Source organism: Artemia franciscana, chromosome 15 (assembly GCF_032884065.1).
Source record: "Artemia franciscana chromosome 15, ASM3288406v1, whole genome shotgun sequence".
Lineage (NCBI taxonomy): Eukaryota > Metazoa > Arthropoda > Branchiopoda > Anostraca > Artemiidae > Artemia > Artemia franciscana.
Genome location: NC_088877.1, coordinates 17,310,336 through 17,593,532, shown reverse-complemented (window position 1 = coordinate 17,593,532; position 283,197 = coordinate 17,310,336). Strand labels below are relative to the sequence as shown.

The 283,197-nt window shown below is 35.6% G+C and overlaps 3 protein-coding genes and 1 long non-coding RNA gene across 8 annotated transcripts in view; 2 read left to right on the top strand and 2 right to left on the bottom strand.

The window, feature by feature from the left end:
* The first annotated feature begins 39,974 nt into the window (after positions 1-39,974).
* On the top strand, positions 39,975-116,162 carry LOC136036115 (cullin-2-like). Of its 2 annotated transcripts, none has more exons than XM_065718129.1 (15): positions 39,975-40,034; positions 53,075-53,193; positions 58,259-58,459; positions 65,625-65,737; positions 69,959-70,143; positions 74,718-74,884; positions 79,254-79,485; positions 85,713-85,889; positions 88,778-88,993; positions 93,552-93,698; positions 97,426-97,503; positions 100,834-100,900; positions 102,746-102,954; positions 104,977-105,192; positions 112,021-116,162. In XM_065718129.1, exons 2-15 carry the CDS (start codon positions 53,075-53,077, stop codon positions 112,150-112,152), a joined length of 2,259 nt encoding a protein of 752 aa, XP_065574201.1. In that variant the 5' UTR covers positions 39,975-40,034; the 3' UTR covers positions 112,153-116,162. The 2 variants fall into 2 exon arrangements, with proteins under 2 accessions (XP_065574201.1, XP_065574202.1); XM_065718130.1 differs by lacking the exon at positions 39,975-40,034 and adding an exon at positions 46,266-46,346.
* Positions 116,163-122,353: 6,191 nt separating this feature from the next.
* Positions 122,354-142,444, bottom strand: LOC136036114 (uncharacterized). Its single transcript, XR_010619638.1, has 3 exons — positions 142,386-142,444; positions 136,332-136,613; positions 122,354-128,449 (listed from the first exon to the last, which is right to left on the bottom strand). It is a non-coding gene; the product is annotated as an uncharacterized LOC136036114 (long non-coding RNA).
* On the top strand, positions 136,489-172,696 carry LOC136036112 (PDZ domain-containing protein 2-like). 4 transcript variants are annotated; one of them, XM_065718126.1, is made up of 5 exons: positions 136,489-136,631; positions 140,488-140,611; positions 143,011-143,953; positions 162,861-163,759; positions 172,436-172,696. In XM_065718126.1, the coding sequence occupies exons 2-5, from the start codon at positions 140,512-140,514 to the stop codon at positions 172,561-172,563; spliced, it is 2,070 nt and encodes a 689-aa protein (XP_065574198.1). In that variant the 5' UTR covers positions 136,489-136,631; positions 140,488-140,511; the 3' UTR covers positions 172,564-172,696. The 4 variants fall into 4 exon arrangements, with proteins under 4 accessions (XP_065574198.1, XP_065574197.1, XP_065574199.1 ...); XM_065718125.1 differs by having other exon boundaries at positions 136,492-136,695; XM_065718127.1 differs by having other exon boundaries at positions 136,611-136,712.
* Positions 172,697-178,603: 5,907 nt separating this feature from the next.
* The window catches only part of LOC136036111 (disco-interacting protein 2 homolog A-like), a 255,860-nt gene continuing 151,266 nt past the window's right edge, over positions 178,604-283,197 (bottom strand). The window contains exons 11-29 of the mRNA XM_065718124.1: positions 275,437-275,639; positions 265,501-265,734; positions 246,196-246,457; positions 233,899-234,065; positions 229,655-229,862; positions 228,288-228,514; positions 220,896-221,108; positions 217,713-217,944; positions 208,640-208,752; positions 205,895-206,141; positions 204,243-204,382; positions 200,634-200,755; positions 198,290-198,454; positions 193,527-193,642; positions 191,332-191,561; positions 190,390-190,584; positions 187,881-188,055; positions 185,608-185,731; positions 178,604-185,038 (exon numbers count right to left, since the gene is read on the bottom strand). Of these exons, the coding sequence (XP_065574196.1) occupies positions 184,786-185,038; positions 185,608-185,731; positions 187,881-188,055; positions 190,390-190,584; positions 191,332-191,561; positions 193,527-193,642; positions 198,290-198,454; positions 200,634-200,755; positions 204,243-204,382; positions 205,895-206,141; positions 208,640-208,752; positions 217,713-217,944; positions 220,896-221,108; positions 228,288-228,514; positions 229,655-229,862; positions 233,899-234,065; positions 246,196-246,457; positions 265,501-265,734; positions 275,437-275,639 (3,626 nt within the window). The 3' untranslated portion in view covers positions 178,604-184,785. The remainder of the gene's footprint in view (positions 185,039-185,607; positions 185,732-187,880; positions 188,056-190,389; positions 190,585-191,331; positions 191,562-193,526; positions 193,643-198,289; positions 198,455-200,633; positions 200,756-204,242; positions 204,383-205,894; positions 206,142-208,639; positions 208,753-217,712; positions 217,945-220,895; positions 221,109-228,287; positions 228,515-229,654; positions 229,863-233,898; positions 234,066-246,195; positions 246,458-265,500; positions 265,735-275,436; positions 275,640-283,197) is intronic.

Genomic DNA, 283,197 nt, shown 5'->3' with positions numbered 1-283,197 from the left:
CCTCAGCTAATTAAAAAACCATTCATATCACGCTACTCAATACAAAAGAAACTCAACTGATGAAGGAAGAAAGGAGAAAAGAGGAAGAGGAAAAAGACAAGAAGAAGACAGATAAAAAATTAACAGAAAAAATTAACAGCAAGTAAATCAGGGAAATGCCTTAAATAGATGACAACCTGGAACAGGGCTTACATCAAAATTATTCACGAGATAAAAGAAACTTCTTTACCCGTGACTTGAAAGCCAGAAGACTAGGCACATTTTTCACACCCTCGGGCAAAATATTCCAAACATGGGGACCATAATGGCGAATCACAAAGATGCCCGAGTAGTACTCCTAAACTCATGAGTTAAGTTATCAGCTTTTCTTGTATTATGATCATGATGGTCTCTATTAAAAGTAAAAAGATTTTCAAAAGCACGGGTGAGCAGCGATTCAAATATTTATACGAGAAAATCGCAACTTGGTAATCACGAATTTGGGATACATCCGTTAACTTATTCTTTTTAAATGCTCATGAGCAGGAACATCATCAGAATCATAAAATTCCGATAATTTTACAGCTCTATTCTGAAGTTTTTGTACCCTTTTGAAACATGTTACAAATTACTTACCTATATAGACATCCGTAGCTAATATATGGACAAAATATAGAAAATAATCATTTTTAGAATCTTTTTTGGGAATAGATTTTTAATTCTTCGCATCACCCAAGACCTCTGCTTAATTTTTCAGCTATAGCATTTGAATGGTTTTTCCACGACAGGTTTTCATCAATTAAAAACCCCAAATATTTTGTTGTTGCTACTCTTTTTATCACATTTCTCGAACCATGATTGATCATTGCCAACACTTGACGAAAGTCTAGAGAATATCATGAAAAGAGTTTTAGAAAAGTTTAGGGTTAACAATTTTGTTGAGAAAAAGTTAGAAATTCAGAGACAGCATTATGAATTTTATTATACAAAAAATAAGCGAAGGCGCAGCTAGAAAGAGCAAAGTGTCATCTGCAAACAGGATGACATCAGCCTCCGACAGGTAATGCTTCATTCAATCAATAAAAATGATGAAAAGGAGGGGTCCCAGGATTGACCCTTGTGGGACCCCGCACTCTATTTTCTTTTTTGAAGATAAAAATGATCCATTCTGTACTATCTGATACCGGTTGTGTAGATATGATGAAAACCACTCAAGGCTTGAACCCCTCACCCCAATCGAGGCAAGAACTTGAATAAGCCCTGGGTGGTCCACCGTATCGAACGCTTTTCTCATATCCAAAAACACAGCTGCAGGTATAAGACCAGCTTCAAATGAATCATTAATCCAATCAACCAATTTCAGAACTGCCATATCTTTAGATAGCCCTTTTCTGAACCCAAATTGGTTTTCCATTATAATTTTTTTCTTTTCAATATAATAACTTAACTGGGCATGTACAGGTTTCTCATATAACTTAGAGAAAAATGGAAGAATAGATATAGGTCTTCGATTCGATGGGTCATCTTTTTTCCCTCCTTTATGAAGAGGAACCACTCTTGCAATTTTTAGTGCTTTCGGTAAGACTCCATGATCCAGAGAAAGGTTGATGAGGTGCATCAAGACAGGTAAGACACTCGTTTTTGCGGCTTTTATGAGTTTCAGCGAAAACTCATCCATCCCACTAGAACTCGATTTCATCGTAGCCAGGAATTGTGCCACTTTCCGTTCCAAACATCTTGCAAATTCAAAAGAATTCTCACTTGCAGGCTGTCTTTCAATAACAGATCCAAAACTCATAGATGTGCGTAAGCTAGCCCGCGCTTGATCGCAAAGTCTTTTTCCTTCATTTGCAAAATAATCACACAGAAATTCCGCTATGTGTTGAAAATCAGTAAGACGACCTTCCGTCGTCTCCATGGCTCTCACCTCCTCCCTACTGTGAAAATTACCCTAAAGTTTATTTATTGTTTTCCATGTATTTTTCATATTCCCTTGATTTTCATGAAATACATTTTGGAAATGAAGTTTCTGAGCTTTCCGTTTTACTGAATTTAAAATATTCCGAAACTTTTTGAATTTTATAAAATTATCAATTGAACGATCCTTTAAATAATTCACATAAAGTTGGTTTTTCTGCTTTATTGAAACTAGAATGGCTTTTGTTATCCATGGTTTCTTAGGAAAATTTCTATTAGGGTTAATTCTCCGTAAGGGACATGTTTCATTCATTACATTAGTCACTATCTCACTGAAGAGGTCATATGCTGCATTTGGACACTTTTCCTCTATTACACGCGAAAAATTCGTTTCATCCATCTTATTTGCAAAACTGTTTAGGTTTTTACTTTTCATTTCACGGTAAAACGGTGCCCTTGCACACCGTTTATTTTCCTTTGACTGATTCAGCTTTATTTTACTTATTAAAACAAGGTGATCCGACCCGTCGGACACAATCACATCTGCTTGGGATCTTTCAAGTAATCCACCATTAGCGAAGAAATTATCAATTAAGGTGGCCGAAAGATGCGAAATCCGAGTTGGAATAGTTACAAGAGAAAAACTATCTTGTGACACCATCATATTAACAAAATCTGAGCTATTCGCTTTTTTTAGTAAATCAATATTAAAATCTCCCATCATAAATTTATTTTTATTTTCATTGTTAATTTTGTCTAATAACAATTCAAATTCATCAATAAAAAAACTAATATCACATGACGGATTTTTGTAAATTAACCCCAAAATCGAATTTTTTTCCCTTCATTTTTTATTTCGATGAAAAGGGTTTCAATCCTACCTTCCAGCCACAGGGAGGGGTCATCCCTAACCCAATATTGGGTACCTTCATTTATCAAAATACATAGACCGCCCCGCTCCATGGTTGTCCGTTCTCTTCGCTCGCAAACATATCCCGGAAAAGAAAAATCCCAGGGCAGTGACTTGCTAGAAACAAATGTCTCACATAGGCCTACAATGCACGGTTTCTTATCTAGTAAACGTAAAATCTCACATAAAGGAGAATATGCCGTTCTTAGACCTTGACAATTCCAGAACACGATCGCTCTTTCGTCTGCACTCACAGGTTTTGAATACTCATAAAGATTATTCGGATTCACATAATTACTTGGGCGACAATTCAACGAAAAATTATTGATGCATTCATCATCCCCCGCAAGTGTGTCACGAGCTTGGCTTCCGAGAATAAACCGGTTTTGTTCAAATTCATTCAAAGCGTCATCATATCTGTTCACGCTCATTTAAGGTGACTATTTAATACGAAACAAAAAAAAGTCTGATAGGCAGAAAGAAGAAGGAAAAAGAAAGAGATAAACATGAAAGAAACTGACATTTTGGCTATAAAATGCAAAGAGGAAAACAAACATACAGGTAGTGCAACAACATAATTTCATAATTCAAAATTATGCGGTCGGATTCGGCAAACGGACCACTTCAGCGATAGCTCTAATTTTACGGATCACTCCTGCTGAGTCTTTTCCAAAAATTGTCCCGTTGTTCGACCAAACATTTCTGTTTCCGAGCTTACTTTTAGCCAAGTCAAGAATCTGTTTCTTTTTTGATGTTAGGTACTCGGTAACAAATATTTCCGACCGAGCAAGTTTTGACTTCCATGAAAACACTTTTCTTGCAGTTTCAGCAGACTTGAACACAACCAACACAGACGCAGGACGCTTTTTTGCATTTACAATGCTGTCCGGATCAGTAAAATGTGCTCGAAATTTAAATAGAGAAACTATTGCGGTCAAAGAAAAATCAGAAATTTGCATTTTGTCCGTAATCACATTCAATATACACTCAGATATGGGAAGACCCCCACTTTGATCAACACCATGAAATACAAGCTGATTTTGTCGCTTTTCCTGCTCCATATCATCAAGACGGGTTTCAAGCTGTTCAATCCTGTTTTCTAGGGCTAGGTTTGCGTTTTGGAGAGCCCGTAGTTTGTTTTCAATCTCATCAAACTTGGTCAAATACTGGACAAGTATAGAGTCGTGAATCTGAGAAACAAGAGTCAATTATATCCGCACTATTTGATAATCCAACTTTTTCACGTACTTCTTTTTCAATATCATTTCGGATATTGGATTTTAGCGTGTCCAAGTCCGATAAAGCAGAATTTATTGAATTCGCCGATGTATCTGGTAAACTAGAACCACTAATCTCGAGATGCTTATCAGTAAAATCAGCCAATTCGGCAAAAGCGTTCGCAACACCTAATTCATTTTTCTTCTTGGCCTCCTTTGAAATGCTAACAAAGGCCGAAAGCTGTGAGGCTGTTGTTGTCACGATTAGTTTTGCTAGTCAACTGCTACTACTAGCAATCCCAGATTGAGCAGAATTGCGTTATATGTGTTTGAATTGGGTTGCATGTCGAATTTTTCAAATGCCGCATTTGTGTCTTTAATAATTTTTCGATGCAAAGTTAGCCTCCTTTGTGTTTAGAAGCAATAAAATAAAAATGTTTTTAGAGTTTTTCATAGATCGCATAATGCTCTGAATTACGTTCAAAAAAGAAAATCAAACAATTCGTGGTAACGAAGTGTTTGACCAATAGTATCACATTTTTACGCTGATTCTAAATATATAAGTTTCATCGATGCAAAGTTAGCCTCCTTTGTGTTCAGAAGTAATAAAATGAAAATGTTCTTAGAATTTTTCGTAGATCGCATAATGCTCTGAATTACGTTTAAGAAAGAAAATCAAACAGTTCGTGGTAACGAACTGTTTGACACGCTGATTTTAAATATATAAGTTTCATCAAGTTTAGTTTTACCCATCAAAAGTTAGGAGCCTGGGAAAATTTGCCTTATTTTAGAGTATAGCGGGAAATACCCCCTAAAAGTCAAAGGATTTTAACGAAAATCACATCATCAGATTCAACGTATCAGAAAACCCTACTGTAGAAGTTTCACGCTCCTATCTACAAAAATGTGGAATTTTGTTTGTTTTTTTTTTTTTTTGCCAGAAGACAGATCACGGATGTGTGTCTGTTTCTTTTTTGTTTTTTTTTCCCCAGGGATGTTCGTATCGAACCAGTGGTCTCAAAATGTCGCGGGAGGGCTCATTCTAACGGAAATTACAAGTTCTAGTGCCCTTTACAAGTGACCAAAAGCTGGAGGGCACCTAGGCCCCCTCCCATGCTCATTTTTCCCAAAATTACTGAATCAAAGTTTTGAGATAGGCATATTGTTCAGCATGGTCAAAAAACCTAATAATTATGTCTTTGGGGACGACTGGCTCCCCCACAGTCCCCGGGGGAGAGGCTGCAAGTCACAAACTTTGACCATTCTTTACATAAAATAATGGTTATTGGGACGTGTTCAGACGATTTTAGGGGGACTTTTTCACGTTTAAGAGGGGTGGGGGAGGGGTTACGTGGAAGGATTTTTCATGGAGGAATTTATCATGAGGAAAGAAAATTACCATGAAGGGGCCGCAGGATTTGTTATCATTTTTTAAAAGAACAATAAGAAAATAAATTTAAAAAAACTTTATTTTGGGTGGAGTTAAGGAGCAGCATTAGAACCTAAAACGAACAGAAATTATTACGTATATAAGGGGGTTCGTCTCCTCCACAATACCTGACTCTTTACGCTAAAGTATTTTTAGTAATTTCAGCTACTTATTCTACGGCGTTTGTGATTCAGGGGTCGTTCTGAAAGAATTGGGACCGAGTTGAATCTTAAGTGTAAAGAGCGAGGTTTTGACGACGGGGAGAACCCCCGTTACGTAATAAAAATATACAATTATAGAATTTCGTTACGTAAGTTAATCGTAAGTTACATATATTTATTACTAATTAAAACATCCGTAAAAAAAGTTATTGTTGCCTTTTTAAGTAGCCAAAAATTGGAGTGCAACTAGGCCTCCTCCCCTGATTTTTTTATCAAAATCGTCCGGTCAAAATTATGCGAAAGCAATTTAGCCAAAAAAAATTAATGTTCAAATTTGTTTTAATTATTCATGTTCGGTGAGCCAAAATCAAAACATGCATTACTTCAAAAACGTTCAGAAATTAAATGAAAAAAAATAAGTTTTTTAACTGCACGTTAAATCGTGTTCCTCGCTCTTTACGCTAAAGTTTTTTGTTTTGTTTTTTAAATTAGAGTTGTGAGAAAGAGTCAAACTTTAGCGTAAAGAGCGGGGCGTTGAGGAGGGGACAACCCCTTTCATAAACTGAATAATTTCTGTTGGTTTTAAGTTTTAATGTCACTCCTTACTTGCAGTTAAAAAAATTGTTTGTTTTTTTTTAATTAATAATAGAATTGGCCTAAGGCACATATCCGCTTTTACGACCGCACTGTCTTCTCTTAGGCCTCTGGCAACGATGGTTGGTACTGAATGTGTAAAGAGAATCGAGGATCCAAAGCTTATCTAAGGCCTGTTTTCTTAGGGAACAGACTAGTTTAATTTAGTCCTCGTATCGCGTGAGTATCCAAGACTTAGTTCATTTAAAACAAATAGTAGCAAGGACCTATTAGCAAGGAGAGACAGTTGCCCATGCTCTAAAAATAAAGCTTTGGTAACAAAGAAGGTATTAAAAGATCAATTTTCTATCTAGATTCAATGTAAAATTTAATATTTTTGAAGTTATCCATCAAAGATTATGAGACTGAGAAACTTGCCTAATTTTCGGAAAAGGCAAAACACGCCAAAAAGGGGAAGGATATTGGTCAAAATTACATCATCAAATTAGAAATAAAAGAGACCTTTCTTGTCGGAGGTTCAATTTCTACAAAAATGTGACACTGTGTGTTTAGTCCGTGAACGATGGCCTTGAAATGTATGTTTACACTTCTGCTGATAAGTGGTATTTAGTGACTAAGAAAGTGTTTATGAGAGATGGGCAGAACATTTTGAGAATGGGCTAAAGCGTGATAAAGATACATGAAGCTATGTGGCAAAGAATAAAAAAAAGTTTGTGAAACATTGGAAGGGAAGGAAGATTTATTTTGTAAGGAAGAATTAGTGACAGTGCTACAAAAGATTTAAAAAAAAGAAAAGCCCCACCTGCTGATAGTGCAGTAAATGACTTTTTTTAACATGGTGGTTCTGAAGTTAGAAATAAATTACTGATGATTCTGAATATGTTTTTAAAAAGGAGGAATTAGCTAGCTATTTTAGGACAATTCTAATCGAACCCCTTTCGTCTAGGGAAAAAACGAAAAGTAGGACGTCCTGGAATGGGGTGGAAGGATGCTGTAAATAAAGAATTAAGGGAAATAGGTATATCCTGGGAGGGCGTAAAGATGGCTTTAAGTAGATTAGGATGAAGGGGTAGCATGCGTAGCTTTATTGGCCTCAGGCAGCTTGGTGCAGCAGCGAGTTTTTAGTAGTAGCTGTAGTACAAGAAAGATGATAAGAGTGAGTTTGGTAATTAGAGAGGCATTACCTTGGTTTCTGCAGGAAGTAAAATACTTGGTATAAATATAATTTTTAGACTTAGAGACACTGTAGACAAGAGCTTAAGAGAGAGGGAGCAGTGTGGTTTCAGGGAGGGGAGAGGATAATTCGAGCAAAGTTTCCCACTTAGATTAATGTAAGTGAGAAGTACCGTGTTCAACAGGCCCCATTTGTCCTCATCCTTATAGATCATGGGACCCAAGTATAGTTTAAAAATTAATGTTCAGAAGACTAAGCTGCTAAAACTACGAATAAGTGAAGATGATGAACGTCAATCTGATGGACATCTCCCTTACATAGGTAGTATTATTGTTAAGAACGGTGGGCGCAGTGAAGATGTTAAAAGTAGAATCCCTAAGGCCCAGGGTGTTTTTTCATAGTTATAAAAAAAAAAGTTTTAAAGAATAGGAAGACACGTCTGCGAGCTTATTGGAATATAATATTTTATATTATTATTGGATTATAATATTTAATTATATGGAATATTTATATTATATGGATTATAATATTTAATTAATATTATTGGATTATAATATTGGAAGCTACATTGATGATAGTGGTCACGTATGGATAAAAGGCTCTCTAGGTTTGTAAGCCTTGGTCAGGTCACACCGGTCACGACTACCACATACGCTGATATGCGTTTGAGGTAAATGTATATCTTTCCTGAAGATCCTCTTTAGGTTGATAGTAAAATAGCAAGAGAAATGGACTTTGCCTTGGTGACTGCTCAATCAGAATCAGTGAATATAAGTGCCGTGACAGTCTCTGTGATTTAGCTACAGCAGAATCAAGCCAGTTTATCCGGTTCAAACAACAAGATTTTAATATTCAATGCCAGGTATGCTCAGCCAGAAGCTGAATCTATCATTATTCTTCAGATTTTCAATCGATTGTCAATAGTTCCGAGAAAAACTTATCCACTGAGGTGTCACAATATGGGATCTTAAAAATGCCTATACAAGGTTACCATGAAATTAATGTCTGTCCGCCACCAGTATCCCTTCCGAGAGTGTTTTCCAAGGCTGGCCACTCAATTACTAAAATAAAAAACTTACCCTGAAGAAAAACATTCAAATGCTTTTTTTAATAGCCAAAATTAGCCTGTTGTTTATTTTTCTTTTTCCTGAGCCCAAGTAATTTCAAATCATGGTTTTCGTGATATTCATTTATGGAATCAAAGTTTTTCTATTGTTTCTGTATTATTCTATATTGCTTAAATTCAAAAAAATTGGCAAAATACACTTTTAATGCAATTTTCGTTACTAAGTTTGGGCAATATCAAAAGTTAATCTGAGCAAAAATCTGATTTAAAATAAGGATTTTGATCTATCAGATATCGACAGAAAAAAACATCGATGTATCGATAGATTGAGTAATCAAACTATTAACCAACACTAACTGTTAGTGTGAAATAGCATCTGATCGTGGTCCTTCTGTGGCCTCTAAGGGATAAAGCGGTCATTCATAGAATCAAACCCAGTCAGTTAGCAACCTAAAACCAAGTGTTGCTAAATATAGGACAAATGTGAAAATATTGAAAGCAAAGCAGAATGTTCTCCAGCTTTTGATTAAAAAAAAAATGACAAATTAGCGAGATGGGGCCTGAAAAAAAGAACAATAGGAATCATCTGGACATTGCCATTGCGATTGAATCTTCGGCTTCAGCTCAAGAGCCCGTTCCAATGAAAAGGTAGTAGCAGACGAACAAAACGAAATAAACACTGACGTTGACCTTGACGTCGGAATCTTTTCGGAAGAAAAGAGGTTCGGTTTCGAACCAAGCAAAGGCTTAATTTACAGAAGAGACATTTTTAACGAAGCCAGTCTTTTCCCAGTTCACGTCACTGGCTCAAAAAAGGAAGCTTCAAGTTAACTGGACAGATAAGTACACTTGGGTGGTTTTCTCTGAGAAAAAAGTTTTTCTGCAAATATTGTGCTTTGTTTGTTTTTTATGAAGCCAGAAGGTGGTCTCACCAAAAATTAATTCAGCTTTCCAAGGAGCCTCGCGTGAATTGAATAATACCCAGAAAAATTTTCTTGACATGAGAGTCAAACCCCACATAAAGACATTGTTGTCTAGGGGGGGGGGGGGGGTCTGGCAACAGTGAGCAGACAATAGTGTAAATCTTGAATATTCAGTAAATACAAGAAATAAAAATAAGCAGAATACACCCCATCCCATCACAGAAGTAATACTGATTTGTGGATGACAAGGACTTATGTTGCGTGAGGTCGTAAATTCAGAAAAATTTATTGTTGTAGAGCCTGTAAAAATAACGGGCATTTTAACATTTTTCTACACTAACGGATGAAAGAAAATACAATAGTGAAGATAGTATTTCAGAAAAGTGCGGGCGCCACCCTTATTTTGTTTTACATTATAAAATGCAATCCCGGAATTCCAGACCAACTGGTTGATATTTATTGACAGCTTATTACTGCGAGGATTATTGATCAGGTAAAAATCGGCCATTTTTTACCATTCTGATGGATGAGACAACCAACATATCAAGGCAGGAGTTGATTGCTCTAAGACTTTGGTTTTCGGGCAGCAAACTTTTCAGGGAAGAGTTTGTCGAGTTTGTTGTTGTTGAATACTTGCGAAGCGATAGCTTCGGTCAGTTTACCCTAAGCTGAACTGAGAAACTTGGTCTTGATATGAAAGTACACAGAAGACGAGGGTACGATGATGCTTCATACATGAGCGGACATTTGTCAGGTGTCCAGGCTTTATCTGAAGCAAATACCCACTGGCCCTGTATGCTCGCTGCATCGCCCACTCCTTGAAGTTGGTTGTAGTAGAATCGAGCCAGATTCGTGATATCAAGCATTGTATGAATGTTTAACATTAAGTTTATTTTACTTTATTGTCCATTAAATAGCTGTCTTAACAGCTTAAAAATATAACGAAATTGAAAAACAAAGAATATGATCCGAAAAAATACACTGTCATACAAATAACTCGGTCGATCTACTCATTACCTAGCATTGCCTCTTCATCCTTATTTACTCTTGCATCGTAGATGAAAAAACTTAGTCTTCTTAATATTAATTTTTAAACCAATAATCGTATCAAGAACTCTCTAAATTCACAACAATTCATCCATTTGTGTAACATGTTGTATCTAAGATACTCGAATTATTAACATAGTGCGAGGTGAGGTTTAAATCAAGGAGAGTTTTATCTTCTCTTTTAATCCCATGCTTTCCAGTTGCTTTTGTTATTTTCTTTAGGACAGAGTTTATCAGATTAATCTATACAAATGGGATAAAGACAAACCCGTGCGCAACTCCTGATTTAGCTGCAAACCAACTAATTACCTCTCTTTTTACTTTGACCATGACAGTTTTATTCTCGTATATGTCGCTTGGGGGAAAAGGAAGTATATGGGTCAAACTGGAAGCCAGAACAATCCTTGCTTTTGCCCAATGTGCTGCGGTAATGAAGAAAACCTTTGTCATTTTGCAGGGAAATGTAAGAACTGGTGGAATCAAGGAAATAATTCTTAGGTGAAATTTTTTGACAAAAATAATTGGTTGAGAACGAAGGATTTTTGGGAAATCATAAGGGGATATTCCTGAGTCTATGACTGGACCATAGAGCTCTTTTTCTATAGGCTGGTGATGGATCGTATTTATGTGCTATGCACTAAATTCTGCTGACTTGTTGCTTTGTTTTGTTGAACTTTTTGAATTGAGTGCAAATAAATTATTATTGTTACAATTCCAATATAAATGGTCACTTTAAAATACATATTTACTTTATTATGCCAAAATAGGATCATCACATACCATATTAGGAAAATTACATGCCTGTTCCTAATCTATACACTCGGACTAAATCGGTCTGGCTATTCAAACACTTCACGGCTGTGAAGTTAAGCATAACAACCTAGTCAGTGTATCGTATCTTTCTTTTATGTCCTACTGCTTTTCTCTTAGATCCTTTGTCATCGCCATCTCTTAGTCTAATAAGATTACTATGCTCACTACTTTGTTTCCAACCAAATTTAAGCGAATACCTGAGACTCAAGGCGGGCTTACTTTCAAAAAGCTAAAAAAAAGGATTGGTCCAATAACAGAGTCAATTTCTTGTCATTAATGATATGTACAAAACTAAAATAGACCAGGAATTTACACAAGTATATTACGCTGATAAAAGAATTTGTTTTAATTCAACATAGACGGTGTTCATAACCAAGTAAGAAAACAAAATGAAAAAGAAGAAAAAAACTAAGAGATTGCGTATTGAATGTTAAGCTCAGTAACTAGCCTTTAAAACTAGCCTGTATCAATAGATTTCCTATCTTGTCTCTCTGGGTATCCACAAACGAAACAGAAAAAACAAACGAAAGAAAATCCTATAGAAAGGAATCGTTAGGCTCCTCATTAATGCTTACAGTTCTACGTTTAGCTCGACAAATGATTTTTTCTTAAGATGGAGAAAAGAAAGAAACTAAATGCAGCCCCTGAACTAGCATGTTGTCTCATATTTGGATTACAATTTTTTTTCCAAGGAAAAGGAAGCACGGAGGAAACACATATCCAGTTACTTAAAAAATTCTATATACGAAAAATAAACAGTTCATAGAGAAGAAATGACTTAAAACACTTGTCATTAGTGTCATCAAAGTTACACTGCGGTTATGGGCTTTCTTTACTCGTTTTGAAATTGTTGCAAGAATCTCTTTAGCCAGGCTAACGCAATTTCTTGTTAAAAATACAGACTCCTCAGGATTGAGAGATTTAACGGACTTGAAAGCTTCAATTGTATCACGCTGGTGTTTGGAGGCCCCATTTAGTGTAAGGTCTTCGTATTCCCTAATTATTTTTTCGTACTACATTGGAGGCTTAGCTACCACTTTTTGAAGGGTAACATGTTATTACACAAAGTTATTATATAACACAACAATTGCATGAAAAGTACGTTTTTGTCGTTGGGATATACAAGGTGGTGAAAAGCTTATAGGTGCTTAAACCAAAAAGCTTTAATCGTTTCAGCGATATAGGACTTACCCTGTCTTAGATACTCATTATAAAAATGTAAACGAAGATTTATTAACATAAGGGATGATTTTCAATAATTTGAGTTCGTTTGAATTGTACATGGAAAGTTATTTAATTCACAAAAGCTTTCGAACGGATTGCAATGGCTCCTGACTCCATCATCAACTAAATTTTTGCAATAATAAGCAAACTAAATAAAAAGATCCAAAGAGGATATCTTTGCCTAGTGTTCCAAAAGTGTTGCGACCTTTGTTACTAGTAATTTCGGTTCTTGATTTCATATCTGAACATATCTGGAAACTAGGCAATAGGGTGAAGGGTACTACAAATCGTTTGCTGAATCGTTTGCTAACTTCTTGTAACTAAACAGGAGAATAATGGCTGAAGGACACTTGATGTAAATCAAATAAGAGCACTCCTAGGCCCATTAACATTTAAAAGAATGCATTTATAATGAAACAATAAGTTTGAAAACAATGTTTTAAGTCTTTTTTTACCCAAAAACAAAAAAAAAATATGTTGGTCATTTTCAAGAGCTCAAACAGGGCTTAAATTTGATATGGCTCAGAATTCTACTCAAATAACAGGAATTGCATTTTCAGAACTAAAGGCAGAGAAAAGCAACTGGTAACTGAAAATTAAGGTAAAATGGTGTTTTGTTAAAATTTCAATAGGTATAGGACCTGTCATGTGGGTGAATTTCAAGGCCCTCTAAAGGAAGAAGGAGTGGAGGTGGGTACTTTAAAATACCTTCCCGGGATATACTTCAGCCTATAGGCCCATCCACGAAAGTTTCATTTTCCCAGCCTAAGCCCTTTCCGAGATAGCCAAAAAGTCACTAAACTAGAATTTTACCCAAAGCACTTTAAAATTTAATAAATTAAAAACTTGAAAAGCATACTCACTATCATCTATAATGCCATCTTTACCATCCTTTATCTATAAGATACCCTCTTTAATAGTGGAACAATTCTAATCCTCGTATTTGTATTTGGTGTTGAACCAAAGAGTCAACATCAAAGAGTCTGAAAATAAATATATTGTTCTGTTTTTTTTTAAGAGTGTTTTTTCTACTTTTAATAATGGATTGTATATTTTAGCAGCAGAAACATATTTAATAGTAGCTGCTATAAATTATGTCGCTTTCTACGACAATGAGCCATCCTACGGTTTCCAGCTTGGCTCTTGATGATATTTTATAGAACTAAACCGAGAATTTACCATCAATAGATAGATAGTGAACAACAAATTGATAAAATATTTATGTATAAATTACGAAAGCGTAACATTGATGATAGTCGAAGGTCTAGCACATTTTAAAGGAGTATTATTTTAATGTTAAATATAAAATGAAATAAACTTACCTTAAACACCGGTTTAAATTTGTATTCTCATTGGCCTTTCAATATAAGCTCCGTACATGCTGAAAATGACTAGATCGAACACTTGTTCTCATTGGGCTCAGGAAGCTGTAACTTTATTGTAGTATTAATATTTGAAAGTCAAATATTTAAATCATCATTCCACTGAACTAACTACAGACCTACACCTAATACAGGAACTATAAATCTAGTATATTCTTCTTATCATTTTACCCTATTAACCATTACAGGTGGGCCAAACCCAAGGATGGGGAGAGGGTGAGGGGTTAATTGTTCAAGTAAAATTTACTTAAAAAAATTTCGAGTAAGCATTTGCAATGCTCCAAAATGTATAATTTCACCGTTTAGAGAAATTGTTATCATTACCGAAGAATGGAGCTTAGAAAACATCACGAAAATTTTTCGACTAAACATTTTCAATGGGCCCAGACGTTTCATCGTTCAGCAAAATGCTTATCATTACCAAGGAATGGTGTCTTCAAAAACATCACACAACTATGGGCACTAAAACATTTACAACCAGTACAGTTCTAGCAAAAATCAAAGGAAATTACGACGTGCCTTCCGATGCCAATTTTTGTTCATCATTAATTTAGTTAGGATATTCTTGTATATACCATTCTGTTCCCCATTCTGTTTTATATGCAATGGCTTCGACAAGTGGGAGTGATGAAAATGAGTACAGATAAAAATAGATAATATAATATAACCTACATTATTTTATTTTACCTTTTGACGGCAAATCTTAACATTTTGGTTTATGATAGCAACCCACACAAGGAAATTGCTGCGGAAAGGACTCTCATTGCTGCCTAGCAATTTACGTTCAGCTGAATAAGTGATTATTTTCTTGAAATGATACGAATAAGAAAGTCCAGAGCAACTGCTCCGGTCATGTCTGCTTTCTCAGTAGTTTTGGAAGTATTGTCTTGAGAAAGAAAGCATAGACGTGGAACTAATCCAATTATAAGGAGCTATTAATGAGAAAATTGTGGGATGTTGCATTGAACCTGGCATATTTGCTCAATTATTTTTTCCGAATGGCTAAATACAACTGGTGAGCGGAGATCGAATATTCGGATTACTATCGGTTGCTTAACGTTTCCTTACTATGCCAGTTTTTTTTTTCTTGGTATCTGACGAAATAGAATACCTTTAAAACAAGCAGCCAGGCTTGATTTTGCTACAAGGTCCGACATCAAATTTGTCTTTCATAGGCAGCGTTGTAACATAATCACAAAACAATAAATCACCATCAATAAAAATATGAAACCCAAAGGAAGAGAAATTACAATAAATAACGAAGTCAAACTCAAAAGGAGCAGAAAGTACCACAAAGATGAGTAGGACTAACAGCCCCTGTGACAACTAAAGACTAGAGGTCTTTTGTAGCAAGGTCTGATACAATTTGTTTCTTTCATAGGGAGTGTAGTAACATCATCATAAAACAATAAATCACCATCAATAAAAATGCGAAACCCAAAATGAACAGAAACTACAATAATTAACGAAGCCAAACTCAAAAGAAGCAGAAAGTATCACAAAGATGAGTAGGACTAACGCTCCCTGTGACTTCTAAAGGCCAGAACATAATTTGTCCTTTACTAAAAACAAAATGCATTTCAAACGTTTTCTCTTTTTTAACTTTAGTAAGTCCTAAATTGCGAATATTAAACTGTATGTATATTAAACTATCGATCCACATTTATTTTGTTTTTTTCAGTAATCTTGGTTATGATTGTGGTTTTTTTATGTAATAAAAACAAAAAAACCTACTTGATAAGCAAAATAAAACAAATTTTCTTCATTAAAGTGCAAATTATGTTTCAGTCTTTAGAATATAGAGGGGCCTTAGCCCTACTCCTTGTTGTGTTAGTTTAACTTGGTTATTTACTGTAATTTCCCTTCGTCTTCGTTTGTATTTATTTATTGATGATGATTTGTGGCAATTTAGCCTTGTAAAATTATTTAAAATTATTTCTCCTCGTTTTTGGCTTAATGGAGCTCTTCCTTACTTTTATTGTAAAAACTTCTTTGTGGAAAATTTTTTTCAGATTAATTCAGTTAAAAGGTGGATCAACCTTTGTCAAAGTGTCGTTTTAGTCTCTACAAAAGATTATAAGGGAATTATTGCCCTCCCCTTAAGCTTGGAGAGAGCTAGCAATCTCTATAAAAGAACTTTCCCTATATTGCCCTAAATATGCAGTTTTGTGTTCTGACACCCGACTAGAAAAAAAGTTCTGATTTCAAAAGGCTAAGTCAATGTGGAACTGTTTTTTGTTCTATTCGCAGCCATGCCACTTGCTAAAGTAACACCCGTGCCAAACACGACATGGAGAAGGTTGGTGACCTTGAACGTGGCTCCAAAATAAAAATTGCTTTAATCATAGTCAAAACACTGATCTTGACTTAGTAAATAGCCCTATGCCTCCCATGTTTTTGTTGTTTTTTTTTTTGCTCAACCACTTTTTATGGAAAGCGAGGTCACACAAGCTCGAAAGGGAAATTTTTCGATCGAAAATTTGAAACTTATGGTGCCCTTTTTAAGTCTAAAAATTTAATGGAGTCCGAGAAACCACCTTTTCATGACTTTTCTGCCTTTAGGCAGCATCGGAACTTGGTGTCAGTAGATAAAGAGGTGTCAATCCCTGTGACAAGGGTTGGGGCATACTGCGACAATGTAAATAGACATAGTGGAGTCCTAACAACATCACCTAATGAGATACAGGGCTTGCAGGCATGTCAGATAGGGAAATAACGGGGAGTTAAGAATGGAAAACAGGAGGCACAGGGGGCATATCATCGCTGTGTATGACAGGATGACGGTCAATTCGTAGCATATTTTCTCTTTAAGGCCTAGGAATACCATACAATTCATCACCCTAAGAGTCCAACTTTTAAGTTTTGTAGGGATATCATATTTCCGTTTCTCCAAAGATTTTTGGAGAAAGTTTTCTGAAACGCAAGATATTGAAAGTAACGTCACTCTGGTTCTCGTAATTTTGGGGCAATCGTTCCTTATTTGATCACAATATTATCATGAGGAAATTTTAAAGAGTCAATATGGCTCCATCTTAGGGTCACTGGCCCTGATAGGGTTTGAGAGTGGCCATGTTTTTTAAGTTTCTCGAATTTAAGCCTTTTTCCAATTTCATATTTTAGAATGTTTTTATTATTTTTTGGACCTAACGGGTGGAATTATATGGTTTCATCTTAGGGGCACTGGCCATTCTGGGTTTCGAGAGCAGGCGCCATATTCAACTGTCTTTTACTGCTAATTAGGCCTTCCTTTTACATTTTTGTGCACTCTTTTAACAGTCTTAACCTTAGATTTCTGCTTTAAGAAAAAAAGGCTTTATTTGTTAATTTCAAACAACTTTTTTTTTAATGCTCGTTAGCCTTAGTAGGGGGTTCCCTTAGCTCGTTAGTAGGGGGTTCTTAGGTCGGTCTGAAAGTGAAAATATTTTACGAATCGAACATTATCCCGTTATGCGCAGCGATGATTTGCCCCCTGTGCATCCTATTATTCCTCCCTAATCCTTCAATATCTCCTTGTACAACATGCCCGTAAGCCCCTTTATGGGATCGCATGAAGACTTCACTATATCTTTATATAACGTCGCAGTATCCCCCCTATCCCTTGTCGCAGGAATTGATATCTCTTTATCTACAGCTATCAGATCAAAACTTTAGCTTAATTATTCTATTCAGAACAGCAGATAAATGTAATAAGTGGGCCATCCAGGTCTACATGACCAAGTAGCCCAAGGGGCAATGACCCGATGTTATATAAATCGCCAATTGTTCATTTAGAGGTTTTAGTGGCTATGGAGGGCATGCTGGGTCTCGGTTATTTGATCAGCCTGGAACTCATAGGAACTCCTTGGGATTCTCAAGGGTATATTCTTGAAACGCATGCACCTGAGCAGAACAAAATACGTTATATGTAACCGAGTTTTCAAAATAAGTGATCTGTAATATCCCACGGATGGTTTGGAGGGTCTGTTTCGAAACTTTAGGGAGAGTTGGCGAAAGTGTGTGGATCTCAAACTAAGAGTCGGGAGTGGGGAGAAGGAATAAATCGAAAGACATTCTGTGTATCCAGGTTATCAAAATAGCATATTTGCAGCACCTAGAGGACGGCTTGGGAGATCGAGTTGTAGTTTATGATATTGCTGAGAGGGGGAGAAGGGAACTTCTAATTTAAATTTTTTGTTGGGAAGGGGATCAACATTTTTCTATTTGATCCAGCTAAGCGTTTTTGCATTATAAGCCTTTATAAGACTTAGAACCTATTCACAGCTACATACAGCTATATGCTTTCAAGACAACGTATCAACCAAATAGATGATTTTTAGCCCATTGTCGAGCGAAACCAATCGTTTTCTGTTTCTGCGCATAAAAGAACCGTTATCTAGAGGATTTTCGGTTCTTCAGCTTCAAGCCTTTCATAAAAAAATATTGTTTGTATTTATTTGGGCCTTCTTTCGGGCAAACAAATTTTATTCGGGATCAAAATATGTTGAACCACTATTCCCTTCCCCTGAACATACGTTTTAGTTTTCTTGCCCTCCTTTCCCTTATCTCTCTAGCCTCGTGAATATGAACTCAATCACCAAGACCTCGGACGTACGCTATTTTGACAAGCTTAAAATACTTGTTCGCATGTTGACGAATGGTCTTCGTAGCACAGTTACATATCTCCTGATTTGCTGCCTTTTGCCGGGACTGCAATGCACGGTTGAGGCAAATTATCTCGTGCTTCTCGTGTTTCCCTACATATTTCTCCAGATACCCATTTAGAGCAATGTCGACTCTGGATGAGCTTACAGAGTCACACCGTTGACTCCCATTCCAAGCCAAATAACCCGCGACACCAGGACTCGAACCCCTGTACACAGGATTCAAGTCTATTTTGATAGACCAGGTGCAAATAAGATCTCCTCGTCCCTTCCGTGAACACTAGATTTAAAGTCTCTTTGTTCCAACACAACACTCTGTGAAAGTTTTTAATCAATTCCCCCAACTGTCTCTATATATTTGGAATATGTTACCCTGATAAACTAGAGACGAATGTTGTCTTTGGATTTACTTCTTGACTTCACAATACACATACTCCCATGCATCGTGCATACAGTTCCACAGAGGTTTATCGCGCCAAGCCTTTAGATTGATTGAAGAAAATTTTCAGCCCCGTCACCGTTATCCTTCCAGCCCATCTCGCGCGATTAAAATTTTTAGGTCCACCTTGTCTCTTCCACATTCGCTCAGAATTTGAATTTGATCCCCCAAGCCACTCCTAAACTATTGCTGATAAGGTGTTTTGATAATCTTTATAATTAAAAACTTTCAGTTAATTTATTCTGCTACTCATCAAAGAGTAGATTTTAAGTTCCACAGGAGCTTACAGTACCAAATTTTTCGTCAGAGTAAAAATTAAGCGTCTACGTCTAACTCACACTTCTCCTACCCTCTCATACTACGTCAAAATTTGAAGTCCACTTGGCTCTCAACTATCCATAAGCGTTTCAACTCCATCCTCTGAGCCGTTGGTTCCCAAAATCTTTCCCGGGAAAGTGCAGATGGACTTTCTGAATAACTTTGCAACATATGGTGGCTTTGATATACCTCGAACCGTAACCCTGAATAAGATTCTGGTCATAGCTCGAAACCCTGAAATTGATCAGAGACAAAACATTTTTAGCCCCTTTCTCTTCCCCTTCCCGAAGAAGTTAAACTCTGAGGCCCACTTACCTTTCCCTCAACGCTCACCAGAAGTTTTAACTCCGTCCTGCATGTTGTTCTTGGGATAATGCAGATACGTTGTCTTGAAAGGAAATAGCTCTACATAGCAGTGAATAGGTTCTAAGTCTCATAAAGTGAAGTCTCATAAAGTTTCTAAGCTGATCAAGTGAATATTCCTTCCCATTTATCATATTGTCCTTTTGTTTATCTGGTAACATTTAAACCCCATCTTAAACCGTTACAGATTGTTCAAAACCGGGCTCTAAGGATTTTACATAAGTATCTAACATCACCTTCGTCATACCCTGGTAAGACGACGATAGAAACTCTTTAGTTGTTAATGCATATCCTTCCTATTTTTTGTCTATGTAATCTTTCTTCAGTACTTTTTAAAATTCAGCAAGACCGCTAAATGCTCCCAGTTTATTTTCAGTCAATTGATAAAAATAACGGTGAACTTTATCGGAGTAGGGGTGAACTTCATCATTGTGAGACCCGGCATCAAGACCAGCGTATTTCTTCTCGATTTATAACGGAGCGATCGAAATTTTTACCAAGGAACATGCTAACAAGTGCATGGAGAAAATTCCCCTCTGTGCATGATGATAGTAAATTATTTAATAATAGCTGGGACACAGCGGCTTCGCCGCCGGGCCCCAGCATGGCACGTGGCAGGCTTCTATATATGGATCCTTATTGTCCTTTGTGTTATAACTGCAGACAGTTTGCTGTCTTTTCATATTGCAGTTTTTTCAAAGATATTTGACTATTAAAGCAAGTACAATTTCTAACACAGATATCTACTAAGCTTCAAAGTTTTGGTTTTCTTTTTTAAGGCTTTTGAATTCTTGTAATCCCTGTTTTTTTAACTTTAATTTTTTAAGTTTTTTTTAGTTTTTTAATTTTTTTTAGTTTTTTATTTTTTTCTTTTTTCTTTTTAGTTTTTTTAGATGTTGACCTTTTTTAGTCTTTTTTTAGTTTTTATGTTTTTTAGTTTTATGATTTTAGAAGGAATTCATGTCTCAGAGCTCTTATTTCAAATCCCGACCAGATCTTTTGACATTGGGGGGAGTTGGAGGGGGAATCTTGGAAAAACACTTGGAGTGGAGGAATCGGGATGAAGCTTGGTGGATAGAATAAACAAATGTCCTTGATACGTGATTGACAGAATCGTACTGGATTCGCTCTCTTTTGGGGGTATTGGTAGGCGTGTCAGAAAGCTGCACAATTTGACTTGATAAAGTCGTTTTCCCAGATTCTACCATCTGGGGTGGGGGGCAAAAGGGAGAGGAAAAATTAGAAAAAATTAGGGATTTATAACTTACGAGTGGGTGATCGGATCTTAATGAATTTTGATATTTAGAAGGACTTTGTGACTCAGAGCTCTTATTTTAAATCTTGACCGGCATTAAGCCTCTTATTTTCCTTTTTAAATCAATCTATTGATTCATAGAATTTTTTAGAGCTCATTAGAGATCATGATCTCTTTGCTCTTAGCTCTTCTCGCCTCGTCACAAGTGCCATATGAGCTCTTAGCTCTTGTTTTCTTCTTTTTTCGTTTTTTTCTTCTTTATTTTTTAGTTTTTTTTTCTGCAACGTGTCCCAGCAACACGTGTGCAGGGTGCTAATTTTTAACTGCGTAAAACTTGCGGATATACATCAGGTAATTCTTCTCATATACTCTAGTAATTCCTCGACACGCATTCTTTTTTTACTTTCTCTTTCAGCCGCAAGCCTGGTTTCGCGTTGCTCTTGTAATACATCGACACGCTTTCTTTTGGTAATTTCTCTCTGAGCCGCAAACCTAAGCCCACCCCCTAAAGCAACACGTACGCAAGGTGCCAATTTTTAACTACGTAAAACTTGTGGATATACAACATTCTTCGCAATCCCATTGTCTGTGCATATAAATAGATTGTCCGGTTTACCGACTCTTGAGCATACAGTATGTAATTGTCCACGGGAAAAACAATCCGTATAAAGATCTATACCGTAGGTTTTTCTAATAATTGCCCTTGAGCTTTGTTGATGGTGATTGCAAATGCTAATCGAATTAGGAATCGCCACCTTTTAAGTTGAAAAGGCAGATCTGTTGGAATCATGGTAATGCAAGGAATAAGAACAACCTCAGCCTCGGAAGGCCCTGTCAAGATTGTTGCCTCTATTACGTTTTCCATTGTTTTTTTTTTACGGCAAGTCGCGTGCCGTTACAAAGCTTTGGTGGGTTAATATTTCGCAACATAATTATTGTTGCGCCTATTTTTAGTTGTAACACGGGTGTAACACGTGTTTAGTGGAAACCCTGGGAGATCCAGGGAATTTTTACTTTCTCTTTCAGCCGCAAGCCTGGTTTGGCGTTGCTCTTGTAATATATCGACACGCTTTCTTTTGGTAATTTCTCTCTGAGCCGCAAGCGTATCCCCCCCTAAAGCAACATGTATGCAAGGTTCTAATTTTTACCCGCTCAAGACGTCATATTGAATATAATGTCATGTATTAAAAAGAAAGCTTTCTTATATATATATATATATATATATATATATATATATATATATATATATATATATATACATATATATATATATATATAAATATATACTAGCTGCTGGGGTGGCGCGAAGCGCCACCCCAAGCCTCCCTGCGTGCGTAAGTCGTTACGCGCCATTTTAGTTACGCGCCATTGTAGTTGTGTCCCTGTGTCCCACCTGTGAATATAGATAGATATATATATATATATATATATATATATATATATATATATATATATATATATATATATATATATATATATATATATATATATATATATATATGTATATATATATATATATATATATATATATATATATATATATATATATATATATATATATATATATATATATATATATATATATTTAACTACGTAAAACTTGCGAATATACAACATTCTTGGCTGTCCCATTGTCTGTGCATATAAATAGATTGTCAGGTTTACCGACTCTTGAGCATGCAACATATAATTGTCCATGGGAAAAAACAATCTGTATTCAGATCTATACCTCATTATTCTAATGATTGCCCTTGAGCTTTGTTGATGGTGATTGCTAATCGAGCATTCCCTGTGTCCCCGTCGTCATTTATATATCCCCTGCCCCCCGGCGTCCCCGTTGTTGTTGTTGTTTCCCTGTGTCCCGGTCGTCATTTGTGTCCCGGTGTCCCAGTCTGTAATTTCTCTTTGAGTGTCGCGGTCGTCATTTATATTCCCTTTGTCCCGGTCGTCATTTTTGTCCCGGTCGTCATTTGTATTCTGTGTCCCGGTCTGTAATTTCTCTTTGAGTGTCCTGGTCGTCATTTGTATTCTGTGTCCCGGTCTGTAATTTCTCTTTGAGTGTCCTGGTCGTCATTTACATTCCCCGTGTCCCGGTCGTCATTTGTGTCCCGGTGCTTTGTTGATGGAGATTGCTAATCGAACATTCCTTGTGTCCCGGTCGCTTTCTCTTTGAGTGTCCCGGTCGTCATTTATATTCCCTATGTCCCGGTCGTCATTTGTATTCCGATGTCCCGGTCTGTAATTTTGTCAGTCGACAAACATGACGTCAGTCGACACACAAACAGGACGTCACTCGACACACAGACAACTTATTTATATCTATATATCTACTAGCTGTTGGGGTGGCGCTTCGCGCCACCCCAACACCTAGTTGGTGGGGGCGCTTCGCACCCCCCCAAGCCCCCCCGCGCGCGTAAGTCGTTACGCGCCATATTAGTTACGCGCCATTGTAGTTGTGTCCCTATGTCCCACCTGTGAATATAGATAGATATAATATACAACATTCTTTGCTGTCCCATTGTCTGTGCATATAAATAGATTGTCAGGTTTACCGACTCTTGAACATGCAACATATAATGGTCAATGGGAAAACAATCCGTATTCAGATCTATACCTCATGATTCTAATGATTGCCCTTGAGCTTTGTTGATGGTGATTGCTAATCGACCATTCCCTGAGTCGCCATCGTCATTTATATATCGTCATTTATATTAATGTTTAAGTTTAAAATGACTGATGAACTTACAATGGCAAAAGCCGATGAAGATGCTCAAAGAGTCTATGCCAAAAAACTTGCTGCTGATAGAGAAAGTCAGAAAAGAAAGCGTGCCGAGAAATCAAAAGAACAGCAAGGAAACAGGCTTGAGGCTAAAGAAGGCAAAACCGCGCAGTTAGATGAAGATCCACCTGGACAGCGAGAGTCAAAACATATCAAAACTGAAAATGATAGCGATGATGATTGGGTTTGGGATTTTGACTTGGATAAGGTCATCAATGCCTACCAGATTTTAGTTAAAAAAACAAAGGTTCGACGATATGTATTTCATAGTGAAGCTGAAAAATAAAGAAGAAAAAGAAAACTGAAAAAAGAAAAAATGTAAAAAACTAAAAAATACTAAAAAGAAAAAACACTCAAAGAGAAATTACAGACCGGGACACAAATGACGACCGGGACAGAGGGAATATAAATAACGACCGGGACACTCAAAGAGAAATTACAGACTGGGATACCGGGACACAAATGACGACCGGGACACAGGGAATATAAATGACGACCAGGACACACGTATTTAAGAATATCGTTCAAAGACAAATTTTTAATTGTAAGAAGACCGTTGAAAGAGAAATTTCTAATTGTAAAATGGCTGAAGAACCTACAATGGCAACGATACCACCATCGAAGTAGATAACCAGTGGGTTGTTCCATATTCCCCATTATTATCAAAAACATTTAATGCACACATAAACGTTGAATACTGTAACTCCGTAAAGGCAATCAAATACATATGAAAATACGTCAACAAAGGCAGTGATATGGCAGTTTTTGGCTTGCAGCCCAAAATCAAAGATTTCGACGAAATCGTACAATATCAGGCTGGAAGATACATAAGCAGTAATGAAGCTGTTTGGCGAAATCTTTCATTTCCGATACATGAACGTAGTCCAGCTGTTGTTCACTTAGCGGTACATTTACAGAATGGTCAACGTGTTTATTTCTCGGAAACCAACGTGCAACAAAGAGCCCTGAATCCACCGGATACAAAATTAACAGCTTTTTTTCGCTTTGCAAAAATGATTCTTTTGCAAAAAAACTGCTGTATACTGAAGTGCCTTCGTATTACACGTGGAATACTAAAAATAAAGTATTTGAACGTCGAAAACAGGGTAAGTCAGTCGACGGCCAACCTACAATCTTCAAAGATACCACGATAGGAAGACTCTACACCGTTCACCCCAATCAACATGAATGCTTCTTTCTACGCCTGCTTTTGGTGAATGTACCCGGTCCGACATCCTTTGAGTATTTGAGAACTGTAAACGGTACTATACATGACACTTACCGCAGTGCATGCCAAGCTCTGAATTTATTGGAGAATGACCAACATTGGGATAACTGCATCAATGACGCGTGCGAAACGTCAACCCCAAGTCAAATTCGTGCATTGTTTGGCATCATTTTAACAACTTGCTCTCCATCAGCTCCTACAGAGTTATGGGAAAAATATAAGTCAAAAATGTCCGAAGATATACTCCATCGAAAACAGTTAGAGACGTCAGATATGACTTTTGATTTTACATCAGAAATTTATAACTACACTTTAGTTATTATAGAAGATTTGTGCGTACGTATGGCAAACAAACCTCTTCAGGATTTGGGAATGCCTTCACCTAACCGTATCGCTGCTGTTTCGACATGTGTAGAATTGGATCATGAACAAAGTTACAGTACGAGTGATCTATTGTCGTATGAACAAAATAACATTTCCAAGTTAACGTCGGAACAAAAAGACATTTATGATACGATAGACTCAATTTCAGGACGTATACAACTACCTGCTGATTTCTGTAATTTAGTGACGTCCAAAAATGAATTGATTGAAAAAGTATTTCCGAATATTCTAAAAAATTATAAAAATAATAAATGGCTAAGTGAAAGAGCGATTCTCGCACCCAAATTGGAGGGCACCTAGACCCCGTCCCACGCTCATTTTTTCCAAAAGTCGACGGGTCAAAATTCTGAGACAGCCATTTTGTTCAGCATAGTCGAAAAACCTAATAACTATGTCTTTGGGGACGACTTACTCCCTTGCAGTCCCCGGGGGAGGGGCTACAAGTTACAAACTTTGACCAGTGTCTATATAAAGTAATGGCTATTGGGAAGTGTACAGACGTTTTCAGGGGATTTTTTCTTGGATAGGGAGGGGGTTGGGGGAAGGAATTCCATGGGAGGATCTTTCCATGGAGGCATTTATCATGGGAGTAAAGAATTTCCATGAAGGGGGCGCAGGATTTTCTAAAACTATTTAAGACAAAAACAATGAAAAGATAAATATGAAAAAGTTTTTTTCAACTGAAAGTAAGGAGTAGCATTAAAACAAAACAAACAGAAATTATTACGCATATGAGGGTTCATCTCCTCCTAAATACTTGCTCCTTACGCTAAAGTATTTTTAGTAGTTTTAGCTATTTCTCCTAAGGCCTTTGTGATTCAGGGGTCATTCTTAAAGAATTGGGACAAAAATCGGAAATAAAGCTTTATTGTAAAGAAAAAGGTATTACAGATGGGGCAAAACCCCTCATATACATAATAAAAATATACGAATATAGAAGTTCGTTACAAAAGTTAATTCGGAAGTTATGTATATTTTTTATTAATAAAAACGTTCGTAAGAAATTAAAAGTTCTAGTTGCCTTTTTAAGTAACCAAAAGACTGAAGGGCAACTAAGCCTCATCCCACATTCCTTTTTTCTCAAAATTGTCCAATCAAAACTAAGAAAAAGCCATTTAGCCCAAAAAATATGCAAATTTCGTTCTAAGTATTCATTTGCGGAGAGCCAAAATCAAAACCTACGTTAATTCAAAAACGTTCAGAAATTATATTTTTAAAAACAAGCTTTTTGACTGAAAGTAAGGAGTGACATTAAAACTTAAAACGAACAGAAATTATTCCTTATATGAAAGGGGCTGTTCCCTCCTCAACTCCCCCCTCTTTACGCTAAAGTTTTTCAATGTTTCAAAAAGTTGATTTGAGAGAAAGAGTCAAACTTCAACACAAAGAGCGGGGCGTTGAGGAGGGAACAGCCCGTTTCATATACGGAATAATTTCTGTTCGTTTTTAGTTTTAATGTCGCTCCTTACTTTCAGTTAAAAAACCTTGTTTTATATTTAATTTTCATTAGAAGGGAAATTGAAATTTCTACTCTCCTGTTTAAGTTAGGGGTAGTGGTATTGCATTACCTGAGGGAAAGACGATGGTGGGGGAGGGGTGAAGGTAGAAATTGATACATAATCCTAAGGGGTATCCAAGACCTTCATTTTTTTGGGGGGAAGGGCTTCAGAACAGGCACGATCAACTTAATCAAAATCTACTTTCGAAGGAGAGGGCCTATATATGTAAGCAAATCCTGTTAAAGACAGTCTTAATGACTATGAAAATGACTGAATGTTCCGCCATTATGACCCAGTGCTTAGTTAATCAAAGTTTTACAAACCTATTTTTTACTTGTATTCAGAAGTTTTATAAATATATAAAAAATAACATGTACATGATATGAGGAATGTGGCTGAATACGATTATTTGAATATGCAAGGCAGTTAGGGTAACGAGGCTTTTAAATTTAAAAAAATGAATATTACTATTTTACTCTTAAATAATGGTAAATTTGATTTTTTTTTTTTTTTTTTTTTTTTTTTTTTTTTTTTTTTTTTTTTTTTTTTTTTTTTTTTACAAAACAGACGTCCGAAATAAGCCACAGTCCAATTCCTGAGGTATTACCTTAGTGACAAGATTACCAAAGGGATAAACTAGGCAGTTAATTAAACTGATGAAACTCTAGATGAAGGGACATTATCTTTTTTAAGCCCAGGAAAATCAGGATCATTAAAAAATTTCATTAAAAGGTGTAAGTGATGCTTAAAAGGATAGGCTCAACTGGTCTTATAGCTAAAGGGAAATTCTTAAACACCAATTTTATTCTATATTTCCTCCGAAGTAGCTTATTTTACCTTTTTTTACCAATCTTACCTTATTTTACCAATTTTACTGGTCTTGTAGCTAAAGGGCGACTCTAAAAGACCCCCTAAATTTTATTCTGTATTACCTACAGAGTAGCTTGTTTTACCTTCTCTTTTTCTTACCAATCATACCTTATTTTACCGATTATACCTTATTTTTTACCAATTATATTTATCGAGTTTTTATTTTAAGGTAATTTTACAACAATATCTTTGATGGACCCAATTTGATAACATGAGACCAGCTACCTCTTTGATTTGTATTTTGATCATTTTATCTCTATTGAAGGACTCTTACTACTGTTTGCTGGGAGTGACACCAACGGCAATAGATAAAATTTTGAGCTTCAGTTGCTCGTTTTTTTTTTCTTTAATAGAAATTAGATAAATTAGAAATTGATTAAGCCTAAAGTAATACGATTATTGATTGTATGATTTGCTTCAGTTTTTTTCTTGATTTAGACATTTGTTAAAAGCAGCACGTGCTCAAAACCTTTTGAAGGCCAGCGCAGTCTTAGGAATTAACGTTTTGGCTTGTACCGTCTTCTGCACATGACTTTTGAAAGTAGGGCTAAATTTTTTATCATAAAAAAATTCATTTTTATCATTCGTTATCAAATATAACGAACATTAGGCGAAAAGTGATCCGTCCAAATAGTAGCCTATACTCTGAAAAAAGTAGTTTTGATAACAGTATATACATAAATAATCTAATTTTCATGCCGATTTAAAAGATTAAAACTTGTTAAATTTAGATTTACCATCAAAATTTATTACCCTGAGAAAACTTCATAATTTAAGAATAAAAAAAAACACTTTTAAAAACGGATTAATTTGGTGAAAATTGGACTATGAAATTCAAATATAAGAGAATGCTATCGCAGAGGTTTCAAGCCCCTGTCTAGTAAAATGCGGGAGTTCGTGTTTTGTTCCTAAAAATAGATCACAGACGTGTATTACTTCCAGTAGTGATTGTATCAAGCCACTATTCTTAAATTTTCAGGAGAGGGCCCATTCGAAGAGAAACTGAAAGTTCTAGTACCCATTTTACAAGAGATCGTGTCACAGAAAAGTAGTGTTTTATGCCGCCTTGAAAAGCACAATAACAATTCTGGCTGAAAAGGCTTCAAGAAAAATTCTGAAATGGTCATAATTCCGCTTGGTATCAAGTTTATTCTTTAAGATACAAGTTTATAGCTAAATTGCTCAGCTATTTGTGGACTAAACCATCAATTACTGTGCCTTAAGTTGCTATCCTCTTGTTGTAGAAACAATCTAAGTGTGTGGCAACACAAGAAATTACATTCATGTGCTGACTTCATAGAAGAAGGAGGGGTTGGTGGATCCATTATTAGAGTTTCTTATCGAAGCAGTCGTCTTTAAAAGCATGACACTAGTAGCTTTGAACTTACTTGATATTTCATTCATTACCTACTATTACTAAAACTACCAACAACTCACTGCAGCACCAAGCCACCTGAGGCCAACACACGTACGGATGCTCCTCCTCCATCCCAATCTGTTCAAAGCCTTCCTCTTTACATCATCCCAGGAAGTTTCAATTTCCTTTAAATCTTTCCTTATGACTTCTTCCCATCCCAACCGCGGATGACCTGGTTTCCGTTTAGTCACAGTTGGTTTGCCAAAAAGGACAATCTTCGGCAATCTGTCATCCTTCATCGACATAGCGTGCCCTAACCATCTTAACCTTTCTTTCATTATAGCCATAGAAAGTGGGATTGAACATAGTTTTCGTACAGCCTACTGTTTGAAATACGGTCAGTCAGCCGGGTACCCAGAACTATCAGTCTGCGATTACTCTGGAAAACATCTAGCAAATCTTCATCCATCTTTTCAGAGCACAGATGCTTCAGAACCATATTTGATCAATGTCATCACTGTAGCTTCCAATATTCTAATCTTGGTTCAGAGACTTATCTTCCTACTCTTCCAAGCTTTTTTTAACTGTGAAACAACACCCTGATCCTCGGCTATTCTACTTTTAACATCTTCACTGCTCCCACCGTCTTTACAAATAATACTACCAAGGTAAGTGAAGTTGTCTACCTGATAAATATTTATGTTACCCAACGTCACCTTTTCATCTTCACTTATTCCTAGCCTTAGCGACTTAGTCTTCTTAGCGACTCTCCTTAGCAACTTAAACTTAGTAATTAATTTTCAAACCTATTCTAGCACCCTGATTTGCAAAACATCTAAAAATTCATTCATTTTGCTCAAACTTTCATCTCGGATGCTTGAACCTGTCCTTGACAAATATTGTTAGTGGTGTACATTTTCAGGAATGACCATAATTCTTATATAAATTAAACAAAAAACAAGTTTTTTTAACTGCAAGTAAGGAGCGACATTAAAACTTAAAACGAACAGAAATTAGTCCCCTCCACAACGCCTCGCTCTTTACACTATAGTTTAATTCTTTGTTACAGTTCTACATTTTAAAACAAAAAAAACTTTAGCGTAAAGAGTGATTACAAGATAAAGAAATGTCTTCATTCTAAGACAAATTCTTTCAAAATTCTACCGCTATTCATAAAGACCTCAATGTGCTTCAAAACAAGCAGTAAAAAAAACATAGATAACTAAAGAAAAAGAATAGTAATAAATATATGGAGCAACAAAAACTAGTGAGAAGATAAATAAAAACAAATAAATACGAGACAAAACATGATTAAACGCTTCCTACTTGTATATTTTAAAACATACTAACAGGGCGCTTTACTATTAGACGTTATGGTTTTATTTCACTGAAACATCACTTGGAAAACTATGATGTACATGTCCTCGGGCGTTTGGAAAGTCATCAACCTCTGGTATGCTATCACTAAATGAATATTTTGTAATTGAGCTGTCAGGTCTTTTCACAAACAAGTTTGTCTGAATCCCCTTTGATATCCATGCCTCATATCTAGGAATCTTCCGCAATTTATCCCGTTTCGCTAAAATCAGCTTACGTATTTTACGAATTTCGGCTGGCACATCATCACTAATAAACATGTTGCTGTTATTTCAATGAAATGTCTTGTCCTTGAGCTTGCTGGCACTTTTTATAATAGAAAACTTGTCGTCTTTTTTATTTAGTGTCACCTTTAAAAATTTACGATTTCGGTCATATTGCGAGATTGTACAATTTACTTCAGGCAATTCTAATCCATGGCGAACAAAATCTGTGAATAAAGGTTTAGCGTTATCAATATACTCGCAAACTGCATTCCATATGATGATATTATTTTCTAACTTGGCGGCTTCCAATCTCACAATCCGACACACTGAATCTTCATTTTTTCTTTTTAACTTTGTTAACTCATCGGTACAAGTTTTTAATTGCAAATTGAGGCAGGGCGTATCATTTTCAATTTTTCTAAATTTTCAATTCACTATTAACCATCTTATTTCCGGTTTCCTTTCGAACTAAAACTATCATCTGAGGTGTATAATGAAATATTCATACCTTTTCGTTTCAGATTTTTCCTTTTACGTCCCATTGTACATTAATAAGATAAGATAAGATTTATTTGCAAAAAAAGCCTGCAGGCCATAGCAAACACATACAACTTTAAACAAGTACCTAATTACAAACAACTTAAACAAGCAAACAAACTTGCAAACAACTTAAACAAGCAAACAAACTTTCAAACACTTCATGAATTCAGAAACACCCGTAAATAAACTCTTACCAAGCTAACTCCTCAAACATGATTCCCTATGCTTAATCCCTAACCGAAGAAACTTACAAAACTGTTTAATAGCATATCCATTCCTCTCAGCCATTCGCTCCTTTAACCAGCATTCACTCCCCAACACTGGTCCAAAACATTCCTTCCGCAACTCAGACAGCTCTTCACACTCGGATACAAAATGAATTAAATTTTCATTCCCCCCGCCACACATAGGGCAAGAGTAGGGGCCTGCCTCCTGCCTAAACTTTCCCAAATATTTCCTTCTGATACCTAAATCTAAACTATCTCCTCTTAGCAACAACAAATTCTTCAAGTCCTCCCTACTCAACCCAAATTTAAATAAACTTCCTCTCCCCAACACTCTTTAGCTTGGGAGTAAAACCTCAAAGACACCAATTGGTCCTTATGAGTTTGCCACTCTTGGATTTCTTGGTCGTTTAGGATTCGCTGAACTTCCTTCCATACTAAAACGCTTCCATCCACTGGCCCTTTACCTTCATTCCACATCTCTGAAAGGCCCGAAATGTCCAGTATTTTCTTGACCTGATTTGCCCACGAATCCCGTCTACCGTCCTTCAAACTCTCCAAATACGCTGACTTAAGAAGCCGAACTCTAGGTAGTCTAATTATTTTCTCCCAAAATTTCACCATTTTAACCAATCTACCACTCCTTAAAGTGAAAAGCCCCAAATCTCTTTTCAATACCACTGAACTAAATGAATCCTTCAAGCCTAACATTCTCTTAAAATATCTTAGTTGAACTACTTCTAACTGAGCGGCTTTAGTGAAACCCCAAACCTCCGACCCCCAATGTAGACTAGTAACTACTTTTGTCTGGAACACCCTTTTCTGAATCCTCATGTCAGCTAGCTGACCTGAATTACTTCTCAACAGCATATTTGTTAACCTTTTACCCCTTAAATTACAATCTTCCACATGCCCAGACCTCCCCTTTAGTGCACTAAACTTAATACCCAGATAAACAAACTCCTCTTTAACCTCCAGCCTCACTCTTCCAAAATTAAAAACAACCTCAGAATCAACCTCTCCTTTGCTCCTAAATACTAGTACTACTGACTTCTTAGCATTTAACTCCAAATCCTTCTTTTCTAAGTAATCTTTTATTAGATATAATTGCTTCTGAAGATTCTCCCTACTATCCGCCACTACTACTATATCATTCGCAAATAACATACATGATAGCCTGAACCAATCCAATGATACAAATGGGGCTCCATTATTTTCATAAAACTATCTAAATCATTAACAAACAAGGAGAAAAGCTTGGGGATAAAGTACATCCTTGTTTCACACCCAAATGAGACGTAACCAGTCTAGAAAATTTCCCCATCACCTTTACAACAAACTTCACCCTCCGATACATAGCTGCTATTATCGCTACAAAACAAGACGGCAGGCCTATTTCTAACAGGCTTTCAATTAACAACCTCCTGTTTACTGAATCAAAAGCGCTTCTCAGGTCTAAAAACCTGGTCTGAAAAGTAATATTGTACTAATATCCAAATATTAATACGTATTACTAAATATCCAACAGTTCTTGAAATAATATTTTCACACAAATCCACATAGAGGTCTTAAATGCGTCTTACTCTGACGAAAGCATTGAATGAACTGGTAAAAATAAAATGTTGTAACTGTGTCTATTTATTTGCCAGGTCATAAGTTGTTTCTTCGTCAATATTAAATGAAAAAACTAGTTTTTTTAACTGAAAGTAAGGAGCGACATTAAAACTTAAAACGAACAGAAATTACTCCGTATATGAAATGGGTTTTCCCCTCCGCAATCCCTAACGCTAAAGTATTTAATTGTTTTAAAAATTAGAATTGTGGCAAAGAGTCAAACTTTAGCGTAAAGAGTGAGGAATTGCGGAGGGGAAAACCTTTCATTGAGTTTCTCTTCCCCATGACATATTCCTCCAAGGAAAGATTCTCCCACATGGCCCCCTCCTCTAAACCCAACCCTCCAAGCCAAAAGGATCCCCTTGAAAACGTCTGTACTTTTCCCAATAACTATTACTGTATGTAAACACTGGTCAAAGTTTGTAACGTGCAGCCCCTCCTCCAGGAACTGTGGGGGAGTAATCATCCCCAAAGACATATTTGTTATGGTTTTCGACTACGCGGAACAAAACGGCTATCTCAAAATTTTGATCCGTTGACATTGGGAAAAAATGAGCGTGGGAGGGGGCCTAGGTGCCCTCCAATTTTTTTGGTCACTTGAAAAGGGCACTAGAACTTTTCATTTCCATTAGAATGAGCCCTCTTGCGACATTCTGGGACCACTTGGTCGGTACGATGACTCCTGGTGAAAAAAAAAAAAAAAAAATAAACACGCACCCGTGATCTGTCTTATGGCAAAAAATACAAAATTCCACATTTTTGTATATAGGAGTTTGCTACAGGGTTCTCTGATACGCTGAATGCGATGGTGTGATTTTCGTTAAGATTACATGACTCTTAGGGGGTGTTTCCCCCTATTTTCCAAAATAAGGTAAATTTTCTCAGGCTCGTAACTTTTGACAACAAAGACCAAATTTGATGAAACTTATATATTTAAAATCAGCATGAAAATCTGATTCTTTTCATGCATCTCTTAGCATCAAAATCCCGATTTTTAGAGTTTTGTTTACTATTGAGCCGGGTCGCTCCTTACTACAGTTCGTTACCACGAACTGTTTGATATTGTCCCCTGTCAATTCAGTCAGTATCTGATACATTAGCTATGACTGATGGGTTAAGCAATCATAGTAATCATGCTGTTGGTGGTGACTTTAATGCTAAAGGCCCGATTTGGATGACAAGTAGCAATAGTGATAGAAGAGGAAAAGATTTAGAAGATAATTTTGCTAATAAGAATTTAGTTGTAATAAATGACCCAAATGTGCCGACGTATTACGTCGGCTCTTCTAGTCCTAATGTCACAGCTGAGCAGTTTGGATTCAGTAAGGGGAAAAGTACAGTTGATGCAGTAGACAATGTTGTTGCTGCTGTTAAAAATAATAAAATAAAAAAGAAATTTACTTTATGTATTTTTTTGACATAAAAGGGGCTTTTGATAACGCTTGGCATCCTGGAATAATTAAAAAATTCATTGAAAAAGAATGCCCGGGAAATTTGATGAAATTAGTTCAAAGTTATTTAATTACCGTGTAGTTATATACCAAAATGAAGTTTCAAGGGCTTTGGAAAAATCATGTCCTCAGGGTGGAATTTTATCTCCATTTTTATGGTTAATTAACATAAATGGTCTATTGAATGATAAATTTGACAAATATTGTATTATACATGCTTACGCAGATGATATTTGTGTGATAATTAGCTCAGAAAGTATTTGTCAACTAGAAGAAATAGCTCAGAAAGTGTTTACAAAGTTTGAGCAGTGGGTTGTTAAAAATAAACTTAAATTTGATAAAAATAAAACTGAAGCTGTTTTATTTACTAATAAGCATAAGGTTCCAAAAATAAAGTTCCAAAAATAACTCTAAAATTCGGTGGTGATATTATTGAAGCAAAAGAAAAAGTTACAAAATTTCGGCGTTATTTTGGATAGAAAGTTATAGTGGAGCAGACGATGTTGTTAGTAGAATTATTTCAGCTAAACATTATTCTGGACTTTTATGTGTCGTAAAAACAAACTGGGGCCTAAAAACCTTTTGTATTGAGGAAACTGCATAAGTCTGTTGTGGAAAGTACAATTTTGTATGCTGTTCCAGTTTGCGAAAAAAATAAGCAAAGAGAAAACGGATTTTAATTTCGACAAAGCAGCGAACAAAAAATAAAATGTAAAGACAAAACTACACTTTAACTAACAAAAATAAAAATAATCCTAATATTTCAGCCGCCCATTCGGGAGCCTTTCTCAACAGAAAAAAAATGACAAACAACAAAAAAGAAGAAAAAAAGTTTTTTTTAAACATAAGACACAAAATAAAAACCATGACAACTAAACACAGGAGAAAAAACAATAAATAAATAAGAACAACTCACATTATAAACAAAACTCCCAGCACTGATGGTAATAATTTAAGACAACACCAAAGCAAATGTTTTTAACAAAACCATGGGTTCCTTTCCTCTGTAACAATCGGTGTATAAATGGGATACACCGATTGTTCCCGTTATTTCCCGATAATTGGAAATAGGTTTCCATTAAATTGTAGCATAATAAATTGTAGTATAGTATTGTAGCATCCAGGGCATTTAGGAGTGAAATACAACTTAATAAAATGGGCGATTATACGGAAAACAGTAGATGTTGGAGAGAATATTGAAGGAATTTTAATATTTTGGGAAGGGGGGGGGTGTAAGCTTAAAATTTTTATTTGAAACATGGAAATCTTAAATTGGGGTTTGTTTTATGTGAGTCATTTGTAAAATCCCATGACTTTTTTTTTTTTTTTTTTTTTTTTTTTTTTTTTTTTTTTTTTTTTTTTTTTTTTTTTTTTTTTTTATCAGCAACCCAACATTGGAATAAGATCTGTGTTCCTTCGCACTTAAAAGGGATGCCAAGTAACCAAGGGGGGACAAGTGACCTCTATATTCTTTCCTTTGCATCTTCCTTAACAAGAAGATCCTAGATTATTTCCTCCCCCGCCTCCACATTTAAGGGAATTGTTACCTTTAAACCATGATAGGTTTTATTGTTAGAAGCTCATAATTTCTACCGTTTTTTACTGATTCAAAATATGTATTTTCCAGACTAGACAAAAAATTTAAATGAATGTCTAACAATTTCTAGAAAAAATAAACAAAAGAGTTTTTTTTTTAGTCAGGGTGTGAGAAGATTACATTTGGTTTACATTAGTGAGACTTCCTGGCCAGTAAAATCGAAGTAGACAATAGATTCACGTTTTAGTCTAACACACATGACTTCACTAGAGTTTTTTTGTTTTTTTTTCATACTATGCTGTTGTATACGATTTTTATACCGGAGTTACCTACCGAATCTATAAAAAAAAACTTCTTCTTGAACAGCGCAATTACACTAGTATAAAATCCCCTCCGTCCTGCATTTTTACAAACTTCAGTTTGTTTTGTTGTATTTTTGGGTCATGGCCTTAAGCTTCGTTGCTCTCTGGCTGCTAAATATTATTTCAATTTAGTGAAAAGAATCAAGGCTTGAGATAAAATTTAAAAAAAAGCCGACGTTGTTGAAGCTAGTCTACGAGACTGTGAGTGTGACTAAAAATAGATTTTCTGTATATTTATTTATAAATAGTTTATTTATTTTGAACACCAAATCCATCTCAGACCTTAAAAAAGTTCTATTGAATATTCTCACTAGTCATGCATAACAGAACATACTCTAATCTGTTGACAGGCTAAATAAAAGAAACAAAACTTTTTCTGATAGAAATAAAACTTTTAGACATGGATCCAGGCTTACAATTCAATTAAGTCATAAGGAAAGTGCTTTGAACCGAATACCTCTTCTAAATATTGATTCACGCAGATTTAGTAATTTGGAAAAATGTTTCGCAAGTTCAAAGAAACAGTCCTGATACGGTTTAGAATCCCGCTGAGATTAAAGGAAACGTGATTGATAAATTTACACTATAAGAAAGAAATTAGATAGACAAATAGTAATATACCAGTTAATTACTACCCATTACTCTTCCAAATGTAACAATAACTGCCATTACAAACTTGTTTTTGTTTTATGGGTCCTAATATTTCCCTATGCTATATACAAGGTTTTGCACACTTAGTATTATTCCTAGGCTTTTTTTCTCATCAGTACTTTGTTCAAATTCAATTAAAAAAAAAATCAGCAAACTCTTGTATATAGCCTTGGGCTATATCTGGATCCACTTCAAAGAGGGAGAGGTGGCTGAAATTCAGTTTTTACGGCAGTATTTATCATATTTGGAAAGACAATTGGATGGGGAATTAAGAGTAGAATTTTGTTCCCGTATGATTTAGTTTCCATGTCAAAATTCTACGAAGTTTTTTTTTGTGAATGTTGACACAAGTACCTTCTATGCAATATCTTGCAGCCCTAAAATAAGGAAAGAGTTGAGATAATAGCTTAACAGCAAAATTCTAAGCCAAGATTTGTGTCCTGGATTCATTTGTGGAAGTTAAACTGACCTAATTCAATTTCTTTCCAAAATGTTGAAAGATCCTTATCAAGAACTTCACTATATTTTTTTCCGAACTAACAGTAAAAGAAAAGTAGACCAACCAAAACTGAAGAAAAAATGTTGTAGCTAAACTTACAAAAGGTGTTCTTTATAACCTTCCAAGTCTTATAAAAGGAAACAAATAGAGATGGGAGCTTGAAAACAGCTTCTCGGGGTGTAATTGATGCTCTAGATTAGTCTCTGAAACTTTAATTCACCTAACCCAAATACCATTTCAGCGATTGAAAAAGCTGTTATGTTGAACTTTACCTAAAATTCTACCATTTCAATATCATGCCAACCATGTTTGTAATCCCCCCTCCTCTATATTATGGAAAAACATCTAATTTTGTGCCTTCAATCAAAGAAATAAAAAAAAATCGTCTTTCATTCTTCAAAGTTGAACCTTGTTTAAAGAATGTTGGAGACCCTATTTTTTTTTTTTTAAGTTAATTTTTTTACAAATGGAAAATGAACAAACAAGCAGTAATCCCATTACAAGATTTGGAAAAATCCAAGAAGCAGCGAGAAAGGAAAGTTAAAGAAGGTTCTAAAGGTTCTAAGAAGGTTCAGATATTCGGAAAACCTGCTACCCTGAAACTAAAATTGCAAAGATTCTAACCTGAGGCCGCGCCAACACTGCATATCACCTGAACAACATTGTTGGTGAGGTTGGCTTCCAGGATGTGTGTGAAGTCACTATACAGTAGAAGCTCCCTCTCGATAGTAATTTGTGAACGCACAGACTTGAGTAACCGAAGGAGCCTTATTATAATTGTTTGTCGTTTCGATCTAAACGTTGGTGATACGAAAAAAACTTTTCTGTAGGGTACTTCTCCTTGAGATCTATAAAGAGTCAGCAATATACAACCTAAAATATTTACAAGGCGACAGCTAAATTACTCTTTCTAGATGTTGGAGCTCCAAAAGCAAACTTAATAGAACCTGTTGCAGACAATATGTCGGTTTTGACGGGAGAGTATGAAAATGCAGGCGAAGCTGTAAAAACACTGCCCAAATTTATTTGTCCTTGGTTGCTCGTGCCATTCCATTTACCTGTGTCCTGTTTCTGCATAAAAAAAATTGCCAAAATAAATCGCACATTATTGTTAGAAAATATACGACTATAATTGTCGCAGCCTGAACTAGGCAACGAGGGGTTAGAGTTACAAAACTTATAGTTGAAAGAGAATTGAGTTTTGACTTAATTTAATTCTGCTTAGTCTACACGAACAAAGTTATGCAGTGCGACCACCGAATTTGATGGTCAACTCGGAACTCACCGGTGGCCTCCTGGTGGGTAGCTTAGCCAATGGAGCCATAGAAATCTAAGTGTCAGCCACTTTATGGAGTGATTACTGATATTAATTGCTTGATGGTTCTGACACTTGTTACTCATCTTGAAGCTGATTATTAGTTCTAGATAATAGCTGTGTTTTTGATGGCTGTTTTGCCTAAAATTCGCTTTTGATGGCCAGCACGTTCACCTTTGTTCTTATTTCCGTTTTGCTCGAGTAAAACTCTGAACGGCGACCGGCGATATCAAGTGTCTACGGTGAAAAGCAATAAAACGTCAGATTTTGATTAGACAGACGTTGGAAGTTCACATTGGAATCAGCCTGGATATAATTTAGACAATAAAATGGACAGACATAAGCTAATTTTAAATTTAACCTGTTGCATAAACGACTTAAGTTTCTGCTCAAAAAGTAAAGTAGGACAATGCATAATTAGCTTAATAAGAGATTCAGTATGCAAATTTAATAATTTTGCATGCATTAGTTTAAATTTGTCTTATTATAAATACCCTTATCAGTCTTAAGGCTTTAGTTTCTGAGCATATATAGATTAAACTTGATTCTTGCACTTGTTTGGACATTACTTATGATTTTCAGCTGAATTATATAGGTAAGAATTTAGACTAGGCTGGTTTAAATTCTAGATGATCGCCATTTTACTATCTTTGAAAGTAGTTGAGCTTGCAGAACAAAATTTCGATTTACATCTATAGTCCAACATTGGCATCAACTACTTAGGGACACCCATTCCTCCTTGAAGTTTAAAATATACCTTAGGGGGATATTTTTGTTATGAATAATACCTTTTATGGTATTTTTGTTGAAAAAAACAAAAATTTTACTGCTTTAATGACTGCAATTTAAAATTTTCGCGCTACTTTAGCCATAAATACCTAATTACTGTTTTTACTGAAGAACGACGGACAGCCTTACAAATGTCCACCGTGCAGTGAGAAAGAAAATTAAGCACTTGAACCTTTAACGTTGTCAGTTCAACTACTTCACTGAACGGTGATCAAAAACACAACTGAAGCATTCTTTGTCTTTCGAGATTTTTACTCCCTTGGGTCTATTTTCTTGCCACTGCCATAGAAATATTTCTCTTTTATTAGTAAAATAAAGTAAACATAACTAATGCCACATCTCACGAAGCGACGCAAGTGGAAGATTTTTAACCTACCGCTCATCTATTCTTGCATATTTTTAATTGGAAAATTGACGGAATCTACCGCAACGCTGTTTAATACAACCACCGATTTGCTGAAGAAATAAACTAAAACTGAAATTCAGCAGAATCTTCTAAAGGTGAGCTAGTAAATAACTTGGAATACACTTAAACTTGAAGAAAAAGAAATAAGTTTGTTTGGCAAAATGGGGCGAACTGTGTTCAGGAAAAATTGCTGAAGGAAATTGAAGAAAGGAGAAGAAGAAGACAAAAAAGAGTGGAAGATTCAAGTTAATTAAAAATCAAGCGAATTGAGCAGCTTATTTGGTGTTAATTTTAAATGTTCATAAAGATATTGAAAGAAACAGAAGAAAGTAATTTAAGAATTACACAGGAATATAAAAGTCATAATAAAGTTCTCTAGTCTATTGGAATTGGTAGCCTATAAGAACATGGTTGAATAAAACATTTTGTGGTTAAACTGCAATTATTCAACTTGGGATTAGTGATACAAGTTCAAAATAATCAATTTAAGTGCTGTTAAAACGCTGCTTGGCAACAATTCAAGTTGTAGAAAATAGTAATACCTGAAGATTTTGATGGTTGAAAAAAAAAATAACAAATTAATGTGAAGGTGAAAAAGTGTTTATTGAATTTTGGTAAATGCAAAACAGTGAAGGGACTGTATGGTTGATATTCAGACCACCTTTTAGGCTCTTTTATCTCCTTGAGATCTTGTGCCATATGAAATATTGCTTACTTGTATGTATGTGTTGTATATAGTGCCCTTATTTGCTTGTATTTTTGCCTCTCTTTTTACTTTATTGAGGTCTGTTTAATCGTATTTGTGCATTCACTTTTTTTTTTTTTTTTTTTTTTTTTTTTTTTTTTTTTTTTTTTTTTTTTTTTTTTTTTTTTTTTTTTTTTTCTGCAAAGTAAGCTTGTCACGTGAAAGAAGTAATGGTTCCTGGTAGTCCTGGGAAGGGTGGAGGTTGTGGGGGAGTTAGAGGTGGACCCACTGTACCAAATTTGTTGGCTAAAGGTCATGATATGACAAAAATTACTGACACTAATGACAAGGGTATGCTAGTCCCTCTATCAAAGACTTCTGCTGGATATCTAGGGCGTAGATTGGCTGTAGCTCTAGGAAATGATTATGGGAAAATACTCCCACGAATAGGTCCTAGAGGCTCTCTTGAAGTTGTTCCAAAAAATCTAGACATTGCTAATAAGATCTTAGGCATAAGGGATCTCACATTGAATAATATAGTGATCAAATTTGAAATGAAGCCAGAAAATATGCTATACTCAAGCAGAAAAGGAGTACTATACGTTCCCAGGGACTTAGCTACTCCTGAAGAACTCTGTAAGGAGATTCAGCAAGTAGAACAGGTTACAAAGGCAACTGTACTAAACCCTCATCCCACATCTAGAGATGGTAAACCATACACTAGCTACACTATACATGTTGACTTCTCTCAAGAAATGGATTTTCCTACAATAATTCCTATATGGAGTGCCCTCACTGTGGTGAAACAGTTCATACCAAAACCGTTGAGATGTTTCAAGTGCCAGAAATTTGGCCATAACTCTCTAAACTGTTGGGGTAAAGATACTTGTGGTATTTGTGGAGATAATCACCCCATGACAGCTTGCCCTGAGTTAAACAAAAACAGAAATGAACAAAAAGTAAGATGTGCAAACTGTAATGGACAGCACACTGCCCTCAGTAAAGAGTGCCAGGATTACAAGTTTAGAGCTGCAATTCTGAAAACGTCAGTCACAAAAGGTATATCATTCAAAGATGCAGTTCAAGCTTTCACTGACACCAAAGGGAAGACTCTGCACACACCACCACCAGCATTAAACTTTGAACATTTTCCAGTCCTTGTTCACCCTTCAATCCCACCAGAAGCAAAAATACAGGAACCAATTAACAAGGAAGTTGTCTTACTGAGAGAAAAAATAGACCAACTAACCACAGTAGTGTCATCATTGTGCTCACTGATTGCTTCCAGTGTAAAGTTAAGCAAAAGCTCGAAGTCAGAGGTACAGAAGATCCTGTCTTCACTGAAGAAATCTGAATCCTTTGTTTCTGGAAATGAAACAGACTCAGAGGATGGTATGGATGAAGATAACTTTGTTCCAAAGAAAATTTTGTCCTCTCCAGAGAAAAAGACATTAAATAAGCGTGTTCATAAACAAAAAATCAAAGAATGACTACAAGGGTAATCCAACTAAACATTAGGGGAATGGGAAAATCAAAGGTAGTAGAATTGAAAAACCTTCTAGTGAGGAGTAAGCCAGATATTGTACTAATTCAGGAAACTTTATTGAATGAACAGAAAACTTCCCCAAATTTTAAAGGCTATAGCATGGCTAGATGGGATAGGAAGACAGGACCAGGGGGAGGACTTATGACTTTAGTTAAGGATAATATCCCGTTTAAAATAGTAGATGTTTTTACCCCAGGAAAAAATGAAATTGGGATTATATCTGTCAAAGAGGATGGAACGGATAACTGGATATCCGTTATCAACTATTATAACAGGACTGCAACTGACTTTGATTTTAAACAGTTCAAAGATGCTTTTCAGAAATGTAAAGAGAGGAAAATAATTGCTGGTGACTTCAACCTTCATAACCCAATGTGGGACTCAACATCTTCTCCAAATAATAATTCTAATTTACTGGCAGATTTTATTACTGATCCTCAAAATATGGTTTGTCTTATCACTCCAATAGATCTAGGTACTAGGCTAAACCCCTTAAATGGGAAGACTTCTACTATAGATTTAACAATTGCTTCTTTAGACCTTTCAGTTGACTTTGAGGTTATTATACCGTCACCCTTTGACTCTGATCATTTCCCAGTAATGTCAGTGCTTAATTTTTCTGCTTATAGACTTCAGTTAATGAAGTCGGTGAGTTGGAAGTTCCGCAGGGAGTCCTGGCCTGAATGGCAGAGAGAGGTAGACTCGGATCTGACGGATGTTGAACTACCTACCTCTGTTGAGGAGCTTAATGAGAAGTTAACTCAAGTTATGGTGAATGCTAGTGAAAGGGTATTTGGGTATGTAAAACTTAAAAGAAAATCTAGAAACTCCACACCAGGGTGGAATGCTGCATGCCAAAAAGCTTATAAGGATCGAAACACGGCAAGAAACAAGTTTAGAAGAAATCCTACAGTTACAAACAAAATTGAAATGAATGCAAAACAAGCCATCTTTAGGAAAATTGTTCCCCAAGAAATCAAGAATGGATGGAAGACTCTAATTGAGACAAAGTTTACGAAGACTACATCAATCAAAGAGTTGTGGAGGAGCTGGAAAGTCTACACTGGACAAAGGTCTTCCCCAATATCTGGCATCATGATACACAACGGAACCACTGCCGCCACAACACCCGAGAAAATAAAACTTCTGAAAGAGTATCTAATTGCAAACATTCCTCCACAACTTTCTACTCAAAACCGACCCACTATGCAACCTACACAGGTCTTCCCTAAGAATGATATTGAACTTGTAGAACAGGATATTGATACGATTATTAAAAAATTAAAACCAGGGGCTATGGGCCCAGACAGGATTCACAATGAGATGCTGTCCAACATGTCCCCCCTGCTTAAGGCTTCTGTCTTAACTTTGTTTAATAGGTCCATCAAGGAAGGTTATGTCCCATCGCTTTGGAAAAAAGCTGCAATAATACCAATCCTGAAACCCCAAAAGGACCCTACATCCCCAAAATCATATCGCCCAATTGCCTTGACTTCATGCCTCTGCAAGCTAATGGAGAGACTGATAAAAAAGAAAGTTCTACCAGAAATTGAGAAAGTAGTTCAGCCAGAACAACTAGGCTTTCTGCCCCAACGCAGTACAATAGACTGTCTTGTGAGGCTTGAAAATCAAATAAAACAGGGATTCCGCCTAGGAAAAGAAACTCTAGCTGTTTTCCTTGATATGACTTCAGCATTTGACAGAGTGAATATCCCTACTCTAATGGCAAAACTAAAGAAGCTAAATATTAGCCCTCAAATCGTGGAATGGATTGGTAATTTCTTGACTGAGAGGAAAATAGAAATAACTTTAGAAAATCATTCGTCTGGCTTTTTTAGTGCTCCAAATAATGTGGGTCTCCCCCAAGGAGGGGTACTAAGTCCTTTATTGTTTTTAGTATATTGTCACGATATAAACTTAGATACGATACTGGGTTGTAAACTATATTTATATGCTGATGACATTGCAGTAGCTGCCTCCTCTCGAGATAGGGGATGCCTTAAGGCTTCAGTCCAAAAAGCCCTGTATTACTTAGAAAATTGGACAATGGAAAACTACATGTCATTTTCAACAGAGAAGTCAGTAAGTGTTCTTTTCTCAAGGAAAAATCGAACAAATGCTCAACCCCCCATTGTGTCTTTAGCAGGAGTGGACATCCAACATGCAGAGAAATTTTGCTATCTAGGAGTCTTACTGGATTCAAAGTTGCTATGGACTAACCACATCGACTATCTTGTTGGTAACCTGAGAAGTAGGGCAAACTTTGTCAATGCAATCTGCCTCTCTAAAAGAGGAGCCCCATATTCTTGTGTTTCAAAACTAATTGGAGCAACAATCACCAGCAAACTAGACTATGGTAGCATGTTCTATAGGGAAGCAACTAAGCACAACCTCCAGAAACTTGATTCAGCTTTTAATCAAGTTCTCCGACGAGCTCTAGGCTGCTTAAAAACCACCCCCACCCCAGCCCTCTACTGTGAGCTTGGCGTCACATCACTTCAGAGGAGAAGAAATAATCTTCAAGCCCGTTACTTTCTAAAAAAAATGGGATCAACAAATCATATTGTTTATAAAGAATGCATTGCTACATGGAATCAAGATCTCCAGTTTAGACCAAGGTTTTCCCCTACAGTCTATAAATATTCTTGTCTGATGAGTAATGCTGGCCTTCCAGGCCTAGTTCCAACCCCAAATATAGATGACCTTTCCTCACGCTTCAACGGAATAGGTAATGTAATTAATTTAGCTCTAGATAATAGAATTAATGATTCAGGAACAATAATTTTAAAATTAGAGTGGTATAGGCTGACTCTGCAATGGACTGACTTTACTCACATATATACTGACGGATCTAAGTCGGAAATGGGTGTAGGCTGCGCTTTTGTAGTCCCGTCAACTGGTACTTCTTGCGGATTTAAGCTACCTGACAAGCTTACTGTTTTTTCTGCAGAAATGATTGCTATTTATCAAGCACTTCTTTATATTAAGTCAAACGGTATAGTTGGTAGCTTTTTGATTTGTTCTGATTCTCTATCTGTATTAAATTACTTAGCTATGAAACGAAATGATGCCAAAGAAACTGCTGCACAAATTGAAAAAATAGTTGATGACCTTCTAATACATGGTTATGATCTACAACTTACATGGGTCCCAGCACATGCAGGTATTCCTGGGAACGAGTCAGCTGACAAAATGGCAAAATGGGCTTGCAGAAATGGTGAATTGTTGGATGTAAACTTGTCCCTGAGTGAATATATTCAGGGTTATGAGGCCAAATCCGCAATTGATGAGAAAGCTGATTTCACAAGAAAGTCCACTAATACAATCTTGGATCTATATGATTTTAAGCCTCCTCCATTGGACCTAATTCACAGTGAGAGGAAAATTGCCACAACAATATTTCGAATCAGATCTGGCCATGCTAAAGTGAATTCTGTTCTCTTTAAATGGAATTTGGTTGACTCCCCAAATTGCATTGTATGTAATGTATATGAAGATGTCCGCCATGTTATAATGTCGTGTAAAAAGTATTATATCCAGCGTGAAATATTAAAAAGAAAAGTTCTAAAGCTCTTTGGTGCCTTTACTTTCCGTGCGGTGGTGGGTCATTCATCCGCCCCTCCGTGGGCTCGTAGGGTGTCTGTTTCTGCACTGGGTTGTTTTATTAGAACTTCAAGTTTATTCGATGTGCTTTAACAGTCTTGGGTCATGTTGTATCAAGTCAAATGTTTATTAATGTATTCAATATATTGTATAAGTTTAATGTGTTTCCCACGAAATTTAATGTAAATTGTAATTTACGGCTGTAAATACTATAGAATTAATTAGGGTGGTCTGACGTAGGTGGCTATACTAGTGGAAAAAATGGTTTGCCACCAATAAAGAATCTGCAAATAACGATTCTAAGTGATTCACTAATCTGAAAGTAGTCATCGTTTCTTAAAAATTCTCCATACACATTGTCTGGACAAGATTGATACGTACGTGACGGAGCTGATTCATGCTCCAAAAACGTTGGAATCAACAACAACAACAACATCTTCTAAAGGTATAAAACAAGAATTGTAAACAATCATCCTTGGATCTCTTGACAATCAATTAAACGAAAGAAAAGATTAATTAATAAAGCGTTTTGCTATTTTTTTTCTGTTTATTGGTTCAAAGGTTAATATTAAGGTATTTAAGCCACTTTTCATTGTGACTGGTAGTGTGGAACTTCTTTTTTCTGGTATCTCTGTAGTCCTTGGAAAGACACTGTAAATGTCTGACCCCCCTGATTCAGTAGGAACAGTTTCATCTGCTGTTTTTACAGGTAAGGACAATGTCATCAGAGTCTGGTTAACAAAAACGGGACATCCTGGTCCCCTTAATCCCTCATTGTGGGTGAGTAATTATGAAGGGAATAATCCTGTTAAGAAGGCAAGTTAAAGACTGTCAAAAGCACTCAATATTGGTAGGGTTGATTAATAGTGCCAACTGTATAAGATCAAGCAGTGCTAAACAAGGTTCTGGAGATAGGTAAGTTAGTTTTGGCTGCTGATGAAATGTTAAATTTTTGTGTGAAAAGAATTTTGGTAAAATTCTATTTGATTGACTTTTGGCTATCTCAGAAAGAGGATAGGTTAGGAAAATGAAACTTTGAGGAATGGGTCTAAAGGCTAAAGTATATCCTGGGAAGGTATTTTGAAGTACCCACCTCCACTCCTTCTCCCTCTAGAGGGCCCTCAAATTTGCCTACATGACAGGTTTTTTCACAAATTTTCACCTAGTGAAATTTTGACAAAACTATGTTTTATCTTAATTTTCAGTTACCAGTTGCCTTTTCTCTGCCTTTAGTTCAGAAAATGCAATTCCTGTTATTTGAGTAGAATTCTGGGTAAATTTATAGCAAACAGTATAACTAGCTTTTGTACAAAGTGAGTATAGCCTACCACTTGATGCCTTATTTATGCTTTTTACAAATATAATAATTGCTTTTACCAGAAATTTAAATTTAACCACTTCTTAACTTAGCCTAACCTAAACTAACCTTGCTATAAATAATTTTAGCACTAAGAAAATGTAGCATTATTTTTTTGATGGAAAAGATGGCGCTGAGAAAATGTAGTATTATTTTGCAGAAAATGAGCAATAAGTCATACTCTAATTGAAAATTCATCATTTTAAGAGCCCAAAAAGTGCTTAAATTTGAATTTGTGATTGAAGCAATTATTAAATTTGTAAAGAACATGAAAAAAGGCATCAAGAGGTATGTTCACTTTATTGGTAAGTCAGTTATATGAACTCTCATAGTTTTTTGAAAATTTGTCATTTTTAAGAGCTAAAAAGTGCTTAAATCTGAATTTCCAATAGAAGCAATTATTATATTTGTAAAGAGCATAAAAAAAGGCATCAAGTGGTATATTCACTTTATACAAAAGCCAGTTATACTGTTTGCTATAAATTTACTGAATTCTGAGCCATATCAATGTTTTTTTTTCAAAATTTAGGAAATGTATTTGCATATTTTTAAAACCTTGTAAATTGGGATTGAGCAAAGTTATGAAGCCAAAAACAATTTTGTTGTACTTCATTAAAACAGAAGATCTATTTTGCAAGGTTTCACTTTTATAACACACATATTTTTAAAGGTCAACAAAGGTCAGGACCTCTAGAGGGAGAAGGAGTAGAGGTGGGTACTTCAAAATACCTTCCCAGGACATACTTTAGCCTTTAGAACCATCCCTGAAAGTTTCATTTTCCTAGCCTAACTCCATTCCAAGATAGCCAGAAGTCAATCAACTAGAATTTTACCAGGATCTCTCTTCAATGTTGGAAAAGTTATTGCTGAGGCAGTAGAAAAAAAAAGAATCACCATTGATGCTGCAAAAAAAAGTATGCAGATATCCTTAAATCAAGCATGGGCTACATCTAGTAGACTTGGTTTCAGTTTTTTCAACCCCCTCTCCTTTCAATCCCTAAAAACCCTACTTTAAGCCTGATTATTTCAACATAGCAGAAAGTCTTAAAACCCCTAATTGAGAAAACAATCGATGAAATTTTAACAGTTTAAATTCCTGAAATGATCAATTCATTTCTATCCTCAAAATTTAAAAAAAAAATGAAGATTCAATCTCAGATCATTTCAAAAAAATGTTTCAGTATCTTAGCACCTTGCATGCATCATCTAATAAAACATTCATAGATTCCACTCAAATTACTGTATTTCTAAGGATGACTTGGAATCTATTGACTCTATAGAAGTATAGTCATCTATAGAAGTATAAGTTACAAAGGTTGAGATGGATAATCAGCCTCCTCTGTCAGCTGTTAACTTATACATAAATAAACCTTCTTCTTTCAATAATTCTACCTTCAAGAAACTACTTGACCTTTCCTCAAACCAGCTAATACTTGGAGATTTTAATCTTCATTGTCATTTGCAAGATTCAACCCACCCAAGAGACCCTCAATCATTGTTGCTATTGAATTTGATTTGTGTCAGTCAGCATTTCCACATGCTAATTACACCTAAGAATTTAGGAACTTATGTGCATTTCTTCAACCCTTGATCTTTGTTTTATTAGTAACAGACTATCTGTTTATAGTAAGGTGTCCAGGTTCCCTGATAACCTTGACAGTCACCACCATCCAATTATTACAGAACTGTCTAAAAGACTAGTTTTCTCTAAATTCAACATTGCACTTAGATATATTTTCAACAAGGATAATTGGAAGCCATTGGCAGATAAATTGGGAGGTATGGTCCCAGATTCAAATCATCAATAATTACATTGATGATTTAAATGACAATATCACTAAAAGCGTCATTGATGATTCAAATCATTTTTTTGAAAGTCCAAACATAATTAGTAAAAATAGAAAAAAAATCACATCTGGACACAAAAATGTAGTCTGTGAGATTTTGAGTTATGCCATCAGAGGAGTTCCAGATAGTTTTATGTCAGGGTCTGTGAATGAAGAATGTATTTGTAATGATAAAATTGCTGTATTGGCAAAATTCTATTAGGAATTCCCCTCTTTTGTTTAGTGGCCTGTGGCCAAATTTGTCAATCACATCTTCATGGCCTGCATGGTCTTTGCCAGCAATGGTATTCAAGTCACAAATGACAAGAATTACATCCTTTTCCAGGATAGAATTAACTAGATTTTGAAGCTGGAAATAGAGCATTTCAGAATTCTTGTCATCTTTACTGGAGTCTGGATCCTAAACTTGGATTACTGTAAAAATTGATCCTTTCAGCCAGATCATAATAAGCCGTTTATATATGGGGTCGCAGTGCTCAGAGGTTTCCTCACCCTCATGGACTATAGAAAGCCAACTCTTCCCATGCTTGTCAACTTTTGTAGATGTTTCCCATCGTTATGTCCTGAGAGGATAAGGGTGACATTGCCATGTTCCTCTTCATAAGTGAACAGGAAGTGGGTTTCAGATAAACCATTAACACCCCAGGTGTATTGGCTTATCTCTGTCAGAAGGAAGGCTATTTTTCTTTGTTCAGAAAGGGTTCTGGTATTAAGGGTACCAACTGACAGGGTCGCTTTTATCAATATTATGACATCCAGGATTGGAGTTGTCATATTTGGGTAATTCATAGTTGTCACATCATTGGTTGTCCTGGGTACAGTAGTTCATAATATATGGCCTGTGTTGGTTACCCCAGACAGAGTAGCACTAGCTTTAATATTTAGTTGCTTTTTGAAAGTCATCAAAGTAGGTAAAAAGGGAGAGGTTTCTTGGCTGATAAGTTGACAGTGGTAAGCTACTCCTCTCCATCAACTTGCAGTGAATGTTTTCTGTGTCTGGATTGTCCAATCTTTTGCAAGCAGCTATTAGCTTGGGAATCATTAGGTCTAGTTTTATAGTCCAGGTGAATGCTTTACAAAATAGCTAAGTATAGTAATCTTCAATTTACTGATAGTCAACAGTAGAGCCTAATCATAAATTTACAATTGAAGCTTGAGCCTAAACTTACAAAAGACTGTCCAATCTTGTATATGAGACTTCAAAATTAGATCTCAAAGCATCTAAATAACAGACAGACTCCATCATGCAAGAAAGCTTATACCAACACTGCAAGACAAAACCTACAAAAAACATTTAAACTCAGTCAAACTCCCTTCTTTAGTGTCTTACAGGAAAGGAGGAGACATAATAACAACTTTTAAGCTGCTGGAAAGCAACCTATTGGGTCATGTCTTATCCCTGTCCCTTTAAACTACCACGAGAGGACAAACCAGGAAGCTGCAGGTCTGGTCTTTCCTACTCTGGAACAGCCTGTCTAAACCAATGATCCAGTCTCTAACCCTAAAAGCTTTCAATCATGACTAGGTCAATGCTGAATGTAAGCAAAATTGGGATGTCAAATCATTATCTCAAAACACAAAGAGCAAGGTTTTTCCACAGGAAGTTCAATTCCACCTTATCTTGCTGGATATTTGATTTAATGCTTTTATATGTTCAGTTTAAGGCAAATGCTGTAAAGTGGAATGATTGCATTTAACTAGGCTAAGGTGTAAGGGCAACTTGTGCTTAAGTTGCAACTTGTGCTTAAGTGCTTAACTTAAAACTTAAAAAAATTAGTTTTCCCAGATTGTATCCAGCCAATTTCAATTAGCCAAGTCCCAACAATCAGCCAGTTCGAACTATCTGAAACTATCTACATCATATCCAAGATTAGGAACCTTGTTATTGTTATTATTAATATTTATTGAAAACATGTCTTTATACAAAAAGAAAATGACAGAGCACTACAAAGAGAAAAATACAACAGAAGTAAAATATCACTACACAACTGTGACAACATAACTCGAGTTGAAGAAGTTGGCTCCAATCATGTCTTGAAATCTTTTGATTGTGTTTTTATAAGTTTAGAAACAGCTATAGTAGGATCTGCTATGCACAGACTATTGAGCTTTGAATTGAATGTCCAAATTGGATATGTGAGTTGGCATTTTGCAAAACGAAAAAAGTGGAGTGGATTTTTAATTTATCAGTATTAGTAAGAATCTTTCAGAAGGATGCAATGTAGAGGGTGTGGGAGAAAGCAACAGTGTTGTACAGCATTGAAAGATAACGGCGATTGAAACAATGCTTAGCAGACCATGGAAGCATATGAAGCTGATATGCAGCGTTTGGTGCCTTGTGTTAAGAGAAGACAAGTGTGTGAAATGGTATATCCAATGGGAATACCAAGGTAAACGATTTGGTCAGAAGGGTAGATCTTTGAATTCCCAAGCATAATTTCATGAGGAAATGGGCCTTTCCAGTCAAAAAGCACTACGTCAGACTTTTCAACGTTAAATTCAAGACTAGATTTTAAGTATTCTGCTTGCAGTTTTGGAAACCTTCAGAAATTTGGTCCAAAGTTTGGCTAATGTTAAAAATGTCATTAGGAAGGCTGGGGTATAATTATCATTGATAGCAATCATTATGTTTTGAGACACGGTCACTATGGATTAATTAAAGAGCCTATTTGTTCTTCTTTCTAACTCAGTACTGCCTGTAACCAGTTGATATAATTATTTTGTGCCCACGGTTTTTTTAAGAACAATTCTATTGACCCAACCTTAGCTGTGAAATCTCTAAGTTACAATTAGGCAAAGATTCTGATGATGCTTGAACTCTTGGTTACATATATATATATATATATATATATATATATATATATATATATATATATATATATATATATATATATATATATATATATATATATATATATATATATATATATATATATATATATTGCTCGTGGAATACAATAAGAACATGGCTCAAATAATATATATAGACAGAGAAACATACAAATAAATAATACTTACAATTGAAGCAAACTGGTCCGTCCCAAAAGTATCAGGTAAAAGTGAACTTACAAATAGCAATGGCTCAAGGTGTGGTTAATCTCTTTTTCGGGGCATTATATAGTATTTTCACCAAATACAAATCTGGGCATATGCCTCAATTTCTTATTGCACATCCTGTAAAATATCAGGGAAGTGGGTATTTCAAAATGCCCTTGGTTTCCTGATATTTCTTTTATCTGATCTAGATTTCCTATGCCTTCAAATTTCATAATTAGTAGGATAAAATTATTTTAATTTTATTTGAATATTTAATTTAGTTGATCCTACTTATTAATTAAGTACATTTAGGCAACCAAAATACTGAAATTTAAGTTTAGGGAGTTTAGAATTATGTACACCAATGACACCTACTTTGTTCAAATTCTCAATATGAATTTTGAAATGATATATATTCCTTTATAGACATTAAGTTAGCCTATTTTTATTTGATGTCAAAAACATTTTTCTACTTCCTGATAACTTGTACATCATCTTATTGTGGCTGAGAAAGTAACTTTAAAGGCCTAACATTTCTTTAAAATAACTCCTCTTTGATGCCTTAAATACTCTATATTCTATTGCAACTAAATGCAACACGTAACGAACAAAAAAAAATCCAGTAGTATATCAGAAAGGGGAAGATATTATAAGGCCTGTGTCTTGCCATCTGTTTTGGGCTTTTCTTTAGAGTATAGTCAGTATAAAATTATGCGGTTGGGCTATATTAAGAAGTGTATGCATTAATACTACACTGTTCTATTCCATTGATGAACAAAAGGCTTTTGTGTAAAACACGTTATCTTATTAAAGGCTATATGTTTTATATTGTGGTACATTAGCCGATTGCATAATATTCTATTATCATACAAAAAATATAAAACCAATTGTTTTTTTTTCAAAAATAATCACAGGATTTGTAATTTTGTAAATTACATAGTATCTCTAGCTACGATAAACACTAAAAGAACCTTGGCTGAAAATACATTAGAGTTTTTCTAAATATTAAATTGGAGAATGAGAACCCATTCTGCTTTAATCAATTTTTGTCCTAATTGTAGATGTCATTGAGACCAAGGAAAGTGGATTTTAATGACACATGGTCAGACTTAAAGAAGACTATTGATAATATTATCAAATTAAAACCTGTGCCGAGGAGTGTTTGGAATGACAAATTTAGGTAAGTTCATATTTCTGAAACTTTCAAATAAGTTTCAACAAGACCAAATAATGTATTATTGGAATTATGGAGAAAGAAAGGAAATATCCTATTTCTGCATCATTACCTACTTGCTAACTGAGAGGAAAGTAGGAAGAGTTATTCCGCCATAAATGTATCTTATAACTCTTGTTGTGGTTCTAGGTTTAACCACCCCCCCCCCTCCCCGCAGACAATAATCCCCCGCGAAATAGAAGAAAGATTTATCTAAATAGAAGAAAGAATAATCCCGCGAAATAGAAAAATTATCATGAACTGGTTTTGTTTGAATATTGCATGAGATAAAATGTAGAAGGTGGGGGTAGCTACAGCACAATAATTTTAAGGTGTCTAAAAAGATTCTTTGTTAGGGTGATTTTGAAACTGATTGAAAAATTTTTAATTTTATCACTTGGTACTGTCACTCAAAAGAACTTTATGTAAGAGAATGTTTGTTGGTAATTTCTTTTTTAAGGTATTATCTGATCCGGCAACAAATCAGCCGAAAATTTTGACCTCATTCCCCTAATTGAAATTAAAGTAAGATAATTTAAAACATAAATTTATAAAAAAAAGCAGGTGAAAATTTTTGACTTGTGAGTTAAAAAAAAATGCCAACTAAAAATTCTTCTAGTTTGTTATTCAAGTCTGAAATAAATGTTTGGTTTAAATGATACATAAGTTTATTTTTTGTTGTTTTTACTTCTTATTTTTAATTTTTTTTTTTTTTGTATTTTCTTCTTTTTTTTTTCCTTTATTAACTCTTCTATAACAACATTTTAGGGATTTTTGACGAACGTAAAAATAAATTGTTATTAAAACTAGTGTTTCAAAGATTTTGTAAAAGTAAGACCCCCAGGTTCCTTACGAATTTTAGAAGCCATTGCCTATAATATTAGTGGATAGTTCTTTTATTTTAGAATGATACCCTATGACCCCAGACCCCTTTGCCTTTTTTGAAAGCCACTGCCTATGATATTTGTAGATAATTCCTTTATTTTGGCATGATAGGTAATACTTTTTTGTGAACAGGGTTTCATGAATTTATGGAAGCTTTATTTACTTTAACTATTGCTTGTTTATTTGGAATAAGTCAATTTAAATTTGCTTAGCCCTGACTGATAGTTTGACTCCATGCAATTTAAATAAAATTTAAAAAAAATGTGTGCCTCTGAAAGGTACTTCAGATGGGAAAACCTTCAGATGTACGTCTAGTTGTCGCGAACTCGATTGCAAGGTGTGAACTGATTTCATGTAATATAGTTGTCAGTACCAGACCAAGTCAATGTGGAGTAATTAGTCGTACTTCTTAGCCTCACCCTGTTATCTCTGTGTACTTCCATCATAGGACAACATTTCAACAGTAGCCACTACTATTTTCAGCAATTTTCTTTAACCTTTATCTTATCCTGCTATGATTACTAAATACCCCAGGATACGAAAAAAAAATTAACAGCAATAAAAATGTAAAGATAAATACTATAAAATATTCTACACTATATACTCTGCCTTTGTTTTGGAATGCAGGTAGAATATTCCAAAATTCCTTTTTTCTTCATTGTTTTTATTTGTCCTACTTTCCCTTTGGATGCTCTATGTAGCGAGTTTTCTTGGGAGCAATTTTACCGAGGGGCATTGTCCACGGGGGAAATATGTCTAGCAGCATTTGCCTGACCGTTTCCTGTATCAGCTTTGCCTCCAGTTTAAATTGCAAAGAAACTTGGAATTGTAACTTACTGATTTTTACATGTTTAGTATTTCAAGTGTTGTGCGAAAAAGCATTTTTGTTTTTTTTGTGTGTGTGGAATATTAGCAGGACCTTGATCCTTAATTGCTGGTTGATCATTTAATTTTGCATGGGTGGTAATCTTGAACTGTATATAGTTTACATATTTTTAATAAGCGTCTTAAGTGGAATATTTTTCACTACAGCACTTAGAAGAATGAAACAGTCAAAATAAAGAGAAACATGATTTTCGTGGATTTTTGGAAGTTAAAGCCCCTTCGAGGAAACTCTTCCCTAAATCTGGAGTGCTCAAACTGTTTTTTCATTTGGGACCAAAAGGAATGGAAACCTGAGGACTAGAACTTTTTTTATTAAATAAAAAAAACAAGTTTTTTCAACTGAAAGTAAGGAGCGACATTAAAACTTAAAACGAACAGAAATGACTTCGTATATGAAAGGGGCTGCTTCCTCACCAACGCCCCGCTCTTTACGCTAAAGTTTGACTCTCTCTCTCAACTCTTCTTTTTAAAACAGTAAAAAACTTTAGCGTAAAGAGCGGGGCGTTGGTGAGGAAGCAGCCCCTTTCATATACGAAGTAATTTCTGTTCGTTTTAAGTTTTAATGTCGCTCCTTACTTTCAGTTGAAAAAACTTGTTTTTTTTTTTTTTTTATTTCTGAACGTTTTTGAATCAATGCATGTTTGGATTTTGGGCTCTCCGCAGAGGAATAATTAAAACGAAATTTGCATATTTATTTTTTTTTTGGCTAAATGGCTTTCTCATAATTTTGATAGAATGATTTTGAGAAAAAAGAGCGGGGGAGGAAGCCTAGTTGCCCTCCAATTTTTTGGTTAATTAAAAAGGCAACTAGAACTTTTAATTTTTTACGAATCTTTTTATTAGTAAAAGATATACGTAACTTATAAATTAGTTTACGTAAAGAACTTTTTATTCTCATGTTTTTATTACATATATGAGAGAGTTCGCCCCCTCGTCAGTACCTCTCTCTTTACACTAAATCTTAAATTTTGTCCCAATTCATTAAGAATGACCCCTGAATCACAAAAGCTGTAGAATAAATAGTTGACCTTACTAAAAATACTTTAGCGTAAAGAGCGAGGTATTAGGAGGAGGTGAGCCCCTCATATGGGTAATAATTTCTGTTTTAAGTTTTAATGCTGCTCCTTACTTGCAGCTGAAAAAACTTTTTCGTAATTATTTTTTCTATGTTTTTTTTTAAATAATGCTAGTAAATCCTGCGCTCCCTTCATGGAAATTTTCTTCCCCCATGGCAAATTTCTTGATGGAAAGTTCCCCCAGCATATCCCCCTCTTCTCAACCCCTTACCCAACCAAAAAATCCTCCTGAAAACGCCTGTACACTAACCATTACTATATGTAAGCACTGGTCAAAGTTTGTAACTTGTAGCCCCTCCCACGGGGACTGTGGGGGAGTAAATCGTCCTCAAAGACATAGTTATAAGGTTTTTCGGCTACGCTGAATAAAATGGCTATCTCAGAATTTTGATCCGTTGACTCTGGGAAAATAATTAGCGTGGGAGGGGGCCTAGGTGCGCTCCAATTTTTTGGTTACTTAAAAAGGGCACTAGAACTTTTCATTTCCGTTAGAATGAGCCCTCTCGCAACATTCTAGGACAAATGGGTCGATACGATCACTCCTGGGAAAAAAAAAACAAACAAATAAACATGCATCCGTGATCTGCCTTCTGGTAAAAAATACAAAATTCCAAATGTTTGTAGATAGGAGCTTGAAACTTCTACAGTAGGGTTCTCTGATACGCTGAATCTGATGGTGTAATTTCGTTAAGGTGTAAATCGTTAAGATTCTATGACTTTTAGGGGGTGTTTCTCCCTATTTTCTAAAATAACGCAAATTTTCTCAGGCTCGTAACTTTTGATGGGTAAGACTAAACTTGATGAAACTTATATATATAAAATCAGCATTAAAATGCGATTCTTTTGATGTAGGTATTGGTATCAAAATTCAATTTTTTAGAGTTTTGGTTTCTATTGAGCCGGGTCGCTCCTTACTGCAGCTCGTTACCACAAACTGTTTGACAACCTAAGATGTGTTGTGTTTCAATAATTCTTAATGTGCATAGGTGTTATTTTATAAGGAAGGGCCTCTGGAGCCAAAGTAACCCCTGGAACTGGGCTTGGCATAGCTGCGTCTAATTTCTTCTCTGTTTTTTTTTTCTCTTTTTTGTGTGACAGAAGGTTTTTTTTTACTGAATTTTTACATGTTTTGTATTTGAAGTGGAATGCAAAAAGAGTAAAAGTAATATGTGTACACCTTCGACCCGTGGTAGCTCATTTGAAGATCAGGTTTGATAATCTATGGTTATAGATGCCTATGATGAAAATTTGGGTTCAGCAATATAGGAAATGTCCTCTCTGCTACTGCGATGCCAGGTCATACCTTTTTAAGATCTGGTGGAACAGGAGGACTGGGTAAAGGGAATTCATAAATTGCCTGTACGTAAGAAACGTAAACAGAGAGGAAACTTTTAGGAGTAAACTTCCCCTGAAGCGTCGATATTTTTACCAATTTTCCTATAATCACTTGTTATATCCTATGTAAAACACTTATTTTCATTTTTCCAAACTTAGACCCGCTCTCTCTCTCTAAAAAAAAGTTCTGATTAATTGCCTGTTGTAGGCTCATCAGATGTCGCAGCACTATATTCATTTTTATGGAAATTCTTAAGACGAAGTACATGCTATGAAACTTAAAACAATCGACGCTCTTCGTTCTTGGGCAAGAACGCGCGTTAGTTTTGAAACTCAGCAAAATATTCAGATAGTGCTTTTTGTCTATAGATTTTATTACAATTAATTTTGGGAATATCCTGCATGTGTTTCAACGGTGTATTTAATGCATGTTTTTTATTAGCCGGAATGTTTATCGACTCGTTTCTTCCAAGGAACAGTCTCCTGGAAGGTCACTTTTAACTCAATTAAAAAAGATTTTAAACTGTTTTAGGCGTTTAAAATTATTAACAATGTTCATGGCGTATCATCGTTATTTTGTGATGTCGTGAATGTTTTTATATTTTAACACAACCAACTCTGATGCCAAATCTAAAATCCAATGCGTCTGTTTCATTCTTTAACTAGTAAATATCAAGCTTAGTAATTGAACTTTGGCCATTGATATTCTGCCGTGGAGCAGAATCCAAGATAGAATACTGCTCCTCAGTATGTTTTGTTTAAATTATGTAAAAAGCTAGAAGCTGTCTTCGCCTATGACTGCTATTACAACGGGAAACAACGTTTCATTAGTATTTTATTTATTTTTTCAGTGATATTTATTCCCTTTGTGTCGCCTGTCCAGATTCATTTGCAGAGCTGCTTTATGATGAGACGAAGAAATTTATTCGAACGCATCTAATAGGATTGCACAAAGAGATTGCAAGCGATGACAAGAGTCACCTGTTAGCCGACTATGCTAAATATTGGAAACAGTACAATCAAGGCATTGACTTTTTGAATAAACTCTATACGTAAGTATTATTCATAGTGACTAAATAATCGACAGTTATGAATACTAGAATTCATGAATTATGAATATAGTGACTAAATAAATACTAGATATTGTATCTTCTCTACATAAAGAAAGATGAATTTTCGGAAAGGTTTTGTTAAGTGTGTATTGGGCTTTGAGAGACTAAAAACATGATTTATAAGGATTCTCGATCCCCTGTTCAAGAAGGTTTCAGAAGGGGTGGCTCCAGAATTTGATATAATAACCAGGGATGTATCCAGTTTTTTGGGGAGGAGGATGTATAAAAGGAATTTTTTCGGGGGGAGGGACTTTACAAAAAGAACCTTCAAAAATTGGTCATTTTTGTTACATTTTTATGAGTCAGACAAACATTTAGGGGGGAGGGTTCAAACCCCCTAACACTTCCTCCCCCTGGATACGGCCTTCATGATAATTCTGCAAAATGTCGTAAACTTGTGCTCCGCATGAAACAGAACCATTATTGTCTTAAAAAAAAAAATTTGGATGTTCTAGTCAAAAGTTATATGTATTTAAAAGGGTACATAAAAATAAGCGCGCTTGACTTAAGACATCTTGTTAAATGTTTATAACTTTTCAACAGTGAATTTTTGAAAAAGAAAATTTATGCTTCATTTTGCAAGGCAGCCTTGTTTTGTATATTTTTGTTTTTCTTATAGAAGACTGTTTTCTTTATAATAGCATTTTAAGGGGAGAGATTAGGGATCACCCTTGCAGATGTTCATGGCTCTCATGCAACCGGAGTTATCTGTTGTGGGTTTTCAGATTGAGCTCCATAAACACTTGAAAATGTATTCTATTAAGCGTTTTTTCTTCTTCTTGTTTCCTCTCTCCTTCTTATATTATTTCGCTGAATTTTGTATATTAATGTTAAAACTTAAGGCATTGATTAATTCAAATTTAAGATGATCTTGTTTGAAAGTGAATTTGGGAAGAAAAAAGGCAGTGGTTCCAAGAAGGGAGGCGGGGGTAAAGGAGCATTTGTCCTCCAAAATTTTTGTCCTTTCCTCCCCCTCCCCCCCCCCCCCGGTTTCGAATAATACCTTTGTTTAAGTATTTTCATTGAAAATGGGTTTTCTGTCATTTTCATTGGAAAAGGAAAAAAAGATAAAGCTCCATTGGAAAGGGAAAGCTCCAAAGCTTGATTCAGTTTGTAAATCTGATTCGCAAAACTAAAGACGATTATTTTATGTGGTTATCTTAATTGTATGAAGGTTGATATACCTAAACTGTGATTTTTGAGATCCACTTGTCATGTTCGAAATTTACAACATGACATTCCCCGTTCAAAGTGTCTCTTCTATTCCTATAATCTTTTAGTTTTAATGATTTCATTCAAATTTTTTCGCCAATTTCTATATATTTTCTGCCCCTCACCCCCCTTAAATTCGCTGCTTATGTGTCTGGAAGTACAATAATGATCTGAACTTCTTTTATTTAAGATCAGAGCGATACAGGTAAGGAATTTCCAAAAAGAAAGGTCAAGTAATGAAATGGGATATGGCAAAAATGAGCTTTGTGGAGGTCGTTGTATAAATTCACAATTGTTAAAAAAAAATACAATTTCTCGTTTGACTTTAGTTAGTGGATTGAACTTAGATAAATGTCTTTATTTAGCTCTAAATGGGTACCAGGAGAAACCTGGGGAAGGTAAACAGGAAGGGTGTGCAAAAGCACAGGACGACTGGCCCTCATCCCCTCCCCATTGTACTTCCTGGCTGAAGCGCCTTGAGATGGAGATCAGCACCGCTGGTTTGGACCTTAAGGATCTATTGCCGCATCATTTACCTTTACCTTTTTAGATAAATGTCTTTACCAATGAATTCGTCGTGAAAGTTTGAACCAAAAATGCATTTATTTATAGTTTTGTTTATAAGTTCTGGGTGTCTCAGGGGATTTTCTTTTGTATTGTTATTTCTGAAATCTCAAGCGATTATTTTTGTATTCTTCTGTCCGATGGTTTTATTCGAAAATTCTGATGCCAGCGTCCTGTGAAATCCCAGAACTGATCCTGAAGGAATAGACTAGTTGAGTAAGTTCAAAAGTAGCCTTTAACGTCCTATCACAAGCCAATATGGGCCGACTTTGCACACCGGAGTCGATTGGTAAAATTTGTAAAGGAAATAAAATACAAGGATAATTTTGTATTGTGAATAAAAAATACAAAATTTTGAAGTTGAAAATATAAACATTATGCCATGAGTGGCAAAACGGGAGTGGGGTGAGGAAGAGGACATATACACCATATCAACGATGTACGGGGAAAAGTACTTCTATGCCTTTCTATGGAAAATTTTATTGGTGTAAAAAAAGTTTTTTTTTGCTAAAGCAGAACAAGAGAGACGAGGTCGAAGTGGGGGGGGGGGGTATTTGACTAAAAAATAGCTTTTTCTAGGTTTATGGGGGCCACTGTTGAGGAAACACAAAACATTTCTATTCTCCGGTCCCTGAAGGTTACCAGTTTTGCTCTCTAAAGAGGGAGATATAATGGACTTCGCAATTAAGATAATTCTTAGACACCTTTTTTTGGACTGCCTCTATTTTGACTGACAATCCATTTGAAATGCCAGGCTGCTCAACAAGACAGATGCCCTCGAGGATTAAGTTTTCAAGAGAGAAAAATTCTCAAACAATGCAATTAAGGACATTAACTTTTTAAGGAGCCTAAGGGGGGAAAATGTAGTGTTTGCGCCTTTTAAAATATCGTTAGTACGGTGATCTCATTTTAAACCTCTTTAGATTGTAATACCAATAATTTCCTAGTAATAAATAACATTTCAAGGGGGACGAAATATAGGGTTAAGCCTGCAGTATGATCACTAAGGGGGCTAAAGCTTCACTCTCATTGTGAAGACGGTGGTTCATTTTGGACAATTATACATTATTTAAAAAAGCAAATAAACCAAATTAGCTCTTTCTCAAAGCATTGTTCTGCAAAAGCTAAACTTGTATTTAAATTTTTTGGTTTGAGGGGGTGCTAGCCATCCTCAAATGTGGGACAACCTTGTGTAGCGTATTAAAACGGACAGAAAACTGATGAAAACATTTTTTTTAAGTTCAAAATAAAAAATAGTATTAAAACTAAATAACAATATAAATTATTCCGGACTTTTTGTTCCCTACTACAGCAAAAGTGAAAGTGAAATGGGTTTAAAAAGCTGTTTTTTCACCATACCTTACGAATGGAACTGTTTATTGATGTACGTTTACTTTAAACAACAAAACTTTCACTTCAAATGTTTTAAAAGGCAATCGGTGAATTTAACACTTGCATAAACCCCATTGACTACATTTGTTGTACTCACAAATGCTTTCACTGTAGAGTGCGAGCTAAGGAGGGAGCAGCTCCCTTCATATGTGGAATAATTTCTGTTCGTTTTGTGTTTTATTGTTGCTCTTTGCTTTTGCTAAAAGTAAACTCGCGTTATTTATTTCTTTTTTCCGCCAGGGCTACCAGTATAGAGAGATCTTCAGTGACTCATAAAAATTATTACTTATATTTATGTGCTTATTGTAAATTCATCTTGATAACTCCATCATAAAGTGCCATGGGGCACCAAAGAGGCCCTCTTTGTTCCATTTCTGGCGTGAAAAGACTGGGAAGCATTGCAAGGGTACTATTGCAATTCCCATAGACGAAGATTGAAAAAAATATTCCTTATTCTATTTGATTAACGAAGAAACGAAGAAATAGTGTCGCAGAATATGTTGCAAAATGAAAGCTGGGATAGTAGTACTACCCTAATATATCGAAAATCATATCAATAAGCAAATCAGCTTGATTTCTTTGGGATAGCCTTTACGTTTCTTTAAAGAAATTATCATGTTTGATTATCTAAATTGTCTTTAATTATCTAAATTGGATAATTATAAACTGTTTTTGCTTTAAAGTTTAATGATAATTTCACATAAAAAGTAGATAACTTTGAAGACCACCCTGCCTTTCCATGGCAAAAGTATAACAGTTCAAAATAGGGATGAAACCTTTTAATCGACTGTGAACAAATATAAAAATTTTCACTGGATATTTCGGACACATATACAGTGTTCATCATGAGCAGTAAATATCTTTTTCACTGTCGATTAAAAGGTTCCATCCTTATTTTGAACTGTTATACTTTCGACATAAAAAGTGCGAAAGGTGTGTAATGTTAGCGTCTCTTATTTTCTAAAGCTTAGAGCCAGGTATTAACAAAGATTCAAAGCTGCCAGTAGCAGAATTCAACGGTATTCCAAGAGCTGCCGACACTTTAGCAGCACAACTTGTGTTTTGACAGCTAATCTTTGAGCAAAAAGAGTTTTATACATAAAAATGGTATTTTCAGACAAAATTTGCCAACAAATTCAAAAACTGCCAAGTAGCATTGCTACTTTGCTACCCTTGACGGGGTAGCAAATTATACTTTCCCTTTTTAGCAGAAATTATACTACCCTTTTCCATAACGGCTTAGTACTGAAGTGATCTATGCACCCATAAGTTGAAAGAAAGTAGATAACTTTATGTAGCTGGCTTTTTATGGCACTTGGTATTAACCAAGTGACATATAGCAGTCGCCAATTCTGTCGGTCTGTCTGTCTGTCTGTCGGTCTGTCTGTCCCGGTTTTGCTACTTTAGGCACTTCCAGGTAAGCTAGGACGATGAAATTTGGCAAGCGTATCAGGGACCGTACCAGATTAAATTAGAAATAGTCGTTTTCCCGATTTGACCATCTGGGGGGGAGTGGGGGCCCGGTTAATTCGCAAAAAATAGAAAAAATGAAGTATTTTTAACTTATCAGCGGGTATTTGGATCTTAATGAAATTTCATGTTTGGAATGATATTGTGTCTTAGAGCTCTTATTTTAAATCCCGACCGGATCTGATGACATTGGGGGGAGTCGGAGGGGGAAAACCTAAAGTCCCGGTTTTGCTACTTTAGGCACTTCCAGGTAAGCTAGGACGATGAAATTTGGCAAGCGTATCAGGGACCGGACCAGATTAAATTAGAAATAGTCGTTTTCCCGATTTGACCATCTGGGGGGGGGGAGTAGGGGCCGGTTAATTCGGAAAAATAGAAAAAATGAAGTATTTTTAACTTATGAGCGGGTGATTGGATCTTAATGAAATTTGATGTTTGGAATGATATTGTGTCTCAGAGCTCTTATTTTAAATCCCGACTGGGTCTGATGACATTGGGGGGAGTTGGAGGGGGGAAACCTAAAATCTTGGAAAACACTTAGAGTAGAGGGATCGGGATGAAACTTGATGGGAAAAATAAGCGCAAGTCCTAGATACATGATTGACATAATCGGAACTTATTTGTTCTCTTTGGGGTAGTTGGGGGGGGGAGTAAGTCTTAAAAATTAGAAAAATGAGGTATTTTCAACTTGCGAACGGGTGATCGGATCTCAATGAAATTTGATGTTTAGAAGGATATCGTGTCTTAGAGCTCTTATTTTAAATCCCGACCAGATCTTGTGATTGGGGCGGGGAGTTGGGAGGGGGAACCTAAAACTTGGAAAACACTTAGAGTGGAGGGATCGGGATGAAACATGGTGGGAAAAATAAACACAAGTCCTAGATAGATGATTGACATAAACGGAACGGATCCGCTCTCTTTTGGGTAGTTGGGGGGGGGGGGTTAATTCTGAAAAATTAGAAAAAATGAGGTATTTTTAACTTACGAACGGGTGATTGGATCTCCATGAAATTTGATTTTTAGAAGGATATCGTGGCTCAAAGCTCTTATTTTAAATCCTGACCGGATCTGGTGACATTGGGGGAAGTTTGGGGTGGGGAGACCTAAAATGATGGGAAACGCTTAGATTGGAGGGATTGGGATGAAACTTGGTTGGAAAAATAAGCAAAAGTCTTGCATACGTAATTTACATAATTGGAACGGATCCGCTCAATTGCGGGGGGGGGGGGTAATTCTGAAAAATAAGAAAAATAACGTATTTTTAACTTACGAAGGAGTGATCGGATCTTCATGAAACTTCATATTTAGAAGGACCTCGTAACTCTGATATCTTATTTTAAATCTCAACCGGATCAAACGTAATTGGGGGGGGGGGCAGTTGGGGGGACCGGAAATCTTAGAAAATACTTAAAGCGGTGAGATCAGGATGAAACTGGATGGGAAGAATAGAAACCTGTCTAAGATACGTGACTGACATAACTGGACCGGATCTGCTCTCTTTGGTGGAATTGGGAGGGGGGAGGTAATTTTGAAAATTGAGGTATTTGTAACTTACGAAAGGGTGACCAGATCTTAATGAAATTTGATATTTAGAAGGATCTTGTGCTATAAAGTTTAACTTTAGGTTCTGACCTTCTCACAAGTGCCAAATGAGCTCTTGGCTCTTGGCTCTTCCGACCTCGTACCATATGAGCTCTCGGCTCTTCCGACCTCGTCCAAATGAGCTCTTGGCTCTTCCGACCTCGTACCATATGAGCTCTCGGCTCTTCCGACCTCGTCATAAGTGCCATATGAGCTCTTAGCTCTTGTTTTTCTGGGTGGATTCATTTCAAATTTTAGATCCCGTCTGTCTGGCATTTATTGCCAAGACATTTGCTGTTTTGGAATCAGAGGTATATTGAGGTAGTGTAATTTCATATGTTGCGTACAAACATGTTTATTGATAGTATATACTATTTTCAATAAGCTTGGCTGGAAATTTTAAGGAATTACTATCTATAATAAGTATAATTACTACATGAATTTACTTTAATTGTCTTTTTACTTTTTTAAAAGTAAAAAAAGAAAATTATACTTTTCTGAATAATTACTTAAAATAAACAAAGTATCGAAACTTTTGTGGGTTTTAGCATACATGGGTGTTTATTAACTTTGTTTCAGTATTCACAAAATTCAAAACTTAGAAATTTCCACTTCGCTAATAATCACTGATCATGTTCATGGATCTGAGAGATGGTAGTATCTTAGTTTTTTGCATGACCGGAACCTGACGCTGTCTTTTTTATATTTTTTTTGCAATCTAGCTATGTGAAACTGAAATTTGATAAGGTATTTCAGGGATAGGCTTAGGTTATTTTCTAATGAGTATGTTTTAACTACTAGTGAAGCCTTGCTGAACATTGGAGTGCAGTATTTTCTTTTTTTTTACGAGACTGCTTGGTGATTCAATTTTATATTTTATTTTTAGATATTTAAATTCTCAGCATATCAAAAAAAGCAAGCACATACAAAATCCAGATCTTCTCTATGGCACGTTACCTCATGACAGTGGTGACCAGATGAAAGAACTAGGAGAGCTTGGTAAGATGATGAACCCTTTTTCTATAAATCTTTTCCCTTGAAGGTGAACATCGATAAATGCTTGGGTTCCCTGTCCGGAACTGTTTGTACACAACCTTTCCTGCCATGTAGGTATGTTAATTCTCTGAAGCTGATAACTCTCTGAAACTGCTCAAAACTACTTTTTATGAAAAATGACACTGTATTAGGTATTACGACCTTTAATCGACACTTTAAATCTGAAGCTTGAAGTCGTAAACCTAAAGCTTTGTAAATTACCGATGTCTCATGTACAGTGACTAGTCACCTTTGATCTAGAGATGGAAAGCTCTGAAGATGGAAGTACAGTAAAAAATCATTCTAGCTTTGGGTTGCCACTGTCAGGTTTTCTCCAAAAACGACGTGAATGTGGTGCTCTCGGGTCTTGTCTAACTTCTCATGGTCAAGATTACTGTGTTTGTTCCGTTATTTTGTAGGTCATGTTTGGTTTATTGTCAGCTGATATAGCTCTATGATAACTCTCTGGAACTGCTCAAAACTACTTTTTATGAAAAACGACACTGTATTAGGTACTACGACCTTTAATCGACACTTTAAATCTGAAGCTTGAAGTCGTAAACCTAAAGCTTTGTAAATTATTCGGTGTCTCCTGTACAGTGACTAGTCACCTTTGATCTAGAGATGGAAATCTCTGAAGATGAAAGTACAATAAAAAATTATTCTAGCTTTGGGTTACCACTGTCAGGTTTTCTCCAAAAACGGCCGTGAATGTGGTGCTCTCGGGTCTTGTCTAACTTCTTGTGATCAAGATTACTGTGTATGTTCCCTTATTTTGTAGGTCATGTTTGGTATATTGTCAGCTGATATTGCTCTATCTTTAAAAAACTAATCTGAATCTAAACCTTGAAGATTTTTTACTATTCGGCTCAAGCACTTGAACTAAAATGTAACTACAAGTTTAACATCGACGGTAGCTGAGAAACATTTCTTTCCGTGAGAAATTGAGCTGTGTTTCCAAATCGTAATACTTCGTGTTTTTCTTTCCTGTACAGTTGTTTTGTCGCAATTAAATCGAAGGTATGTCTGAATCTTGTCAAAGATTTGTAATAGCTTTATAATTGAGAATTGTAGAGGACACTGCTCTAAGTCCACATTTAATATTTTGAAGTTTGTACGTTTTTATGGCACTTGGTAAATACCTAGTGCCATGTAGCGATCGCAAATTCTGTCAGTCTGTCAGTCGGTTTCGGTTTTGCTAGTTTAGGCACTTCCAGATAAGCTAGGACAATAGAATTTGGCAGGCGTATCAGGGACCTGACCAGATTAATTTAGAAATAGTAGTTTCCTCGATTCGACCATCTGGGGGGAGTGGGGGGACGGTTAATTCGGAAAAATTAGAAAAAAAATAGGTATTTTTAACTTACGAACGCATGATCGGATCTTAATGAAATTTGACATTTAGAAAGATATCGTTTCTCAGAGCTCTTATTTAAGATCTGGTGATCTTAAATGGATCTGGTGACACTGGGGAGGGTTGGAAGGGGAAACCTAAAATCTTGGAAAACACTTAGAGAGGATCGGATTAAACTTGGAGGGAAAAATAAGCACAAGTCCTAAATACGTAATTGACTTAACCAGAACGGATTCGCTCTCTTTGGGGGAGTGATCGGATTTTAACGAAATCTCAAATTTAGAAGGATCTCGTAACTCAGATCTCTTATTTTAAATAACAACTGGATCCAGTGTCATTGGGGGAGTTGGGACAAGGGGGACCGAAATCTCGGAAAACACTCAGAGTCGACGGATCAGGATGACACTTGGTAGGAAGAATAAGCACAAGTCTTAGATACATGATTTACATAACCGGACTGAATCTACTCTCTTTGGGGGAGTTGGAGGGGGTGTTGGTTCGGAAAAAAATGGAAAAATTAGGTATTTTAGCTTTCTGATCGTCATGAAATTTGATATATTAGAATGAACTCATGTCTCAGAGCTCTTATATTAAATCCAGATCAGATCTGGTGACATTGGGGGGAGGAGTTGGAAGGAGAAACTGGATATCTTGGAAAACACCTAGAATGGAGAGGTCAGGACGAAACTTCGTGGGTAGAATAAGTAAATGTCGTACATACGTGATTGACATAACCGGACTGGATCCACTCTCTTTGGGGGAGCTAGGGGTGCCCAGTGCTTTGGCGAGTTCGGTGCTTCTGGACGTGCTAGGACGATGAAAATTGGTAGGCGTGTCAGGGACCTGCAGAAATTGACTTGATGAAGTCATTTTTTCCGATTCGACCATCTGGGGGGAGGGGCTGAAGGGAGTGGAACAATTATAAAAAAAAATGAGGTATTTTTAACTTACGTGTTGGTGGTCGGATCTTAATGAGTTTTGATATTTAGAAGGACCTTGTGTCTCAGAGTTCTTATTTTAAATCCCGACCGGCTTTAAGCCTCTGATTTTCCTTTTAAATTAATCTATTGATTTTTAGATTTTTGATCATGCCATATGAGCTCTTGGCTCTTCCGACCTCGTCACAAATGCCATATGAGCTCTTAGTTCTTGTGTTTAATAGTCTGTCTTTTTTTAGGACCGTTCCAATAAAATCTAAGTTCATACAGTAAATAGTTGCTTTAAGTTAGTTTTACCATATCCATGTGAAAATCCACTTTAGCCCATCTGTTTATTTGTGTGTTTTTTGTTTTGTTTTTCAAGCATCCGATTGATCTGTTTAAATTATAACCATTAGTCTGTCTTTCCTTTTGATTTTTCTATTTTCATTTTTTTTCTCCTCTGGATGTTTTTTTTTCTTGAATGATTTTCTTGAAACTATTTCGACAATTCCTATACTAAAATATATCTAAATACTGTCCTCAACCACAAGCGCAAAGAATTTGTGTTTTCCTGTATGCTCACTCTACACTATATTTTCGAAATCTTGAATGTTAGATCTCTCTGACATGTATTTGGTACTATTTTGCACTGAACCAGTTTCCTTAATATTCACGATTTTTTTTCAGTATTTTTAAAGTACTATTGAAAACTTTAGAGGATAATTTTCAGATAAGAGTCATATGTTTCTCTGGCCCTCATAAATCTTAAAGCAATGTTATATGGTAGAAACGCACTTCTGCGTAGTTCAGTGCAACAACTTTTAGTTTGATAAATATAAAAGAAAGTATAAAAAAGATATATCAGTCGAATTACCACATGTTTTGGTAACATTTTATCTTTTCTCCATTTCTTCTTTTTTGTGAACTAAATAAGGTATTTTTTAAAGCAACTAACCTAAGCATTTAATAGGAATATTTTAGTAGATGTTTATTAATCATAGGCAGGAAGCTAAAGGCTCAACTGTCAGAAATTAAATATTCTCCTTCAGCAGGAACTTCAGTTTAAATTTATAATTTCAATCAGGGACATCTGAAAAGTGTTGCATATTTGAAACCTACACAGGAAAAGAAAGTTAGCTATGTTTATTAAAAAGTTTTGGGAATTTTCCCGAGTTTAACACTGCTAAACTGACTTCAGCTTTTAGAGCAAAGGCTCGGGAACTTCCAAACGACTTTTTGATCACAACTTTTATTTGGGGCATATTTATCTAGTTTTAAGCCCATAAAACTTACCTTCTATTAACTTTAGCGGTGATCCGCATTAATCTTTAGATTTTCCAAATTTCTTATTAGGACTATCGTCCAAACATTTAACATTCCATTATAGTTTCTCTTTAAAAATTTTTATACTTACCCTAGGTGCCTCTTGAAGGGGAGCGCTATTGTACCACTATCTCCCCCCATGGCGAATAAGCATATACCCTAATCCTTATGGATTTTATCCATTTGGTATCTCAGCAACCTGTATTGGTTAGTCTCACTTCACTATAGTGCTAGTTATCCATGTGTGGTAAGTCGTATAAATAGCCTATATCGCCTAATGGAGAGCCAGTGGTAATGGCCACCTTTGTCTTTTATATTCTTAAAACTACTTATCAGGGATATCTTCCAGTTCTATTCCTAAAATCCACTCTTCTTTCTCCCTCTGTGGCGAATAAAAATGTACAGTAAAATTATTCCTGTTTTTTATATGGAGCTAATCCATTTGGTATCTTGAGCAACCCGTATTAGGTAGTCTCATTTAGCTATAGTGCTAGGTAGCTATGCGTGGCCAGTCATATATATTTGTAATGGACAATGTTGCTGTTAATGTGTGCTTTGAATTTTTATTTATTTTTTCTTTTTTTTAAGGACTTGAATTATGGGTAAAAGACATGATTGAACCACTTCAGTCGAGCTTAGTTACTTTGCTCCTTGATGGAGTAAAGAACGACCGAACAGATATTATAACGGATCAGAAAGAAGTGGGAATAATGAAGACAGTGATAAGTTCATTTGTGGTTGCTGGACAGCACAGAACCAGAGAGCCATTGAAGGTAGTATTGTCAATGTTGTCGTTTTACTAGTTAATATAGTGGGATTTCAACGTTGTATATTTGATTTTATAATTTAGAATATTAGTGCCTTCTATTATCACCTTCATGTCATCCAAAATGCCAAAAAGAAATCATAATCTCTCTTTATCATTGATTTTGGAACGGTGGCCTCTATTTGGAGCTATTCAAAAATTAAAGTGGCGAAAGGAAACTGTACGGATTAAAAAAAAAAAAAAAAAAAAAAAAAAAAGTAACTCCTCGAAGATTTTCTGCAACAGAGAAAAGTTTACCAAGTTCAAACTCCTACAAAACTTCAGCTAAACCATGTAAATGAGAAAGAAAAATATTGTCTACTGCTGCAGGTTCAGTAGTTCACGCTTATAATTACAACGAACACACGAAATTACAGTCTGAGCGAAATTAAACAACACAGAAAATGTTAAAACTCAATTTGAAAACTAAATAAATTATATTGTTTTATGATCTTCAGAAAATTTCCAGCCTCAACTATTATTTGTCTGCCTAACCCCATTTTACTAGGATTACTATAACCCAAATGAATATTCACTTAGGGATCGATAATTTTTGCCTTAGGCGTCCTAGACAGTTGCTGCAATCAGCATCTCATAAAACTTACGAACGCTATTTTATTCCAAACTTGGGGAGCTGACCCCTGGCCTTTTCTGCATTGCCCTCCCCCCCCCCCAAAAAAACAAAAAAAACAAAACAAACTTGTTAACGATAGTTTATTCCAAAATAGGTACTTATATAAATGAATAAATAAATCTTTAAACCATTGAAACTTAAATTGAATGTGCAAATCAAGCTTGAAACGAATCAAAATCACTACAAACAAGAGTTTGGGTTTTGCCTCCTTCTCTCACTGTAAAAGTCTAAAACATACTGTGTCATTGGCGCTTTACTGAAAACAAATTATATTACAAATATTTTGTTTTGTCCATATTACAATATTGAAAATACACATAAAAATTGCAGTAAAATTAAATTTTGAACTGATGAGCTTACAATAATCAATATTATTATATATAAAAAGAATTCAGTTTAATTCTATTAGTTCTTTCCGAGACTGTTCAAGAGAAATATAGCTTCACTACAAACAAGAGTTGGATACTCCCCCCTTCCCTAACTGTAAAAATCTAAAGCATACTGTGTCATTGGTTTCACTGAAAACGAATTATGTTACAAATATTTTCTTTTCCTGTTATTACAGTATTAAAAATGAAAATAAAATTACAGTGAATCTTGAAGTGATGATCTTTCAACAATTTAAAGATTATATCAAACATTCAGTTTGATTTTATTTGTACTTTTCAAGATTTTTTAATACACATATAGTTTTCAGTAAAGCGCCAATGACGCAGTGGGTTTTAGACTTAGAATAGAATTTTATTTTAAAAATTTCTCTCATAGCATGGTTGCCGAATTTGACGACAAGCACTAGTAATATATATATATATATATATATATATATATATATATATATATATATATATATATATATATATATATATATATATATATATATATATATATATATATATATATATATATATGTATGTATCATCGAAAGAACTTGATATTCACGTCAAATATAATTTATTGTACAAAATACATAAAAAAAAGTCAGCACTAAAAAAATAAATAGATAACTATAAAATTAATGAAAATACATAAAAGAATATGAGTCAAAACTTAGTTAAAAAGTCTAAAAGAAAAAAATAAATAAAGAACAATAAAATTAATGACTAATTTTCCTGGCTATTATATAACTAACAAAAACTCGGAACAAAACTCTTCCGATATATTTCTTATACCGAGTCAGTTTATCGAGCAGGGATGGGAGTCAGTCTAGGGATTTTATACGTGACGGTCTGTTGCGGGTGGGAAGATAGGGTTCGGGTATGATGGAACGTAATTGAGGAACAGACAGGGTCTTGGTACCGAAACGAAGGCATAGGAGGTTCCTTTTCTCGGCCAACGTGGTGAGCTTGAACTTACCAAGTAGATAATGATATGGAACCTTCCCTTCACCATTTATGGTTCGAAGTGCTCGTTTTTGGACATTTTCAATCTTATTAATATGCTCTGAAAAAAGACCGAAATGTCATACTGGACAAGCAAACTCCAGTATTGGCCGAATAAAAGACAATAAAGTTGGAGAAGATCCTTAGGGGTCAAGAAAATTTTAACAAAAGTTTTAGAAGGGAAACCGAAGGGGAAGCATGTTTCAGGAAGTTTTGAACACGGTCATCCCGCTTCAGGTCAGCAGTAATTATCACCCAAAGGTGTTTAAAACAGTGAGAGAAGGAGGCAAATCCCAAACTCTTGTTTGTAGTGATTTTGATTCGTTTCAAGCTTGATTTGCATATTCAAATGAAGTTTCATTAGTTTCAAGATCTATTTATTCATTTATATTAGTACCTTTTGTATGTTTGTTTTCTATGATTACTTATTTAATTTCTGTTCGATTTAGTTTTCATTTATACTTCAATAGTAAAATATTTTTGTTCATTTTAAGCTTGATTTGCATACTAAATTTAAATTTTACTCATTTTAAGATTTATTTGGTCATTTATATTAGTACCTTTGTATTTTTTTCTATGATTGTTTATTTAATATCTCTTCGTTTTCGGTTTCATTTATTCTTTAATAGTAATTTCTGGTCATTTTGAGTTTGAGTTATTGTGGGTTTCTATTTTTTCTGATCTTAAATTTAATATGGCCTTTACTTTTCTTTAAAAAACTTCTTTTTAGGAAAGTTTTTTTTTTATTAATCTGAAAAACACCTACCGTTGGAAATGTAGATATTTAGGATTCAAATAGGGATACTGAGAAAATACTTGCAGTGCCTAAAGAACAACGATTGGATTTGCTTTTTATCAGAGGCGGAGAAAAGTTTCCAAAAAGGTGTAAAAAACAACACATGTGGTGTGAAAAATGCGCTATATAGCCAATAGCCAACCAAGGGCTCTCTTACTAAATTGGCCCTTCAACCTGGCGAGAAACCTGTAAGATTTCCTTAAGTTTTTTTTTTAAGAATCAATTATAAGTTGTCTTGTGAAAAGAGATCTTATCATATATTTTATTTAAGAACAACTTTGGAAATATATAAATATACAATGTCAGAATTTGTAGCATTAAATTTATAATGAAATAGATAGTTACAGTTGAATACATTCCCATGGAAACTTTCTAAGCTGATGGTGCTTTGTCAGTTGAAATCTTTTGGTGATGACGAAGCATCATTTCCAGTTTTTGAAACTGACCCTTAGCAACAGCAAAATCCTTGAGTTTAACACATTTACGAAAACATCTCCCATGGAGAAAAATAACTACAATGTGATACACACAGCACGCCTGCAATGTCATCCATCTTGTTTTAAGTTCAGAATAAATGAAAGGCCAGATGAGAGTAAGTCTTTTCTTTTGTTTTGGACTCTGACTCGGTGTTGCCATCAGGGCTAATTACCATCATACATGCACATCTAACTGAAAACCTGCGTTGTGTACGGAGTGTGTTCTGGAAGGCTTAATATGCATGTGGAATTATGCTGATTATTATGAATGAATTTTGGTGATGGTAACAATATTCTTGTTAAAACTATTTTTAAAAAGAAAATATTCAAACCCCTAACCCCCTCCCTGGATACGGCCTTGCTTGGCTTATTAGTTTGTAATTATACTTTTGAAGCTTGTTTCTATCATAGAAATAAATCAATTTTTGAGCTTCAGGAAATTTTGAGTTAAAAATATAATAAATTTAGGTTTTAAATTTGGTGCTAGAATATTTTAGACGATGTGTCAATTTATTGTTTTTATAGAATTTTTTTTTTTAATTAGATATCCATTTCATTTGACTAATACAGAAGTGTACTTGCATGATATTCCCCCTACCGCTCAAGTTGTCCATGCATTGACACACTGTAAACCGTTTTTGTTTTTTGTTTTTTTCGTTAGATTATGTAACATATCACTCACGGTTTCTAAAAAACAATTTTTTGTAAATCTTGATTTTTGGTCGAATTTCTGGTGTCTTCGACTACTAAACAAAACAAGTTAAAGATGTTTTTTTTTTTTTTTTTTAAATGCATCTTTTTATGCTAAGTTGTGTAAGACACGCCAGAAGTTTCTACAGGCAAAACTTCAGAAATCGTTAAGCAGATACTGTCGGTACCAGAAAAAAAATTATTAAACTTGGGTTCAGCTTAAAAGTTGTATTAGGAAAGCCTCCGTAACAGTCACATGTTTTGTTAAAATTACCCTAATTTTGACAAACTGTTTTATTTGATTTTGTCATGTGAAAACTAAATAGTGGAAAATTAACATTGTTTGAATATCCGTGTGACAATCACTCAATCATTAGGAAAATAAAATAAAGTCTAGGGAGTAATGACACGTGGGGTTATATGAAGGAAAAGATAGTAGGGCACGATTAAATTAACTTAGACAATTGAAGAACGGTTTAGGTTTTTAGTTGTACAGAGAGAGGATTTTGCATTTGGGATCTGAGGGTTGATGAACTGCTGTAGGTTTTGAATCAGTTTTATTTTCAGCTTTATCAAGATGTATTTGAGGAGCCCTATTTAAAATCAACTGGTGACCATTATCGACAAGAAGCTAATGATCAGATCCATAAAACTCCTGTGTCCCAATATATGGAAAAGGTATTGCAGCGACGAGAAGAAGAGAAAACGCGATGTTGGAAGTTCCTTCATGAATCGTAAACTATTTAACGCTTTTTTCCTTGTTTTTTTTTATATCATTAAAAAGAACATTAACCATTCTTCAACTCCCACTTCCTCCTATAATTCCATATCTATTTCTAGTCCAAAAGGTCAAGGTCAAAATACCTGTGAATGAGAATCTTTCTGACATGACAAATACATAACAGCCCCAAGCGTTTAATCTGAATGTTTAAAAGAGTAGTGGGATCGGGGTTCGTTTATTTTTAGTAATTCCAAAACTTTTGCTTACAACTTGGACTAGAATCTTCATGCACAACGGATCAAGGTAATTTAGGAGTAAATCAAGGCCGTTATCGACTCCGCGGCCTTTCTTTTGATAATTCCAGCTTTCTTTTGATAACTTGAATTTAAAGCGGAAAATATTGCATTGTAAATATTGTATGTACAAGTTTCAATTACCTTGTATTTTCAGTAGGCTTAATTTTATTAATCCGCTTTGTCAAAAAGTGTGTGCTGCCAGAATAGAAGTAGGCTCTCATTGAAAGGACTTATGCCGTTTAAATGATTACTTTTCCCATTCCTGATCTCTACTCTACTCCGCCTTTATAATTATACAGCGACCGCTATAATTATACATTTATTCAGTACAATTATTATACTGAAGTATCGTAGTTATTGACTGACAGGGTCGCTGCCTCCCTCTTATGTAACGTAATTTCTCCTTTTTTTATCCTTGGTCTTTAATATCATTAATATGGATGTTTATGTTTTGACAAAGTAACAGGGCGAATTCCACCTTTGGTATTGGAGGCTAAACAGCCATATTTTCATCTTCTGATAGTTTTTTTTTTTTTTTTTTTTTTTTTTTTTTTTTTTTTTTTTTTTTTTTTTTTTTTTTTTTTATAAGGTCATATGGCTCAGTCAATCTCAGAGCTAAACTGAAAGAAAATCCCAGAGGTTTTGAATTTTCTACTATTCAAATTGAATAAAATATTTCACAGCTTATAAAAAATCAGACAAGGAGATTTCGAACTCTCAATCGCCGCAAGTACAGTCACTAAATTACATCAGCTTCAGCTTGGACGGCTCTCAAACCCTTCCCTAGTTATAATCGGGAAGTATGCTGATAAAATGGCCTTTGGTCTCTTTTATATGAAAGAATTCGAGTAAACAAAGCTTTATTTGAGGTGAAACACAATAGTTGAAGCACTTACGTTCTACATGTGAAAGATAATACTGGTGTATGGATACGTATTAAACAAAAACAAAATCTACTGAAAATAAGGAGCGACATTAAAACGAACTAAAATTGTTCCGTATATGAACGGGGCTGTCCCGTCTTCAACGCCCCGCTCTTTACGCTAAAGTTTTTTATTGTTTTAAAAAGTAGAGTTGTGAGAAAGAGTCAAACTTTAGCGTAAAGAGCGGGGCGCTGAGGAGGGGACAGCCCCTTTCATATACGGAATAATTTCTGCTCGTTTTAAATTTTAATGTAGCTCCTTACTTACAGTTAAAAAAAACTTGTTTTTTCATTTAATTTCTGAACGTTTTTGAATCTCATACGCAGATTTCTGCTCGTTTCAAGTTTTAATGTCGCTTCTTACTTCAGCTAAAACAAAAATTGTTTTTTTATCTAATTTCTTAACGTTTTTGGATTAATGCAGGTTTTGATTTTGGCTCACCGTACATGAATAATTAAAACAAAATTTGCATATTAATTTTTTTTATACAGAGCTTGTATGCTTTTTGCTTTTTCTTTCAGATGTTATTTTTTTATGTTACTTGGCTTTGGCAGCTTACATTTCTCTGTTATGTTTTGGACTTGGTCTTGGTTGACTTAATAAGTTAACCCTCCCTGTAGGATGCAAATTGTTTGTTTCAGGTGCATTCCAAAAAGGAGGAAAAACGATTCTTGTGTGTCAGGAGTCATTCTTAAATAATTGGAACAAGGGCTTTACAATAGCGTAAAGAGTGAATTACTGAGAAAGGGACAACCCCCTAATATACACAATAATTTCGGTTCGGTTTAAGTTTTATGTTTTTCCTTACTTTCAGTTGGAAAAAAAAACTTGTTTTTTATTTAATAACAACCACAAGCCGAAGACATACAATATCTCTGGTTTATTATCACATAAAAGGCATAGTTATGAAGCTGCTGGAGATAAAATGAAATGCTAAGACTGTCCGAAAAATAACACAAACAAATTATTATTTATGTCAGCCATCATTTAACAAAATTCGAACTTTAGCGTAAAGAGCGAGGTATTGACGAGGGGGCGAACTCCCTCATATACGTAATATGAGGGGTTTCGCCCCCTTGTTAACACATCTCGCTCTTTACTTGTTTATCTTATTTAATTTCTGCTTTTTTAAATAATGGTGGATTATCCAGTGCCTCCTTCATGGAAATTCTCTTTCCCCGTGGAATTCATCCATAGAAAGATCACTTCACGTAACCCCCTCGCCCTGATCTCCCCAACAGAAAAATCCCCCCTGAAAACATCTGTATACTTCCCAATAGCCAATACTATATGTAAACAATGGGCAAAGTTCGTAACTTGCAGTCCTTCCCCCTGGGATTGTGGGGGATTAAGTCGTTCTCAAAGACATAGCTATTAGGTTTTTCGACTGTGCCGAACAAAATGACTATCTCAAAATTTTATTCGGTGACTTTGGGAAAAAGAGTGTGGGGGGCCGAGTTCTCCTCCAATTGTTTTGTCAATTAAAAAGGGCTTCCAATTAAAATCCCTTCGAATGAGCCCTTTTACGACATTCTAGAACCATTGGGTCCATGCGATCACCCCTGCGAAAAATAAAAATAAACACGCATCCGTTATTTTTCTTCTGGCAAAAAAAAATGGAAAATTACACATTTTTGCAGATAGAAGCTTGAAACCTCTACAGTAGGGATCTCTGACACGCTGAATCTGATGGTGTGCTTTTCATTAATATTTTATGACTTGCAAGGGGCGTTCCCCCCTTAAAATGAAAATAAGGCAAATTTTCTCAGGGTTTTAACTTTTGATGGTTAAAATTAAACTTGATGGAATTTATATATTTAAAATCAACATAAAAATCCGGTTCTCTTGATGTATCTATTGATATCAAAATTCCGTTTATTAGAGTTTTGGTTACTATTGAGCCGGGTCCTTCTTACTTACAGTTACCGCGGGTTTCTGTTTTTGCTACCACGAACTGTTAGATTAGAGTGAAATATGGTTTCAATGTTGGTCAAAGATATCTATCTAAATATATTTTTTTTTTCGTCAAGGAAATCCTATGAAGTAAACATCTTCCATCTAAGGTCTAGGTAAATCAAACTTCTGTCTCCACGATTATATTTTTTTTTTTACTCGTCTCATGACTTGCCAGTTTTTGTTTATTTTGCTTTCGGAACGCGCCAAAACTGCCAAAAAGTGATGTGGGAAAGTAGCAAAGTTGCCCTCCTCCTTTTTTCTTGGAAAATTGATGTTCAGTAGCTTCACGCTTATATGAGTGTGAGGCTACTTATAAGTAGCTTATAAGTAGCTTCACGCTCCTTATAAGCGTGAAGCTACTTATAGTAGCTTCACGCTCCTCTAAACAAACTTTTAAATTCAGCTGAACATATAAATTTTGATGCTCCAGACTTTGAGGCATCTGTCGAAATACTATTTTGATCCTTCCAGGAACGTACGTAGAACTTTTCTTTAGAGGAGGGTTTAAATACTATATATGAAAAATACAGAAAATTGTAAGGAGAAGCGTAAAAATTTAAGGATTTTAGAGCCTTGGCGGGAGCAACATACACCCCCTTCCCTGCGCACATACGACTTGGTAGGCTACAAAGGTTCGGAAGTCAAGATAAGTCAGTAGATGTCACTTTGGCTAGATACTAATGATATCACTACGTTTACTTTTGGGTTCTTATCAACTTTTTTGGTTCTTCTTTAAAACTCATTTACATTGTGAATAACTGCCTTGTGAGTTATTGTGGCTGTGTTTCTCCCAAAGAAGGGTAATGAAGAAAGTTCAAAATATAGGTATAGCATAGTATAAGATCAAAACTCGGGAGGAACTGAACAGTTTTTCTGTCAAGTGGGGCATCAGAATGAATATCTTTTAGCTAAGTGTTTATATTATTTTAAACTTTAATTTTTTGCTCCCTTTCTCCCCCCCCCCCCGCCCGTCTCTTTTCTCTCACTATCTCTGACCAGTTCAATAGGTATATATCTTGTATTACTAATAGAAAATGCTAAGTCTTATTACGCCTAAGTAAACTTTGCTGTGTGAATGCCGCGTAATAACTTCTTTCAATCAAATGATCGGTGTTGACACTAGCTTTCAAATCAAATATATTTGTATTCTTATCCTTTCAACTTTTTTTTATACCAAACATTTATCATGTTAATTCACTTGTTTTAGGTCTTACGCCAAAGTTAGCAATGAAATAGAGCAAAGAATGGTGGCTGACCATCTAACCTACCTTCAGAGTACGCTAGCTACTATGGTGAGCGAAGAAACAGTCAAAGACTTGGCTAATGCCTATCAAGTATTAAAGACAGTGCAAGGTGGACTAAATGAGCTGGTCAAACTAGTCGAAGAACACATAAAAAAAATGGGGAGGGAGGCAACTCAAAATGTGGACTTTGATCAAGTGAGTCTTTTTTCTACTGAGTTTTTTGTCTGTTTCATCTAATGTCAAAAAAGTACAATTTAGCGTTATGATCGCTTTAGTTTCAGTTTTCCAGTTTTCAGAATTCTGATGTTGTTAGTTATTTTAAGCTCATCGTAGTTGCATATTTTTGGTCATTAATCAAAGCAAACTGTCCAAGTAGATGGAATCAAAAATAGAAAAATGAACTAGTTTATATTTATGTAACTCGTAATAGTTCCTGTTTTGTGAACAAAAGTTTTGACTGTCTAATAATTAACACTTAATTCTTGTGTTTCACTAACATTTTATTTAATTTCTTCTTTTTTCTCTACGGGGATAAGGCTTCTAGGGTCCTGCTCATCCGGGCTATGGTCCTGGCTATCCAGCCAAAATATATATATATATATACTAGCTGTTGGGGTGGCGCTTCGCGCCACCCCAACACCTAGTTGGTGGGGTGCTTCGCGCCCCCCCAAGCCCCCCCCCCGCGCGCGTAAGTCGTTACGCGCCATATTAGTTACGTGCCATTGTAGCTGTGTCCCTGTGTCCCACCTGTGAATAGAGATAGATATAAATATATATTTTTAACTACGTAAAACATGCGAATATACAACATTCTTCGCTGTCCCATTGTCTGTGCATATAAATAGCATTTATATTCCCTGTGTCTCGGTCGTCATTTGTGTCCTGGTGTCCCAGTTTGTAATTTCTCTTTGAGTGTCCCGGTCGTCATTTGTGTCCCGGTGTCCCGGTCTGTAATTTCTATTCAAACAATCCCTGTGTCTCAGTCGTCAATTATATATCTCGCCTGTGCCCCCGGCGTCCCCGTTGTAGTTGTGTCCCTGTGTCCCGGTCGTCATTTATATTCCCGGTCGTGATTTGTGTCCGGGTGTCCCAGTCTGTAATTTTTCTTTGAGGTTCCCGGTCGTCATTTATATTCCCTCTGTGTCGGTCGTCATTTGTGTCCCGGTCTGTAATTTATCTTTGAGTGTTTTTTCTTTTTAGTTTTTTTTAGTTTTTTACATTTTTTCAATTTTTTTTTCTTCTTTATTTTTCAACGTCACTATGAAGTACATATCGCCGAACCTTTGTTTTTTAACTTAAATCTGGTAGGCATTGATGACCTTATCCAAGTCAAAATCCCAAACCCAATCATCATCGCTATCATTTTCAGTTTTGATATGTTTTGACTCTCGCTGTCCAGGTGGATTTTCATCTAACTGCGCGGTTTTGCGTTCTTTAGCCGCAAGCCTGTTTTCTTGCTGTTCTTGTGATTCCTCGGCACGCTTTCTTTTCTTACTTTCTCTATCAGCTGCAAGCCTGTTTTCTTGCTGTTCTTGTGATTCCTCGGCACGCTTTCTTTTCTTACTTTCTCTATCAGCAGCAAGTTTTTTGGCATAGACTCTTTGAGCAGCTTCCTCGGCTGTTGCCATTGTAGGTTCTTCAGTCATTTTACAATTAAACATTTTTCCGTGAACGCATGGCTTAAATATCTTTAATGACGTCACCGTCATAGCAAAAATGACGACAACTAACTTCATGACGTCAGTCGACACAGAAACATGACGTCACCTGACAGACAGACACACAGACAGACAACTTATTTTTATATATATAGATATATATATATATATTATTTGTGAGATTTTTTTTTTTGTCAAGGAATACTGAGATAAAATTTTGAATCTTCCACAACTGTGAAAATAAAGTAGTTAATGTTTGTGTAGTATAGAATCTGAGTGATTCTGTTTAAGGAAATTAAGGTTGCTTATCTAGGGTCGTTTTGCGACTTTAAGCTTGGAACCTTATCTGACCGCCGTCAGAAACTCCGCAAAACTGTTTGATTATCGCTTTTGAATCCGCCCCCTCCCTATTCATACCCTCACCCCCGCCAAGTGGCAGAACTTCTTCCCAAAGTACAGTCGATTTCCTCGTTATACTTGAGATGTAAATTAAGCTTTGTTCCCACTTGTTTAAAGTATCATAACTTTAAAGTACTAGTGTAATTATGTCATATAGTTTTTATTTATTCTTAACTTGTATTAATTTAATATTGAACTGAATATATTGAATCTTTAAGCGCCGAAATTGCCCTAAATTCAAATGGTTGTATTCAATTACATGAACCTAAATTTTACTAAATTGCATTGAATTATAAAAGAAGAATGTTTATAACGAAGTTATAGTCAGGTTATGGTCATCTATTTCTACAACATGCTTGGGAAGTGTGTCCACTGTCAGGAACGCAGTAGGGAGGATAACTTCGAAATTTGAAAGTGTCCACATAACGTATTTCTTATTTGAAATCTTCAACGCAGCTCCCAACAAAAACAAATTAGCATTGGTAATTCAAAAGGGATTATGTGATGTTTTTTGGAAAAACTTATTTATATCCTACTTTCTCAAGTAAAGAAAGCCCTGTTGATTAGTTTGGCTCATTTCTTTTCTTCTTTTTTTTTCTTTTTTATTTAATCGGTCATGCCCACTTTTCTTCCTCACAGAAATAATTGGAAATCAAAGCTTTTTATTCAAAATTGTTTTTGTCGTATTTTGGTCTCTTAAAAAAGAAATCGTTCTTTGACCAACAACTCTGTTATTTCACACTTTTTATTGGGAATAAGAATCTTTCTTATTCCCAAAAGTTGTAGATAAAAGTACCAAAAAAACTGACAGTCTCAGTATTACCTAAGAAATATAAGCCCTCCTCTACATTTTCATTTGCCCGCAAATTTCGAACCCTCCATATCAAGAAAGTCTTTGTGCGAAATTTGCGAAGTTCGTATGAAAATGGATGCCTTAGTAGCTAAAATTTAGCATTCCATAAAATATATAATATTCTGTAGAATCGCTTAGTCAAGCTTCTTATCCACATAACTCCCAATACTCAAATTATAAATGACCTTTAGTTTGCACCTAGTCCAAATTCTGAATGTACCAAATTTTCATACAACCACTGGTACCTTACAGTGTTTCGGTTTATTAATCTCTTAGTGCTATTTTAGCCTCATATTTGAATTATTGGTTTCAAACATTCTAAAATACCAACTTTTGTGGAAATAAAATACTGTACACTTACTTTATTTTGCTTTACTCCTGCTACTGGCAAAACATACAAGTACCAAGCGGCCTGTTCTGAGTTCCTCTATTTAGTCCCTCACTTGAAGTTCCTGCTTCCTTTAAACGTTTCTTTATGAGCTCAGACTTCCACAGAAAATGTTTTCTTTGGTGGAATTAATCACTGATTTTTGAACTCTAATAGACGAACAGAATTCAACAACATTCTAAGTTATATCTTATATGCGACTTTTTCAAGTATTTCGTGGACATAATAACTATGGGCTTTTCGGTTTAAGACTCTTTTTAAGGGTTTAGGTTTGGGGTTGCACCTCTGTCGTTACACCCCTTCTGATATACGCTACTGAACAAACTTGAACCAAGCGTGTTACAAAATAATTCTTGTGTTCATATCGTATCACAGCGGACCTGCGCACCTAAGCATCGTCATCTTCTTTCGCCCTGCTTTATGTGACCCCTTGCTTCTTCAGTAAGCAGAACCTTGTTTAAACCTGTTTTTTATAGGTTTAAACCGTAAAATAGGGTCTGCGTTAATTACGTGTTATAGTGAAATTAGTAAAATATCAATTTGGTGGGGTCAGTAAAATAGTGGTTGAACGCCCAGTTTTACCGTTTTTATGGCACTTGGTATTAACCAAGTGACATATAGCAACCGCAAATTTTGTCGGTCTGTCTGTCGGTCCCGGTTTTGCTACTTTAGGCACTTCCAGGTAAGCTAGGACGATGAAATTTGGCAGGCTTATCAGGGACCGGACCAGATTAAATTAGAAATAGTCGTTTTCCCGATTTGACCATCTGGGGGGGGGGGGCGTTAATTCGGAAAAAATAGAAAAATTGAAGTATTTTTAACTTACGAACGGTTGATCGGATCTAAATGAAATTTGATGTTTGGAAGGATATCGTGTCTCAGAGCTGCTATTTTAAATCCCGACCGGATCTGATGACATTGGAGGGGGAGTTGGGAGAGAGAAACCTAAAATATTGGAAAACACTTAGAGTGGAGGGGTCGGGATGAAATTTGGTGGGAAAAATAAGCACAAGTCCTAGATACATGATTGACATAACCGCAACGGATCCGCTCTCTTTGGGGTAGTTGGGGGGGGGGGATTGGGTTAATTCTGAAAAATTGGAAAAAATGGCGTATGTTTAACTTACGAAGGAGTGATCGAATCTTCATGAAACTTCATATTTAAAAGGACCTTGTAACTCAGATCTCTTATTTTAAATCTCAACCGGATCCAGCTTTATTTGGGGGGGGGGGGCAGAAATCTTAGAAAATACTTAAAGCGGTGAGATCAGGATGAAACTGGATGGGAAGTAGAAAAACCTGTCTAAGATACGTGACTGACATAACCGGACCGGATCTGCTCTCTTTGGTGGAGTTGGGGGGGGGGGGGTAATTTTGAAAATTGAGGTATTTGTAACTTACGAAAGGGTGACCAGATCTTAATGAAATTTGATATTTAGAAGGATCTTCTGCTTTAAAGCTCTAATTTTAAATTCAGACCAGATCCTGTGACATTGGGGGGAGTTGGAGGGGAAAATCGGAATTCTTGGAAAACGTGAAAATTGGGGTATTTTTATCTTACGAATAGGTGATCGGATCTTAATGAAATTTGACATTTAGAAGGAATTCATGTCTCAGAGCTCTTATTTCAAATCCCTACCTGATCTTTTGACATTGGGGGGAGTTGGAGGGGGAAATCTTGGAAAACACTTGGAGTGGAGGAATCGGGATGAAGCTTGGTGGATAGAATAAGCAAATGTCCTTGATACGTGATTGACGTAATCGTACTGGATTCGTTCTCTTTGGGGGAGTTGGGGGGAGGGGTTCAGTGATTTGGCGAGTTGGTGCTTCTGGACGTGCTAGGACGATGAAAATTGGTAGGCGTGTCAGGGAGCTGCACAAATTGACTTGATAAAGTCATTTTCCCAGATTCGACCATCTTGGGGGCTAAAGGGAAAGGAAAAATTAGAAACAATTAGGTATTTATAACTTACGAGTGGGTGATCGGATCTTAATGAATTTTGACATTTAGAAGGACATCGTGACTCAGAGCTCTTATTTTAAATCCTGACCGGCATCAAGCCTCTGATTTTCCTTTTAAATCAATCTATTGATTCTTAGAATTTTGTTAGAGCTCATACCATATGAGTTCTTGGCTCTTAGCTCTTCTTACCTTGTCACAAGTGCCATATGAGCTCTTAGCTCTTGTTAATATTAATCTGCATATTATTGATATATGCCAAATAGAGCTAAACTTTAGTCATTCCACTATGGTTCGAAAATAGGTATATTAAACGAAATTCGTAATATTTAATATTAATGTTGAAATGGATCAACAATACGATCGATTTCTTTATATTCATATTTCTTTGATATTAGATTTCTTGATATTATATTTCTTTGAGTATTATTAGGTACTTATTGTAGTCCTTTTTGTTAGAAGTGTAATTTTATATTTTTCAGTTTTCTTTTCATTTATTCCCTATACTCCTCTTTGTACATCCATGTATGTATACAGGGCATAAATAAATTATTATTATTATTTAGTGTGTACTAACTCGCTATTCAAAGTACTTTTAGCCAATTATTGTTTGCCTAAAACTTCTTATAGGAAGAATATGTACTATATATATATATATATATATATATATATATATATATATATATATATATATATATATATATATTAATGTTATATATAACATTATATAACATCCCGCTTTCTGGTTCAATCCCGCTTTCTGGGGCTATAATGAAAGAAAGGTTGAGATGGCTAGGCCACGTTCTACGGATGAAGGATGACAGATTACTGAAGATTGTCCTTTTTGGCCAACCGTCTGGGGCTACACGGAAAGCAGGTCGTCCTTGTCTGGGTTGGGAGGATGTCATAAATAAGGATTTAAAGGAAATGGGAACTTCCTGGGAGGGTGTAAAGAGGGAGGCTTTAAATAGATTAGGTTGGAGGAGGAGCGTGCGTAGCTGTGTTGGCCTCAGGCGGCTTATTAGTGAGTTATTAGTAGTAGTAGTAGTAGTATATATATATATATATATATATATATATATATATATATATATATATATATATATATATGTTTATTAGTCTGTGTCTCAGTATAACATATATTCTTTTTAATTGTACTTCCAGCCAAATGCTCCGATAACTTTTGTGGAGGCTGTTTTAGAAATTCACAACACCTACGCCAATATGATTTCCTCCTATTTTCATAATGACCAGCATTTCACAAGTGCCCTAGGAAGAGCCTCTGCTTCAGTTGTCAATGCCAAACATAAAAATAGAAACGTTTCAAGATCTGCTGAATTGGTATGTATGTAATGAAAGTTCAATCATTGTATTTGTAAATCATTTTAGGTATATTCTCTAACCATATGCTCGTTTATGAGGCTAGTTTATTTAGAGGTAAAGGTGGTCTGGTTGAATTTTGTCCTACCCCTCAGTTTCAATATTGTTTGTTGTCTGTGTTGTTTTCTGTTTGTTTGTTTTTTACCATATTTTTATAGCACATCCTAAGTTATATATAGAAGCATCTTTTACCCTTTTTAGATATCTCTATCTAGGATAGGAGTCTTTAGAGATATCTTTGTAAACAGGAAGGGTGTCACCCTGAATTCTTTATCTGTCACCTGGATGAAGATGCTTGGGACTACTTTGGCGTAAACAACCTGAATACAGGATGGAAGAATCCTTCAACGTAGTCTAAGGACTCCCTCCTTCCTAGTAAAGTTTTGAAGAAAATAAGTGAAAATGTAAAAAATCGGAAAATATTAAAAATCGGCTATTATACAGTTTCGCCAGCAGCAGTGAACCCAAAAATGAAAACTTAAATAGACTGTTACGTTAAGACGGTGACTAGACTAACTTATATCCTTGAAATCTATTATATCACACCAGAAAGTTGTTTTTCGCCACAAAAAGCATTCACAAAATTATCCAGCTTTAAAAAAAGTCCCTCTAGAGATTGTAAATATTCTACTAGAATATATTTCATTAAGAAAAGCAGCCAATTAAGTTTCAAAAAGGAGAATATGACTGGATATTTTCTTTCTTTGGAGGGAGGGGGGATTTTTTTTTATTTTTCTTTCATTTTAAGAGCTCCTGACTAACAGTTCTTCTTTAGAAAGTATTCTTTCTTTCTGATTTCCTTGTATCTGTCGTGATCTTCTTCCTTGAGGTAAAAAGAGGTGCGGAAAACGACTAAACAGTTATTCCAAAGCCTTTTAAGTATCTAACAAAATAAGAATAATTGTGAGTTTGGTGCTTTTGGTTTAACTTCATACAAATACAGCGCAAATACGTCTGAAAGTAATCAGAATCTTTGCTTGTGTAATGACCAATAATACTCAGAGTAAATTGTCCGAATTTTGAGTACTGTAAAAAAATTATTCACAAAAATAATTACTGTAGCTAAGTGAAAATAATAAGAGACATATTGCACTAACGGGGATAAACATGAACTTAAAGGTGCATAGGGAGGAATGTTCCCCGGCAGATTGTCTTGAAGGCTTCCCTCAATGACTACACTATTGCAACAAATTCGTTTGTGTGTGTGTGTGTGTTTTGACCCCTCCCTCGTAGCACCTAATTTGTGTTCATCTATGGCAGGTGGATGAAGCTCTTCTTTTTTTGCTCAAGTCTTGGCCTTGCTTACTGTTGTATGAAAATACTAATGGAAATAAAATATCAATTTGGGTTAAATAGTAATAGACCAGGCGTGATCAATTAAAAGTAGGATAAGAGCCAACTAAGATTAAGGATAGTAGCAGCAAGCCAAAAAAAAGTAGAGGTCTCTTTTTGCTACTTTCTTAAAACTTTTATGAATTTGACTACAAATGTGCGAACAAGAGATATCATAAGGCATTCTAAACGAGAAGATTTTTCACCGAAGGCAGCTTGAAAATAATTTTTATCGAAAAACAAATATAAACTGTGCACTTTATTAATGGAAAAAGGTTCATCAGTTAGTGTCGTCTTAGAAGATTCGTGGAATTATACGCCGAATTTTTGTCTGCATAGTAACTCACTTTCTGCAATTCTGAAGTTGTGTTTTAGACTCTTTGAGGAAATCGAGTATAGAATCAGCTAAAAAGCGTTTGAGGAAAACTCCATCGTCAAATCCCGTCCGTCATGACAACGCCCTAGCGCATTCTTTGTTCATTACAAAAAAAGGCATCTGTGCAAATTGTTAATGAGAGAATATTAGTGCAAAATGTTGCGACGTCCTTCTTATAGCCTCGATCCAGCCCCATCTGACCTATTTTTATTGCGAAGCCTCGAAGATCAATTGAAAGGCGTCTGTTTTAATAGCACGGATGAAGAAATTGACGCACAAAGATATGGTTTATAAAGGGGCTCCCAGGTGTCTTCAAAAACAGTCTAAAAGGATAGATGTACTGCCTGTAGAAGTGCGTGTACCTAATAGAAAAATTTAGGACCAGAGAATACTCTTATATTTTTTGAATGCCCCTAGAATTGTATATCAATTATGTATTTTTCCAATTAAACAACCATTTTACCAAAAAATTGTTAAGAGGGAATTTAATTTGTTCTTTAAATGGAGGATTCGGTATTAAACGGTTCAAATAAAAAAATATTGTCGTAATAAGGACTTCTTTAGTTTCTGTTCGTAAACGGTCGTAAGGCCAATTTTCTATTCAATAAGTTTCGGATAAAACTCGAGGCCATAAGACAAAATCAAAGCCAGGTGGACTTGGCTCCTTGTCTTTTATATATTTAATAGCCCTTCATCAGCTGCTGAAGTATTTCGACCAATGCAAGAATATTAGTTCATAAATGCAGTGAAAAATTACTTAGTTTGTATTGTAAGCTTTAAATATTAATCTTTAGAATTATTCTTTGATTTTCAAGATGTAATAATCCTATCCACTATTGCCAAACAAATTTTTCATTCTCTTTTTCTTATCACGTTCAGCCTATCCTATTCATTTCACTATTCATTATTCATATCCCACTATTCATTCTCTTTTTCTATCCACTGTTCTGTTCGTTCATTCCACTATTCATTCTCTTTTTCTATCCAATATCCTATCCCCTTTTCCTTTCCACTATTGCCAAACAAATGATATACTGTGCATTTTTTATTCTCTTTTTCTTTTCACTTCGAGCTTATATAGCTCCCTAGTTCGAAATCATAATATCACTGCAACACTAATACTAATATCTTTTCTTTTTAGTTAGCGAAATATTGTGATACAATGCTCCGTAAATCAGCTAGAGGAACAAGTGATAGTGATATTGACGACAAACTAGCTGAATCTGTTACCGTTTTTAAGTACCTAGACGATAAGGACTTGTTTCAAAGACATTATGCCAAACTTTTAGCTAAAAGGCTGATCTATCAATCATCAGCATCCATGGACGCAGAAGAAGCTATGATAAATCGGTTCAAAGTAAGATTTTCTTAATGTACAGGGTTTCACGCTGCTATGTTCCCATGAAAAACGGACGTTTTTGTATTTTACACCGTATAATTGTTATAGCAAGTGTGTATGTCACCACGACGGTTAGATGGAGATGAGATACGGTAAAAAGTCATGAGACTGGTGATACTGTAAGTGATCTGGTAACCCTGCGCTGTTGTCCTTGAGACAGTACGTGTATCGAGACCCTTCCATAGCTCAGTTTGAGTTTGTACTCCTTTCGTTAACTGCGCGATTTGTAAGACTGCTATTAGGGAATTTGTGTTTTCGCTGTGCATCACGGAATATCTCAATAGTAACCAAACTGAACACAGAATTTTGATATCAATAGATACATTAAAAGAATTGGCTTTTTATGCTGATTCCAAATATACAAGGTCTATCAAGCTACGAGCCTGATAAACTTGGTGTGATTGTTGAAAACGTGGGGGGATGCCCCGAAAAGTCGAGGAATCTTAATGAAAATTACACCATAAGGATCAGCGTGTCAGATAACCCTGCTGTAGAGGTTTCAAGCTCTCATCTTCAAAAACGTAAAATTTTGTATTTTTTTCGAGAAGAAAGATCACACATGTTTTTTTTTTTTTTTTTTTTTTTTGTCTCAGGGGTGATCGTATCGAGCCAATGATTCTAGAACGTCGTGTTCATTCGAACAGAAATTAAAGTTCTAGTGCCCATTTTGAAGTGACCAAAATGATTGACCGTCATTTTGCGGGCTTCAGAAACCATCCAATAGGATGTAACGGACATTCTGAAGACCATAACGGTTGAAGACTTCCTGCGCTGCTACGAAGAGTGAGAACAACGTCTTCATCGCTATGTAGCAGCCCAAGAAAACTGCTTTCAAGGGGATTAGAATAATGTATGAATTTAATAAAAACTTTGTGAAGAAAAAAATCAGTCTCATTACTTTTCTATCGCACCTCGTGTGTTGAATATTTAAACTAGGCTATCGAATAGAGCCCCAGTTTTAATGACACATAATTTGTTATCGGCTTTTTAATTGTCTATAAATCTATATTAAGAGGCTTTTGTTCTTTTTCTTTTTTTCTTTTTTTTATTCAACACCATATAAAGAGACTTTTGTTCTTCTTTTTGTTTACTTAACTCCATATAAAGAGACTTTTGTTCTTCTTTTTGTTTACTTAACACCATATAAAGAGACTTTTGTTCTTCTTTTTGTTTACTTAACACCATATAAAGAGACGGTTGTTCTTCTTTTTGTTTACTTAACACCATATAAAGAGACTTTTGTTCTTCTTTTTGTTTACTTCACTCTATATAAATAGGCTTTTGTTCTTCTTTTTGTTTACTCAACACCATATAAAGAGACTTTTGTTCTTCTTTTTGTTTACTTAACACCATATAAAGAAACTTTTGTTCTTCTTTTTGTTTACTTAACTCCATATAAAGAGACGGTTGTTCTTCTGTTTGTTTACTTAACACCATATAAAGAGACTTTTGTTCTTCTTTTTGTTTACTTCACTCTATATAAATAGGCTTTTGTTCTTCTTTTTGTTTACTCAACACCATATAAAGAGACTTTTGTTCTTCTTTTTGTTTACTTAAAACCATATAAAGAGATGGTTGTTATTCTTTCTGTTTACTTAACATCATATAAAGAGACTTTTGTTCTTCTTTTTGTTTACTTAACATCATATGAAGACTTTTGTTCGTCTTTTTGTTTACTTAACACCATATAAAGAGACTTTTGTTCTTTATTTTGTTTACTCAACACCATGTAAAGAGACTTTTGTTCTTCTTTTTTACTCAACACCATATAAAGAGACTTTTGTTCTTCTTTTTGTTTACTCAACACCATATAAAGAGACTTGTTCTTCTTTTTGTTTACTCAACACCATATAAAGAGACTTTTGTTCTTCTTTTTGTTTACTTAACACCATATAAAGAAACTTTTGTTCGTCTTTTTGTTTACTCAACACCATTTAAAGAGACTTTAATTCTTATTTTTGTTTACTTAACACCATATAAAGAGACTTTTGTTCTTCTTTTTGTTTACTTAACACTATGTAAAGAGACTTCCGTTCTTCTTTTTGTTTACTTAACACCATATAAAGAACTTTTGTTCTTCTTTTTGTTTACTTAACACCATATAAAGAGACTTTTGTTCTTCTTTTTGTTTACTCAACACCATATAAAGAGACTTGTTCTTTTTTTTCTTTTTGTTTACTTAACACCATATAAAGAGACTTTTGTTCTTTATTTTGTTTACTCAACACCATATAAAGAGACTTTTCTTCTTCTTCTTGTTCAAAATCCAATATTCGGAATGTACGTTCAAGTTATGTATTCATAAATAAAAAAAAATCCAGTTACTTTCAGTTTTCCCATCCCTTATTCTATTAACTTTTTGGGTTTGTTGGGGGGGGTGTATGCCAAAGGCAGTAATGTCTTATGATATTTGTAAGTGTGAAAAGTCTCTCAACAAAATGATTTTGTTTCTTACTCTATTTTGCTTACTCTTTTTTAATCGAATCTTCACTAATCTTATCAGTCAACGGTCTGACGGGTATGTTATGCCTCGAGTATCATCGCGTAGATGTTTGAAGAGATTCAATGGCTGCCATTGTTCTGGGAGGCTGAGGATGGCGTTTTTTAGCTTGAATCACAAAGCTCCTGTATGCAAACTATTGTTGCCGTGCATGATATTGAGGAGATTTCGAAATGGTTGTTTTATCGAGGACCCGTGCTATACAATCCTTTAGATAGGGATCTAAAATGTAATCCAAGCTTGAATGGTTTTAGAAATAATCTAACGGCTACTTAGTATTTAAGTTGTGTTTTTGGATTTTTTTTCTATTATTCATATTTTTCGTTAACTTTAGTTCAGTTTTATTAGTTTATTTGTCTATTAAGTGTGTATTGGTTCCTCCAGGACAGCCACTATTTTGATTCTCCTGGGAATTCACTTGCACTTATATCTCTGTACTTTCTCTATTTTGTTCGATGATTTCTTTGTTTTTTTGTTTTTTTTATAATCATAAATATTTCTAGTTTACCAAAAAAAGAAAAAAAAACATCTATTGTGTACAATAAACTTAAATTACGTAAAAAAGTAAGTCATTGCTAGATGACCCCATTTAGGACGAAGTGAACCTCCTCAGTATTTCATTTTGCTTGATGCATTTATTTCTCATCAATGTTATCCCCAATTATTGTAAATAAACCTCCTCTTCAAATAATCAGGAGCTCTTTGCAGCTACGAATGATATATTAGAATATCCTTTCCGTCGTTTCCACGTTCATTATAGAAGTGGGACGGGTTTTTTTTAATTGGCCCAAGTACCGAAACATGTGCCTAGATGCTTGAAATTAAACCAACCAGCTCCCTATCTAATTTAATTATTTCGACGCATAACATGCCATCCATCTCCCGTACTTCAAAGTTTTGAATTATAATTTTAGCGAACCTTTCCTTTAAATAATTATCCTCCAATCGCGGATTCTCACACATAAAATGTAATTTATTCTCTCCGTTGTTCCCATGCCAAGTACAAAAGTAAGAATCAGCTGTAAGCCTACCTGGACGTGAACATTTTGTTCCCGGTTCATGTGACACAAACACTTCCCTGATACTTGGAATTAAGCTAATAAGTTCATCATTAATTTGAAAACGTAATTTGTCGTCCCTTGTATTTCCATGTCTTTGCAATTGCATGGTATCCTCTTTCTAAATTAGCTCTGGTTTTTTTCCTATTTTGTATTCTTTGCTGTGGGATAATGATTTTGAAAAGTTTTTGTAAGTCCTACTTTATGCTCCTTAGCAAGTCTTCCCTTGCAGTAAATTTCTGGGTTTTTTTTATGTTTTTGCCTGAAAAAAGCCTTGCAATAAGGCTTTTTTCACATAGGAAGGCAAATTCAAACAGTTTTGTGGAATTAACTAAAACAAACCTAAGATTGAAAATATATCTAGCCATATATTCAATAAACGTCATCTGCAGAGAATGAAATAAAAATGTAAATTGAACCATTATTTATCGAAATCCGACATAAGACTAAGAAAATTGCTAGCAAAATTCTAAATTCAAACATCTGCTGGTGACTAAATTTGAAAATATTGTTGACATGCCATATTTTTCAATTGGATTCTGTTGGAATTTATTCCATCTTATTGGAAATTTTAATTCCAGAAATATTTTTTCCATTTTTTATAATCGAAATTTAATATGAATTTAGTCAATATTAGTGTCATCAGTATCAGTGTCCTGCTAAAGCCTAATAACTGTTATTGCCTTTACATTTTGGTGCTTCGGATTCGTAGGAAGCGCCAGATTCTTACCTGGGGCAGTTTTGTCAATCAAGACCCCACCCGTCACTACAAAAAAAGGTGTAAATATCCCAAGTAAAATTTTTAGTTTTTTTCTTCTTTTTTTTGTAAATATGCATACCTAACCTGAGCAAAACCAAAATAATAAACCTTAAATATCTCGAGAAAAATTAAAGCTTATTTCATGCTTTAAAGGGTCATTTCGAAGCAGATGTGAAAGACTAATTCATTTTCTTCTAGCAAGCTTGTGGCTATGAGTTTACAAACAAATTGCATCGACTTTATACAGATCAAGCCGTATCGACTGATCTTCAAGAAAGATTTATGGATTCAATGTCAAAACAGGGAGTCACATTTGGGCATAATGTAGTATTCAACATAATGCAGGTATGTTACAATAATTACTATTTTAGTTTGTATGTGTCTGAACAAAATTTATTGAAGAGTTTAAAGTTATTGCACGAGCTAGAAGATGAGATGATCTTTTGCCTATAACAGGACTGCGTCTATATATTGCAGTCCTGTCATTTTTATTATATCTAAATACGTCGTTTTGATACTTCTAACTACAAAAGTTTGTTTGTTTACATACAATTATGCCAAAAGACAATTTGTTTTTGTTATGTTCGCTTTGAATTGTTGATATTTTGCACCTGTTATGTTGAGGACCTTTTCATCCCAAGTTTCAACATTTCTAACTATTAAATTATCTTTATAAACTTTTTTGTTTGTTTACAAAAAATTACGTTAGGAGACGATTCCTTTCTGCCATATTTGAAGCAGTTTACAGATATTTTGAGTCCTATTAGCTAAAGTATAATTTTGTCATGTGTTTTGACACTTCTACGTTTTGAGCCTGTAAGTAAATTCTGGGATAGTCGGGCATAACTCCTATCCTCTCTTGGAAATCCTTAAAAGTGAGTGTAAAGCTAAGTTTATAGAGAAGGTGATAAATTTGGCTTCCCCAACCCTCGCCCCAGAAAAAGTAAATCTGTAGCTATATCTGTGACCACTAGATAATTCCTAACACACAAAATCTTTTTTTTACTGTAATTGAATTTCACAAGTAAGTGTCAGTACCTTTGGGGTTGTTTCAACCCTAAAATACCCTGCATTGGCTACTTTTTCAAACGGGAACCAAAATTGGTGTAAAAAATCAAATATTTACAATAATAAAGCTTTCTTCGTGTCTTCTTTATTCAAAAACTTGCATATTGAATAAGCTATCGCCCTCTTCTATTCCCTGTGAGAACTTCTCCAAAGGAAATGGTTCCCCATATCCATGAGTCGTTGTTCTTAGATAAGTTTGTTGGCTTAGACACATCTGCTTCACTGAATTAAAATTGTTTTACTTAAATGGTATTTGAATCCTGGTGTTTGATGTTCGCTTTACATTCTTTCGGCGGAAACCCGATAATGTACAGTCCTGCTTGACTCCAGTGGATCGGCTGCAGCTTCTCCGGTAATCTTCAACCAGTCTTTGTCTCATTTTCTTTGATGTCCCAGGAACCCTCCCCCCATGTCTCTAGGTCTTTTTCGAGTTTTTGTCACATTTTCCTCTTTGGGCCTCTTGGTTTTCGTTTCCATGAAGGTGCTAGTTCGGCAACAAGGACGTTCCGACATATCTTGCCAGCGCGACGACGCAAAGTGTGGCAACTGAGCGTTTAGGTGAGATCTTTTAACAATAAGCGAGGGTTCCTCTGATTGGCCACATAGAGTGAGAGTTGTTTGATGCTTTTAGCTTTACATTTCGCTTGTGATGTATTTGAGGTGGGTTATGTAGCATTATATAAATATTTTGTAGTCCTGTTATTTAGAGGTGAGGTTGTCAAATTATCATAGAATAAAATTCGGGTAAGTAAAATTTGTAAACTAGTATAAAATTGGGTAATACATTTTTTCTCGGGGACCTATACGGTAAAATTGATGTGGTTACTATAAGCATAAATCGCTGTTTACTTGCAGTTTGCTACCGTGAAATGTTTGAAAAAAAAACAGCTAAAAGTTCTTATAAATATGTCTGTAAAATATTTAAAATGCTGGTAAGTTATGTAAAATAAGTAAAAATAAATTGAAGAAAAAAGGTAAATATAAAAAACTAACTTTCGCAGTAAACTACATGGAACCTAAGAAATGACGAGGAATCAGATAAATTTCTCTGTTTTCGTGTACCTATTTTCAGAATGTTTGTTTTTTATCCCCTTTTTTATGTTTTTTTTTCTTCCCTTTTTTCGGTTCTGAGGACGGCTTAGCGGAAGTCTTTTCCGTAATATTTGCTTTATCTTTTCGTTTTTGTTTTGTTTTTGTTTTTTTTTTGCTTTCTTCATTCTGCCGAATGCCGAATCGCTTCCTTTTACTAAAACTAGCCTAAACCTGATAATTAGTCAATCAAATAATATCTATTTTTAATTTGGGTGTAAGGTAATTTCTGCTTTTAAATTTTAAATTTGGTATTTACTTTTCATGGAAATTTTTGTTTTTTAATTTAATTTGTTCTTGTTTTTAATCGACTTAGTTTTCGTCTATATTAATATTAGTAATGTTGACTAATATAGTCTTTTAATAATAGACAATTAAAATTAGGTTTACGTTGCTTGGGCATAGCGACGTGTTGCAACAGCCTTAGCGGGAGTAATTCTTTCGTTTGATTCTTCCTTATCAGTGTAACGTTATAGCTGTTGATGCTAAAAACTTTCAAAATTAAATGTTCTTAGGAAAAAAAAACAATGATTTCATTAAGGGACACTAAGCTATTTTTTATTAAACCCAATTTTACTCTCTACTTCCCAAATTCAAAATGTTACCTCCAAATGTGCCATTTATAGTTAGTTGATAATGCATTATTTTGTGACAAAATATAAATCGTAACCCAAACTTTGTTGTTATTTTAAAAAATGGGGTATGTGCATGCTAAGACTAAGTTACAAAACACGACCTATCTTATTAGTTACCAATGTATTTGATAGTAAAAACAATTTAAGTGTGTAAATCACTGAGTGATTACCGCATAAACACTTTACAAATAATTACGACTTTATGTCATTACGTGGGTATTTTCGTTTATAAGAGTTGTGTAATCTCTTCCATGAACCAGATTTGTATAACCGTGTTGAAAACGAGTAGAAGATAGACCTCTGAGTACATTTATTTTGCCCTTAGCCCCCGAGGACGCGCATGCTTTACGGCTCTTGCTTACAAGTCACTCTCTGTGATAGAAGAGAAATATCTAAAGAATAAAACTTAACACATGGACTATAACAGTCAGTGGTCTAAAATTACATATTGTAATTTTCTTAGTTTAAGTGCCTGTATATAAAATTTCAAGTTATTTGGACTCTTAAGTGCCGAAGGTAGTTGAAAATCCATCCCCTGCTCCCTGTATCGAAGTTACCGTAAGGGCTAGACCCTTCCCACTTTTTCGTGATCAACTGAAATCGGCGGCGTAGGAAAAATAAGAATAAATAAGAAAATGTAAGACTAAATTTTAGCTCCCGCAACTCAATTAACATCCGGGAAGAATAATGTTAACGCTTATTTGTTAGTTGTAAGATTGAGCACAAAATATTTCATTTTGCCGGCTTATTGGCTGAACAATAGATACGTTATCATCAATCAGTGTTTTCTCCATTAATAGTGATCTTTAAAGCCATGATACACGAGGGGCATCAAATCTGGTACACCCATTTAGAAATAGGGTTAGAGCTTCTTTTGTAATTAGAAATTTTGTCCCCTCTGTATGGGATATTACTCTAATTGAAATAAGAAATTCGAGTCGTCTGACATCCTTCAAGGCTGCAGTTAAGAGATTTTTCTTTGCAAAAGAATAGTATGTTTGTATGTATATGTATGTAGTTTATATGTTTTTGTGTAGTACTATGTAGAGTAGAAAGAATGCCACCTGCTGCCAACAAACCCTTTGGGGCTTTCTTAGCAGGTGCTGCAAAGTGTTTTGTATACATTTTTAAAATAAAATTTATCTCATCAGAGGTTTTTTTTTAATTGATCGATAAATTAGTCCATTTTTAACAATCTTTATAATTGGTAATTTTTGTAAGTTTTTACAACTTGAAATCCAATTTAGCTGCATTGATCGATGTAAATTTTTTTTTTCTAGCAAGGTGCCTGGCCATTCAGCTCAACCCCTGTCACTCCGTTTATTTTACCTCAACCTCTTGAAAAATCTGTTTCTGAGGTAAGCTCCTTTTCTGGTTACCTTTTATTACCTTAGGTGTAACTCGTAAAGCTTGTATATCGCTGCTTTTCGATATCTATCTTTGCTTCTGTGTAATTTTGATTCTAGTCGCTATCTTCTAGGTGAGAATTAGCCAAAGTAATGCATACCTTCGATCTTCGTATTTTACTTACTGCATGAGTAATGTATTTTGATTAAAACCACTTGGTATTATAAATTGCCAGAAAAGTTTGTTTTTCACGAAGTAAGAGACACAATCCCTCCATGTTTGTTTAAATGAGCTGATGTTGCTAAAGATTAAATGAGCTGATTGGGATGCAGCAATGACAGTCCCTTTCAGAGACTTAATATTTGATGGGTGTGAACAAAGAAAAACAAGATCAACTTAGAATACAAGGAAGGAAGAGGATTCACAATGACAGCTATCGCCAAGATTATGTATTCTTAGATTATGCTAAAGCTAATTACTTTAATAATCAGGCTTTCACCATGTTATTAAAATGAAATGAAAATATGCTCATTGAAAATTTTAAAAAGAAAAATTTTAAACTAAGGCAGTGAAAAAAAATATTTATAGCCTACTAATAAAATTTGAATGTTTTGGCTCCACATCTGGTAGCCTTTATCAACGGACAAAAAAGAAAAGAATATCACCTTATCACATACAAGAAAATGTTATAAAGAGATGGAAGAACGTTGTACAACGCTGAACGCTGTGCGTTTTTTCAAATGTGAGCTTCTTTTGTTTTTTCTTCCTTTTTTGCTTTTGTTTTATCGCGTTTTTTATATCTTTATGCTATTTTCTTGTTTGTCGAAGGCTTTCAAGCAGGAAGTCCTAATATTCGGCTTTTTATTATTACATATATATTTTTTCCTTGCTTAATTAAAAGGCTGATCCCATATTAATTATTTTCACCTCATTTTACTTGAAAATAGAAAGGTAGTGTGGACTAAGAAATTGTTTTCAGCGTGTTAGCATGCAAGCTCATTTACCAATTGAAGAATATAATTAACCCTGAAGTGGCAAATAGATGAAAACAGAGATGATAAAGCTGTTTAAATCGGACATACAATCTTGTTTTTACATAATTATTTATTTCTATGATTACGGTGTTCTGCCCTTTGATGAGACGATTTAAGTGTCGTATTTGTAATGTAGATTGGTAGATTCTCCTTCATACCTTGTTTTAGCGGCACTAGGGAAAAAAAGTGAATAAGAGGGATAAAGTGGATAAGATATAGATAATGATGTTGATACGATATGTTTTAGAAGATCAAGAAGCACAGGTTATGAAAAGAAGCCTTTCTGATTCTCTGTGCCTCTACGTGGTTGTAAGGGAGACATGAGGCTAAGGGGTATTTTTTGAGGTGAACTTAGGAAAGGGGGAGTTAAAGTATATTACTGAATTGAGGGTGATTAGTTTTTCACTTTGGGTAAGAAAAAATTATTTAGGGAGGAGGCGAAGGTAGGATGGTCCTTACTTAAGACCTGTGTGTGGAGATACGGATGAGTAAGAAGAACTGAGTGAATAGTGAAACAATGTTTATGGAGAGGGTAGGTTTGATGATATATGGCTAACGATTATAGCGAGTGATGAGTTGTAAGTATTGTATGATTGGGGTGACTACTCCGGTAAGTAGTGGAGCACAGAAATAGATTTTTGTAATTTGTGTATTGTTTTGGTTTGTATCAGCCCTGTTGTATCAGTTGGCGTGGACGGCACAACTAAGGCACTACATGCCTATAACTCGGTGAGAAAGTTGGTAACAGGGAGGATGGGCTGCGAGACCACTTTACTAATATGGATTAAAAATCCTTGCATGATTCAACCCCAAACGAAAGGCAACATGGCTGTCTCTTTATTTTAGTTTTTTTTTTTTACTAAACTCATTGAGCACTGGAGACTTCCTAAAAATCGGATTTCTGTGCTCAAGCTATCCATCTTGAACTTTTCTTAATATCTTAGCTATGATGTCAGGTGTGTAATGTTTTGTGTAATTTGTGTAATATTTTGGTTTATGCAGTATAAATCAAATAAGAGTGGATTTTTGATTTTGTATTGCCATGGCCTCAGGGCTTTTCGATTAATACAAATTATTAAACGAAAAGAAAGTTATTAGCGGAGAAATTTATGAACTGAGAAGCCAGTATAATCAAGCAATAAATTATTGGCCCTTGGTTAAAGATAAGGATGAATTTATTCACAATAGTTGAAAAGAAATTCATATGATTAATTAGCAAAAGACATAACCAAAAGAGTTAATTGCGTTCGTTATACGGGAAGAAAGACACACTTTTTCTCATTTATAAGTACAACATGAATAATGAATTTGGCACTTAGAAGACAGACAAAAAAAAACATCTTTTTTATAAAGAGCATCAAACAGGCGTCCTAGGGAAGAGAATAGGATAAAATATTGCAGAAGGAGAGATAAAGAAATCAGACAGAAACCAACGAATTTTGTCATTCCTTCAGGCAGACTATTTCATAATTATAAGTGTGGTTAAGGGGTTAAAATCTGATCTATCTGACGGAGCAAAGTGGGTTTGAATGTTATTTCATTCCCGAAGATGATGATTAGGTTGATCAGACACTAAAAGATGCGCATGAAAAAATTTAAGTTGAATCTGAATGAAGTAGAAGATAAGACGCTGAGTGGCTGGCATTATGTATGAGATTTTTACCCTTGTCATACACCATTGCAAGGGATTTCAGAAAAGAGGGAAAAATTGCCTTCCATATAATCGTAGAATAAGAGACATACGCTGTAATTAACGTATGACAGGGGATTCTCAGTATAGAACCAGTGAAACTAGGTTTAAGCTCTTAAAATACCAAAATTCTTGCAGTTCCTTGTTTTGATCAAATTGATGGTGTATTTATAGTTACAAATATGGCATAACTGTGTTTTGGTCTACCAAAAATCCTCAAGAAAATTGATAAAAGTGACTCGGAAATATTTAGGACAGTTTGTATTTAACCAAAATATTAGATCAGAGCGGAAAGAAGTATGGTGACAAAGCCGATAAAAAATCGTACGTTTGTACTTTTGAAGTGCAAAAAAGAAGAGCCTGAGTCTCAAAGGGCCTCGGTGCAAAATTTTCTTCCTCTTTTTTATGTGGAAATTTACGTCTCAAAATTCAATTCGTTATTCTATATATAATCAGAAAAAAGTGGGACGAAGAAATTTCCCTCTCCCTTCTCCAAAATTGTTGTTTCCTTTCCATTATCAATTATTGTTTCACTACACGTTTTTTTTAGCTTAATACTAAGTGGGATTAATAAATTCACGCACATTTATGCTAATAGCCAAATATTTTTCTTATAGTATGAAGCTTTTTACCGACGGACTTTCAATGGACGAAAGTTAACATGGATGTATCAACACAGTTTAGGTAAGATCATTTTAAAAAACTTATATATTTTAGAGACTCAAAGGTTTATATGTTTGTTTGTTTTTTATGGAAATGAATTTTTGATCATTTGTGGCTGAAAAGAAAAGAAATTCTTTTTCAACAAACTTCACAAAGATAACAATGGCTAACTTAACAATGGCTGCGTTAAAATGGCTGTGGAACAGTAGTTGGCATAGTTTTAAGCAGTTGCTTTATGAGATACAGCTTATATAGGTAGAAATATAATGTTCTTCATGTAGACAAATTCCTGATGTAGAACGTTTAGATCACCAAATTTTGGGTCATTCTTTAGGTGGCCAATGCGACTGCACACATTACATTTCACGCTATCCTGCAGACACTGGAATCAGGGATACCGAATATATCCACGTCAATGGATAAAGAAGAATCTTACTCTGTTAAGGCGGATCAATTCCAGCTTCACTTCAAGGTAACGTCGAGTGATTGCCATTGTATTCTGCTGTAGCCTGAACCTCCCAACTTCATCAATTAAATTATCTGTGCAGTTGCAATATTCAGATCCATCGTCATTGTGAAAGTAGACTTTTGAAAATGCTCTTTCTCTTGATCGAAAACAGGATTCTTAGCTCCTTTTTAAGTGAGTTTGTGTCATGCAGTGTTTATTCTAATGGCTCTGAAAATCTTTGTTCTAAAAATTCGCGTGCCAAATCACTCGATTCGGGCTGCTCAAAACCTTTATGGACGGAATCACCTTAGAAATCTTTGCCTCTAGGGTCACTACCATCTTCGCTAAATCACTTGATTCGGGCTGCTCAAATCCCTTACGGATGGAATCAACTTAGAAATCTTTGCCTCTAGGGTCACTACCATTTTCGCCAAATCACTTGATTTGGGCTGCTCAAATCCCTTACGGACAGAATCACCTTAGAAATCTTTGCCTCTAGGGTCACTACCATCTTCGCCAAAGCACTTGATTCGGGCTGCTCAAATTCCTTGCGGACAGAATCAACTTAGAAATCTTTGCCGCTAGAGTCACTATGATCTTCGCCAAATCACTCGATTCGGGCTGCTCAAATCCCTTACGGACGGAATCACCCTAGAAATCTTGGCCGCTAGGGTCACTACGATCTTTGCCTCTAGGATCACTACGATCTTTGCCAAATCACTCGATTCGAGCTACTCAAATCCCTTACGGCCGGAATCACCTTAGACATCTTTGCCGCTAGGGTCATTACGATCTTCGCCATATCACTTGATTCGGGCTGCTCAAATCCCTTACGGACGAATCACCTTAGACATCTTTGCCGCTAGGGTCACTATGATCTTCGCCTTATCACTCGATTCGGGCTGTCAAATCCCTTACGGACGGAATCACCTTAGAAATCTTTGCCGCTAGGATCACTACGAGCTTCACCAGATTCGTATTGGTGTATTTCTAGAGTTGGTAATTCTTTGAAAAGTGACACGGAGATTTCAGCAGAATGAGGAACCGGGCGGATAGCTGATTTAAAGTTAGGAAACCCTAAGTTGTATTTTCCTTTTCTGGTTATGTCCTCAGCTATGATCAAAACTTCTCACAAAGCTAGTACTTCATTTCCCTATAATAAGTCAAATTTCATGCATTATTTACCCAAACAAATATAGTAGCCAAGTACACTGCAGAAGCAATAATCAAAGCGATGTATATGTAAATAAAAATTAGGGACTATTCAATAAGTAAATAGACAAATCGCTGTAGCTGAGAAAAAATTAGTCATTTTAAAACTTTGATTACTTTATTTTTTTTTTCAAAGCGAAATTCTTAATGAAAATAAAAAAAAAGCGTAAAGCACCACTGATCTAATCCGAACATCCCGTTTACAGTTGATGTTCGACTTACGTACCTGAAACGATCCTATATTGCCACTGTTTTCGCGTTTCAATATGGAATCCTTTCACAGTTTGAGACAGCAGATGAGGCCAAGTGTAGTCAGTTACAAGAAGCCACTAATTTGAATGATGATCAGTTTGCTAGGAATTTGTATGGCCTTCTTGAGCAGAAAATCCTACTTTCTGATAAATCAGACCTCAAGGTTCGTAAAGTGATTCTCTTGATGTAATCCTAAGTCTGATTCAGTAATACCACATTAAAGGTAATATACAGTAGCGAAAAGTCCTATACTCTCCATTGACAATTTTTGACACAGATCTAAAACCACACATGCTTCATGACCCCGCCTTCGCGCACACGCAATAACAAATGTTTCCGATGGAAAACCATGTAGCAGCTGAAATTATGGCTCTGACGTATATACTTCTGCTAATGTATCGCTCTGACGGTCCGTCAACTGACCTAATTACATGCTATGAAATGTGTGTCATGTTTGGAGAAACATGTCGCTACTGTATATTACCTTTACTGTAAGTAATACTTTGTTTCTTCTCTGTATATGAGGCTTCAAAAGCCAATTTGTTCAAGTTCAAATATCTATTTTATTTCTTCAATGCCGTAATACCTTGGTGGCGCTTAACTTTAGATAGACTCAGGGACTTTACATAGAAATTAGAATCAATACAATTAAATTAAAAAAGAAACTTTTATCATTGATTTGTAAATATTTTTTAGAATCTGGTTCAAGTAAATCTATTTTAAAATACAATTAAGAACACTTGACACTCAAGCACATATCCAGACACCAAGATATTCTGGTAATTATTTTTGCCGGACGATTGCGGCGCTCAAATAAACAGCAACGCAGTTTTTTTTTTATTATAATTTTGTATATATTGTTTGACCTATTGTAGATATATTTAGCTTGTCATTCTCAAAGGGTATAGCATTCCAACCAATAAAAATAAAAACCAGTCAGGTGAATTTATTTTCATTCTTTGATTGGCTTAAAATCTTGTAATGGATGTTTTACAACCAATCAACGTTTTTTGAAAGTGGGGTTGTTCGTCCCTCCTGAAATAAAGAATGATGTGATTGGCTTACGAAAATAAGTCGCAGAGACAAACGTAAGAAATTAAGGCAAACTTTTTATTACGGAAGTACTGGAAGCTAATCTCTCTTTTTACCAGTGGTTACACACAATAACAAGCCATAAATATTTGTCATTATGCTTACATTTTCTGATGCAGTTTTTCATGTTAATTACAAAACACTATTACATATCATTGGTGTTTAAAGTTGGGTGTTACAGATCTTTCTAGCTTTTTATTCTCAAATTATATAGCCCAAAGCAAACAAAGTCAAAAGTTTTGTTTGACCTTATTCGGACCAAACGTATGTAGTAAATGGTATTGCTGGAAAAGAGTTGGGTGGTCAAATTTATACTATCCTGGCAAGAAATTCAATTATGATGAATGGATTGACTATCAGTGGATCCACCTCGGTTTTTAATGGATGGCAAAGAATTTTGGAGTCCTATTAAAAGTTGTGATTTAAAAAGGAAGAAAGAGGGTGGGTCCTGATTAATCATGCACTTTCGTATGAAACACGTTTTATTCAGTCTTAAGAATGTGGGTTCTGAAAAGTGTAATAAAGGTTTAGAAAAGCAAAACTATCTTTTAAAGAAATTTCAATATGCTTTGGCTTGAGATTAGGAAGACTCAGTCTAAGAATATCAGTTTCTTTTAAGGAGATTATCGTCACTTTGATTTTGCGCTTCTAAAGTGTTTATTCTGTAATTCTTTCTTTATTTTTACTTTGTTATTAACCGAATCGTATTTGCTATTTCATTAACCGTAGAATGAAATCTGAGTTGGTTATTACATTAGCCATCCCGAAAAAGTTTACAAAGTATTGATATTAATGTGTCGTTCAAAAGACTTGAGTTATTACAAATGTTTTTCGAAATCGGGCAAGTATTTAAGAACTATCTTTGAACTCTTGTTGTTTACAAATCGCGAAAATATAGCGCAATATGTCATAAAAGTAGAAGATTTTTGCTAAAATATGTGGCTACTAGATCTTCATATTTTGAGCTACCATATTTTCCCGGAATAACCGTGATTATTCTATTCTTAAGCTCCTGTTATTAATTATATTAATTGTCCTTATAAATAGTTACTTCTTTTTTTCCTCATTTTAAAAATGTGTTGTCATATTTTAGGATTTATCTGGTGAAACGGTAGTTCGTGTCAATTTGTCATTTGCAAGTAAAAAGAATCGATTTAAAGTGCCTATTGCTCAAACAAGAGAATCTCAAACTCAGGAAACTGAAGAAGCGAAAAATGTGGACGAAGATAGGAAAAATTTCCTGCAGGCAGCTATAGTCAGAATAATGAAGTCGAGGAAATCCTTGAAGCACAATGCCTTAGTACAAGAGGTGATATTTAGTTAGCTCTATAATTATCTATATAATAGTTCTATATTGGGTGGTGGAGGGGTGGATTTACCCCCCCCCCCCCAGCATCCCTCATTCTCAGGAATATTTTTAGACTTAATCCTAAAATATGGATGCTGCAGGATGACAGCTTCCCTTTTATTCTTGAAAATTTGTAACGTTAACATAAAAAATACATTCACATTATATTTGCAGACCTAAACAGAAGGTGGGGGGGGGCATCTTCTGAAACAAGATTTTCCCAAGTAACCCTTCTTGAAAAGATGCGTTTAATCACCATGAAGTTTATTTTTGATGATTATGATAAAAGCTATTTTTAATAAGATTCTTCAAATTATATTTATTGCAGTTTTATTTATTGTGGTTGTTTTGATATATTTTTCTCTAAATTGAGTCCCGGCATTTAAGAGGTTTAATATTACATGGTGTTCTGATAAATTAGAAATATCACTATGGTCACTACCTTTACGTAAGGGTAACTACATATTTGAAATCTTATGCACATGTTTAAACCTTAGTTTTGACCGTTATAGCACTAGGTTTGTGTGTTTGATTACTTGTTGTTGTGCCAGTAGAAATGTTCCTGTATCAGTATAGTAGTAACTGGGATTCTCCATGGTTATCTTTCATGAGTTTTTGAGCAAAGCATTTCCATGGACGTTTCTCATGGCAAAACTACGCCTAATAAAACAACTAGACTTTGGGATCGTCACTACCAGTCAATATGTTTGTGTTTCTGAGGTTCTAAAATATTTCTTTCAACTCAACGTGTAATCATACCAGAATCACTAAGTGGACTATGATTTGCTCTTTACTTGACTGGAGAAATTTAATTGGGATTGGGTCAAAGTTTAGCTAAGAGTTCATAGATGCCATTTGTTTAAGCCTTTTTGTCGCTCTAGCCCTATTAACGGATGATGATTGTGTCCCTTTTTCAACGGAGCGCAAAGTAATAAAAAAATGTTTTTGTTTTTTAGAGCAAACGAGAAATAAACGCCACAGCATAAAAAGCGATGCCATTTTGAAGTGGAAAGCTACTATAGGTGGTGCCAATACTTTGATGTATGCCTTGCTATTATCATATCCAAAGAACTGAGGCTAATTTTCAAAAAATCAAAATGTTGAATATTTGGATTCGATTTTGACCCCCATAGATTTCCCATCTGCTTTTTTTATTTCCCATCCCCTCCCCGTGACCCCGCTCCCTCCAAAATGAGCTTCTGTGTACGAACTTAGACTATAATATGGCTAATAGTTAATAGCTACCTTTGATAGTTTGGTTAATGCTGGATTAGGCACTAATTTTCTAGTCTTTCTGAACGTTAAAATCTGTATTTAAGATTAACAGCTCAGAATTCTGACAGTAAATAATTGAGTTGCGCAGAACTACCGTTTGTGCCGTAAAATAAGATGACACTATTGTAAAAAAAAACAAAAAAAACGCAAATTTCAAACCTCTGATTTATTCATAGAAAGTCTTTAGAAAGGGTGAAAATAACCTTTATCCCTATAAATTGGTACCACTCAGAATTGAAAGGGTTGTCAGGCTTTATTTTGATACTTTAAAATAGGATCTTTCTTTTTTCAGTCGATTATTATTCAGCAATCTTTTTGAAAATCATTCAAATTTGAAAAGAGTGTGGCAAATCAGGTTTTATTATTGAAGTTTTATATTTTACGGAGATTGAATGAAAAGTAAAGATAAATATGATTTTTTCAATCAATTATATTATCTGACCAAGGCGTGCTTTAAATTTTTTGACACAATTCCTGGTTTTTTAGAATCATCTAACCTTTTATGTTTTTTTCAAATAATTTGGATTTTACTGTGGTTTAAAAAAAAACAACTCTAAATTGCACTGGAACATATTAGTAAGTTAGATATCACTTTACAATGCCTTAAGCAGCTTATGCCCTAGAAAGAGGAACCATACATTTTTCCATTGGAACTGATATATCAATTGTGCGTGTGAAGTGATTTTCAACCTTTCTGCTTTTTAATTATTTCCTGCGTGCTTTCAAATCAGTGCTGTCTGCAGTTTTTGTGCGAGTTTTTTTTAATCTTTAACTAACGATAGGGCTCAAATTGATTTTGAACACGGTAGACTCATAAACTGTAATATTCAGTGGATTCTGGAAACAATGATAGAATTGAACAAGGGAAACTGGTAGTATGATTAGTAAAGACAGTGAGAGCAGTGAAGAGGTTAAAAGTAGAATAGCCAAAGCTCAGGGTTTTTTTCATAGTTGAAAAAAGTTTGGATGGACAGGAGGATAAATCCGTGAATGAAGATTAGAATACTGGAAGCTACAGTGTTTCCAGTTGGTAAATAGGGTTCTGAAGCATTGGCGCTCCAAAAACCGGACGAAGGTTTGCTAGATGTTTTCAAGAAAAATTGCCTACGGATTGTTTTGGGTACCCGGCTGACTGTTAATTTTTCAGACAGTAGGCTATACGACAAAACCCCGCGGATACTGCTGGATATCACTACCGAGCCTCCTACCGAAGATGATGTATTGAAGGCAGTGAAAAACCTGAAAAATGCAGGTCACTAGGAGATGACAGCGTCACAGCAGAAATGATGAAATGCTCTATGACCACTCTGGTCTCCTATTGGAAAGATTTCTTCAAAATCATTTATTCAATAGCCAAAATACCCTCAGATTGACGCCATAGCGTGCTCGTAAAGCTGTTTAAGAAGGTTGAAGCCACCTTATGTAATAACTGACGCGGTATTAGCCTACTTTGCATCCCTGTTAAACTGCTGTCCCACATTATTCTAGCCCATATTCAATGCCACCTAGACGAACATCTCCGCGACGAACAACATTGCTTTTGCCCATACCGCTCCTGTACCGACCCAATTTTCACCTTGCGAATGCTCACAGAGGAGAGCTGCAAATGGTGCAACTAGCTATATATGATCTTCATAGATTATGAAAAGGCCTTCGACTCTTTGGACCGCCAGTCACTTTGGAAGCTTCTCCGTCATTATGGCATCCCTAACATCTTGGTTAAGCTCATTAATGTCATGTATGAAGATACAACAAGCTATCTGAGGACTTCAGAGGGGAAATCACGTAAATTCCCAATCCTCTCTGGGGTGAAACAAGGCTGTGTCTTATCGCCACCATATCGTCGACTGTATATTGAAGAGCATCGAGTCAACTGGGCTACGCCTAAATGATCGGCCGCTCAGCAGCTAGACTTTGATGATGATATTGCAATACTTGAAACCTGCAAAACACGACTTAAGGAATTACTCTCGAATATCCAACAAAAAGCAGGTGGATTCGGGCTTAATGTCAATGCAACGAAAACCATAGGAATGGCGACAAGCGACTCACCTATGAAAATCAAATGCGGCGCAGACGATGTAGAACAGGTAGTCAACTTCAAATACCTTGGCAGTACCATCGAAAACACAGGATCCACAGCCAGGAAAGTCATTGCCCGAATTGGTCAGGCTAACAGCACCTTAAACAGGCTTAACAAAGTATGGAGATCGAGTACTTTCTCTCTCCGGCTCAAACTCCGCCTGTTCAACAGCAACGTCCTGCCTGTCCTCCTCTACGTATCGGAAACTTGGCCAACCAAGACCAAGAGAGGAGAATACAGTCCTTTGAGGATGCTTCTCTCTGAAGGCTGCTTGGTATTCACTGGACCCAGAAAATCACAAATGCACATATAAGGAGCGTCACGGGCCAACCATCCCTCATCAAAACCATACGAAGACGCAGATGGAGCTACCTAGGCCACGTACTACGCATGGACGACACCTGAATCCCCAAGCAAGCATTCTTTTGGCTACTCAAGGGTGCCCGCCGCAGAGGACGACCCAAAAACACACTCCGTCGTACCTTCAACCGTGACCTTCGTCAACTTCATGCCTCCCTACAACCAGAGTGGGGAGACATTATCGCTGCCGCCAGTTACAGAGACGATTGGAGACTCTTCCTAGACGCCTTGGGTGCCTCTTGAGGCACAGTAGAACTAAGGTCTAAGGTAAGGTATGTTTCTAGGGCTATAATGAGAGAAAAGTTGAGATGACTAAGGCACGTTTTGTGGTTGAAGAATGATTGATTGCCAAAGGTTTTCGTTTTCGGCCAACCATCTAGGGCTAAACGGAAAGCAGGTCGTCCGCAGTTGGAGTGAGATGATGTCGTATAGAAAGATTTAAAGGAAATTGGAACTTCTTGGGAGGGTGTAAAAAGGGAGACTTTCAATAGATTGGGATGGAGGAGGACCTTTCGTAGCTGTGTTGGTGTCAGGCGACTTGGTGCTGCGATAAGTTGTTAGTAAGTCATTAAAAAGAAGAAGTCGGCCCTCAGCCATGGACGCTGCCCTATTGAGGCTCACAAAAAGAAGTCCTGTGAAGTTTTTTCAGACCTCGATAAAGACTTTGCTGCTGAGACTAGATCTGACCGGCGTTTACCCTTACTCTCAACTGTCTATTCAAGCATTTGATCTTTTTTGAAACGGAGCTACGAATCCTCACGAAATAGAAACTTCGTACAGTATAATAATGGCAAAGTAGATGGCAAATATATTAAAGAAATATTGTCATACATGGGAGCCAAATCCTCAAGATGTAGTAGGAAGAATTCATTGCAAAACATCTAAACCATAATTGGAAGAAAGAAAATCAAATTATAAATTTATAAGAAAAATAAGATGGAAGTTTTGATTATACCTCAATAGAAGGTAGCCATTTTATGAAAGTGTACTAGTTTTAAGAAACAAATTTTTAAGTATGATGTGCCCTATTTTATTCAAGTATTTTTTTTTTTTTCGTTCTAACAGGAAAACCTGTTGTTTAATGTATAGTTTGGATTCATTAAAAAACAATAATTAAATGGAACAACTGCCTTGATGTGACACTGCTTTATAAATTGTAAAACTTAATGGAGTCTGACATAGTTAACTGGTGAAAAACTCCAGGGGAAAAATGAGAAATTTGTTTTCCTTATCGTTTACACTTTTGGACAACAATTGACCATTAAAAAAAAAATTAGCGTTTTTTTTCTGGCCTCGTTTCCTTTCCTTCACTTAATTAATTTATACTTTTTAGTCTATTTTTACAAAATATTATTTTTTTAATTGCCATAATATATTTTGAAGTGTTGCAGCTAACTTATCGGACTTAAATTTAGAGTAAAAAAAACATAAATATCCAAAAATAGACCCGACAGATGAAAAATCGAATAAGAGGCAAACAGAGGCTACTCTAACCCCCTATTTGTGGTTACACTTAACTCGAACGTTATGTTTAAGAACAAATAATAAAAGAATATTGCCCTAACTTATGTACAGTACTAAAAGTGTGAAGCAAAGATCTTTTTAAACTCCTTGAAACCCTATTGTAAGACACATTTGAATGTCTCCTCATACCAATTTTGAACATAGGAGATGGAGCTGCAGACTTCGGTCATATTAGCTCCCTTTTCCCCCCTTCTCAGTTTGAAAGCCATATCTGAAGCTCTGCACGGGTGGCTTTGAGCTAGGAGAAATTCCTGATTTGGACCCCGACTTTAATTCTTGAAAAAAAAACTGCTGCTGTCTTATTTTCAGACCGTCATCTCTGGTGACTCGGACTCTTGCCTCTAATCCTGCCTGATTATCGCAGGGGTGATAAAATCTATTTTTTGAAGAACCGTTTTTTATTGCCAGAGCTTATCAGCAAGTCAGAATTACGTTAAATAGAAATTGTTTAAACAAAGGCCTTGGATTAAGTGAAAAGCAAATCCAGATAGCATAAGTTAAGATTTTTTCTGAAAATATTAAAATCCAATGTTTTAGAGATACAGCAAATAAACAACAAATATTCAGTACGTAGCAGATATTTGGCATTAAAGTGGTTGCATTTAGGTACTTGGGTGAGGTGCAAGACAATAATTATCTTTTCTGTATTCTTTCTTTTAAATTCTTTTTTCTTTCTGCATTTAATTATTCCCTTTACTGATAAATTGTATTTAGTGAGTATGTGAGTGTTAACTGCCAGAAATGTGTTCAGTTTGTGTTGAATCATTTTCTACAGTTGTATTGGCCCTTTAGAATATGATCTATGACAAGCTCCAAGCTGAGCTGATCCCAGAAGAGCTGAGGGGTAGGAGCTGCCTAGCTTCATTTTAGAAACGATTAAAAAATCAGTTACTAGAATTACAAAAGAATCGTTAAATGTGGTGAATATATAATCCAAGAGTAATTTGAATATGAATGAATTAAGTTATAAATCCGAGATTTATAGGAGATTTCGAGTTAGGGTAAGTAGTTTTTTTTTTGTCTTTCATGCGGTAGTTTTCCCTGGGGCTAGAAGCAGGAAGGTATTTGGTTAATGATTTCGAAAAGGAGTGGTAAGGTTGTGTCTGAGGATAGAAGCGCTGGCCTCTTGCGTGTTATGTTTAAAGTGTAAATATTGTGGCTCTCGGCATGGAGTGAGTATTTTGATTATTTGAAGTTACGAAATTTAAATAGCAGTAGTTCAGGCCTTAGACCGCATGTAAATCGATTGCTGTAATTCAAAAGCTAATATCTTGCTCAATGTGCTCTATCGATTCCTTAATTCGCTGTTGTGTTTCGTAGAAATATTTAAAGTAAGTCATATGGTGTCCAAATTTGTTTGTCATATTGTGAATGCCTAAAAAATGATTTTTTCTGCCAAAAACTGGTATTACTTCCAAAATGCCCTTTTGGCCTCTTATATCCTGTTCTGTTATCCATAACATAACAGTGTTAACACAAACATTTAGTCGTCTTGCTTTTCTTGTTTTCCTTATATGATCATGTGTGAAATCTTATTTCTGTTTCAGGTTGTGACCCAAGCTCGAAGTCGTTTCGCTCCTAATGTTCAGCTTATTAAACGAGCTATCGAAGGCCTCATCGAGAAAGAATATATACAGAGATCGACGAACAATCCGGACGAGTATAATTACATAGCCTAGATTGAATGCTTTTAGTGTAGCCTATACTGAATTATTGTTTCACCAATATTGTTCTCTCTGCTCCTGTAAAAAATGTGATGTTTAGACTGACCGAAGTCCGAATTCTTCTTCAAAATTTGGACTTGTATTTTAAGATATATCTAGTTTAGCGACTGAAAATTTCCTTATTTATATATTTACAGTTTTTTGAGTTGCATTTTAAATTTTCTTCTGCTATACCTTGAAGTAAAAATCTGTTGGATAAAACTTGGGTGTTAGAAATTTTAAAGTCTGAAAAGTTAAAACTTGCTTCTTCTATGCACAGTTATACAGACTGAAATAAACTGGAGTATAATTATTTGAAAAAAAAAAATATCTTAAGCCAAAAAAAAGGTATACTGTCGAAAATAAAATCACCAGCGCCATCTAGCGTTTCATGACTTTGCTAGATCCAAATCCCTACATACTTGTCTTTTAGGTACTTTAAAATGCAAAGAGAGGGGGGTAAAGAAAGTATGACTTTATTAAATTTAGAAGTAAAGTGGTAAAAAGTAAAGTAAAATAAGAAGTAAAGTAGTAATAGATAAATTAAAGTAAGAAGTAAAGTAGTAATAGATAAATTGAAGTAAGAAGTGAAGTAGCAAAAAGTAAAGTAAGAAGTAAAAGTAGTAGTATAAAAGTAGAATTCTACGAGCTTAAAGTCAACTAGCCTGCTTAACCTGCTAAGATTTTCCCACATTAGTCTAGGGCTAGTTTGTGCAGATTGAGCTTTGACTATAAACAGCTATTGAAATTATAAAAAAAAATTCTTGTTAATTCCCGGTTATAGAGAAATGTGAGCTCTGTTTCTATTGTATTACAGACTAATCATCAAATTTTCTGCTATATTTTTCTTTCGTTTTATATGAATTCGCCAGACGCTACACTCCGTGGTTTTTAGCCCCTTTCTTCCTGTGTTTAAATCATCGTTGATTTGACTCCTATAAGTTTCCCATTCTCTTGTCTAACTACAAACCACTAAACTACAAGGACGATAATCAGCATTGCAATGTCTAATCGACTGTCGATGTCTAAACGACACAAACTCAAAAAGAAAGAATGCTTGTCAGAACACCAATAATACATTAGAGTAAGTAAGGGAAATACCAAATGTTATTTTGAATGGGGTGAAGAATATAAGAGCATGGTGGTCAAAATAGAGCTAAAACGGGGTAAAGTAAGTATAAGATGGATTAGAAAAAAGGGGGGGGGGTATTAATTATTGAGAAACTCAGTATATATTGAGTAAACTTTTACGTTATATATGATTTGGTTGTTGAATGGGGAATAAATAAGAATTCCTGGGAAATTATTTGGGTTTCAAGAAATATTAGCGACCTCAGGGATATATCTTGAATTCGTTAAATGACTAATGTAGACATGTTAAAATATTAGTAAAAAATTGTCCTCTCTTTTAGATCAGTAGTTGAGAATTTCAGGAAAGATAAGATAGCTCTAAGTGGATGCTTTGAGATCTACTTTCTACGACAAGCGGATTTCAAAATGAAAAACTCTTAAACCTGCATAAGCTGCTTCTTTTATTTATCTAGGATATGTATTTTTGAATTTCGCTTTCTGGAGATAAAAGGTCCCAAGGGTAATCCCAAAACGAAAGTTTCTAAAGTTTAGATGAGAGCAATGTATTTTGTACTCTTCAAATGTTCCACTTTATAAATTTTTCAAATTTTGGTAATAGAATTAAATTTATCAAACATTTTAGAGCATTCTTAGGCTTTTTTTTCTGTGTATCACCATTCCTCTCCCTCTCATATGCACGTCAGTTCAAAAAGTTTCAAGTAATTTAATGAACTCAAAAAAGTCTATTATATTTCATTATGTTTTTACTTAGTCTTCAAGGTGAATTTATTTTATTTTAAGTATATTTTTTGCTATGTCATACCGAAGTAATAAATTTGTGAAATTATTTAATTAAATTCTTTTGAAATTCAAGTAGAAAGCAATTATAGTTTTTTGTTTGAAGATTAGTAGGCAACATGTGTGAAGTGCCTCTGAATTGAAGTTTTTTCAATGAAACATTTTTCAGTCAAATTTTCCTTATCAAATAAAAGTGATTCAAAAAATGTATTGATTGTTAAAGTATAATGCTGTTTCCGATCCAGTCAGGAAAACAATCAGCTACTTTACTGATGTGCTTAGCTTCTGAATTGTCATCTGATCGGGCTTTAAAGGAAATATAATTTTAATGAAGCCATCTAAAGTATTTAATTATGATCTTTTTGTTTTGTTTGTAACTTCGAGTCATTTATAAATTTTTAGGGCTTTTACCATTAAGGAATTGGGTAGGTAAGTTTCTCGTTTACCTCTCGAAAATGAATAAATACTTCAATGAAACAAGACGAATAAAACACGGTTGTTTTGTTTTGTAGCTGCTGTTAATTGTTAGTTGTCTATTATTATTGCTAAAATGTCACCTAGCACTAAGGACCTGCCTTTGCTTCGAATGTACCCATTAAGGGACTTCTCCATTTATATTTACCTACCTGAAATACTTAGGTGATAAAGTTTAGTTGATTCAGGAGGTAGTTGTCCTTCTTACGGTCCCCTCATGTGAAAAGTTTGTGATACATTAAACTTTTTCTGTACAAAGACTCCTTTTCCACTTGTAAAACTTACCTGGAGCACCTCCTACCCCTTTCCCCTTCAAAAGGCTGTGCAGCTACGCTGAGATTCTATCTTACAGTGCAATCTGGCGTCAGAAGAACATGAGGTTAGCTCCAGGGGATAAGATGAAATATAGGGGAATAAAAGTTAATATATTCTTCTGATTTTTTTTTTTTTTTTCAAAAATCAGACTATGTTGATCCAATCAAATAAAAATGAATTCGTTGTTATGGAGATAAGAGATTGGGATTATAGTATAGAAGACACTAGAGAACCATATTTTTAGCTGGTTGTTTGTGATTTAGGTGAATCGCATAAAAAGTCGAAAATATCCCGCTTGATGTCTTGATGTCTTATTTTTTTTCTTTTAAGAATCATTTTCTTCTTTCTTGATGGATTCTTTATTTCATTGTTCTCTACTCTAGTTTTTTCCTTCTTTTTTTTCGATATTATCCACCCCAATAATTATATATATCTTTATTTAATATTAAAGCTATATAGAATACTCATAGGATATGCAGTGCCATTTGATTAATTAAAAAAAATTGAAGCGTTGCGTACATTCTATAATTGACACATCTCGAAGGACTCTTGGGGAACTGAGAAAGGTAGACAGATATAATAATTTTGGTGAGAAATTCAGTTTAAATTTCTTTTAAAACTTTTCTCGAAGTATGCGTTTTCTGAATTATCTCTATGCCTTGGTAAAATGATAGAGTTATCATTTTTGCTTGAATTTATGTTTTCATATTTTATTTTGTAAAAGGGTCAGATTCAATGACTTTGGGAAACTAAAAATTTTTAAATCAAGTTTCATCAACAAATAACAAGACATGGCACTTTGGTCTGTTTACGTCTATTATACCACCGCCGGTGAACTGTCAGTGAGATATCTGTCCATAAAATACTATTTGATAAATTATCCCTTGCAACCTCTGGCTAAAAAATCATTGGAAAACTTTCTCAGGGGTTTAAAGAAAGGATTAAAAAAAAATTCTATTAGAACTCACTTTCTTCTTCTTTTTTGGTTCAAACACACAAAGTGAGATTTTTTCCAAACGCTTTAATTGGACGTGATTTATACATGTGTTTTGCCATAGCTTTACCTTTCTTTTTAAGCAATTTGGAAGCGGGAGGTTTATGTAAAGGAAATATTAGGAAGCTCCAATTCTAAGCTGGTTTCTTAGAATTAGCGAAAACAGATAGAGGATGAGACGGTATTGAATTTACGTAGACGTATTTAGTTTTGTATTTCGTTTAGCTGCAAATGCGCTCATATAAATTTGCTATGTCTGGAGTGTTTATAAAATGAGTGTGAAATATACTAAGAGAAATGTTTTGTTCCTTTTCAAATAAATGGTGAATTTTAATTTTTGTCTGTGGCGAAGATAGGCTGTACATCGTATTAAAAGATTTAGAAATTTTATTCTGCCTGGCTTAGCGAAATGGTAAATTTCATAAAATTTCAGGTTTTTTTTGGCTTTCTAATAATTCACAAAGCTGTTTGATTAGGCTAATGAAACTTTCAGAAATTGGCCTTGGAAGGTGTTTTGACCTCATCTTCCAAGGTAATTGTAAGAGTCAAAAAGATTTTATGAAATCTGTTTTAACTCGTCCTGAGAATCGTTTTACAAGGCCTGTTGTCCAAGAGAGGCAGTGTCTTTAGGCAAACTTGAAAAAAAAGTTCAAAATAAAGACTGATTAAGAGCCTCTCTTCATGCAATCTTAGGTAGCTTGAAACATCTTTTCTGGCCTAAATTTCAGTGTAGTCTATTTCTGAAAGTTTCATTCATATAGCACATCAAAGTTTTATCTGTATTCTAATAAAGATGCAGTCAGTATTCTAGTGATGCCATCTGTCATGTAGCGTATACTTGGTAAAAAGTGATATGTCTTTTGTTTTTTTGTTTTTTTGTCTGACAGATAGCTGTCTAAACCTCAGGAAAGACTCATTCGATCGCAATTATAATTTTTAGTTATCACTTTATACTTTTTAATATTTATATTATACTTTTTATCATACAACTATAATTTTATACTAATCCTGAGAACCGTTTTACAAGACCTGTTGTCCAAGAGAAGCAGTCTTGAGGCACACTTGAAAAAAAAGTTCAAAATAAATGCTGATTAAGAGCCTCTCTTCATGCAATCTTAGGTACCTTGAAACATCTTTTCCGGCACTAAATTTCAGTTTAAGTCTATTTCTAAAAGTTTCATTCACGTAGTGCAACATATTATCGATGCTAAACTGAAATTTTATCTGTATTCTAATAAAGGTGCAATCAGCATTCAAGTGATGCCATCTGCCACGTAGCGTTTACTTGGTAAAGAGTGATATGTCTCTTCTTTTTTTTCTGTCTGACAGATAGCTGTCTAAACCTCAGGAAAGACTCTTCCGATCGCAATTATAATTTTTAGTTGTGTTTCCACAGCCGAAACCAATCGGAGAGCAGCCTTCAATGGCCTCCGGGTCCATCTAGCACCCAACCTGTGAGCATCTTGGTTGTTACCCGGTGAACAAAGTTTATCTTTCGGACTCTTAAAAAAAAGATGGCTAGACAAAGACTAGTTTATCCCGAATGTAGGCTGAGAGTCTTTTCGAACTTTGTGTAATGTGGAGGGTGCAATTGATCGCTCCATGCAGGAGTGGGAAAGGGTACCAAAATTGATACAGCTAATTGGAGTGAGAGCTGGTGTTGTCCGGACTGCTCCTCTAAGAAAATTTTAGCCAATCAGGTAAATTCTTTAAGCTCACCTGTTTTACCTTCACCTCGCACCCCTGTTCTCCAAATTCAAGAGCTAGGATGCTTAATATTCTAAAGGAACTTAAATCACCGTTGCTCCCTCCCTCTCGCAGGAGTTGATTTTAGCTTCTCCCTACCTCCAGCATGAAGTGACGTCCCCCCTCTTGAAGCTGCTTGTCAAACTGAGGGCATTACCATTTTTACCGTCGACCCATCCTTTACTCTTGACACCACCAATGGAAAACTAAAAACCTGCTTATATGAGGTATATGTTCAGACCGAACCCTACTCGCGTTCTACCGTGATAATATAACATATCCAAAACCCTGTGTTGAAGATTTTGCTTGCCTGATAGAAATCTGCTCTACTAATCTTGAAATTCTTAAACCAGAGTCTGCGTTTTGGCTTTTGAAATTAAAAGACAGACTAGAAGAGACATTGAGGTATATTTCGTCCATTGTTACTGATCCCCTATTTGCGATACAAAACAATCATATTCCTCCCCAACTGAATATCTTCAATTTTTCTGACATTTCCTCTTCCTTTCAACCAAGCAAGACAAATCCAAAAAATAATGAAGTGAATGTAAAAAAAAAATACAAAATGCTAATCTGGCCTTTCCAAATTCATTCGAGAGGCCCAGTGCAGTCGAACTAGTGTCAAACCAGGTTATTAGCAATGCCACTGATTGGAATCGTCAAGAAAAAATATTGAAGTTGAATCAATTATTTATGAGCAGAATAATCCCACAGACATGGCTTCTATTACTAAGGTAACGGAACAAGTTCCCGAATAAACGAGTAATTTACTGGCTTCCGGCTGTATGCCGACATTGAAATTTGACAACGAAACTGTTTTTGAGACACTTGGGAAAAATGAAATGAAAGATAGCGCAAGAATAAGCAGGGAAACAAATGTGATATGTAACCATTTTATTCATGGTTTCTGTAAATTTCGTAAGCAGTGCAAGCTTTTACATATTTGTCGTAGTTTTATTTTAGGTATTTATATGTCCGATAAGTGCAGTTTTGATCATGTTGAACTTTGTCCTGCTTTATTTCGTATTGACAAATTGTGTTGTTTTGCTCATGCATCACCAGTGGCAGAGGCTAGGTTTAAAATCCAACCTTTTTTTGGGCGACGTCGAAAGCATTGGCAATCTCCTCCTCCCCTGGGTCGTGTTCCAGTCGACTTCCAGTCTTATCCTATTGCATACCCGATGCAGAGCAGCATACCCCAGGAATTCATCCCTCGAAAGTCTCCCCCGTCCCAGTTACGCACGCGTGCCCGGTCGACCCAACCCCTTAGATCACGTTACCCAATTCATACTATTCCCAAACCTCCCCTTACTCACTTCCCTCCCAAAAATCCACATCCCATAGACACAAATCCCTCTGTGCATCCAAGAATTTGATAACTGGTTCTGGCCTCCATCCGTCTTTTGCCAAAATAAACCTGGCCCCTCCCCTCTCAGACACCCTCCACCCTACTTCCCTTTCCCAGCATCATCTTGCCTTACCATCCCTGCCTATAAAGAGCACTCCCAATTGGACTTCTTCTCGTCTCATCAGGAAACCTTTCCCCCATCCCTTGCACTTTGTTCCCCGTGGGTACCCTACCAAAGTGACTCTGGTTTGAGAGTTCCTATATGCGAAAATTATCCTTCAATAAATGATCCGCTCCAACAATTATCCGCACCATCCCACAGCCCAAATTTAAAACCTACCTGAAGAATTACTGAAACTTACGACAGTCACGTCTCCACAGTCGTTTTAAATTTTCAAAATTTTAATTACTAACGCCGAAAGCCTTAATTTTGACAAACTTACTGAATTCAAGGTGCCATCAGAATTAAATCAAATTGACGTTATAGCTGTTACAGAAGTAACGTCTCAAGACCAAAGGTCTGTTCGTTTGTCAAATTATTCAGAATTCCCTAACTTTTCCCTAAATTTTTCCTGTTCCTAATTTATCTGAGTACGATGAAATCCTTTGGCTAAGTATTAGACCTAAAGTACTCCCCCGTCCCTATAACATCATTGCAATGGCTGTCTTCTCTTACTCGCCAAACCAAATATATTGATACGAAACGCAAACTTACCACTCTAGATGTCATTCTAATAAATATTAATAATTTTTACAGTCCCCCCTCAGCTTTGCCTCTATTGAGTGGGAGTCATCATGTTCCCTCCTCCTGTCCCCCTCTTTTAATTTTAATCATATGTTCTCAGTAACTTATGGCTCTTTCTGCCCCCTCCAAAATACTGGCCTTCTTTCTTTTGGAACGTGACTGAGTACTGAGGATTGGTCTGATATTTATAATTTGCATGATCTTGAAGAAAAAATCACTATCTTCCACAAAAAGCTAAGTGATAAATATCTAATTTCTTTCCCAGAAAAAAGATTTAAAAAGTGCTCCAGTGACGAGCCATTCATTAATCAACCCATAAAAGCACTAATTAGAAAAATTAAATCTTTTCAGAAACAGTTAACTGCTAGACCAACTTGATTTCAACCTACCTGAATACCCAAAAGTTAGTGCTAACAAGTTCCTTGCTTCTATCGTCCAGAGCCTTCCGGCATTGTCTTATCAATTACCTACTGATGTTCTAGCCACCTCCTTTATCTCCGTCTGAGCTCGAAAGAAGAATTGGGAAACTACGAAAAACAAGTGTCTGCCCTTTACATATCCCGTTTCCTCTTGTTAGTGCTTTCAGTGACTTTCTCTCGAAGCCCTTGTCTGTTATTTCCGATGAGATTACTGAGTCTGGCCAATACCCGGAAATTCGGAAACAGGGTTTCATAACCCTCTTAAAAGAAAGATGGATAACCTGGTTTTGAGGGTGTTCGTCCTATTTCACTTACTCCTATATAGTCTAAAATATGTGAAGGATTCCTTGCATATTGGCTAAAGGAGGAAGTCCTACCTTTTACTGACCTGAGACAATTCAGGAACATCAGACCCACTTCTACTTCCCGTTACCTTGTTTTTCTTATTGACTCAATTGGGAAAAATTCATGAAATACCTAATTGAGGGCTAAATTTAAATTCCATTGACCTTCAAAAAGCATTTGAACTTGTTAACCACAATATCTTAACTGAAAAACTTTCAACTAATTTCAATATCGATTCTTTCCTGGTTAAATTGGTTGCCTTCTTTTGATCAAATGGATCCTAGGTAGTCAAACATCAGAATCATTATTCCAGTCCCCTCCCTGGCCACAAGGGAGGACCCCAAGGTACACTCTTAGGTTCAGATCGACAGATGGAAATTTGTGAATGACCTAACGGTTGTTGAAACCTGCTACCGAAACTTAGTAAGCAACCCTATGAGTATCCTCAATGATATTACAGATGACGCTGCGGTGTTACACATGAGAGTAAACTCCTTTAAATCTATGATAATACCAATATGTTTCTTTAAAACCTTACCCCTTTTCCTTAACCGTATTCCCCCAGATATTTTTGTGTATTCCTTTAAATTACTTGGGGTTACAATGTCCTCTAATTTAAAGTGGGATATCCACGTTAAAGATACTGTCCATAGAGCTAGTGATGAATAGAGCCGTAAATTGAATCCATTCAAAAAAGAAGCCTTGAGAATAATTTTTAAAGACGCTAAGGTACCATACTCGCCCCTCCTAAAAAAGGCCAAGTTAGAAACTCTTGAGGACATGAGAGGAACATTGTACCTTTATTTTGCCCAAAATGCAATAATAAACCTTCGTAAGGAAAATATTTTCCCCAAAAGACACTCCCATCCAGACACTGCCTGCCACGCACTGTTTCTGAACGCGTTCCTATCTTGTCCTCCATCCGTTTCTTAGCCTCCAGGTATGAAAAAACTTTTGTCCCCTTCATTACTGATAAAATAAACCGCAAGTTTCCCTTTATTTTTCTTTGGTACTGGTGATACCCAAGTTTTATGTTCGTTTGATTCTTTTGTTCCCTCCCCCTTGTTTATATGTTCTCTTTCAAACCTTTTTAATGCTAATTTTATCTCACTCTTTTTTAGTTTGGTTTTACTTTTTACCTTTTTAACTATCTGACATTTTGCCGCTTAATTTTTTTTTTTACATTTTTTGAAATTGAATAACTTATCTTATCTCAATCCTTTGGATAAAAATTTCAAGATGGCGATTTAATAAAACAATCGAGAGGTCCAAAAAATGTGTCTGGAGGTGACACGATAAGTGCTGCCCCAGGGGGGAAGGTCCCAATTAGAGCAAATAATCCATATAAAACATGGGCTCAATACATACATTACAATAGAAAGGTACACATGATTCATGTATAAATTTTCAATTACATCATTGAAGGCCCAAAGTAGGGCTTTAGAACCGTATCCTCTCCAACCAAACTACTTTCCCTTCCCTTTTTTCGTTTGTATGAAAGGGTGGACATGCCATAACTTGTTGGAATCAGAGCAATACAAGGATATTAAATTAGTCATACAAGAACCTAACCTGGGTCGTGTCCAATTGGTTTTCTTCCTTTTTTCGTATCAGAAATAGTGCTTAAGAGCTTTTGATAATTCAGGACAAAAGCGAAACACATTAAGTATTAATTTCTGGGACCGTATCCCACCCTCGCCACATTCCCGCGTATTGATGTATTTTGCCTATTTTGACGCATGTCATGGTCCTAGATCAAAATATGACAAGTACATACTTCATAAGCGGTGGAAAGATTCCATCAAAATGAGTTTACAAGGATACCTGAGCCTGCTGATTAAGGATGAGAGACTGATTTTGTCAAATTCACATCAGATTCAGCACATATTTCAAAAAAAAATTGTTTCCCTTGATTTGTTATATTTATTTGTTATACAAATCTGAAGCCAATATAAAAGTATGAAATCAGAACCTGCTAAGTGCAAACAGAGTAATTTATTTGCGGGTTGTAGGGGTGGCAGTACCATACTTAAATGTGAAAGTATACACAAAACACTGAACATATTACTTCTTGTTGGAAATCATAATCATGGAAGGAGTTTTCTAACTGACTAATTGTTAATCTTTAAACGTCTTAAGATTACAAGATTACTGTATTGAACTAAAACAAACTAAATACAGCCACTTAGTCAAACACTAGCTCAACAGTAAACATAGTTAAACTCTATCTGTGAGAACAAAAGAGTCCGTGATAATCTTTAATAACCAACTTATGTGATTATAAGTTAGTATTTTGAAGGTTCTTGAGGTTTTGATTGTAACTTGACTGTAGTTCTTCCAGAGGAACACAGTGCGGCAGTGAGTAGTCTCTAATCTTCCATCAAATGGGCTGCTACATGGACATCCTCCCATTCGGGGATGAGACTCGTCTGAAGGGCTCTTCTGTCACGTTCATACGTTTTACGGAGCGTGTTCTTTGGTCTTCTTCAATAACAGGTGCTACTGATTGCCAGTGAAGAAGAATTTTCGGAAGTCTGTGATCAGGCATGTGGAGCATTAGGTTAGAGCAACCTAACCTGCTTGAAGTATGTCACCTGCTCGATGTCTCCGCCTTCTATTTGTATTCTTAGGGGTGAACTACTAACTGGCATAGCTTTATTCTTTGGAGTGTTGATGTGTAATACGAATTGTTTAGCTTTCTTTGCAAGTTTGTTCAGGGATTCCTGAATCTTCTGATCGCAAACCTCTGTGAACCCAACATTGGCAGCAAAGTCGATGGTTGGAGAAGCTTTCCTTTGATTGCTATTTCATCTAACTGTCTAAAGATGTAGTCTAAAGATCTGTCTAAACAAGCAGTAATAGGAGAAAAGGTGGCATACGCTGCATTGCTTGACACCAGTCATGACTTTGAGGTAGCATGTGTTGTAATCGGAGGCTTTAACACAACTTTTGTGTCTCTCCGCACATGGCAACTAGTAGACAAACTAGTTTTACAGAACTGGTATAGAACTGAAAGACTATCCAAGGGTTTGACAAACGCATTGTGGAAGTCCATGAAGAGTATGTACAAGCGTTGCCTCCATTCATTAGATTCCCCCAAAATCATGTGTAGAGTAAAGGTCAGGTCGGCAAAGGACCGTTTTTGCAGGAATCCATGCTGTTCTTCCTGCAAGTTGAGATCAAGGGCAATTTGGAGTCTTCCTATTACTATAGTCGAGAAAAGCTTGGCTGGGGTTGACAGAATTGATGGGTGCCTCTGCAGTTGCCGCATTATTTTGCATCTTCCTATTCTTCACTCCTTCTGCATCGCATTCTTCACTCCTTTCAAATGCATGGAAAATCAACTTCCATTACAACTATTTATTTAGTTGTCAGTCAGCCCAAAATGTTGCTCTATTCGTTGGGTTGCTTGAGGGCCACAGCATAAAACTTGTTCGTTGGAAATTTCTTGACAAGAACCATTTCTGACAATTAAATTAGCTTTTCCATTAAAAAATATCTCACTGTTTTTTCTTTTTATTCATTTTTTCAAATGTTTAGAGAAAGCAATTGGCTAAGTTGTGCTTCAAATCTGAGCTATTCATTTAGTTAGTAACAAAGCGTAGATGACAAACTGGTCTTCTCGGGGTTCTGAAGGACGGCAGCACCATCCTTATTTATGGTAAATCTTAAGACATCGGCTAGTTTTGGGGTAGACATCTTGTACAAGTTAATTTCTTTTTGTTTTAGTCTTTAAATTTGCTGCTATTAATCAATTTAATCAAATAAACTAAAGGCCGGATGTTTTGTGTTAGACTTTTCATTTGTTCCACTAGGCGTAGCAAAAAAAAGCACCTTTCAAGGAACTTTGAGGAGATTTTGTTACTGTTCGATGGTTAAATAAATCCGTCTTCGATGGTCACTCGTGGTGCGCTTTACTAGTAACTTCGAAACGTTATAAATTTGTTTTTCTATTCAAAAATATGGTTTACTGTCACCTTATTATTCATGTTATGGAAAAATAATATAAAACTGACATAACTCTTTTTCTCCCAAGCATTTCAGTAGGCGTGTCTTGATATCTTACTTAAAATGATGTAAAATATCTTCCTTAAAAGTAAAGAGTGAATTTAGAACGTAAAGCAACAAGAAATGATTCAAATAAAGGCTAAACTAAATACAAACAAAAATAACAATGGATAAATAATAAGTTAAGATAGAAACTACAATAAAGTTAAGATTAAAACTAATAGAAACTACCAATAATGCTCGTGGTGTTGCCAGACCAGACGGCTCGGACCCTTACTGAAAACTGTCTTATATTAAAAATGTTATTTAGCCAATTGACTGTTCTATCCATTGAAGGGAATTGATACAAAAGGAATAAAACATCGATGAATAGTAGTTGTATGGAGGAGACGTCTCCTCCATCCCTCAAGGAGCTTCACTTAGAACTCCCTTTCATAAACTTCCTACTTCCTTTAGATCTTTCTTTATGACTTCCTCCAAGTTTGTTTGGAGACCACCTATTTTTCGTTCTCTGCCAGCGGCTAGTTTCATTCCCAAAAAGAATAATTTTTGGCAACCTATTACTTGTAAAACTTCACCCAACCCTTAAACTTTATTATTCATTATAGCCGTAGAAAATCAAACCTAACCATATTTTAGTGCAATTTACTGGTTGGTATCTAGGGCACTATTGTCGACTTCTATTTGAGCTTTACCCTCTGGCTTAATTCTTTGTACTCCCATAACCTCTGTGCTGTTCTTTAGGATAAACTCAATCAAAATGATATATGTAAGGATTTAAAAAAAGTTTAACTCGAGCTCTCATAATGAACCAGCTAAAAGCCTAGCCCCCTGTCTTTATTAAAATTAAAAAGTCAAACTTGAAACGAGCATTAATTACTAAAAACAGGGATAGGACTACCAACCCTAAACTGTTTAAAGGTCGTAGTGTCATTTGCGCTTTACTGATAGTAACTTTTAAAATTTCCTCTTTTATAATTATTGCACGAAAAAAAAATTGGCTGAGATTCCCAGAAAATTATATCACTGTATATTAAACGATCAGTCTACTTTCATTACTCATCTTTTGTCATCTTCATTATTATGGTGGCTTTATTACATTTATTTTTTTATTGATGTTTTGACAGATCAAATTTATATCTTTTCCATATTTGCTTCTAAATTTTTGCTATCATGATTCAAGGACTTAAGATATAAATCTTTAGTCGATTAGGAAAAAATGTCTTGGCCTTTCTTCGGGGCCCGTATTCGGAGGGGGTGGTCAAGCCTGAATTTTTTTTTGTAAATCATGCTCCTCTTGACCCAAGGGACTGTTGTTGTAAGTTCCAAGCGAATCAGAGAAAGACATTGTCAGTCTATTTCTAGGCCCTATACCCCCTTCACCTGGCTGAATCTTTTGACCAAGAGAGTGATCCTTGAAAGTATTAAGCCAATCGCAAACCCAACGTCAAACAAGCTCCTCTTTTCCATTATAAATCAGGGTATAAACAATCGGCAACTTGCATTATTTACGTCACTTACCCCAAGGGCTTTGGGACTCATGTCATCTTCAGAGGTATATTTAGTGACGATTTCAATTATTTTCCATAAAATGGTTATTTCAAGATTTAATCAGGCATATTTGGAGGTTACGGTAGTAGTAAAAATGGATAGTAAAAATGGCAAGGTTTTTGATAGCTCCATTTTCTGCAACTACAAATTCACTTCCAGCTTCCTATTCCTGCTAAAAATTGGCACTTTATATTTGTATTCAACTACGTCGAATTGATATTTTAATAGTTCGAATTACCTTGGCTTATATTCTAAGACTACATGTTAATGATCGTGATCGTCTTGACTAATATACAAAAAAACTGCTTTGTCAAGATAAATATTATTTAATTTCAACAGTCATGTTGAGATTCAAAGAGTTTATGCACCAATGTTTACAAAAAGGGCAAAAAAGCAAGGATAGGCAGCAGAGTAATATCAGAAAAACTTCAACTACTTCCGTGTTTTCACGCGTGGTAATCAAATGAGGCTTTATTAATTTAAAAAATTTTGTACGTGGTTAATTTTAAAAACAATTCCAAAAAGAAGTTTTTCAAAGAAAATTAAAAGGCTATATCAAACTTAAGACCAGCAGAAATAAAGTCCTATACTAATTCAAACCCAAAAAGAACAGAAATTAAAATAAATGGTCATATCAAACACAAAGATAACAGTAGGAGTGACGTGATTAGGGAGGGGAAAGGGGGCAGTTTCCCACCCAATAATTTGGAGAAAAATCTATTATATAGTCTGTGCCCCTTAACTCTCTGGATTTAGACCCCTTTTGTGCCCCGGCCCAATAAAAATACTGGAGCTACACCCCTGAACAGTAGTAACATAGATGAATGAATAAATCTTAAAACGAGTAAAATTAAATTGAATATTCAAGTAAAACTTAAAACTAACAGAAATTCCTTCAAGTAGGAGCTACCAACTGCCCCCTTCCCCCTCCTCTAACTGATTAAAGTTCTAAAGCCTATTGTGTCTGTGTGTCATTTGCGTTTTATTGAAAACTATTTGTTTTTGAACAGCGTGCTTTGTTTTCCAAAACATCCATAACAAATAAAAAATAAATAACTATAATAATGAAGATGACCGGACCTTAATATATATAGTAACTGAATATTTAATATATATAGTCATTGGAAGATCAGCAATTCATGATTTTTTTTTCAAAATTAAAAGCATGAAAATAAAAGTTTGTAGGTTATAGTTAGTTTTCAGTAAAGAACAAAGAACAAAATGGGCTTTATACCCTCAAACAGCTAGAGAAAAGGAAGGGGGCAGTAGCTAAACTCCTACTTGAAGTAAAATTTTGTTCTTATTAAGTTTGACTTGAATATTCAATCTAGTTATTATTTGTTTTAAGGTTTATCTTTTCATCTATATCAGTATCTGGTACCTAGATATGATCATCTGTTTCAATTTCAGTTTTTTGTGGTTTCATTTACTCTTTAATTGTAATTTCTGGTTGTTTTGAGTTTGAGTTATTATAGGACTTTATTTCAACAGGTCTGAAGCTTGATATGGCTCTTTACTTTTCTTTAGGAAACTTCTTTTTCGGAAAGTTTTTTTTTAAATTAATTTCTACTTGTTTTGATTATCAAAATTTGTTATTGGCCCACAACCCCTGGGGCAAGTTTTGTAAGCTGTCCATGTTGCACATTGCTTATATATAAGGTTGGTTATTAACTAAAGAGACCACGTTTGATCCTGAGTCGCCAAAAGGGCCAAGGATGTTGAGATAAAATTTTTTGAGAATGTTGAGGGCAATGTGAAGCAAAATCATTGTACATCACATGCAAAAGGGTTGTAAAAAGGACACAACAGCAATCTTTAAGGAATAGCTAAGGGTATTAAGTTGAAATTTTAAAGGCATGCTGAGAGGGATGTTGAAAAAGGGACGGAGGACAACCAATCTCCCCTCTTCCTCTTTTAGGTGCAATCCTTAACACCGACAAAAATCTTAAAAAGCCATCTTACTTAAAATAGTCAAAATGTCTAATTACTATGCTCTTGGGTATGCCACACTCTTACTGTCCCTAAGGCAAGGAGTGTAAATTTGGAATTTGTCCATTTTTTTTACCCGCAGGACCTATTATTGGGAAACAGGGTATTTTTGATCCTGGGTGTGTTAGAAAAGGCTAAGGGTATTGAGGTAAACTTTTGAAGAATACTGAAGGGGGATGTTGAGCTAAATTAAATGGAAGTTTCGGTATCCAAGCTATTGAAAATGCATATCTGTAATATCTAAGAAGCGGGTAAGGGTATTAGCTTGGAAATTTCCGGGCCACTACTACTACTATTGCTACTACTGCGGCTGTAAATACGAGTGGTTGCGACAATAACTACTTCCGACTGCAACAACTTTCAACTTGCTATAACTTGCTTTTTCTTGGAGGAACAGTCTTAATTTTTACCGGATTAAACCTTTTATTGCATCATTTATATACGGCTTATCATTTGAACATCTTTTTAATCTGAAAAAGAAAATTGTGAGGTTAGAGATAAGCTACTGAAGATTATGAATACAGTTTTTGAAATGGGGGAAGTACCTAGCGATTTTAGGAAAACTTTAATTAAGTTTTTCCATAAGAAAAGTGGTAATAGTGAGTGTGGTAATTACAGAGGCATTAGTCTGGTTTCTGTAGGAAGCAAATTACTTAGTATTATGATACTGTTATGACATTGAGACGCTGTAGATAAACTTTTTAGGGAAGAACTGTGTGGTTTTAGGATGGGTAGAGGATGTGCCAACCTAATTTTCACTCTTAGATCAATAATTGAGGAAGTGCCGAGTCATCAAACGCCTTTAGTCCTCAGTTGTGTAGATTATGAGGAAGCGTTTGATTCAGCTGATAGAAGATCTTTAGCGAAGGTTTGGTGTACCATATATGGTATATCAGATAAATGTATTAAAGTGATTAGTTCTCTGTACATGAATGACATTGCTGCAGTGAAGGTAGGAAATGTGGTTATTCGCTGGTTTTGTATTAAATCTGTAGTTAAGCAGGGTAACGTTTTATCCCCATAAAAATGGATTTTTGGTAGAATTTGTTTTCCTAAGGAACATAGCAGAGGCAATGAGAGAACATGGAATCAAATGGGGAAGTAAACTCTCTAGGACTTGCATTATGATGATGATTTAAGCATCCTAGATGAAATGAAAGGACGACATATTGCCAAAGATTGTCATTGTTGGCCAACCGTCCCGTGCCAAACAAAAAACGGTTCGTCTTCGAATTCAGTGGGAGGATGTCGTAAAGAAAGTGGGAAATGCGAAATAGGAAATGGGAACCTCTTGGGAGGGTGTAAAAAGAGAGGCTTTTAATAGATTGGGATGGAGAAGAACCGGACGTATCTGTGTTAGCTTCAGGTGTCTTGGTGCTTCAGTGAGTTGTTAATATTTTAGTAGTATATTATTTTGACCAAGATGGCTATTTCAAAATTTTGATCAAATATTTCTAGAGGGAGGAGCAGCTAAAAAAGGCATAACAACGGTGTTGACAGCCCTCCTATCACTTTCCAAAATCCCTCCCATCAACATGTCCTGAAAGCTCCATTTTAGTACCCTCAGTCAATCTTAAGATATTACATACCCTCCATTTTAATAAACTGAATACACATAGTACCTTTTGATTTATTTTAACCTACCCCTCAACATTCTCCAAAGTTTCACCTTAATACCTTTAGATTTTTCGGATACACCTAGAATTAAACGTTTCCCCTTTTCTAAATGATAAATCCTGCATATAAACAATGGGCAAATTGTAAAATTTTCAATCCCTCCCACCAGGGCTGTGGGGCCATGTTATTCTTGGTGGCTTGCTATTAAACCTTTTGGTTAGTTTAAAGAAAATGACAATTTCAAAATTTCGAGTATTTTTGGGCAGAAGGGACACCTAAAAAGAACAATGAGGGGAGATGGGTACTAGTTGTCTGTCAAGCCCTCTTCAACATCCCCTCAACATACCTTGAAAGTTTCAAATTAATAACCTCGGTCTTTCCTTAGGTATTGTTGATATTCCCTTTTGATAACCAGCAAGCATATAGTGTGTTTTGATTGCACTTGGTATCCCTCTCAATATTTTATTAAAGTTTTACCTTAACATCTTAAGCCTTTTTGGAGACCCAAAATCAAAATACTCTCTATTCATAGGCAGGGCAATAGCGCTACCTAAGCAAAAAGCGATACGAGCACATTGTTGTATTTTGTTTTCACCAAGGCACTTCGTACTGAAGCAGTTGTCGCAGAAATTTCAGAAGGAGCTCATTCAATTGGAAATTGAAAGTTCTACCTCCTTTTAGAAGTGCCAAAAGTGATTGGTAGCCAGCCCTCCTTCTACTCTCATTAATTCCCCAAACATATCCCAACATCTTTGGTTGTTGGGGGATGAGGTTGAACTAAATTGAACAAGCTATGGGTATGCAGGTTATAAAAAGGGCATATCTGCAACATCATATCAACAGCTTAGTGTATTAAGTTGAAACTTCCAGGGCTTGATAAGGGGCATGTTCAGCTGACCAATATGTGCATACTACTACTGCTATTACCGCTAGCGTTACTACTGTTTGTGCTACTGCTAATCCTACTACTACTAGTACTCCTTCTGTTACTGCTCTGACCACTACTACAACTAATCCTAAGGGTATGAAGGTGAAATTTACAAGGAATATTGAGGGAATATCATTCCTTGCCTCGGGGGCTGTTCCTTTATTTGGGCCTTTTGGCCTTCGGAGTCCAAAAAGGCTAAGAAAGTTCAGTTAAAGCCTTGAGAGAATGTTGAGGAGAGTTTTGAACAAAATCAAAACACGTCAAATTATAGATCAAAGCACACTAAGCATGTAGATGGTTAAAAGAGTGTTTCCAAGATATCTTGAGGCAGATTTGGAACTAACCAAAAGGCACTTTGTGTATTTTAGTACTTCTACTTCTTCTATGATTGCTAAAACTAGTAAGACTAATGGTGTCAAGGTGAAACTTTCACGGAACGTCCCTTAAGGATATTTCAACAAAACCAAAAAAAAAATTCAGAACAAACTAAATTCAAACAAACCACATCAAAACTCACTAAACAGCTAAATACATGCACGTTTTTGAAAAGGCGTATAAGCAATATCTCGGGAACGGTTTAGTATATTACGTTGAGAACATCCTGCCCACCCAGGCAAAAAACACCAGCCAAAAGGTACTATGTGAATGTTGCCACTATTGTCAATATTACTACTTGCACGACTACTACTTTTACTCAGGCTAAGGGTATAAAAGTGAAACGTCCAGCGAATATATATCAGGACGTAGAACTAAACCGAAACACACTGTGTGCATTCAGGTTGCCAAAAGGACGTATTAGCAATTTCGCAGGAACTCCCGTAGCAGCATAATATAATATTTGTAGATATGAATATATATTGAGTTGGAGGTAATAGGTTTGAGATTGTCAGTGAAGGATTTCCGCTCTTTTTAACAGAATAGCATCGCTAAATGTGGTAAACCGTGTTGTGACGAAGAAAAGCTCAGGTTTGCACAAAGCATTCATTCAACTGAAGGTCCCAGGTACTTCTTGCTGTCCGGTCCTAAGCCGGCTTAAGCACTTCCCGTAGACTTGAGAAGACGTAGTAGTCCTCGTCCTTCACTGATTCTAGGACTATTGCTTTCCCTGAGGCCAAAATAATTTCAGCGATGTAAAGAATATGGAAATTGTAACTTGGAATGTTACGGCGTATAAAAAGAACTGTTGTATCGACATTTAGACTGAGGAATTCGGGCAATTTGAACTGGATTTATTAGTAGTTTCTGAAACACATACTCTAAGGGTAGAAAACATGAAATTAGGTGATAAAGAATTTATTTACTCAGGAAGGAAGGATGGGGTGAATAGGCAGGGAGTAGGACTCATGATGAATAAAGAAACTACCAAGTCTTGTTTAGGCTGGGAAGATATTACTGACAGAATGCTAGTCACTCACTTTATGACTAAAAAGTGCAGGGTATCAGTAATAGCAGTGCTCCTATAGAACCAACCGATGGAGATAGTAGTAACTCAGATAAATTTTACTTACAGCTACAGGAACTCTTAGACAGAGTTCCAGGTAGAAATATAGTATTTTTATTAGAAGATTTTAATAAACAGGGTGCCAGAAATAAGAAAAGATGGTATCCTCGCCTATATAAATTTTGTGTATGAAAAAAAAAACAGGAATGGTTCCAGACAGATCAGTTTTGTAAGTATAACAATCTAGTTATCACCAATACAGTATTTAGTTATAATATGGCCAATAAGTTAAATGGTATACTTATGATTGTAAGACAGCTAACCTTATTGATTTTGTTATTGTAAACTGAAGACTGGCAGGATCAATACAAGATACTAGGGTAATTTGGGAAAATGTTTTATGGAGTCGCTGATGGCGTCTTAGAGAAGAAAATTGAAACACAACTAGGAAAATTTAGTAAAAATGATTTTAGTTTAACGGAAACGAGGAGGGACCTGTACAAGAACTATTTGAGCTATAAATCATATAAAAATAAGAGGAATGTAAATAAAAGTGGAGAAACCACTAAAATATTAATAAAGGAGATGTGAAATGGAGGCCATGGATACAGTTGCTGAAGATATGAAAGATACAGCCAGATGGCGTAATACTAAACTATTATACAGGCACTCTAATAAATTGAGAGGGAATAGTTAATATGGACTTGGTCCAGTTAAGATACGAATGGGACCACTATTAGTGAGAAGCAAAGAGTTAAAGAGATATGGGCAGACTATTTCTAGAGTGTGATAAACTGTGATAAAGTAACAGAAAAAGATATAAAATAATTAAAAGGTTTGTGAAACTTTGAATCTGAAGGATAATTTGTTTTGTGAGAAAGAATTAGTAACAGTACTAAAAGGTTTCATAAATAATAAGGCCCCAGGTACTAATAGTGTGGGAAATGAGATTTTTAAGTGTGGTGGTTGTGAAGTTAGAGATAAGTTACTGAAGATTATGAATCTGATTTTTGAAAAAAGGGAAGTACCTAGCAATTTTAGAAAAACATAAATTAAACCCCTCAATTAGAAAGGTGATAAGAGTTAGTGTGGTGTATATAGACACAATAGCTTGATTACTGTAGGAAGTAAACTACTTAGTATGATGAGACTTTTTAGACCTAGACATGCTGAAGATGAATCTTTAAGAGAAGAACATTGTGGTTTAAGAAGGGTGGAGGATGCTTCGACCAAATTTCACTTTTAGATTAATAATTAAGAAGTGCCTGAGTCATCAAACGCTTTTAGTCCTTACTTTCGCAGATTATGAGCAAGGGTTTGATTCAGCTGATAATAGACTTCTTAGAAGGTATTGTCCTTGTATGATATACCAGATAAACACATAAATGATTAGTGTTATTTACGCGAATAACACTGCTACGCTTAAGGTAGGAAATGATTTTAGTAGCTGGTTTCGTATTAGATCAGGAGTTAGGCAGGGTTGCGTTCTATCTCTATTTATCTGAATCATTTTGATGGACTTTGTCCTAAATAGCACACCACATTCAATGGGAGAACACGGAATCAAATGGGGAAGCAAAACTCTTCTATACTTAGATTATTCTGATTAGTTAAGTATCTTAGACAAAATGCTAGCAAAATGAATGAATTCTTAGAGATTTTACGAGCTCAGAATGAAAGAATAGGTGACCTAACGATCATGCGTCAATTCTAAAACTTAGTCAACCTGCCTGAGACAATAGGCGGTCGTGCCACTCCAAAAGCTGACACACAAGTATTTGTAAGAGAGTCATAGTTACTCCCACCGTTTACCCAAATACTTCGAAAACTATAGGACTCCCCGTTTGCCCGCGAGTCCAGGGGACTTATCGGTCATATGTCAATCCTAAGACACGGTAGTCCGCCTGACATTCTAAGCAGGTTTTTGGTCTTATGAGCAATATAAACACAGAGCTACAAAAATTAGGATTGTTTCCACTAAATTTCAAATTATTTTCTGGTCTTTAGAAGGTACGGGAAGTTTCAGTCCTACTCCTCTTAGTCTCTGCTCGTTTGAATTTGACTCGGTTATTTATTGTAATTTCTGTTCGTTTACGGTTTCGTTTATTTATTGAGGGTGATTTATAGTAATTTTGCGTCTTGAAAACTATTTGACTTTATTTCTACTTATCTTTGGTTTAATACAGCTCTTTACTTTTCTTTGAAAACTTTACTTGGTAACTTTTCTTAGCATTAATCCGAATAAAAAACCTTATGTGTTAAAAATGGGCCGTTGCTATAGGAGTTATTGCGGAGGCTATAGGGGTTATTGTCAACCCTAAAGGCGTAGCTGTTTGAGCTTTGGACTATTTTAAACGAAATGGCAATCTCAAAATTTTGATCGGATGTATTTGGGACAAAAGAGCTTGGGAATGGAGATTGTTGCCCTCCAATCACTTTTGACTCTTTTTTTCAGTCACTTTTCTGATCGCTTCTGGGCACTAGAACTTTCGATTTTAAATCAAATGAGCCCCTTTTGAAGTTTGCACGACTCCTCACCCTTCCGTATGAAGTATTTCTGGAAAATAAATAATAATGCACTGAAGCCTCATGGCTCTCCACTATAGGCATCTGATATATTGAATTGGTATTTTTCAAAAATGAGACATTAATTCGTAAAACTGATCACCGAACCGAAATGAGACCACCACGTATCTAACGACGTTCTATAACCAATATCGAAAGTCGCAAGAAGTAAAATAAACAAAAATAAGAATATTAAAAGAGCTACCCCATCACCTGAGCAGCATTCGTTAGCTCAAGAAAAAGGTTTTAGAAGTATCAGAAATGGAAAATACGAAAAATACAAAACCGTGAGAGACACAAATAGACGAAAAGAAAAACGATGGAGCAGAAAGTAAACATGTTTTTTTTTCCATCACCAGATCGCACCAGAACATTACTGAAACAGAGAACACACCGGAACTTTACTGAGAAAAAAAACAAGTGACCGTGGATTGTAGTTAAATATGCATAGTGATATTTATTCCTTAAAGTTTCAAGAATTTTTATTTATTAAAGTAAAAAAAGTGAAAACATTTAAAATATATGTTGTTTTCAGTAAAGTGCGAACTGTCAAATTGTTGTTTTCAGTGAAGTGCTGGTCTTGAGAAGGCATGGGGGATGTCAGCACTACCCATGTTAATTTTTTGATCGATTTGAGTTTGACTTGGTTCTTTATTGTAATTTCTGTTCATTTTGGGTTTTATGTATTTATTGGTGGTGATTCGTGGTAATTTTACGCTCGGAAGATTATTTTACTTTATTTCCGCTCATTTTTGGTGTTATTGAACTCTTTGCTTTTCATTGAAAAAATTGTTTTCTGGAAAAAGTTTTTTAAATTAATCAACAATGGACCAAAGTTAAAATAGCCACATTTCACAGGATAATTAAAAGGTGATTAGGTTAAAAAAAATTAATCCAGGAATCATGGCTCACTTGACCTCTTTGAATCTCTTTTTTTTCTTACTGTCACAACAAGCACAGACTCAACTTCAACCAGTTCGCTAAAGATGGGGCTCAAGAAAATATTACTTTTATCTATATTTAATGTGAGCTTTTTAAAACTGCGACTATTTGTTTCTACGCCCTCCATAATAGGCTGCAAAAAGATATTTTCTCTAGACTTGAATTTTTTTAAATTAAAAATACAAAAATGACTAATATCGTTAAACGCATGGAAGACTAACCTAAAATTAGAACTAGCTTTTTTCAAGGATTTTGAATGAATAGCTTATACTTTTTAAGGAACTCTCCTGGGTGTTAACGCGTCTTACAAAATGGCATTCACAAGACGATTGATGTTATTAAATCTCGGTATTAGTAATATCTTATTGGGAATGGATTTTAACAACAAAATAAACCCCAAAAAACAAAAGGAGTAAGCCCCCACTGGCTTAATTTTGTCAAAATATGGGGGGAGGGAGCAAAATTGGAGCCAATTTTCCCAAAATAAGTGAAAATGAGAGTGAAAACTGAGAAATGAGCCATATAGTACAACAAAGGCAAAGATATACTAAAGAAAACTGACCCGTTTCTGTGGATGCTTGAAGTATGTAGACTTATCTTAGATTTGAAAATATTTTGAACAAACTCAATTTCATCCTGGGGGCAAACTGGGATCTAAGGGGGCTTACAAATTGGGATCTGGGGGTGGCTGTCCCCCTCCCACCCCGCAAAAATTACGCCCCTGAAGTAAGGGGTTCTATGGATGCCACAACCAAAACGCGGTCCGTTTTATCCTAATGAAATATGCATATCCTACAATAGGTTCAAGAACATTAATAATGATAGTTAAGCAAGAGATTAAAGGCTTTACAAATATCACCTCGACTCGTTTAACTATTTTGCCTCAGCTTCTAATTTTAAAGGTTTTTGAAGAACAAAGTTAACACATGATCCCTATTTTGAACCGCGGCCACTTTTCCTTTTAATTATTGCCTCAGCCAAAGGGTTTGTTTCTTCAGCTTTGTTTCTTCAACCTGACGCAGATAGTTCCTCCTGGAGTGTCTCTTTGTACCTGTATGTTCACCGGGTTAGCTGCTGACTTCTCCAGGTCCTGGATTTTGTTCTTTAGTTTAATTTGGAATTGATGACAGAAATGTCCTACCTGGAATATGGAAGAGTGGTATGCTCTTGTTGAAAGTATTAGGGTATTAATATCAAGCAAGTAGGAGCAAACCTTACCGAAAGTAAGTCAAAGCAGGAGGTGATTATTTAAAAGGTTTTTTTAACACCGAAAATTTATCGGATAAAAGTACAATTTAAGGGAAACCAAATTTGGAAGCTGGCATTTCTGGGGGAGAGGCGTGTCATCCTCTATAGTCAAAATTGCAAAAAAGGCCTAAATTCAAATATGACATTCATTTGCATCGGAAATGAGCTTTACCCCCAGCCCCCTAATGTGCATATATATATATATATATATATATATATATATATATATATATATATATATATATATATATATATATATATATATTATATATATATATACCCTGAATCAGAATATACCCTGAATTGGTTTATATAGGGATGGGGGTAAAGTTCATTTCCAACGCAAATGAATGATAGAAATGGATTCTGGATTCAATTCTGACTATAGAGATAAGTTCTTTTCTTGGCTATCTGAATAATTCGTAAATATAAACGTTACCCATCATTTTTTAGTAACAGAGGGGACACTAAAAAACATTATAGTTAGAATTACAAAAATGTTGTTCAGGTTTCACCCTGTGTCCTTGTGTCCGGCTACGAAGGTCCTTTGATACCTTTTGTAAGGTGAGAGCTTCTCAGTCTGAAATCAAAGACTTTTCACCATTGAAATATTAATGGTTATTTTTTTGGTCAATGTTCCTATTACCTGAACAATTGTTAAGGGTCATGAAACTATTGTTAAAAGATGCATTTTAACTTTTTGAACATCTTTTCTCTCTTGCAAAACTACCGCAAAATCACCGTTATGGAGTTATTCTGGCCCAAACATCCTGTATTTACACATATAGAATTGCTATCATTTCCGTTTTCGTTGATCGGATATTTGGAATCGCGAATCTGTAATAGTTTAGAAACAAATTTGGGCTATATATTTGCACATCAGGGTGGTGGGGGTAAAGCATAGCATATATTAAATACATAAACTAACCATTGCTGTATTTAATATATGCTATGCTTTACCCCTCTCCTAATGTGCAAATATATAATAACTCCAAAACGGTGAGTTTGCGGTAATTTTGCAAGAGAGAAAAGATGTTCAAAAAGTCAAAATACATCTATTAACAATAGTTTCATGACCCTAAACAATTGTTCAGGTAATAGGAACATTGACCATTTTTTTTACTCTCATTTACAAGTTAAGTTCAACATATTTGCATCTAAAGTTTCCTTTTTCATTATGTGATATTTATATTTACTTGTGATAGTCTCTATGCCACAAGTGCTATTTTTTAAAGTATTATTACTACTTTAGCTTAAATTAATTTGAAAGTCTAAAATTTATTAACCTCAAACTTTTCTTTTTTTTGTTCTGGGTAGAGAATCACCGCTCTAATTACAGTCGCATAATGTCAAATGTTAGGGTATTGGAAAATTTGGTTTAATAGCTTACATGAGATTCTCATTGTTCGGCCTGAAAAGCCATTTTTCTAGCACAAATACAATTTCCCAGAACTACTTTCAATATTTACTCCCTTACCCCCTCCCATTCCTTGGTGCTGATTTGTCGGAAGTTAAGTTATAATTACTAGGGTTCGTATAAACGCGCCAACTAGTTACTGAGTGTTTCTGGTTACTGATCAAAATAGTCATTCAATTAATTTTTAGCGCCAAAATCAATAGACACCAAGTTTCTTAGGATATTTCAACCTTGGTTACCCGAAGCTAGTTTAGCACCCATCCAGTTTGTTCTGGTTGCCGGAGCAAGTCTAAACTACCACGGTTTGCTGGTCTTCGAGCATTTATTGGAAATTTTTTGCTTTAAAGCTTATTGAATCTAGGCTTGATTATCTCTTAAATCTTACAGTTTTACGGTCAACACAGGAGAGATTAATTGATATTTCAAGGGAATAGGTTTTGAACCAGGCAATAATTTTGTCCTTAGACTATGTAAACCCCCGTGGAAAGTGTAAAAAAAAAGTCAAAAGACAGTTTAAGACCCGGGATTGTGCATAGATTGTGCATAATCTGCCGGGCCAAGCATTTTGAAGCGTGGAAGAATTTACTCGACTAAAGGATTTTTAATAGTTTGGTGGTCGATACAAAGTATCGATGGTTGAAGTAATAAGATTTTTCCAGGAAACTGTATCGTTACTCGGGCCGCAATATAATGAGACTTGCGGAAAAATCAAAGTTACACAAAACCACAACGTAGTGTATCTCACTAGTCTCATTTTAGATCGGACAATGTTTAACTTTCAAACGTGAACTTTTTGATTGCCCGATTAGAGTGACGATTAACGGTATTTTTTAAATTAGAAAATAGAAGAAAGCTTGAAACAACAGTTATCCTATCTAAGTGGTTGGGATTAATCTGGAACGTAGGATTATCTCATCCTAGTTCTATCCAAAATTACCAAGTCTAGAATATAGGATTGCTATCTAATAATTATGAACATAGGATTAATAGACACTACTTGAGAATAAACAGTTACTTTTCAAAAAAAAATTCTTGAATAAAAATTTTTAGATTCTGTTATCTACAAGCGGTGTTATCTAAGCGGTTTTAGGGAACACGATGTGCCAAAGACTATCGACATTGTCAAACCTCTTACTTAGCTGTCAGCACCATATTTGCTGTGAAGAATGATTTTCTGGCCTCAAATTTATTGCTTCTAACATTACTCCGACAAGGCAAATGTTCTTTTTGGGTATTTTTTTTCGAGCAGTAAACTATCAGCAATATATCAGCTGAACATACTTTGATGCCCCTTACTCTTTCTGAATCAAATTAAGAAATTTGATAAGGTAAAGCTTTGATATGGTCCATAGATCAAAGGCTATGACAAAGAGAACGAAAAAAACATTTAGAATTTGGTTTTTTCCAATTATAAAAACGAGAAAAATTACTTGAAACGTGTTGCCAACAACGGCAGTCCTCTGAATCATCATTGCGTTTCAGCTTTATTTGAAGTTATGCAGTATTTACTATGGTTTCTTTCTCGATCTAATAACATTAAATTCCAATAAAAAAAATACATATATTTAAACTTTTGGTTTTAATCGCCGTCGCATTTATTTGGTAACCAAGCAAAACTTTTCTCGTAGTACTATTGCTGGATTTTTGCCATGAAGTGTACGTTCGCGGAATACAAATTTTGATATTGTTTTCATGAAGCACATATCGTAGACTCTGTTCTATCTACCTAAGAGTACTTAGCATTCAAGTTTTTTAAAACAATCATGTTTAAAATTGTTGGTAAAAGACTATTAGCGAACACCAATTCTCATTTTGGTTTTTGTTCAAACAACATTCCAAAATGCAAAGAGAAAGTTTAGTTGGCTTAGCAAAGCTTAGGTGGCTTACCTAATAAATGAAACAACATCATTTTTATACAATCCTAATAAGGGGATTAATACCAGGCTTGCCTCTCACTCAATTGGGCTATTTGTCTTGGCTTTTTCTACAATTAGCCATAGCTTGATGCCCAGGCAGGGATGACAATTCACAAAAATGCGGAGGGGGAGGACTTTTTTTCATTGTTTTTTTTCAATGAAGATAGGCCTACAAAATAAATGTGTTTTTCAAAATCTAGGGGGGGGGGCAAATTTGTTTCTTTTTCAATTATTTTTTTCAATTAAAATACCTGAAAGGTATTTTTCACAGTCTAGGGGGATGGTTAAAACATTCTTTGACTTGGGTACAATATTTTATAAGTCCTATAAAAAGCAATAAAAAAAAAATATTGCCAAATATGCTGTAGATTTCCATAAAACTTCTATCATCTTTCGTTACTGTGAAAAGTAACAATTTATTCTCTACGTTTCAGCTCTAGTTTCAATAACTGACAAAAATGACGCTACGATTGTTCCGCCGAAATTCAAGGTCATCAACTCACTCAGAAACAGAATCTATCCATGATCTTGCATCACCTGATCCTTCTACTAAGAAAAGTAAGTATATCTCTCTAAATCCTAGTTCTTAGTCTTTCTCATTTCACTGAGCCCTTTCCAGGTAAAATGACAAATCTGTGCCTTTTCTCTGTCCAAATTATTGGCTACAAAAAATAATATTATAAAGAAAGGTTAAACCTGAAATACTGTTAACATAAATACAAAACTAGACTTGACTAGTTTTAAACGTCCTATCATAAACGTCCTGAAAGGCCTCCCTGTGGAAGAGACCTGTAAACACTGACCCACAAGCCCTAAGGACTCCGAAGGCCAAATGTTAAGGATCTTCAGACTGGAAAATAAAATTTATTAATAACGTTCATTTCTTATACGGCATTCAATATAATATTAAGGTCTTGATTCATAGGCACACATGGAAATCGTTTCCAGAGGGTAGTATTTGCGAATAAGGTCTTTTTTTTACAAACATGTTGGGGCATAATATTGTTTGTGTATTTTTTTAGTTGAATAAAGAAAAAGTTGAGTTGAAAGTTGAGTTGATGAGTTCGCTTATAATAGTCCTAAAGTGAGCATCTGCATGCAATGTTGGCTGGTGCAAAAGTCCTTGCGGCTCCCTAGCCCCTCCCCCTTAAGGTCTTCCATGAGTTTTTCCACCTAATTAAAAATCGCATAGATCTAAGCGAACTGCGTTACTCTAATTTTATTTATAAGACTCTTTAAATCCTCACAACTCGTTACTTTACTGAGTTTTAAATTTCTGGCCGCTGTTCAAACATTGAAATAAACAATTCGAACCTAAATTTCTGCTTCCAAGTAACAGCGTTTAACTAAAATCTAGGGGAAAATAGGGTAATTTCAGGGGATGAAAATTGTCCGGTTAACCCACTATCAAGCGGTGTATCCCTGTTGCCTGTAAGATTTGAGATACTCTAACATATTTATAGATAATAAGAGAAGTTATGTTGATGGGAATAACATTTTGTATAGCCCATGCATTGGGTAAGGATCAAAGAAGCCAAAATAAAGAATATGTTTACACTGCGCAGGCCTATACCGTGACTGATTGTTGGGAGAGGGGGAGACTTGAGCCACTTTTGGCATTCTTAATCATTTAATAGCAGAGTGGCCGATATTCTTTCGTAGTTTTAAACTTGTAGGAGGGGGGTCAAAATTGTAACCTTCCTCCCATACAATTACACGAGGCTTTATTTGGGTAAGTGGACAACTTATCAAAATAGGCCAAAAATGAACAATTTGCATGAAAATGGAAGAAATTATAGGACAAAAAAATAAATGGATTATGAGAGGGCTGGGTCCAAAGACTTACCACCCCTACGACTCTGCACCCCTTCCATCAGATATTGCACTGGGTCTAGGGAACAGAGGTCCCAAAAGTACCATTTTGGGAAGTGGAAGGATAACTTTATAGAGCATATCTTTTGGATTCTTAAGTCAATTTCATATCGGTTATTTCTAGATAAGTCAAATTATTCTGCTTTTAGATAGTAAAACCATACATTGTAAGACACGTTTATGATGCAAATAATTGACTTTTTATATCTAAAAAAAAATTCACAACACTTCTTGCCAGTTGGCTTTAGTAACCATTAATCAATAAGCTAAGTATACTGTATGTAGCGCCATTGTCATCAAAAATAATCTGATTACTAAGATACCTGTATTTCTGCAATTAGTAAGTTCCAAACAAATTTTCATTTCAAAGCTTTTTTCCTTTTTTTTAAATCTTAAACCTCGATAAATCCCTTGTATCGGAATGTTCCCTCCTTTAGTTAGCTATTATGAAGAAAATTACATAAACGAGCAAAAAATTTATGTATCACTTGGTCCATAAAAGCAATCTGACTGTTCATGTTTATCCCTATTGCAAGATTAATTGTGCTCAGACTGCAATTAATTCCTATCTTTGTGGTGTCAGGTGTTATCACATGTGGTTTCTGGTGTTATCAGAAAAAGACACCTGGATTCAAATCCAAATTATTGGATGTTAGTTGTCAAGAAGCTCTAAGCTTCTGCAAATAATTCTGAAAAGTAAGGGAGGAAACCGAGAACTGTGAGGTACATAAATATTAAAAACAATACAAAACGAAGAAAATTAAGTAAAAACAACACAAAATGAAGAAAATTAAGTAAATACAACAAAAAACGAAGGAAATTAAATAAAAACGGACATTTTTACTGCAGAGTCTTCCTCAGTAGGAAACAGAACAAGTACACAAGGAGATGAAATAAACGTAACAACAAATTATAATAATATGAAAATGAAGAGATGGGTTTCTGTTGACGGATCTCTGTAGTGAAGTCTAAATACTGAGATTTTATTCAGTTTTTGTTTAGTGTTCTTATCTATGATTTATAAAGATTGCACCTTTTTTTCTATTTTTATCGTTTCGAAGTATAACTGCAAAACTTTCTTCTAGATTTCAGATCATGGAGCAAACAAGTGGGAATGAAGCTGTCAACACTACGACGGAGTAGCTCCAGAGAGGTTGTCAGTGAGACCAGCCACCCCAAGACAGCTTTCGGCAACGCACTAAGTCAAATTTCAAATAGCAATAAGGTGAAACAAGGTCAAAGAAGCTGTTCCACCTCAAGGCTAGATGCTACTGGTTATTTTCCAACAGATGACCCCTGTGACGGATTAGAAATTTTCCTAGAAAAGAAGCCGGTGCCTCAAAAAACAGTGAGCTGTGAAAATATAATAAGCGAACCAAGTCCAAAAACGACATTTCCCTACTCTTTTATAAGGTCACGACCACCAAGTCAGCTAAGAAGTGCTTCTACACAGTGCATACAAAATCTGGGACGCGAGCAGCTACGAAAATCTTGTCGTTCAGAAAGCGACGACAGCGGCTTTGAACCATCCGACTCAAGCTCCATTCATGATTCCGACCATAGTGAAAGCTCAGACCGCAGAAAATCGAACGAATCAGACTGCAACATAACGCCTGTCAAGTCCTCCTACCGCAATAATACCGTAAGCGTATCTCAAAGACATCAAAACCGTGCAAAATCCGAGCCTCCTTCTGAAGGTGCCAAAATAAATACTTCAACTTACCCCCTGACGCCTATTAGTTCTAATATTAGCGGTTTTCAATCAGTTCAGCCTGATTTCTTAACGGGACAGTCTGTTATGAACTACCCTTTGCATACTTTCACTTCCTGCTCAAGTGAGCCATCCAGTCACAATAGCTCTTTCACCTTACCATGCTCTCCTCAGCGGGAATTTAAGTTGATTCGACTGACCCGTCAACCAAATGGCCCCCAGAAACTTGGTATTTATATTGCAAGTAGACAAGGAATAAATGGGGAAACACTCGGCTATGTGATAGCTAGACTTGAACCAGGCGGACTAGCAGAGAAGTAAGTTTTTCAGCCCAGTCTTATTTTTTCTTTCTTAGAGTGAAGTTAGCAGCATTAAATAATATCTTTTAGTTTAGTGCTTTCTTGTTGTGTGCTTGAATCGTTTTATGACGAACGTGAAGAGTAATTGTAGCCTACAAATTCTTTGACGAAATAATTTTTTATAAAAGTTGAATCATTAATTTTAAAGTTTTCAAGTTCAATTCTGGGCAATAAAGATATGTTAAGGATTTGTCAAAGAGAAGGGTAAGTAATGGGGGGCGTAATAAGTCAACTCGAGCGGAACGTTTAACACCATTAATTTTGTTTTTTTTTTATAACGGAACGTATTCGTAAGGCATCAGGGGGGGGGGAGATTTTCTTTCCTGGAAATGTTAAGACTAAGTGTCTTCCCGATAAGCTTTTTTTAGATCTCCCAAGTTAATAGAACTTGAAGGAATATTTCTATGGTCCAAAGTAAAATTGAAAAAATGTTACCAACCTCTTACCTTCAACCCTAACTTGCTTATGAGATTTAAACATCTTAGGAAGACACGGTATTTCAAGTATGTACACTTTTATGTTTTGAAAATAAGCCCGAGTTCTACGTCTCCCAAACCATAGGCTTGGTAAGATGATTCCGTGGAATTCAGCCAGGTTCCAAGTCGAAATCTCTAGTTTTCCTCTAAAATTGCGAAAAGTTGCGATAGAAAAACTTCTTACGTGTCCTGCTGCATAAAAAAAACCCATCTAAACTAAAACCCTAAAAAAAACTAAAAATGATATGGTAGATCTGGGTTTACAAACAGCCAAACAACAAGATGTGCTAATTGTTTTGATACTCCTGACTCAAAATCATTTCAGCACGCTCGATCAATATCTACCCTTAGTATAACTTAAATGAAATATAAAATATATTTGAATCATCATGGTCCCTAGGCTAGCAAGAGTCAAGCAACTCTTTATATATAGCTTTTGATAGAACTGTCAATTCCTGTTACATGCAATAAAAGCAACGTACAAACTCATCTTGACTATGGATGTTCTCGCTAAAATAATTTTTTTTTTTTCAACTGCAGTAGGGCCGAAACTGATCCCATTCTGGGTAGGACCGTCAATAGAGCCCATTATTCTTTTGACTGTTTCTATATTGGAGGACACATGATAAATATAGAAAGAGGTTACCAGAACTTAAATCTTCCGTCAAAGAAGCCATGAAGTTCCACTTAAAGAGAAGAATTTTAATTCTGCCATTTCCCAACATGTTTATGATAGCTCTGACCAATTTGTTTGAGAATACCTCCATTATTCCCCCCAATAAGAGGTTCGCACTACTTTTCACGGAGATAGTTCGAAACAAGAAATGTATCCACCGAAAAGCTGCCCTTCATAGAATTTCAGGGAAACCTTAGCCTAATTCGCAGTGCTCTGATTAACTCTGAATTTTTGTATTTTTCACTGCATCGTATTTCATAATCTGGTGAAAATTCATCTACTCCAAATCCTGGACATAACCAAGATTGGCTCTGAAAAAAATTTATGCTGAATAAAATTTCAAAGGGAAATTTTATCGTCTATTCTAAATCTGTTTTTTATTCAGTCATTATTTACAAAAAAATTATTCTTCCCTTTTGTTCTCTTGTTTTTGAGGTTTGGCTGTTTTTCTTTTTGACGATGGCTGAGCGGAGGTTTTGGCCGAGATATCCTTCTCTTTTCTTACTGATTGTAAATCACATCGCTTGCCTACGATTCTTTGTATTTTCATATTCAGGCTTCAAGATATAGCCTAGCTCAGAAGCGGTAATTTTGACGACACCTGTGTCACATCGTTTCCATGCTTATTTTCGTCAACCAGGAACTTAGCTTATGGTTGATAGCTACCGAAACTACCTCAAAACTATCAAATTGTCGTTTCCTGGAAAATTTATCAGCAATGTTCGCCCTGGGTCTCATAGAATGTCGAACTAAGCCTTGGATCACGCACAAGGCCGTGTCCATGGGGGGAGGGTTAGATGGTTTGAACCCTCTCCCGCCGAAATGTTTGTCTGACTCGTAAAAACGCAATAAAAATGTATATAAACAAATTTGTTTTGGGATTTTTCCAATTTTTTGTGTGTAAACCACCCCCCTCCTTCCCCCCGAAAAAAATCCTAGTATAAAAACACCCCCCGAAATAAAATCTTGGATACGGCCCTGGTCTTGCATGCATTTAAGAAACTTTGATGATTTACGAGTTTAGCTTTATTCCTAGTTAACAGAGACAAATCTGACTTTTTTGGCCACATACGCGTCAATTTTATATTGTTTTACGCTTCGACTGATTTTTCAACATAATGAAAATGAACTCTAAGATCACCTTAGCAACGAATATTCAGACATCAAAAATACGACAGGACCTGTGTCATATCATAGTTGATTGTCTATTTAATAAAATTTTGTTATGTGAATTAATTTGAGATATTGAATGACCTTAATATTTGACCACCAAATGGTTTCTGTGTTCAATGACCTGCTTAAATGAGCCACTGTTCCCATTTCACATCTTTTTCCATAGTTTTTGCGTTAATATTGCTGTATGAATAGCAATTGCGGGCTTAGGTCCATGGCTTGTGCACCATTTAACTCCTCCTGTCGGTCACCTGGGTCCTGTCTATTCGCTATTGTTAACAGAAATGGACTAAAGAAAAACTACAAATAGGCAATTTAATTGGAAACAACGAAAAGGCTGATATTGTGATGACCAACCAGGTCACGAGCAGAAAAAAAAAAACAAACTAGAATATATTGATCTCATCTCCAGTCTAAAAACAACAAAATAGTCCAATGTGTTAGCTTCTAACTGTCTTTGTTCAAAATAATAGGATAAGAACACAGTCAAATTTGTCAAGAAATTATAGTTCAATGCTCTCATTGACAAACGGAATTGCCTGAAATCGGCTAAAGAAAAGTGATTTTACATAGTTTTGTGAGGACATACTGTATTCTTGTAGGCTATATTAGCTACCGGAAACTTAATTTTCGCATTTTATAGTCTTTGTGGTATTTAAGTGCTAGTAATGTACACTTAATGTTTCAATAGCAAATTTGTGGTTAACAGCAGATTGACATTTAAAGCTGCCATCTATCAGAAAATTAGTTCTATCAGAAAACTGAAGTTTTTCTCCGGTGAAAATCCTTAGGTGGTATATTCTATAGATCCTTATGGAAATAGGACCTGAATAACCAAACACAATTGAAACAGACTGAGATCAGAATAACATAGCGAGTTGCGTGTAATCCGATGCTTAAAATCGTGTGTTTTCGGACAGATTCTAGATTTGATTAATCTTCACGTTTTTTAGATGTTTTGCGGTATTTATGAACGGTTGCATAAACAGGAGCAATCCTTAAAATCTATCCTTCAGTATCCCTTTGGATCACTCCTTCAGGTCAGACCTTTAGTGACTCATCTGATCTAATTGTTTCTCCTAATTTCCTTTAGCTTTCCTATAATTCTTTCGTTTATTACCTTTTCCCCTTCCCTCTTAAGAAGTAAAATTTTTACTATGACGTTGGGAGATTTTGGCATGAGCTTATGAGCTTATCTGGACAGGGGATAAGTATGAAGTCATTCTTTAACATTTTTCCGCTATTTTCTTCCCTTCTTGAGAAAGTTTTGTAAAATAACGTTTAAACACCTTTTACACCAAAGAAGATAATTTATTTCAAGGTTTAACCTTCCCACTTCCCCTGTGTAAATATATTTTAGTCCCTTCTAAAATTTCGGCTGAGTGAACTATTGGACGAGTGAAGTAGCAGTATTGCTATTCTACCTTCGACAGTTTTAAAAGAAAAGAAGATAAAAACGGTTCGTACGCCTTTATCGTGAGCAACATTGAGTACTCAACTTTTAAAAAGATTACAAGAGAGATACCGTACGCAATACGTGACAGTTTTCCGGTGTATCCGCTAACCATTTCCTTTTCCCTATGTCAAATTGTTGTTTTCCCTATACGCTCCAATGGCTACCTTAATTTGACATCGTTGCCCTGCATTATGATTTCTAACCATTCCGTTAATTATCAAATTTAAACCCCGCCAAGAACAGGTTGTTCGTAGGCTGTCGAGAAGCAATTTAGAGTTTAGTATATTTTGTTTTGCTCAAATTTTTGCTGGATTTCGCACGTCTTAGACACAACTTCAATTCTTCCATTTTTAGGATAATTTTTTAGTTAAAATACAATAAAACTTCATTTGATTAAGCTGATTTGTTTGAACTAAGCTGCGTCTTCAATGTTTGTTTTGAGTGTCTAAATAACAGGCAATCTAGAAGCATTAATACATTTCTCTGTTCAAACAGAATTATTCTTTGAAAAAATCGGAAAAAGGTCATAGTATTTTAATTAAAAAGAACCAGCAAACTAGCTAGTTCATGCTTCTTTGAAACCATGTATAGTGTTTTACAGCATTATTTCTTTCACTACGGTGAGTTAAGCTCAGTTAACTACTGCATAGGTTTTCAATGAATCTAGGAGGTTTTAGGCAATATTTATGCGATATGATCACTCTCTTGCAAGGATGTATCCAGGATTTTTTTTTTGAGGGGGTAAGATATTTTTTTGACGCATCAAAATTTGTTTATATGCATTTTTGTTGCATTTCTACGAATCTGACAAAAATTCTGAGGAGGGGGTCACACCCCGTAATCCTCCACCCCTGTATATGACCTTGCTCTCTTGCAAGTAGTTTAAAGACGTCGTTTATAAAAAACTCTGCAATCAGCATCAAAACGTCAAACTTCAGGTCCTCAGCGACCTGAACCAGGCTTGTTTTGGCTACTAAATGGGAGCATTTTTCCCAGCACGCACTATTCTGACCACGGCTGTAGTTAGAGCCTGTTACTGCAGGAGCTCAAGTGAAGCCTGAGACGTTTTTGAGAATAAAGTCAGAGGTTGCAAAAGGATAAGCGTTAGACTATAGATTTATAGTGAGTGAGCGCTCAATCTAGCCCTATCCATCTTTTAGATTTAACTTTTTTCGTGGTCCAGCCCCTCCCCCGGACTAAACTCGTTGGTGAGCCTCTGTTTGTAACAACCAATCAAGGCTCATTGACAATTAAATTTAACTAATACCGAGATTTAAATTGCGCTAATTTGGCCCAATCAAACTTTAATTAGAATGCTCTGATTATTCTTTAAGAAACTCTGATTGGCTCAAATTAGCCGTAGCTAAATTCCAGTAATGGTAATGTATCATTGTGATTTTGCCTTAAGCCACCTTAAGAATCAGATAAGATACTGGGAAACGGACTGAACAAACTAATGTCGTCTACTCAATTTAGGGAGTAGTGGCATATGTTTTTGTTTCATCAAAAATGGCACATAACAATTTTCGAAGCAGTTTAGCCGACCTCAGGTCCTGCATCCATACCTCCAAGGCTCTAGTCTAAAGGAAGGGACCTAGTGCGTGGTCCCTACTAGCACCAGGTTTTTGAAATCTTCCGAATGATGTCATTGAATTTTATTGTAGGGGTGTTCTTTCTTTTCCACTTTTATCTGATTTTAGAACCGTTATCCCATTATACTTAGCTTATCAATGACCATGTTCTGACTGTATACAGGACTCTTCAATCGGTATGACAAACTTGGCAAAAAGAAAAAAATTTGGAACATGTAAAATAAATGATTATGTGTAGCCAAATTATAATAAAAATGAAGATAAAAAATGAAGATTGATCTGTATCTCTGTTCGTGGTAAATTGCCTTGTCGTTTTTGCTAATAACTTGAGTTCAGAGGTTTGGTGTCTTGAGTTGGTGACAAAAAATGATATCACTCTCCTTATTTGCTTGATTATTGAGACTCTTTTTCCTTGATTGTAAGGTCGAATTAGGAATGTTTGCCTTAACAATGCAAATTTTTGTTATTTCAACCATTCCAATTGATCGTTTTGATGCTTAGTATGTTAAACGGTATCTTTGGATTTTCACCGAGAGTGTTAGATCATTTGACTGGAAAACCCACTAAACAACAATATCTTTGATACTGGCTTCCTCTGCAACCAGTCTATCATCGAGTTCTTAGAATCAGAGCTATGACATAATAATTTCCAAAGAGATATTTAAAATAATAGTTGATTCTGGATAATTACTCGTTAAAATAAAAGTTAATTCTAGGTAGTTACTCGTTAAAATAAAAGTTGATTCTAGGTAATTACTCACGATTCCAGTCCCACTAAAACCTGCTTCATTTACAAGGAACGAGCATGTTGAATTTTGGAGTGTCTTCAACCCATTTTTAGGAAAACATATTTATGTACTCATAATTCAAAGACAACGCCCAAAACTTCTTTCATCCCCCTCCCATGACTACACCAGTATTAGTACTAGAGTTACGTACTAGACTGATGGAATCTTGCTGTAGGGCCAAAGGCGTAAAGATGGGACTGGAGGAAGGGACAGAGGTCTGCAGGATATGGGCCATGTCATATGATTGGGTCATAGATTGCTCTGCCTCTTCATTTCCTTTGGTATTATTTCCCTCTATGTACGCCAATACAACTTGTCAAGGCCTAATACTTTACTTCCGCAAACATAATATGCAGGCATAATAAAATAATTGTAGCATATCTTGAGTCTTCATTATTATGTTCTGTGACCAGCCATTTTACAGAATATTTAAACATCCCCAGGGGCTATTCTGACTTATCTTGCGCCTGGGGCAAAACTTGATTTGCCCCCCCCCCTCCTGTCTCCCAAACATTTGCAGGCCAATTTTAACAAAATTTATACTTTTTAGAAAATTTCTTCGATTGGCCCCACTACTTTGTTTTAATAGAAATAGAATTACAAAATGATTAAAACCAGATATATATATATATATATATATTATGAAAAGAGAAATCACCAATGCAACAGCACAAACACACACAAAAAAAAAAGAGAGACAGAAGGAGAAAAGGAAGACTGTTTTCCTAAATTAGTGATTAATATTAACCAGCACTTGAATGAGGCCTTAACCCTACTCATCCATATATATATATATATATATATATATATATATATATATATATATATATATATATATATATATATATATATATATATATATATATATATATATATATATATATATATATATATATATATATATATATATATATATATATATATATATATATATATATATATATATATATATATATATATATATATATATATATATATATATATATATATATATATATATATATATATCCTTTTTTGGTATTTTCATTTGAGAAAGAATCGAAAACATTAAAAATGTACCCCCCCCCCCGATTTTAAGAAAAAATATTCTACCCCTACTCCTTCTACTTTTTTGTGAATTAAGACCATTGATATTTATCCCTTTTAAAAGGAAGCTCCGTATTTTGGAACCATTCCAGAAGACTGGAGGGATCAGTGTGAGACCGGAAAGTTTCTTCCTTTTTCACACTATTTCGGTAGGAAACCGTGGGAGCCAACAAGTTTGACAATTTGAATACATCGCCCGTAAATTTAAAGAATAGATGACAATTAGCACTACTAATTACAGTTGAGAGCGGTGTAATTGTCCAACATGTGGTAACTATGTTTGACAGTGTACTTCTGTTTGCAATACTTCATTGGAGTTGTATGCTTCATCAACGACTTGGAAGATTAAATATCAAGGAGGAGGAAAAGAGTTAGATGTAGGCTAGAATTTAAAGGTTTAATGAACTCTTTGGAGGTCTGAAGCAAAACAAAAATATGAAGCGCAAAAAATGATCAAGAGCTGATAAAATATGTCTGAAAATGACTTATAAAATAATAACTTGTAAAATAATGAAATTTATGATTTTCATTATTTTTAATCATTTATTTTTAGTCACTATTATTTTCATTATAAATTTTCAGTATTTTTAATTAGTCATTATTTTTAATAAGTCAAAATAAGTCAAGCTTAAAATTCACATGGTACGTTTTATTCTGGATCGTTGTCTTAGCCATGGATAATTTCAGTTGATTAGCAGCTTTGGATGAGAAATAAAATTATTTCCTTCCTTTATGCAGGGGTACAAATTCACGAAAAATCTGGAGGAGACAAAAAACATTTTTTTTTAAATCTAAGGGAGGGCAATTTGTTTGTTTCTGTTTTAATCAATTAATACAAAAATAAACGGAATTTCTTAATGAAAATACAAAAAACCTTATTTTCCCAATTTAGAGAGAGGAAAAAAATGACCCTCCCTCCAATCCTACCTTCGTGTGAATGTTTATTGAATAATTTGTTTATGAATAAACCTTATAAGCAATCTGCTAGAATTAATGAGTTTTTACAGTAGTTTTTTCTTCAGTCTCGACTATTCTTGAGATACACTAAATATTCAGAAAAAAACTTGAATCCTTTTAAGATTAAATAAAAAAACAAGTTTTTTTAACTGAAAGTAAGGAGCGACAGTAAAACTTAAAACGAACAGAAATTACTTCGTATATAAAAAGAGGCTGCTTCCTCATCAACGCCTCGCTCTTCACGCTAAAGTTTGACTCTTTCTCTCAATTCTTCTTTTTAAAACAGTAAAAAACTTAGCGTAAAGAGCGGGGTGTTGATGAGGAAGCAGCCTCCTTTTATATACGAAGTAATTTCTGTTCGTTTTAAGTTTTACTGTCGCTCCTTACTTTCAGTTAAAAAAACTTGTTTTTTTATTTAATTTCTGAACGTTTTTGAATCAATGCATATTTTGATTTTGGCTCTCCGCAGAGGAATAATCAAAACGAAATTTGCATATTTTTTTTTTTTTTTTTTTTTGGCTCAATGGCTTTCTCATAATTTTGATCGAATGATTTTGAGAAAAAAAGAGCGGGGGACGAAGCCTAGTTGCCCCCCGATTTTTTGGTTAATTAAAAAGGCAACTAGAACTTTTAATTTTTTACGAATCTTTTTATTGGTAAAATTTTTACGTAACTTATAAATTAGCTTACGTAAAGAACTTTTGTATTCTCATGTTTTTATTACATATATGAGGGGATTCACCCCATCGTCAGTACCTCGTTCTTTACATTAAAGCTTAAATTTTATCCCAATTCATTAAGAATGACCCCCTGAATCACAAAAGCCGTAGAATAAGTAGTTGAAATTACTGAAAATACTTTAGCGTAAAGAGCGAGGTATTAGAAGGAGGTGAGCCCCCCATATGGGTAATAATTTCTGTTTGTTTTAAGTTTTATTGCTGTTCCTTACTTCCAGCTGAAAAAGCTTTTTCCCTTTTATTTTTTAATTGTTTTTTTTTAAATAATGCCAGTAAATCCTGCTCTCCCTTCATGGAAATTTTCTTCTCCCATTACAAATTCTCGAAGGAAAGTTCCCTCAGCATATCCCCCTCTTCTCAACCCCTCCCCCAAACCAAGAAAATCCTCCTGAAAACGCCTGTATACTTCCCAATAACCATTACTATATGTAAGCACAGGTCAAAGTTTGTAACTTGTTGCCCCTCCCACGGGGACTGTGGGGGAGTAAGTCGTCCCCAAAGACATAGTTATAAGGTTTTTCGACTACGCTGAATAAAATGGCTATCTCAGAATTTTGATCCGTTGACTTTTGGAAAATAATCACCTTGGGAGGGGGCCTAGGTGCCCTCCAATTTTTTTGGTCACTAAAAAAGGGCACTAGAACTTTTCATTTCTGTTAGAATGAGCCCTCTTGCAACATTCTAGGACAACTGGGTCGATACGATCACCCCTGGGAAAAAGAAAAAAAAAACAAATAAACAAATAAACACGCATCCGTGATCTGCCTTCTGGCAAAAAATGCAAAATTCCACATTTTTGTAGATAGGAGCTCGAAACTTCTACATTAGGGTTCTCTGATACGCTGAATCTGATGGTGTGATTTCCGTTAAGATTCTATGACTTTTAGGGGGCGTTTCCCCCTATTTTCTATAGGGAAAATAGGGGGGGTTGTGGAGGGGGTTGTCCCCTCCACAATCCCTCCCTCTTTACGCTAAAGTTTGACTTTTTGCCACATTTCTACTTTTTAAACCAATTAAAAGCTTTAGCGTCAAGAGCGAGGCGTTGCGGAGGGGACAACCCATTTCATATACGGAGTAATTTCTGTTCGTTTTAAGTTTTAATGTCGCTCCTTACTTTTAGTTAAAAAAACTAGTTTTTTTTTTTATTTAATCATATATAAGGCATCAAAAGAATCAGTGATTTTAGGACGGTGGTTGATTGACTTCAGAGATAATATTTCAAAATATTACCTCACTTGTTCTGAACGAGAACTTTATATTTTTTTAATTTTTACAGAAGGGGCATTAACTGACAGAAGGGATCAGGGAGTTTTACAGAAAGGAGTTCCACAGAAGGGATCGATTATCCCCCTTAATCACTGCATAGACTATAGTAGAAAAAATGGATTTTTTCGCTAAAATTGGATAAAAACCAACTTGTCAATGAGCCCAGTCTTTTTTTTCTCAGAAAATAAATTCTTGTCGCCATAAAGGCCACCTGGGCAATTTAAGCTTAGCTTTCAGTAGTCAAACTTTTTTTGAACATTTTCATAACTGGGCTAACCTCCAAAAGAAGACTCCAATCATCTCTATAATTTTTTTACAAAAAGGCAAATAATTTTGACACGAAAAAATCTTCTAAAGCCGGCTGAGTTATAACACTAAATGGTAATGTGCAGTCTCTGTAATTGTATTGCAGTTTAAGGTAGTGGTAGTGCCAACCTTCAAGAAGGGTATGTACTTAAGTAGTTGCTCGACTTCTTTTTGTGGCTCCACAAAAGATCACCTAACCCCACAGGTGTAAAACTCGTTATATTAAAATAAGAAGAAAAAAGTGCTTCTTCAAGTAACGATGTACCTTATGTTTTTGCTTCAAGGCAAATGACAATTTAGTTGCCAGATGGATTTTGCATATTAAACGTTAATTTTTCTGGAAATTTTTTAAATTTTATAGTTAAGATAATGCAAGATAAGAATAGTTGTTGGTATTCAAAGTAGCCTATTTGCGGTTGTATAAAAGTTAAATCTCATAGCTTTGAAGGTTAGCTTTTTATTTTAAAAAAATGGGCTTATAAAAATAAATTTAAAATTTATTTATCTTTTGTCTTTTTCCTCATAATCAGATTAGTTTAATTAAAGAAGAATATCGTTAATACAAGGTTTTGATTTCATCGATAGTATGCTAGGTATTCTTTTTTAAAAGTTCAAAAAAGCAGATTGACAAAACTTTGCGCAAAATGGGCGCCGCTCGTCCTTATTACGGATATTAAATAAAAAAATTATTTTTTTTAGCTGAAAGTAAGGAGCGACATTAAAACGAACAGAGATTACTCCGTATATGAAATGGGTTGTCCCCTCCGCAATCCCCCGCTCTTTACGCTAAAGCTTTTAATTGTTTTAAAAAGTAGAATTGTGGCAAAGAGTCAAACTTTAGCGTAAAGAGCGAGGGATTGCGGAGGGGACAACCCATTTCATATACGGAGTAATTTCTGTCGTTTTAATGTCGCTCCTTACTTTCAGCTAAAAAAATTAGTTTTTATTTAATTTCTGAACGTTTTTGAATTAATGCATGTTTGGTTTTGGCTCTCCGCAGATAAATTATTAAAATGAAATTTGTGTATTAATTCTTTTTTTGGCTAAATGGCTTTCTCTTAGTTTTGATCAGACGATTTTGAGAAATAAGGGGTGGAGAAGGAGGTCTAGTTGCCCTCCAATTTTTCAGTTACTTAAAAAGGCAACTAGAACTTTTAATTTTTAACGAATGTTTTTATTAGTAAAAAATATACGTAACTTAAGAATTAACTTACGTAACAAACTTTCATAATCTTATATTTTTATTATGTATACGAGGGGGTTTGTACCCTCGTTAATGCCTTGCTCTTTACACTAAATCGTAAGTTTTGTCCCAATGCCTTAAGAATGACCCCTGAATTAGAAAGGCCGTAGAATAAATAGTTGAAATTACTTAAAATACTTCAGCATAAAGAGCGAAGTATTTATCTCCTCCTAAATACCTCGCTCTTTATGCTAAAGTATTTTTAGAACCCCTCATATGCGTAATAATCTCTGTTCGATTTAAGTTTCAATGCTACTCCTTCCTTTCATTTGAAAAAACGTTTTCATGTTTATTTTTCATTGTTTTCTTATAGTAATGCTAGAAAATCCTGCGCCCTTTTCATTGAATTTTTCTTCCCCCATGACAGATTCCTCCAAGGAAAGATCCTCCAACATATCCCCTTCCTCTCAGCCCCACCCCGAAACAAAATAAAATCCCCCCTGAAAACGTCTGTACACTTCCCAATAACCATTACTATATGTAAACACTGGTCAAAGTTTGTAACTTGCAGCCCCTCCCCCAGGGATTGTGGGGGAGTAAGTCATCCCCAATGACATAGTTATAATGGTTTTTGACTATGCTGAACAAAATGGCTATCTTGAAATTTTGATCCGTTGACTTTGGGAGAAAAATGAGCGTGGGAGGGGGCCTAGATGCCCTCCAATTTTGTTGGTCACTTAAAAAGGGCACTAGAACTTTTCATTCCCGTTAGAATTTGCCCTCTTACGGCATTCTAGGACCACATGGTCAATACGATGACCCCTGGGGAAAAAAAAAACAAAAAAAAACAAATAAACACGCACCCGTGATTTGTCTTCTGGCAAAAAATACAAAATTCCACATTTTTGTAGATAGGAGCTTGAAACTTCTACAGTAGGGTTCTCTGATACGCTGAATCTGATGATGTCATTTTCGTTAAGATTCTACGACCTTTAGGGGGTGTTTCCCCCTATTTTCTTAAATAATGCAAATTTTCTCAGGCTCGTAACTTTTGATGGGTAAGACTAAACTTGATGAAACTTATATATTTAAAATCAACATTAAAATTCGATTCTTTTGATGTAGCTATTGGTACCAAAAGTCCATTTTTTAGAGTTTTGGTTACTTATTGAGCCGGGTCGCTCCTTACTACAGTTCGTTACCACGAACTGTTTGAAAAACACTTTCTTGCATATCTAGTGATGTCGGTTTGAGTAGCCAGGTGGTATTAGCGACCCCAACTTTATATGATCCCCCCTAGATTTTGAAAAAATACCTTGTTTTAGTATTTTCATTGAAAGTGGTTTTTTTCGCTGAAATAATTGAAAAAAAAAACAAGAAGGCAAATCTGCTCCTTGGAACTTGCTCCTTCTGACTTTCATATGTTCCATAAAACTTGAAAGTCTGCTCATTACTAATTTTTTTCGTAATCATGGAGCACTTGCGACCTCAAGCGAGTATTTAAAGCACTTCTAGAAAAGTATTATGAAAGCATTTGCACTGGGACACCTTTATATTGAAAAGTTCATACATTATATTGAAAGCACTGGGACACCTCTGGACAAAATATATCAACGTTAATGACAAGTATATAAAGAATACTACTTTAAAAAAAATGGCTATTTTTTTACTCAGACCAAAAAGGGTTTACACCACCCTTGTATAATGTATAATCGACAATCCTGATGATCTGACAGCTTAGGGCTTCATCAACCTAAATCTTGCTCTTCACCCCCCCCCCCGCTCTACAAAAAAGATTTTTCATTTATGAAATCTGAATTACTGTTCTTTAGACATAAATAATGATATAAACTGGCTAATAAACGCCGGTTCTGGCAACCTGGCAACCGATGATCCTCATTTTCTCAAGTGTATCTTAAATATTGTTTTTGGGACGTGTTTTACAGCTTGTTATTTATGTACCGACTGGGTATGAAAATCGGTAATTGGCTATTTCTCTTGAGTACCCTTCCTTGGCAAGGATTTACTGAGAATAATTTATGAGTTTAGTGAACGTATGCTGAGTTTATTATTGTATTTCACAAGACTTGTTTAACTAAGGTTTTTCTCTGGTTGTTCAAACATGTGAAATTTTCAGCTGATGTGCGAACAATTTTCAGATGTTCTTAATTTCAAAAAGTAAATATTTCAAAACTAGAAGTGCAAAATTTTAGTGCTATTTAGCAAAGATGTTGCTACATAGATATAGAATAGTTAAAAGAAACAAAGTTCAGGTTTTTTTCCTTTTTTTATTTCAAAAAGAATATATTTCAAAATTAAGACCAAAAAAAGTGTCAATTATTAAAGATGGTAATGGACTTTAAATGACTTCAGAAACTAGTTTCTCCACTTTGGATTGGCGTGATATTTAGCAATAAAAAACACTGATAGGGGAATGTGACATACTTTTTTTGGTTGAATACTTGCAGTTGAACATAGCATTTCCACTGGGCTATGCTTAATTTTATAAGTTAACTTGACTTTTTTTTTCAAGCATCTGGGACAAGGAGTGGGGTATTTAGCCGCTTTTTTTATACTCTGGGAACAGAGGCAAGGATTTAGGCACAATTTTTTCTGTGATTGCGTAGCTTATGGTTCAAGCTGAGTTCAGCGTGACTTCAATATTGTCTGTTAAAATAATTGTTCCTAAAACTTTTGAAATTTAGCCCTCGTTGGCCATTTAATAAATGTAAAAACAGATAATGTTATATTTCGTCAGCCGGTTATCAAAAGGTCGCTTCTCCATAATTGTAAATTTTCAGAAGAGCAAAAAAACCTAAAAACTTTGTTATTTCCCCTTTGATAACCATAAAACAAAAACAGATTGATATGTATTGACTTTACATATAAATCCGTTTTTGTTTTACGGTTGTCTCAGGGGAAATAAAAAAGTTGCGAGGTTTTTTTGCTCTTCTGAAAATTTACAATTATGGAGATACGCCCTTTTGATACCCGGCTGATGATTTCAGGAAATAACTGAAAAGTTATTTTTTAAATGTCAACATGTCCTAGATACCCAAATGATAGTTTGTAATAACGTTTAGTTTCAGTAGTAAAAGGCATATTGAGAGGGTAATTGGGTGTGTCTTTGATCTGTAAAATGCGAATATTATGATATTCGCATCATAAACATCAGTGATATTGTTTGTGAGCTTTATTTGTGGGGGAACCCTTTCTAGTGCTTGATTTGAACGGTTTGAACCGCAAAGTGTCATTGATTTAGGTCTTTGTCCCACATTGAAGAAGAAAGAACAAACGAAAATTATAATATCCCTTATCATTGATTGTCGAAGCGAAACCTGTTTGAACTCATTACAAGAACTGATTTACATTGATTGGCTTTTCAAAATTTATTGTAAATTGAAAATGGGGAAGGGGTATGAGCAATAAAGAATCATACCAGGTTGTCTCGTTAATCTAAAAAGTTCGAGAATCACCAGTCTTAAGCAATAATATTTTAGTTGATTTCAAGGTTTAATATAATTCTCTTTCTTTCTTTTTTCCTCTCTTACACCTTTCCTTATCGCTCTCCCCATTTTCGCCCCTGGCTCTTCCCTTTTTCTGTCTCCGTCTGTTTGTCTCTCTCTCTCACACACACTCTCTGAGTTTCTCTCTCACTCTCCCATTTTTTTTTCAAACAGTTCGTGGTAACGATAGTAAGGAGCGACCCGGCTCAAATAGTAGCCGAAAGTCTAAAAAATGGAATTGTGATGCCAACAGTTACATCAAAAGAACCGCATTTTTATTCTGATTTTAAATGTACAAGTTTCACCAAGTTTAGTCTTACCTATCAAAAGTTACGAGCCTGAGAAAATTTGCCATATCTTAGAAAATAGAGAAAAACACCCTCTAAAAGTCATAGAATCAGATTCAGCGTATCAGAGAACCCTGCCGTAGAGGTGTCAAGTTCCTATCTACAAAAATGTGGACTTTTGTATTTTTTCCCAGAAGACAGATCACGGATGCGTTTTTATTTATTTGTTGTTTTTTTTTGCTTTTTTCCCCAGGGGAGATGGTATCGAACCAGTGGTCCTAGAATGTCGCGAGAGGGCTCATTCTAACGGAAATAAAAAGTTCTAGTGCCCTTTTTAAGTGACCAAAAAATGGAGGCCACCTAGGCCCCCTCCCACGCTCATTTTTTTTCAAAGTCACAAGATCACAATCTTGAGGTAGCCATTTTGTTAATATGCAAATTTAGTTTTAACTATTGATGTGCAGCGAGCCAAAATCAAAACATGCATTAATTCGAAAAGGTTCAAAAATTAAATAAAAAAAACAAGTTTTTTTAACTGCAAGTAAGGAGCGATATCAAAACTTAGAACAAATAGAAATTATTCCGTTTATGAAAGGGGCTGTCCCCTCCTCAACACCCCTTTCTTTACGCTAAAGTTTTTTATTCGTTTAAAAAGTAGAGTTGTGAGAAAGAGTCAAACTTTAGCGTAAAGAGCGGGGTGTTGAGGAGGGGACAGCCCCTTTCATATACGGGATAAGTTCTGTTTGTTTTAAGTTTTAATATCGCTCCTTACTTGCAGTTTAAAAAAAAATACTTTTTTTTTATTTATTCTTCTCTCAAGATCAATCTTAAATCCCAATTCCGAGATTTATTTGAGCCATTTGAGCCATTATTGAGCCAAGAACATTATTTGGGTGACGACCAGTAGGCATATTGTCCCACTTGCCTTGACTTCTACGCTTTGTGTTTTATTTACTATACTTAAAGGCAAAATATAAAATAAATAACATTTCAGAAAAAAAAAAAACTAAGGAACAACTGATTAGTAACACCAACTGGATTCAAAAACGCATTTGAAACATTTGTGGTTTTCATCTTGCGTAGAATGATGACTTTTGGGTGCCTATTAACTTTTGTGGGTATCTTAATACCCTGTAAGTTTTAGAAGAAGTTATTTTTTTGTCACATGTTCTGGTCGCTGATTTGGCTGATTGTCTTGTGCTCCAAGATGGGTGAAACGGCAGTGCATGTTGAACAATTGAAACTACCTTTTCTCACGTACTCCTTTTTCTTTTTTTTTCTTACTCTTACTTTTTAAATTTTCCTTAAGTTTACAGCTTCAGTGACTGAACTTATACGCCCTGTAAAATCAAAACACAGTGTATAGCTTATGTCTTTCACAGTTTTGAGGTATATGCATAATGTAATTTTATACGGGCCACTGAATTGATTGGTGAAGTTCGAAAAGCTCTGGAGCACCTTCTTGATTATTCGCTGGAAAAAATATACTTGCAAAACTTATAGGTGGCCGCAAAATTTTCTTGGGGTAAATACGTGAGCCTGAAAATTAATCGAGAAGGAGGGGGAGTCAAAGGACTGTAAAATCTACTTCAAGAAAAGTGTAACATTCTTTTATATCTCCTGTAATGTAATATCTGTGGATTTTTGCCGTCTAAGTGAGGGTAATTTCTTAGTTTGCTGCCTCTTGTGTATTAAAATCCCTGTGTGCAGTTCCATTACTGAACTCATTTTCCATTATTTTTACGCAAAAATGCCCGCATTTTATACCAGATTCAATCCAAAATTTTCTCTTACTCAACACTTGTTCTCACCTTTTTTCACACTAATTCAATTTTGAAAACTTAGTATACGCGAAATTAATGAAATAGGAGTTTAGATGGGGAGGTGGGTGATGGTGTTGGTGTTGGTGAGTAGATCTCAAAGCAATAGCAAAAAAGTTAGCTTGCAGTACATTATTCGAGATTAAAAAAAATGGACAAAACTATGGAATTTCGGGATATGCCCCTTCAGGTCGGTTGTCACCTGTGCAGAATTCAAAACCAATGACAAAGGAAAATCAGGATTTGTGCAGATTTCTGAGCCGAATTAAAAACCAATGACAAAGAAAAAACAGAATTTTCCACTATTTCGTTAGCTGAAAAAATTCCAGCTACTCATTATCTTTCCATGAAAAAAGTAAGATAATTGTTTACTTGGGGCACTCCTAGTAAATTAGAAAAAAATTGTATGTTTTATTTATTGGTTTTATTTGTTTTATTCATTTATTTTATTTTATTAATTGTATGAACATTTATTGGTAATATATGATGTGCCTGGCATCCCACCTGATTGGTTTAAGATGGGTAAGAAGAGTGGAGGACAGTTCGCCATTCTTTGCTGTGTTCATTTGTTTTAGTTTTATTTTTTTTTAGTTCTGTTTTATATTTATGCTATTGTATTTTTTCTTGCCCTCTCCCTGCTTTCACAGTCATAACTCCGTGCGCGGGGAACATGATGGTGATTTTTTGTGTATATTCAAATTTTTGATTGAATACTTGAACTCAGAACTCTATCAAGCCCTGTTAATAGTTTGAGTTGAAACTAAAAAAAAAATCTTTTTTCTTCCAAGGAAGTTCAAATTTGAATCAAGGAGGAAAAACGAACAAAAAGCTTTTATGGAAGTATTTCTAATCAGAGAAAAAAAAAAAAAATACAAAACATATGCGACACCAGATTCCCTTAATAGTTTTCTGTGTTCTTCTGAGGATCTTTTTCTTCTAAGGAAATTCAAATTTGAATCAAGGAGGAGAAACGAACAAAAAGCTTTTATAGAGGTATTTCTAATCAGAGAAAAAAAAATACAAAACATATGCGGCACCAGATTCCCTTAATAGTTTTCTGTGTTCTGAATCAGAAACCATTGTACGTATTTGCTATTTATAATAATGACCTTCAGTGATTGGGGATCAATAATAATCACAATTGTCGTAATATACAAGCTTGCCTATAATGTTGGATTTATAATTTTTATTTGAACGGGTCCTGAGAAATTTTTTTAATTAAAAAAAAATGCCTCTCCAGTGATTCATAGTGAAACAACCATTTTATAACGTTCAATAATCTTTATTCAATAAAGACGAATAACTCAAAAATATGTGAAATTTTTTGTGACCTTTAATAAAACATTTCCATCTTAGCAGTTACTATAGGTGAGATTGATTGCCGTAACAGCAAAAAACAAGTTTCACGGAGGTATAACTTCAAATAAGCTCAAAAGTATTCGATTGTCATTGTTTTATTATTGTAATAACAGATCATTCATTTCGATTTATTGATCAAATGGAATTTGAAACGATCCAGGAGGTATATTTTTTCTGAATCTCATTTTTATTTTCAGAGACAGCCGACTCCAGCCAGGAGATGAAATCATAAATGTTAACGGGAAACGACTCCGGGGGGTGGAACTCACAGAAGCGAGAACACTCTTGACACCTGCATCAGGCACTGTTGACATTGTAATCTCCAGGGAATCTTTTACAAGTTTAGCCTCTGACGTTGGCTATCAAACTCAGACCCTGGGTCGAATGAAACGATGTGGATATTCGATACGACAGGGGTTTAGACGACATCTCAGTGGTGAAACCCTAGATCTAAATCAAGATAGGAAACCGCAAAAACCCCTTCCTCCCACACCAACGAATCCCATCGTACAATCCATTCGACACAGAAGAATGCTAAAATTTAGTTTTTCAGAAGATACGAATAATGATATATATGAAGCAATAGAAGACAAAACAGCGCAATTCAACCCGGCGTCACAGTTTAAATCAAGCACTCAACGAAGACAATTATCGTTAGATTTGAGCCCGGATGATTCGGTAATGTCCAATACCGTAGCACGGAGCCCTACAAAAGTAGAGCCAACAAAAACTATGCCTTTACTAAATAGTCCTGAGCGATTACAAATAAGCACTCGTCGGTGTGGTGACTATAGTGATATTGAACATGCCACCTCGTTTTGCCAAACATCTAAAAGAGATTTTTACCGTCCTAATCCAACTCGTTCAAAACTAACGGATAATATCCAGTCCTCTTTGACAACTTCATACAGAAGTGACGGTAGAAGAGTGTCAACTTCAAGAGTATTTATAGTCACTTTTAGAAAAGGACCGAAAACTAAAAGCTTGGGTTTCAGTATTGTTGGGGGGCGAGACTCACCTAAAGGACATATGGGCATATTCGTCAAGACTGTTTTCCCAGACGGACAAGCCTCGGAAAATGGTGAACTACAAGAAGGTGAGTTACATTAAAACACAGGGCTGTTTCTAATAAATTCAGTCGTATAAAATCAACGAAAATTTATTGCTATAAAAAAGATAATTTCAGCAATTGTACCTTAACGTTAATATGTTGAGCTAAGAATGATGGCATTGTCTTCAATTCAAGGGAGGGGGGGGGCAAAATGTACATTTCAAAATAAAAGGGGGGGGGGGTAAGTTTGTCGTTTGTTTCTTTTTTCTCAATAAGAATACCAAAAATGTATTTTCCAATGAAAATACCCAAAAAAGGGTGTTTTGAAATTTAGTTGAGGATGCAAAAAATCTAGGAAGAAGTACATGCCCAGGGGCTTCGTTTGGGGGAAGAGGGCAGGGGGTAGTTCCCCCAAAAATTTCGAGAACAAAATTATTATATAGCCCAAACCCCTTGGCCGGAGCCGAGTCCAGGATTCTTTTGTGGGGAAGGGGGGTTTACCCAGGTTTTTTTTTCGGGAGGGGTTACACATAAAATCATAAAAAACGCATAGAAAATTTGTTTATATCCATTTTTGTTAAGTTTTTAAGTCAGACAATTTTTTTTTTGGTGGGGGGGGGGGTTCAAACCCCTCCCTCCTGGATGCAGCCTTGTCCTTGACTATCCGGATATGGACCCCTCTTGTCCCCCAATAAAAATGCTGGAACTACACACCTTTACATGCTCTCCTTGACCCCTGACCATCCCCCCTCCCCAATTGACGCTATTGAATAAGGGTTGATATCATATTGGGATCTTGAATTCAGAAAGCAGTTATCTAGTAAGTGAATAGACACAACAGGGTTAATGATTGGTGCTTGTGTGATAAAACCCCGCCACTCATGTTGTTCATTCATTGAAGCATTATAGATTTTTTTTTTTTTTTTTTTTTTTTTGACAAGACAAAGAGAAGTGACAGAAAAGATGGAAAATATATAATTTGGGCTATATATTTGCACATTAGGGGGATGGGGTAAAGTATTTGGACAAATGTGCACATTTTGTTCCTAGCACATTAGGCATGCAGAACCTCTATACTTTACCCCCGCCCCCTCACACCAGTCTAATGTGCAAATATATAGCCTAAATGTGTTTCTAAAGTATTATATTTGTATCTTACTTTGGTATATTTCATTAAGATGAGCGCCAGAGAAACGTATAAGAAGAATATTAGATAGGGGGTATATCATACAAGTACTCAATAATCATGTGAAAACAATGTGTACAAAAAACTTAGATTTTTGTACAGATTAAGATAATTTTTGTACTCAGATTGTGTTAGATTAAGTTAAAAAATTTAGGCTGAGCTGAACTATTACAATTGCTTACTTACTATTTGCCTCATTCTTTGTATTTTTTTAAGTAATATATTTGGCTAAATTTTGATTAATAATTTGTGTTAAAAGTTCACATTTTTAACCTGACCTTAAAATAGCATTTCGTAAAATGAAGTCTGGTTTACTGTTGACATTGAATTAACTTTACATAATAAATATTTGATTTTTAGGGTAAATAAACTATATTTTCATTTTCGAACGCAAAACAAAAGTTTGATTTAAAAATTATGCCAGACGACAAAAATTCTATATGTGGATTCCCCGTTATTTTTAACATTACCAGTTAAAAGAGGGGTGAAGGATAAGGTATTGGACTTTACATTCCCTACCGGCGGTGTTGATCTCCGTTTATTGTCCCTTCAACCAAGAAGTGTAATGGGAGGCTGGGGGTCAGCCATCATGTGCTTTCACACACCCGTCATGTTAATCCTCCCCGGATTCTTCCAAGTAACCATGTGGAGCTGGGTCGACACTACTGAAGCTTACAGAGTCACACCACTGATTCTCGTTCCAGACCAAGTAATTGGCGACAACAGGACTCGAAACCCCACCCAGAATAAATATTATTATAGGTCTAGCACGCCAACCATTTAGCTTGATTGAATTATCAATTAAGGTCATTTGAAAAGAAAAAATGCCGGATAAATAAGGTAAAATGCTGGATAAATATGCCATACCATTGGTCGAGATTGAATACGTCAATCAGGTTCATTTATTTGGTATTTCAAGACTTTGTAAATCTCTTTCCTAGGTTCGTCAATTTCTTTATGAAACGGCCCAATTTAAAGTATTCCGATATAAGCTGGTAAGGTTAGTTCTTAAGAGGATGGATGGTTTAGTTTTTTAATTGATAGAAAAGTTTTATTTTTCAAAGGATTTCGCCCATTATTACAGCTACATTTTATAAGCAGAGCTGCTGGATGTTATTCCAGCGGCTCTGGAAAAACATCCAGAGCTGCATCCAGAGCAACATCCAGAGCTTCATGTTCCATATACCAGTGAAGTTTAGGGCTTACCATTTTAAATCTGGTCTCAATATACAAAAATAGCAATCTTTGGAAATTTTCTTCAGAGAATATTTTGATTATTTGCTAGGCTCAGCCACTCAACTAGCGTCTCGGGTGCATCTTGTCCCTCCAAAGCCAGGGGCTGATTCAGAGGGACCGTGGGGACCGCGGCCCCCAATATTTAGCTGGTGTCCTCATTTGATTTCTTTCTCTTGTTTTGATCTTCTTTTTAAATAAACTTGCCAATTTGGTCAATTATTGGCGCCCTTGTCGCATTGGACCCCCCCTTAAGATTTGCTCAAGCTCCAGCTTTGTCCAAAGCTGTTTTCTCCGCAAGGTGTCTGAGAATTCAATTGAGGGTATCACTGATCCCTCCCTTCTTTTTTTCTTCTTTTTTTCCCAGGTGTGGGAAACCTTAACCGGTTTTTTATAATCCTAGAAACATAGGGAAACATAATTAGTTGGTTTATTTGTACTAGTTTTATTGATATGTATTAGATTGGCTGTGAATTAAATTTTTTTCCCTTTTAAGCTTCAACTTCGCTCTTTACTTCCCTCGGAAAAACTTAATTATTTTATTAGTTTTATTCTGAGGAAGGCGCTCTGGAGCTAGGTACATATTATACGAATTTTCAAACATTCAGGGACGTGGCTTACTTGCTCTTGACCAACATGCTTCCTATGTTTGAGAAAACATTAGCTCCTTTGACAAATAGATGACAATCCTTGATGTTATATTTTCAAACAGTTTGTGGTAACGAACTGTAGTAAGTAGCAACCCGGCTCAATAGTAAACGAAACTCTAAAAAAGGAATTCCGATGCTAAAAGATACATCAAAAGAATGCTGATTTTAAATATATAAGTTTCATCGAATTTAGTCTTTGTCATCAAAAGTTACGAGCCTGAGAAAATTTGTCTTATTTTGGAAAATGGGGGAAAACACCCCCTAAAAGTCATAAGATCTTAACGAAAATCACACCATCGCATTCAGCGTATGAGAGAACCCTATAGAAAAAAATTTTCAAGGTCAAATCTACAGAAATGTGGAATTTCGTATTTTTTGCCAGAAGACAGATCACGGGTGCGTGTTTATTTGTTTGTTTGTTGTTTTTTTTTCTTTTTCCCAGGGGTAATCGTATCGACCAAGTGGTCCTAGAGTGTTGCAAGAGGGCTCATTCTAACGGAAATGAAAAGTTCTAGTGACCAAAAAAATGGAAGGCACCTAGGCCCCCTCCCACGCTCATTTTTTTCCCAAAGTCAACGGATCAAAATTTTGAGATAGCCATTTTGTTTCGCATAGTCGAAAACCACAGCAACTATGTCTTTGGGGATGACTTACTCCCCCACAGTCCCTGGGGGAGGGGCTGTAAGTTACAAACTTTGACCAATGTTTACATACAGTAATGGTTATTGGGAAGTGTGCCGACGTTTTCAGGGGGATTTTTTTTTGCTTTGGGTGTGGGGTTGAGGGGGGAGGGCTATGTGGGAGTATCTTTCCTTGGAGGAATATTTCATGGGGGAAGAGAAATTCAATGAAAAGGGCGCAGGATTTTCTAGCATTACTATTAAAAAAAGAACAATGAAAATATAAACATGAAAAAGTTTTTTCAATTGAAAGTAAGGACTAGCATTAAAACTTAAATTGAACAGAGATTATTACGCATATGAGGGATTATAAAAATACTGTAGCATAAAGAACGAGGTATTCAGGAGGAGATAAATACTTCGCTCTTTAAGCTAAAGTATTTTTAGTAATTTCAACTATTTATTCAACGACCTTTCTGACTCAGGGGTCATTCTTAAAGAATTGGGATAAAACTTAAGATTGAGTGCGAAGAGCGAGGTATTAACGAGGGGACAAACCCCCTCATATATATATTTAAAAATATAAGAATATAAAAGTTTGTTACGTAAGTTAATTCTTAAGTTACGTATATTTTTTACTAATAAAAACGTTCGTTAAAAATTAAAACTTCTAGTTGCCTTTTTAAGTAACCGAAAAATTGGAGGGCAACTAGGCCTCCTTCCCAACCCCTTATTTCTTAAAATTGTCTGATCAAAACTAAGAGAAAGCCATTTGGCCAAAAAAAGAATTAATATACAAATTAAATTTTAATAATTTATGTACGGAGAGCCAAAATCATACATGCATTAATTCAAAAACGTTCAGAAATTAAATAAAAAAAATAGTTTTTTTCACTGAAAGTAAGGAGCGACATTAAAACTTAAAACTAACAGAAATTACTCCGTATATGAAATGGATTGTCCCCTCCACAATCCCTCGCTCTTTACGCTAAAGTTTGACTCTTTTCCACAATTCTACTTTTTAAAACAATTAAAAACTTTAGCCTTGAACTATTTTTTTATTTAATACCAACAAGGAGGATTCCCGGACTGCGGTAATGTAATTTCAAGCCATACGACATTTAACTTTTTCATCTTCTTTTTTTTGTAAAATAATGGAAACTTGGAAGATTTTCAATTACTGAAGCAGAACTTCGCAACTTAAAGGAACAATGGAATTTCGCATACTGCAATCTTCAATAGTGTAGAGCATTGCTGTAATGGTATGATGCCAAGTTTATTGACATTTTGAGCAGCTTTAATAGATTTTGGAATTATCAGTGTTCTTCTTAAGAGAAACTAATATAATAATTTGGAAACATACACAGGGGGAGAGCTTGAGGTCCGCCCCCCCTAATATCCCAAATTTTCCCGCATTTTTGACCCTTTTTATTTAAACTACTGAATAAAATGATTGACATTATTTAACAATAAAAAAGCCTTCCTGGCCGAATGGGTTGGTGCGCTGGATTCGGGATCCCTTGTCTGAGAGGACACGGGTTCGAATCCCGGTGTACCCAATTCTTCAGTTTGGGACGGGGGTCAGTGGCGTGACTCTGTAAGCTTAGCCAGAGTCGACCCAGCTCTAAATGGGTACCTGGAGAAATCTGGGGAAGGTAAACAGGAAGGGTGTGCGAAAGCACAGGATGGCTGGCCCCCAGCCCCCCATTGCACTTCCTAGCTGAAGGGCCAAGAAACGGAGATCAGCACCGCCGGTACGGACTGTAAAGTCTAGTGCCGTATCCTTTACCCTTTTTTTACCATTATTTAACACCCTCTCCCCCCCCAAAAAAAACAAAACAATCTGCCGTACGTGCCTGTTGTAATTGTATCGGCAGAATGTACTTTGCTTTTTTCCCTCGATAAAGTGACTTTTAGGACGCTAAACGAGACCTACAAAGCTAAGATTTTCTTTAAACCAAACCTGCCTACTGGGAAAGCAGCGAAAAAACAACGTACTTTATTGTGCTGAAGGTGACTACGAATGTCATTACGAGCAAAATAATTCTTATAAATCTTTCGAAAACCTTATTATTTCGAAAGAAATCTCCTTAGGAAAAACTGAACTAACCGGACAGTGTAAAAGGTATTTCCAGGAATGGCCCTAAACATAACAAACGTTTGACCTATTTTAAACTTAATGTGTAGACGTTTCAGCGGCTACTCTACCGATAAAGAACGATATATTTAGAATTGTTCCTAGTTGAAGATGGACTATTCGATCTTACATCTTTTTGCGAAGCAATAATTGACTACCAGTACTAAAAAGTGACGTTTACTTCCCAGGGGCATAATTAGCTGTAGGGCAGGGGAGAAACTGCCCCCAGACCTGAGTCCCCCTCAGCTGAAATTTAGTGTCTTCAAAAGTATTGTCAAAACGAAGATAAACCTTCACAATTCAAGCCTCCACAGAAACAGATCAGTTTTCTTTAGCATACCTTCGCCTATATGGTACTATATGACTCATTTTTCATCTTTCACTGTCATTTTCACCTGACTTGGAAAAGTCGGCCTCTATTTTAACCCCCCCCCCCGCAAGATTTTGATGAAATTACACCCCTGCCATAATATAACATTATCCATTCTGAAACTTCAGTCAAGACCTATCACAAAGTTTCAACCGCCGAAGAATATTGGAAATATGTCTTTAAAATTTATTATAAGGAAATTGTATTACCAGCAGGAATATCTTGCAGTGCAAATATCTCACTCCCTTGCTCCCAAAAGGGCACTTTTCCTGCTCCTTCTGCTTGGTCCACTGATTTGACTGTTTGGAGAAACATAAAATGGCGTCTGGCGGTCCCCTCCCCACCCTGCGTAAAATTAAACTCGAGGAAATGCGTAACGCCATTTTCTGATTCAGACAAGGAAAAATGTTTTGTGTTATTTTTCTAGATTTTTTTTTTTTTAACAAAGGGGGATATATTTCTTATACTGTAGGGATCAATTCTCCCTCTCCACTCTGGCAAGTGCAGAGGCTGGAAGATCTTATTCTAATTTTTGGTTGCTTATCATAAGTGCCAAGGTGTTTTACAAGCGACGAAATTAGAACCAAACCCAAAATAAAAATTTCCGAGTCTGTAGAAAGACCTATGTAAAAATAAAGTCACACGATCTATTACGGAATAGCTTATCTTAATAGACATATTAATATACAAGTAATATTTTATACAAATATAATATAATATACAATTAATAATTAATGTACAAATATTAGAATTTTGGTAGTAATTTCCTTCTTTCTTCTTTGCCTGGTTTTTCAATAAAAAAAACGAAAAAAGATTGACTTGCTAATCGTTTATCGAGCACTGTTTCAATCATGGACTTTATTTCTTAGGACTTGAGGACTTCATAGAGCTTTATCTCTGTTCCAATTAAATTTTTATACCAGTGGACCGAGCTTCGCTCATTGAAGCGAATTTTATGCATATAAACAATGTTTCGGGTACTCCCCTACCTTTGAACCCCTCTCACCCACAGAAATAAAATCACCTCATACCCTGATTCACACAAGACAAAGCTTTTCTGCGTGATTTTTCTACATTTTAGTTTTGTTGATACTCATTTTATACAAATTGAGCTTTCAAATTAAATTTAAAAAAAAAACAAAAAAAAACGCACTTGAATTCGTGGAGGATCTTGACCAGATCATTCTCGTTCATTACTTTTTTTTTTAGTTAGGTTGTTAGTCGACCGCACAACAAAATTGCTTTAATGGTTTGGACTTTGTACTTACAGCTTATGGCTGCTCACGATTCAAGTAATCCATCCACAAAACTAGATCAACATTATCCAGAAAAAGAAAGATTATAGCCCTGTACTTTCGTGTTAGAAACTGTAATTTAATTCCAGTATTTAATTTTTGTGACGTCAATCATCATATTTTTTTTAGCAAACCACGTAACACCCAAAGCGTATGTCAGAAAGTAAAGCCAAGCAACCCCGTCTTTATTACCTGTTGTTGGTATGTTGAATTTTCAGCCAATAAAAATAACGCAAAACGTGATTTGTTCTTTTCTGTGAAAAATTAAAGCGAGTAAAAATAGCGAAGAGTTTTTTAGTCAAACATTTTTACGAATAAACTCTTTTTTTTGTGACAAGACTTTTTTGACCAAAGTTGTCATGTTCGGTAGAAGCATAATTTACTGTGGGGCAGGGGGAAGTGCAGCTGCCCCTCTCATACCGCAGCTTGCCCTCCCCCAGCTGAAATTTAGTTTCTTCAAAAATCTCGTCAAAACTAAGATAATCCTGCATATTTCAAGCAGCCACAGAAACGAGTCAGTTTTCTTTAGTATGGGTTTACCTTTATCCAGGGGAGTAGTTCCAGCATTTTTATTGGGGGGGGAAGGGGTCCATATCTGGATAGTCAAGGGACATGGGCTATATAATAGTTATTTTCTCTGAGTTATTGGGGGGCAACTGCCCCTCCCCCTTGCCCCCTCGAAATGACGCCCTGCCTTTGTCGTACTATATGGCTCATTTTTCAGTTTCCACTGTCATTTTTACTTGATTTTGTAAAATTGGCTTATACTTGCCCCCCTCCATTATTTCACCAAAATTACGCCGCTGATGTTTTGCATAAAATAAAGAAAGATAATGCATTATCTCTTGTCCAACTAAAAAATATGTCCAAATATACCTGGCACCGCGAATTTAGGACAAAAATAAAAATACATATGTTTGCTATGAGTATAAAAAGTAAACTCTTGCTCACCATATTCCAACTCTAAATTTATTTGATTATTTTTCTTTTTAACTTGGCTTACCACAGGACGAGAGCCCCTCTATACTGATCTTCCACAATAGCGGGCACTGTGATATTAAATTAAAGTTCTAACTTTTAGCTCATAAGAAAGAAGTGACTTGACAATATTCAAGTTTATGCTCTGCAAAATCGGGATTTTTTTTTTCAATTTCAGCTTTAAAATTGCATTTCCTCCCTATGTCAATATTCAGTTTTACTTTTGTCTTTAAAAAATTTATTATCTTACAGGCGATGAGATCCTGGGAGTGAACGGGTGCCCTCTAACAGGAATGTCCCACACTGAAGCCATAGCAATGTTTAAGTCAATTAAGACTGGTGATATTGTACTAACGATCTCAAGAAGACCCATAAAGTGAAAATTTGGACTCACTTCCGTTTTGTTAAATCTCTTTGTGCATGGTTGAACATTCCCCGCTGTTTAAATTTTGCTTGCTACTTATGAATTTTCAATGTTATTATATCGTGAGAATGAAACATCTCTTTTGGACACCCATTGTTCAAAAAATTATTCTGATTAGAAATAGAAGCCGCTTTTCTTTTTATTTGTTTGAAGTTCGCAACAGTCGGAATTGTAATCGTTGCCGAATCTTGGATAAGTTGGACTCGGGTTGCATATTCGGTTTTGCACAACGCTCTGCAAACCTATACGTTATAAAAACAATTTTAGGAAATAACTTTTTTGAAAACTTAAATTTAAAAAAAATGTCAAAATATCAAGAATTGAGAGAAGAATAAGATTAAAAAATATTATTCTCTACAGTAGGCTATTCGTGCCTTATCAGACTAAACAAAAAAGTAACTATTCCCAATTAAGACGAGTGACAGTTCAAGAATGACTTTTTTTAACTAGAGATAATCTAGCACTTATTCGTCAATTTTGAAAAATGACTTTCTGTCACACTTGTAATTACCATAGACAATCTGATTTGCAAGGTTATCTTGCGTTAGATGATCATGAGAAGATTCGATTAAAGAACCTTTTGATAACCAGTTTTTCTTCTCTTTTTTCACCTGTTTTTGGCTTGACAGATTTGGTTGCATGTAAGAAAGCACAGCTTATATACCAATACAGTAGTGAAAACTCGATTTATGTTTGGGACACAGTGCGCGGTGGCGATGCTAGCGGTTGGAGACAGGAAACTGGCAGTCTGAATCTGAAAGTCGGAGCAATTCACAGCTTAGATACCAATATTGGGTTCCCGCCTATGGTGTTGTAGTACGATCTACGCGTGCGCCAAGTTCAGAGCTCTGTACCAAAAGCTTCTAATGGGCAAGATAAGAGTTTTCATAACTGTATTGGTATCTAAGCTGTGTAAGAAAGAAACTGCGCGAAACTTGACCATGAGGAACACTAAATCCCAATGGATTTAACTGCTAACAACAAGGTCATTACAAATATCAGGCACGGCCACGACCATCATCACAAGTTTTCTACAAGAAATCTCTCTAGTATTGGAAAAACGTACCTTTTCTTACACTAATCATCCGCTGCTAACATTATACTAGTTTTGGGCTCCAAACCAAATCAGCCTAGGAAATAAAAGTTAGGCTCATAATTGTGACTTGTGATCTGCATCAATCTATGAAAGGGAGAGTTGGATATCAGAATATCTTTTCATCGGCTTTAATTTTTGGCTGACGCAGATCATTTAATAAAACCTAGTCAAAAACTATCATCATGGTCTCAACCACCTATGGGCAATCAGACTTCTGTAAGGGAAGTGCTATGTTCTCATCATTCACGTCGACAAGAAGGGGCTATTAAATCTTGATTACATTCGTTTGGGATTATCGTCTGGGACTTTTGTTGCGTCTTTAGAAGGTTGATTCTAACCTCATAGACCTACTTTCTTTTTTTTCGGCAACTATGGCCCACAGGTTTCAATTGCTGCAACAATTCCACGGGTATGAAACCAAAGGGCTATTTTATTTTTGTTTCAGTGTTTCTTCTTTATAGAGGGATTGCTAAAAGATTACTTTTTCTTTTTTGGAATTAGGGGTTTACGAGGATATTCCAAAATGGGAGCCCACCTCCTTGTGGTTTAGAAATTTCAAAAAAAGGACAAATCACGAGTTCAACATTTTCATAACGCAGATCGAAAAAGAATTCTAAATAGAATTGTACCAAACAGTGAAAGTATGATAAAAGGGAATAGGAGAATCATTTAAATACACTGTTTGGATTACCAGTATTTGGCCTGCGATGGATAAAATTAGTGTGTTATCGCTGCCAGCTCCCTGTGTGAACTGCTGTTTGACACGCATTGCGAGCAGACTTTTCAAACATAATACGGAAAACAGAGGTATAGAACTTATTAAAGAATTTAAAGGAATCAGATTATTCTATTGTTCCATATCGTAATAGTTTTTAAGCATTCTTACACCACATTTCAACAATATAGTTTATAGTAACAATAGTGATAAATCTCACAGCCAAAAGTGAAGAAAAGAAAACTTTCAAAAGGGGAAAGGTCTAAAAGAGCAAAATTAATTACCAAGATACCTTGAAACAATCAGACCACGAATAGTACTCATTAGGCATCAGAGGTTAACGGAATTCCAATTCAATTTTAGCCCCAGCCTAGTGTTGAATACTTGCACTATTATTTCGAAGACTTCCGTTACTAATATTTTGGGACACATCCACAAATTCCACTAAAATTTCCACGCCCCAAATTGCTTCTAAATTTTCACAGCACTTGCGCAAATCCGCGGTGACGTTCACCATTGCTTCGGCACCGAAATCAAATTAACACACTGCCAACTGAAAAAAAAAGTTCAAAACTGCATTAATATTCGGATAAAAATGTAACAAAATGGAGTAATAAAAAAAACCTTAATTCTTTTTTTTAGGTCGGGATTAAGTTTAAAAGAACAAATCAGTTTGTCACCCTGTTTTTTTTTTATCTTAGAGACATCGAAGAGATTAGTAAAAGATTCAAATCTCTCTTGCATAAAAAACAAGACTCACAACTCTTAAGCCAATAACAAAATATGGTTATCTTAAGTAGATCCAGCAGATGAGTTCACTAGAAATTTAGGGTATCCTGCCCCCTCAGGCTGATGAGGACCTTCAGAGAATCAATTAAAACGATATTTCTTAATAGGAAAGGCGTGTCTCCTTCATAAGTAACAGAAATTCCTAGCAAAATAACATACACCTTAGGTGTGTATAGTAGATGGCTCTCGTAAATACGTTCTGAGACCGTAAGTACGTTTTATCCTTAATTTCTTTTTCTTTCCATTGATAATGGCTTAGCGAAGGTCTTTGCCGAAATATTTGATTTATACTTTCATTGTGTTTACTGGCTGAAATCAGCCTCATTTTTCTTCTCTTAGTTATTTTTCTTCATCTCTTCGTTGTTTAACTAAATTTTGAAAACTATATAAACGAGAATTGTGCTTTCGTAAGATATGCCTATTAGGAATAATTTAACAAACAGTATGAGACGGAAATAGGAAATGACTGAGTGAGACTAGGAAAAATGACAGAAATATATTTTTTAAATAAATAAAACTAAAAAGGACCTCTACCAAGCGTCACTAGTGCCTTTCTTTGGTGATGGAGTTTTATGACAATCAAGGGCGTATCCAAGATTTTTGGTCGGCAGGGTGGGGATTGTACGAAAAAAAAACTTTAAAATAGGAAACCAGGAAATACAGAATAGACAATAGACCTCGATAGAAAAGCGAAGAATCGAATAGACAGAGCTTAAAACTAACTAAACGAAATAACAAGAGCCACCCAAAGCAGAAAAGTTACTAGATTGAGTAAAATCAAAAGACAATATTTAAAAACAATGCTTTGAAAGCACTGTTTTTATTTATGCTCTCCTTACACTGATACTGACTTAGTGGATATCTTTGCTGAAATATCCACGTTTTCCTGTTTTGTTACTAATTGAAATTTTTTCTCATCTTTTGCTTGCTCTATTAAACCAGAGGTGGACGTATACAAAATCTATATTTTATTGGCTTTTATGGATTACAATCCCACAGACGTGACGTAAAATTTAGGCTTCGGATTGGTCCTTAGATTTCAGTACAAGACGTCGTTAAGTCAGTTAAGACGTCGTCTCCAGAACAGAAGGACCTATCTCAAACCATTTTAACGGAAATTATTTAAAAAGTGACAAAGCTTATTCTAATGGGCCTTTACCCAGGCGTCGCATTTACTGAAACATATTTGAGGTAGAATAGACCATCTGTTGGTGGGATCCAAAACAACCCGCTAAAACATCTATCTGAAAGACCACTAAAAATAAAGATTTTTACTATTGAACAAAATGAAGCCATAATTTGTAATCATTACCTTAATTAAGCTAATCTTCAGGTCTTAATCTTAAACTGTAATCTTCAAGTGCAGATTTATAACTACGCCCTCCCCAGTGCCATTTCCAGTTGTTTCATCGTCAAAAATACTTGGAGTTGCGCTTTCGTCTGATTATATGTTTCTCTTGTTGCGATTCGCCGATTCGGGTGGGATAGTAACAGTGTCAAAACTGCCTATCTAAACTATGTAAGACCGCAACTCAAATATGCTGAGCCAAAAAGTAGAATAATAGATTAAACACTGAAACACTAATATTATCCAAACACAAGAAAATCTGAGGCTTGAGTAATTTACGAGACAGGTAAAGGTAAAAAGGTAAAGGATACGGCATTAGACTCTACAGTCCCTAGCGGCGGTGCTGATCTCCGTTTCTTGGCCCTTCAGCCAGGAAGTGCAATGGGGAGTCGGGGGCCAACCTTCCTGTGCTTTCGCACACCCTTCCTATTTACCTTCCCCAGATTCCTCCAGGTACCCATTTAGAGCTGGGTCGACTCTGGCTAAGCTTACAGAGTCACGCCACTGACCCCTGTCCCAAACTGAACAATTGGGTACACTGGGATTCAACAGGCGTGGCCACTTAATAATATATTTCGGGAAAATGTTGCTTTCCTCGTCTCAGTACCACCATATCTTACCACCAGATACTCCAGTGGATACCAGAACCAGATCAAAGCTGAAGTTGGGTCCCATGAAACTAAAAACAAATCAGTACAGAAACTCGTTCATCCCTTATTTTGTGGAAGTGTATAATAATGTGTTATAGTGGTTTAATATATGTATATATATATATTTTTTGCAAAGGCTACGTAAATTAGCCTTTTTCTAGTGTATCTCCAAGGGAGTCTAATCTTTTTTGATTCAAGATGGTTTATGCTGTAAATTTAAATTTTAACTTTTGCATTTATGGGTATCTTAAAATCAGTAGTAACAGAACGTGATACAAGTATCCTCCAGGTTCTCTTTTGAGCTTACCACCATAATAACACAATTCATACTCAGTTATATACAGAAAATGTCTATTTATTGGTGTTTCAAGGCGGTTTCCAATGTAATTCAGTTTTAATCCAGTATATTCAAAATGTCTTCAGAAGGGCCAATAGAACTTGGATTATAGGAGAACCATTTGGGAAATCCATTACAAGAATTTCATAATAAAGTCGAATAATCTTTTCATTATTAGGGCTCAGTTCAGAACAGGAACTACAGTAAACTGTTGCCAGGAATATTTATTATGCCACTAAAAAGTCCTTAATCAGCAAAAAGTGCTTCAAGCTCAAGTTAATATAAAAGTGACAAAAGCTTCTGGGCCTGGAATTTGTCAAAATGACTTTTCGGAGCATGACTTCCTATGTGGAAAGTCCTGAGTCGGTGCAAAAACGAGCTAAACCCAAGCTGCGAACTTATTCGGTAGGATAACCATGTAAGTCCTCATTGTATCCGAAAAAGGAGTCAATTTCTGATTTACTGCAAAAACCAGCTAAGTTTTGACCGAGAGTAAAGACGAACCCAGTCTAAGCTTCAAAATACTGGCAACACAGTACGAAAACGATTTAAATCTGAACTCAGTGCAAAAGAGGCTAAGTTCAAGGTACATAGTGAATAGGTGATCTTCAGAAGGGTGTGGACATTGCACATATTTGAACCAGAATCACAAAAGATATTGAAAACGTATGATTGTAGCACGAAATTTGGCCAGAATCGCCTAAAAACAGAGGAAGGTAAGCATGTTAGGCACTATATATCCAATGGAATCGACAGTACTATGGTAGACACTGCAATTTTTACAGATATTTTGTAATTTATATCCTCAAAGAAAAATCTGTTTTCCTAACAAGTTTAAAGTCTTATTTAGGTTCTCTTGCGAAAATAAGAAAATTAGATATACTTTCGCTTTAAACATGACGATATTTTGAACAATTTACATCGTGATCCCTTTTCCAGGATAACGCAATCGGCGTCTCGTGATCCGTAATTCGTTTTCAAAATTTTCTTTTTAGCCCTAAGGTGATACAACCCCTATAAACAATACAACACCTGGAATAAGGTATATAGCAACAACATAATAAGTATTTACTTTTTAATAACGTTAAATATTACACCAACAGGATAAATTCATGAAATATTTACAAGTCCCGATAAACGAAAGGTGTAAAGTGAGTTAAAAACATATGTAAACACGTCCTTAAAAATGAGTCAAGGGGGGGGGGGGGTGAAAATCAAATTAAAAATTAACATGACTGGAATAGTATTAGTGATTTCACATTGCTACTTAAGAACTTATGTTATGAACCGTGAACATATAAAACGAGCAGTGATTCAGCATTTCAATAGTAATTTTCGAATCACAAGTGAGTTTAAATATTGCCGTTTTATAGCGCAAGACCATAAGCAGTAGTGTGAAAGGATCATTACTACTTATCTGCCATCTTAAAACAAAAAGATCAGACGGAAGTGATTTAAACTACAACTTATTGCACATACACACACACTCAAAAAGTAAAAATGATTGTAAAATGAAAGACATAAAAAAAAATAAAACAAACTAAAAGGACTTAATGATAGGAGTAATTTGAGCACTTAACAATACTTAAAAACAGAAAATCAAGTAGGATACGAAACAAATCATTAGAAACTATATCCAAATGAACACGACTAAGTAAAATTTTAAATTTCAAACGTTCGATAATTATTATGAAGCCATAGATATACAAAGATTTTAGGACAGTACAATACAGGGAACTCCAAATTTATTAATACCACTTCAATGTTAACTCTTCCGTTGAAAAATATCTTTAATGTTTTTTCCAATAATCTAAGTGATTATGCATTCGTTTTCATTATTTCAGATTATTCATTTCAGGGATCAGTTGCCAAGTCAATTAGATCTATGAGACAGATAAAGGACAAAACTGAGAAAGAGGAGAAATTGATTGTAATAAATCAATCATTTGACGAAAAAAGATCTTAAGAATGCATTTTTTTTCGAAATTTGTCCTTATTTCTGGGGAATTGACCTATCAACGTACAAAACGAAAAGTAAATATAGAATTTTGGCGTAAAAAATCTGAAAAACTTCAATGGAGTTAATTCATCTGACTTCTGAGGAGCTCATCTATGCTTCTTTAGCACATGTCAGTTTTTTTTACAAATATGAATCATATCAATAAATCAAGCATGCTTGAAAAAGCGATGAAAATTTGGCCTTGAAATGCAAAAAGAACACATCTTGATAAATTTCAGCAGCCTTTTTTCAAACACAATATACAAAGAGCAAAATTAAAGTTAACTTTGTTCTATATGAAGGCTGTATTTTCTTACTTAGGACTCCTAAACCAAAGTTATTAATAGAACCACAAACTTATTGAAATATTGGCATGATTCAGCACTAAATATAATATTTAGTAACAAGAGTATACTTTAAAATATGTTATTATAAAATGTAAGTTAATTCAGAGGCGCTACTCAGATACACATAATTCATGGAACAACGATTTTACTATGCCCTAGGGCCTGGCCCTAAGAAACGCATGTCAGTTATAAATAAAAACTATGTATTCTTCTTTTTATGCCTTAATAGTTTCTGTCTTCAGAAGTACGACCGGATGTAGTAAATATAAATTAAATCCTCGACAAATTTCCATACGCTTGATGGATTTATCCCTCGAATCAACATTTCTCTAGCTCTAACTTTTCACTTGTAGTGGACTCGATGCTCGATTTATCCTTTAGACATCTTCCACCCTCTATTGCGTCAAAACGGACAGGTAATACATGAACACGTTGAAGTTTGGAAGTATATTTACCTGTGATGAAGGAATATCTTTTTACCCTTTACGTCTTACGTGAAAAACTACGAAGTTTTGTAACCACAAAAGGCTTTTAGTTCGAAACCACAACTAAGAAGAATATTTCCTGTTCACTTTTTGGTTAGATGAGGATTTCCAGAATCATGAGCATAATCTCTTTGCTTCAATACACTTTTATATAGATTTACATTACAGCCTTAGTCATGCGATTTATACAACTAGTGTCAGATAATCACAACAAGTGTCTTAAAAAAATTAGATGAAATAGATATGTTTAGTAACTTATTGTAAATTATCTCTATGTTTAATCGTCTTATAAAAGAGTCTGAGCCTCTGCCTTTTAAGTCAACTGAAAAGGTGACGACAAACTGATAAAATCCTGAATATTGTACCAATATAAAGAGTTATACCGGTAAGTATAACTCTAGACCAAGTGTGCGTAATCTACAGTCAGTGGTGAACCGCGACTCACATTACAGTCAGTGACATCCATTGGCAAGAGGGGGACCTGCACCCCTCTAGATTTTTTGTTCTCTTCCCTATATTTTGAAGAGTACTTTTTTGGAATTTTCACAGAAATTGGAAAACAACAGATTTGTCCCCCCCAATAATGAAAAATACACCCCCCCCCTCCAAGGAGAACAATTATATAATAATTCAGAAAAAAAGAGTAGTCGACAGTTTCGAATTGCTGATGAAAATCTGCTGTATATTTAAGCTTTTCAGAGACCAATCAGCACAAGCCCACTTTTAATTTTTTTTACATTCAAAGTTCTTGATTGACTTACTATGTAAATTCCGAAGAATATTCAATAAAAGAAAGAATTATTTGACAAGAAGAAAAATGTGGCAGCTATAATGCCACGAGTTATTATTGAGCCGTCCTAGCCGAGTGGTTAGCTCACTAGACTTAAAATCCTTTACCTGTGAGGACAGGGGTTCTAGTCCTAGTGTCACTGGTTATTTGGTTTGAAACGGGGGTCAAAGTCCAAACAGGGGTCAAAATCTAATCCCACATTATTTACCTTTTTATAATACCAGGAACGAAGAAACAATTTTATGGAAATCAATTTACCAAAAAAAGATCCATAAAAAAATGCGCTCAAGAACGTTTCCAAAATTAAAGAAAATAATCCCAAATACAAGAAAATCTTGAATATTTTCTTCATCAGAGAATTACCGCATAAAAATAAACTGTAATAAAAAAAAAATTTCAACTTTTTATAATGCGTCCGTTGATTTTTGAATAAACTTTTTATTTATATTTTTAGAATTGGTCAAATTGACATCTAAAAGTCTTAGTTAAAGTTATAGCCATCCACATTGCAAGAGAAGATTTCAACAAAACTAAAACACTAAAGAAAGTTTTGTGACTATTTATTAATTTTGTATTGTATAACAAATTTATTTAAATTTTAAATTAAATTTAAAATTTAAATTAAATTTTAGATTTACTATTAAAATTTTGTATTGTATAGCAGTTTTGTGACTATTTAGTTTTGTTTAGTTTAACACTCTTGCAGTCCGTGACGATTTTCTTTAGTGCAATTCAACGCCTGCTTCCAATTCTTTTTTTTTCTTCTTCTTTTTGTTGTGCATTAATGAATTTTAACATTTTATAGCGTTTAAAGTGAGTATTCAGAGTCCACTAATATACAGATGGGATTTCTAGCATTTATCAAGTATTAATTAAACTGACCCTTGAACTAACGATCTTTGGAAAAATAACTAACTACAAATCCGAATTAACCACGTAAGATATTATCTATCCGTTTAAATTAGACAATTGACATATATATATATATATATATATATATATATATATATATATATATATATATATATATATATATATATATATATATATATATATATATATATATACAAACACAACCAAACAATAAACACAACTTTCCTGAAATACAAGTAGTACTTGAAAAGAGTATGGCTGTTGATATTGGCAAAATGTTTGAACCGTGGTAGTATCCTCCGTGAATTTCTTGGAGCAGCAATGCTTACGCTGGGTTCACACAGCGATGCTTTTACCTGACGCATAATAGATGCAGCAAAAACCAGAACCATCAATTATAAATTGATTCGCAGTATTCGCTAAAAGGGGAAACAAGAAAAAAAAAAAGGAAAAAAGGATATTCTTTTCGATTAAAATCATTTCTAGAAATTTCCGTTTTCTTATTCTAAGATGTATTATAAATGCGGCCCATAGGCTCCATGCGGCTATATAACAAAGACCTCGCCAAGTTGGTTCCCAAAATGCATACTTTATCTCTGATAATAGCCTTTTAAGTTTTATTTCTAGCACGTAAGACCAGGACCCTATCCAGGTTTTTTGTTCGAGGGAGAGGGGTGAATGACCCATGGTTAGTATAGCTAACAGTGATAAATTATAGTAATTCACATCAATGTTAACACCACTGAACTTTTCCAAAGACTCAGTTAAGAGTTTTCAACAAAGCTGGGGATCTGCCAGGACACACGAATTTACGATGAAATCGGACGAAAACTGTCATACAACGCAAAGGAAGCGACGAGAAGAAATAGTCCTTTTTTGATAAAAATGCAGCTGTGTGAACTTTGAAACACAACATGGTGGTTGCAGCTGTGGCTGCAATCTCTCTTTTTAGGTTGCAGCTGACCCTTACTAGGTTGTAACCTAGTAAGGGTTTAATCAGGATTCAAATGGGCGGGGTTATTAGCTTCCTTTTCTGACATATGCTGGAGGTTTAATGTTACAGGCGTCAAATAAAAGTCGTATGTAATTTATAAAATTACTTACATAAAATAATAGGATTAAAAGTAATTAATCTTTTTTTGTTTGAACAAACTATCTGTAAATGAGGTTCTCGCCCATTAAATGTAACTATCACAGAAAATTTCTAAAATTGGTGAAAATACGCCAGATAAGACATTCAAGTACAAATGTACTTGAGTTGTTCAAGTGCAAATGAGGATAGTTTGTGAGACAAAAAAGCTTTGCCTTTGCAATGATTTTCTCATTATTTCTTTTTAGTTGACTAATTGCAAACTTTACAAGAGGGAAAAGACAAGACTGTTATTGGTTGCCTTCTGTTTGAACAAGATTTTTTTTTAATGTCTTCAAGACTTGATCAGCGCAGTTGAGACATCAAAAATACCATTATCAGGTTACCTTTCCAAACGACAAGAGGACGATTGACACATTGTCCAAAAACTGTAAATCTAAATAACTCAAGAATCAAACGAAATATTAAAATGTGGATTGAACCCTGTCCTGGCATTTTATCAGACGTGTCCAGTCTAATGGAGCGGCGCTAGGATGGATCTAGAGCAAAATCTTGGGAGAGGGGGGGGGGGAATGTGAGAAGGGTTCAATGAGCAAAATCTTAGTGGGGGGACCAATGTGACAAAGGTGCCAATAATTGACCAAATTGACGAATTTATTCAATAAAAAGAGTGAAAAAAGTAAAACAGAGGAAAAGAGGGCGCCAGAGAAATCTTGGGGGGGCCCAGGGCTCCCTGACTCCGGGGTCCGCCGGTGCTAAGTTGATCAGTTTCATGAAAAATGTCAAACAATGCCATTTAAGAACTGCAATCGACAATATCATATATCATAGTAAACAGATGCATAGAATAGTCCTACAGTTAAAATTACTTTGACTATATCTTGGGATAGTTTTTTCAGAAAGCATCCAGCCCCCATCCCAAAGGATGAAACTGGCTAGAGGTAAATCCTTATTCCCAGCAATTAATTTTAATTAAAAAACAAAAGCCCCTAATCTTCTTTATTGAGGTAGTCTCATAATGACTACATCCATTTGAATGTTGCTTTTGCATGTCTTTAACCCACAAAGTCTGAATATTGTTTTATAACCTATAAGGAGCTCAAAAATTTGTAGATAAATGTAAAAAAAAATAATGACTTAATCACAGATTAAAAGTTTTGAAACGCAGACAATGGAAACCAAATTACATAATTCGCAGATAAATTACAAATAATGCTTACAATATTCAGAAAACTAGGTTTAAATAGGTCTAGATATCTTAACACAAAGCTCAAACGGATTGGATACTTTCTATATAAGATCGTCCATAATCTCAAGATTAGCAAAACATTATAAAACTACCCTCACTTCCTTTTTGATTTCAAAGTTCATATTAATAAAGAGTCACATGACACGAAAAGAAACCAATATCACTCCTTTCAGAGTATATAAAATGAATGCTAGGGTCTGTAAACGCCACACGTTCCTGCAATCAGATCTAAAATAATTTTTAAATATATTATAGGCCACTTTAATTGGGTCTAATTTGCAATTCGTCACTTTGCTCCACACAAATTAATTAGAAAAACGTCATTGTCAATTAAAGCATGTAAAAATGAATACTTTGATGCTGTGATTAGCAGTAACAGCATTGTGACTTTCTCTAACTCAGGTCCTATTTCACATATTATAGGCTACATAAATTGGGTCTAGCTGATCAGCAAGAAATCCATCACGGAGGTGAATTCGTTGCTTTTCTCCTCTGGAATTAATTGGCACAACACCGGGGTCAACGATGACGACAACACCAACAATTAATTGATGATCATCTAATATCGTGTTTGTCACTAGGGGGACGAGGTCTAAAGCCTCGTTTTCAGGTCCATCTAGTTCAACGACCGCAACTAGTAAGTTTGTCCATGTGAAAACAGCGCTAAAAAAGAAGATTAAAATAGCTAATAACTATAAAATATGCGTATATTATAAACTAAGCACACACTCGAAATCAAAATTAACGCTCGTTTATGAAGACCAACAAACGAAATACTAAATCCATAAATACATAGCTGAAAATTGGAAGATTAAACATGACCAGTTTCAATGGTTACCTTTGACATCGACGAGCCTGGTGCCCCCCCTTCAGTGTTGTCAATTGAGGAGGTGCAACACCTTTTAGGGTATTTCCACCAAGAATATTTCTGATGTATTTTTACTTACAAAATTAGAAATAACTACAACATTCATCCTAGATTTTGATAAATGAACTTTCGTTTTCTCATCGAAATTTCCGTGAATTGTCACCCCTGCCCCCTTTGGGATGACCGAAAACACCTAAAAAGTGTAACATTTTACAAGACATAGAAACCATAAAAAACAACTCTGAGAAAAAAGAAAGCTCAAGCTTTCCAGATGGTTTTCTTTTGCAAGGTTTTTGAGAAGAGTCGGAAATGTAAGTTGACACCTAACTAAGAAAAGTATGCATATATATAAAGGTAAAATTACCATTCTGATATTTTCTTGTGGCACCGCATTACAGTATTTTCAATGTCAATTGGATGGTATCGAAGTCCTCGAAGCGTTATCGTTTCGTCAAGTGCGCCAACAACAAATACCGCGTCATGAAGTTCTGAAAAGGTTAAATACAATTGACATACTTATTTATTTCATACCAAATAAACATGATTAAGACATCTTGTACTACCATGCTTAACAAAAAGACATGAGTCGATCAAATACATAAGTAGACATTTTTTTCGAGGGAGGGAAGGGGTGGTTATGGCTTAAAAAAGGGAAATGATACGGAAAATAAAAGAAAGCAGAGAGAAAATCGCAAACATTTAGGTAGATCGCGCATCCAGCAGTTTAAAGGACGATATGTTTCATATAAAATTAAAATATGTAATGTTTAGTAGGTTAAAACATTTTCTGAGTAAGGGGAAACCTAAAGTCACAAAACCTGAATTGACTAAATGGCATTAGGGTTGCTTTTGATGACAAGAGAACTGAAACCCTAGAGCCCCCTGATTGGTCATATAAAATATCAAAAATTATTCGCCAATCAAAATGGTTATAAAACACTTAAAACTTAGTATTTTGAGTGGGGTATTTAGCCCTTAGGACACAATTTTTCATAGGACTTTTAACCCAAGAATACTCGGGGTGGGTAAAATTTACCCCAGCAAAATTAAATCTATCTTTTCTTTTTCTGATGGTTATAGAAAGGAGGTGAGATTTTTTGTATTTTGTCTTTGAGCATAAGGGAGCACGTCCGTATTTGTTAACTTTACGTTTAATATAATCGTTTATTTTAATTTATTGCGAAATGCCCCTGCTTTTAATTGCTTTACATAGTTGACAAGGCTGTACCGATATTAGAAAGTCAAGGCGTTGGTCGATGTACCTGATGTATGACAGGATGAATGCAACTTTCACCAATTCGATTATCGTTTACGCACACAATGCACACCACCTGGAACAAAACCCTGTGAGCGACGTGGCCTTATGATAAGAGACGCTGGTAAAGCCATATATGCAGCAACGTTATGAAACGCTAGGTTTACGAGTTCGACTCGTAGAAAGCATCAAAACATCCTAAAACCGAATCCTGTTCGTCAGACAACAGCCTCGGGGGATGGTAAGAGGAAAACAGCCTTTTCTGCCCACTGAGTAAGCGCCGCAAAATCACTGCACCTCATGCCGGAAACCGTTTTGTAGCGAACAGCGATCATTATTATACCTAGAGTGCGTATCATACCAGAATAGCCCAAAAATATTGGAAAACCTACCCACCTTTAGTAGTATCGTTCCTCGGTACCCCCTTTAGTATTATATAGTTACAGAAGTTCTCTGCTTTTGAGTTTGCTTTTTGAATCTCGCGTAAACAGAAATAAAAAAAAAGTTTTCGTTTTTCAACTCCAAAAATACTTTCTTTTATAATGAAATACAATTTATTTTTCACGTAATTTTTCCGATCCCTTTTTTTCTTACTCACCATATTTTTTGTGCGCAACATTATATTATTATGATTTTGGATATTGATGGTTAATAAATATTTTGATAGTGGTCAGTATTTTTTTTTTTTTTTAGGATCAATTAAATTTACTTTTTTACAACGGGATTCAAGATTACGTGTGTTAATACAAGAATAACTATGGCAGAAATCAAACATCACAATTTATTGGCCCCCTTGAGGACCCCTTGACTGTTTTGTGAAGCTCCTCCACCGTTCTGAAAAGTAAATACTCATTATAGTGCTTTCGCGTTCCTCCGGCATACATTTTTAGTCTGACACAAAGCCACACTAGCAGATTTCACACGGCAAAAACACAGAACCGTTCATACCAAATCGGTTGCATCGATGAAAACTTAATTGGCAAAAACAAACTCATTGGATTAGATAAAACGACAAAAGTACACATTTAACAAATAAAATCAACTATTTCTATTTTTCACACCAATCGTCTTTTTCAGAGGACAGAATGGATTCACTGAACTCGTCATGAACCCCGTGAATTTTCAATTAATGCGGTCTCCATCGAATCAGAGAAAATATGTATATTTGCCCAGAAGATAAAGATAGCGTACAGTGCAAATGTGCGATAAAAATAAACACAATCTACAGTATAACAGCTGTCATGATATACAAATATTCTAGAATAGAGACATCAAAAATGGTACTAAGGTTTTTAAGATAATAATAATAATATACGTTAGAAAAACCCACTAATATATTTACTCAAGAAACCATTCACAGTACTAGCGTGAGCTATACATACCTCCGTCCGAAGATACACTATCTGTCCGCTTGAGGAATCCAAGGTAGCCAGTTCGAGCATAAGTTTCCCCAGTGGTTCCTGTCACTAACTTGGCATTAAAATGATCGGAACACGATCCATCATCACCATAAACTGAATCGTACCCAGTAACGTTGTGAGGCGACTGAACCCAAATCTAAGGAAGAAAGAAATAAAAGATATTTATTACAATTTATTGCGCCACATTAGGATGGAGAGCATAAGTTTATCCCTATATATCTTCACACAAAATACATAAATCTCCATAAGAACATCTCTATTTAATCAGAAAATTTATTCTATAGAAAGGAAGGTCAGAAACATACATAAGCAACCTGCTTTTTTTCTTTAGTTTGACTACAACATTGTATATAGATTCTGACTTTTGTATAAGTAAATGTGACTAAATGGGAGCCATTACCTTCTAGAATTTTTTAATTATTCATTGAAAATGGGATAATAATGAAAAGAAACAAATACAAAAATAATGGAAAGCAGCGACGCAATTTTACCTCCTATATTTTTTAGTAGTAATGAAATGACATAAAATATTTTCCTATCTTAAACCTGTCTAAATTTTAAACTTAACAAGTTTGTTTTCCAATGTTCGTTTAACATATTTAATCAATTTAACTTTTGAAAAAGCTCACACTGATATGGCTCAACTATACTTTGTTCAATTGAGATTACTTGTGTCAGAGACCACTATTTGTAAGACTCTGCTATCGCGTAATATTTACAACAAAAGGATCCACTGACCGACTATAAATTAGTAGAAAAGAATGGTCAGTCCAATACACGGCAGCATTAAGTAATTTATTTACGTGATGTACTCATCCACGAATGCGGACTTGTTTTCAATTCATTACATCCTGCTTAGTGTCTGCTCAGTTTTTTGATCCTCAAAAAATGGAATCGTCGGGTGTAACTTACGTCATAAACCAGGGCTGCCAGTGAGAATTAATAAAATCCTATGGGTCACATGCAAGAAATCCAAAGGTTTTGGAGAAACACTGCGAGATTTTAAATTTTTATCCCATATGCACTTGCTATGCCTTTTGAGGCTATTGTTTAATGTATATATTTATATAAATATATTTAAAATATAATTGTATTTTAATATAAAATTTAATTGTATTTTAAAATACAATTGTATAATATATATATATAATGAATTCTGTTGAGCTCGGAAGAGACTGAAAAAAATAATCTGCGGGGCTTCTAACTATCCATTAACTATTTAATCATAAAATAAGTCTTTGAATGTATGTACGTATACAAGTTAAAAATAAAACTAGATGACATTGAACCAAGGGAATAGAGCATAAAATAAGCCTTCGCGAAACCTACCTTCGAAAAACCCTAAATACAGAAAAAAGAATTTGAAAATTCATCCAATATGCGCTTGATATACTTTTTGAGGGTATTGTTTAATGTGTATATTTTGTCCAGAATCCCAAACTCTAGACTGAAATCTCAAGATCTTGGGAAAAATCCAAAGGAATCGCAGTCTTAATATAAACTGTGTTTCAGTGTATACGGTACTAACAAGTAAGACTTATTTACATTTTATGTTAGAAGTGTACGGATTACGACAATGATTATAACATTGAAACTCCAAGGGTAAGTCCTATGACAAATAGCATTTACGCTCAGTGACCATTTCCAGGACTTTATCGTCTCCGTAACCATTCAAAAAGCAATATGACGCAGGATAACTGACTTCCCAAGGTTAATTAATGTAAATTTTCCCTAACATTCAAGGTTTCAGTTCTAATTTTGACTACAATAAGAAGCTCTCACTCATTTATAAACCTAAAGTGCCTTTTGCAGAGGTTTTGAGAAAAATTTGAACCTTTCCTTCCCCTTTCTTATATATTTTTTTTTCTTGTATTGTTTTGTTTTCTCTTGATAAGGACGTTACATGTAAGGCAAATTACTAAATTAAATATTAAGTTTGATCTCTTTTTTTTCTTTCTTCTTCTTTTTTTTTGGTACAGTGCTTTATCTATTCTGAACTAGTAATACCTTTAAGATTTTGAAGAATGTTTGAAGAATATATATATATATATATATATATATATATATATATATATATATATATATATATATATATATATATATATATATATACATATATAAGGGTACTCTTCAAGTGTTGTTAGCTTTCAACTTGTTTAGATCTTTCATCCAATGCACTACTCAACAAGAATATGTTGTTATTCCCAATGGATAGGTCAAGGAAAATTACAATTGGGTTGACTGTCGACGAGCAGTTGTATTGTATTTTTGTATTTTCTCGACTTGAGTTAATCAGCTTTGAATGCTAATAAGAGACTCAGTCAAATCAAAAGTATATTTGATTATTATTCAAGCCTGTTGCACGAAATGCAAGAAAATACAAAGGAAGAAGTTGATTGTGAAACGAGGCTTAGTCGAGTAAGCCACCCTTAACACCCTGGAAAGTAGCCTAGAGAATAAAGACAATTACCTCCCCAAGATGAGAATCTCCCAGTTGTCCTTTAGTATCTGGATCAGCAATAATTACTTTAACACCAGGTAAGAGTTTTCCACTTTCTAAAAGACATAGACTGTGCGGTGCTCCTCTTTCTACAAGTGATACTCTATCATGTCTTAATGCTCGGAGATCGACATAAACAGTAGACGGATCAGGACTCGATGCACCCTAAAACAAATGCAAATACTTTGATTCGGAATATTCTAAAAGAAAAATCGAAACACAGTAATTTCAATTTTAGCAATACAAGTTTTAATAGGCACTCTTGAGGAATGAAAAGAAATGGTACGAAAGATTTTGACAAACCTTGAGCTACAAATGCGAGCAATATCGCAGGAGTTTGTGTCTCAAAGCGCATGAGTGTCATACCATCCGAGAAATTACCTATGACAAAATCAAATAATAGCATTCCAATACCACAAAATGATACTCAATTGGAAGCAATGATATTTCTTAAATTAATTATCAAAAAAGGATAGTAAGTCCGAACTATAAATTGAGCATTTTTCATTTATCAAATAAATACAAAAATATATGTTTGCAGATAATTTTCACACTTCAATGGTGGGTGGGGGGGGGGGGGGATTTGAATAATTATGGAGGGTTATATGTAAAGATCACATATAAATACATACTAAATAGTCACAATTGTTAAATGCGTCAAATGGATGCGAGGTGTTTGGTGTTAATGAAGAAGGTTTCTTTATTCCAAATATTGTATTTTATATGCACTTCATCTTAGTTTGTTCTGATGGATTATAATTTAAATTGTAAGTATAAATCAGTCATAAATAAAAATCATAAATGATGAACGATGAAATTAAATTATAATTTTGGGGTTCATGAAAGGTCTTTAGAGAGATTATCCTTATCTAAAAACTTCTTCATCTGAATGATCTGAGGTAAGAGTCATACCTGTAGGCAGATAGCAATATTAACTCGGCACCCAAAGGACGTAGATACTGCTCTTTGGGACATTCCAAGACTGGAAAATAACTTAGTGAATGAATTGGTCAGTTGGACTCGAGGACGTTCTTCGGCAACGACTACACATGTTCGTACACACGACAGGTTGATATTCCGCTGCTTGAGAAGGTTTAAGGCATTACCAGCACCCAATCCTTTGGTACACAACTCCATCACGCCTATAAAAGAAAGCGTAATTAACAATAGATAAACAGGAAAGATGGGTAATTTTAAGTGTATCAGCCTTTGAGATTTTCAGGGGGGGTCTAAAAAGCACCCAACATTACAAAAAAAAACACAAATTGGACAGAAAATCATAAAAACAATAATATTCCTGGAAGCAGCTGCATAGGCCTGAAGGCACTTAAGAATGTGCCTAGTTTTGTGCACAATCTCCCATGATCAAACACATAAACAGCTATAAGAAATCGAACATTTTCTCTCCAAACGATAAGTAAAAATAGGCTTAAACCGGCTATTTCCATCTTTGCTACCTTGCTCCGTTGTTTGAATATCTGGTAATTAAGCCACCCCACTCTTTGTTCAAAATCAGCATGCCAATCTACAGTTAAATATCTTTTTCATAATGATATTTTTCTTCTTTTGAAGAAATAGCCTTGATGGACTTTTGGTAGTCTAATTCTTACACCTCCCCCCCTATTATACCCAAACAATAAAATTATAGGAAACGAGATGATCCTCAAATAAGATCATTAAACAATCAATTCTGTAACATTGATGGATTACATTAAGCATTCATGTTTTCTGTTTCACGGATAGTCAGACTGATTTACCTAAGAAACCCTGCGAGCATTGGAGGATAAATAGCTTAACTAGTAAGACAACTCAAGGAGGAATGGATATGATTTGGTTATTAATAAGTAGAGCAAAGATAGCGCATTAAAATGTAGCCCGTATAGTAAAAAAATTCCGGTCATCTATACTCTGCCAATCCCAGACATACAAGAATTACGATTTCGAAATAAAAAGGCTGATTTAAAAAAAAAAAAAAGTAATATTCTGATAGTCAGTTTCACACTTGTTAAGCGGCAATTTGGGTCGACAAGTCTCTTGGAACGACCCAACCAGTAAACAGCTCTTACTGATTTAGCAAAGAAGCTATAGTCAAACAGGCTTACTGTTTAAATTTGAACAATTTTTGTATTAGCTGTCAGATATTCATAAAAGACAGTTTATATATTTTTATATGTACAGTAATTGCGTTTATACAGAAAATTCGATTTTTGTATGTTGTTCACATTCATGACTACACGACTAGTACTGTGGTTTTTATATGTTTATATATTATTTTATATAACTTGTATTTGTATCGAAAATATCATGGCCATATATTGGATTTTTTGAGACTCGTCCATATTCATGACTACAAGAAAAGTATCAAAAAAAGGATTTTCTTTCTTTTCCTGGAAACATGTTTTTTTTTTCTCTACACAAGATGCGCTTGCGACAACCATGATATTAACATGTAAATTTTGTCAATCGTAGAAATCACTTCGATCTATCCCTGCTTACTAGAAGGTAAAGTTTGGATGCCCATTTTAAGCATTAAACCCTAGAATTACTCTTCTGTCAAATTCCATTAGGAGTTTAAGGTATTGTACTGTCCATATTACCATATGTCGATTCTTCCTTGATCGATGTAAAAAAAAACTGCTTTGGTTTTTTACATTTTCCAGTTTCATTTGCATTTCTGGAATATAGAGACGTTGACAAAATGAACTCAAATTTCTACAGGATGAAAAACTCCGGAGTCATTCCAAGATTTGGTTCAATGTAAATTGAAATAAAATACATAAAATATTAACCATATCATCTGCACCGCGAAGGTATTAGGAAATAAGAAGAGAAAATAATAAAAACTTGGAACGCTAATAAAACAATAAAAACTGGAATATAATAAAAACTTGGAACGCTCGAACTGGCTCGAAACAAGAACGGCGCACGGCGCATTTAAAGCGCAAGAACGACACAATGACTTTACAATTGGCATCTAACGTAGGTTACTAAGCTATATTTTCTTCCTAATATAAACTTCACGATTAATAGTAAGAAGCCAAAAATAACATCACAAATAAACCAAGGATTAGCAGGGTCAGGCAATAACATTCAGAAGAAAAACTTACCATAAGAGCAAAAGGTATCTCGCACTTTGTTTTGACTAACTGCAGTCAACCATAGACCTGGGTTCACTTCTACTTCAGACGGAGGAATTAATATTGAATGGTGGCCAGAGTAAACACTAGAAAACAAATTAAACTAATGTTATTTATTATACAATGAATGGAACGAGCACGACTGAAACAGCATCGTAAATTTAATGCACTATGTTTTAGAATAATATCACATCTTCCCACATAACTTTTCAATGCCTAAATTATAAAGCTTTGTAAAGTTAGTTAGATTCAACGCCATGCTTACCCTTGTTTAAAGGTGACGTGATTGGGTTGCTCCCAAGCCAGGGTGATCGGACATAGGTCTAATAAATGTAAGTAAAACTAGCACAAAATTAAACTATGTCGAAACCAAGGAGAGGGAAGGTGATTCCTACCCCTAAATTTTGCATTAGACGATATATCATCATCTCTTAAACACGAATACTTCTTTTTGTAATCTCTTGGTAGAATCATTGGATTAATCCATTAGATTAATTAATTTCTTGGATTTCTTGGAAGAATATGGCTGTAATCCTTTTCCCTGAACGAAAAAATTATTCCTTTCCTACACTAGTGTAATAACTTATTCCATGTATCCGTAGCAGCCCCCTTAACTTAAACTTCTTTTGTTTGCTAAATCAAAACTCAGCTTCTTATAAACTACAAAAATTAGAATTGGCTGAAGGTTTTGAGAATAACGACAATTTTTTCTTCTAAAAAAGTCAACCGAACAGTTTCATTTCAGATATTGTTTCATTGCATAATTTTTCGAATGTTCTATCTGATTTGGAGACTACATAGAGTTTCATCGCGACAAAATCAAAGATTTTTTCTCTACTTCCTTTGAGCTATATCTATAGCTTAATACTATATTCCGTACAAGAAAATTTCTACATAAAATAGTGTATTGTATTTAAGAACAAGAGCTAAGAGCTCATATGGCACTTGTGACGAGGTCGGAAGAGCCGAGAGCTCATATGGTACGAGGTCGGAAGAGCCAAGAGCTCATTTGGACGAGGTCGGAAGAGCCGAGAGCTCATATGGTACGAGGTCGGAAGAGCCAAGAGCCAAGAGCTCATTTGGCACTTGTGAGAAGGTCAGAACCTAAAGTTAAACTTTATAGCACAAGATCCTTCTAAATATCAAATTTCATTAAGATCTGGTCACCCTTTCGTAAGTTACAAATACCTCAATTTTCAAAATTACCTCCCCCCTCCCAATTCCACCAAAGAGAGCAGATCCGGTCCAGTTATGTCAGTCACGTATCTTAGACAGGTTTCTATTCTTCCCATCCAGTTTCATCCTGATCTCACCGCTTTAAGTATTTTCTAAGATTTCCGGTCCCCCCAACTGCCCCCCCCCAATTACGTTTGATCCGGTTGAGATTTAAAATAAGATATCAGAGTTACGAGGTCCTTCTAAATATGAAGTTTCATGAAGATCCGATCACTCCTTCGTAAGTTAAAAATACGTTATTCTTCTTATTTTTCAGAATTACCCCCCCCCCCCGCAATTGAGCGGATCCGTTCCAATTATGTAAATTACGTATGCAAGACTTTTGCTTATTTTTCCAACCAAGTTTCATCCCAATCCCTCCAATCTAAGCGTTTCCCATCATTTTAGGTCTCCCCACCCAAACTTCCCCCAATGTCACCAGATCCGGTCAGGATTTAAAATAAGAGCTTTGAGCCACGATATCCTTCTAAAAATCAAATTTCATGGAGATCCAATCACCCGTTCGTAAGTTAAAAATACCTCATTTTTTCTAATTTTTCAGAATTAACCCCCCCCCCAACTACCCAAAAGAGAGCGGATCCGTTCCGTTTATGTCAATCATCTATCTAGGACTTGTGTTTATTTTTCCCACCATGTTTCATCCCGATCCCTCCACTCTAAGTGTTTTCCAAGTTTTAGGTTCCCCCTCCCAACTCCCCGCCCCCATCACAAGATCTGGTCGGGATTTAAAATAAGAGCTCTAAGACACGATATCCTTCTAAACATCAAATTTCATTGAGATCCGATCACCCGTTCGCAAGTTGAAAATACCTCATTTTTCTAATTTTTAAGACTTACTCCCCCCCCCCAACTACCCCAAAGAGAACAAATAAGTTCCGATTATGTCAATCATGTATCTAGGACTTGCGCTTATTTTTCCCATCAAGTTTCATCCCGATCCCTCTACTCTAAGTGTTTTCCAAGATTTTAGGTTTCCCCCCTCCAACTCCCCCCAATGTCATCAGACCCAGTCGGGATTTAAAATAAGAGCTCTGAGACACAATATCATTCCAAACATCAAATTTCATTAAGATCCAATCACCCGCTCATAAGTTAAAAATACTTCATTTTTTATATTTTTCCGAATTAATCGGCCCCTACTCCCCCCCCCCCAGATGGTCAAATCGGGAAAACGACTATTTCTAATTTAATCTGGTCCGGTCCCTGATACGCTTGCCAAATTTCATCGTCCTAGCTTACCTGGAAGTGCCTAAAGTAGCAAAACCGGGACTTTAGGTTTTCCCCCTCCGACTCCCCCCAATGTCATCAGATCCGGTCGGGATTTAAAATAAGAGCTCTAAGACACAATGTCATTCCAAACATGAAATTTCATTAAGATCCAAATACCCGCTGATAAGTTAAAAATACTTCATTTTTTCTATTTTTTGCGAATTAACCGGGCCCCCACTCCCCCCCAGATGGTCAAATCGGGAAAACGACTATTTCTAATTTAATCTGGTGCGGTCCCTGATACGCTTGCCAAATTTCATCGTCCTAGCTTACCTGGAAGTGCCTAAAGTAGCAAAACCGGGACAGACAGACCGACAGACCGACAGACAGACAGACCGACAGAATTGGCGACTGCTATATGTCACTTGGTTAATACCAAGTGCCATAAAAAGTTATTTTAGAGAAGACCAAATACAATGTAGGCTTTAGGGCACACTCAGACAGAATCAGCGAGAAGAAAGAAACAAGTGCGACTGAAACTTTATTTCTTTTTTTTTTTTTTTTTTTTTTTTAATTTAATGAATTTTATCTCCCAAGGAATCTGAGAAAAACACTGATAATTCCTTTATTCTTTGTCCTTATGATAGAAAGTTATTCCTATTCGAGCTTTTTTATTTGTTTACACTTTGTTTTTTTTTTTAAATACCGACCTATTGCTTATTATTAAACATTTCACGTTTATATGTTATGGACACACTGTGTCGTTTTTTACTCTGTGTTGTCAGGCTCAGAGATCAAAGGTCAAGAAAACTAGTTTTTCTTTTTTTCCATACATCTGCCATCAATTAAAGATATTTGAGTATGTAGACTAGATATGGAAAATAGCAGATAAGAATAAGACGAATTTGGCATGAAACATATGTCATCAGTGAGATTTGAACCCGCGACCCCATGACATTAGGTCAAAGAGATTTGACGTTTTACTAACTAATGAGGGCTATCCTAAAAATAAGGAATAAAACCAATAAAAAATGGAATCTCCCAAGGAATCTGAGAAAAACACTGATAATTACTTTATTCTTTGTCCTTATGATAGGAAGTTATTCCTATTCGAGCTTTTTTATTTGTTTACACTTTGTTTTTTTTTTAAATACCGACCTATTGCTTATTATTAAACATTTCACGTTTATATGTTATGGACACACTGTGTCGTTTTTTACTCTGTGTTGTCAGGCTCAGAGATCAAAAGTCAAGAAAACTAGTTTTTCTTTTTTTCCATATATCTGCCATCAATTAAAGATATTTGAGTATGTAGACTAGATATGGAGAATAGCAGATAAGAATAAGACGAATTTGGCATGAAACATATGTCATCAGTGAGATTTGAACCCGCGACCCCATGACATTAGGTCAAAGAGATTTGACGTTTTACTAACTAATGAGGGCTATCCTAAAAATAAGGAATAAAACCAATAAAAAATGGATTTAATCTTATCATTAGGTAGAAAATAAAAAATAAACTATCGAATATTTCAATTGCACGAACGACAAGCGTCATCAACTAACGCAATAACAAAACCGTTAAAAATTGAAATATCTGGAAATAAAAATACATATAACTGTAACCCCATTCTTCTCTGTTACAGCGCCAAGATTGGGCTTACAAATACCCCGTATATTTTAATTCTTCCACCAGTTTAACAGTGTCCAACGACGAAGATTGCCGTTTGTACAATATGAGTATTCAGAAGTTTCGTTTTATACTGCAGCTCCACTGTATTGTAAAATTCTTTCATTAGCTATACACTTTGGTAGTATGACATTTATTTAGTATTATCTTCATGTTTACTTAAGGGTTATATACCCAAAATAACTAGAGATCACATCAGAGATTTTTCTAACGTGTAAGACAATTTCCTCCAATGGCAAATTTCCTCCATGGAAGGCAATTTCATAAGACAGATTCTTGCATTTGGATTCTGACTTAAAACCATTTGAGGAGAATTTACTTTGTTTCCTACAGCATTACGACACTAGATAAAATGGTTTCCATCTGTAATTATCCACGGGGGATAAGTACTTATCCATCTAATAAGTACAGCCAGCTGTACTTATCCACGGGGGGAGGGGTCTCCTTTTAATATTTGTCCAAACACGAATGACGCGAGATAATGGTTTTAATAAACATGAAGTGTGCACAAATCATTTAAAACAACAATTTCTTGTAAAATAAATTTCAAAGATCTCAACTGAAACCGGAAAAACTTCAAAAATTTCAATTGTCTTACCTGGATAAAACCCAGAGAGCAAAGCCAAGCCCACAATAAGGATCCAAACACAAAGCAACATGGCGGGAAGGGTAGAGTTCACAAGCTTGCTTCATGGATCGACACAATGAGGTCAGACTTGCATGTGATACTTTGATCCCAGCTAGCATTCCAGTGGTAGACACGCTGTTTTGAAAGGACAAAAAATATTAAGGAACAAATAAGTAAACACTGAATTTAAATAAGGATATAAATAAAACAAAGAACTTTTCAAATAAACCAATGTACAGACTGCACTTTTAAGTAATCCTAACAGATAGGATCAAAGCTAAGCAGTGACACATCCAGTATTTTGGAATGAGGATGCCTTGAATTTCAAATATCTGTTTTCTCTCGAAAGATTCGTATAAAGATAAACAAAATATATATATTAGTGAACTGTACCCGAAACAAGGTTGTTCAAACACCCTGGATCCACCAACGAGTTAAATCTCGAAGGTCTAAAATTCAAACAGATTATACTTATTTGTAGGAGTTTTGACTTAGAATTATTGAATCTGCTGAATTGAATCATTAAATCTACATTAATCATTGAATCATTAGAATCTACATGCATAACAAATATCGGCCCTACTAAAAAAATTGCAATATCCGAAAATCAAAGAGCTGGATATTTTTCAATTTCTCGGTTTAAGTACAATATTTAGCAGCATTTTACAACCTAATAGCTTCCCACCGTGTTCACAATTTTACACTTCATATGTAATCGGCCCAAGAGCCGAGTATCACATGTAAATTCAAAAATAACAGAACCTTTCGTTGCTTGTTAAACCTATTTCGGCTAACTATACCTCAAATTGTCAGGACAAAATTACGATCAATCATCTAATTATTGGAAGTCTAAACTCGTGAATAACTTTTTTTCCAATGATGTATTCAAATAGCCGCCGCTCTTCATATTCGAATTACGGGTTAATAATCCAGTACACCAAGCTTCATTAAGGAACAACTTCCACAGCAATTAGAATTATTCATATTTTACAATTAATATAAACAACAATATACAGATATAAGTTACGGGTAGGCTCAATCAATTTTCGTCATTTTATAAATGCTATTGCATGAAGTTGGATTTACAGGCTAATAATGCTCTGTACTTAGCTGCATTGGAGAGCTACTTGCACAGCAATTAAAATGTATTCATATTTTTAAATTAACATAAACATAATAATTTTATTTAAATTATGCGTAGGCTCGGTCAAGTTTTGTTATTTTGGAGGTTAACAATCAGATATACTTAATTTCATTGACGAACTACTTTCACAACAATTAAAAGTCATTTATGTTTTAGAATTAACATAAAAATCATACTTAATTAATACTATAATTAAAATAGCTAATTGGCTAAGTATAACAAGACTTAATTAATAATATCATAATTAACAAAATTTATGAGCAGATTCGGTAAATTTCTGTTATATTATAAATGCTTATGTTCTTAACTTAAAGTACCGTTTCAAATTTTTTAACAGACCACAAAATATTTTAACTTTCTATTACAGTTGTTTATTCCAGAATATAGCGTATCTATCCTGATGATATTTAGAAAAGGATTTACCGGTCAGCTTATTTCCTTCGAAAAAATTTCCAGATATATTGTTGAGCACAACACCAAAGGGCGAATCCCACTCTTTTTTATTTTTAAGGGGAGCAAAAAAAAGGTTTTGATCTTTTTGAGTGAGTAGGTTTTATTCTGCAAGGGCTTTAATAAGAAAAATAGAATCGGTATAGGTTCTAATGTAGTTTTAAGCACAGGCTAAACTTCTTACTGACAAACAGTAATTCAAACCTCTATTCCCAAAGTAACTGATGTGTACATTGTTTGGTTCAATAATTCGACTTTATTTTTGTGTGTAAAATCAAATACATTAAATAATAAGATTAAATATATTAAACACTGATATATAATTTATTTACACCATTTATTACCACATAGCTTGCAAGTACATAATTACAAGTACATAGTATATAAATATATAAATTAAATATTTTCGTAATTTATAATATGTAGTTCATCTTAGAATATATAATTAAATGGTTTGGCAAGAAAATGATGTCAGATAGTCTTTGAGCTAAAATATTTCAAACACTTTTTGTCTCAGACATAATTGGCCTTCTTCACCATTGAGTAGCTAGGTAAAAACCCACAACCAGTGTATTGAAACTCACGAAAAGAATTACAGAAGCACAAAATAAAGTCGGTGAGATATGCCCTTTGTTTGCGGGCATGACAAGCAAAACTTAATGAGCCACTAGTCTACCGACGTACTTTTTTTTATTGAAGAGTTAGTAACAGAATAATCACCTGAAATCCAAATACGCTAACATTTCTGGTGTTGGGGGCCTGTAAAAGTTGGCCAGTCTTTTCTTAGGAAGGTCATCTGTGTCCAGTATTAAAGGCCAAGTTTTCTGGTCAACCACAGCCTCCTAAACAAAAAATCCTTTATCTAATCCAGACAAAATAAAATTAGAAAAAAACTACAACAAACAAACAAAAAACCTGACAGATTTGCCAGCTCTTGAAATTAGTCCGAAAGTTTCACCCCCCCCCCCCACCCCATAAAAAAAATAAAAAGCATTGACCAAAAATGCACTTCTTTGTTTTTTGACACATAAAAAGCACACTTCACCACAAGCTCCCACATGCGGCAAACCGCAGATATCTTACAAATTGCAGACGACTTTTTACCAGCCTTTTTTGTTGAAAGAAACCCAAATGCACACGCCTCGAAATATTTAATGCATGTTAGAAAACGTGCTTTGAAATAAAATGAATACCTAATTCTTCAATTGTTTATACGCTATAGTCTGGTAATTACCCTTCTTTTCTTCTTTGTAGTAATAATCGAAGCTCGACAGGAGCAAATCGATTGAAATTCATTTTTGTATATTAAGATAAATGTAGTTGCGATTTTTCACGATCATACATACAATTTTCCACGTATTTTTTTGCGTTTTTTTTTCGTAAAGTAAATGCCCTGTCCAAACTGCACTATTCTCCAAATAACATCACGTAGGAACTACTACAGGTGGAATTATAATTCACTTCGCTCGGCAGCATATGATGAGCATTGCCTTATTGGGCCCTATCTTGGCTCGTCACATCATGGCAGCCTAGTAATTTGAAACTTGGCCTAAAATTCAGTCCATTCAGCACAATGAAGCAGAGATAGTGAATGAGTCGACTTGATGAGGTTAACTCATCTTAAGCTTTCTGTATTCTTTTTTCACTGATAATTTCCCAGATTTCAATGGCTCCTCTCCTTTCTATAGTTTTTAAGATACTGAGCTCCTGTGAAAGGACCTGCTTGTTCGGTCAGTGCAAACCGGCCGAAGGACACCGGCATGAGCAAAGATCCAGCTCCACTCCTTGTCTAGCAGAAAGACAGTTCTGCGGACTTCTTTTTGATTTCCGCAACCTTGTTCCAGTTGGAAGCTCTGGCCTTCGGCCATCACATGATGTCGTATTATTTTTTTTTTAGTGATAATTTTTTTTGGATATTATATCCTACAGCAATGCCCATGGTTCCAAAATTATTTGGTCAAATAATTCATGGAAAAAACCCCATAAAAATTCCTATATTTAGAGGGGAGTATTGCGTACCCTCCAAATATAATGGGACATAAGGATGCCGTAAGGAAAGATTTTAGGGAAATAGGACCCTCTTGACAGGGTGTGAAGAGGGGGGGGGGGCTTTGAATAGATCAAAATGGAGAAGCGTCAGTAGCTGTGTTGACCTCGGGCGGCTTGCTGCTGCAGTGAGTTGTTGGTAGTAGCAGTACCACGTCCAAGGGCCTTTCCCGAACATCTTTCCCAAATATATACCTTTGTTTTTGGCACTACAATATTATAGCGCATTAAACAGCCAACATCAAATCAATTTTATTGTTCTAACAAGATTGAACTAAGATAAGATCATAAGTACATAATCAAAATCGAAAAATCTTTAGAAGTTTGCCCTCTGAGCCTGAATATAACTAATAAAGGATGCGACTAGATAACAAACATGTCAAAACTGTACACTACTTTTCCATTATACGATTCCTAATTTCAAACGAGAATAAAGTGGAAACAATTTACAAGTCAGATAAAACCAACAAGGAAGGTCAAAGTGGCATCATCCATTAAGCAAATGTGACAACAACTCACTATGAAAACAATAGAACATCATCAAATCAATCAATCTAGATCAGTAATTAATTTCAAATGTTGAGAGACATGACTTTAGCTATGTCTATACCGACAACATGACTTCTCAATCATGCTGCACCCAAGAGAGATTCTCTCGGAAAAAGTTACCCCCCCTCCTCAAAATACTGTTGCGAATGAAAGGAAACTGGATGGTTGAGCCAAAGAATGCACTTTTTAAAGCATTAGAATCCTCCGCATGGTAAATTCTGCTGACCTTCCGTCCTTAAAGCCTCGGTCGTGTGTTTCTTCGCTTTCAAGCATCAACAATTATAAGGATGTCCGATAACCCATGAGAAATACTGTTCTCCCCCGTCCCCAACCTCAAAGATGTATTACATTTCATTATAGTAAAATTTTGATCCTAAATTTTATAGACTCTGTCTTAAAACCCATAAGCTTATAAAAAAATATCACACGTCAGACGCGTAGGCAGCTTTTTGTTCTGGAGGTGGGGGACAGGTTCGATGAAAACACATACAAAACAGAAATTATACGAATATAAGACAATTTAAAAATTGTCTTTTAAACATAAGATAATATATATAATACACTTTAAATATAAAAAATTAAAAATATCAAGATCGCGGAATGGGGAGAACATGAGGAGGGGTGGTACGTCCCTAAACAGTCCCTCCCACCCTATAACGAACGTGAGGGATACATACCCCAAAATTTTATAGGTAAATAATCCAATGATACAAGCAGAATTCTATGGTTTTGTCAATAAATTACCATTTTTTTTTAATTAATTAACTTCAAAAATCCTAGAGAATTTGCCTTTGCTCAAACAGCATTAAATAGCTTGATTGTCCCGCAATAGAATTTAAGTACACACACATTGGTACAAAGGTATGAGCCTGTAAAACAGTCACGACAAAACAGTGTAGTTTTTACACTGCATGATGTGTTGTCTGAAGTAAGAATATGAAGGGGGGGGGGGTCACAGATGTAGATGTATTTTGTGGTAAAAAATGGGTTCTACTACACATGGGTCGTTTGTAATAGCCCCAGCACACTTTCCCCCTTTTCTTGAAGAAAAAAAATGATTTGAATAAAGTTAAAAATAGGACTGAAGCACGAATAAGCTAAACTTTGTTTCTTCTTTAATAAAAAAGAAAAAGGGAAAAGGCTAAATTTTCTTAATCAAGAAAAACACATAAAAACTTAAAGTTCCAAATTAACTTTTATAATTTAATAATTTTATAGAGTATAGAAATGAAATTCTGCAGAACTCAAAATTTGTGATTTAAGACTCATAGATGCGGTACCATTGCTTTCTTTTCATGGTATTTGGACAACAAAAATTAGGAAAAGCACAAACAATGTACAATTAACTTACTGTCATTTGTAGGTGACCTTATAAAGTAAGTCAAAAAGAAGAGACAGCGTATAGGATGGTATAGCATTCAAATAAACAGAAAAGGATTCAATGCAGCTAAAACACTCTTTTGTATAAAAGACCCCTCTATTGCGCAACTTAGAACGTAGAATAAAATATAGAATATAGTTGCTTCCAATATAAATAAAAAGATACAAAACAATAGATAAGAAAGAGAAACAGGAAGAAAAGGAGGAGATAAAATAAGAGAGATTAAATAATATAATATATAGTACAAGTACAAGTACTACTATTACTACTACTACTACTACTACTAGATGAAAAGATAACCTTTTTGAAATATTTTCAGCGGCATTTACCGCTTTATAATGAAAACGACTTACTTTTGATTTGAGGAGCTTGACAACATTCTGAGTAGAGAGAATAACCGTTGCTTTACTGACATCCACAATCATTCGAACAGTAGGAAGTGTTGTTTGAAGATTTTGAGGGTGAGGTGGCCTAATCGTCACTGGTACAACTCCTAAAGTAAAAAAGGTTTTAACAAGAGGTAGAAATTACTACATCCTTTAGATAGATAGATGCATAGACAGATTTATTCAGAAAAACAACCCAATTAAGCCATGGTGACATACACAAAACAAGCAAAAAAATATAGCAACAAACCAGACTGAAAAGACACTAAAACTAATTATTTAAGAAAATCGTCACGATACCTCATACCTACCCGGACGAACTTTCCAGTATTATTTATACTTAAGTAACACCTACTTCTCAAAATTTCCAAAATCCAATCTCTCCCCCCAATCTCCCTACCAAATATTTCCAAGCGCAACTCCCTCAACTCACTACAATCCCCTAAAAATGATACAAAGACTCATCCATCTCTCCACACATAGGGCAACTGTAAGGACCATCCCTCAATCTATTTCTCCCTAAATATTTCCTACGTTCTCCAAGAGGCATAAAATTCTATAAAATTTATTTTTTTATACTTCGTCAATTACTGCTTATTTCTTATTAGTGCTACAACCGAGAGAAAAAAAGGAAAAGAAAAGAAGATTCGGTGGAAGATTCTTCCAAAAAATTATACCTGACTTTCACGCGAAAAGAAAAGCCTTATTAGGCTATTACAAAATATTACTATTGCAGGTGGAATTAAAGGCAGTATATAAGAAAAGTACGTTCAAATTCACAACTGCAGCTACCCTACTGTAAAAGAGGCTCTGTTCCCTATTTCCACTCCTGATTTACAGTCTTGCAAGTCCATATCTAAAATCGATTCACCTCTTTCATGAAAAGATTTTGAATTAAGCATACAAGAAAAATCTAAAACCAAATTTAATTCATACAGAATGATAAATATCCTTAACCGTCATGAGGTAAGTGTTACAACTTATATAGATCAAAACAGCAATAGCTAGATGATACGGATCTTCTAAGAAATAAAACAATTTCTTCAAAAATGAATCATTTTTTTTTTACAAACATAGAAATAATATAAATAAGTGGAAAAATAATATAATTTCTACACGGAAGAAAGATGAATACATAGTCAAATAAAATCATCAAAGATAATCTCGCCTTCTTTTCCGTTAGTTTTTCCTTAGAAATAAATTTTTCAGTAAAATGTGAACTTCCTTTATTAATTATCTTCAAATGAGCAAAGGTCAATGTGCAAAAGAATGGGCCGAAAGCTAGCAAGATTTACTTATAATTTTGCTTTGTGTTTTTCTTTATTGAGCAATAAAAATTGAACTTGATATCAAATTTTACAACCGAGCAAAACGAATTTTACATTGGTAGATAGTTCACTTTACAAACTTAAAAGTGTTAACTTTAAGATTTACTTTAAGGTTCTAATAAAATTTTAATCAGGAAAGATTGAGTATTTGACTCCAATCAGTAAAAATTTACGCCTTTTTTTCTAATGTTCCAAAAAGACCGAAATCCAACACTAATTCTTCTCTGGTATTGCGAAATACAACTTAAGCAAAATGTGAAAATTTAATTTTAATGCAGAAAAGTGACTTACCAACATACATACAAGCATAAAACGCACATATCAGATCAAGACCAGGGGGGAAGACCAGAGCCACTCTATCGTTTGTGTTGATTCGAGCCCTTTCTAACAGCATAATCCCTATTCGTTCCGCTTTCTTATGTAACTGGGCACAATTCATAGTTGCTGTTGGCACACCTTTAGAACCAAGGAGAGTGAATAAAACGTGATCACTAGTTCTTTGTGATCGCCACTGTAACACTTCTGTGATGTACCGATACTGCAATAGAGAATAGTATGACCATTGGGCATCGAAGTTAGTATACTTTAAATAAAATGAGTCAAAACTTATATTTTAGACGAATTAAAAGATATTAGGAGTTCAAAACATATTATACGTCGACTAATAAAAGTTATGACTTAAAAACATATTTTTATATATTTTAGCCTTGTTTGAAATGGATTTTGCGAATCTCAAACCACTTAAAAATTACCTGGAAAGGCAAGATTTTTTTTTTCGAGGCGGTAGGATGCTGAGGGATCGGAGAAGAAATTAGGATGCTACTGTAAATGTCCTTCTCTGTGATTAATATTAATAATCAATTAGAATTGATAAGAACAGATCAAATTATACACCAAATAAATAGGCCACATTGTATTTATATTTAAAAGCAAATAAATAAAGCATGTACGGATTAAACGATCGATTTTTTTTTTATGGATACAGATAACAATTGCAAATACAGCCCGTATAGTTCGGTTTTACACAGAAATCGTATTATACTGGAAAGCAAAACGTAAATAAAAGAGTAAAGGAAAACATACTGGATTTTAAAGAAAAAAATAAAGGGGAAAAAATACCCACTTAAAGAAAACTTGTATAATACTAAGTGCCAAAAGAAGCAACTTCGTAACACTGATTTGTGTGGGAAGGACTCTACAAGATGCACCACAAACTATCACTATAATCTGTTTTATGTATATAAATATATTATATATACATATATAAATATGTATATAAATATAAATATAATATAATATTTATATATATAAATATAAATATAATTTATATATATATAAAATATATATATAAATATATATTATATATATATATATATATATAATTATATGTATAGCCTTCTTGTTGAACAGGATTTCCGGATACGGAATTGTCAGATTATATTTCTATTTTTCCACTGTCTTCATTCTAAGTTTCACTCGTGTTTGTATCATTGTTTATTCCTTCCATTTGTTTTTAAGTAGGCGTTACCAATGAAAAAAGCATGAGTACTAGTACGTATGATGACAAGAGATAGTCTTATAAATTAGACTATCTGACATATATAATTAGACTATAAATGATATATAAATTAGACTATAAATTATGAATTAGAAAAGTATGTATATTGGTATAAAATAATAAATGATAAATGTTGGCGAATTACACTGAGAGATTCAGTCACTGACGAAAAAAATATTTGAATGGAGACTTGTTTGTTTATATGCTACAGGGCTAAATGAGCGCTCTAAGGTGTTCATTGCTTCGAGTGGTTAGATTTTACAGCCTTTACAATCTAGTCTTTTTAGCTACTTCTCCAAGCTCCTCCCACTTTTTAAAGAAATTTCTTCAATAAATATGTACCATTCTAAGCAGGTCCTGCAGAACAAACAAACAACAACATTAAAATTCAGAATGCATAAAATAACAAGCATATCTGCACTAATAAAATGCTTTGTTTGGTTTTTTCAGGAGCTGGCCTTAAGTGGGGCTTGTTTCTTCCTTTTTTCACGGCTTCTAGAATTTAGTAGGAGAAAATAAGAAATCAGTAGCTTAGAAATTAGAAGGAAAAAATATATACTTACCTAAAAAAACGAAGACAGAGCTATTAGCAGGTCTACGATCAAATTACTGTTTCTCATCAGGATCAAATAACCTACTCAATAAATAAAATACCACTAAAATAGGCCAAAGAGTAAAAAAAAGGGGAGGGGGGGATCTTTTTCAAAACTTCTCTGTGAGGGTTTTAACAGTAGTGTAAACGCCTATACACCTAAGACAAGGTATAATATCCTCAAAGTTATGAATATTTTACATTTCTAATCTACATAAAGTTTTACATTCTGTTTCAAAATAAGTGTTTATATAGAAATTTCTGGTATTAAATCGCATTTTTATGAAAAATAACATCTCGTAATGCATCTTTACGCACGTAACTGAAGGGTGTACTTTAATCCTTTATAATTTTACAGGGAAGCAAAAATTACGTTCCTGAGATTGCCGCAGAAATTTACTTTTTGTCCAAGGATTTTGACGGTATGTTTTACTTGAAAATTAAAGTATAAAGCTGAATTATTTGGCTTCTATGTGATGCATTGGCATACAAATTTGCCAGGTAGTCTCTGAGATAGGGGCACATTTTTTGACCCTGTCATTGTTGATTTCCCATACCTTCTATGAAGTAAATGTTACATTTTTTAAATGTAATCTGTGGGCAAAGACCCACTAGAGTAATATTTTTTACCTTTTCAGTAATGTTAGTAAAAAAGTTCGAGATAAGTCCTTTGGTTTTGCAAAAGAAAATACGAATAAAAAATACTACAAAATCTGAAATTTTGATTGCTTTCAAATAAAAATTTGAAGTTTCTGAGCCAAAACGAAAGGAAAAAGTTCTTTTCAATTATTAAGACAAAACGGGTGCTGTAACTTGAATGACCAAAATAATATAATTGCTACAAAAAGATTTAAATTTGTTCTAAAATTGCGTGACATTATCATACCTTGTTTCCCGATCCTGGGTCTTCTTCTGCAAATCGAAGTTCCCTTCCTTGTGCGGAAGCGAGTCGATTTCCTTGAACAATTGTACCAACCATGACTGACGCAGGTCCAACGTCTATAAAAAAAATCTCTTAAGCAATGGGGAATGGTAGGAAAACTATCCACAATCAAGACATAAATCATAAAACCCATTTTTGAACAAAAGGCCACATCTAAGAGAAATAGAGTCGAAAAGGGCTTCTCTTTGGGAAGAAAATGCATCACATACATATTCTACAAAAGACTAGTCTTTCGCTTCATAATGCCAATTTCGTTAATTTTAGGAAGATCTCTGGAGGAACAATTAGAGCTTTTGAGATACTACCATAACTGAACAGATAGCGTTATCTGCTACTTTCTTCATAATAGTCCCTTTTTACAGCAAAGATTAGAAAGTCGAATTGTAGATCCGGAGTTCAAAGCTAATAGCTGGGATCGTAGAATCGATCACCCTTTTATTATTCAGTATAACTAATTTCAAGCTAGCATCCTTATTATCAACACAGAAAATTTTTACATAACTGATTTTAGTACATCCTCGTCATTCCCATAGTTTAATTGTGTTACTACTCTTCTTTACTGAGATGATATTTTATTTTACTTCCCCAGCTTAGTATTCTTCAAAAGTCTCAAGATTTGGGCTATTAATTACAGTATGTCGTTATTTTCTTTCAGGCAGTTTTTTACTCGTCTATTTAGTGATATTATGCCAACCGGCACTGACTTTTACTGGATATTCACTTGATGAGCACCACGGCCATATCGAGGGGGGAAGAGGGGGTTAGACAACACCCCCACCACCCGAAATGTCTGTCCGACTCGTAAAAACGTAACAAAAATGCACAAAAGCAGATTTTTGATGCATTTTTTAATGATTTTTTTGTCAAACTCTCTCCCCCCCCGAACAAAATCCTGGATGCACCCCTGATGAGGACCCATTCTTTTGAGAAATAAAAATTTCTTTATTTGGTTTCTTGTTTTATATTCTATTTTCAACCTAGGTACAAAATAAGCAAAAGCACTAGGCAACCTTTGAAGTTTTAAACAATCAATGAAATTAAGTTAAGGTGTATAAAAAATAACGGATAAGAGATATTGAATGTATGATTATGGGTCTCGGCATTGTGAAAATGAAGGGTCTTGGTATTGAAATAAAAACGAAACAAGAAGAAAGTAAAGCTACGCGAAGAAGGAAGAGTTCTAAAAACTTATCTATGAGAAATAATGAATTAAAGACTTCAAAAAACTATTTCAAAGAAAGATAACACAGTACTAGGGATGGTTTTAGAAACACATAATGGATTCAAAACTTGCTAGAAATAAAGAAAAGCTATTAAATACAGGAAGAAAAACACACACTAGCTCTAAGCTAATAAAAGACACTTTCACAGCAAATGAAGAACACGAAACTAGCCTTCAGGATCAAGTTCTAGCATAAGACGTTGAAGAGCGCGCTCAAGCTCAGCATCGGTACGAAGAAGTAAAAGTCCTTCGTTGATAGCGTGAAAGAAAAGAAAACCCAAAAATTACAGATGTTGCATGCATGCCAACATATAACCACTAAGCAGCTCATACACAGGCAATATATAATATACAATTCGTAATGGATAACCCGAGGATCACATACAAAATTCGTGATTATATACAACTAACTATAAACATAGATAGATAGATACACCATAAAACTCACATAATTACAAAAAATATACCACACATGATTAATATATTTTAAATATTTTAAAACTACATGGATCATGGCTACAAAAAAAAAAAAAAAAAAAAAAAAAAAAAAAAAAAAAAAAAAAAAAAAAAAAAAAAAAATATATATATATATATATATTACATATTAAAATTAAAACCAAACACTAAATACTTCTATTTACGACGTCTGAACCTCTCTTCCATCACCCTCACTACCTCACTACAAAATTTACCACCATAACAATCGTTTGTGGAGTAGTTCATGCAAGAATGCCAAGAAGTATCTCTCAGAATTTCCCTCCAGCCAATTTACCCTAATTTGAAACAGCTTGCGGCACCTTAGGAGAAAATGGCCGAACCCATCCTCCTCAATATCGCAGAGTGGGCAATTTTTCTTTGCTTTAGTACTTACCCCAAATTTCCAAAAGTTGCTCCCCAAAATTTCCAAAAGTGGGAAAGTCTATGAGTAAATCGATTAAAGTGCGAAATAATTCTTGGAATAGTGATACGAGCCGAAAAAATTGCAGAAGATAGAAGAGGAAAACAACGTATATCAGCGATTAAACCTATCTTCAACAAGCATCAGCTCTTTCCTTGGCTCTTTATTACAGTGGCATATCCTACTGCATTAAAGGAGCGACATTAAAACTTAAAACGAACATAAATTATTCCCTGTATGATAGAGGCTGTCCCCTCCTCAACGCTCAGCTCTTTACGCTAAAGTTTGCCTCTTTCTTACAACTCTATACAGAATAATTTCTGTTCGTTTTTTATTTTGATGTCGCTCCTTACTTTCAGTAAAAAACTTGTATTTTTAAATTAAATTTCTGAAGTTTTTTTAATTAATGCATGTTTTGATTTTGGCTCATCGTACATGAATAATTAAAATCTCAATTAAAACCTGGTCAATAACTCGCTCTTTACGCTAAAGTTCGTATTTTGTGTGACCCCTGAACACAAAGGGTTTAATTAGAATAAATGCCTCTTATGAAAGTACTAAAAAAAAACTTAGCTTAAAGAGTGAGGTATTAACGAGGGGACGAACCCCCTCATATACGTATAATTTTTGTTTGTTTTAAGTTTTAATGTTGCTCCTTACTTTCAGTTGAAAAAACCAGTTTTTTTATTTAATTTCTGATCGCTTCTAAATAATGCCGTGAAATCCGGCGCCCCCTTCATGGAAAATCCTCTTCCGAATGAAAAATTCCTCCACAGAAAGATTCTCCCACGTAACATTTTCCCCCAGCCCTCCCCCACGAGAAAAATCACCTCTGAATATGTATGTGTACTTCCCAGTAACCAATACTATATGTAAACAATGGCCAGAGTTAACAACTTGCAGCCCTTCCCCCGGGGACTATGGGGGATTAAGTCATCCTTTAAGATAAAATTAATAAATTTGTCGATTATGCTGAACAAAATTACTATCCCAAAATTCTATTTGGATCACTTTGGGGGAAAATGAGCGTGAGAGGGGGCCTAGTTGCCCTCCAATTTTTTGGTCACTTAAAGAGGGCACTATAACTTTAAATTTCTGTTCGAATGAGTCATCTCTCAATATGTAGGACCACTGGGTCGATACGATCACCCCCGGGAAAAAAACAAACAAATAAACACAGTATCTGTGATCAATCCTCTGGCAAAAATTACAAATTTCCACATGCTTGCAGACAGAAGCTTGAACCCTCTACAGTAGGGTTCTCTGATACACTGAATCTGATGGTGTGATTTTCATTAAGATTCTATGACTTTATGGGGTGTTTCTCCCTTTTTTCAAAAATGAGGCAAATATTCTCAGGCTCGTAACTTTTGATGTGTAAAACTAAATTTGATGTAAGTTATATATTTGACATCAGCATAAAAATCCTACTCTTTTGATGTATCTATTGGTATCAAAATTCCGTTTTTTAGAGTTTCGGTTACTATTAAGTCAGGTCGCTCCTTACTTAGTTCCTTACAACGAACTGTTTGATTTTATTTATTATTACATATATGAGGGGGTTCGCCCCCTCGTCAATACCTCGCTCTTTACACTAAAGTTTTGATTTTGTTCTAGTTCTTTAAGAATGACCCCTGAATCACAAAGGCCGTTTAATTAGAATAAATTGGAAAGTACTAAAGAAAACTTTAGCGTAAAAAGCGAGGTATTGACGGAGGAAGGGGGTAAACTTCTTCATATACGTAATGATTTCTTTTCGTTTTAAGTTTTAATGTTGCTCCTTACTTTCAGTTGAAAAAACTTGTTGTTTTTTATTGAATTTATCATCGTTTTTTAAATAATGCAGACAAATCCGGCACCCCCTTCATGGAAAAACTGTTTCCCAATGACAAATTTCTCCATGGAGAGATCCTCACACGTAGCCCCCCCCACACACACACAAACGAAAAAATTCCCCCTGACAACGTCTGTATACATCCCAATAACCAATAATGTAAACAATGAGCAAAGTTCGTAGCTTGCAGCCATTCCCCCGGGGACTGTGGGGGATAAGTCATCCTCAAAGACATAGTTATTAGGTTTTTCGACTATGCTGGAAAACTGGCTATCTCAAAATTTCGATCCGATGACTTTGGGAAAAAATTGAGCGTGGAGGGGGCCTAGTTGCCCTATTTTTTCGTCACTAAAACAGGCCACTAGAAATTTTAATTTCCGTTAGAATGGGCCCTCTCGCTATATTCTAGGACCACTGGGTCGCAACGAAAACCCCTGAAAATAAATAAAAAAAACAACAAAAAACAACAACAACAAATAAGCATCCGTGATCTTTCTTCTGGCCAAAAAATCCTTATTTTAAGATAGGAGCTTGAAACCTCTACAGTAGGGTTCTCTGATACGCTAACTCTGATGGTGTGATTTTCATTAAGATTCTATTAGTTTTAGGGGGTGTTTCCTCCTTTTTTCGAAATAAAGGCAAATTTTCTCAAATTTTCTAAGCATAAAAATTCGATCCTTTTGACTTATCTATTGGTATCAAAATTCCGTTTTTTAGGGTTTCGCTTATTGTTGAGTCGGGTCGCTCCTTACTTACAGTTCGTTACCATGAACTGTTTGATTAGAGTCATCATTTTCATTATGACAGAAAAATAAAACCTACATTGGAATCATTCTTTTCTGAGGGTTGCTTGGGGGTAGCAATCACGATATCTGTACGAAGAGCTAAAGCCCGCCACTTCTTATAAACATTAAATAAATAAATAAAAAGTTTTTCTCAACTGATAGTAAGGAGCGACAGTAAAACTTAAAACGAACAGAAATTACTCTGTATATGAAAGGGACTGTTCCCTCCTCAATGTCCCGCTCTTTACGCAAAAGTTTGACCCTTTCTCAGAACTCTACTTTTTATAGCAATAAAAAACTTTAGCGTAAAGAGCGGGGTGTTGAAGAGGGAACAGCTCCTTTCATATGCAGAGTAATTTTTGTTCGTTTTAAGTTTTAATATCGCTCCTTACTTTCAGTTGAAAAAACATGTTTTTTCATTTAATTTCTGAAAGTTTTTGAATTAATGGATGTTTTGATTTTGGCTCTCCGCACATGAATAATCAAAAAAAAATTTGCATATTAATTTTGTTTTGGCTAAATGGTTTTCTCATAGTTTTGATACGACAATTTTGAGAAAAAAGGGGTGGAGGAAGAGTCCTAGTTGCCCTTCGATTTTTTGGTTACTAAAAAAGGCAGCTAGAACTTTTAGTTTTTTTTACGAACTTTTTGTTAGTAATAAATTTACGCAACTTACGAATTAACTTATGTAACGAGCTTCTATATTCGTATATTTTTATTACGTATATGAGAGGGTTCACCCCCTCGTCCATACCTTGCTCTTTACACTAAAGCTTAAATTTTATCCCAATTCTTTAAGAATAACCCCTGAATCACAAAGGTCGTAGAATAAATAGTTGAAATTACAAAAAATGCTTTGCGTAAATCTCGAGGTATTTAGGAGATGAACCTCCTCATATGCGTAATAATTTCTGTTCGTTTCAAGATTTAATGCTGCTCAAAAGTTGAAAAACTTTTCATATTTAGTTTTTCATTGTTTTTGCTAGAGAATGCTAGAAAATCCTGCATCCCCATCATGGAAATTCTTTTTCCCCGCGATAAATTCTCCTTAAAAAGATCATCACACTTAGCCCCACCCCCTCGACCCCCTCCCCCAACCAGAAAAAATCCTCCTGAAAACGTCTGTACACTTCACAATAACCATTACTATATGTAAACGATGGTCAGAGTTTGTAACTTGCAGCCCCTCCATCGGGGACTGTGAGGGAGTAAGTCACCCCCAAGACATAGTTATTAGGTGTTTCGTCTATGCTGAACAAAACGGCTATCTCAAATTATTTATCCGGTGACTTTGGGAAAAAAGAGCGTGAGAGGGGGCCTAGGTGCCCTCCAATTTTTTGCTGACTTAAAAAGGGCACTAGAACTTTTAATTACCATTAGAATAAGCTCTTTCGCAACATTCTAGGAGCTCTGGGTCGATACGGTCATCCCTGAAAAAAAAAAAAAAAAAAAAAAAAAAAAAAAAAAAAAAAAAAAAACACGTACCCGTGATCGGTCTTCTGGCAAAAAATACGAAATTCCACATTTTTGTAGATAGGGGCTTGAAGATTCTAAAGTATGGTTCTCTGATACGCTGAATGTGATGGTGTTATTTTCGTTAAGGTAATATGACGTTTAGAGGGTATTTCCCCTATTTTCCAAAATAAAGCAAATTTTCTCAGGCTCGTAACATTTGATAGGTACGACTAAATTTCATTAAACTTATATAGTTAAAATCAGCATAAGAATCCAATTCTTGTGATGTATCTATTAGTATCGAAATTCCGTTTTATAGAGTTTTGGTTACTATTGAGCCGGGTCGCTCTTTACTACAGTTCGTTACCAAAAACTGTTTGATAAGTGTCGTCGTGAATTTAGTGAGGTCACCTTTTGCTGTTCTCAAATGACAACAAATGCCAACATACTCAATATTTAGGAAATACCAGAAATGTCCCTGGTAAGCGATTGATTGTTCCCGAAACTCCCATTTCGGCCCTAATGTTTTTTGGCGAGGAAACCCTTTGAAAAATTTGTATTTGTTCCGAGATGGGATAACAATTTGAGGGATGAAGACAAAAAAAAACCGGGCTGTATAACAAACATTGGTAATTAGGGGAAAGACTACAAATATTTTGTGATTTCGGATAGGAGAGAGTAAAGACCCCGAGGTCCCTGCATACGCGCTTTTCCCTATTTCATGTGAAAGACGACTAAGCGAATACGTTTTCAATGGCTCCAAAGCTTTTTTTTTCAAATGCATCCAGAGCAACGTCCATCTTAAGGTAGTTTTAGTTTGATTTACATTTTCGTATTGCCTATTTTATTCGCCTATTTATGCTTTGTAGCATTTTTTCGTTGAGTAAATACTTGGCTGTATAAGTAATACACTTAGTACTGCATGGGGAAATAACAGTTATGACAACTGAAGATCACTTCCGCAGTTGGGCTATAGCCAGGATGTCAATGCCAACCTTTCAAAGGGTTAATGTTTATTTCAAAAAGTACCAGCAGTGGAAAAATTTACTTTAGCCTTCATTTTACATAGAAAAGGATTTAAGTTAAATTTAAAGCATGCAATGAAGATAAGCAATAGCTATAAGTTGAAAAATTCAAATATTCAAAAAAGGTTCAATACATTATCGGTATTGTTGCCTTTATTGCTACAGTTATTGCACAATTTCTGATAATTAGCTGTAAAATGAAGGGTATTTTGCTTAATTTCTCAATTGATGCAAGGGGTTGGAATGGATAGAATTTAGTCTATCAACCAAAATCTCGGTAGAATCATCCAAAGATCATCGACAATTGACAAGAGTGGAACTTTTGCGAATGTCCAAAAATCACCAACATCATCTAGCGTTTGGCATTTCTTGGAGTTGTTTACATGCTTCGTAAATGTGTTTTTATCCTTTTTTAGAAACTGAGATTAGACACGTGTCACCACACCAATTTCGCCAATTACTTTAATTACACTAATCTTGCCAATTACTGTAATTACGCTACTTTTGCCTTATTATTACACTGGACAACGTCAAGTTACGACAAAAGCTAGTTTGCGCAGGTAAGTTTTCTGTCGACACTAGCGCCAGTTTTCATTCTTGCAAGCTACCCATGCTCTTTGGAATAAGCAGAAAAAAGAAAGAAAAAAAGAAAAAGAAAAAAAAGTTCAGAGTTTTATTGCAGTCTCGACACGAACTCTGGGTGAAGTCCACGACACTAAGTGCTGATCTTTATGCTTAAAACAGCTAAAAAGACCACTGAAGATAATCTAAATAAGGAGAAAAAAATCGATTTTTCAATCGAATTTCAATAAAAAATTCGGTAACTCCAAAAGGCGGTGGATTAGGTGAATGATCACTTAAGATAATTCGGATGCAAGCAAAATTGGCTTTGGTACCTCGAATGGCATCTTTTATATGTTATAAATTTTACAGTAGAGCAAAAAAAAAATGTATTTTGGGATATAGACAGTTGTTGGGGCTTAGTTGTGTCTACGAGGAAAGCATTTCAAGCATTCAAAGCACAACAATAACGATTTTGATATAAAAAGCCTTATTTCTTAGCCTCTTCAATGAGTACGCAAACATTATATAGCATACATTAGAAAAAACTGGAAACACCTTATCTGAATTCATTTCATTAAACATACCCAATAAATTGAAACAAGTCACCCAAAAGTGCATTTTTTCCAGTTCGCCCTTCCTTCTCGAAAAATTTGGTCTGATCTAGTCCTGAGGAAAGGATTGGATATTTGTACACCTTGTTATTAACTCAACAGCGGACGCATCAACAAGATAAGAGGTGAGTTAACTTCTGGAATTGGATTTCAGCATATCAACTCTTAAAAATGTCGTTTGATAATTTCCTTTGATGAAATTTGAACTCAACAGTTCGGAAAATGAATGTGATTGACGCTCTACGTCCACTGCTGCCACAAAAAAGATTAGTAAAGAAAAACCTGTACCATTGCATACTTGACAACGTTACATCTTTTCAGAACCGTAGTTTGATTTCTAAAAATGTTGGATTATTGGCTATTTTATAGTTGATATTAAACCTGGGTTTAATTCATATATAGTTTTATAACACAAAAAGAAATTAAACAACAACATATAAGATTAAAATGTTGATCACTCACACATTATAACAAAAAATTATTTCTTAAAACAACTTGTAAATTTTGAAGAAGTATATTTTCACAAAAATAGTTGGCTTTTAAACCCATTTGAACTGGAGTAAATAAATACTAATAAAACAAATGAGCTAGCAAAGAAGATGAAAAATAAACAAAAACATACCTTGATGTACTTCCCGCGGCTTCGGTAAATTAGTAACACAAGTGTGTGGACACATTAGAACATTGGCGGGATGCAGTGACCCTTCGAGAAATCTTCTTCGAGTTTCCGATAAATGGATACCACCAAGCGGAGTTTTGGGTAAGTAGTTTGGAGGCACTAAGGCTAAGCAATAAATACCGACTTGATGGATTGAATCAACGGCTTGCAAGACACGAGACATCCACTGAAAACTCTGAAATAAGATAACTTGAGCATGGTTAACGAAACAAAGAGGAGAGGAGAGGGGGGGGGGGTAATTTGATGAAAATCTCTTACTTGCTGGGTCAATTTTACGCAAGGAGACTATTTAGAACAGTATGTAATTATGCTGCAAATTTCCAAAGGAGAAAACCAATAAAAAGGTTCTTAGTTTAGAATAACTTGCTTCCCGACCATATAATCCACCTTGCTAAGCGTAAAATATGCATCTGAATAAATACGGTTCTTGGTTATGGTCATTTTAATTTATTCTGCCCGATAAACATACGTTTTATTTATTAAAGTTTAGCAATAGTTTTGGACAATTTCTAAGTAAGATAGAACTTCTTATTAATGAATATTGTCACTTGAATTCTCAACTGTAACCTCAGCGTAAAAACAACATTTCGAGAATCCATATCTTTAAGCAAATAAACAATTAATGAAACCGTCTACGGAACTCCCTCAAAATGTACCTCATTTTCGCTAAGAACTTCATATAATTTCTGAATTAGATATGATATTTCTATTCTGTGATAACTTATTTTGGATAAGGTTGACTCATCTCTTAAGATTTCTAAGACATAAAAAATGTAGGTCAAAAACCAGAAAATTCAAAGGTCTTTTAAGGTGCTTTCATGTTGTCATATGGACCCTTTCGCAACACCTTAACTCCCTTAGGCCCTCTAACACGTTACATGGTAAAATGACCAGTTTTGCTCTACAATAATTGTGAATCCATACGCTGTAATAATCAAATTATGTTACAGTAGATTTTTTGGAGACAAAGTGATTGGATTCGTCAAACAACATCACTGTATAATATGATAATAAATAAATTGACAGAAAAAAGTAATTACAGAAACCACATACACGAATTTTATTTATACACATACTAGTAGGGAAACGCAAAAGAAACAGTTTTTGCTTTGCTTTTCACACTGAAAACAAGTTGGTGCGAAAAATAGAATATTGAAAACTATTGTTTATTACGTTTAGGCTTTAAAAGTTTTTGTTTTCTGTTTTGTTTGTGCGTGGACGAGTAAGCCCTAGCACGAGAAGATATTCTTGCTTATGAAACCAAACAAGACTTTTTCAATTTTTTTTTACATCAACATGCAATAAGCAAGTCAGATTTTTTTTTTCGTCTTTTTACAAACAGGACGCCTAGTTTACATACAGGCAAAATATCCAAATTGTTTTAGTCTTTCACCTCTTTTCTCTCTACTGGTCGCAGTCTCGTTTGAGGTTTTTTTCGTTGAGTTTTATCTCTCTGTGTTGTTTGTTGTCATGGCTGGCCAGTTCGGCTTAAAAAATTTCACTTTTCTCAAGTTCCTTTTGCCTGGCTTACATCTTCAGTAGAAAATAAACTGCTTTGCCTTTTCTTTTTTTAAGACGACCCAAGATGATCACATGGGGCATATTGGTAGAGTTCACCTAATTAGCAATACAATAAGCCATTCAGTAAAGGTAATTTGACTATCAAAATTGCTATCTTACGTGTCAAGTGAGAGCTCTATTGAGTTTAGCGCGTAAATATAGCTATATCTTCCAGCTAATCTAAACAACCTTTCTAAATAGATCAATCAAATAAAAATATCCAGCAATTCAATCTTATTTCATTCATTCTTCTCACAATGATAGCCATCAACTGATATATTTTTCACGCCGTTTTTGCTGTCCCTCTGAGGTCATTTTCAGTCGTCCTAAATATGGCAATAAAGCGTTATTAGTGCCATCAATTGGATGGAAGAGGGGGGGGGCCTGTGTCTCCTAGGTTTAGCTACTAGATTTTGAAAAATACCTTTTTGGAGGATATTTTCCACCGAAAATGCCTCTTTTGGTACTTTCACTGAAAAGTTATATATATAAAAAAAAAAAAAAAACAAGTTTGCCCATCTATCTAGATACTGAAAAATACATCCCCCCCCAGTCACTACAACCCTAAATTTTCACGAATTGACACTACTGTGCGTTATGTTTCACTTTGAAAGTCCACTCCAGCCATCGTTAATCTGATTTGTTTTCAAATATTATTTTCCAGAAATCTTCTGAGACTTCGGTCATGAGATTTTTCTGCTTTATAATTTGCTTAATGCTGATTCCTTGGTTCCCTACTTCTGTTTCTTTGTAATCTCCCTTCCGTTCTCTCTTTCTTTTCGAGAGCCTGACCAAATACTCATGATTAGATTATCTTCTGTTCAATAGACTTCTAAGCCTGTCGCCAGAGCAAGTAAAGTATGGCTGACTCTGACTTTTTCATAGAATTATATGATTGGCTAAAATTTTTAATTGGTTTAAATCAGCGCTAGCTAAACCTTGGTATTAGTGAATCCCATGGTACATAAACAACCAATTATATTGCACGATAAATACTTGGTACTCAATCATAATATGCAGATTTAAATCTTTTTACCTACATTGCATTTTTGGAGAGAGCAATTTGCAATTTCAAAAACCCTGGTATGCACCAAGACCCCTAAATTTACATAACTGTCTTGGTATTCCTGCTGCTTGCACACTAGCTACCAGTACCATTAGAACGACCCAACAAAGTTCGAACGGATTTTTCCAGAATTGTCATTACAAGCAAGAGGCTCCTCCCTAGGTAAGTTCTCAGTGCCCAGTTCTAGCAAAACAACAACTAATAAGTTTTTAATACGGGACACTTTGAGTCTGTCTGGCTGAGCGTCCGTCCATCACCCACCTGAAGGAAAAAAAAATATTTATAAAATAAAAAATAATAGAAGTTCGGTGTTAAAAAATCCAAATAAGCTCAGTCATAAATCTGGCGGTTAAGAACAACCTTAGGGCTTTTTGAAAAACGGTAGAAAGGGTCGACGTTATAAAACAAGGGCGCTTTTTAGCACACTTGTTGAGTGCATTTTTATCAGCAGACACAGCATTTCTGACTAAAGACGATAAAAGGAGAACAAAGGAGCGAACCTCTTCTTCGCTGCAATCCGGCCTTTGTTCAGCAACAATACAAACTCGTTCATCTCTTAGAACTCGGATAGCAAATACTGCAATTCTGCCTCTATAAATAAACTTCATTGGCTCAACTGCCAGAACTGTGGCTATTAAATCATCAGCATTATGTCGCCTACCACTCACTGTCATTAAACCATCCCTTGAGCCACAGACGAAGACAAGACCACCCTGAAAATAAGAGAAAATTCTGGTGTTTAGTTAAAGTGTTCTAACGGACAAGGCCGTGTCCAGGAAAGGGGGGAGCATAGGATTTGAACCCCCTCTGATATTTTGTCCGAGTTGTAAAAACCTAACAGAAATTCATATAAATACATTTTTGGTGTGATTCTTGTAAGTTCTTTGGTGCAAAAGCAAAGACAAAATTATTAAAAAGAATAAAAAAAACTCAAAGCAAATGGAGATGCTTAGAGTGTCCATAAGCAATATTCTCAAAACCACTGGTCATTAACTATAATGAACTCTTTTATCTGCAAAATCTTATCTATTAGTAGCAACGGGTGGTATTGCTTGTGAACCATTTGTCCTTCAACCTCCTGGATGCTCTCATGCCACAGACACACTTTGCTTTTCTTTTTAAACAAATAATTTTCTTTTCAGAGCATTAAAGAAGAAACCTAATTTAATTAAATTAAAGCTAAGTGCAAAAAAAGTTTTTCCTTCTTGCTCAAGGAAGAGGATTTTAAATATCCTGCATAAGGTTTCGACAATGGCAATTCAAAGGGTGTACTTTTTGGTGAATTACAACACCATTTTCAATGGCATTCAATACACAACACCATTCAATTACAACACCATTTTCAATGGCAATTCAAAGGGTGTACTTTTTGGTGAATTAATACACCATTTTCAATTACAACACCATTTTCATTGACATTCAATACACAACACCATTCAATTACAACACCATTTTCAATGGCAATTCAAAGGGTGTACTTTTTGGTGAATTACAACACCATTTTCAATTACAATACCATTACAACACCATTTTCAATGGCATTCAATACACAACACCATTCAATTACAACACCATTTTCAATGGCAATTCAAAGGGTGTACTTTTTGGTGAATTACAACACCATTTTCAATTACAATACCATTACAACACCATTTTCAATGGCATTCAATACACAACACCATTCAATTACAACACCATTTTCAATGGCAATTCAAAGGGTGTACTTTTTGGTTAATTATAACACCATTTTCAAATCGCATGCAACTAAATGACGCAATGCACGGGGATAATGGAACAGCGCATAGTTCAACTGCGAGACTTAGTCTCCTGTGCTGGGCCTGGGAGTTGAGGGAAGTGGAAGGGGAGCGGCACTTTAATATCAGCGGTGAAGCTGCCCAAAGCAGCCAAAATTGTGTGAAATTCATCATCATCCGCCCAAAAGCTTGTTTATACAATACTACTTTCGTTTGCAGAAACTCATTTCTGACAATTTTAGTAAAAGCCGAGCACCAGTACTTAATTTCATGTTTATTTCATGTGTGTCTAGCGTTTATTATTGTTGTATCATGTTCTGAAATTTATCGAGTAGCGCCTGAGCTAGATAGCAACTTTTCTTCACTATCGCTTGAAGAGAAAATGCACTACTGACGACTTAAGGCAGGCACATGCCACCTTTACTTGATTTCCATTGGGTGTTTAGTGTACATTATGAATTAATTTCCCAAAATAAATTTTCAAACATCTTGAAAAAACATTTAGGCTTGTTTTCACAAATTTTCCAACACTCCTTTTCTCTCAAGGATATCCCCTGACTCCCCATATGTGGACCCCCTCTTATCCCCCCCAAAAAAAATTCTGGAGCTATGCCCATGCTTTAACTCACTAAAATTTAAAAGCATTATAAGCTTTCCATGAGAAGTGAAGCAATTACAATGTTTGAAATATTATTTAGGTTTCCAATTAACTTTTATTAACACAGCAGGTAATTAAGTAAAACCAAGAGGATCAATGCTATGAAATTAATTTTTGAACATAATTTCAGCAGAATTGAGCATTCTTGCCGTTTTTGACACTAAAATAACACCAAATGCAATTATGAGCTAACTTAAAAGAAATTAAGCAATATTTCAGCTCTAATTGAGCCTCGTTAAACATAAGTTATTCATTTGTTTAAATGGTTCCCACCCAAAATATTGCGACCTACTCATTATTTTGATCAACAGTTAAGGTAATATTTGTAAACTAAAAGGTGGGATATAGGATGTTTCATACCTAGGCAGACTGAAATTAAATCGAAGATCTAACGGTGAAGTAGGGCAAAGTTGCTGGGTTTTCAATAAAAGAAGTTCCAGCCAACGGATAGATCCTAGAATTTTTTTTTCTAACTGCTAAACAATGAAAATAAAACTGAAATTTGGTATAAGGCCCAGTGGCGTCAATTCACAAAAACGGGGATGGAGAAAATGTATTTTTAAAAATCTGGGGTGGGGGGGGGGTCAACTCTGTAATTTTTTTTTAAATTTTGTCAATGAAAATACCGAAAAAAGGCACTTTCAATGAAAATGTCCAAAAAAGTTATTTTTCAAAATCTAACGAGGGAGGGACAAAAAAAAATCTAGGGGCACATCGATATTGATACCATCGATAAGGCTTCAGTACATTCTAAAATGATCTTCCAGACCTCTTATTAAATAAGTGGTGTCCCTAGTCGCAGTAGAGAGCTTACTTCCAAAATTTTCTAAGGGCTAAGTTTGAAAGTTGCTGAAATGGTTTGGTCTATACGAGCACATAGGATCCACATTTAAGCGAATCTTAGCAAATCAGTCAATCACAATTCCATCTTACAAGTAGTCCGAATCATGTCTGGACATCTTAGAGATCTAACTTAACTAAGTCCTTTCTCTGTAAAAAAAAAGCATTTCTTTTTTGAAAGGGGGGGGGGAGTGAGAAACAGAGAACTGGCCTAAAGTCATGTAAAAAATCTTCGGCATAAGAATTTCAGAATCATAACTATGACGCAGTAACAAAAGCCATTTAAAGGAGAAGATAAAGATTTAGAAGACTAAAGAGCGAACTTAAAACAAAAGCAATAACCGTCAAAACCATAGCCTCTAAATTAGCAATTCAAAGAGCATAGATTGCAATTTAGCAGCACTTAATTTTGATAATTTGATTAAAAGAATTGAAATATTATTGGCATAACCAACCAAGTAATAAATCAGGGAACTAGATAAACTCCAATGGGAAAAGAAAAAAAACTTAAGATAATAAATGTAAACCTATTCTTGAAGGAGATTACCACTGAGATGAGTCATTTTATGTAAAATTTTAATTGGCGTATGGCAATGACAGAAAGGCGTGATTACCGCGGACCAGTTTGTCACTAACAATTATTAGCAATTAGTGCGCGGATGCAGAAAATGTTAAGCGCAGGAAATGTGATGCTCAGACATTCCCGAAAACGTAAAAGCGGTGCCCTAAATAGAAGTTATAACTTTCTAGAAATGCAAGGAAGCTCGTTTTTGAACGGAAGATGTGTTTTCACCAGTTAATCAACCTCAGATGGTTTATTAGTGCAAAAGCTTATCAGCAGTGATACCACATATACTAACTTCAAAGGATTAAATTGTAAAAGTGAGGGGTAAGGGTATCAAACCTATTAAGTGTAACCACCTTTTGATTGATTTGCCAAAAACTATTAAAATTATTTACTAGTTAAGAAACTAGTTTACATTATACAATATGTGGCAATGAGTTATGACGATAAAATATTTTTTTTAATTGGACAGTCTAAGAGCACAGATGTCCACAAGAGGGAACCTTTAGGCCAGTCTTCCCTCAGCACCCAATATTTTTACAATACCCCCATAATGACTCAAATGTTTCATATATTTCGCCTGATTTCTGCTTCGCTCATATCTTGCTACCCTGCAGATTGCCCCCCCCCCTTGAACGACCCTGTCCCCATCCCTCTCCTGACAGTAGCTTCTAGGTGCGTGCCATCCTACAAATAAACCTTGAACCAACAAGTGAAAAAAAAAAAACATTTTATCAATAGTTATAATGGAGAAACTTTGCACAGTTAAAAACAAATGTTTAAATTTATTTTTAGAGTGAAGAGAAGTCACGTAAAAAAATTAATATTAAATGTACTATACCAAGCACCTTAGTTCCTTCGCTAAAGTTTAGCGTAATAGTGCAAATATTTGGCATACGTGCTATTTCTTTCATTTTTTGGCAAAAATTTCGTTTTCAAGAAACAAACTTACAAAATACCCCTTAAATTATCTCCCTGCATTTTAAAATACTTGTGAGGGGACGGGTTTTTTAATTGAAAAACGCTCTTTTTAAGTATTTTCAGGAAAACAAGAGCTAAGAGCTCATATGGCACTTGTGACGAGCCAAATAGGGCTAAGAGCCAAGAGATCATAAGGTATGAGCTCTAACAAAATTCTATAAATCCATAGATTGATTTAAAAGGAAAATAAGAGGCTTAATGCCGGTTAGGATTTAAAATAGGATCTCTGAGTCACGGTGTCCTTCTAAATATCAAAATTCATTAAGATCCGATCACCCACTCGTATGTTATAAATACCTAACTTTTTCTAATTTTTCCTCTCCCTTTAGCCCCCCACATGGTCAAATCTGGGAAAACTACTTTACCAAGTCAATTTTTGCAGCTCCCTGACACGCCTACCAATTTTCATCGTCCTAGCACGTCCAGAAGCACCAAACTCGCCAAATCACGGAACCCCTCCCCCCAACTCCCCCAAAGAGAGCGAATCCAGTACGGTTCCGTCAATCACGTATCAAGGACATTTGCTTATTCTATCCACCAAGCTTCATCCCGATTCCTCCACTTCAAGTGTTTTCCAAGATTTCCCCCTCCAACTCCCCCAATGTCAAAAGATCTGGTTGGGACTTGAAATAAGAGCTCTGAGACATGAATTCCTTCTAAATATCAAATTTCATTAAGATCCGATCATCTATTCGTAAGATAAAAATACCCCAATTTTCACGTTTTCCAAGAATTCCGGTTTCCCCCTCCAACTCCCCCCAATGTCAAAGGATCTGGTAGGAAAATAATATTAGAGCTTTAAAGCACAAGATCCTTCTAAATATCAAATTTCAATAAGATCTGGTCACCCTTTCGTAAGTTACAAACACCTCAATTTTCAAAATTACCCCCCCCCCCCCAAATCCACCAAAGAGAGCAGATCCGGTCCGGTTATGTCTGTCACGTATCTTAGACAGGTTTTTATTCTTCCCATCCAGTTTCATCCTGGTCTCACCGCTTTAAGTATTTTCTAAGATTTCAGGTTCCCCCCAAGTGCCCCCCCCCCCCCCAATTATGCTGGATCCGGCTGAGATTTAAAATAAGAGATCTGAGTTACGAGGTCCTTCTAAATATGAAGTTTCATGAAGATCTGATCACTCCTTCGTAAGTTAAAAATACGTCATTTTTTCTAATTTTTCAGAATTAACCCCCCCCCCCCTCCAATAGAGCGGATCCGTTCCAATTATGTAAATCACGTATCTAAGACTTCTGCTTATTTTCCCACCAAGTTTCATCCCGATCCCTCCAATCTAAGCGTTTTCCTTCATTTTAGGTTCCCCCACACCAAACTCCCCCCCCCCCCAATGTCACCAGATCCGGTCGAGACTTAAAATAAGAGCTTTGAGACACGATATCCTTCTAAATATCAAATTTCATTGAGATCCGATCACCCGTTCGTAAGTAAAAAATACCTCACTTTTTCTAATTTTTCAGAATTACCCCCCCCCCCCCCGCACTACCCTAAAGAGAGCGGATCCGTTCCGGTTATGTCAATCATGTATCTAGGACTTGTGCTTATTTTTCCCACTAAGTTTCATCCCGATCCCTCCACTCTAAGTGTTTTCCAAGTTTTAGGTTTCCCCCTCCCAATGTCACCAGATCTGGTCGGGATTTAAAATAAGAGCTCCGAGACACGATATCCTTCTAAATATCAAATTTCATTGAGATCCGATCACCCGTTCGTAAGTTAAAAATACCTCATTTTTTTTAATTTTTTAGAATTAACCCCCAACCCCCAACGACCCCAAAGATATCGGATCAGTTCAGGTTATGTCAATCATGTATCTAGGACTTTTGCTTATTTTTCCCACCAAGTTTCATCCCCATTCCTCCAATCTAAGTGTTTTCCAAGTTTTAGGTTTCCCCCTCCCAAATCCCCCCCAATGTCAAAAGATCTGGTCGGGATTTAAAATAAGAGCTCTGAGACACGACATCCTTCTAAATATCAAATTTCATTAAGATCCGATCACCCGTTCGTAAGTTAAAAATACTTCTTTTTTTTCAGAATTAACCCCCCCCCCCCCAAACTACCCCAAAGAGAGCTGATCCGTTCCTGTTATGTCAATCACGTATCTAGTGCTTATTTTTCCTACCAAGTTTCATCCCGATTCCTCCACTCTAAGTGTTTTCCAAGATGTTAGGTTCCCCCTCAAACTCCCCGCAATGTCACCAGATCCGGTCGGGATTTAAAATAAGAGCTCTGAGACACGATATCCTTCCAAACATCAAATTTCATTAAGATCCGATCAATGGTTCGTAAGCTAAAAATACTTCAATTTTTCTATTTTTTCCGAATTAACGGGCCCCCCACTTCCCCCCCCCCCCCAGATGGTCAAATCGGGAAAACGACTATTTATAATTTAATCTGGTCCGGTCCCTAATACGCCTGCCAAATTTCATCGTCCTAGCTTACCTGGAAGTGCCGAAAGTAGCAAAACCGGGACCGACAGACCGATAGAATTTGCGATTGCTATATGTCACTTGGTTAATACCAAGTGCCATAAAAATTGAAAAAACGACAAATTTGTCCATCTCCTAGATTTTGAAAAATATACACACCCCACCCTAAATTTTCGTGAATTAATAGCACTGACTTTATCGGTTTGCTAATCACAATCTGTGTCAATTGTGATTCAATCTTGATTTCTTACTTCAAATTACGAAAAAAACCTAGATTGAACAGAAATCAGCCCAGACTGTGAGAAAAACAAATGAGGAACACGCTAATTTCTCTTTTATGATCACGAATAGTGTACGAAAGTATGTAGTATGTATTATGCATTTACTAACTAACATAATAACTAGTATATCTAGAAAAGGTTCATAGTTGTCTTTAGACCTAGCAGAACCTTGGTGGGATGCACACTAAATATAACAAGAATGAAGCCACTGGTACAGGATTACAAAGTTTTTCCTTCAATTTTGAGGATTGGATGCCTTCACATGGTTCAGTTTAGTTAACTCATAACAAATAAGCGTTTCTTCAATGAAGAACCATAACTTGGTAATCCAATCTTAACTTGAAAACACTAAACAAAAAGACCAGTAAACTCACGGGTCCTAAGAAACCAAGAAGTCCCGTCCTAACAAACTCAGTCTCAGGAGGCAAAGGGTTCCTTTCACCTTCGGTTATTAGCGGCACAATTTTGAATATATTATTTGATAGACCTGGGAGGTTCCAGTATGAACTGCCACTCGCCACATTTGAAACACAAAGCTCTCCAACTTCGTCAGTTTTGCACAATTGCGGTGTCCCATCTATTCTTATAACCGTCATCAAATCTGTGAACATAAATATGTTATATCGGTGAACACAAATATGTCAACATCAAATATGTTAATAAATGCATCAAAAATCTGTTCTGATTTATGCCCTACATTATTCAAATACTTTTCTTTTAATGACAGATTTAGACGTTGTCACGAGGAAATGTCAAAATGATAAGTAAAGATTTTTGGCTCTTGGAGATATTACCTTTTAAATTATTATCTTGGCTATACCTGTGGATTTTTCAGAGATACATATACATAAAAATCAGCAAAACCGTGGCACATCCGAGATCCTGAAAACATTTTTTTTTTCAATCAGCTCTTTCCCAAGGCAAAGCATCGACCCCGTGCAGATTTATTTGACAATTAATTATACCAAGCAGTGCTAATTCAGATTTTTTTTTGGGGGGGGGGGGTATTTTCGACCTTTTTAATGAAGATGCAAAAATACGTTTTTCAAGATACGGAGGGGGGATTAAAGCACATAAAATTTTTTTCAGAATTTTGGGGTAGGGCATTGGCCCCTCCCCCATTGGTGACACTGATTATACTTTATCTCTATTTTTACTCTTGCTACTATTTTACAACCTGTGTTGGCATAGTGCATTGCTCTGTTTGGCAATACGGTGCCCATGGTTCGATCCCAGCTGCCACAGGGTCAGGAGTTGCACAGAGATTATGCATTAGCGTATCCAAGTAATCAAACAGAGGAAGAAGAATATTTCACAAAGGGGAATAATTCATGTTAAAAGGAAAATATGACCAAGTTGTACATGTTAGTCTAAAAACTGTTATAGAATGGACACAAAAAAAAACGGTTATGGAAAAATAAAAAATCGAAATTAACAAGAAGAAAACCATAGCAGATAAAGAACATCCCACAAAGGATAAATTATTTTTTTCTTTTTTATCATATAAATAATTCGGAAAATAAGCAGAATAAACAACGTAAAAGAAAGAAAAGAAGCCTAATCAAATTAAAAAAAGTTAACCGTTTTCTTCAAGTTTAGCACTACCCCTATTGAAGGTAAAATAAAAGGCTGGCCAAAACAACCGCCCCAAATAATTTAAAGTTTTTTTTTTTAACTTCTTTTTTTCTTCAGTCGTAAAATCAATCAAGTTAAAAAAAGAGAAAGTTTCATTTCTTCTTACCTCCAGGCAAGACATGTCCACAGTCTTGTAAGGTCAGAGAAGTAAGAGAATCCTCTTGGTCAACACGAACCACCCCATGGCTTAGCCCTGACATCGAGAGGATACCCCTTCCTGTTGCGTTGGCACCTTGTCGACCAGGTCGGCGGAGGGAAACGGTGAGCGATTGACTAGATCCAGCCGCTGGACATACAGCATCAGGTCTCAGGCCCTGGAAGGAAGGGAGACCTAAGTGGAATCAATTGCGCTTAGTAGTTGGCAATATTGGCACTACTTCCCAAATATGGGTCATGAATAGCCCAGCTAGATCATTTTTTTGGAGCAAGAAGGGGAGGGGGTAGGTGCTACTGCCAAAAGAAGAGAAATATAGGCGATATTTATAAAAGCTAAAAAAAAATATCCGAAGGGTGGATCATTTTGATTCGGGGTGAAAATGTCTTAGTGCGTGCCTTGGACCACATATTGATAAACAGCGGAAAGGAGACATGCAAATTGAAATTTTATGAACATCCAGGCCAGTGCGCGAAACTTGTATTGCGAGAGGGTAGGAGAAAAGTTAAAAAACACAAAAGCAGAGGAACTAAACGAAAACACATAAGGAATATGGAAATGGTAGTGAAAAATCGCAGAATGACGGCAAACTGAGGTAGTCCAAAGTTTAAAGATGAATGAAAAACATTTGTATAGAAAAGGTTGCTTAGAATTAAGCATAACATGCCGAAAAATAAGGCAGATTTAATAATGTACACTAAGAAATTAGCCATCAACCATCACAGAACATAATAAATTTACAACCATAATTATTAACTCCCGTTGAGAATAGAATATGCGTTGGGAGCTACAAATCATCATTCCTCTTTGAAATTACAGAATGTATGACGCACTGGTAGTCCATAGCTCTGAGTTGATCACAGCTACATTGAGTTGCTTAACCTCAAATTATCGCTATATTAAACATCACAACTATATATTACCATGAATATGTATGTATTACAATTATACACAGTGGATACAGGGTATACGGGTTTCCTCTAAGGTGATTAAATTACCTTCAAGATTTTACAACAGTTAACAAAATAATTTACAATAAAATTACGAGTTTTGCTTTTCTTGTACCTCCAAAACTTTAGTTCCAAGTTATCTACTTTTTTTTCCCAATTAGTTTCGCTTTTAGCTAGAAAGAGGGAACAGGTATTGTCATATCTTAATCCTAATACAACTGGCTAGACTGCAGCCTATAATGGGGGAAGGGTAGGCTCGCAAATATTTTTCAGACAGACATATTGACTGGGTAGCAAAGGTAAAATTAGCAAGAGGGGATTTTGTTGCCTGAGCCCCAATTTTAATCACCATTTCCACCCAAAAATGTAAACATTTTATGGGAAATCACCTTCACCATTTTATAAGGGGCACGTAAAGGTTGATGCACTTCTCCAGGCGATGCTTCATATTTTTGCTGCGTGTTTTGCTCCATCAGTGATATTAAAATGGATGCCTTTTAACCAGGATCGTATCCAGAATTTGTTCTTCAGGGGGTGGGGCGGATACAAAAAAAAATAATTATGATATACGCATATATATATATATATATATATATATATATATATATATATATATATATATATATATATATATATATATATATATATATATATATATATATATATATATATATATAGTACCGGGAGCCCAGCTACTTCGCCACAGGGCCCCGGCTTCTATATATGGATTCTCATTATCGCTTATCTTCTACCCGCATACAATTTGAGTCTTTTCTTGATGTCTTGGTGTTACCATAGGTTAGATACAGCCATTATGGGAAAAATAAGAGCTCTATCTTAAAATTGTGACCTACTTACAGCGTTTTTGTGTCCAGAAATGTCAATTTGCCAGTTTCAAGAAGAAAATAAACTATGTAACCCATTTTGAGGACAGGCCCTGTCATTGCTAAGCGACAGGCTTTTCTATATTGACTCTCATCGTCACTTATCTTGTAACCGCAGGCAATGTGAGCCTCTCCTTGGTGTCTTGGCATCACCATAGGTTAAATACAACCATTACGGGAAAAATACAAATTCTTCCTTAAAGTTGTGACCGTCTTAGACCGTTTTTACTGGCTGTTTTAATGTCAATATGCCAGTTAGTAAAAAAAAATCTATGTAGTCGATTTTGATACGGGCCTCCACACTCGGCAAGTGCTAAGCTTGTATATACTGATTGTCGTTGTAAACAATAACCTCCAAATGAGTTATATTTTCACGTTTTGATTCTCCCTATCGATGATCTTCTGACCCTGTTTTTCTTTCGTCTTGATTTTGGATTTTCATTACTAAAGACAATTTGCCAATGCCCTTTGCTTTAGCTGCCCTTATTGGTCTAGTCTCAGATGATGATCCAGGTTGTAGATTTGTTAATTGTTCAGATGGTTGGAGAGAAACTTCTTTTTCTTCCAACGGGTTATCATTTATAACACTTGTAACCTTTGGCTTTTTAGGCATTGTCTCATTTGACGGTCTGGGTTGTTAATTTTCACTCATTGTGAAGTTAATTTGTTTAACCTCGCCTTGCCTCTTGTCATTACGAAATACATATCGCCGAACCTTTGTTTTTTTTTCAGGTAGACATTGATGACCTTATCATCAATTCCAAACCCAATCATCATCGCTATCTTCATGTCCCATTTAGACGGGTGTTGATTCTCGCTGTCCAGGTTGTTGATTTTCACCTATGTCTTCTAACCGTGTGCGTTTTTGTTCTTCATTTTTATTTTAGACCCACTCATATTCTCGGTGTCGCTTGTCTTCTAGCCATGTGTGTCTTTGATCTTCAGTTTAGCTTTTGACACGCTCTAATTCTCGTTTTCGCATATATTCTATACTGTGTCTTTGCTTTTCATTTTTATCATTTCATTTATCATTTCAATATCATTTCATTTTCATCACCTGTCTTCTCACCGCGTGTACCTTTTCCCTTCATTTTCATTTTTGACTCGCTCAGGTTCTCGTTTTCACATAACTTCTAATCGCCCACATCTTTGCTCTTCATTTTCATCCATCTTGACTTGCTCTAATTCTCGTTTTTGCATGTTTTCAAACCGCCCGTGTCTTTGCTCTTCATTTTCGTTTTTGACGCGCTCAAATTCAAGTTTTCGCATATCTTCTAACCGCCCGTTTCTTTAGCTGCCCGTATAGGTCTTGTCTCATTTGATTGTCTAGGTTTTTGATTTTCACCCATTGTAAATTTAATATGTTCGGGTCATTCTCTCGGTCCTATCACGTTTGGTAATTCAAGTGGTACTGACTTAGCTTAGCACTGACTTCTAATCGCCCGCATCTTTGCTCTTCATTTTCATCTTGACTTGCTCTAATTCTCGTTTTTGCATGTTTTCAAACCGCCCGTGTCTTTGCTCTTCATTTTCATTTTTGGCGCGCTCAAATTCAAGTTTTCGCATATCTTCTAACCGCCCGTGTCTTTAGCTGCCCGTATAGGTCTTGTCACATTTGATTGTCCAGGTTGTTGATTTTCACCCATTGTAAATTTAATATGTTCGGGTCATTCTCTCAGTCCTATCACGTTTGATAATTCAAGTGGTTCTAAATAATTATCATTTGTAATAATTGTAAATTTTCGTTTTTTGGGCCTTCCTACTGACATTGTACAATTGGATTGGTTGTGTTCACTGGTTGCGTTCCATGTAGCGAGCTGATTTTATTTAATGAAAAAACAAAGTAATTTAAAGATTTTCGGGTATTTTTCATGTTTGAATTAAAACAAAAAAATTATTGCTCAGGAACCATAATATTTTTGCAGTTTACATAATAACTTTAGCGATTCTGAACTGAGATTAAAAATTGTTTTAACTTTTTTCTATGTCTTAAAAAGATATCGCGTATACGTATGCGTCCGAGTTCTACCAACGAATTCCAATAACCTTCAAACTTTTGGTTTCTTTTTTTAAGGTTTTTGAATTGTTGTAATCCCTTGTCATAGTACATACAAATATTTTTGCAATTACCAGTTTTCTACTTTTTAAGCAACTTAACGTAAAATTTCCCATGCATGAAAATCTTCAATCCTCACGTACATAAATAAATATACAATTATTGCATATATATATATATATATATATATATATATATATATATATATATATATATATATATATATATATATATATATATATATATATATATATATATATATATCTATACAAAGTACAGGAACACAAAGCAAAATCCGTCAATTACCTGAGCTTGAAAAGTGGCAATGAATTGATCACAGGAAGAGAGCGACCAAGGATTGGCTCCATCTGAGACCAGAAGCATTCGAAGAGTTGAAAGACAGATGTCTCTATGATCACGTGTGGCTAGCAAGCCCCAATGAAGATCACGTGACTTCACAATCGCCAATGAGGCTAAAGAAAGAAGCACTTTGAATTGTTTTTAAATTTTATTTAAAGCAGGGATAAGCACTTTTTATCTCCAGTTTTTTTTTTCATTTGGACAACTACGCGCACAAACATGAGCGAGGACACAAGCATCGGCGGATCCACGGGGCCCAGCCCCCTCCACCCATGTTTTTTCTGGCGTCCTCTTTCCCTGTTTTCACTCTTTTTTAGGATAAATTTGTCAATTTGGTCAATTATAGGCACCTTTTTGTCACATTGGTCTCACCTCAAGATTTTGCTCATTGGTACCCTTGTCACATTGCCTCTCTCCCAAGATTTTTCTCTAGATCTACCCCTAGACAGAAGACGAGATACACTAACACAATTAGTTGTTAATATTAACTGTCTCAACTGTATTTATATCAACTGTATCAACTTTTATCTGGTCACTTATACGAATGACAGTAAAGCACAGCTTAGATACCAATATATTGGATACCAATATTGGTATCTAAGCTGTGCAATAAAGCTACAGAGAACATGTTCTTAAAATGATTTGATGAAAATACTGCAAATAGAATTGAGCAATTGCGAAATCTCATTTGTATAAAATTACGGAACCGACAAGATTAGAGTAAATTGGTATTCGAGAAGCTCCATCATAGTCAAAAATACTTTAATGCTTTTATCTGAAAAATGATGACAACCTTCAATTCAAAACCTTTAGAGGTTGCATTTTAATAAATCTTATTTTTGGATGAACGGTGCATAGTTAAAGCCTTTGGTCGGTAGATACTAATAAATGAAGACATTTGAGGAAGGAAAGAGAGAGAAACAATAAACACAGTAGGTGATACATATGTAAGATTCACGATTCATATTAGCTCGTGAACGAGAAGTTCAGAGGAACATAATGTTACATACAATATATTAAGGAACATGAAGTTAAATACAATTATAATTGGAATCCTACTGACTCTTCAACAAAGATGTAGAACCTACGGGGCCATCTTCCTCGCCTAAGGTATGTGACTTAGTAATATGACATTTCGCTTGTGGCGTGGTAAATATCTAACTTTATTAATCTGTAACAGTAGCAAGAAATTAGAAAGTTAATTAGCTAGAAGGAAGAATTTCAATACCGTACTATTGAGCTAGTACCGAAAATACAAGATCTTTTCGTGTTTTGGAACGAAAATGTCATAAAACCACAATTTTCAAAAACTTCGTGGTAACGAACTGTAGTAAGGAGCAACCCGGCTCAATAGTAACCAAAACTCTAAAAAATGAAATTTTTATACCAATAGCTACAGCAAAAGAATCGCATTTTAATGCTGATTTTAAATATATAAGTTTCATCAAGTTTAGTCTTACCCATCAAAAGTTACGAGCCTGAGAAAATTGGCCTTCTTTTAAAAAATAGGAGGAAACACCCCCTAAAAGTCGTAGAATCTTAACGAAAATCACACCATCAGATTCAGCGTATCAGAAAACCCTATTGTAGAAGTTTCAAGCTCCTATCTACAAAAATGTGGAATTTTGTATTTTTTGCCAGAAGGCAGGTCACGGATGCGTGTTTATTTGTTTGTTTTTTGTTTTGTTTTTCCCAGAAGTCATCATTATTTTTCCAAAGTCAACGGATCAAAATTCTGAGATAGTCACATTATTCAGCGTAGTCGAAAAACCTTATAACTATGTCTTTGGGGACGATTTACTCCCCCACAGTCCCCGTGACAGGGGCTAAAAGTTACAAACTTTGACCAGTGCTTACATATAGTAATGGTTATTGGGAAGTGTACAGACGTTTTCAGGGGATTTTTTTGGTTGGGGGGAGGGGTTGAGAAGAGGGGGATATGTTGGGGGAACTTTCCATCGAGGAATTTGTCATGGGGGAAGAAAATTTCCATGAAGGGAGCGCAGGATTTTCTAGCATTATTTAAAAAAACACAATGAAAAAATAAATATGAAAAAGTTTTTTCAACTGGAAGTAAGGAGCAGCATTAAAACTTAAAATGAACAGAAATTATTACGCATATGAGGGGCTCACCTCCTCCTAATACCTCGCTCTTTACGCTAAAGTATTTTTAGTAATTTCAACTATTTATTCTACGGCTTTTGTGATTCAGGGGTCATTCTTAATGAATTGGGACAAAATTTAAGCTTTAGCATAAAGAGCGAGGTACTGACGTGGGAGTGAACCTCTATATATCTATATATATAAAAATAAGTTGTTTGTTTGTGTGTCTGTCTGTCTGTCCGCATATGACGTCTGAATTATTTCCAATATGACGTCTGAATCATATACCAATTCAAAAACGAATGTATTCAAGCCGAAGTAGCTGAGTTGGTAAAGCTTTATGTTCCAGGTTCAAGGTCCAAGAGGTTCCAGGTTCGAACCTTGGCTTTAGCATTAATACAAAAGAGGAAAAAAAAACTAAAAAAGGTAAAAACTACAAAAAAACTAAAAAGAAAATACTAAAAAACCTAAAGGCTAAAAAAAAAGGTAAAAAGCGCCCCCAACAGCTAGTATGTAATAAAAACATGAGAATACAAAAGTTCATTACGTAAGCTAATTTATAAGTTACGTATATCTTTTGCTAATAAAAACATTCGTAAAAAATTAAAAGTTCTAGTTGCCTTTTTAAGTAACCAAAAAATCGGAGGGCAACTAGGCTTCCTCCCCCGCTCCTTTTTTTCTCAAAATGATTCGATCAAAACTATGAGAAAGCCATTTAGCCAAAAAAATAAATATGCAAGTTTCATTTTAATTATTCCTCTGCGGAGAGCCAAAATCAAAACATGCATTGATTCAAAAACGTTCAGAAATTAAACAAAAAAAAACAAAACAAGTTTTTTAACTGAAAGTAAGGAGCGACATTAAAACTTAAAACGAATACAAATTACTTCGTACATGAAAGGGGCTGCTTCCTCATCAACGCCCCGCTCTTTATGCTTAAGTTTTTTACTATTTTAAAAAGAAGAGTTGAGAGAAAGAGTCAAACTTTAGCGTAAAGAGCGGGGCGTTGGTGAGGAAGCAGCCCCTTTCATATACGAAGTAATTTCTGTTCGTTTTAAGTTTTAATGTCGCTCCTTACTTTCAGTTAAAGACTTGTTTGTTTTTTTTTATTTAATCCCAAGTAAGGTCAAATTTGCTTCTTTTGTGTGTGTGTGTGTCCTTAGCACTTTTTAGCTATCAAGACACAGGAATACATCTATTTCGTCACGGCACATTTCGGAGGACATCTCTCCAGAGATTTCGCCGAAGAAACAAGTTGTCATCTTTTTTTTCTGTCATCGAACTGTCTATTTTCTTATGCATTATTAAAAAAGTGTCACCGTATTTATACGTTTTCATTCTGTCTGCTGATGTCTTTGAAAGATTAGAACTTTTCGCTTTGGGTTTTTTTCTTTATTTGTTTGTTGAGGCAGAATTTAGAAAATTATGAGAATAACCCTAAGCCTTTGGGTCAGGGCCGTATCCAGGACTTTTTTCGGGGGTTGTTTCACGCAAGGATTTTTTTTTTTGGGGGGGGGTACACAAAAACACTCAAAACACATACAAAATTTGTGTATATCTATTTTTGATACGCTTTTACGAATCAGCCAAACATTTAGGGGGGGGGGGGTCAAACTCCCTAACCCCCTGGATACGGCCTTGATTAGGGCACTCCATGGGCGGGGGAAATATTTTTTGTCACTCTTTTTCATTGAAGCCAATTCTCAGCTTCTTTTTCAAGGAACAGGCAAATAGCATCAACGAAAGATTAAATCACCCCCGTTAAGAGAATATTGAACCCGAAGGATTAAATAACTCCCTCCCCACCCAATTAAGACAATATTGAACCCGAAAGATTACCCCCTCCCCAATTAAGAAAATATTGAACCCGCACAAGATTTTACTCATTGAAGATTAAACCCAATATTTAATAGTCATAGGTATGCACTAGAAATCTTCTTGGAGAAGGGGGAGGCGGAAAGTTTGCCTAAATCAGTAAAAGAATGACAAATAAAAGGAATTATAACTTTTTCTTAACAAATAAAACAGTTGCGACTTTTGCAAAAAAAAAAAACAAAAAACAAAAAAAAACACTACAATGATTTATTAGATAAAAAGAAAAGGGAAAACTACAAAAGTCCAGAGGAATTTTTTCGATTACAAAAAAAAACACAATGACACTGATGGAGAAAAAAATCAACACGCCAAGACGTTTCATTACGACCGTTCAAATTCGTCAAAGTAACAGAGAGATAAATTATACAAAAGTTGTAGATTCTATAAAGGCAATCCCAAAGATTCCTTCTCTATGAACGAGTCCGAAGCTATCGTATTGCGTGCAGACTGATCCTAACTGGCAAATAGAATCTGAGTTGAGAAAGTTTGTCTCTATTGTTATCATACTAATTACATGAAGCGCATGGCAGCAGCGTGTATCGTGTTAAGTGTGAGAAGATTCTTTGTTTATTGCGTGCTTAATTCATTTGCCACCCTATTTTTAAATAACAAATCTTCTTTTTCACTCGTTCCAAGACTAAATGAACACACTTTCCTACTGGTAAGTCGCATGCAAATCAAGAGTTATACCAAGGAATAATGAGTTATCTGTAGTTAGTGTATACGAAATTATACTATTTAGCTTATATTCCCTTCTAAAACGTGTATCTCCAACCCTTCTCCTGATTTTACAATGACGCTTACAGCTAAGTATTTGCTTCTCAAAGCCTTGAGATCCACACAACAACCTAGTTTATCAGTTCCTGGGGTTTGTTCCAGAGCTCAATTAACATTCATGATAATCAATTATTTGTTATTTTTTAATTCATGACAAGGAAAAATATAAATAAATCGCATTTTTGTACAAATACGGATTTAAATATAAACCTCATTTAGGTGTTATAAATATTTTAGGGTTAAAAATGATAACTGAGTTGTGGAGTACCCCAGGATTCGTACTATGTATCTCCATGCGCACTAGAGGGCTGGGAAGAGAGAGGCACACTAAAGGGCCGGGTATAGAGCCAGGTAGCATAAGATACGAGATAGAGCCAGGGCGCAAGGAGGGAGACGGAACTAAGATTCCGACCGGAGACGAATGAATTCTATGATGGGTTATGATAATTTTTCTTTGTACTTATATCTCATAGAAACCACACTCAATTTCTTGGTCTATGTAGAACCGGTTTCTTCATGTCTTTCAGTAAGTACTCGGTGATAATCAGCTTAGCGTCAGAGATAAACAACAAGAAAGTTATATTTCAATTAAATATTTTAGCTGGTATTTTGGTGAAGTTAGATTAGGTTAGAAACGCATTTAATATAATGGTAAAGAGGTAAAGGATACGGCATTAGACTTTACAGTCCGTACCGGCGGTGCTGATCTCCGTTTCTTGGCCCTTCAGCCAGGAAGTGCAATAGGGGGTTGGGGGCCAGCCATCCTGTGCTTTCGCACACCCTTCCTGTTTACATTCCCCAGATTTCTCCAGGTACCCATTTAGAGCTCGGTCGACTCTGGCTAAGCTTACAGAGTCACGCCACTGACCCCCGTCCCAAACTGAAGAATTGGGTACACCGGGATTCTAACCCGCGTCCTCTCAGACAAGGGATCCCGAATCCAGCGCACCAACCCATTATATTTATTTAATATAATGCGTTCTGAGGGGACTGGTTTCCATAATTCTCTGTTGTAGTTTCCATAATTGTGTTACTAAAGTTTTTATTTTCATCATTCTTAGGTATATTTCATTAGGATTAACCTAATTTCACTTCTTGACTGTGGTAGCTACAAGAGATAAGTACCGTTTTCGTTTCTACGAACATGCCTAAATCTCACTTTATAACCGTGGTATCATCTCAAGTTAATAACAAACCACGAATCAGATGGTAATATATTCAAGTACTGCCATACATCCCATTTGTTATGGTGACTATCTTGCGACCTTTGTCTTAAGCCACGTTTGGTCATTGCGGCGTCGCAGCTGTAAACAGGACAAAGAACGGTACATTAGAACTGCTCAATCCATTTTGTTATTAAACTCGTCTGCCTCTGAAGAATTTTTGATCAAATAGACCCTTGTACAGATTTCTAAGACAAACCATTCAATGCAAGAAAAAAAAAATACTAAGCGTCTGCTAGGGAGTGCACAATGGAAACCTTCAGATAAATATACTAAGAATTTTGTGAATAACAGTAACCGTTTTCATGCAGAATAGAATTCCAAACGTATTTACAGTACTATTTTTCAGTCGCTAAGAATGAAAGGTTAACACTAGACAAATACCTTTGTCCATACAAGACAGTAATTACAGCTTTTTTAATTCTATTTCAAAGAGCTATTGAAAGTCCCAAGTCATTCTGTGAAATAGGCAAACAAAAAGTTTAGTATAGGGCGGCAATTAGTCCACAACATTCCAATTTATACAGTTGAGCTATCAGAAAACCTATTCCCTTTTACGGTGTAAGTCAGCATACACCTACGAATCACGGGAACATTTTATAAGTCATCGGTATTACTAAAGACGGAAGCTGGTACACAAAGTTCATAAGGTAAGCAGGAGATAACCCGTTATTTGATAATTGGCTGTCTAATATCAACAAACATTAATCCCCCTAAAAACATGTGTAGCAATCCTCTCGAGTATTGCATAAATGTGCTCAATTCACATTTCAATTTTATACGAAATAATATCTATTAAGCGAGCAATAATTGTGTATGTATTTATTTATGAATTTTTTCTCAAAAAGACCCCTTAAGAAAAGTTTAAAGAAAAGAGGAGAGTTAGATTTTCTGGGCTGAAAAGTAAGAGGCGGTCTTATGAGGGAAAGAAGGGGGCACTAACCGTGGACGCAAAAATTTTAGGGGCGCAAAATTTCAAATAAACAACCTAACGGTTATAATCATTTTACAATTTTAGAGTTTTATTTTTGTTAAAATAGAGTAGAGGGCACAGTTGCCAGTAAGCACTAGCAAATTGAATCCGAAATTGTCATTTTTCCCCGTATCTTCTTTATCAGTATTTCTTGAAAATAAAAGCAAGTAGTACGAATTTAATTAGTTTTATTTTTTTTTTTGGGGGGGGGGATTTTTTTTGCATTGAAATTCTGTTACTAAATGAAAATTTTGTTAACATTGAAAATTGTATTAAAATTTGGCCTGAAGATTTTTGAGAAACTGGGAAGGGGTCGCTAATCAAGATTTTGCCCCGGGCGTAAGAGAAGCCAGAACCACCACTGTGAAAAGTCAATGCAACACCAAGCCATCTGAGGTCAACACAGACGCGCAAGTTCCTTTCCCTCCCCTCCCCTCAATCTGTTTATAGCCTCACACCTTCCAACGAAGATTTGATTTGCGACAAATCCCTTCACTTGATCACCTCTAGCTCCATTCGAGGATGTTCTACTTTTCGCTTGGGCCCGGTGGATCGTCAAAAAGCATAGCTTTTGCCAACATGTTATCATAAGTCCATAAAACATTGCCCGTCCCTTTTAACCTTCCTTTCATTACAGCGATAGAAAGCGGGATCAAACCGCATTTTCGTACGGCTTATTGTTTGAATTAATTAAAAAAAAACTTTTTCACAAAATAAGTTTTTCAAAGAAAAGTAAAGAGCTCTATTAAGCCAAGAATGAGCAAAAATAAAGTCAAATAATCCTCCAAGCGTAAAACTACTACAAACGCTATTAATAAATAAATGAAGAACTGATAACTCAGTAAAGCAGGAAATGTTTTCCATGATATAAATCTTGTCAGGGAATCCATGACTGCTAATATTTCTGAGTTAGCGAGTTCGTATTTTGGTTTCCTACAGATATGTGCAAGAAATCCTAACATAGTAGACTGTGCGGTTTTTTTCCAAGTTTGTATGACAATAGTCAAAATTTGAATAAAAGATGTGATAAAGGCCAAACGGGTTATCGGTAAAACCTATGAACCACCAGTCTTCGGGCTTCTACAATAACATACATAAAAAAAAATAATCATAATACACGAACAATGTATTGTAATGTATTCCTTCCATTTCCCGAAAGAAAAAAAAAACATCTCAGGGTAAAAAAAATTTGGCAGAACTATTTTTACGTGGCTTGTCGATAATAAATCCCGTATCAAAAACTTCTTAGGAAAAATATTCCAAATCCAATTAATTACAAACTAAGGACAAGAAGATAGTAGTACTCAATTTTGAATAAGGATATTAGAAAAGAAAACACCTAGAACATTTTTAAAAATCCCTAGTCATAATGACTATATTCTGCGCATCTAAATTAAAAGCATTTACTATTTTAATAATGTGTCACGACTTTGGGCGGCTGGCCATCAATTAATCAGTTACATTTACAATTATGCAGTTGAACTGTCAAAGCAATTAATCCCTTTAGATAGTAAATTCTTTTTTCTTTGACATTTTCTTTTCAAATGGAAGGAAGGACTGAAGGAAAAACTCAACTCTTGGGTTCTCGGACATGTTGAATTTGAGGGTGAAGTTGTCATCCAGATTGAATCCCTTGTTGGGACATATTTATACCTTTTTTAAAATTATTCAAATTACATTAGCCTAATACCTTTAGACAGATAAATTACAATTATAAATTTAATATGTACAGGATCGAGAGTAAATTTATATTCTGTGAGAGCATGTAGCTAAGAAAATACTGTTTTCGCAGTTTCGATTCACATTAAGCGAAAGTTGCTCTTTACTTAATAAACTGCTTGATTAGCGAATATGTTTCAACAATGGGACAGCTTTTTGAACTTCCACGCAGTCTTTTATCGTCACTGTCAGGTCTAAATATGATATATGGCATTTTAACGCTTGTGAGATGACTGCCGGATACAGTTTGCTACAAGGTGGGATCAGAAGGGCAATGTCTGCTCAGTCTCACTTTGACCCCCTCCCTTGAATCTACGTTACCCTACTGATCTTCCCTCGAGACAACTTAGCAAACGCTTTTTGTTAACTATATCAGAAATGTAACAAAGTCAGAGTTAAACAGCGACGATATCGGAAAACAGTTGGAACAAGTTCACCAGATTAGCAGAACAAATAGCTTCTGCATTTCTGTGTGGCAAAAGATTTCAATAGACAATGACCAGCCATTTCTATAAGTAATTTCCCGCACTATAAATGACGGGTCAAATTTAGTCGGGTCTCCAAAAGTAATTTGAGCTATAACGTTCAAAACGTGGGTACTTTATTCCTCACAAAACATGAGGAAGATTTTCTAAATGTTTGCCAGAGGGATTGCCTACGGACAGTTATGGGTACCTATTTGATTGGAAGTATGTCAAACAATAAGTTGTACGAAAATTGTGGTTCAATCACACTTTCTAGGACTGTAACGATAGAAAGGTTGAGACGGCTAGGACACGCTCTGGGGATGAAGAATGACAGATAGCAAAAAATTATTCTTTTCGGCCATCCATCTGAGGACAAACGAAAAGAAGGTCGTCCTCAGTTAGAGTGGAAAGATTCTGTACAGTAGAATTTAAAGGAAAGTAGAACTTCTTGGGAGGAGTAAAGAGTTAGGCTTTGGATGGATGGGTTGGAGGAGGAGCGTGCGAAGCAGGGTTGGAGGAGGAGCGTGCGAAGCAGAATTGGCCTCATGCGGCTTGGTGATCCAGTAGTTGTTAGTAGTATTATTCAAACTTACCCAGCTTGCCTAAAGAAAAAGGAAAGAAAAAAAAATCAAAATCTTCAATAATAGATTGAAGTTTTAAAAAAGAGAAATCAATTTATCAATTAAAGTCAATACAGCTTTTTCCAACAAAAGATTTTTTTGCGAACATACACCAAAAGACAACACAATTTTCGCCCGCGAATTACTTTCTTCTAATTATATAGAACTAAGGCTTGATCAAGAAGAAATAGATGATTAGATCTCCTTTCAAAAGAACTAAACAAAACAAGCTATGTCTTTGTAGCATTGTTTTTTCTTAATTTTTTTTCTGTTACGAGGCGAAACTCATGAAAGTAATATATCAATTTCACTAGGGAAAATGATGACAGATGTAAACATGGACTAATATGTTGGGATATAAGTGGATGTAAATCAGAATATTCAATAAGTGTAAACATCCGGCGTAAAAAAGTTGTTTCGACGAACATTCATTTCTCACTCTATGGTTTTCACTCCGTTGGCGGTCTTGTTCGATGATGTGCTTCTTCTTAGTCATTGCAACGTCAACAGTGATGGAGACACTGCCAAGGATTGGAGATTTTATCAGAATTTAGCCTTCGTAAGCAGCGTTTAAATGACTATCTAGCTAGATTTACATGGATAGACGCGATTCTGGCAAGAAAACATGTAGCCTTTCCAGGATTGCTAGTTTGTTTGGGCTACGATTGTTGCGTAATGAGGAAGCCACCTTCAAACAGAAACCAGAGGTCTGCAGACATCTTATAACGCTTAGGGGCAAGCCCCCAACAACACAATCTTGAAAGAACTCTTCAGAATCCCCAAACAATTACTTGGGATTGGAATATTGGGATATAGTTTGAACTAAAATAATGAACCCCACCCAGATTCTCAAGAAAAAGTGAAAACTTTGGTCTAATGACATGAATCATATGAAGTCTAGAGGCATATAAAGCGAGGTATAGATAGGGTCATTTTACCTAGATACGTTTCCAGATTAATGACGGAGAAACATATGTAGAAATGTTTGAAATGCACGGACACAGGAATTTATTAAATCTGGGGAGGGGGATATGTCATGAAAGAACCAGCAAAATTTAAGTAAATTATATGGCAAATCTAAGAAATGACGGGGACAATAAAAAGTTCCTGAGCGTTGTTTTATTTGGAGGGTGACTGAAGGTCCTCCACCTTGTGCGACATTTTGTGCGACCTGTTTTGCGACATTAAATTACAACTTCAAAACTCGATGCAATCAATCTTTATAAACATGGCTAATCAAAAACAGATGCAAGTTAGGAGCTTAGACTGCAATTTGTAGATATCAAAATAAGACCAAGGAAGTCATGCCTCTTTCTATGCAAATAATTTGCTTCATAAAATTACTATTTAATGGCTTCAAGAGTATATTCATCTTTCTTACGATACATTTATCAATAAAACTTGCTCTATCCTTTTGATGTGGCTCTTTGTATACAATCTAACGAGTAATCATTGAATCTAGAGTAGTAACGAGGGCTTAAATGACTGATCTGCAAAAAGTTTGGAAAAAAATTACAATTAGCAAAAAATATTTATTCAAAGACCAATTCATAGCTGATGATGGTGACGAAAAACGGAGCTGTTGAGAATTCATTTGTACGGAGCGTTGAATATCTCTTTAGTAGTTACACCTTATCATACCATAAAGCCTAATTACAGCCAAGTAAGAATGGGTTTGCCAATGAGATCATTCAACACTTCCTTTTTGGATGTAGCTCCTTGTACATAGTTGACAACCTCTCCAGAAAACTCCTCCAACAGTAGCTTTGGAGTATACCTCTTCATTTATCAGAAGTCCGTAACACCTTCATTTTCCACACATTTCGAAAGGAAATTCATCTTCACGGAAAAACTTGTACGGGCCTAAAACTGAAATGATTCATCGATACAGTGGTCGCCTTTAAAACAGGAAAAAGATGACGGAACCCGTCATTAGTTAACTTACTTCCGTCCCAACTCTATTAAAATCTTGCGAATTTGACCGTTATCTCAACCCAATCTCTTGTCTGAGCCTATTCGCAGTCCAGTCAATTTTCGTCCTTCTGATAGTTTACTTATTATCATGTCGTCGTATTTCCTCACAATCGTCAATACAGCGATACTCTTTGATAAGAATTAGTTAATTTACTGACCTGATCGTCAGTCAATTCATAGGCTCATTCACGGCCTACTCAGAATAGAACAATACATTTGATTTTATTCATTATTTCTGATTCGAGTCTTGCATTTCTACAAGGATCATGGTTATTTTTGGCGCAGGTGACAAAAAAAGTACGAATTTTTTGTGCTTGTTCTATAGGCTTAATTATGTTGGTGACCAAATATATTTTTGTTGTCCGGGAACAAATATTTGGCAAAAATGTTTCTTAGTCGATTTTTTCACGCTCCTAACTCTTCTTACTTCATTAACGACTCTACCTTCGAAATTAGGCGGAACGAAGTGAAAAGTATGCTACAAATAAAAGAACCTTTATTAAAATGCTCACCTCTGAATTTAGTGACCATATGCATCCACGCAGCAGGTTGAATTTTCATAAGGGCATATGGGATAAAAATGATATGCATTCCATTGAGTATTGCAGATTGGATGGCATGCCAGAGACCAGACTCACGTTTGAAATCGACGACACAGATCATCACCTCCCCTTCTGTGTAACCACAGGCAGCAGTTAGTGATCGGCAGTGGGATATCATATTGTGTCTTGTCACCGTAACTCCTTTTACCGATCCCTCTCGGTCCGTTGCATACTAAAACATAATATAAAATAAAAGACTTTGTCGCAAATTAATAAACATGTTGGATGTGGTAGTTACTGTCTTTTATATAAACGAAATATATGGCTAGCAACGATCGGCCAGAGACGCTTCGGATTTCCTAAGTGATCGAATACCATAAAGCAATAAAAAAAAATATATACAGAAATGAATCAAACAAGCCATTTTTATACGATTCATCTAATAAGACGTTGTCACAGAACTTTAGTAGCTTCGAAATATCTCCAGGTAATGCAGGAATTATTATTGTGTTTATGATTACAATAAAAATTAATGGATCTCAACTAGGTTACAGCATCTGCACTTTCGAAATAAAAGTAAAAGGAACTTGATTCACCACATTACTGATTCGCATCAACTTTTTTTAGGCTTGGTTCAGACCGAATGTCAGAGTACCCTTTTACCTCTACAATTATTTACGAAGTAACTTCCAACCACTGACCAATCTTCAGCTCTGAATAAAATCGTGTGACGTTATACAATGGCTACAGGAAGCTAGATGCCAAGCGAGTATTTCTCGTTCGTGAAATCGGTGGTTTCAATTAAAATGGTGACAAATCGTAAACGTAGTTCAGTTAAGTCTACCTTTTTATTTTTCGTCTCGAGGATTTGGTTCCATTTTGCGAAAAATGAACAAAAAGGAAAAGATAACGATATGAGAAAAAAAAACAACAAAGAATCATCAGCAGCAGAAGAAACTTGGAAACCTCCGAAAATTAACGCAGTATAATAGCTAAATTTTTAACTATAAAATAAGTAATCAAAAGCTAGGTAAGTTCTAGCCTGGCCAACAGGGCTGTTTCCAGAAAAATGTTCAGTTTGTACCTCCTACCATTAAAACATGTTTTTGTGTCATAAATTGACCTTTAGAATTTCAGACAAAGTCAACAAGAATTGATCCGGCCATCTCCTATTCCTACGAGAAAAATCCAATGAAAACCCCTCCTAGATATATACAAAGTACTCGTAGATATTGCAGTACCCTGATCAAAGGGCATACCCAGCACTTTCTCTCAGGATGATTTATTGTAGTGCAAAGATTCACCCGATGAGTTTTGAGAGACAGATTTGATTCACATTCGGCAAGCAAGAAAGGGCGCAAAAAGGAAAAACATCTCTCAGATTAGCACAAAGACAACCAAACACAAGTTAATGTACAGCAATGAATGTGCATTATTCAACTGCACACTCTTTTATTTTACTTATTGCTTTAGAAAAAATAAAAACCTCGTTTAAATGCAGTAACAGCTAGCGCAACTCGTTAAGTTGTTGGTATTCATGAGCTATCAGAACTGAATTCTTTTTGTTTTTGGACATGACTTATAAACAGAACCATGAACAAGAATTAATAGCTTAGCTTAATCAATAGCTTTATTTTGTTTTAATGTTCTTTTTTCCTATAAAAAACAAAAAACTTAATTAACGTTACATCCTTATCAAAGTAGTAACGACCAAGCAAATAGTGATGTCCTATAGTGACCCTAAGCTTTAAAAAGGAATTTTAAGAAAGTCTGTCATTGTAAACCAATTTATTTCTTATCCTGATAACTTTTTGTACTTTTCACAGCCCCTTCCCCGAAAGAAAAACTAGTTGGATCCCCTGCGCTTGTGAATATTGCATATGTAATAAAGGCATCGTTCACATAACGAGACTGATTCTATTAGACGAACTGAGCCAAAGTGTATTCCTTTTTGTGTTCTAGTTGAAGTTACTCCTTTTTTAAGTTTTAGTTGAATTTTTTTTAGTTTTTATGGTGAATTTGTCTTTATATCATATGCATATTCATAATTTTCAATTTGCTTTATATGCCTTTTATGATATTTATATGTTTTTTTTTTAGCGAATGCTTTAATTTTTTTTTTTTACGAATTTCGTGAATGAGTTTTCGCTTTAAAACCTTATTAGATTTTCTTAATATCACCGTATCTAAATTTTTTCTCAATTTTTTCACGTTTTTAGCCTTCTCTTAATATTTAGTATGCTGACTTTGAGATGCAATTTCTGACCATCAGGACATTTGATGGTCTTTATTTATTTTTATTTTTTTTAAACTCACCTTGTGAATCAACAGCTGTGTAGCGTTAAGCCTCCTCTTGTGACTGCCACCTCTCTTGTGTCTGTAAAAATATTCACCTGGCTTTTCGTTTTATAAGGTTCATTTTTTTTGCAAGATAAATGATACACAAACAGAAGCCTTTTAAGGAGTGCACGGCAATGAATGTTCGTCATGTGTGTGAATTAAATAAAAAAAACAAGTTTTTTTAACTGAAAGTAAGGAGCGACATTAAAACTTAAAACGCACAGAAATTACTTCGTATATGAAAGAGGCTGCTTCCTCATCAACGCCCCGCTCTTTACGCTAAAGTTTGACTTTCTCTCAATTCTTCTTTTTAAACAGTAAAAAACTTTAGCGTAAAGAGCGGGGCGTTGATGAGGAAGCAGCCTCTTTCATATACGAAGTAATTTCTGTGCGTTTTAAGTTTTAATGTCGCTCCTTACTTTCAGTTAAAAAAACTTGTTTTTTTTATTTAATTTCTGAACGTTTTTGAATCAAATGCATGTTTTGATTTTGGCTCTCCGCAGAGGAATAATCAATACGAAATTTGCATATTTTTTTTTTTTTTTTTTTGGCTCAATGGCTTTCTCATAATTTTGATCGAATGATTTTGAGAAAAAAAGAGCCGGGGACGAAGCCTAGTTGCCCCCCGATTTTTTGGTTAATTAAAAAGGCAACTAGAACTTTTAATTTTTTACGAATCTTTTTATTGGTAAAAGATTTACGTAACTTATAAATTAGCTTACGTAAAGAACTTTTGTATTCTCTTGTTTTTATTACATATATGAGGGGATTCGCCCCATCGTCAGTACCTCACTCTTTACACTAAAGCTTAAATTTTATCCCAATTCATTAAGAATGACCCCCTGAATCACAAAAGCCGTAGAATAAGTAGTTGAAATTACTGAAAATACTTTAGCGTAAAGAGCGAGGTATTAGAAGGAGGTGAGCCCCTCATATGGGTAATAATTTCTGTTTGTTTTAAGTTTTATTGCTGTTCCTTACTTCCAGCTGAAAAAGCTTTTTCACTTTTATTTTTTAATTGTTTTTTTTTTAAATAATGCTAGTAAATCCTGCTCTCCCTTCATGGAAATTTTCTTCTCCCATTACAAATTCTCGAAGGAAAGTTCCCCCAGCATATCCCCCTCTTCTCAACCCCTCCCCCAAACCAAAAAAATCCTCCTGAAAACGCCTGTATACTTCCCAATAACCATTACTATATGTAAGCACAGGTTAAAGTTTGTAACTTGTCGCCCCTCCCACGGGGACTGTGGGGGAGTAAGTCGTCCCCAAAGACATAGTTATAAGGTTTTTCGACTACGCTGAATAAAATGGCTATCTCAGAATTTTGATCCGTTGACTTTGGGAAAATAATTAGCGTGGGAGGGGGCCTAGGTGCCCTCCAATTTTTTTGGTCACTTAAAAAGGGCACTAGAACTTTTCATTTCCGTTAGAATGAGCCCTCTTGCAACATTCTAGGACAACTGGGTCGATACGATCACCCCTGGGGAAAAGAAAAAAAAAACAAAAAAACAAAAAAACAAAAAAACAAATAAACACGCATCCGTGATCTGCCTTCTGGCAAAAAATGCAAAATTCCACATTTTTGTAGATAGGAGCTCGAAACTTCTACAGTAGGGTTCTCCGATACGCTGAATCTGATGGTGTGATTTTCGTTAAGATTCTATGACTTTTAGGGGGCGTTTCCCCCTATTTTCTAAAATAACGCAAATTTTATCAGGCTCGTAACTTTTGATGGGTAAGACTAAACTTGATGAAACTTATATATTTAAAACCAGCATTAAAATGCGATTCTTTTGATGTAGCTATTGGTATCAAAATTCCATTTTTTAGAGTTTTGGTTACTATTGAGCCGGGTCGCTCCTTACTACAGTTCGTTACCACGAACTGTTTGATTTTGAGTGAATAAGCGCTTACAAAATGAAAAAGAGGCGCTGGAGATGACGAACAATCAAGACGCCATTATCAGTCAAAAATCGATAAAATATTGAAAAAAAGGTTATCTGAACCGTCTCACCGTCGATTAACTATTGCGCCAATTGGTGAAACCGAACGAACTGACAAAGAATGTATAAGGAAAATGTGCAGTTGGTAGTTTTCAAATACAAAGGGTATACAGAAGTAATACCAAAATCCTCACAACTGAGCAAAAGAAGCTAAAAAATAATTGTACTGACAGTTTAAATGCTATTGAAAACAAAAGTGGCTTGTAACTGAAGATGGCTGCATCTCCAGACCCATAGAAAAATACTTGCTGCTTGGATCATTTTTTTTTCATTTATCCTTCTAACAAAATGCTTTTCCAAAAGAGTCAGGAAACCGCCAAATATCTTGGCAACTTTGAGATTTCAATCTAAACCCAATTTTGAAATGGCGCCTACTGCTTGTCCGCTTAAAGGAGCTTTCTACTTGAAAAGCAGAAACATTGTCTGTTGAAACGAAAGCTTAGCAGAACAGCTTCAAATAGTACTCTCTCGCATAGACAATAAAAAATCAACTTCAGCTCACACACATGACTCAAGGACAAGGGAGAACCCGTTTTTCGGCACAGGTGCCAATCAAACGGAGCTTTCCAAATTGTCACGTCATATCCACCAATCGGGCCATAGGTACATACTTACCATAAAAACCGCAAAGGTTAAATCCTTAACACACAGATTAAAATAAAACGAAATCAGTGGTAAAAAAAGAAAGAGAGCAAAAAAAAAAAAAAAAACAAAAACAAAACAAAAAAAAACAAAAAAAAAACAGAACACTACCAAGGTGGTGCTCCGGCAGTACAATTAAACGGAAAATACAATAATCTATCGGGCAATTAAAAGACTTACAGTGGGGCGAAGGTCTGAATGCCCCTTGTGTACTTTCCTGAGAACAATTAGTCATAATTAACAGTCAATGGATATAGAACACATTCTCAGTTTTTCGACCCTCCTGCACAAGACCGTATCCGCCAGGGGAATTAAAAGGTTTAACCCCCCCACCCGAAAATCTTTGTCTGACTTGTAAAAAAAAATACATACCCCCCCTCTCCGGAAAACAAAAAATCATGGATACACCCTTGCTCCTGGACAATTTATATCGTGGAGCATACCAGCTCTTAAATTTCTATATCCAGAATGCGTGAAAACATACTTTTTCAAATTTCTAAAATTCTTCTTCTTTGGCTACACAGGCCAAACTTCAGTTTTTGTTACTAAATCTTAAAAAAAAAAACACACACACTAGGAGCAGTATGTCCGACCTCAACAGTAGTTCAGATAATATCAAATTGCTTAGTTGTCTAAACGTGATTATCATGGTAATGAGAATGATGGATTTAAAAAAGACTTCCAAGTTCTATACGTCAAAGGGAGAAAGATCACTAGCATTTTCACGACTCTTTCTCGACTGATGATTGAACATCGATTTGTTTTTTTGTGTTGTCCATGACAAGATGAATATATACCTTGTTCTAAGATATAGGCTAAGCAAAGGTCATAACATCTTTCTTTGAAATTGAGCTAGTCACTAACGTAATCGATATCTGTTTATGGTTCTGAAGAATTGTACAAATTGCAGTATACAACAACACAGCTGCACCAAATCAAAATACTTTTCTGACAAAAAACAAGTTTGAGCAATTGGAGTTTGAAATTATGATGTTCCATGGAAAATGATCATAAGTTTTTCCCACTAAGGAAGGATAAATAAATTAAAGAAACATCTGAGCAGCTTTACATTCTAAATTTTGCTGAGAAAATTTCTGAGCAAGGACAAAAAATGTATTTAATTATCTCTTGTGCAAGGTTTAGGCTGAGATATCTGTATTCCAGTTGAACATTTCGAGCAATTGATAAAAACTTATAAACAAAATCAGACAAATTAAATTCTTACGATAGGATAGTTACACTTGACATCTGTCAAATGAGTTGGACTGTGTCAGTGTTTTGTTTTCAATAACAATAAAATTTTATACACCTTAGCTTAGAGGCTAAGAAATAGTAGCATAGTTGCATCTTCTTCTTTATTTTATAATTTAATGTATTTGAAAATTTCTCAAAAAATTTCTGAAAAAAATGTGTAAAATTCAAAACCGACCAAAAGTAGGTCACTTCCGATTTAATAATAATAAAAAAAAAATCAACCGTAAACAAATTGCAGCACAGATGGTTTTTACATTATCATGCAAAATCATAGTCATGCCATTGTGTTCAGCATAGTTGAAAGGTCTGGAAATTATGTTATTTGACGATGACACCCCCCCACAGCCCAAAGTGCAAGGGTTGTAAGTTATGCCCCAAGGGCATATGGTTTTTATGTGAAGGAGGTTCGTAATAACTCTGGAGGGGGCTCATTGGAACAGAAATCAGATGTTTCAATACCCTTTTTAAGAGTCAAAGTGATGGGGGGCAGCCCCTCCCCACGTCGTATTTTCCACAAATGCATCCGGCAGAAATTTGAGATGGCCATTTGTTCAAATATAGTCGAAAGATCATATAATAAGGCCTTTAGGGTTGACAGAATACCCCAGAGTCTGGAAATAAGGGTTGTAGGTTATGCCCCAGGGGCATATAAGGCTTTTATGGGAGGGGTGGTCGTGTGAACTTCAGATGAGACTCATTTGCTTCGAAATGAATAGTTCTAGTTCACTTTTAAGTCAAACATTATGGAGAGCAACTAGCCCCCCCTCCCTGACACCATCTTTCCCCAAAGCGCATTCAATTGAAATTGTGAGATAGTCATTTTGTTACAAATAGTCCAAAGTCATATAACAATGTCTTTAGGGTGGGCACAATGGCAAAAGCCCATTTGAAAGGGTTGTAAGCTATTCCCACGGGCTTATAAGGTTTCTATGAAACGGGTGGTTGTATAAACTTTGATTGGAGGTTGGAAATTTTAATGCCCCCCCCCCAGCCTATCACTTCCCCAATATATCCAACCGAAATTGTGAGAGATCTATTTTGTTCAGCATTGTTGAAAGGTCCAGTAATTTTGTCTTTGGGGATGTCAACCTTCCTGTAAGTTAGTTCCTCGGCTTTAAGTTAGGCAATTCGTTCATTGTTTACACATCGTATATGTTATTTGGAAAGGCATACATGTTTGAATTTTACTTTCCAAGAAGACGAAGGGCAATAAGGTCAGTCTTTCAGAGAATGTTGGGGGTAGAGTTGAACTAAATCAAAACACATTATGTGTATACGGATTGTCAGAAGGTCGTAACACGGGGCAACTGAGTTTATTAATTTGGAATATTCAGAAAATGATAACGGAGATGATGAAAGAGCCAAAGATTTGCATGCTACCAATACTACTACAACTACCACCTACTATTACTACCACACTACTCCATTTACAGTATTAAGGGAAAATTTGAACTAAATCAAAAGACGCTATGTGCATGCAAATTGTCAAATTAGGGTATCTCAAAAATTGATTTCGGTATTAAGTTGGAACTTTCAGAGAATACTTGAAGGGGAAGATCAACTCACCAAAAGGCAATATGTGAATACTACTGTTCCTACTACATTTACTGCTACTACTACCACTACTTCTATTGCAACTACTTGTAAGGCTAAGCGCATTGAGATGAAATTTTCAAGAAGTATATGAAGATACAAGCTATAAAAAGCATATATCAGCAATATCGTAGAAATGGCTAATTGTATTAAGTTGAAACTTCGAGGACTTGATGAGAGTGATGTTCTACTGACCAAAAGACAATAGGTTAATCCTACTGCTGCTAGTAGATGAAGGTGAAATCTTCACGGAATTCTGAGGGGGGAATTTGAACTGAATTACAATACGCCGTCTCTATGCAGGTTGTGAAAAGGGTGTAACAGCAATGAATGAGTGTTCTTTATTACCCATCTATGGAGTACAATAAAAGAAAGAAAAACCAGAAAAAATGTCATAAAGATATACACAAATTACTAATAATACCAAATCTAGAACAGTGCGCCCTTCCACGGGTGAGAAGAGGACTAGTTACTCAGTTTCTGAAACTGTTCATCCCCGGCCTGAACTGGCTCCACCACACCAAAACGATCAACAATGTGCCTATTCTTGAACCACCGAGGGGCCTGAAGCAAAAACTTCGCGTAAGGAAAATAGCACTTTCGCAACACTCGCCTATCAGATTCAGTAAAAATATCCCAAAATGGGGTCAAATATAGAATATGCGGGAGAGCCACACTAACATATATTCGAGAATGGGTTTTCGGTTCCAGATTAAGTTGTAATGTAACCACACTAGCATAAGCAATTCTAAGTTTGGTTTCAGCGTTCCACGGCAAAAACGAAGACCCAATCGGGTAACCTAAATATGTTATTATAGTGGTGGGTGCCACCTCACTATCATCTAGACGGACAATATCGGGCACAGAACTACCGTGTAAGTTAAAGAAGAGGACTTGGGACTTCCCAGCATTCATACTTAGTCCTATTTGTAGATACCTTTCAGATAGGTTATCACAACTCGGGGAGGATTTAACAGATCATCCGCACAACAAAGCACTGATGTATCCATCCTTTTTGAAATGCAACTAATAGGTAAGCCAAGCCAATCTGCGCAGGAAGAGACGCATTGTTGTAGATAATCGGTGATGCGATGGCTCCTTGCTTTATTCCGACGAAAACAGGGAGCTCATTATCCGAAAGTACATTTCGCTACTTCAAGTGAACTTTTAGATGCCTATACATATAATATAATGGGAAAATTATATCGAGACTAACACCACGGCTATGTAACACCAACATGGCCTGCAAGTGGATAAGGGAACCAAAGGCATTCGTAGCATCGTATGCCCCGAGAGCCAGAGTGCTCCCAGGTACTTCTGTATCTCCGAGTATATTACAGAAACTTCTGAGGGCATAGAAGTAACCTAAGCCCGACTGGACCCCGAACTGGAATTGTGACATAATACACTTTTCTTTTAAATGTTCAATAAAAAAAGGATAAAGATCACTCCATTGCACAGACTGTCCAGAACAACACCAACGTTAAAAACTATTTGAAAAAAAAATGCAAGGTGGTTATAGAGGAGGTCAGTTGCGGTGATAAAATGCTCAGCACAAATAATATCGGCGCCAGCCGAGAATTTCTTCTTTCTAAGGTTTAACACAGCATCCTTAATATCAGACGTTGTTATAACAATAGAATTTGGTTTTTGAATAGAATCGAACAACAAAGCCATCTCACTATCGAAAGAAATTTCTACATTGCTGTTGGGTTTTACAAACTGACTTGTGAAACGGACAACCCACTCAGATTCTGGGATGCTATCGGGGCCCTCATGGTTCAGCTTCCCAGAAAGAGGACGAGACTTCCCAAGGTAATTAGGGTCGTTTACAATCTTCTCGGCAGTAATCGACTTGATCGCCACTAGATGATCCTTTAGAGCATTCCTAAATAGTCTTTTAGAAAAAATCAAGACCGCATTTACAACCGCGGTCCTTGGCCTCTCGCGCTCGTTCCAGAGCCACAGCTACCACTTCGCCGTTGCACAGGGCGACAATAGAACTGGGTTACTAGACCACCTGTATTTCGAACTCTTGTAGCGTATCCACCTCACCTGAATCGCAGCCTTATCAGTACATTTCAGTACATATATTATTTGCTCACAGAACAAGTTTAGTTGTAACCTTAACTCATTTTCACTTAGGTCAATACTTGGCTGTAACAGATGCTATGGAACCTTCAGTTTCACTAGGATACGGTCGGAAGACTCACAAAATCCCGGTACGCATAAGTTACGCCGCATCTTCTTCAAGAACCACTCGGGTTGAGTCATCAGCTTTGGCCCACACGACGGGTATCAAGACACATATAGGGAGATGATCGCAGGTGGCCTGATCGTCCTTTACTGTCACACACTGGACTGGGCTGCCTGAATACCGTACGTGGTCCAGATTTGACGTAGTACTAGCCTGTGATGTGTATGTAAAGTCCTTGTTCTTTCTGAGTCTCATTTGACAGCAACTGCTCAGATGTTGCCATAATTGGCGGCGGCTGACCATCCTCAGTATACAAGATGTCTCATATAACGCCTATCAGACATGCAAAGTTTATCACAAACCTTCCCTGATGTAAACAGGAAGTTCATGAAAGGATACTTTACAGTGAAGAAAACGCACACCAGGTTCACGACCACCTGATCCGATCAGATACTGGAATGTACAGTGAACAAGGATGCAAAGACGACGACGGGAATAATAGGAAAACAAATGGAAGAGAGACTGAATCTTGGATTCTTACCGATTTCCGCTGCCATCAGAAATGATTTCCTGCAAGTAGTCAACGCATCCACAGAGACATTGAAAGATCACTAAGACAACCAGTCGACGACGACGCGATTACAACTTTCGCGAGATAGAGTTCGAGACATTTTCATTGCATGTGGCAATCCCTTCAGCACTGTGGATTTCGACCTAGTGAATATTGTGACGTCAGAAGTTGAGGACGACGAGAAGATTGTTTCTGATATTACTTACGTAGCCACAAAAGGAAAAGAGGTGGTTGAGGATTTTCTGTGCAACATTAAAGAAGATGTGAAAAAGGTTGCACTCCGAACTTTCACTTCAGAGAGTAAAACTCAGAAGTGAAGGGTGTCCCCAGAACCGATCTCCTGAGCTCTGAAGTAACAGCCTTGAAGAGAATCATTACTGCTCAGTTGAGCTACGGCGAAGAAAAGGAGAAAGCAGTTGCAAAGATCCTCACAAAAGAGATTCTTACTTCCCCTCCATCTATTTTTGAACAACTTCCGCAACAATCAACAAAGACATCCTCTGGCTGGAAAATGAGGACGGGGAACAAAGCTGTACTGTTGAACTTGCTAAGGAAAAAAGGAGGACTTGTAGGCAAATTTGAAATCCAAAGAAATAACATCAGCTATAGTACACATCATTGACCTAATGTCCAGGATAAGGTCATATCGACCTGTCAGGTTTGAAACAGTCAAATCCTTCACGGAAAGATTGCTTCTACCGTTGCTGAATGATCTTCCAGTGGGTATTCCTGAATTCCACATTGTCGCAGATTGGCACTCAGGCTGTTTGGGAAGCTCGCGGATACCGGAGAGTCGTTCTGCTTGAAATCTGCATGCAGACTACGATGAGGGAAGGGGGAAAACTTCCAGATTTCTACTCTTATTAGGATTGAAGAGTGGGATGCCGTACTTGCAAGCTCTCCGTCTAAAAGCCGGTTTCTCGAAATTTTGTATGAAGCCTGGGAGCAGATGGGTGATCAGATTCCGAACGCACTCAACCTTTTTCTCTCAGGATTCAAGAAGAGATCCGAAGTGTCTCTGGTCAAGCGTGGCTCCACTCCAACTTTACCAGAACACTGTGACTACGAGGAATGCTTGTACTCCAGCCATGAAGCGGCTAACCAACGCCTTATGACACATACCAAGTACGCTAGTCGTACACTTGTAGCATCATTGTGCATGCCAATGACACAAACGTAGCAGTAGCCTGGGTTCATTTTTTGAAGAGCTTCAAGTTGAACGACTGAGCGAACTTTTCTCCTGACTTACATTATCCCAGTACACGAGCTGGCGGATGGAGTCCACTTGTCCAAAGAGGAGCAGATTATATTACCGTTATTGCACTGTCTGTCAGGGTGTGACACAACAAACTTTTTCTTCGGTGTCGGGAAAGCTTCTTTCTTAAACACCGCGACGTGTCCAACCTTTGCCTCAAAAATGGTGTCTGTGACGGAGCAGATCAATGATGCAAGAGGGAAGCTTTCAGTCGACGCGTTTAGAGAAGCTTACGACTTATCAAAATCTAAGGTAATTGAAATGTACGGTAAACAGGCCGGATTCGATTCACAGGCCAGTGTAAGGGCTTACATTTGGTGCCAGAAACAGGATACGAGAAGACTGCCACCTTCTGACGACACCTTCGAGCTATGCATACGAAGAGCCAGATTCGCTAAATGGATAATCTTGTTGGCAGTACAGGCTCATCCGAGCATTCCAGATCCACACCTCTATGGATGAAAGATGGCTGAACGGGGAGTAGATGCGGTCGTCTCAAGCTGTAGAGAAGCATCAAGCCTGGAAGCTTACTGAGGATGCAAAAGTGGAAGATGCAGGAAAGACTGCAGCTGATCAAATGAGAGGATGCTGCATCTTATGCTCCTGCTGCGGAACAAGGAGGGCATGCAGAGAGTCTGACCTTGCCCCATCTATATTCTCGGAAGAAGAAAATGAGGAATATTTTTGAAAGTTTTATTTGATACTTTTTACTTTTAATTACAACAGATCCCTAATCAGCTACTGTTACACAATTTTATGGGCAATAAATAAATACAGTTTTTTACCTGAAAGAAATTTTGAGTTTTCAGCATTTCTCTGAGATATTTGTCGAACTTTACAGCACTTATTCTGAAACTGCAGTAAATAGAGAACAAAATAGTTGTTATTTTTTCAATTTAAAGATCATATTATTTTAGACCTGGATATCTTCTTTTGATTGATATATCATTACGCCGGGTTTCTCAACTCAATAACTCGAAAAAAAAATCCTGAGTCGTCACATTTAGCTATAGGCTAAATTTGGCGTTTTTGGTCTATATCTCAGAAACACTCCAACGGCGAACATGCACCCTACGATCTTCGTTTTCAGCATGGTCGACTACCCTAGGATCTGTCCTCAGCATTTTTGTACCTTCCGGCATGGGTGGGTGCACGATACAGAATCTGGCACCCCGACTATTAAGAACAGACCACCATTTGCAGAAGCTCATAAATTATATAGAGGCCAATCCCGCAACAATACTTAAAACGTTTTAAAACGCCGACTGAACAGGCAGACACATACCCATGTGGACACTCGCCTTGGACATCACTTTTTTTCGGGTCATCAAAAGTATTTTTCTGATGTGCCTGCTTTAGCCATTTTGACAAAATTATCCATCCCCCAACAAACTGACGCACATACACATAAAAAGAACTGTAAGAAGCAAACACGAACATTTTCCATTTGAAGGAGCGAGGAATTAAAAAAAAATCTTCGTTTTCTAAGGGAGTGGAATAAGGATAGTGGTTATCAGTACGAATCTTCTCCTGTGGGTTCCTTTACATTCCTTGAAAATAAAATTGAATACGTACCTGTGGTGACCAACTGTAAAAAAACAATTATTACAAATTGTATAAAACTCCAACTCCCTGGTTGACCTTAGACTCAGGTTCGAGTTTCGCTTTCACTCTCGGGCAATTTCTAGGTTCTTTCATGTCAAAAGAGTCCCAGCTCTTGGTAACTATCAAGAAGAATCAAATATATTAAGTTAATGTGAGTCGAGCGGTCACGTCCAAAAGGAAGAAACATCATACATGGTATGGATTGTTTCAATTTTGGCTGGCCAAGCGGTAGATATCATCTGAATCTTGTATATGTTACCAAATGATGTATGAATTGTGTGTGAACCATACTTATCTGTCACATAATATATATTTATTTTAATTTAGAGGTTGAAGATGTCAGTAAAGGAATGTTTTAAAACATTTGAATTTCCATGAGGACTATGTTGAAACTATGACATCTGACCTGTAAATTTTACGGCAGACAATAATAATTAGGCTCAGTTTCCACTCCCAGTAAAATATTTTTATTGTTTTTTTTTTTGCTTGTTTTTTTCGACTCTAGCTACAACAAACAAAAGGCAATAATTTAATTTGGAAAGGCAGTTTTTGGGAAAACTAGTTTTTGCGTAGCATTCAAAAGACAACATCAATACTTTAGCAGGTTTCGTCAATAGTTGATAAAAAAAAATCAGAAAACACCACTGCTTAACACATCATTCTTTTTTCTTTTTTTTTAAGAGTCTAAGTTTCTGATCATCAAATTGTCCATTATTTGCAACAAAAAGACAAGAGCTAAGAGTTCATATGGCACTTGTGACGAGGCAAGAAGAGCTAAGAGCTAAGAGATCATATAGTATGAGCTCTAGCGAAATTCTATGAATCAATAGATTGATTTAAAAGGAAAATAAGAGGCTTAATGCCGGTCAGGATTTAAAATAAGAGCTCTGAGTCACGATGTCCTTCTAAATATCAAAATTCATTAAGACCCAATCACCCACTCGTATGTTATAAATACCTAATTTTTTCTAATTTTTCCTCTCCCTTTAGCCCCTTAGATGTTCGAATCTGGGAAAACGACTTTATCAAGTCAATTTGTGCAGCTCCCTGACACGCCTACCAATTTTCATCGTCTTAGCACGTTCAGAAGCACCAAACTCGCCAAATCACTGAACCCCTCCCCCAAAGAGAGCGAATCCAGTACGGTTCCGTCAATCACGTATCAAGGACATTTGCTTATTCTATCCACCAAGCTTCATCCCGATTCCTCCACTCCAAGTGTTTTCCAAGATTTCCCCCTCCAAATCCCCCCAATGTCAAAAGATCTGGTCGGGATTTGAAATAAGAGCTCTGAGACATGAATTCCTTCTAAATATCAAATTTCATTAAGATCCGATCACCTATTCGTAAAATAAAAATACCCCAATTTTCACATGTTCCAAGAATTCCGGTTTCCCCCTCCAACTCCCCCAATGTAACAGGATCTGGTCGGAATTTAAAATTGGAGCTTTAAAGCGCAAGACCCTTCTAAATATCAAATTTCATTAAGATCTGGCTACCTTTTCGTAAGTTACAAATACCTCAATTTTTAAAATTACCCCCCCCCCCCCCAACTCTACCAAAGAGAGCAGATCCGGTCCGATTATGTCAGTCACGTGTCTTAGACAGGTTTTAATTCTAACCATCCAGTTTCATCCCGATCTCACCGCTTTAAGTATTTTCTAAGATGTCCGGTTCCCCCCAACTGCCCCCCCCCCAATTATGCTGGATCCGGTTGAGATTTAAAATAGGAGATCTCAGTCACGAGGTCCTTCTAAACATGAAGTTTCATGAAGATCCGATCACTCCTTCGTAAGTTAAAAATACGCCATTTTGTCTAATTTTACAGAATTAACTCCCCCCCCCCCAATAGAGCGGATCCGTTCCAATTATGTAAATCACGTATTTAAGACTTCTGCTTATTTTTCCTACCAAGTTTCATCCCGATCCCTCCAATCTAAGCATTTTCCATGATTTTAGGTTCCTTCACCCCAAACTTCCCCCAATGTCACCAGATCCGGTCGGGACTTAAAATAAGGGCTTTGAGACAGGATACCCTTCTAAATATCAAATTTCATTGAGATCCGATCACCCGTTCGTAAATTAAAAATACCTCATTTTTTCTAATTCTTCAGAATTAACCCCCCCCCCCCCAACTACGCCAAAGAGAGCGGATCCGTTCCGGTTACGTCAATCATGTATCTAGGACTTGTGCTTATTTTTACCACCAAGTTTCATCCCAATCCCTCCACTCTAAGTGTTTACCAAGTTTTAGGTTTCCCCCTCCCAACTCCCCCCCATGTCACCAGATCCGGTCGGGATTTAAAATAAAAGCTCTGAGACACGATATCCTTCTAAATATCAAATTTCTTTGAGATCCGATCACCCGTTCGTAAGTTAAAATACCCCATTTTTCTAATTTTTCAGAATTGACCCCCCCAACTACCTCAAAGAGAGCCAGTCCATTCCGTTTATGTCAATCATGTATCTAAGACTTGTGCTTATTTTTCCCACCAAGTTTCATCCCGTTCTCTCCACTCTAAGCGTTTTCCAAGTTTTAGGTTTCCCCCTCCCAGCTCTCCCACCAATGTCACCAGATCTGTACGAGATTTAAAATAAGAGCTCTGAGACACGATATCCTTCTAAATATCAAATTTCATTGAGATCCGATCGCCCGTTCAAAAGTTAAAAATACCTCATTTTTTCTAATTTTTCAGAATTAACCCCCCCCCCAACTACCCCTAAGAGAGCGGATCCATTTCGGTTATGTAAATCATGTATCTAGGACCTGTGCTTATTTTTCCCACCAAGTTTCATCCCGATCCCTCCACTCTAAGTGTTTTCCAAGATTTTAAGTTTCCCCCTCCCAACTCCCCCCAATATCACCAGATCCGGTCGGGATTTAAAATAAGAGCTCTGAGACACGATGTCCTTCTAAATATCAAATTTCATTGAGATTCAGTCACCCATTCGAAAGTTTAAAATACCTCATTTTTTCTAATTTTTCAGAATTAAACCCCTCCCCCAACTACCCCAAAGAGAGCAGATCCGTTCCGGTTATGTCAATCATGTATCTAGGACTTGTGCGTATTTTTCCCACCATGTTTCATCCCGATCCCTAAACTTGAAGTGTTTTCTAAATTTTAGGTTTCCCCCTCCCAACCCCCCCCCCCCCCCAATGTCACCAGATCCGGTCAGGATTTAAAATAAGAGCTCTGAGACACGATATCCTTCCAAATATCAAATTTCATTGAGATCCGATCACCCGTTTGTAAGTTAAAAATACTTCATTTTTTCTAATTTTCCAGAATTACCCCCCCCCCCCAACTACCCCATAGAGAGCGGATCCATTCCGGTTATGTCAATCATGTATCTAGGCCTTTACTCATTTTTCCCAGCAAGTTTCATCCCGATCCCTCCACTCTAAATGTTTTCCAAGATTTTATGTTTCCCCCTTCCAACTCCCCCCCCCCCAATGTCACCAGATCCGGCCGGGATTTAAAATAACAGCTCTGAGACACGATATCCTTCCAAACATAAAATTTCATTTAGATCCGATCAACCGTTCGTAAGTTAAAAATGCTTAAATTTTTCTGTTTTTTTCCGAATTAACGGGCCCCCCTCTCCCCCCCCCCCTCAGATGGTCAAATCGGGGAAACGACTATTTCTAATTTAATCGTGTCCGGTCCCTGATACGCTTGCCAAATTTCATCGTCCTAGCTTACCTGGAAGTGCCTAAAGTAGCAAAACTGGGACCGACAGAATTTGTGATTGCTATTTGTCACTTGGTTAATACTAAGTACCATAAAAAACAAGAGCTCAACTTGTGACGAGGCGAGAAGAGCTAAGAGCGAAGAGATCATATGGTATGAGCTCTAACAAAATTCTATGAATCAATAGATTGATTTAGAAAGGAAAATAAAAGGCTTAATGCCGGTCAGGATTTAAAACAAGAGCTCTGAGTCACGATGTCCTTCTCAATATCAAAATTCCATTAAGATCCGATCATCCACTCGTAAGTTATAAAAACCTAATTTTTTCTAATTTTTCCTCTCCCTTTAGCCCCCAGATGGTCGAATCTGGGAAAACGACTTTATCAAGTCAAATTGTGCAGCTCCCTGATGCGCCTACCAATTTTCATCGTCCTGGCACGCCCAGAAGCACCACACTCGCCAAATCACTGAACCCCTCCCCCCAACTCCCCCAAAGAGAGCGAATCCAGTACGATTCTGTCAATCACGTATGAAGGACATTTGTTTATTCTATCCACCAAGCTTCATCCCGATTCCTCCACTCCAAGTGTTTTTCCAAGATTTCCCCCTCCAACTCCCCCCAATGTCAAAAAATCTGGTCGGGATTTGAAATAAGAGCTCTGAGACATGAATTCCTTCTAAAAATCAAATTTCATTAAGATCCGATCATCTATTCGTAAGATAAAAATACCCCAATTTTCACGTTTTCAACTCCCCCAATGTAACAGGATCTGGTCGGAATTTAAAATTAGAACTTTAAAGCACAAGATCCTTCTAAATATCAAATTTCATTAAGATCTGGTCACCCTTTCGTAAGTTACAAATACCTCAATTTTCAAAATTACCCCCCCCCCCCCCAATTCCACCAAAGAGAGCAGATCTGGTCTGGTTATGTCAGTCACGTATTTTAGACAGGTTTCTATTCTTCCCATCCAGTTTCATCTTGATCTCACCGCTTTAAGTATTTTCTAAGATTTCTGGTCCCCCCCCCCCCAACAGCCCCCCCCCCAATTACGCTTGATCCGGTTGAGATTTAAAATAAGAGATCTGAGTTACGAGGTCCTTCTAAATATGAAGTTTCATGAAGATCCGATCACTCCTTCATAAGTTAAAAATACGTCCTTTTTTCTTTTTTTCAGAATTAACCCCCCCCCCCCCAATAGAGTGGATCCGTTCCAATTATGTAAATCACGTATGTAAGACTTCTGATTATTTTCCCCACCAAGTTTCATCCCGATCCCTCCAATATAAGCGTTTTCCATGATTTCAGGTTCCCCCACCCCAAACTTCCCCCAATGTCACCAGATCCGGTCAGGATTTAAAATAATTGCTTTGAGACACGATATCCTTCTAAATATCAAATTTCATTGAGATCCGATCACCCGTTCGATAGTTAAAAATACCTCATTTTTTCTAATTTTTCAGAATTAGCCCCCCCCCCCCAACTACCCCAAAGAGAGCGGATCCGTTATAGAGAACCTTTGTCAAATTTCATTAAGATCCCATCACCCGCTCATAAGTTAAAAATACTTCATTTTTTCTATTTTTTACGAATTAACCGGGCCCCCACCCCCCAGATGGTCAAATTGGGAAAACGACTATTTCTAATTTAAGCTGGTCATGTCCCTGATACGCCTGCCAAATTTCATCGTCCTAGCTTACCTGGAAGTGCCTAAAGTAGCAAAACCGGGACCGACAGACCGACAGACAGACCGACAGAATTGGCGATTGCTATATGTCACTTGGTTAATACCAAGTGCCATAAAAAGAAGTGAAATCCTTATAGTGCGGGACTAGCGGGTCTCTGCAGCAAAATGGGATCAACAGTTGCTCTCTGGACGAACTTTCTTTTATATCTTATAGAGACGGGAATGAAAAGTTCAGGAAGCGGCTCAAATGTCAAATCCTGAGAGTCTCTAAGGGTTTCATTTACCTATTTACCTAATTACTTTACCTAATTACCTATTACCTAACGAAATTTAAAGCAAATAAAAAGACCGAATAGGTTTTGGAGTCACAATATTTTTTCAAGCAAACTTTCTGCTTTTCTATAGACACATTTTACAGAAGTATATCATACTTACTTCAATATAAGCAGGGGAATGATCAGAATCACTCAGTTTCACCGGCGGCTGCCAGTCCTTAGGCTGTTTTATTAGATGATCAGTAGCAAACCACGAAAGTTTTGGCCACCCTTTAAATGCCACAATTTCACCGGTAGATGTCCTAGGTATACCTTTAAGGCAGGCGTCGGTAGTGAGAGCAACCTCAACACCACAAGATCCAAGAAGGAATCCAATCTGTAAAGATCCTGCATCCTAAAAAGAGATAGGATAAAGCGCTATGAATAAAATAACAGGCATAAATGTAGTTGACTTATCAGCCGTCACAGGAATAATCATGGATTGGCACTTCTCGTTATGCTAAGGGGCTGTGCCCAAAATACATTGGGGCGACTAATTGCTGAACTAACTTTTTCTTTGGAAAGCTGCACAAATCATAAATGTATCAATATTTTTTCCGTGCAATCGCCAAACGCAAATTGAATTATTTCTGCTAATATATGTGCTGAGATCTTTTTTAGCTACTATTTCATTTTTTATTTATTGTGATGATATCAATAAGTTCGAGACATAATACGCAATTTTATTTATTTACTAGCTGTTCACGGCCTTAAGCATACCAACACCTAGTTGGTGGGGGCGCTTCGCGCCCCCAAAGCCCCCCCGCGCGCGTAAGTCGTTACGCGCCATTGTAGTTGTGTCCCTGTGTCCCAGCTGTGAATATATATATATATATGTATATATATATATATATATATATATATATATATATATATATATATATATATATATATATATATATATATATATATATATATATATATATATATATAGATGTTTTTAACTACGCAAAATTTGCGAATATACAACATTCTTCGCTGTCCCATTGTCTGTGCACATAAATAGATTATTTATATATATATAGATTGTCAGGTTCACCTACTCTTGAACATGCAATATATAATTGTCCATGGGAAAAACAATCCGTATTCAGATCTATACCTCATTATTCTAATGATTGCCCTTGAGCTTTGTTGATGGTGGTTGCTAATTGAACATTCCCTGTGTCCCCGTCGTCATTTATATATCCCCTGTGCCCCCCGGCGTCCCCGTTGTAGTTGTGTGCATGTGTCCCGGTCGTCATTTATATTCCCTGTGTCCCAGTCGTCATTTGTGTCCCGGTGTTTTTTTCTTTTTAGTTTTTTACCTTTTTTATTTTTTTAAGTTTTTTTCTTTTTAGGTTTTTTCCTTTTTTTTAGCTTTTTTCGCACCATATTAGTTACGCGCCATTGTAGTTGTGTCCCTGTGTCCCACCTGTGAATATAGATAGATATATATATGTTTTAACTACATAAAACTTGCGAATATACAACATTCTTCGCTGTCCCATTGTCTGTGCATATAAATAAATTGTCAGGTTTACCGACTCTTGAACATGCAACATATAATTGTCCATTGGAAAAACGATCCGTATTCGGATCTATACCTCATTATGATTGCCCTTGAGCTTTGTTGATGGTGATTGCTAATCGAACATTCCCTGTGTCCCGGTCGTCATTTATATATCCCCCTGTGCCCCCCGGCGTCCCCGTTGTAGTTGTGTCCCTGTGTCCCGGTGTCCCAGTCTGTAATTTCTCTTTGAGTGTCCCGGTCGTCATTTGTGTCCCGGTCTGTAATTTCGTCAGTCGACAAACATGACGTCAGTCGACAAACATGACGTCAGTCGACACACAAACATGACGTCAGTCGACAAACAACTTATTTTTATATATATATTTTTATATATATAGATTTATTGTGATGATATCAATAAGTTCGAGACATAATACGCAATATAAATTGTTCAGGGGTAACTTTGAAAAAGTACATGAAACAGCTTAGAAAACACAAAAAGAAGATTCATTGTTGAATTAGATTTTAATAGAACGATATCTGGCGAAACAAATAGCCGGAAATTCTAGCACTTCCTGGTTTGGCTAAGTAGCCAATCGAGAACAAATACACACACACGCACAAGTCAAACTTTTGTCATAATATTATCATTAGTCTTTTCGGTGCAACGTTACAATTCTGGAATTCAAAAGCAAGAGGCAAAACCAAATCCAGGAAGGGGGTTATCCCCCTCCTGTCCTGCATCAAACATAAGAAATTACACACGAACACCTTCTTTTCTGATATTTAACAGCTAAACAAGACCTCTTCTATAATTGAAACTCTCTAGGGAAAATCCCAGGTACAAGGCTGGCTAGCAACAGCAGAAAAGCGGACTTTTAAAAAATGGACTTTTAAAAGTTCACACCCAGTAGCCGACCTACAAAAGAATAACAAATATCCAATCTTCTTTTTTTTTTGGTGGGGAGGATTAAGCCAAGGAAAGTGTTGTCAATACCATTATATTGGTTTTATCAATGATCAAACAAATTTGCCAATGTTCACCCTAGCTTTTTCAAGAGGGACTTTTGTAGGGGGGTCCCCACCTCGTCCTCCAGGAAAAACCGTTTATCCCTTCTGGCTTCGACTGTCGTCAGATCGGAGCGCAATAACGCTCTCTCTGGATGCAGAGCGTACGAAAGAATTTAATCCGAGGACCTATATTTCAAGAGAATGTTAAACTTAGAAAAAAACATATAAGAACGCACAAATCCTATGAAAAATAAAGGAAACCATAGGGAGAACTGTTGGTTTCTTTGGAATTCAAGGGATCCGGCCAAAAGTCCTTATGAGTACAACTCTCTTTTATAATGCCAGTGGCACGGCCAAGGAAAGGGTCAGGGGATGCAGACTCTCAAAACCATGGAATTTTTTTACAGTATATAAAATGTATAAAACGACCTTATACATATTTACCCCCCCCCCTCAAAGTCAAGTTGAACCCCTCCAAAACGAAAACTTTTTCATTGAACTAGTAATGAATAGCCATGGCTCATCTATACCAATTTTTAACTTTTTGCATCTTTTTTCAGACTTCGTAAACCTTAGGGGGTAGGATACTCTAAGAGATTTAATTTTGGAAAGACAAAATTACCTACTTAGGCCTAGGCTTCCTAGGCTACTTAGGCCTAACTTTACCTCGCCCAGACTTCCTCGATAATTCCGCAAAATTCCATCACTTGCTCAATATTTTCAAAATTTAATCACTTGCTTAATATTCTCAAAATTTAATCACTTGCTTAATATTCTCTGATGCCTACAATCTTAAAGTGTCAAGCACTACTGATAAGCTTAATTTTTAAAAGCTTTTTTTGCAATTTCATTCTGTATTTTTTCAACAACCTACAGATTTGAAGGCCCATCACAGATAATGTCAATAAAAACAAATCTGTCTAAAAATGTCAGCTAAGAATTTATCCTTAATACATCCACACAATGGACATATATTCCGTAGGTCGTATTTTTTGTCAATAGGTTAGACTAAAAAATCCAGTTGATTTAGTACAAAATCTTAAGAAGTCGACACAAGATACAAATAAAAGAACAGCTTGAAGCACTTATTAGGCTATTGAATTTAATTAAGATGGGCGTTGAATACCAGACAAGATATATGGCCTTTAGTATTCCTTATTTATTAATTAAATTTTCAAGATGAAAAGGGAGACACGTCCCTTTTAAACACGCTAACATTGTCTCATTTTGTAGATCGCTTCCATCGCTTCTTCGTCATGTATGGAATTTTGGAATTGAAACATGATTTCATCAATCCCTTATCTCTTGATGATGAGCATCTTTGCATTTGCAACGCATGCAAAAGATTAGGCTGGAGATCCATTCATAAGATGGCTAAATTTTAATATTCCGTCAGTCGTTAAATAAGGATATATGCCGAATTTAGAAATATAGACATTAAAACGTATTAGTAAGTCATGCTTGCATAAGAGACAGATTTAAGCGCTTTCCTTATCCTTATCAAGAATTAAATACCATGCAAATATGTTTGTTTTCCTTCTCGCTTGCTTTTCTTGACTAATTATTTTTTTTTTTTAAATAACCTCTGTCTTATGTTGTAAATCAGTTCAACTATTTCATGTGCAGAATCGTTTAAGATCAACGCTTGAAATTCTCTTTTCTTTTAACCAACCAGCAAAAAAGCTTTTGTACAATTTTGAAGAAGACAGGCGAAAGTGTAATCGGCCCGGGAATTATCGAACAGGCGTGTACACCGGATTACTGTTCTGGGGGTGGCACATGATAAAACCAACAAACTGTATTTGATAATTTGAATGAGAAGTACACAAGAATTCGAGGAATTTTTTTTGGGGGGAGGGGGTGGGGCAAGAGGATTCCCCGGTGTATGTCCGTGTCATGGAAACCTTGCTTGTTTTCTTTCTGTTTCACAGGGGTAATAAAACTGACATTCAAACAACTATCACATTCACCAGTAGAGGTGCAATAAACACTAAGGCCCATCTCCCTGAAAATATACAGTTTATTCTTTTTTTATTATTCAGAAATTATGCTTTAACAGGGTTGCGTTGGTTTTACACGTTTAATGACATTTCCATTTTTGTCAAAATATAGTTTGACTCTTTCTCTCAACTCTTCTTGTTAAAACAGTAAAAAACTTTACCGTAAAGAGCGGGGCGTTGATGAGGAAGCAGCCCCTTTCATATACGAAGTAATTTCTGTTCGTTTCAGTTTTAATGTCTCTCCTTACTTTCAGTTGAAAAAACTTGTTTTTTTTTTAAATTTCTGAACGTTTTTGAATCAAAGCATTTTTTGATTTTGGCTCTCCGCAGAGAAATAATTAAAACGAAATTTGGATATTTATTTATTTTTTTTTGGCTAAATGGCTTTCTCATAATTTTGATCGAATGATTTTGAGAAAAAAGAGCGGGGGAGGAAGCCTAGTTGCCCTCCAATTTTTGGTTAATAAAAAAGGCAACTAGAACTTTTAATTTTTTACGAATCTTTTTATTAGTAAAAGATATACATAACTTATAAACTAGCTTACGTAAAGAATTTTTTATTCTCATGTTTTTATTACACATATGAGAGGGTTCGCCCCCTCGTCAGTACCTCTCTCTTTACACTAAATCTTAAATTTTGACCCAATTCATTAAGAATGACCCCTGAATCACAAAAGCCGTAGAATAAATAGTTGACATTACTAAAAATACTTTAGCGTAAAGAGCGAGGTATTAGGAGGAGGTGAGCCCCTAATATGGGTAATAATTTCTGTTCGTTTTAAGTTTTAATGCTGCTCCTTACTTCCAGCTGAAAAAAAAACTTTTTCATATTTATTTTTTCATTGTTTTTTTTTTTTTAATAATGCTAGTAAATCCTGCGCTCCCTTCATGAAAATTTTCTTCTCCCATGACAAATTCCTCGATGGAAAGTTCCCCCAGTATATCCCCCTCTTTTCAACCCCTCCCCCAACCAAAAATCCTCCTGAAAACACCTGTACACTTCCCAATAACCATTACTATATGTAAGCACTGGTCAAAGTTTGTAACTTGTAGCCCCTCCCACGGGGACTGTGGAGGAGTAAGTCGTCCCCAAAGACAAAGTTATAAGGTTTTTCGACTACGCTGAATAAAATGGCTATCTAAGAATTTTATCCGTTGACTTTGGGAAAATAATTAACGTGGGAGGGGGCCAAGGTGCCCTCCTATTTTTTGGTCTCTTAAAAAGGGCACTAGAACTTTTCATTTCCGTTAGAATGAGCCCTCTCGCAACATTCTAGGACAACTGGGTCGATACGATCACCCCTGGGAAAAAGAAAAAAGAAAAAAAAAACAAACAAATAAACACGCATCCGTGATCTGCCTTCGGGCAAAAAATACAAAATTCCACACTTTCAAGGAGGCACACTCGTGCCTCTTTAAAGAGGCGAACCACGACAATATTAAGCGATCTTCGGTTCCAGTGGTTGCAGAGGGATGGGGAGGGATGCATTTCGTAGCCCGAGCTCCAACTAAGAAACCTGCCAAATTTCATCCCCCTCCGACGTTTCCTTCATGGGGAAAATCTGGCCGAAAGTTTCGACCCGTCAACCCCAGCCCCCCTTTAACGTTGTCCGATCGGGCTGAAATTCACAAGTTAAGGTCCCCTAGGGCCCTGGAGCTTATCCGCGAAATTTCAGCTCGATCTGATAACTCCTTCCCTGTTTTCCAGAAACCACGCATAGCCACTTATTGTTCATGTTCTTCTTTTTTTTTCTCGACGCCTACAGGTCACAGCCGACATCGGATCTGGGTGTACGAAGACTCATTCGACGCGGAATTCTCCGAGTAATTGCCCTGGAAAGTTTCGTCGGAAAATCTTAATCCCCCGATTTTCTAGCTTAGAAAAACCCATTTCCCCATTGAAGGTAAAATTTTCTCTTGTAATAACATCACTTGTTTGAAAAATTCTTACACTAACAGCGGCTTGGCGCAGCGGAAGCGTGCTGGGCCCATAACCCAGAGGTCGGTGGATCGAAACCGCTAGCTGCTAGCTTTTTAAAATTTGTAAAATTAGGTAATTTTGTCACTTTGAATTTATTGATACAGAAAGGGAGAAAATAAACATGGAAACATGTGATCAGAATTACATACTGGAATGTTCACAAGAATTTATACTGAAGCGGGGATAAGGCTTGATGGAAGCAAGTTAAAAGAACCATTTAAATTGATTTCCTAATTGAAGGCGTTGGTGAAATTTTCTATTGTAATAACTTGTTTGATAACAAGCATAACAGCAGCTTGGCGCAGCGGAAGCGCGCTGGGCCCATAAACCGGAGGCGGGTGGGTAAAAACCACTAGCTGCTAAATTTTTAATTAAGCTGCTAAACTTTTAAAATTATCAAAATTAGAATGTTGTCAGTTTGAATTTATTGATACAGAAAGCGGGAAAATAAACATGGAAAATTATTATTAAATTACATCCACCATGGATTGTAGAAAAACGTACAGAAATTATATGAAAAAAACTTCGTTTTCTTAAAGAGTTAAAGAGGCTGCGTCCCAAAGTCGAACCTTAAAACGTACAGGAATTAGGAGAGGCAGTTGGGGGGCTACCGCCCCCCAAACCCCCCGCCTTCAAAGACTCTTTTGTACAGGTTTTTTGTTGTGGGGGGCTACCGCCCCCTAACCCCCCGCTCTTGGCTTCGGAAAGGCCCTCTTTTAATTAACAAAAAATTGAAATGAATGAATAATGGAATAACTTCGAAAAATGTTAAACACAAGAGGACAGGAGAACCATTGCGCCGAAACTAGTAATTAGTAACAATGAAGTCCCCCCACAACAAAAAACCTGTACAAAAGAGTCTTTAAAAGCGGGGGGTTTGGAGGGCGGCAGCCCCCCAACTTCCTCTCCTAATTCCTGTACGTTTTAAGGTTCGACTTTGGGACGCAGCCTCTTTAACTCTTTAAGAAAACGAAGTTTTTTTCATATTATTGTAGATAGGAGCTTGAAACTTCTACAGTAGGGGTTCTCTGATACGCTGAATCTGATGGTGTAATTTTCGTTAATATTCTATGACTCTTAGGGGGTGTTTCCCCCTATTTTCTAAAATAACACAAATTTTCTCAGGCTCGTAACTTTTGGTGCGTAAGACTAAACTTGATGAAACTTATATATTTAAAATCAGCATTAAAATGCGATTCTTTTGATGTAGCTATTGGTATCAGAATTCCATTTTTTAGAGTTTTGGTTGCTATTGAGCCGGGTCGCTCCTTACTACAGTTCGTTACCACGAACTGTTTGATTATGTCCATAGTTCGCACACAAAAGGCCGATTTTTCACCATTTTGATCCAGAGGCGCCATTTGGACCAAATCTTGGGGAGGGCATGAACTCCATCTTGCCCCCCCCCCCGATTCACTTCGTGTCGCGTAATCATCTAGGAAATGGGCCTTTGACAGAACTCGAGAATTTTATTATGTATCTTACCTACTTTCAAAGTTTACAATGATTAATAGCAAATAGCGTAATTACCCCAAGGGTCGTCAAGTAATTACGCTCTTTGGTTAATAGGCGTGCAGTAATTTCGAATCAATTGGGCAGAATGGATTATTATGGCCGGCAAAGGGCCCTTTGTGGTGGAAGCTTGGGCCCCCTGGTAAATCTGGGGTGGGCATTTGCCCACCCCTGACCCCCCCCCCCCAAATGGCGCCTCTGTTTTGATTACTCCCCCAAGAACAATCCGTGTATAAACAGCTGACCTAAACCAATTTCAAATTAATTGAAAGCTTACTTAGGGGTCGTAGAGAATAAGAAACCTTGGAAGAAAAAATGAGGTGCTCAAAAAATAAATATTCATAGCCATGCGATGTTTAAATAAACGACAATCGGTTTGAAAGCCTACTATCAAATATGCATTTCTAATTAAGAGAAATTAGTCGGCCAAATGTTTGCATGTCAAACTAGCTGTCGGCTAGAGGCATAGGAGTCATTACACCTGATCAAAATATAAGTTTTAAATCTAATTACAGGAACTGCGGGAGTCGCCCAATATGATTCAGCAAAAAGGGACCGATTTTAAGCCCCACTGTTCATCTAAGTGTGGCAATATGAATAAATACGAGGGCGTTTCCGATAATAAAAGAATATTGTGTATTATAAAGTCTTGATTCGGGCGTAAAAAAAAAAAAAAAAAAAAAAAAAAAAAACATCAAACGTCGCTGTAGTAAGAAGAGCGTTCTTGACGTGCAACCGCCATCCAAACCAATACATTATTGCAATGGTTTTTGACCGAACTGTGTTAAAATTCCTTATTTTCGACTTACTCCGGCTCAAAATAAACTACCTTCGATGGTTTTAAATACCATACAACCACTAAAAAATTATTCTCATACTTAATGACTTTTTGTTTTGGGGGCTCAAGTCCACACAGTAACCTTTTTCAAAAAAAATTCTGCTGAGATTATACCCATATCGTCATATTCTCAATACCCCTCGTCTTTAAGAAAAAACAACAACAACTTAAAACCTTTATTTTGAAAGCCTGGGATCAAGATGTGAGAATCAATGAAAACTACATATAAACAATTTAAATATAACAAACTAAATGATAAACTTGTGAAATCTTTCTAAAGTGCTTAAAGTTCGTCTCTATTGTAAGGTCATATAAGGTGTATTGTGTGTAAGGTCATATTTAAAGGCAGTAATAATTACTATTTCAGTCCGAGCAACTCTACCTATCAGATTTGACAAAGTTTGAAAACCAAACCTTACCGAAATTTATCTCCTTGTGGGCCAGATACAAACGTAGGAGTTTTTTTGGGGGGAAAGGAGGAAGGGGCATAAAAAATAGATAATAACGAATCGTAAAATATTGATATTTCTGAAAGGCACGTGCCCCCAAAGCCCCCTTCCTTTATAATTGGGGAAATTCTCATATTTTTCCTATCTCATCCACTGGTCGTAATTTTCTAACGAAGTAAAAACAGGAAGAATAAATAGTTGGCTTTTGATAATTTTCTAACGAAGGAAAAACAGGAAGAATAGATAGTTGGCTTTTGCTAGGTAGCATTGAATTCAAGCATCAAACTTATTGACGTAATGTTACATCAGTGAGAGCGATATATTTAAATCGCTACTATAAAACATAAAATCGCGAAGAAAAGAAGAACACGAGGATAATAAACAACCAGTGAAAAAATTAAAAAAATTGCAAATATTTCGGTCAAGACCTCCGCTTGACCGTCCTCAGTGCAGACTAAAACTAATAAAAATATATAAAACAAAACCTTAAACAAAACACAAAACTAAAATATGATGACCCCTTCTTAGTAACGGTGAAAGGGTAACTCGCCGTTACTCCATAAATTAATTGACTTAATGTTACATCAGTAGGAGCGAAATATTTAAGTCGCTACACCACGAGGTTAATAGAAACGTTACTGAAATAACGTTTTACCTTATTTTCTTTGCGTTATTTCTTTTTTTCCTCCTTTTCTTTACCTATGCTAAAAAGCAATAAATCAGTCATGGTGTTTTTTAATTATAAATAAAACAGTTTGTACATTTTGCACTTACCCTTCGGGTTAAAGGAACTTCAATGGGTACGGGAACCATAGATGCAAAAAGACAACCATAAAAGGCGCACATAAAACTCATGGGATCCCCATTTGGGTAAACCAAAGCAACACGATCTCCTGGCTTCAAATTGATATCACTTTTGCCATTCATCTTGTTGGCCAAGGCATATGCAATCTTATAGGCCCTGCTTAATAGCTTCCCTTGAAAAAAGAAAGCAATTCTTAACTAGCAGCACATGTGATTTTGCCCCTGTCCATAGCTGTCCTAGATACACCATTGGATACTGTTAGTCTGTTTTACAAAATCGTACAAAGTCTTTCAAGACTTCTAGTGGTCATAACTTACTTGTTCAAATGCAAACCAATTAACTCCTTAAAACATAAAGTAGGGAAGAGGATAAAGCAGACATACCGATGTTTTTTTATTAGATTATGAAACAAAAAAAACAGTGCCAATTCAAACTAGTATCCCCTCGACAATTTTAAAGGTTGCCCTATAGCTTTGAATCCCGATCCGGACACTTTTTTTTTAGAAACTTCTTCAAGACGATATTATTAATTTTCTTCGAGATGAAGGTGTTAATTACATAAACCATTCCATAAGACATTCCCTATTACGTAACTTTCAAAGAAATCATGATTTGGCCCTGAAGGTTTTTTCCTGGCCCTCATAGTTGTTTCTTTTTTTATTAACTGCACCAATTAGAAAACATTCCCTATTACGTAACAAGAACCTCCGTCTCAAAGAAAATTAATAACACTTGGGTCTTGAAGAAGTTCCTAAAAAAAAGTGTCCAGATCGAGATTCGAAGGGATAGGGCACTCTTTAAAATTGTTGAGGGGATACTACTATTAAAGGCCTAAAACTAGCATAAACTGGTTTATATAGGTTATCAGACTTTTATTCTGATAAAAAACAGACATTACTTATAACAGAACTACTTATAAACAGGCATTACTTATAAAAAAAACAGACATTACTTATAAACAAAGAAGTTAAACCTAAACGAACATAAATTTAAACAGAAATTAAGTTAGAGCCTATTTTGATCTTTATTGGAAGTAACTAATTTGTTTTGAGCAGGTTTATTCTCCTATTATATATTAAAAACAAATTACTGCTAAAAAAAACTTACCGGGAATAAGCCCTAGACACAAATTATGATGCGACTACCGCTCCAGGCACTAGATTTTATCAACGTTTTCATACGTTTAAATCCGCTCATTTGCAATGTATTATAATTTTAGGAGCTTTAAAAACTAGGAGAAAAATCAGCAGTTAATATTTGAAGCAATCCATTGACTTGTACAATACATTATGTAGTCAAACAAATAGAAACAAGAAATAAGAACAGGAGTGCCACCTCTTTATGGCTATAGCGCGAATACAATCTGTGCAAATTTCCAAAGTCCCCCACCCCATTCTTGTCTTTTGCATCTGAGCATGGAGGATGACCAGTGGTATGTTTTTACTAAGGAATTGGCAACATTGGCTTCTGTTTGCGAAAAAATTATATGACATCAACTTGAAAGTAGACATTCTTATACAAAATGAAATGCTAATCAGCTTTGCTTTGAACACTTAGTTTAAAAAAAAAAAAAAAAAAACAAACGACGGTGTGTAAAAAAGTGCAATCGAAAATCAGTACACACCAACTACATTTGTAACAGCACCGAACACGATATAACCTTATATCCCATTCACACTCGACCAAAACTTTAGGGGGGGGTGTAATCTGAATGTGATTAAAATGCCAGAATAAAAGGCTTGTAGGCTACTATCTTCTAATACTCATCAGGAGGTAAGGTCCTCTGAACCAACCTATGAGAGGACTTCCCCTGGAGTGGAATTATGTCATACACAGTTATCCTCTAAGCTTCATCACTTTGTGTTTTCTGAGATAAGTGTAATCTCTCCTTTTCGATTAAATAAAAACAATTTTTTTTTAAATGAAATTAAGGAGCAAGATTAAAACTTAAAACGAACAGAAATTACTCCGTATATGAAAGGGGCTTTTCCTCCTCAACGCCCCGCTCTTTACGCTAAAGTTTTTTTACTGTTTTAAAAAGTAGAGTTATGAGAAAGAGTCAAACTTCAGCGTAAAGAGCGGGCGTTGAGGAGGAAAAGCCCCTTTCATATACGGAATAATTTCTGTTCGTTTTAAGTTTTAATGTTGCTCCTTACTTTCATTATTGTATGTAAACACTGGTCAAAGTTTGTAACTTGCAGCCCCTCCCCCAGGGACTGTGGGGGAGTAATTCATCCCCAAAGAAATAGTTATTATGGTTTTCGACTATGCGGAACAAAATGCCATCTCAAAATTTTGATCCGTTGACTTCGGGGAAAAAATGAGCGTGGGAGGGGGCCTAGATGCCCTCCAATTTTTTTGGTCACTTAAAAGGGGCACTAGAACTTTTCTTTTCCGTTAGAATGAGCCCTCTTGCAACATTCTAGGACCACTTGGTCGATACGATCACCCCTGAAAAAAAAAGTAAAACAAAAAAACACGCACCCGTGATCTGTCTTCTGTCAAAAAATACGAAATTCCACATTTTTGTAGATAGGAGCTTGAAATTTTTGCTATAGGGTTCTCTGATACGCTGAATACGATGGTGTTATTTTCATTAAGATTCTGTGAATTTTAGGGGATGTTTCCCCCTGTTTTCCAAAATGAGGCAAATTTTCTTAGGCTCGTAACTTTTGATGACAAAGACTAAATTTGATGAAACTTATATGTTTAAAATCAGCATGAAGATCCGATTCTTTTGATGTATCTTTTAGCATAAAAATTTAGTTTTTTAGAGTTTCGCTTAATATTGAGCCGGCTCGCTCCATACTACAGTTCGTTACCACGAACTGTTTGATTGATACATATCCTAAACCCAGGATGCAACATATTTTCCATCTAAAGTAAATACTAAGAGCTCCAATTGCATTTTCTTTTCTCTTTTTATTGGCTCAACTAATGATGCCCAAAAGTGTGCACATATACTTTAAGATAAGTGAAGTATTGATTTTTTTACAATTGCCTACGAATTTTTAACAAGTGCCTATCACAGTCATCTTGCACACAAGTTGGTTTCAATACGACGCTTGGTATAGTCCCAATTAAAATGCTTCAGATTGCTATCGTGGAAATTTATGGCTAATTCATGAATTTACGCCTAAAAATGTTTTCTTTTTTATAAGAGGCAATTAAATGACGTCAGAGATTTAAATACGACAACAAAGTGCGGCAATGTATTCAATAATGTACGATAATTCGAAGCTGAGTCGACCTTTGTGTGGAAGGGATGGAAATGGTGATTCCTCAACTCTTGCCATTAGGATATTCGCCACCAGAAAATCTATCAATCTTATTGGGAAAATAAAGCCGAGTTCATACCAAATCTTACCCTATATATGCCGTGAATGAATGGCGGACTGGAATTCTTAGTTGAGTCCCTGAATTTTTCCGAACGGTCTATCCGAACGGTTTTAAGCTTCCAACAAAATTCGGTGGAAGATGAGCGCTAATTTCGACGTTTTCCTTCTTTAACATCCCAACCCTCTTTATAATTTAGTATATAAAGTCTCAATTGTAACAGGTAGGGGAGATGAGTGTAGTGTATGTATGCACAGAACAAATCCATATTTATAACATTTGAAATTTATTTAAAGTGAGCTTTTATAACATAATAAAACATTTCTCTAGCCAATAATTCTAATAACAAAAAACCAATCGTCTATAAACCTACGATATATATTTTATGTTTTACATACATTTTTTAGGTTGCAATTCTGTAGAAAAAAATAAATATAAATAGGAGACATATTTTTCATTTCAATCACATGAGTGCAATTGAAATTAGGGCAGACATATAGTCCGTGCCAGTGGACAAAAACTGAATTCAATTTTACTTAGGGAGGGGAGAATTTAACCAAACTCCGTTGAAAGACCCTTCCACCACCATCCTCCGCAGACAAAATCTGATATAGACAAAGAAAAGTGAATACAAAAATCGGACCAGCAGTTTTTTTAAGAACATAGGACTTTAGATGTTAATGAAAATCCAAAAAACCATCATAATCATCGTCAAAGATCAGTACGATCATCAGAAACAAACTATTCAAAATTGAAAATGTGGAATGGAGACTGAGATTCAAGCTCTGATCAACTTCTTTATCTTTATCTTCTTTATCTTCAAACTTTATCAACTTCTATTCAAAATTTATTAATTCCTCAGTAAGAATCTTGATTTCTGGATGAGCTCTGCAGCTATATCGAATGTTAAGTTATGTTATAGTGGACGGTTTTACAGCATAGTGGGAAAGGACCGTTACAATAAAAATAAGAATTTCCTAGCCCTCTGACTCGCCTCAAATCATTTGCAATTCCACGATGTATACAAACTATTCTTCAAAGAATTTCTTTGGTAAGTTCCCTTTTCTTAAGAAATTCGATTCAGACATAAGAAACATCTTATTTAAGATATTTCTTGCGTAACAAAACTGTTAAGCTTATCATGTAAGGCAAAAGAAATAAATCAAAAAGAAAAAAAACTACACGCTTTAATAAGCACAAGATTTAAGCCAATAAACTTAATTGGTGAAATTACAACTTCATCTAGCATTCTTTATGACAGCAGATCTAGTAATTTATCTTCCCTGTATCCTACCAAGGTTAAAAAGTCTTTATAGGAACTAAATTCATCCATTACAGGATTCAGCGCCAATTTAATGACTATCATAGGGCTTGAGAAATTAAAAATTTATTTTAAGGAACGGGCAATATTTCAAAAAGCCAACTATATGGACAACATACGAATTTAGCAGAAATCGGGAGGACCCGGGCCAAAAGACCCCCCTGAAAACATGTCTACCATGGGTAAGCACAAAATACATTTTAGGAGGACGGGTATTATAACATTTTCCAATGAGAACAAGACAATCTTCTACAATTCTATTATTACTGGTTTTCATTGCTCATTAGCTGTATATTAATTTGAATACCATTGCTGATACTTTCAACACTCCACGGTACGGCGGTATTAAGAACTTCTTGAGAAGATACAATGAAAACTTTTGTCTTATAGAAAATTGGTCCAAAAATGAAGATTTTTAGCACATTTTAGCTTAACTTTATGTAGTTTTCCAAAGGAGATATTTTCGGTCCATCCTTATCTCCGATCTCGTTTATTAAAGTTTTTAAAAGGCTCATCCAAGTGTGCGTGCGTTTGTGTGTGTGTGTTTTTTTTTTCTTCTTCTTAATTCATCCTCTGGCGATGATCCCCAAAGAACTATATTGCCAAAATACTCAGTTTTTAGTAGGACTGGGAAGTAATGGAATTTTGAGGTACTGCTCCTGACATACTCAATAATAGAAAATTCCTCTTGATTCGTCAGGCTTTTTATTTAAATAACAAAAAATTGATGAAAAGCAAAGAGCGGTTTTAATGCTTGAAACAGGCATAAAATAGGTTAAATAATATATAAAACGTATAACGGACATAAATTATACTTAATACTTAGATTAATGCTTAACTTAACTTTATACTTAGATTGAATCATATTTTAGTGACACGCAGATATATTTTGCCACTCTTATTGTTTTTTCTTACTCTTTTTAGAAACTTTTTTACTCCTTTTCTGCTTACTCCTTGCTCCTACTATGCGGCCCAAAGAGCACGGGGATCTGATAAAGAGTGGAATACCAAGCTCATCTCCAAGGGAAAAAATTTTGTTGCTAGTGTTACAAAACCTAAACACAATATATAAGCCCAAGCTGGTAAAAATATGAATAAATGGTACCAGCCAATTTTTTGTAGGGGAGAACAAAAGTGACGGTAATAGACTGCTACAATTTTCTAGGTTCAATAAAATAGTCATAACACCTTTTGGTTATAAAGTAGTTCATAAGTTAGCATAGTACTTGCATGATGGTAAGACGGCTCACTCAATTGATTAAATAACTGTAAAGCAAGGACTGAGAGGGTGGATACAGGACACTTGGATATATATGAGTGATGTTACTAATGCTAAAAGTAAACACCACCATTTAGTAGTATCTAGAGTTAATTTAAAGCAGAATTTTAGGAGAAACAATTATTTAACAGGCAGTTATGATGATGACAGCGATGGACTTGGGCTTTGATAGACCTCCAAGAATTGGGTGTTTTAACGCCACCGCGGTTTTCCGCCACCGTATATTTTCCGCCACCCAGGAGATCTTGCATCATCAAGAGGATTAGTTGGGTGAGAATAGACAGGTTAGGTTAGTCTATATCTATGTCTATGCCTATGTTTTGTCTATGTCTATATCTATGTCTATTCTGACCTACCTGAATCAAAAAGTGGCGGAAAACATATTGTGGCGACAAGGATTCGAAACGCCACAAGAATAGTTGGATACAAAATTGCAGAGTTTCGAATTCAATTATGCGGAAGATAGGGATTTTAGTAAAAAATACTTTGCGACACAGTAGAATACATCTTAAAGAAGAAAGACAGAAAAGCAACAAGGACTACAAGTTTAGAAGTATAGATTTAAGTTAGTAGAAGAGAGAAATAGAGAGCACTTTCAATTAGGAATGAAGAAGACGTGAAATGAAGGGTAAGGATAAAACTGTTTAGAATCTGAAAGGTGTAGTCTGACGACGTAACAGGAAGATATTGTGTTGACGCACTAAAAAATTTAGGCAAAAGTAGTCAACCTGGAGTAGTCCCAGTAAGAGAAAAGAAGGGGGTCTCAGTTTGTGATAAAGAGTATCAATGTGAAATGGGTATAAAATTTTGAGAATGTGATAAGCTAAGATAAAGTTGTAGAAAATAATGAAAAATGTTTGATAATTTAGGTGTGTGGAACTTTCAGTTTGAAACAAGGATTTAAAGATGGCATTAAAGGAACCCAAAAACAATAAGGCTCGAAATACCCATAATATAGAGCAAGATTTTTTTAAATGAGGCGGTTTCAAAGTTAGACCTAAGACTGAAAAATCTTTGATATAATAAGTCAATACAAACTTGTCAATCTTTGATAAGACAAGATCTTTGATATAAAAGGACTAACAGATCATTTTAGAAAACTTTATTTAAAACATTTTAAAGGAAAGGTCGAAGTTATGGAAACACATAAAGGCTGGAATCATGCCAAATACTCTTAAATACTACAAAAAGTGGCAATAATAAACAAAATTCATATTGTAAGCTAATTATAGTGAAATTGGTGGTAAATTCGGCCAACTCTACAGCCCTGGGATATTTTTATGTATCCATTTGTGCTGCCGTACATCGAGGAAAGTCAGCATGAAAGATATGGTCAGTTACCACCTTTAGTGCTATAATGAAAGAAACTGATGGCCAGGTCAAGTTGCAGGGAGGTTGCAAAAAAAATGCACTTTTCAGCAATCCAGCTGATACCAAACGAAAAGAAGTATGTAATCGATCGGGAAGGGAAAGATCATAAGAAAACGTTTAAAGGAAGCGGGAAACTCGTAGAAGAGAGCAAAGAGCACAGCTGAACAGAACAGGGCTGAACAGGAGCATGCACAGTTGCGCTGGCCTCAGGTGACTTGGTGATCCAATGAGGTGGTTCTATTACGTTTCCTTTATTCTTTGCTCCAGTCCTCCTATTTAGTTAGATCATGTTGTCTTTAAAGGTCTGTGTATCTGGAAAATTATATCTTCTTCTCTATACGAATAAATGCATACCATAAAATGTGTTTGGTTTCGAAAGTCAAAGAAAGTCAAGTATTACCGTCCTCTCCTTCCACTTTCAAG

Coding starts and splice junctions, on each gene's coding strand:
- LOC136036115 (XM_065718129.1), top strand. CDS start 53,075: ATGTCATTGAGACCAAGGAAAGTGGATTTTAATGACACATGGTCAGAC. Junction 58,460..65,624: donor TTTTTGAATAAACTCTATAC/GTAAGTATTATT, acceptor TTTTATTTTTAG/ATATTTAAATTCTCAGCATA. Junction 88,994..93,551: donor CTATGATAAATCGGTTCAAA/GTAAGATTTTCT, acceptor ATTTTCTTCTAG/CAAGCTTGTGGCTATGAGTT.
- LOC136036112 (XM_065718126.1), top strand. CDS start 140,512: ATGACGCTACGATTGTTCCGCCGAAATTCAAGGTCATCAACTCACTCA. Junction 140,612..143,010: donor TGATCCTTCTACTAAGAAAA/GTAAGTATATCT, acceptor ACTTTCTTCTAG/ATTTCAGATCATGGAGCAAA. Junction 143,954..162,860: donor CCAGGCGGACTAGCAGAGAA/GTAAGTTTTTCA, acceptor TTTTATTTTCAG/AGACAGCCGACTCCAGCCAG.